Source organism: Ctenopharyngodon idella, chromosome 18, assembly GCF_019924925.1.
Source record: "Ctenopharyngodon idella isolate HZGC_01 chromosome 18, HZGC01, whole genome shotgun sequence".
Lineage (NCBI taxonomy): Eukaryota > Metazoa > Chordata > Actinopteri > Cypriniformes > Xenocyprididae > Ctenopharyngodon > Ctenopharyngodon idella.
In genome coordinates this window covers 5,674,619-5,962,976 of record NC_067237.1, presented here as the reverse complement: position 1 = coordinate 5,962,976, position 288,358 = coordinate 5,674,619, and the positions used below count along the sequence as shown (strand labels likewise).

General features: G+C 38.1%; 1 protein-coding gene across 1 annotated transcript; it reads left to right on the top strand.

Moving 5' to 3' along the window:
- Positions 1-85,154: 85,154 nt before the first annotated feature.
- On the top strand, positions 85,155-204,091 carry nectin1b (nectin cell adhesion molecule 1b). The gene is made up of 6 exons (XM_051870018.1): positions 85,155-85,902; positions 152,928-153,302; positions 156,906-157,205; positions 159,445-159,562; positions 168,687-168,838; positions 199,992-204,091. Exons 1-6 carry the CDS (start codon positions 85,848-85,850, stop codon positions 200,492-200,494), a joined length of 1,503 nt encoding a protein of 500 aa, XP_051725978.1. The 5' UTR covers positions 85,155-85,847; the 3' UTR covers positions 200,495-204,091.
- Positions 204,092-288,358: the final 84,267 nt, after the last annotated feature.

Below are 288,358 nucleotides of genomic sequence, written 5' to 3'. Positions count from 1 at the left end.
TTTTTTTTTTTTTTTGTTAACTGCATCTTTTTGAAATGCAGCTTGTAAAATAAATCACCTCTGGCATTTGGAAAACTACCCCATTGTACTGAGCCTTCCCAACTCCTCCCTGACCTCTCAGTAACACACTGCATGACAGTCAGCTTTAACAAATGGAACCTTAATGTAAAGTGTTACTGAAAACTCCCACTGGAATTCCTTAAGACTTTTTGAAATGTCTTGCATCTCTTTAGGATTTACTGTCTATACCGTACATTATATTATTTTCTAATATTAACAAACTGTCAATTATTTTCATACGGAAGACATTTATATTAATCTAAACTGGAAATAGGTATTTACATGAAATCAAATTCCTCCTCTCTTTTTGTCAGCGCACATAAAAACCACAATTGCCAAAATGCAATTCATCTTGCTCTATTTGTTTACCACTAGCGCATACTGATGACGTTTTATTCTTCTACATGGCTCATCAAAGAGTTTGTTTGCTTGTTACTCAACATTGTTAACCTTCCTTTTGCTGTATTTCAACGGTTAGTTTGAAAATATTCATGCTGCAGCCACCTGAATGTGTGCAATGTGTGGTGCAGAGTGGTGTTTTGTGTAAAGAGAGTGGACAGTTTATTTTACATTATTTATTAACATTGTATGTTTTCTCTGTCTTGTAATTGAACCACTTTGCCGACCAGTCACCTTGTTTCGTGTACAGGATCTGTCATTAGAGCTAGAACCGCCGGCGCTGTTATAAAAATGCAAATGAGTCGCTCCTCTGGAGCAATTCAGCCTATATTCCTGCTGCAGTGCTGATACATGGGCACAGTGTTAGTTATAAGCTTACTGGGGTGATTCTGTTATGGCATATTGTTGTGACATATTGCTTTTCAACTTTCTGCAAAGAATCCATCCTGTTCATTGAGCAATTCTGTCTGATGAGGAGGTTTTGTTTCACAGGATGTGAAATTTAGAAAAGCACTGTGGTTTGATAATACTTCACTATATGTCTCTCATTAGAGGCCATTCAGAAGGACAATGCTGTGTCAAGTTTCTTTTAATCATTTAACAAAAATCAAATTATGTGATTTTATGAACCACTTACTATGCTAACGTATTGAATGGTTGAACTAAATGTCAAGTTTGATAATGTATTAGTAAAACATATAATTACTGAGATGGCTATTGGATGTGATTGCAAGCCATTATTTTCAAATACACACACACTGTAACTGGTGAAATCTGATTTTTCAACTATTCTAGAACAGTCAGTAATTATGTCCCATTTAAGTCAAGTCTGGACAAGAGATAGAAAAAAAAGAGGTATTGTTTAATAAAAACTTTATTATCAAATCATTGTAAAACTTTCTGAAGCATAATTGATCCTGTCAGCGCAGAATGTACAGCAAATGCCATTTGCCATTAAAGATCATTAAAGAATATTGTTTTAGGTTGTGAAACACCATTGAAATCAGCGCTATTGAGTAATACATATAATGAAGACACTACTGAAAAGAACATTTAGTGGTAAATTCATATGCTAATTGTAATATATATAATAAAAAGACTTTATGTAAATTAGTTGAGGTGTAGCTTGGCAGACATGGATCCCGGATGGAAATTCATGAAATAGGAGACAGGTAGACGTTTAAGTGGCTGCTTTTGCTACTGTTGTCCCCAGTCAGCATGGGAGACTTCCAGTGCTGAATTAACAGTCCTGCTGAGATAAAGGTTGTTTTTTTTTCCCCCTGTCAGAGTGAAAGGTTTTTTTAACTGTGCATAGAAGTCAGGAGGTCACGTAACATTTCCTGTCTCTGCAGGCATGGACAATGTGACAAGTTTAAACTGATTCAAACTTTTTGCTTTATGCTTTTTGAAGTAATTTTATTGGCTTGATGAGATTGTCACTTACTATCCCAGTTGGGAGCCCCATTTTCGACTAAACATGACATTCATTCTTTGCCGGCATGCTGCTGATCTCTGAAGTAAGGTGGCCCAGTAGTGCACAACACAACGAAATTAAAAAAGCAAACACAAGTTCACAACACAACTAAATAAAGACACAACACAACGAAATCGAGCCACAACACAACGGAAATGCTCTCGACCACTAGGGGGCTCTCAGAGCTCGGTAAAGTTAGTTTACCTTGGCACTGTTCTATAAAGTCGACAGTCTTACAAAGATATCAACACCATGATTAGTTTTAAGTATGTAACCATTGTATATCGACATGAAATATTAATTCAAAATCAACTACGTGCTCAATAGCTTCATATTTATACATGTGAATGATTCACGAGTTTACACGTACATGAAATCAAAATAAAGTAATTCGTATAGTAATTTATGCGTATTTGGCGTGCTGTCCGGGGGAGGGCTCCGAGCTCGGAATTTGGCCCAAACCCCCAAAAAAGCCAAGTAAGTGCAGGACAGCAATGATTAAAACTAAGTGAAATTAACCCCCCAAAAAAGTGAAGGGCACGAGAAGGTATTTGCAAAAAAATCGAGCCTGACCGTTCGACCGGGAGGGCTCTTGCAGCATCCTTAATGCTCAACGGCATCGGACGGGTAAGCCCCGCCAGCAGTTGAACGGTAAGCTCTTGCTTACGGCGCGAGATTGTACAAGCATGATTCGGGATCGAGTTTAGCCGTTCGACCGGGAGGGCCCTCGCAGCGTCCAGCGGGAGCTTTGGATGAAAATGCTCGCGGCATCAGACGGGTAGGCCCCGCCTGCAGTCGAACGGAGGGCGCCCACTGCATTCGGTTGGGAGAGTTCGACCAGCGCTTCGAAGGGGCTGGGACACGGGAATAGACCCTATGCCGGCCATGAACGGGGAACCCACACTGCAACACGAACGTGAGCGTCCGACGACGTCTGAATCAGGCAGGCTCTCACTGCTATTCGAACGGGAGGGCTCGACCGGCGCTTCGGGAGGGGGACTGAGCCCGGCTCACGAACGGGGAGCCCACACTGCGTGTGAACGGGGGAGCCTGCAATGTTGTAAAATATACATAAACAAAGTCTAAAACGAAATACGATGATTGGTTTTAGCTGGCGTGAATACGGCAAGATAATAGAATTGATTTGAAAAATGCGGGCTGGTGTACTGATGATGGGAATTAACGATTTAATTGGTTGGGGCTTGTTGCGCGTTTCTGATGTGGAAGCGGCTGGATCTGATGTAGGTTTTGAAAGCTTCTGATGACCAACGACCCAGGGTTTGAATTTGTTGTTGTGAAAGACCTTTTTGGGCGGCTGTGGTTGCTGCGCCGATATGGAAAGAATGACCGGACTGGATGAGAACTGCTTTAAGATGCTTTTGGAACCAAAATCTTGTGGCTGGATGATTAGAGTCGTCGGCGAAGAGTGGATCGAATGAGGATTTGATTAAGGAACGTCTGTACTGCAGGTAATTTATGAGAGAATGGTACGGCTGAATGGGAGTTGGCAGATTGAAAATGTAAATGAAGTGACCCTTTTTTGCTTGATCAGTTTTACTTTGTTTAATGAAAAAGATATGGTTTCGTTATCTACAACCTGTAAATCTAAAATTGAAGGGTGGATATTAGTGTCGAAGTTAGACGTGACTGTTAATTCAGAGCAGCGAAGAAAACCGAAGAAGCCAGGATGAACATTGCTTCTAACGTGCGGGCGGTGTTGATGGAATGGTAGCCGAGGCGAAGTGTGGAAATGCATTTGGTGAGTATGTCGATAGTAATATTCTGTCTGGTATCCTGGCGGGTGGGATGGGTTCTTTGAATTCCTTTGATGAGAAGGGAGTTTGAGAGTTATTTATGGCGGAGGCGGGCTTACCGAAAGCTAATTTATGGAAAAACTGAATGCCGCTTAGATAGCCTTTTATGGACCCGGCTTGGAGGCCTTTTACACTGTTAAGGTGAGATATGAATGACGTAATGGATAGAAGAGAAAAATCGGGAAACGGCAGGTTGTGAGAGAGGTGAAAAGTTTTGAAAGATTTCCATGCTGTGTAATACGTTTGGAGGGTTCTAGGTGAAACTTCTTGGAGGATGGTATTAATAGAAGTGTCCAGAAGAGATTTTAACGGGTGATTTATGGAAAGATCATCTGAGAATAATGAGGGATTGGGGTTGGAAGTGGATCCGCTTCTGGCGCCAGCGTCCTGAATTTCTGAAAAGAGAAACGGGAAAGAGAGTCAGCGATTTGATTTTTGGAGCCTGGAATGTGTTTGGCAATTATAATAAACTGATCACAGGCAGAAATCCAGATGAGGCGTCTGATGAATGGCATTAACGCGGGGGAGCGAGAACAGCCTTTGTTAATGCAATGTACAGTGGCTTCGTTGTCGCAATGAACCAGGATGCTTTTAGATGACCACTCTTTCCCCCATAGGGAAGCTGCGACGACGATCGGATGAAGCTCGAAAAGGGCAGAGGAGGCTGAGGACTGAGGTGTGTCTAGAAGCTGGGGGGGCCAGGGAGACGCGAACCAGCGTCCTTGGTAAAATCCCCCAAAACCGATTGAGGGGGCTGCGTCAGTGAACAGGTTAATGTCAAGGGGCAGAGAGATGCAGTTGTCATAGAAAAAAGTTAAGCCATTCCACTGGTTAAGGAAAGTTATCTATAAGCTTAACTCGTTTTTGCACGCGCAGGATAAAAGAATTTGGTCTTCCAGCGCGTGAACTGAAGACGCGAGGGCGAGGAGATGCGCGATGAAGGGGCGACCTTGCGGAATTATGCGCATAGCAAAGTTTAGGTGGCCAAGCAGCGAGAGAAGTTCGCGTTTGGAACAGTTCGTGCAGTCTAGAAGATTGGACGTGACCAAAATGATTCTATCGATTTTTTCCTTAGGCAGTGAAGCCTGGAATTTTACGGAGTCTAAATTGATGCCCAGAAACTGGATGGATGTGGTTGGACCCATTGTTTTCTCCTGAGCTATCGGAATCCCTAGCTCTGCGAAAACATTTTGCACCGTGAGGAGATGCGCTGCAGGGATGGCGTCATGAGGTGAAATGATTAAGAAATCATCGAGCAAATGAAGGAGATAAGGAATTGCATAATTATTGGATAGAATCCAACATATGGCTTCAGATAGGGTGTCGAAAATTTTGGGGCTGCTTTTGCAACCGAAGGTTAAACACACGGCAAAGTAAAATTTATTGCGCCAGCGAACGCCGAATAAATGCCATGAATCCGGGTGAATTGCCATTACTTTGAAAGCTGATGTGATGTCTACTTTTGCCAACCATGCGCCGCGGCCAGCGATTTTAATCATTGTTATTGCTTGTTCGATATCGTGGTAATGAAGAGAAAATTCCTCGAGTGGGATAAGACTATTGATGCTTGGAAACGGGGAGTTGTGAGGCGCTGAGAGATCGATTATCATGCGTTTTTTCCCTGAAAATTTCCTAGTAGCCACACCAATGGGGCTGATACGAAAATGCTCGAACGGGGGCGTTTCGAATGGACCGATCATGAAACCTGATTCGATTTCCTTTTTGATTAGTTCGTCTACTACTTCAGGCTCTGCTAGAGCAGATTGAAGATTATTGCAGATGATATTTTGAGTAGGCTGGCATTCTACCCCAGGTTTAATACCATGTTTGAGACCAGACAACAGATAATTTGTAAAATTAACATCAGGGTGATGAGATAATTCATCAGCTAGGCGAGAAATATTCACAGGAGTCGAAAGATAGTTTTTTGCACTTTTATTTACAGATTTCAGTACTGGACATACAGCGCGGGCGTGGGCGCCGCCACAGTAGTTGCAGATATGAAGATAGCGGCAGCGTTGTCTTGGGCATTTCCCTTCGTTGAAGTTATTACATACTTGCCTGTTTGCTGCTACGTTTGTGACTCTGTTATTGAAAGCGTGATCCTCCCTAGCGGGTCGCGGAACATAACTAGTAGATTTAAACGGGTTCCGTTCCGGGCAGGGTGGAATTGAGGGATTAATTTGAGGGCATGTCGTGGTGGCATGGTTAACGGATCTGCAAATTGCGCATGAGATGTTTCGGCATCCGAGGAAAACTCTGTTATGGAGATCGGTGTCCAACGCTCCCCAGTAAGGACACTGATTCCATTGTGAAACGCGAACAGCACATTTAGCAGAAAAGAGTTTATGGTATGTATAGAAATGGCTACCCCCATAGGACAGCGCGAGCTCCGCTATGATGGAGAGATAATCATTCAGCTCGCGCCGTCTATGGGGAAAAGCAGAGCATATTATTTCGGTATAGCGACTGAAAGCAATACAAAATTCCACCAAAGACAGTATGCGTGAGGAGGTCTGTGTATTGTTTTTTAAAGTTACGGAAATATCGCTGCAGTCCACCTGGCGATTGGACTCCGCTGGAGGAAATAGGGACAATAAAGAGCCCAAATCCACGTCCGCACCTGCAAGGATTTGTGCTCTGATATTGTTCGCCACTGGAGGAGGTTTTGAGGCGACGGCGTTCGGAGGAGCTGGTTGTGGTGTTGCTGAGAAGAGAGAGAAGGGAGATCGAGTATGCAGAGAAGTATTGGGGAGGGGGGCCAGGGCTGCGGCCATTTGCGGAGGCATCCTCACGCAAAAATCGGCTCCCGGGACAGGTGGAGGAGCAAGAAAAGGTGAAGAGGTGGGGACGGGAAGGGGAAGAAATGACGTCAGCGCTTGTGCCGCTAGCGGAGGCATCCTCACGCTAGGGTGAGCGCTTGGCGCTGGAAAATACTGATAGGGAAAAGGGTAAGAGGTAGGAGGAAAAAGATGGGTTTGAGAAGTTGTGTAGCTTGCATTGCAGGTGGTTGAAGTGTGCGGTGCGGTGGTAGGAGGAGCTGCGGGGGAGAGTTAAGCAGGGAGTGTTTGGAACCCGTCCGCGACGGGCTCTGGGGCGCGGCCCAGGCTCGCTGAAGGCCTGCGACGGCGTGACGCAGGGGGAGGACCCGGCACTGCGTGGGAGGGAAGTGGAGAAGCTGCTGGACGCGAGGTCGGGGCCCGGCGGGCCTTGCTCGCTCGACCAGATGAAGTGGAAGCTGTAGGAGAAGGGTGAGTAGATTGCAGAGAGACATACAGATTGTATAGTTCTGCTTTATTTAATCTTCGTGAGAAGTTTACATCTGAATTCATCAGGGCTTGTCTCAACCCTTTAACAGTCCATTTCCCTATGGCAGGGATGTTTGGATGGACCGGCGTGGAGGTAGACGCAGAGGAAGATGGTGGTTGTCTCACCGGCGGGGGCGAGGGGAGTCCTCGGCGTCTTGGCGTGCGTGGAGTAGATCGTGTGAGCCGGCGTCCCCTATTTGAGGACGGGGGCTCCATGATGTTAATGGTTGGAGAAGGATCATTCCTTGGAACGGCGGGTTGAGATGGAGACTCAGTGGTGACGAATGAATCTTCATCCGAAGGGAAGAGCTCTATCTCAGACATGACAGCAAGTGGGCGGGGCCAAATGCTGTGAAACTTGTCGCGGGATAGAGGTGAGAGACAGCTTTATATACCGGTTTCCTCTTGCACTGATTGGTTGATTACCTGAACGTGCGCCTCCCGAATTTTGTTAAATAAAACTTCATTTTGACCCGCTACCACGGCGCATGATGAAGGGAACGTCTGCCAATTCCACCAAGTGGTTAAAACGAATCATTTGTATTCATTACAATTACTTTGTTCAACATTTAAAAACACACGTTCAGATTCCAAAGCTTGTTAGTTCCTGTTGGTAAGACTGACAAGCTTTGGAATCTGAACTGTCTGTTTTTAAATGTTAAAAGTAATTTTAATTAATATAAATTATACGTTTTAACCACTTGGTGGAATTGGCAGACGTTCCCTTCATCATGCGCCGTGGTAGCGGGTCAAAATGAAGTTTTATTTAACAAAATTCGGGAGGCGCACGTTCAGGTAATCAACCAATCAGTGCAAGAGGAAACCGGTATATAAAGCCGTCTCTCAGCGCGTCAAATCATTCACAGGTATAAATATGAAGCTATTGAGCACATAGTTGATTTTGAATTAATATTTCATGTCGCTATACAGTGGTTACATACTGTTGAAACTAATCGTGGTATTGATATCACTGCCGACTCTATAGAATATTGGCAAGGAAAACTAACTTTACAGAGCTCTGAGATCCCCTTAGTGGTCGGGAGCATTTCCGTTGTGTTGTGGCTTTATTTCGTTGTGTTGTGGCTCGATTTCGTTGTGTTGTGGCTTTATTCCGTTTTGTTGTGAACTTATGTTTGCTTTTTTAATTTCGTTGTGTTGTGCACTGCTGAGCCACAGTACTGAAGAGTTGTTGCTAAAGCTGTTATATATCAAATAATCACCATATATGCACAGTGATTACACAATTTATAAAATTACTTGTCTATTAGGCCATTTCCTAAAGACCATAAAGTCAGCTAATTATTTATTTATTTATTTATTTATTTATTTAAAATTATGCACTTAAACTTAAACAAGGTACACTACCACTCAAAGGTTTGATTATATATATAATTCAACAAAGATGCATTAAATTAACCAAAAGTTATGGTAAAGACGTTTACATTGTTAATAATAATAATAATAATAATAATAATAATACAAATAAATAAATGCTACTCTTTTTAACTTTCTATTGATTAAAGAATCCTGAAAAAAAAAAAAAAAAAATCGTGTCCATGGGCATAAAGCAGCTTTTGGTAAACATAATGAACTTCATTTAAATAAATAAATAAATAAATAAATAAATAAAAATTACAGACCCTAAACTTTTGAACAGTATAGTGAATGTTTGATTTTGCTATATCAGACAGCCATAGCTACAGCATCACAATACAATACCTGCACTCATTCTTTGCTGTTCTACTTGTGTCAGTCTTGGTCTTGTAATTTCCTCCCTTTTTGTGTGTTTCCTCTCGTCACATCTTGTCTCATCTTGTCATCTGGTCTAGTCTTGTTTCCTTGCTTCTCCTTATCTTTATTAGTAGATAAGTATTTGTTGCGCCTAAAGCATGATGAAAATGGAATGAATAAAACTACTGTGCAATCTATTTAATTCACAATTCAAATTCTACATTCTTGTGGAAATGCAAAGCATAGTAAGATCAGTAAAAAGTATACTTTTTTTAACCATTGCTGACTTAGACCTAGAAACACATAACTTAAAAGGTTTACATGTTAGATATAAATTATGATATTTTCTATTTGGTGTATCCGTTACTTTGTTGCAGTGATGCATCAGGTCATTTGTAAAGTGACATGGCTGAAATGAAGGTGATTTCTCTTTGGGGCTGCTGACCTGAGGACACATGCATAAGGGAAGGGCTCTGTTTATTTTGCTGTTTTTAGATTTATGAGATGATGAAAATAAGGTCACTTGTGTTCCCCCCAATAAGCATTGTACACAAAGAAACAAATCATAATTTAACCAGGCAGGTTAACACTAAAGGAAATCTATACTCTGTGACTGTATGGATAGCGTGAATTATAGAGAAAAAAACATCTGTTAACCAGCTACTGTATGACACTTCAAACAGCTCAAGAACAATTAGCTCTGTTATGATTTACATGTCAGTGATTTTATCCTCAAGCAAAAGGACGTGAGTAATATAAGCATGGCAAACATAATGATACACAGGTGATAATAATACATAACCAAGGAGACAAACGAGGACATAATGGCTGTGCCCAAAAGCTTAGGCAGCTGACTTGTTGACTCGCTGCCTTATCAGGCAATGACTTTGCAGGCAGTGTTTGCACACAAAAGTACCTTATAATTTTGTCAGATAAATACCTTAACCAAGTTTAGAGTTTTGTTCTGCCCTCATGTTTAAAATTTGATGGTTTAATCAGACTTGTAGGGTTATTAAAAACAAATACTCCCTCCTTACATCACTTTTGACCATATATATACTCTACATAAAAACCTGATTATTACTTCTGCAATGTATAATTGTGTACTTACAGTATTTTAAGCCAAGGCCGTAACCATGTATTAAATATTGGGGGACCAAATTTTTTTATTTATTTATTTATTTATTTTATATTTAAAGGAAGTTCTAGGTCTAATTGTATTTGTGAAGTAATCAACTTAAACTATTTTCAAATAATATTTTATTTTGAAATATGCACACATTCTCTCTTATTCAAATGTCTAATATCTTAAAAATCATCTTAGGTTACGTATGTAACCATGGTTCCCTGAGAACAGGGAATGAGACTCTGCGCTATGGGGAACGCCTCTGTGTGAACCGGTGTCTGAAAACAATATTAACTCATGACAATCCTATTGGCTGGCGACAGCGACGTCATCATAGCGTGACCCGGAAGTATATAAGGAGCGCCTAGAGAACCAGTCAGTATCTTTTCGTCTGAAGGGACTGTTCAGCAGGCAGCCCCGATGCATGGCTAGGAAACGCAGGGAACCATGGTTACATACGTAACCTGAGACGTTCCCTTTTGAAAGGGAACTCAACTCTGCGTTCGAAAACGCTATGGGGAACGATATACCCATGCCGCCATGCTTGAGGGGAGTGCATGACACAAATGGCTAGACAAACGTCAGAACTAGCAGCTTCAACTGAAGTGCCAGAACCACTCCCCCTACGGGTCATACATAGGCTGTCAGTGACAGGATTCCCTATGGCCAACAGCCCAAGCTAAAAGCCTCAAAGAGGCCTTCCGCAGAAGGCCTACCAAGGCCACTCAATGGCTTCTGGAACCAAGCTTCTTTTCAAAGAAAGAGGGTACCTTTAATGGAATGTGGCCAGGGGGCCTGAGGGAACCCTAGCCAGTCACTTGTCAGGGGAACGTACTCAACCTTGATTGCCACCAGGGAGGCCAACCTGGTCTACTTTTACAAAAACCTAGTCTTGGCCAACAACCTGTCTGATCACAGAGTCTCAAATCACATTCTTCAGAGAAGATATCCAGTAAGAGTGACTGCAAAGAGGCAGTAACCAACTCAGACCAGAGCGTAGAGATGGGCATCCCGGAGAGCAGGACCCAGCTTAGCGCTTTTTACCCTAGCAAATGACACTCTGCTCAATCCTAGGATCTACTCAGCGCGTGATTATTTGCACTGAGGAGGCTGTGCACTCTAAAGGAACCCAACAAGGGGAGTACATTTACCAGCCTGGGGGCTGATCCTCAATAGGGAGGCCACAGAGAGGCCTTCAACCACTGACCAGCTTAGGGAGCTAAGTACTATGCAGGACAACCCTCAAACGAGGGGAGTACAGAGCTCAACCTAACAGATAAATCGTACTGTAGGCACAGAATCATGGAGGCCCCAGAAGGGGCCTGCAACATGATGGAAATTCTACATTGTGTAGAAATACCTCACAGCAGCCTTGCGAAAGGCCAACATGTGAAACTGCATGTTCAATCTGCTTAAAGAACATCCAGATGTGGGGGGAAACGCTTAAAGGGCAGCCTGTGAAGGCCACACACCTAGAACAGCTTGCTTGCTGATAAGCAAGATCCCACAAACATGGAACTCGCTCAGAATGAACTGAGTTTAACTAGCAGATAAGACTGTAGAGTGCCCACATATTACAGTTTACCTCAACACATTCCAACAAGCAGTGTACTCAGTAAAAACACTTTTTACTCTTTAAGCAAGAGGAGTACAAACTCACGAAATCATGCTCTAGAGGAGGTCCAAACAGGACCTGTGACTTCAGAATGACACGGGTGTCAGCTAGTGGCAGTATTAGAGTTACTGAGCTCACAAAGTGTAGGGCAGGAACCAGAACTAACATATTAAAGTACAATAACCTTGAACAACAAGGGAGTACTATTAATCCAACCCTGAAAAATACAGGGTGGGTACTTCACATCAGAAATTCTCAGCAAAAACAGATACAATCTGTACTGAACCCTAGGGAACAGGAGCTTTCATAAAAAGCTACAACTATATCACTCAAGCTTGAGCATAGTGCAAGGGGTTCAGGGGAAACACTGAAGTAAAAGTGCCACTAGATAGTTCTGGGGGAGCGGGACCACAGCAACAAAGTTTCTATTCACATAGTGAAAAGGGGCCTACACCGCCTGAGACAACGGAACCAGGGAGACTTAGCTATATTCTGCTACCTTAGCTGCTATCTATTTTGCACCTACACTGAAGGGACAATGGGCCTTGGCCTGACAACTCTGATAAGATGAGGACAGAACTAGGAAAACTACACTCACATAAAAGCTAATCTCAAAACTCTAGCATTTACCAGAAGAGAAAGCTAATTAACCTAAAGGTGGCTAACAATGCGGCTTAGTTACAGCCAACATCTGAATACATATGAACGGTAGCTTAATTATCTGAAGCCAACACATCCAAAAAAAGGGGACAAACAAAGTACTACCCTAATAATATATCGTACCAGCCAACCTAATGGAACTTCAAGGCCCTAGTCCGCATCCTATACAGGAAACTGATTATAAATATAAAGAAACTTACCAAGCCAATTTCAGCAGGTTTAACTGATATGCTTACAAACAGACATTGTGTGTAAGCAACACCCGCCTGACCTGCTGCCGCATATAGAGCGTTGGAGCCTTCCTATATCACGAGATAGTTGCACTCATCTCATCAGTAGGAGCCATCGACGCGTACCCATACTCACTCCATCAACATCAGCGAATTAACCTGCTGATGTTGCTGAATGCAAGCTGAATACAAGTCCTTCCATGCCTTCTCGATCTCAGTATGAAGATCAAGAAGGAATGGAAACCTTATGGTGGCTGGAGAATTATGGCAAAAAAGGAACCGTTTGACGAACCGTCCGCAAGCGGTTTCTTTCTTAACCTGCTCCAATGGCAGCTGCAGTCTGCCAGAGGCGCGTCCATAATCTCACACAGCTGTACATACGCGGGGGCAGGGTGGCTTTGAGGATTCAGGAGGCTCATCATCTTCATCCTCATCAGCCATCTCCTGCTCTCTTGTTTGGCTTAAAACAAGAAGAGCAACTGCTGCTGAATCTAATAATGTCATAGACAACACATCATCATAATCACACAGCTCTCTCCTGTCAGCCGTCGAAGGTCGTGGGGAATTTCACCCCTTCAACTCTTCAACAAGCTCCAGCTGAAAATCCCTTGATCTAGTCTCTACTCTGCCTCAGCAAGAGTAAGACCCGAACCATTAGGTGCAGCTGCCGGTCCTTCTCCTCTCGAGGAAAAGACCAGAAGAGAGTGGAGCATTTTACAAGTAACTGTTGTAAGTTACAAGAACTGCCTGTACATGCTCTTTTGTTCTCATAAAAGACAATGTTTTAAGTTATGTATGTGATCAGATGTCAACACTATGGGACATGGATGCACATACTTCCTAAAACGTTTCAGATATAAATTGTCTTACCTTAATATCAGTTTGATATTGTTTCAAACAAAACAGTCCCTGAAGACGAAAAAGATACTGACTGGTTCTCTAGGTGCTCCTTATATACTTCCGGGTCGCGCTATGATGGCGTCATAGGCTGTCGCCGGCCAATAGGATTGTCATGAGTTGATATTGTTTTCAGACACCGGTTCACGCGGAGGCGTTCCCCATAGCGTTTTCGAACGCAGAGTTGAGTTCCCTTTTGAAAGGGAAGCAAACTCTGTCACATTCAGATATTAATTACAACCTGAATTCCGGAAATGTTGGGACGTTTTTTAAATTTGAATAAAATGAAATCTAAAAGACTTTCAAATCACATGAGCCAATATTTTATTCACAATAGAACATAGATAACATAACAAATGTTTAAACGGAGAAATGTTACAATTTTATCCACTAAATGAGCTCATTCCCGTTTACACCTGGTGTTTTAATCCATCTCTTTTCCACGTTCGAACATTTCTGTCTGGAATTTTTTTTTTTTTTTTTCCTGTGGGTCTACGGGTAGGTAAATGTACGGGCTTTTTCAGATCTTTCGATCTAATGGATGAAATAAGCTCACACAATTTGCATATGAACGTGACTGGAGATGATGGAAAAACATACGGAGAGCAGCAGCTTTAGTTTCTGCTCTGATAGCCGAAAGACCACACCAAACGCTGTGAGTGAGAATGGTCAGGAATGGTGAGAGAACAATGTGCTTGGTAGGTCCTTCATCTTCAAACCAAACTTGGGTCTTCAGCCGACAAAGTTTAAATCCCGTCTGGCTAGCACACTTCCCATAATGTTTATGCAGAGAGTAGGCGGTCTTTTGCGCTGTTCAAACGTATTTGAAAATGCGTTTTCGACTACCTCTGGAAGTTGTCAAAAGTGGACAAGCTCAAAACTTTTTAGACCCCATTTACACCTGTATTTAGTGTCGTCCACTTGTGATCCAATTGACCAAAAACTCATTTTAATACCAGGTGTAAACAGGGCCAAACAGAGTGGTGCAATCTGGGACATGACGAGGGGCCAGGGTACAAACCTTTTGGTAAGAATTTGTTACTTGCTGAGAAATGCGGGTTAATTGAGTTCCGCCTCCACCGCACTGTGACCTACGTAAGAGAATTACCCTTCTAACTGCAGTTATATTGTAAAAATGGAACATATTAATATTTAATAGATAGCCATATGCTTGTTTGAAAATAATACCTGGCACAGCATTCATCATTCCATTAACCACACTTCAGCCTGTAAATCCTGCCCAGCTGGGTTACAAAGCCTTAGCTGCTCTGAAATTACTTTTAAGATATTTGATTTTGTATTTTATGCATTGTTTCCTGTTGGAAATGTTCTTCAAGTGAGTGAGCAAGTGGTGACTGCAATGACATTACAGGCTAAAAGCCCTTTAAAGGTTTGTCACAGGTTACTGAGAAAGAAATCATCAGCGGTTAGTGAGAAGAGTGAGAGAGAGAGAGAGAGAGAGAGAGGGAAAAAAAAAACATCCGGTATTCCAATCCTCACATGTGTTTGACTGAAGATAACTTTATGATGCTGCCGTTGGGGTTTAGAGCCTTTTCTGCGCGTGGGCGTTTGAACGGCAAGATAGCGTTTAAGACGAGTTAGGTGTATATTTGGTATGTGTCCATACGCTAGCATTTTCGTCTAGAAAAATCACTTCAGCACAAAGCAAGAGACAGGTTTGGGTACGAAATGTCAAAAAATGAACCTGATGTTTTCTCCCTTCTACCTTCTCTTTTCTTACTTTCTCTGAGGGAAGGAAAGTAAAATTTCCATTTCCCTCTGTCATTGTTATCAGACGGCATGTCATAGTGTGCCCTCATCCCTCCCTAATCGTAAAGCTTTTGTGACAGGTTTCTGCAAAAGGATTCTTGTTTACTTATTTATTTCATATCACAGAAATGAGACAGTGAGGGATAAACATGCAGTTGTATCCTAATTCACTCTGAATTGGGGTTTTTATCAAGCCAGAGTTGTTTGTGTTTATCTCAGGAGTTTCTGGTGCACAATTTTTCCACCCACCCCTCAGGCTAACCGCTCGTTGTGTGTTTACCTGCAATTTTCAATCAACGTGACAGAACAACAAAACATTCTTTCATTTAATTTCAAATCATTATCTAAAAAAATACCCATAATCAGGTTATATACGCTTGAGGAGAGCTGTGTTAACAGTTAATTCTAGTATTAGAGCATTAATTCTAATATCTGTTTTGGTAAGGGTTTGATAAGGTGTGTATTACTTTAAAACTGAAATAATGCACTTGTGGAAAAGAAAAAGAGGATAATTTGATGTTTTTAATTAGCATACTTGATTTACTTTGCTGACGGCCAACTAACACATTTATACAAATGTGTAAACTATAATAATTTATTCTGGTTGTATTATAAAAACTTGTAAAGTATTCAAATGTACTGTACAGTAAATGTACAAGAATTGTAATCTAAGGTTCTGATTATTTATTGGGGAAACTGGAAAAGTGTAGCGCCAGATCACAGTCTAAACAAAGACTCATACATACAGCTTCTAGTAGTGCGTAGATCCAAAGATAACTCCAAAATAAAAAAAAAAATAAAAAAAAAAACATGAGAGATCCGCACACGAGAATAAAGGCCAAAAAGCTCAAACAAATTTATTTTCCAGAGGCCACAAAAAGTGCAAAGTGCAAAACGTTTTCGGGATCAACCCTTCATCAGTGCCATGATTCCAAGCATACACCTGTGTCCATTTAATAAGCATATTACCGTAATCATTATAGAAAGCTGGACCTCGAATACTAATACCATAAAGGTAAATAAATAAATTCATAATCAATGATATACAACACTTTAAAATTTAAAAAAACATATCATACATAGCATGATTTTCATATTTTCAAAATCAAAGATATCCTATAAGTATACATTGTCATTCTTAGTTCTCACAGAAAATACTAAATTAAATATCATAATTGAAAATTGAAATACATGATCTTGAAACCAATAGCAATAGCTAATTTATTTTTTTGTAAATTTATCTTTTTTTTTCTGTAAATCTACATTTGTTAAATCATTTGCTTCAAGATCATGTCTTAATTATGTATTTCAATTGTCAATCATGTTGATATGTATTTTTCCTATTTGTACATGTGCCGAGCTATTGGTTTCAAGATCATGTATTTCAATTTTCAATTGTGATATTTAATTTAGTATTTTCTGTGAGAACTAAGAATGACAATGTATACTTATAGGATATCTTGGATTTTAAAAATATTAAAATCATGCTATGTATGATATGTTTTTTTAAATTTTAAAATGTTGTATATCATTGATTATGAGTATATTTATTTACCTTTATGGTGTTAGTATTCAGGTCCGGCTTTCTATAATGATTACGGTAATAAGCTTAATAAATGGATACAGGTGTATGCTTGGAATAATGGCACTGATGAAGGGCTGATCCCGAAAACGTTTTGCACTTTGCACTTGCACTTGCACTTTTTGTGGCCTCTGGAAAATAAATTTGTTTGAGCTTTTTGGCCTTTATTATCGTGTATGGATCTCTCATGTTTTCTGATTATTTATTCTAAATTATAAAATTTGAGAACATTACCTTGATTGTAATAAAATCTAATTTACAAAAAATTTAAAAAATTCAAAATCGCCCATAAATAAAGTTGTTCTTTTGTTTTTTTGGCGCACAAAAAGTATTCTCGTCGCTTCATAACATTAAAGTTGAACCACTGTAGTCACATGAACTGTTTTAAATATATCTTTATTACCTTTCTGGGCATTTGAAAGTGTAAATTAACTTGTTTTCAATGGCCTCACTGAGCCATCGGATTTTATCAAAAATATCTTAATTTGTGTTCCGAAGATGAACGAAGATCTTTCGGGTGTGGAATGGCATGAGGGTGAGTAATTAGTGACAAAATTTTCATTTTTGCGTGAACTAACCCTTTAAAGGATTAGTTCACTTTCCAATTAAAATTTCATGATAATTTACTCACCCCCATGTCATCCAAGATATTTATGTATTTCTTTCTTCAGTCGAAAAGAAATGAAGGTTTTTGAGGAAAACATTCCAGGATTTTTCTCCATATAGTGAGCTTCAGTGGTCTCCAAATGGTTGAAGGTAAAAATGGTTTCAGTGCAGCTTCAAAGGGCTTTAAATGATACCAGACAAGGTATAAGGATCTTATCTAGCATAATGATCGGTCATTTTCTAAAAAAAATTTAAATGTATGTGCTTTATATAAACAAATGATCGGCTTCAAGTGGTTCTGCCAAAACTGCACTTCCGTATTCTTCAAAAAGCTTGCGCTGAATGTCCTACACCTTCCCTATTCAACTTACGGAATGAACACGGTGCCAGTTCCGATTTTTCCGTAAGTAGAATAGGGAAGACGTAGGACATACAGCGTAAGCTTTTTGAAGAATACGGAAGTGCAGTTTTGGCGGAACCACTTGAAGGTGAACATTTGTTTATATAAAGTGCATACATTTAATTTTTTTTTAGAAAATGGCCGATCGTTTCTCTAGATAAGACCCTTATTCCTCATCTGGTATCGTTTAAAGCCCTTTGAAGCTAATCCTTTAAAGGGTTAGTTCACCCAAAAATGAAAATTCTGTCATTAATTACTCACCCTCATGTCATTCCACACCCGGAAGATCTTCGTTCATCTTCGAAACACAAATTAAGATATTTTTGATAAAATCCAATGGCTCAGTGAGGCCATTGAAAACAAGTTAATTTACACTTTCAGATGCCCAGAAAGGTAATAAAGATATATTTAAAACAGTTCATGTGACTACAGTGGTTCAACCTTAATGTTATGAAGCGACGAGAATACTTTTTGTGCGCCAAAAAAACAAAAGAACGACTTTATTCATGGGCGATTTTGAATTTTTTCAAATTTCTTATGAATTTTTTGTTTCGAATCAGTGGTTCAGGGCACGTGTCAAACTGCCAAAGTCACGTTAACCTTTGAAATTTCGAAACACTTTGAAATCACGTGACTTTAGTGCTCCGAACCACTGATTTGAAACAAAAGATTCATAAAGCTTTGAAGCTTCATGAAGCAGTGTTTTGAAATCGCCCATCACTAGATATTGTTGAATAAAGTCGTTATTTTGTTTTTTTGGCGCACAAAAAGTATTCTCGTGACTTCATAACATTAAGGTTGAACCACTGTAGTCACATGAACTGATTTAAATATCACTTTAGTAGCTTTCTGGGCATTTGAAAAGTGTAAATTAACTTGCTTTCAATTAATGCAGGCCTCACTGAGCCATCAGATTTGATCAAAAATATATTAATTTGTGTTCTGAAGATGAACGAAGGTCTTACAGGCGTGGAACGACATGAGGGTGAGTAATTAATGACAGAATTTTGTTGACAATGTTTTCTTCAAAAACCTTCATTTCTTTTCGACTGAAGAAAGGACATGGACATCTTAGATGACATGGCGGTGAATAAATTATCAGGAAATTTGAATTTAAAAGTGGACTAATCCTTTAAGGTTAGGTTTAGGGAATAATTTCAGGGTTAGTTATTACTCCGTTATTGTAATTACTGTAATAAGCACATGGGTATGTACTTATTACATACGTATTACATATATTATATGTAAGTACAAGTATGTATATGGGGAACAGGACTGTAAAATTGCTAATGCAATTCATTTACATGTAATAGAACCCCAGTTGTAGCTAAAAACAGCTTCAGTTTTTTGGATTCTGTCAGATTTACTGAAAAGAATGTGTTTGTGTGCCTCTGTAACCTTGCATCAGGTCCAACAGATGTTTTTCCTCCATTTTCACCAGTTTTCTCCATTATTTAATGTTGCTTCATAAAAGTCTACATTGCAAAACCGCATGTTGATGAATAGGTTTATAGTACCAAAACTCTACTCAAATCTGCTATTTGTCACAGGGTGCAGTTTGCATGCTTTAACTTGGTAATGTGGGTACTTGCATTGAGGTTTCTTTTTTCCTGATCCCAAAATTTATGGTGAGGAAGGAATTAAGAAAAAACTGTTAGCTGACATGTACTTGTAGTCAGTAGAATGTCTGTTGGGGGACCGTCAAAATAAAGTGTTATCAGCAGGGGTGGACAGTAACATTTACTTCGTACATTTTTCAAGTATCTGTACTTTGTTTTCTTTACTACATTCCAAAGCATAATATCATACTTTTTAGTCAACTAAATTTTATAAAAACATGTCGTTCCTTGTTATTTTGAAATGTATCCTGACAAATAGGTCATGACTGTCAGTTGCTTGTGAACTAAATCTGATGTAAAAGGGTGAGCAATGTAAGCATGAAATGCTTGAATGTGGACATGACATTACCATCTGAACAGGGTGGGTTTTAAGTAAAAACTAAATATAATGTTAAAATAACAAAAATGTATGCTCATGCATCTCCCCCGCTGCCTTAGCAGATTTAAAATGATGTAAATCTAGCAATAAGTTGCTGCAGTTCACTTAACAGCCACCGGTGTCGCTAATAACAAGGGTTTCTGAATTCTACATATACAGGTGCTGGTCATATAATTAGAATATCATCAAAAAGTTGATTTATTTCACTAATTCCATTCAAGTGTGAAACTTGTATATTATATTCATTCATTACACACAGACTGATATATTTCAAATGTTTATTTCTTTTAATTTTGATGATTATAACTGACAACTAAGGAAAATCCCAAATTCAGTATCTCAGAAAATTTGAATATTGTGAAAAGGTTCAATATTGAAGACACCTGGTGCCACACTCTAATCAGCTAATTAACTCAAAACACCTGCAAAGGCCTTTAAATGGTCTCTCAGCCTAGTTCTGTAGGCTACACAATCATGGGGAAGACTGCTGACTTGACAGTTGTCCAAAAGACGACCATTGACACCTTGCACAAGGAGGGCAAGACACAAAAGGTCATTGCAAAAGAGGCTGGCTGTTCACAGAGCTCTGTGTCCAAGCACATTAATAGAGAGGCGAAGGGAAGGAAAAGATATGGTAAAAAAAAGTGTACAAGCAATAGGGATAACCGCACCCTGGAGAGGATTGTGAAACAAAACCCATTCAAAAATGTGGGGGAGATTCACAAAGAGTAGACTGCAGCTGGAGTCAGTGCTTCAAGAACCACTACGCACAGACGTATGCAAGACATGGGTTTCAGCTGTCACATTCTTTGTGTCAAGCCACTCTTGAACAACAGACAGCGTCAGAAGCATCTCACCTGGGCTAAAGACAAAAAGGACTGGACTGCTGCTGAGTGGTCCAAAGTTATGTTCTCTGATGAAAGTAAATTTTGCATTTCCTTTGGAAATCAGGGTCCCAGAGTCTGGAGGAAGAGAGGAGAGGCACACAATCCATGTTGCTTGAGGTCCAGTGTAAAATTTCCACAGTCAGTGATGGTTTGGGGTGCCATGTCATCTGCTGGTGTTGGTCCACTGTGTTTTCTGAGGTCCAAGGTCAACGCAGCCGTATACCAGGAAGTTTTAGAGCACTTCATGCTTCCTGCTGCTGACCAACTTTATGGAGATGCAGATTTCATTTTCCAACAGGACTTGGCACCTGCACACAGTGCCAAAGCTACCAGTACCTGGTTTAAGGACCATGGTATCCCTGTTCTTAATTGGCCAGCAAACTCGCCTGACCTTAACCCCATAGAAAATCTATGGGGTGTTGTGAAGAGGAAGATGCGATATGCCAGACCCAACAATGCAGAAGAGCTGAAGGCCACTATCAGAGCAACCTGGGCTCTTATAACACCTGAGCAGTGCCACAGACTGATCGACTCCATGCCACGCCGCATTGCTGCAGTAATTCGTGCAAAAGGAGCCCCAACTAAGTATTGAGTGCTGTACATGCTCATACTTTTCATGTTCATACTTTTCAGTTGGCCAAGATTTCTAAAAATCCTTTTTTTGTATTGGTCTTAAGTAATATTCTAATTTTCTGAGATACTGAATTTGGGATTTTCCTTAGTTGTCAGTTATAATCATCAAAATTAAAAGAAATAAACATTTGAAACATATCAGTCTGTGTGTAATGAATTAATATAATATACAAGTTTCACTTTTTGAATGGAATTAGTGAAATAAATCAACTTTTTGATGATATTCTAATTATATGACCAGCACTTGTAGACCCTTTATAAAATTCAACTAATATGTTTCAGAAAAAAAACATTCCATGAATAATGTATATATAACTTGTTTGTGAGTTAATGTTTGATAACATTATTAAAGACAAGATAACTGATCAAACGTGTTATTAACGTTACTGGAAGAACCTTGAGAACATACTGCTTATCAACACTGATCTGAGAAATGTTTGCAAAATGGTACAATACCTAAAGTAAACAAGGCACATTCCACAAAATATGTATTTAAAATGCATTTATTGGATTTTCAGCTACATTTAAACCATAAAACAATGCAAACTCATTTGGGAAACTTCTGTTTTGACCAACAGAAAATCTTAATAACATCATATACATCATATCACATAAGCTTCCTTAGGAGATAGCATTCACAAAATTAACTGAAGACGTTTGAAAGTAGATGTTTGAAACCAACACACATTTGTCTCAAAACTTCATAGTTAGACCCAGTCTTTGAATCATTAAGATTTTTCTCTGCTGCCCTGAGCCTGAAACTTGTCATGTGCCAAGTCACATGAGAACAGCCAACACAGCATTTCCTCCGCAGTCAGAGAAGACGGTTTCCTCGCTCAAGACACAGACATGAAATATAACCGTGTTAGATGTGCAGAGGGACACGGGATCCTGATGCAGCTCTAATGGATTCTGTGCCCCTAGTTGCTCCTGGATTGTTTTATTCCAAGCGTGCAGACAGAAGGCAACAATCTTTAGGTGCACTTGTGATCCATCAGTGAGATGGACTGTGGAAATCTAACAACATAGATGTGGGTGGTATTATCAGCTTGACAAAAGTACTGGGCCAACCATAAATCATCTACTAGAAATCTGCCCTACAGGGAGCCAGAGTTCCATCAAGATGTCACTGCTGTAGGAAATGTCTGCATCCTCAGATCTGCTATTTTCCTCCATTTCTTGTTTTTATTTAACACTTACTCATGCTCTGAAACTTCTGAACAGTTTTCTTTGATTTAAAGTTCCACTTCCCAATAGGGCTGTGAAGAATTCTGAGCCCCCTAGCTAAAAATTGCTTTGGGCCCCATAATTTTTTTTAAAGAGATCATATCATACTGTATTATTACTTATTCTTTTCCACATTACAATGTTAGTAGAGTTTTACAGAAGTTAGTTTTTCCATGAAAATCTTCTACCCTCTCTCTGACTATTAGATTTAGTTAGTTAGTTAGTTAGTTAGTGCTATACCCTTAAGAAATGCTTCTGTTGTTTGTGAAATAGTGCTGATGCTCCAAAAAGTCATACTATTTAGATCAGGCTGAAATGATCAGACATTTTGTGACCGATAAACTGCAGTCACTTATTTCACAATATTGGGATTCTGCAGAGCGGTAGGTGCTACCAAATTTTACTCTTACTGTTAGATCCTCTAGAAATAATAATTTCTCTCTTACTTCCTCCATATTACCTCACCAATACCAAGTTTTACATGTAAATAATGGTAGTCATTTGTTAATGTTTCGATATTATGGGGTCAGGAATTTCTGAAAAAGCTACTTTTGCAGCTTAGTTTCAGATAGTTTCAGTAGGGTTGACTGGGTAACAAGTTTTGTTTGGAATGGTCTGAAAGTTGCACCATGATTTCAAGGTATCAAACTCTTTCATCTCAAAAGATCAATGACAATTCCTCAAGCTATCAGCCCTTTAAGCAAGCTATCTTATATGTTGTCATATGTCTTATCTTTAATTAGTTCCCTTGTTTCTGTTCATCAGTGTTACTACTTTCCTCTGATTATTTAATCTAACTTCTTTTGGCTTAGTTCCCTTAGCACTAAATTAGTTATATTAAGTATAATCCACCTTTCACGCAATTAACCACAGCCTTGCTTCACTCATTCTAATTACTCAAACTATATGAAATTCAAGTAGTCCAAATTATTTATGCATTACACTCTAAAAAACATTGGGCTATTTTAACCCAATTGCTGAGTTGAGACTCTTGGGCCATTTTGGGTTGATAATCGTTCATAATCAGTTACCCAACTGAGCTGATTTAAGAATGTGAAAGAGAAAATGTACATGGTGCAAGTACCAACTATGTCGATACCACTTCGCCTAACCTTTGTGGCTCTCCTGACAGGAATGTGTGGAAAATAGAAGAAAACTAATTGAAGTGAAGAGAAAGAACTTTGAAATGCCTGTAAGCAAGGAATGTGCTCTTATATTTAAACCTGGAGAGTTTTTGTTGGAGTCTTTTCTCACATATCACTTGAGTGGCGACCGATGATGACTTGTGAGCAGGAACTGAAAATTCCTGAATGATGTTTGAGAGAAAGCACTCCACAGTTTATTCAGTGTTTATTACAGGCTTTTAGTATGCATTTCTTGGCGGCATTCAAAGGTGGAGGATTGGCCATTGTGGATCTATTTTCATTGGCAGAAGAAAGAATAAACAAAATAATCGGTCGAATTTGGTCTTAAATGTAAGTTATTCATTCATTAGTGTAACTTATTCACATAAAACATGTACATGTTTTTACTTTTTCCTATATTTTTTGTCCATTTAGGTATTCTTGCTTACAAATTTAAATATAAATTTAATCTTTTTGATTATTATTGCTGCCTGTCTTATTACTGTAGTCATTTAAACCAATGATTAACCTAATGTTTAACCCAACTCAGCTTGGTCAAAACAACCCAGCGCTTGGTTTGTCCTTTTTGACCCAATGCTGGGTTGCCAAATTGACCCAAACTGGGTTGTTTTTAAAACATATTTTTTCAAAGTGTACTATATTTCAAGTCTTCTGAATCCACATGATATATGTGCGTGACCAAAGCTGGTTATTTATAAAAAAAATAAATAAATAAATAAAAAAAAAAAACACATGAGAACTAATGCCAATTTGGCGGCAATGAAACCAAACCAGCATACAAAAAAACAAACAAACAGACAAAAAAAAAAAAAAAAAAAAAACCTTTAGGGCTTTTCACACTTGAAATAGTTAACCCTGGGTCATTCTAAACCCCGGGTAAATGGAACACTGGGTTCCCTTGATTCACATTGCTCATAATTTACTCAGGGTGAAAAATTAATCATGTGTATTCATAAGCTGACATTTCACACTGTTCCTAAGCCCTGGGTTAACGTCCTTATTCGTCCTGATTGGACGAATGCTGCACGCAGTGTGCTTACATAAAGGCTCTAGCATTGCGGATCCTCATATTGCAGAATTTGCCGACTATACTATCAAGTTTTTCCTGTAAGAATGAAACTTTTTTCTTCACTCCAATTGTCAAATTTTTTGTCGCGTTTGACTACTGTTACTGTATACAGCGTGCCATGTTTCCGTGACTGTCCAAAGCACATGAATATGAGGCACACTATTGGTTGACGGTTGCTACGTAGTCGTAATATTCCAACACCGCATCGTTTCACACTGTACAAGTTTGGCAACACAGTGCGGTGCTAATCCTGCTCCAGAGCAGGATTTCATAACCCTGGGTAAAAACCCCGCTTTTAAATTACAAGCATGAAATGTTCCTTTACCCGGGGTTAAAAGCAGTGTTTAGAACGATGATAACCCAAGCTCAGTGTGAAAAGCACTTTTGTGTCTAAAACTACATGTTAAAAGCATAGCCAGAATTTAATTCACAAGAGTGAAGAATAGAATAGTTTTGAAAAAGGCATTCACACCATGTTCATATTACAAACACAAATGACAGAAGATCAGAGGGCTTCTATTCCCCTGGAATATAACCGGGAAAATAAACCCATGGTGAAATGTTTGATCCTGGAGGCTTGCACAGTAGCAGACGTGAAAGACACTGAGAAGCAAAGTAATAGAACGGAACGCTGGGCCCTCGAGCTTGCTGCAGGAAATAGCAGAAGGAGAATTATTCAGCATTATTCAGAATCACCACGCTGCCAGACAAGTGTGACAGATAGAGGTGGAGAAGAAATGAGAGAGAAAAATAACAGCGAAAGAGATCAGAGTCTCACTAATGCTGATTTCATGGGGGTTCATAAAGTATTCGCATCCATAAAAGAGGCTGCAAGAGTTGCGGTTCAAATATTTACGGGGGTAAATGACAGTAAAAGTATTCTACACTCACTAGTTTGCTTTTAAAGGAATAGGTATTGTTCTCACCCAAAACTATTGTATGTCTTTAGAATATTTGAAATACTGTATAATGCATGAGTTATATGAACTACTTTTGCAGTACTTTTATGGTGCATCTGTATTCTTTTTGATACTTGAAAGCTCCATTCCCCATTCATTGCAATTACTTGTAAAAGAATAACCATTAAAACAAGAGTCATATAGGTTTAGAACAAGGGTGAGAAAATGACAGAATTTTCATTAATTTCTGGGTGAATTATTCCATTAATAGACATTCTTCACACTGAGAGAGAGAGAGAGAGAGAGAGAGAGAGAGAGATGAGCTGTTTTGCTGAAATAGAGGAAGTGAGCCAAACTCCTTTCAGGTAAGACCATGTCTGTTCTGCTGGTTGGATATAACTTCACTGCCTAATGCACCATGCTCATTACTTATCTCCCGAAGACAAGTGGAGCTCAATTGTACGATGAAATGATGCATTATGTCCTTCAGAGTTGCAGGTATATGCTTCTGTTCCACTTGCAAGGAGGTTTATCTTTAGTGGGCAGTTGGGCCTCAAATAGACCAAGAAAGGCCTGCAAAACAAACTCATGAAACCTTTTTTCCAAGACATTAAGTTTATCTATTGTGTATTTTATTTATGTATTTCACTTTTTGGCAGGCCTGTAGCAATGTAATGTCAAGGACCAGACACATTGCCTTTTCCTTGCAAAAATTGATGTATTATGCTAATGCACTGTGTGAAGTCATGGGAAAAGTAAAATAATAATTCGGTAACACTTCATTTTAGGGTCTTTTAACTAGTTGCTAATTAGCATGCATATTACTAGAATATTGGCTGTTTATTAGTACTAAGCACATATTAACGCCTTATTCTACATGACCTTATTCTACATTCTTAATCCTATCCAATAACTTGACATCTAACTTACTAACTATTAATAAGTAGTAAATTAGGAGTTTATCGAGGGAAAAGTCGTAGTTAATATTGAATATGTGTTCCCTATACTAAAGTGTTACTAAGTGTTTATCCTAAAAGAGGGCATTAAAGGAATAATTCCAATCCAGGCTCAGTGGAAAAACATACCTGCTGTGACACTTTTGCAAAATTATATATGTTGCTTCTTGCATGTTTGAAATGTTTGAAATTTAAATGTCCGGTGAGTGGCGCTAAAAGGTAAATTTGAAAATAACGTATGCCTAAACCCTGCTCTAAACCTAACTAATAGTGTTAAAAGCAAGCATTTGCTGAAGCAACCATGCCATTTAAGCTTTCTTTGTCTTTGACTCATGTATCATGGGACTCATACCCAAGCGCTCTGCATCACAAGTGCAATGCTGTACCATGAGCTACCGAAAAAGTTATGTCAGTAAAACCAAACATATTAAAATGTGTTAGTTTATATACTGTGCTAAAAGTGTTTCGAGTTGATAACATAGCATTGTGCAAGGAACCGTGCAAAAATAAGCCTTTATTAATTGATAATCTGCCCCTTTAATTTAAGAAATTAAATTTGTTGGTTTTAGTGCCACTAGTGTTCAATTTAACTGGGAACTGCAGTGAATTATACAGTTGTGGTCAGAATTATTGGCACCCTTGGTAAATATGATCAAAGATGACTGTAAAAATAAATCTTTAATTCTTAAAATTAGCAAAAATCTCACCTTTCATTGAAGGAAATGAATTGAAAGTGGGGGAAAAATCACATTATGAAATAAATGTTTTTCGCCAAAACACGTTGGCCACAATTATTGGCACCCTTTTATTCAATACTTTTTGCAACCTCCTTTTGCCAAGATAACAGCTCTGAGTCTTCACCTATAATGCCTGATGAGTTTGGAGAACACCTGACAAGAGATCAGAGACCATTCCTTCATACAGAATCTCTACAGATCCTTCAGATTCCCAGCTCCATGTTGGTGCTTCTTCTCTTCAGTTCACTCCATTCATTTTCTTTATGGTTCAGGTCAGGTAACTGGGATGGCCATGGCAGAAGCTTCATTTTGTGCTCAGTGACACATTTTTGTATTGGTTTTGATGTTTGGATCATTGTCCTGTTTGAAGATCCAACCATGGCCCATTATTCGATTTCTAGCGCAAGCGGTCAGGTTTTGATTTTTTATTTGTTTGCATTTGATAGAATCCATGATACCATGTATCTGAACAAGATGTCCAGGGCCTCCAGCAGAAAAATAGGCCCACAACATGAAAGATCCAGCAGTATATTTAACTGTGGGCATGGGGTACTTTTTATCCATGTGTGCACCAAACCCATCTGGTGGGTTTGCTGCCAAAAAGCTCTTTTTTTAGTTTCATCTGACCATAGAAGCCGGTCCCGTTTGAAGTTCCAGTCTTGTCTGACAACTGAATATGCTGGAGTTTGTTTTTGGATGAGAGCAGAGGATTTCTCTTGAAACCCTCCCGAACAACTTGTGGGGATGCAGGTGCTGTATGATCTTTTTTTTTTTTTTTTTTTTTAGGCTTTCTGAGACTCAAGACTCAACTAATCTCTGCAGTTCTCCAGCTGTGATCCTTGGAGAGTCTTTGGCCACTCAAACTTTCCTCCTCGCTGTGCATCAGGACGATTTAGACACACATCCTCTTCCAGGCAGATTTGCAACATCTTTAGTTGATTGGAACTTCTTAATTATTGCCCTCATAGTGGAAATGGGGATTTTCAAAGCTATTTTCTTACAGCCACTTTCTATTTTGTGGTTTTACTCATTGTGATGAATGATTAAGGGAATTCGGCCTTTGTGTTTCCTCATGTTTATAATCCTGTGGAACAGGAAGTCATGGCTGGACAATTTCATGTTCATGATCACCCTGGTATGCTAAAAAAATGTAAATATGAATGGGAATATACTTCAGAGATATTTTATTCTAAAATTGTAGGGGTGCCAATAATTGTGGCCAACATGTTTTGGAGAAAAACATTTATTTCATTATTTCACTTTCAATTATTTTCCTTCAATGAAAGGTTAGACTTTTGCTAATTTTATGAATTAAAGATCAAAAGGATAAACAATGCAGATTTATTTTTACAGTAATCTTTGATCATATTTAACAAGGGTGCCAATAATTCTGACCACAACTGTATGTGTATGTTTTTGGAGTTTTTCAAAAATCTAGGTAAGAGGTGCATTTTTCCAGTGATCCTATGTTGAAACCTTCACTCAAAGATTAAAATTGCCATAATTTACATTTTATGTCATTACTTACAAACTTGGTTTCCATGTTTTGGGGGACTTTACATAGATATAATGATTTTTATACTGTACAAACTGTATATTCTATCCCCCAACGCTACCACTAAACACAACCCTGACAGAAAACTTCACTTAGTATGATTTATAAGCTGTTTTCCTCATGGCGACCAAAAAATGTCCTCATAAGGTCAGACATTTCTGGTATTCTAATTATTCCCAACTTCTGACCAGTGGTGTATATAAAACTGAGGCTATGTCTGAAATCGCCCCCATATCCTTAAATAGTTCACTATTTGAGGGGACAGCCACTTATAGCGGTATCCGAAACCATCATGGACGTAATTGAGTGCACTTATTCAATCCCATAATGCACTGTAATAATGAGTGTACAACCGATGTACACTCAACGGCTAGATAATACCCATAATGCACAGTGACAGTTGTGCCAAATGAATTCCCGCATCTTGCCAGAAGATGCTGCCCGCATGTGAATTGTCCATCCATCCATTTTCCAAACTGCTGGCCCAATGTGGCTACAGCGTAATATCATTGTGGTATAAATTCCTATTTAATTGAGTATTAAATTGTTTAACTAAGGTTTACACTAGATTCCATGACAGAGTTCAAGATGAATCTTTCCATTACTACTGGAGCTGCCAGTTTGCTAAGTTTCAAATGATTATTAAACAGCATGCACAAAACGGCAGCCCTTCTGGCACACTCGTTTTCATTCACTCCTTCAAGTGAACTAGTGGAGTAATGTAGGGAACAGTGAATGAAGGTATAAGGGGTGAGTGTGTGACATTATCATTTATTTTATTTTATTTGTGCGTGTTGGTGGTGGTGATGAAAATTTGACGTATCACATGGAGTTCTGGAGAGAAAATACAATTTAGGTATCTTGCTATCAATGGTGATACTGTAAATACATTTTATTTACTCTTCAGAATCAATTTGTACTTGCATTTGGTACTTGCTGTGTTATTCTTGGACCCTTGTCACAAATGTGGAAATATCCTACATCCTAACTGAAGCTGAACCTAATGGAGGATGTTGAATCAAAATACATTGATGTCTTACATTACCTGCAACTTCAGTGAATCGCATGGATTTTTGGACAGTGGTAGATTGCCCACCAGCTTCCCAAGAAAGCAGATGAAACATCTTCTTAGTATTCCCGGTCAATGAGGCTTATATCTTCAATGCTTTGTAACAAAGACTAAAAAAGAATCGATATTGTTAGTGACATGAAAGTGATGCATTGTACAGAGCAGCATTTTCTGGTGAACTGCATTTGCTGACTATCTGCACAAATGTGAAGGGAGGCACTTCAAAGCAAGAAAACAGGATGACTTATAGTTCACAATACTGCCACCACACAAATACTAGCAGTTTGAGCTCCTGGCTCTGGCATTCAGTTTCCACTACTCCTCCAAGACATAAATATTTTGCAAATATCTGTACACCACTGCGGTAAACTGAACCTGCGTCATTCTGTCTACCAACAACATGATCTTTTTCAGAGATACAGAGTCTCCATAAGAGACATGAGAAGCATGAGAACATAAGCAATGCATAGGCCCTCCAAAAATAAATCTTGGAATATTTGGAAAATCCAGCCCTTGGTCATTGAATGATTACATTTTATGGGAAACAACAGCGTGTTTTATGGATTTTATAGCAAGAAACATTTATAGATGATAAATTTGATCTGTCTTTGCCAGGTGTAGTAAAAGGTTAATATTAAACTGTGTTTAAAATTTCAGTAATCAGTGTATAATATATGTGCATATAGAACTGAGCTTTAGAAGAGTTGTTTTGATTGTGGTTGGTTTGTAATCAAGCATGCCAGTTTGAATTTTACTTTCATTTGAGTGACACATGTTTTTGCTTCTCTATATTTTATCTTTTGCTTTTGTTTAAATGACCTTGCAGATATTTCAGCCAGGGGCGCAGGAGACATTTTCAAAGTGGGGGGGACCAAATTGTAAGCAAAAGCCCAGATAGTAAGATCAGATTTCCAGATATCGGACCACCACTTCAGGCTTACCATCGGACCACCATCATATATAAAACTTGCCTGATCATTAACCTCCTGAGCACTGGTACCATTTTGGGGATTCCCGCCTGGATTTGGCGTACCCAAATTGAAAAGCTTCCCATACGCACATACAGTGCTCTAAATACAGTGTCATTTTACAGGAAGCCCTTTGAAGTTACATAAAGCACTCCTAAAAGTGATTAAAAAAATATACAGGTGCTGGTCATATAATTAGAATATCATCAAAAAGTTGATTTATTTCACTAATTCCATTCAAAAAGTGAAACTTGTATATTATATTCATTCATTACACACAGACTGATATATTCAGTATCTCAGAAAATTAGAATATTACTTAAGACCAATACAAAGAAAGGATTTTTAGAAATCTTGGCCAACTGAAAAGTATGTGCATGTACAACACTCAATACTTAGTTGGGGCTCCTTTTGCCTGAATTACTGCAGCAATGCGGCGTGGCATGGAGTCGATCAGTCTGTGGCACTGCTTAGGTGTTATAAGAGCCCAGGTTGCTTTGATAGTGGCCTTCAGCTCTTCTGCATTGTTGGGTCTGGCATATCGCATCTTCCTCTTCACAATACCCCATAGATTTTCTATGGGGTTAAGTTCAGGCGAGTTTGCTGGCCACTTAAGAACAGGGATACCATGGTCCTTAAACCAGGTACTGGTAGCTTTGGCACTGTGTGCAGGTGCCAAGTCCTTTTGGAAAATTAAATCTGCATCTCCATAAAGTTGGTCAGCAGCAGGAAGCATGAAGTGCTCTAAAACTGACCTTGGACCTCAGAAAACACAGTGGACCAACACCAGCAGATGACATGGCACCCCAAACCATCACTGACTGTGGAAACTTTACACTGGACCTCAAGCAACGTGGATTGTGTGCCTCTCCTCTCTTCCTCCAGACTCTGGGACCCTGATTTCCAAAGGAAATGCAAAATTTACTTTCATCAGAGAACATAACTTTGGACCACTCAGCAGCAGTCCAGTCCTTTTTGTCTTTAGCCCAGGGAAGACGCTTCTGATGCTGTCTGTTGTTCAAGAGTGGCTTGACACAAGGAATGCGACGGCTGAAACCCATGTCTTGCATACGTCTGTGCGTAGTGGTTCTTGAAGCACTGACTCCAGCTGCAGTCCACTCTTTGTGAATCTCCCCCACATTTTTGAATGGGTTTTGTTTCACAATCCTCTCCAGGGTGCGGTTATCCCTATTGCTTGTACACTTTTTTCTACCACATCTTTTCCTTCCCTTCGCCTCTCTATTAATGTGCTTGGACACAGAGCTCTGTGAACAGCCAGCCTCTTTTGCAATGACCTTTTGTGTCTTGCCCTCCTTGTGCAGGGTGTCAATGGTCGTCTTTTGGACAACTGTCAAGTCAGCAGTCTTCCCCATGATTGTGTAGCCTACAGAACTAGACTGAGAGACCATTTAAAAGCCTTTGCAGGTGTTTTGAGTTAATTAGCTGATTAGAGTATGACACCAGGTGTCTTCAATATTGAACCTTTTCACAATATTCTAATTTTCTGAGATACTGAATTTGGGATTTTCCTTAGTTGTCAGTTATAATCATCAAAATTAAAAGAAATAAACATTTGAAATATATCAGTCTGTGTGTAATGAATGAATATAATATACAAGTTTCACTTTTTGAATGGAATTAGTGAAATAAATCAACTTTTTGATGATATTCTAATTATATGACCAGCACCTGTATATATAGTATATATTGTATATAGTATACCTAAATAAAAAGTCTCCCCATACCATTTACAGTGCTATAAATCCAATATCGCAGTGTTATTTTACAGAAAACCCTTTGAAAATACATAAAACACTGCTGAAAGAAACAAAAAAAGAGGCTTTTTATGATTTTGATCAGTTTTATTCTTTCAGGAGACACAAGACTCTATTACAATCTACAACATCCTCCAGATTTGTATTATTCCTTATATGTGCATCATTTTTTGTCACCTGTGTTGAGCATCACCTCAGCATCACCCGTCTGCCTCCTGGACATGTTATGCCAGCTGTGCCAGCTGCTGCTGCTGCTGCTGCTCACAAATCTTCAACAGAAACTGAAACAAAGAAATCACTGTTTGTACACACAGTTTTTGCACTGTAATAATACCCATTGCACAATATCAAAATGTAGATTTACTGAAATGGCAATTCTATTCAAGTTTGCATACTTGCAGACAGCTGTGCAATGTGCAAGTAGACTTGCCATATCCCAAACCTACAGTTTTGACATTTTTTGGTCAAATAATAGTTTATTACATTGGTTGCTGTTCTTTTACATTTTAAAATAATAATAATTCAATCAAAAATGAGTATAAGCATTGTAAATGCAGCAATACAGTTTATACATGTCAAACGCAGAGTCCTCTCCTCTCGTGCGTCCTCCCCATTGTGTCGCTGGCCGAGGCAATAATCACTTTAGTTTCGCTTTCATAGATCTCTTTTATCGTTGCCATCGATGCTTTTCCGTTGCTAGATGTGATTATCGAAATCAAAACAGTCCATAAACTTTAAATCCTCACGAAAACTCACAAATACTTCAGTCAAGCCAGCTCACGCGTCAACTGGAACTGAATGTAAGAGATCAGCCTGTGTCAAATTTCTCGGTTTCTGAATTGACTGTTGGCTTGATTGACATGTCCCCACGAACGCTAACTTTCGGGCATGATTTATATACCATCGACATGTCCTCAGAAAAACGTTAGCACGCTTTGGTCGATGGTTTGGAGATTTCCTGTTCTGCACATCCGCGACAAAACAGTTGATTATTTACGAACGAAAGCTCACAGAAACGTGAAAATGGTCTCATTTGAAAGAAAATATCCTAAGCTAGTTTGTAGATTTTTTGATACTGTTTTAGTTTGATACTGACTTAAGCAGCCCTTATCAAAAGTGCGGGGGTCAATTTCTGTCTTTTTAAAATTAAGGGGGTCCTGACCCCCCTGTCCCCCGTGCCAACGGTGCGCCTGATTTCAGCAGTACATTGGACTAAAGCACAGCTATGAAAGAAGATTTCTGGTTTTTATACCCAACCAGTACCGGTAACTATACAACAGCAAAGCTCAACTGGTGGGTCATAAAAAAAAAAAAAAAATTAAAAAAAAGAATTAATAAAAAGAAAAGTTTAACTGTTCGTTCTATGAATGCAATAAGCAAAACTGGGTACAATGAGGTGACATTCTCCTCACTCCTCAACCATCAAACATAAAAAGAAAATAATTAAAAGTGTAACCCCCAGTTTCGCAGACAAACAATCTTAATCCTACACTAAAATGTGTGTTTGAGCTATTTTAACTGAAAGTAACTTGCAGTAACATATCTTGAAATATGTCAGTACCATTGTTTTGTCTCAAGATGCACACCAGTAATCAGGATGAACAGAACACAGCTGACTAAAAAGAGCTCTTGCATAAATATTCTTGTGAATATCGTATTAAAATATCAAGTGTTACATTATTTTCCTGATGGATACAAATAAAGCATGAAGGGACATTTACAACTGACAGATAAGGATTATTTGAAGCGCAGCCTTTTTATTTTAAACCGTTTGTTTTAGCCTTTTTTTAGTGGAATTTTCCCAAACCAAAAGTGTCACTCATACTTTAAAACACTCTATGCTTGTTTGGAAAATGGTGATAGGCTTATCAACTTTAAAACAAAGGTAATACTTTCCATCTTTTGTTGGTGTGAAGGACTGTGCATTCATTTAAATACAAAATCTGCACAGACTGCATAAAACTACACAAAGGCAGCATAAGTGTGTTTGCAATTGCAGAAATAATTGGGTTACACTTTATTTCAATAGTCTACTTTAGACATCCTACTAACTATAAGTAACTTTGCAACTACATGTCAACTAACTCTCGTTAGAGTATCAGTAGACTGTTAGGTTACAGTTAAGTTGACATGTATTTGAAAAGTTGCTTATAGTCAGTAGAATGTCTGGGGGACCATCAAAATAAAGTGTTCCCAGCTAGAATTTTTTGATGTTCTGGGAATGTTTTCAGTGGAAAGTTGTATTTTTGTTCCCAGAATGTTCTGCTAAAAGGTAGGATAACATTCTCTAAAGACATTCTAAAAATGTTTAGTGAGAATATTGTTAGAAAATTATCACCAAACATTCTTAAAAAGATTTTAGCGGGAAGCTTCCCATTGGGCACTGAATGTGGACATACTTTGCTCAGACGTCAAATTTTGGTTGAAAGTGAAATCCCAACCTTTGTTGACGTCAAGCTCCAGCATCATTAAACTACGGTGGCTGAGAGAGCTCAACGCGCTGCAACTGAAGAAAACACATGCAAATAGAAAAAACACCAGCAAATAAAGAAAACATCTTCGTCAGTTTGACAACACATGTGCTGCAAAAGTTCAAAAAACATGCAAATACAGAAACGCGCTGCAAAACTTCACAACACATGCAAATACAAAAAAATGCCCTGCAAAAGTTCACAACACAAGCAAATACAGAAACGCGCTGCAAAAGTTCACAACACATGCAGATACAGAAACGCGCTGCAAATATACCAGGCCTGGCAATCTCAAGCCCCCCTCTGCGATGATCTGAATGATGATGATGATGATTAGGCTACTTTTAGAATTAAATTAATATTTTAATTTGCCCCACAATAATTTATAGCTTATAACTTTTGCAGCCCGTTTCTGTATTTGCATGTGTTGTGAACTTTTGCAGCACGTTTTTGTATTTGCATGTGGTGTGAACTTTTGCAGCGCATTTCTGTATTTGCTTGTGTTGTGAACTTTTGCAGCGCATTTCTGTATTTGGTTGTGTTGTGAACTTTTGCAGCACATTTCTGTATTTGCATGTGATGTGAACTTTTGCAACGCGTTTTTGTATTTGCATGTGGTGTGAACTTTTGCAGCGCGCTTCTGTATTTGGTTCTGTTGTGAACTTTTGCAGCGCGTTTCTGTATTTGGTTGTGTTGTGAACTTTTGCTGCGCGTTTCTGTATTTGCATGTATTGTGAACTTTTGCAGCACATTTTTGTATTTGGTTGCGTTGTGAACTTTTGCGCCGCGTTTCTGTTTTTGCATGTGTTGTGAACTTTTGCAGCGCGTTTCTGTATTTGGTTGTGTTGTGAACTTTTGCTGCGCATTTCCGTATTTGGTTGTGTTGTGAACTTTTGCAGCGCGTTTCTGTATTTGCATGTGTTGTGAACTTTTGCAGCGCGTTTTTGTATTTGCTTGTGTTGTGAACTTTTGCAGCGCGTTTATGTATTTTCTTGTGTTGTGAACTTCTGCAGCGCATGCGTTGTCAAACTGATGAAGATGTTTACTTTATTTGCTGGTGTTTTTTCTATTTAACATGTGTTTTCTTCATTTGCAGCGCGTTGAGCTCTCTCGGCCACCGTATTAAACAACTCCAAAAACAGCTTATTATACTTATTATAAACCAGATTGACTTTATTTCATCATACATGTACAAAAGTTCTTATTGAGATTAACAGAGGTTTAGATTTTGATGTTTTATTGAAATAATAGTTTGGTTTGTTTCACCATTATGGTGATCAGTGTTTGCATTAGTTTGGCAGTTTGGCTTTTGACTTTTCAATGTTAGTTTTTCTCTGGCTCTGTAACGGTGTTTGTTATGGCAAGAACAGCTAGAGAACATGTAATCAGATGATGTTGGCTGCTTGTTGATGATAATATTTTTGATTGTAGTAATGTGTTTCTACAGCAGTATTTTAATCAAATTGTAGAATTTTAAAAACACATTGTACACAAATTATTTTGAACTACTGAACCACTGAGACACACACACAGACATCAAATGTCAACAATGGTGACATGCGTCATGCCGTAATGCATTCCGGGAGCCATGGATGAGATTTGTTTCATGCATCCAGAATGCATTGCAGCATGAAGCATGTCACCGTTGTTGAGATTCATACACTGATTCTTGATGTTTGTCTGCGTCTTAATGACAGAGGGTTTTTTTGTTTGTTTTTTAAATCATTGAAATGATCTGATTAAAACACCACTGGATTTCAGTCTGTAGAATCACATAGTTACTATAATAAATCATGTACAATTAATACTTTAGATTACAATGGATGAAATCAGATAATCAGACTGCTACATGATAACAATATCTTTAGTAATATCTTTCAGGCCCTATTTTGTACCTTTTTAATGAAAGAGCATACAATATGAAACAGCTTATGCTCAAACAACAAGAATGCTCTGATACTGCATTTGATTTACACAAAACCAAAGCAGCATTAGACGGGTCACTGACATGTTTTAGTACAACTTTTATGCTGCATTGCGTCTTTACACAGGATTTGGCGGCACTGAGTCTGTTCAGATCTGCTTTAACTCGCCTTTTATTACCTGTTTATCCATCACAGGTGATTGGCTCCAGTGAGTCAGTCGCAGTGTGACAGTGCTGGATGATTCATTGTGAGAGTACGGTTGGTCGGACAGAAGCCAAGCAAGATACAGCCAGCTTCACTGCAGATCCAAGCATCAGAGCTCTGTCCAAACGGAGGAAACATTAGAAGAGCCTCCAGCTATTTATAGAGGGAAACAGAGAAATACAGAGGGTTGTATCACCATTTGCATGCCAATTCTTTCACAACTATAAAAAGCCACTCTTTGTTCTTATTTATGCAGTGTTCATTTACAAACAAATAAAACTTCAACTACAATGCAATTCTTTGAACTGACAGGATGAAATTTTTGACGTGACAAAAAAGAGTTAAAATCTGTGCAGTTGTTTACAGCAAAATAGTGCCTTCAAGGTGGTCTTTTTGACAAAGAACATGAATGTTCAGCATATTTGAGTACACAAGGCTGGATACTGCTGAGTGTTTTTTGAAATAAAACCTTGAATGCTGAGATATTCTGAATATTCTATAAATTTGGTGAAAACTAGCCTTCACTACACAGCTGAAAAAATCAGATAGTATGCACTGAAAGTCCTGTTTAGCCTAATATGATTATATTGTAATAAACTGATTTGGGAAATTGAGATGCAGTTGAGCTGTTGGGGAAATGTGATAAACATTTGAGAAATGTCCTGTTGAGGGGGAATAATAAGATGATTAACAGCATTAATCACAGGATAATCTTTGTTCAATGGTTCCAATTGAGCTGACCTCATAAAAGACGTCCAGGGCTGTGTTTAACTCCACTTTTAGACATATACTTGCAAACTATTCTAAGCGCTTCCCATAGGGGAATCCCCACCGCCATTTTTAAGTGCATTCAACTTCATCAAGTGGGTGACGGAAATTTATTTGGACGGACCCTCAACTCTTTGATTTTGACCAAGGGAGCAAGTCTACTCAATATGTACACTTCAGGCAAATCCATAGACCACAATACAATATGATTGTGATGTCACAGGTAGGTTAGGGTAGGTTTAGGGATATGTAAAGTGGGAGGAGTTGGATCTGGATCCAACCTCGCCCCCTGGATCTTGTGTTCTGCAGTCTAGTTGATGGGCCCATTGACTTCCAAAAAAAATTAAAAAAAAATTCAGCAGAAGAAAGAAATTCTTACAGGTTTGGAACAGCTTGAGGGTGAGTAAATGATGACACAATTTTCATGTTTTGGGTGAACTATTCCTTTAAGCTCCTTACTGTACTTAATGTACTTTAAAAGAATACACTTACGTGACAACTGAATGTAATGCTTTTGGACACTTAATTGCATATAAATTGCAATTAAATGAAAATGTAGTACTTTAGATGTATATTGCATATCTGAACTTAACTTATGTGCATATTTTGAACCACTTAAGTAGGACATCTTAAGTAAGCATCTTTATATATAAATTCACAATTGCAAAGTAATTACTTATTCAAAAGAAGTACCTATGTGATTTCGGACACAGCCATGCAGCACAACAATTATTAATATGAACTGACTCCTTAAGCAACAACTGTTGCGCAACAGTTTAATGAATTATGATAATGAGACGATTTTTTTTTTTTTTTTTTGAGTGTATCCAAAATTACAGTTCAACCACTGTAATCCAATTCCCAAACAAATATCTCTTTTTAACCATTTTCGTGATTCATAAAGACATATGAATGAGTCAGAGCAGTTGCTGGATTAATCAGACTCACTGAACTGCAAGTAATTAATTTCATCATGTCTGACTGAAAATGTTGTTATACTTTAGGCTAGTGAGCTTATCAAAAATTACTGACTGCTGTTCATACCAAAGTGTAGTTACAAAGTGTGAACAGAAAGAGTATAAACTTTTTTTGTAATCAGTGTTATTTAAAGAAAATAATAATAATAATAATAATAATTGAATGAATGAATGACATTTTTAACTTTATACCCATAAAAATATAACCATTAATTTCAATTCAGAAACAAATTTACAAATCAGGACAAATAGTCTCTGAAAAGCCATTAAAATGTGTCTAAAGAATCAATAAGAATTGATCTCATCAGATGGCAACAGAATGCAGCGCATGCCATAAGAAAAGCATTTATTCTTCCTAAATATTTCTAAATTGGGATATTATTCATAATTTTCATATGAATCTAACACAGTAACAACCTCTAAAGCATGCATTTGTAATATGTATTAGTCAGCTTCATGTGGTCAAATGCTATGACTTAAAAATTACATTTTCACTGCACAACTTTTTTTTACATGGACAGCACTACTTCAATTTTTACGTTTCTGCATTACAAGCATGGCATAAAACAGATTAACTTAAAGGAGCTTTATATAATATAATTTTATTTTATTTTATTTTTTGACAAATTATCAAATAGTATTTTGACATTCAGGGTTGTCATTTGGAAAGGAAGCCAGCAAACTCTTTAGAGACAGCAGATTCTACCTGACATAAAAGTTCACATACTGTATGCTGGTTTATGTTTGCAAACAATAAAACAATGCAAATGTATGCATTAGCTGAACCACCTAGTGTAAGGCTTGTCACTTGCCATTGCCATTTGCCTCTTGTCCTTAAACTGGCAACCCGTGTGAGCTTCGAGTCTGGGACAGAGGAGACAATGGAAATATTTTGAATTCTGGACTTCTGTACCCATTTCAACTGCTTGCTGTATTGTTCTTTTAATAAAGGCATTGACAGCTAAACAAAAGTTTAAAGAACCAGCTTGGGAATTATAATGCTTTCCTCTTGCTCTTTTCACCCAGAAGAGCTTTAAATATTCTCTCTGTAGCCCCTGTAATTCAGATCGTATTGATTACTGGACTGTGACCACAGGCCTGCAGACAGCCCTTGATATTTGCAGAATTAGCAGTGGGTCATATGAAGCAATTTTATTCTATAGTGAATCCATAGAGAGTTTGATTCCGGTGAATAATGTTAAAGTTTGGTCAAACATGGGTGGAAAATCAATGCAGAGGTTTTGACTATTTAAAAGTAAAAGCAATTATTTTGTTATGTCTAAGGTGCGCTTTCCTGCCGATTCCAGCTTCAAATCAAAGTGTGATAAGATGTTTGTTCGAGAACAAAAACTCATTCAGGACGTTCCTTTCCGTAAGGCCTGATTTAAGAGAAACTAAATAGAAAAGCAAGCTTTTATTGAAGCTCTTCAAAAGCAAAGATATTTGTTCAGTCAGTCAGTCAGTGTTAAATCTTAATTTAACATCTACCTTCCAAGTGAAAATGTGAAAATATTGTGTCATTCAATATGGGATACGGGAACAGATGTGCTTCTATTCTACTCACATTGTCAGGCTTTACACATATAGACTAATTTGATGAACTGTCACTGTTATCCCATTGTACCAAATTTACCAGCTCCGGCCTTTCATTGCACGCTTACACCAAACAGTAGTAATGATAATGGACAACTTGGACAGAAAGCACTGAAGATCTCAGGCACTCTTCTTTGTGAAGGTCACGATTGTTTCGAAGGGTCATTCCAGACCGGCTTTGTAGTTTGAAAAGACCTCTCAGTTTATATGAATAATAAAAAGATATCTATGGCCCTTCGTACTCTAAGTCGACACCTGTACTGACAACTTGCATCAGGGTTTGGTGCAACTTAAATGATGAGAGACAACATCGAGACAACTTTCATTTCTGAAAACCCTGGAAATGTGAAAAGGGTTCATAGAAATTATATAAATAAATATAACATACTTAACTTAGTAGTACATGTTGTAGATGCTGAAAAATTCTAGAATAAATGAAGTTTAAAGACTAAAAACATAACACTGAAGTAAATTTGATCTTGTTAAGGTTGACAAAACTGCTCTAAGTCTCAAAGAGCAAAATATATTTCACCACAGCTGAATTATGATACCCAGATTTCGACCTGCCCTCAAGTGCTTATTCTAAATTGGTTGGCCTGTGCTGACTCGCAAATATTGGTTGGACCTGTTGCCCTCAGAATGCACTAAACCAGATACTTTGGACACTAACTATTGTTTGGTGTGAATTATTTTCTTTTATTTTCTTTGTTAAGTAAACAACTCAAACACTCAGACATCATCACTTTCAGTCACAACTGAATGGGAATGAACTTGAAATTCCTTGAAATGATCACTGTGAGCTGTGACCAGCATTACACTTGCAGCGTTTAAAGGATTTATGAAGCAGTGGTCCAAAAAGAAGCTCATTACTGATGATAAATTAATAGTAATAGTAACTTTGCCTCCTCATTTCTGAAGCCCACAGCAACTGCATACCGATGGCTGGTCAGACAGGATTTTGTTTTAAATTGCAAAATGGTGCCTGTGTTTATGTTCCTGAAGATTCATGGTGAATACTGATCGAGTGAATGATAAATTCAATACTGAGTGTGACAAATTGTCAAGCACATAGAGAAATATTTAATTTAAGAGATCACCTCTATCTCTTCTCTTTTTCCCGCCAGTATAGTTTATTTATTCTGGACAGATTTCCAACATTACCAATTACCATGGGCAAGGATAGCACGGAGGCCTGGCACCCCCATACTGAGATATGTTACTAAAATTAAAATTCAAGTTTGATGTTTTTCTGTGATCTGCCGGAATGCCTAACTGGCTACATGCAACCATGTGTGAATGTGAATTTCTTGCTCTTGTAATAAAGTGTGGAAGTGGCAATTCTCATGGCAATTCATAACTATTTTCCAGTAAATTCATACAATCTCATTTGTACATTTTCATACGATCTGCTTACGGCCCATTGACGGGTATGTATAGGGGTGGGGTTAGGGGTGAACCTTCATACATACTTTTTTTCCCCCCTAATAATTCTGCATTTTTGTACGATTCACATTGTACAAATGCATCTCGTGATGCACCTCGTAAAATTGTCCTGTTAGATCGGGTTGGGCCAACCCACTGTTTTAGCATCCAGGATTGTTTACGGAAGTATTTTCTCATAAAATTTTCTGACTAGCATATATTTCACCGCAAATTCAACAATTTAAAATACTTTTGGAAATGTTATGCTGAACATTGACTTATGGATTCTACGGAACCTCAGAGTTCATAGGTCTGTCTTGAATGGTTTATACATTACCATTAAAAATCCAGTTCTTTTAGAAGAAAATAAATGAGATTTCCAAAGTTGTCACAGGAGAAGATGTGGATTAGGCTATATGCTGCATATAAAGATTTTTTAACTCTACTGTACACTGTTGCTGCTTAGGCTATGTTTACACTGCTTGCCTTGATGCTCAATTTTGATTTATTGCTCAGATCCATTTTTTTTTTTTTTTTTTTTTTTTGTTGTTTGGCTGTTCACATTTTCTTTTAAATGTGGACAGTATCAGATTCAAGTGTAAAGTGGTTACGGTCCTAAACTGAACTGGCAGCATGCTACCATACAAAAGTAAACACGGAAGTTACTGAAGTCAGCATTTCCATGCTTATTTATAAGGTAATGAGTTGCGAAAGCCAGTGGATTTGTGCGCAGGCGATAAGGAGGATGAGGAGAAAGAGAGCAAAGTTTTTCTTGTACAGTTTTTTCTCAAGTTTTGCTTGTACAGAGCTGTCACCATAATACTTATGAGTATAACAGCACACCGTCCCTCCACTGACTGACTTCGCCGCCTTCTTCCATATTCAAAGAACTACTGGTATGTAAAATATAAATGGAGTGATATCCATCATCGCAGAATTGTGACGAATGCCAATCTAGAGTGACGTAAAAAGTCGCATGAATTTCATTATGAGTGTTCAGACTGAGTTCGCATTGCAAAACATCCAACCTGTATCTGATTTAGGACCACATATGAAAGTGTCCCAAATGTGAATCAAAAAGATCAGATTCCATGTGGTTTGTGCTGTTCACACTGAAAAAAAAAAGAAAAAAAAAAAAAGATCAGAGGGCCACTTTTGCCTGCAGTGTGAACGTATGCTACCTTCACATGCTATTGGAATTTTCTAGATAAAATTTGGATATAAACGGCCTCTCAAGTCATATTTACCAAAGGGAAGCTCGAGGATTATTTTAATACCCGAGCTCCCGAGTTGGGTGGGCCATAAACTTTAAACATGGCAGAGGAGAGAATGATTGCTTCTGTGACTGTTTTTCCACAACAGCTACATCACCTTGCCTTGTCATTAAAGTAGTGCATATTTACATATATGAATAACCATTTGAAGTGTATTGTATATTTTATACATAGTAAAAATAGCTTGTATTTGACTGATATTCCAGAATCCAGATCTAGATAGCATAGTGAATGTTTATATGGTTATTAATGAATGGGAAGTTAATTATCATTTTGGCTTGAATAAGACTTTCAAAAAAAAAAAAAAAAAAAAGGCAATAATAAACCTGGTGTCCTCCATGATTCCTGTTCTTTCTGACAACAAAGCACTTGAATGCAACAAGCTCACAATCACAATTTCAAAAGTGGGAAGTAGGACATTTCTGATAGCACATGAAGGCAGCATTAGTCTAGAGTTTGGTAAAGATTGATATAAACAATATTATTGCTAATTTACCATTAATGTGGGTTAGTTTCTTGCCATGATATTATTATTGCATTTATCACTGTTAGTACCCCTGAAATGAGTTGTGCTTGTCTGTAATGGTACACTTCATTCGTGTGCAGTCAGTTGTTTATTTCTTCTTTTATGTGCTCTGCTGTGCTTTTGTTGTAGCCTACATGATGCATCCTTATTTTGGAGAACCTTGGTGTAGTATATTCGTGAAACCTTAGTTATGATGAAATCTCCAGTAAGAGCTCGTTCCTTCTACTAACCGGCAAGCAAATCCCATTTCCAATCAACTCCAGGTAAATTAAATTGTTATTTTTGTGTTTATGACTGCCATACCCTACTGAGGGTAGGTGACTCACACAAGCATTTAAAATAAAACAGAGCTGTGTAACAAAATAACACATTCTGATTTGATATGAAAATTCTCATTTGATATGAAAATATAATATGCCCAAATGATGGCTAGAAATAAAATAAACTTATCCTGTTTTGTTTGTTTGTTTATAATTATTTAATTTCAGTTAGTTGGCCTTGGCAACATTTAACTTGATGTACTAAAATAACTACAACAAAAACTATAACAAGAATGTATTTAATAACTATTTTAATAATAATAAAAATAATAATAATCATAATAATTCCCATTATAATAATAAAAATGTATCTGTACAAATCATGTGTTTCATAGGTGATATTTCATACTTAGTTTTATACTATGTTAAACAGGCACCTGTGGGAGTTCTTGCAGAGGTTCAGCCTGTTCTGATTGCTGTCAAATGTAATAAATGAATTAATGTTAAAAAATAAGAACATTAAATAAATGAATCGCAAGCATTGACATGTCGATACTATTATAATCATACTATTATAATAATATCATGTTTTCAGAATAAATAATTTAGAACTTTTCCTCAAATCATCCTGTGTATAGTATTTGGCATCCCTGTTTTACATTATTTCCAAAGAGTTTTATACAATACCAATGCAGCACTACTGACTCACACACATTGCATTTACATAGTTCAGAAATAAATAATTAAACCACTTTCTCAGATGATATCTTTAACCTCTGGCCATTAATGAAACCTTATTTTATAAAAGGTTTTAAAAGGCATTTGAGATAAACATTTTGTATGTCAAAACATCAATGGTGTAGCATAAGCTCAAGGCTAAAGGTGTCTGGAGTATTGAGAGCATGTTTATGGAGGGGATACGCAGGCAGAGCTCTTCCAGCGGGAGGTGGTACTCTTAATGAGTGTAGACAGTCTATACAAGGTTATCTCCCTGGAGAGCGAGAGTGTAAAATGGTTTTCTATCCCTGCAGATGAGTCCCTCGGTTTTCTGTTAGCTTCTCAGATGAGAGTGTACGGTGTGTTTGTGGGTTCATATGTCGGAATCGGTGATGCTGTATTGGTTTGGGAGGACCTCATGTTTACGTTTGTGGTTTGTGATGCAATTTAAAGGCAGCTGACTCAAACAGCATGCTGGTTCAGAGAGGTCAAACATCCAGCAAAGAGTACGCAACCACATGTGATGAAACTTGCAAAAGGGTTAGTTCACCCAAAAATGAAAATTCTGTCATCATTTACTCACCTTCATGTCGTTCCAAACCCGCAAGGCTTTTGTTCATCTTCGGAACACAAATTAAGATATTTTTAATGAAATCTGAGAGATTTATGTCCCTTAATTGACAGTCTATGCAACTACCACTTTGACACTTTAAAAATATAATAAAGAGATTGTAAAAATCCATATGAATTGAGTGGTTTAGTCCATATTTTCTGAAGAGACACGATCACTTTATATGATGAATAGATTGAATTTAGGCTTTCATTCACATATACACATTGAACAGTGAGCGAACAGAAGCTCAACAGTACTTGCTTGACACACAAGAATGAACCTCATTGGTTCTTGTGAAGCTCAAACGTGCTGCATAACACACTGGAATGAACCTCATTGGTTCTCGCACTTCATGCTTGAGCTTCCGTTTACTGTGTCTGATGTGTGCGTTGATAAATGTTTATATGTGAATAAAGCCTAAATTCAATCTGTGTATAAAATGATTAATTTAAATAATTACATTTTTGGTGAGTCGCACCACAAAATGTTTTACATGAACCTTGCCCTTGTCATAAGGGTGTCTCTATGTTATTTGCTGTTTTATGTTGTTTGTTTTTAAAAACAACATGAATTGTTAATTCATAAATATCTATATGTTTTTGGTAAGTTGCACCACGTGACCTTTTGCCAACTGAACCTTGTCCTTGTTATGAGGGCATTTTTTTCATGTTTTGGCATGTTGGTTACACTACAGTACGATGATGTTGATTTGGTGGACAAAAGTTTAAAATATGATAAAGAAGTGAAGCAGTACAATATTTTCATATTTTTATTATTTTTGTCTTCATTATGATATCAGGACAACTGTATCAACCTGATATTGTTGTACTTTTTAAATCTTGAGTCTACCCCTTTATGGCTTCTCATTACAATTCAAATCACTGTTTAGTGAGAAACTTTTGTGGTGTAAATCACAAGAAAATCCTTAGAAAGGCAAGAGAAAATTATACAAAGCATTTGATAAGAGACACTCCCTTATCAAATCAAAAATCCATCCATCCCCGCAGCCGAGTTCCTGGTCACATTTGATGAATCATCTAATCCTCTTCAGCGAGCCTGCTTTGGGTGCCGAGCTGGGTGAGATGCTTGAAGATATCTTCCCTTGCCAGCTTGCACATTCATCACTTCGTCCAGCCTTCTCAGCAGCCTGTCGATACGCTGCTCCGTTCCCTCAACGGACTCGTCACCTACAGGCCTGAACCCGGCCACGCAGATTTACAGTGTCTGCGTGCCGCTGCTATCTGCCTATGTTATGATCCGCTCCGCCACGCTCCGGTGGCCACGACACGCTCAGTCTCGCTTGTAATTCTGTCTAAAACAGCACCTGTGAGGTTCTGCGTCTAAAACATTGGTTTTGGCACCGCTGTGAAGGACTGACACACGCAATCTCACACAGACAGAGGGAAGTCCAGACCCGCGTATGAGCTTGATGAGGCAGAACAGGCAGAAAATACATTGTAGATATGGCATAAAATACATTGTGATCTGATAGGACTTTTCCAATTACCTGCCATGGGAAGCAAAGCTTTGATTGAGGACGCTTGCTGGGTTTTCTCATCCCCGACACATCCGGTCCTGATGAAAATCAGGAGATTGCTTTGTTTTATTGATAACTGACCTTATCCCCGCTCTGGACACACAATTTACATTGGTTGAAAGTATGAGAAATGGAAGTCTGTGTAGGATGTGTATTGGCAATGCCATGACAATATTTATTGTTCCAATAAGGGAGGTTACAGAGCTATGTATCTTTGATTAAATCTATATGTCCGGTTTGCACTGCACACAACCTGTCCATCACATCCCTGCTTTAGAAATGCCGTGAAGGATTAGAATTAGTCTATATCCGTGGATCTGGTAGGTCACAACCAAAAAAAAAAATGTGTCAGGAGTATTATATGAAATGCAACTAACTATATAACTGTGCATACAGAACAAACAAATCTTCTAATAAACAGAAAATAATGATCAGCTTTAAAGGGATAGTTCATCCAAAAATTAAAATGATCCCATGATTTACTCACCCTCAAGCCATCCTAGGTGTATATGACTATCTTCTTTCAGACAAACACAATCTGAGATACAGTATATTTAAAAATATCCTGGCTTTTCCAAGCTTTATAATGGTGGGACTTTATAAAGCTTTATAATGGTGAATGGGGAGCGAGATTATGAAGCCCCCAAAAAATGCATCCATCCATCATAAAAAAATAATCCATATGGCTCCAGGGGGTTAATACGTTTCTGAAGCCAAGCAATGGGTTTTTGTATTAAAAAAAAAAAAAAAAAAAAAAAAAAAAAATCCATATTTAAACCTTTATTAACTATAATAACTAGCTTCCGGCAGACAGCCATACGCATCGATTTGCAGCAGAAGAGTAACCCTATGACCCAACGCATGACGCAAAGACGAACACGGAAGTGCAGAGGATAGAGCAAAACAAAACACTGGTCATGAATTAAAAGTCTAAAATAAACATTTTTAAAGAGAAATGTCAGAGGATTCTGATATAAGAGAAGAGTAGCTTGAGTTTGTTGCACAGCACTATTTGTTTAAACCGCGAGAGGCGTCTAAGCTTACGATACTTCTACATCCTACGTCATACATTGCGTCAGGAGTTACTCTTGTGGTTCAAGTCGACTTGCGCAGTATGCGTACGGTCGTCTGCCAGAAGCTAGCTATTTTAGTTTATAAAGTTTTAAATATGGATATTTTTCTCACAAAATCCCATCTCTTTGCTTTAGAAGGCCTTTATTAAACCCCTGGAGTCATATGGATTATTTTTTATGATGGATGAATGCAAAAAGAGCCCTTGGTAGATTGTTGACTAAACAGTAGAATGATTTTGAGTGTTTGACATAAATTTTGGGCCTTTCAGACAAGTATATGGTTTACAGTTTAAGTTATTTAATTAAATGAAACAACCCAGAGGAAAGTTTATTGACCAAACTTATTGCCTGTTAACTTTATCTCATTTTAAGGACTTTAAGGTCTTTAGGAGAAATAAAAGTAGAAATAAAATTTGATTGTTGATATTTAGCAACATTTTATTTAGATCCCAAAAGCACCCCAATTTAGATCCTAAATAAAGAGTAATGATTTGCTTGCATGTGGTAAATGTACCACATCTAATAAATTAAATGAAAAGAATTATCTTTTAAATATCACATTTAAATAAATCTAATTTGAACAATTTAAGTATTTTGTTAGAAAGTATTTGTGTAGCACTACAAAATTATTGTGGAAGAATCTCATGAGAAATGTTTGAGTTTATATTGAGGTTAGTGTCTGGGTAAATCTAAGCACAGGGAAAAAGAGGGAAGTCTCCAATTGCTCTCCATTTAATCTCACTGCTGTCATAAATAAACAACTAAAATAATAAATTGTGCTTTTTCCTGTGGGAGGTAAATTAAAAACAATAACAACACACATTGCTGTCATTAGGCCGCTGATTTTGTTGTCTATTACCTTATAGCTCTCAGTTCCCTAAGTGATAAATGGTCTGGAATGGAATGCATGGACTTGCATAATTTACAACAATTGATTCCTTTTCACAAAATTAAGAATATTTTTTCGAGTTACTGGCTCAGTACATCTTAATTTCAACAAATCAACTGTACGTTACGTAAGGTGATTTGCTTATCACCATTTAATTGGAGTTTTTAAATTAAATTGGCTCTCTTGAGATGCACAGTTAAGACAAACATCTGAGACAAAACTAAAACTTAAACGAAGCATAACTGAGAATTTCATTAGGTCTCCAGAGCTATGATAGAGCAAACCATTTTCCTCTGGGTCTGGATATTTCTGGCACCTTTTTCTACCAGTTTCTGGAAGTCAGTTTCTGGAGCCAGCAAATGCATGTAAAATGCCTGTGGAGTGACTGACAGCCAGTTTCAAATCATCATTCTCACATCAAAAATATCTTCTGCAATGCACAGTAGGGCATTAATGGGTAAATTCTGAGCATAAGCGATTGAACATAAGCCAACACATTATTTTTAAAAGATAAATGTTCCTATTACAGCAATGAAATATTGAGACACTTTCTGAAAACTTAACTTGGACAAAAAGCATTTTAAATGTGATTCTTAACAAGATTGAAGACAGGGAATCTATCTTGTCTCCCTCTGATAAAGAAGTAATTGATGTGTGAGGGATTATGCTGATGCCTGGAAGGGAATTCATTTTGTGATGAATAAGGATTTTGGCTGTTATCATGTCTTTTCCCCTCTAATTTCCCTTGTAACTAAAGCAGAGTGGACGTGTAGTCATTACTCTCTCATTATTAGAAAACTGCAGTGAGCCTTAAAGTATGCTGTAAATCAGGATTTGTAGATCAACTAAATAATGATTTATAAGATTATTGTACTTTAATTGGTTTACTTACTATTCTGAAGTTCTGCTGGCTAAGTTAGGCTAAAAGTGTCCTGAACCTGAAGCTCATTGTTTACCAACCCTATTCCTCGTGGCACACCAGCAGTGCACATTTTGGATGTCTCCCTTATCTGACCCAACTATTTTTGGTCTTAGGCCGTGTCCCAAATCACCCCCTATACTCTTAAATAGGGCTCTATTTGAGGGGGCAGCCATTTGTAGTGGTGTCCAAAAACCATAGTGGACGTTATCAAGTGCACTCATTCAATCCCACAACGCACTGCAATAACGCATGTACAAAAATAGACATATAATCTGCTAAAAGTTAGCTTCCTAGCTGTTTTTTATGACTATAAGATAGGGCTGGGAGGGGGGATTCTCTGATGCATTGTGATTCTCTCTTCAACAATTCTGATTCAATTCTAAAAACCTCAGGATTGATTCTTAGTTTTATTGTCTGTGTATGTGGATGCTAGCAACAGACGTATTCTGCCTGCTGCCAATTACACACACAAACAAAACCATCAAACATGTATAAATTTGATACAGAAAACTTGCTTACTGACAGGCACCTGTTTTCAAATGCTTACGTGCAAAACAACAAAACATCTGATATATTAAACAGATCTGTGCATGTGTGAATGCCGCCTATTAGACCTGCTGCTGTCTATGATGTCATCAGTAATAATAAAACGTCTCAGGTTACAAATTTAATCATTGTTCCCTGAGAAGTGAACGAGACGCTGCGTCAAATGACGAGACTTTGGAGAATGCCTCTGCATGACTGTCGTCTGAAGCACGTGTGCAACTAATCCAATCTTGATTGGCGCTGTGTCACTTCATGTAGTGTGACGGCAAACCATGGAAGGTATAAAGGGAAGCTGGCACAAGGCAACATTAGCTTCTGATAGGCTGAGGCAAGTCGCTTGCAGACATTATAACTCTAGCCGAGGGTGGTATATTATCCCCCAGCCTGTGATAGAAGGTTTCTCCTGACGGGAATCTCCCATGGGGGGCCGTCAAGGAGGGCTATGAGATCCGAGAACCACACTCGGGCCCGGCCAAAACAGGGCTACCAAGAGCAACCTGACCCCTTCCTGGCGCACTCTTTCTAGAACTCCAAGGAGTCAGCAATCAGGAGAAATGCATCATCTCCACTGTCTTGGGATGGAGTCCCAAATTTAAATGCCTGGGAATATAGACTGCCCTGAGGGATAGCAGTCTGCCTTGGGACCACAGGTGGATCTGATGCACCAGTCTGCATAGATGCTGCAATTTCAGATCCCCCTGGTGAATTATGTATGAGACCACCGACATATTGTCTGTTCGAATTAGAACACAATGGCCTCTAAGATCCCGGAGGAAGTACCTCAGAGCTAGAAGTACAGCTAACATCTCTAGTCAATTATGGGCCAAGAGAGATAATACTCCCCAGCCAGTGAGGGACGCATCTGATGTCACTGTTTTTTGATGACAGGATACCCTTAACGCCGGGCCCTGGGACAGGAACCAAGGTTTCTTCCACATGACAAGAGTAAAAAGACATTTGCATGTAATCTTGATCATACAGTACGGGTTACCCCTTGGGGAAAGCTCTTTGGTCCTGAGCCATCACTGCAATGGTCTTATGTACAGCAGGCCAAAAGGTATGATGTTGGACGCAGCTGCCATGAGCCCCAATATTACTCCTAGAAAGGCTGTCCTCTGGACAACCAGAGAAAACACACTCTTCTTGGTGTTTAGTCTCAACCCCAAGCACCTTATGTGGGTGAGAATGGCATCTCAGTGCTGAGCCGCCATCTACTGAGACTGTGCTAGTTATAGCCAGTTGTCTATGTAATTGAGTACATGATACCCTGGAGTCTCAGTGGAGCCAGTGCTGCATCTATGTATTCTGTGAAGGTGTAGGGGATAATGATAGGCCAAATGGAAAAACCCGATACTGGTAAGCTTTGCCCCCAAAAGTGAACCTCAGGAACTTCCTGTGTTGAGGAAGGATGGAAATATGAAAATACGCATCCTTTAGATCAATCGTGAAAACCAATCCTCAGATTTGATTTGACTCACGATTAACAGAATCATCAACATCTTGAACCTGAATATCCTCAGAGAACGGTTCAGTTGTCATAGATCTGTGATAGGACTCAACCCTCCATCCTTGTTGGGATGTATGAAGTACTGGCTATAGAACCCAGAGTCCCTTTCGAGAGAAGGAATACGTTCTATGGCCCCCCTTTGCCAAAAGAGACTGTACTTCTTGTTCCAATACCCAACCCTGTTCGAGGCTCATTATGGTAGACACCACCCCATTGAATCTGGGTGGTCAGGATCCAAACTGGATCCTGTACCCCTTCTCTGTTGTATGCAGGACCCACTGAGACACATTTGGAAGGAGGCTGCAAGGCTTCCTGTAGTATACCTCTTGAGGCTGACCTCGGGTATACTTTGAATACTGTGCTTGATGCCTTAAAGCAGCTGGACTGCAGGGAACAACCAAACTGATTTTTTTTCTACTGGCTTCCTTGGAGGAAACAAACTCTGCAGGGCCGCAACAAACTCAGATAGACACTGAGATATGCATTTGTTGGAAAACGATGTGCCCCGAAGCTCCAAAGGTGGCACGGTTAACAATTAGGTTTCCTGAGGGCTCCAGGGAGGAGTGAATTTTTGCCATTCCCCCTGGGGGGCAGCCCTCAGAAACTTGCACTCGGTGTCAGGACCTCTTTTCTGAAGCCTTCCTTGAGAGAATAACATTCCTCAGATCTGTTTTCTCTTTCAGAGGCTTTGGGCGAGAGTGCTGCTTCGATCTCCAGGCTCTTTGAGGTGGCTCAAGCAGAAAAACTCGAGCCCTCCACTGTCGCTTAGCCTCCTGGAACCTCTCAATGACCAAGCTGACCGAGTCGCCAAAGAGGCTAGAAGGGGATTGTTAGGGGAGAGATATGATGCTAAAGTCTCTTCCACCCTGGGCATCATCCCATAGACATTCTCCTTTAGCCCCAGGAACAATGAATAATTAGAAACCGTAGGGCTGGAAATATGGGATGAGAAAGGCCTTTTCCACAATTCCGATATCTCAGTATGGAGATCGAAAAAAAAAAAAAAGGCAGGCCCGACATGGAGGTTGTGCTCTGGTTTGCAGGAAGCACTCTGCTTCTCGACTGGCCAGTCTACGTTTAACATGTTGACAGTGTGAGTCACAACCTCCAAGAGCTCTTCATATGCAGGGGAAAGAGGTGGCGAGTCCTCAATATCCCCTGCATCGATGCTAAGGATGTCTAATTCCTCAGAACTAGACAGTACCAGCATCAGACTCTCACTCATCTCATCCGGAAGCCACGGAGCGCTAGAGCCAGCAGACTCGGGTAGAGTAAGGGCAGAGACAGTCCCAAACTCCTCTGCTGGACCCAGCTGCGACCCCCTTGATCTGAGACACCATCCCGCCTTAACAGGCTGATCTTTTCTGGATCCAGCTGTGAACCCCTTGATCTGAGACACCATGCCACCTCAGTAGACAAGGGACCCAAACCGCAGGGAGTGCGAGCCGAGGCAGCTGCTCGCAGTGCACGCAGGTAGCTCCCTTGAGAACTCGTGCATGCTCCGCTCCAAAACAGCTCATACGTAACTCATGTGTGTCCCCACCCATGATGTATCTAGGGCAGGAAGGCACACACAGTCTGAACTGTTTCTCACTCACCATATCTTTTTTTTTTTTTTTTTTTTTGGACAGACACAAAATAAATAAGACAGACCATTTCAAGATAGTTCTTGCTGAAGAGCAGAAGCTAATGTTGCCTTGTGCAGGCTTCATTTTATAGCTTCTGTGGTTTGCCGTCATGTCACAAGGTGACGCAGCACCAATCAAGATTGGACTAGTTGCACACGTGCCTTAAACGACAGTCACGCAGATGTGTTCCCCAAAGTGTTTTTCGAAGTGCTCATATTCAATGTTGGTAGACTCATTAGGCCTAACTAATAAGGGGAAAATATGGATCAAGGATCGTTTTAGAAATGGATCGTGATTCTCAGAATTGGAATTGGATCAGATCACGAGGTGCCTAAAGATTCCCACCCCTTATATTAGATGGCCTCAAAGCTAAAAGACATAGACTAAAAATGACAAAGTTCAGATTTTGATTTCATGGCATCTTTAAGATGTTTACCAGATGTTTGTATGCAAATATGGTGCCTACTAGGTAAAGTGTACATGATTATAAACAGCAGCATTATTGGGATTGTTGGCCTTAAAGTGAGTTAGAGTGAAGAGTCTGATGAGATGTTTCGTGAGTCCACTGAGGTGTACCACATTGACACATGACAAATACACTGTATAAGCAGTTTAAAGCAACCAGGCATTTTATCTAAGCATTGCTCATCTGAATAATACATTACCTTGTCTTTAATTCCTTCTCTCTCTAATTAATTCATCATTAAAAATTAAACAACTAAACACTATGCTTTAGAGGTATTTGAGGTACTCTCAACAGAGAACCTGCAAGAGAAAACACAAAACACAAAAATGTGCATATGGCAGTCTCTCGCAGCTGTTGTGAATGTCTCTGGTGCAAAACCTGTTTTACTAAAACATCTGCTAAATTAAACTAGATTTTAGTAATAAGTCTTATTTGATATACTTGCTTGTTTGCCTGCTTGTCATATTGTACCATTCAGAGCACTATACTGTACATTCATTTTGAAGGTATATAAATGCTTTAAATGCAAAATTACCTGACACAGCATTAGAGCCCGTCCACATGGAGACACATTTAGCTGTATTTGTAAAAAAATTGTATCGTATCAGCATTTCGTCCAGACGGATCCAGCGTTTTGGGAGCCCGAAACCGCTATTTTTTGAAACCGGGTCCCAGAGTGGATAAATCTGAAAAAGACACCCTTGCCCTTTCGTGTGTACAGCCAATCCGTACATTTTGTGAAACGATGATGTCATCACCCCACGTTGCGACCCTAGTCAGACACCTCTACGTCATGTAACAGTAGCAACAACAACAATGGCAGACTACATGCTTGTGTTCGTGCTGCAGAAGCTACTTAGCCTATTAGCTTTACTAAAGTAAAGCTTTATTACTAAGCTTTACTAAAGTTTGTATACAGTGTGCAAGGTTTATACACATGATCCAAATCTTCTTCTCCATTTTTAGCGTATCTCTATGGCAGAATTACAGTGCCACATACTGGTCTGGCATGTATACTACATCGTTTTGAGTCGGTTTCAGTGGTTTCGTGTGTACGCAGATATTTCTTGAGATGACGCCGTGTTTATGGAATTTGTTTTTAGAACGAGGGAAAAAAGATTGGATAGGGAAAGCTCTGGCTTTGTGTGGATGTAGCCTTAGTATCAGCTCATGAAGAAATAAAAATACAAACTTGCAGAAGAATCACAGCATAATAATAATAATTATTATTTTTATTATTATTATTATTATAATGCCAAGCTCAGTGAGATGAAGATGACATTGGGCAGTGTGGGAGAAATAGCAAATAGCTTCAGAGGATCAATAAAGTCACTAGGTAGAATTTGATATAAAGTCTATCCAAGTCTGTAATTGCCTAGGAATAGCTTTGGGATGCATCCTAGTTATTTCTGAACCTTAGCCTTAAATACATTTATAAAAGATTAGGCTCCCTTTTACTCTGTCATTGCTAAACATGAAAATGAAAGCGGTCCCCAGTCAATTGGGTATAGGTCAGCAGATCTTCCCCTGGGCCAGCTGGTTCGAAAGAGGAGAGAGGGGAAACAATAATAATAGCATGAATGCTCCTTTGGCTCATCTCTGTGTCAGACATTTTAAGTTATGCCAGAAGGCATGACAAGGGTAGAAAGGGAAAGAAATCTGGAATGAATGTCTGCAAATGATACAAGGCTTTAGGCACAGTGTGATGTGCCCTACGCTTCACACTGCCCAGGGAACTGATACAGGCCAGGGTAATGGAGCTGGCATCTCTAATGCCAGAGGCTATGGACTGATAAGGCCCTGAATCCTGAATCTCCAGGGATTGCATCATTCACATTTAGCATTTCACAGCACTCCCGTTTTATATGCAGATGTACGTAAGGTCAACAAGAACCCATATCATGCCACAGGCCAACCCCCGTGCCTGTGTTATTTCATAGTTTTATCTCTAAGAGTTGTGTCATGGATTACTGCAGGAAGAGACAGATCTGGTTCAAAATGTTCTTAAATTATGCTCCAAGACTGATAAGAAAGAGATGTTCACAGTATATTTGTTAAAGACTTAATTTATTCTAAAGCCCTATTTGGACAATTATTGTTTTATATGGGGACGCATTTACACTACCAAAAAAGTTTGGAATGTTTTAGATTTATTTTTTTTTTTTTTGAAAGAAGTCTCACCAAAGCTGCATTTATTTGAACAAAAATACAGTAAAAAGTAATATTGTGAAATTGTATTACAAAAATGTAAATTTTAAACGTAATTTATTCCTGTGATGGCAAAGCTGAACTTTCAGCATCATTACTCCAGTCTTCATTGTCACATGATCCTTCAGAAATTCTTTTGAAATATGTTGATTTTCTGCTGAAAAAGCATTTCTTAATATTAACAATGTTGAAAACAGTTGTGCTGCTTAATATTTTTGCAGAACCCATGTTACATTACTATTGAAAAGTTTGGGATAAGTATGATTCCAAAATATTTAATACTAAATTAATACTTTAGTGACAGTAAAGACATTTATAATGATTTCTACTTTCTATTCATCAAATAATCCTGGGGGAAAAGTATGATGGTTTCCACAAAAATATTAAGCAGCAAAAACTGTTTTCAACCACCCTTTGCTAAGCCCTACTTTACTGACTAACCCTACCTTAGCAATTGTTGCCATCCACAATTTTCTCAGACGATGGCTCTTTTCTAATGTAAGTCTACGGAAGATCAGTGTATTTGGACAGTTTTCAATGCAATTTTGCAGAAATTATCTATAAATATGGTAAAACATTAGTTCACAGGTTATTATAGTTACCCAATCTGCTACTTTCAGCTACTATTCCTATTCCTTTTGTATCTCTATATTTTTTTTTATAATATAGTCATAATTTAGTTTCACATCACAAATTTCCATTTTCTTTGCAATTTTGCAGCTTAAAGGAATAGTTTGCCCAAAAATGAAAATTTTCTGAATGTTTACTCACCCCAAGGCCATCAAAGATGTATATGAATTCTTTCATTAGCTTTAGAAAAATCAAGGTTTTGGAGGAAAAACATTCCAGGACGTTTCTCTATCTGATGCAAGAGAATTTGAATTAAGACCATTTTTGATGGTCCCCCCACATTTTTCAAAACGAATGTATACAGACAAATGTAAAATGCTTTTTAGGAGCAACTCTCTGTGAAACTTACATAAACGGTTGAAAGGCCTTCCACAATCACAAGTGCAATCTATTTTCATCACAGTCGTCTGTATTGACAGTGTTCATCTGGTGAGTGTTCGGCTATGATTAACTCTTCACCCATGCCAGCAAGCACCTGCCAGTGTTTATTGAGCCCTGCGCTACAAAAATGACAATGTTCTCGCCTGAAATGGCTTTTGAAAGCTTGTTTGATAGAGCCAAGATTTCCATTTTCTTGTTTCTGTCTCACTCTCACTCTCGCTCTTTCTCTTTTGAAGACAAGAGCATCAAAATGTCATCTGTTCTGGCAGCCTGTAAGAAGACTAGCGTGCTGCCCTGACCCTGAGAACAGTGTATATCGGCCCAGTGCCATGCCAGCTCCCCAAGATCAACGGGGGACCAAAGTTAAAACAGGGGTTGAGGATTTTTCCTTTATACCCAATACCCATTGTCAAAGAGGATTTTCTAAAAATATCAGCAAAATCGAACAGATTTCATCCTCCTTTGGAATAAAAAGTGAGTTAACCTTGGTCACAACACAACTTTCTTTTTAGCATGTCCTCTGTGAACAGAGAGAACTACTTAAAACCTTTTCCAGTTATTGTATAGCTGTATTTTCAGGGACTGTTTCAGAATTAATATCTTGCTATTTACTTGCTTTATGTTCCTGACTACCTTGCTAGCTACTGCTGTTACCAGTCATCCAAGTCATCTTCCAGTCATCCTTTGTCTCAGCGTGGTTCTCTTGTGTGTGTGTGTGTGTGTGTGTGTGTGTGTGTGTGTGTGTGTGTGTATTCCAGTGGTTCTGTATAAAATATTTAATGTTTTTTGTTGAATTAATGTATTGTTAATTAATATCTCCATTTTATTTTTAAGTATCATTTGACCTTTTTCAAACTATAGAAACAGACAATAACCACCTACATAAATAAATGAGTCTCAATTACTCTCTTACCTCATTATGGTCATCATACATTATTACATATCCTCAAGTCTTCTGCTTCTTTCTCTCTTTGAAAACAGTTTCGAATCAAAACACCCATTCAGTGTAGGGCATATCTTTCAGTAGGTTCACTTTAGTGTCAGTACATGCAAGTGAATGAAAATGATTTCTTCATGAACACCGATACGTTCAGGACCAAAACGCCATGACTTTGCACCCAAACATCAAGGTTTATGTTAAGACTGGATAACATGGGCTTTACAATCTCCAGATACAGAGAGTGGGATAGTTCAGTTTAATTCATCTTGGGTAAGAGGATAATACATGAACATGCCAGCAGATATCATGGAATTTCCTCATCTGTAAATGTTAAATCAGCAGATCCGTATAGTGCTGAGGAGAGGCAGACCGTAATCAATATCATGCAATGGCTGTCTTATCTGCAAAACCAGATGTCTGTCCTGTTATTTATTTATTTATAGATTTGCTTCCTTCTTGTCACATTAGCGTTCAAATACAGCTGTTGTAGGCCAATAGGAAATATCTTATTGCTTAGTAACTATATAAGGCAGGTTTTAAAGCCAGGGTCGAGAACTGATAACCTCCCGCTGTGTTTAGAAGCCATTGTTCAAAGTTACAGCAAGTGGCATGGGCCACTCAAACACCAGAAAAGATTAAGAAACTTACTTACTCTGCATTGAGGAGGATGGTGATCTACAAAATCAGGGGAATTGTTGACTAGGATTTTCCAACAAGAGTCATAGTTCATCTTCTCATGTAATCTGATGTCTGAATTGCTGTTATCAGTGGAAGCAGATGTTGTTGGGGAAATCTGGGATGCTGAGGTGGACGGAGTGCTTATTAATATGGAGTAAAGCCTAGGACATGTGTGTCATTAGATCCCAGTGACACTGCTGCTCTGAGACAGACCCCTGCTGTAAGATATGTAGAAGAGCTCATTGAAATTCAGACGCTTGCCTCACATACGCATCCAATGATAAATCATTTCACTCTTGAGACGTGGGACAAAATGTCCTACAACTTTACCTGCCATTAGTAAAAATAGCAACATTTCCACTTTGTAATTCATCAGAGATGATCACTAGAATGTTTTCAACACAGATGTACCATTTCAGAGTTTATTTAAAAAATTATCATTCACCACCCCTAAAACCTATGGTCTGGAGGTAATTTTGACAATATATCTTGCAATGTTATATTAAATCTCAAAATCTGCAAGTCCTTCTATTGCAACTTGTAATTGCAATTTTATGTCTCACAGTGAGACTTTTTATCTTGCTGTTGCTACTTTGTTTCTTGAATGGGGCAGAGATGTAAAGTATTTAAGTACATGTAATTTGTTACTGTACTTAAGTATCTTTTTGCCTACTTTGTAGTTGTACTGAGTATCAAAGATATTGGCTACATTGACTACATTTTTGAGCAAGTAAATGTACTTTTTACTCCAATACATTTGTGATGAGTAATGCAATTACACATTAGATTTGCATGGCACCTAACTTATTCTGCAGCAGTTTATTTCTGCTATAAAGAAGCGATCTAAGGCATCTAAGGTCATTGAAGGTATTATATCTTGTGTGTTTTGCCTTTACTCACCCAAACTTGTCATCAAGGCTACTTTACGTGAATGTGAGTGCATTAGCTGGTAATTGTGAATCGCAGATGTTTGGTTTATGAGATGAGGTCATGACTGCAGGCAGTGATGAGGCCAAAACCAGCACATACAGTGCAAGTAGACTTTGACATTTTAATTTTACTTAACATTATTTTATTTATCTGCTATATTGACAAGATCTTTTTGATGGATATTGGTTTATTTATGGCCTTTTTAAGCACTTAACTGAGACTTAGAAGTTTGTAGATGTTTAAGAGGCTGTTTTGTTGACCTTGATTTATTGCAATATTGAAGTGTTCAGTTTTATTTTGATTTTAGAAATGAAATATGATTTCTCATCTTACAAATCAGCTGTTTCTTATTTTCACCGGCATATCTTTCAGGTGTTTTAGCCGACATTCAGCATGAGTAAAATACTAAAGTACTGTTAAAATCAGACTTTTACTCAAGTGGTATTGGAATTGGTGACTTGTAACATTGTCGCTGTAAGGTATCTGTACTTTTACTCAAGTATGGTTTTCAGGTACTCTTTACACCTCTGGAATGAGGACTATGTCTCAGAATGCCATTTTGTATATAACAATGCATAGGTGTAAATTGAAAAAAAAAAAAAAAAATGGTTCATGGGTGAACCTATGGACCTAACTCGTATTTAAACAACTATCGCTTTGTGTTGTTGGCCACGTAAAATGACAGAGAAAAGAAAAAACGGACATAAATTTGGCCTGTATTATTTGTGTCCCCTTCAAAAATTGCTCTTGAGAAATTTTATGTTTATTGTCCGCCCTAACTGTTAGATTAAATTTACGCCCCTGTAACAATGTAACTTTATATCTCACAATACTAACATTATATTATCTAGCATTTGTGATATAATTTTTCGTAATTGTGACTTTATATCTCTCATGCCTTTATATCTCGCATTGTAACTTTGTTTCTTGTAATTGCGGTTATTTCTCGTAATTGTGGCTTTATATTAAACACTGTGACTTTATATCTTTCTATTGTGACTTTGTTTCTCAAATAGGCACTGTTTCTCAGAATGCTACACCTTGTATCTCACAATGCGACTTTATAGCTTGCAATTATAACTTTATATGTTGTATTTGCGACTATATATCTTGCAGTGTGACTTTGTTTCTTGTATTTGCAGTTATTTCTCGCAACTGCGCCTTCGTATCATTCTATGCGAATTTTTAACTTGTAGTTGCTGTGACTTTGTTTCTGGTAATTGCGACTTTATATCTTGCAATTACTTAACTTGCAGTTGCGACTTTATTGCTCTTAAAGGGTTAGTTCACCCAAAAATGAAAATTCTGTCACTAATTACTCACCCTCATGTCGTTCCACACCCGTAAGACCTTCGTTCATCTTCGGAACACAAATTAAGATATTTTTGATAAAATTCGATGACTCAGTGATGCCTCCATTGCTAGCAAGATAATACACTTTCAGATGCCCAGAAAGCTACTAGAGACATATTTAAAACAGTTCATGTGACTATAGTAGTTCAACCTTAATGTTATGAAGCAATGAGAATACTTTTTGGGCACCAAAAAAACAAAATAACAACTTTATTCAACAATATCTAGTGATGGGCGACTTCAAAACACTGCTTTGAAGCTTTACAAATCTTTTGTTTCAAATCAGTGGTTCGGAGCGTGTATCAAACTGACAAAGTCACGTAATTTCAGTAAACAAGGCTTCATTACATCAGATTTCGAAATTTCAATGGTTCACCACTGGGGGGCGTGACTTTGGCAGTTTGATACACGCTCCAAACCACTGATTCGAAACAAATGATTCGTAAAGCTTTGAAGCTTCATGAAGCAGTGTTTTGAAATCACCCATCACTAGATATTGTTGAATAAAGTCTTTTTTTTTTTTTTTTTTTTTTTGGCACAGAAAAGTATTCTCGTCGCTTCATAACATTAAGGTTGAACCACTGCAGTCACATGAACTGTTTTAAATACGTCTTTAGTAGCTTTCTGGGCATCTGAAAGTGTTAATTATCTTGCTGTCAATGTCTTCTCGTAATTGCGAATTAATATCTCACAATTGCAACCTTATAATGAATCTATTTTGTGAAAAAGGTTGAAGACCCGTCTTGTTGTAGACTGTTTTATTTGAAAAGAAAAAGGAAGAGTAAGGCTATCATTTTTTTTTACAACTTTTTTTTGCGCACAAATTTTTCATGCCCGTAAGTATGACTGAATCATGAGAACAAGCTGGCAGAGGGCATGCATCAATATTAATTACGAACCTCAGTCATGATCACTGCAATCACTTCACCGGTAATTCTTCAGCACAGGATATCAGTCACTTACCTAACAAAGGCTCTAAAGATCAATGATGGGTGTCCAGGAGAGAATGGTGACAGTGACGTGACATGCCCACAGTATTCTAACAGATACTCTTTCCCTGCTGGAGGCTCTTGCCTAATAGAGGAACAAAAGCAGAAAGATAAGAGCGCCACATAAATCATGTCGACTCTCTCAAACCACTGCAGTGTCCTCAGGAACAGGGCTGGAACTGAAACAGATTACCACTATCAAAACCTGTGATGAAAACAATTAACACCTCAGGCTTCTGACACACTCAGTTCTGTGATCGAGATGGTGTTGGTGCAGTTAGGTAATGAATTTACTTCATTGCCGTCAAAGCTCTCGATTTCTCACTTAGCTGTTATATAAAGTATTGCCTGCTGGCAATTTCAAACTGTGTCACTAAATAGTTTCTTGATTGGCAAAAAGAATAAGAAACCAATTTGCGGAAGTCAATTATACAATTATTTTGCACCAGTGTCCACTGATTTACAGAAAAAAATATTTCTATTTACAAACGGCTTTGACAGACTACTGGCTTGGAAGCACATCACATTAAATAACCTCACAAATGTAATTAACTTCTGTGCGGCTCAATTTGCCAGTTTGTGAACGGAACGCATGGGACCATCATAGAGCCCAGACTGTCCACTCGGCACGGCTGTTCATAGCTAGGAAGCATATGACACCCTCTTGGTCACTTTCTCTCTCTATTTGCACCAGGTCTGTTGAACTGTCATTGAACTGCAAGTCCATCTATTTGCTCACTGCAGAAGCAATTTTGCACCACACACTTTCATGCCAAGAACACATACTTTGTGACATCTAATATGCTTCTCCTGAGGTTTGAAACAGCAGAGAGACACACTTCAAAGATAACCCTGAATCTCAGCTAGCTGGCTGTAAATAAATGCTGTTTGGATTATTGGTTTCAACTCAGAAGTCAAAACCTGGCTTTAGTTGGAGCTTAGATTTACTGGTATTAAACAATAATTTAAGAAAGGCATCCTATTATATTATATTATATTATATTATATTATATTATATTATATTATATTATATTATATAAAATGGTTAGTTCCTGTCCTTAATTCTGATTGGTCAATAGCTTTATTCACGATAAAACTAAAAGCTATGACCGCTTCACCCAATGGTTCTGTGTATCACTACACAACACCCTTAGCAACCACTCTTAGCACCGTAAACTGTATGCTATCAATTGATATTGTTCATTGTAGCTTACTGTATTATGTAGAAGAGTACTGTGAGGAAAATATTGAGTGAGCGAGTTTATTCCCTGCATTCAGATTTAGCATTTTCCTTCAGGTCAGTCCTATGTTCATAATAAAAAATCTGTTTAAATGTCCGATGTATTATCTTGTCCTTTTAACAGTTAAGGGGTTTTCCAGTGACTGACAGCACTAGTCAAAGCATTTGTCAATTGCATCTTGTTCCGTGTTCACAACAATTCAATCTTTTCAATATAAAAATCTTCGCTACTGACTGACACACTCATAAAGACAGTCTTTGCCGCCATCTAATGGCGTAATAATGTAACTTCTGTTGCTGTTCATGGTCAGGAACTATTTTTTCCGGTGGAAGGAAGGCTTTTAGTAAGAGTTTTTGCTAAGTTTTGACTTATTCACGATACAGCACAGCCTCTCATAGCTTATTGCTTACATATTATATTATATTATATTATATTATATTATATTATATTATATTATTATTTGAAACAGTCATATTTGTTGTAGGTTTGTCTTCCAAATAGTCAATGATTATTCAAGTATCAACACTCAAAAAAATAGCTCTTTGGCTGAACATGATTCAATCTTGGACAGTGGTTCCACATGACCGAAACTATAAAACCAAATAGAATCAACAATGTACAACTACTATAAAATGGGTATGTTTAAGTTCGAAGCGATAGGTACAAAACGATAAAAGGGGAAATTATACATATATCTTTATGACATGAAAGATTCGTAAAAATACTTTATTATTATTAGCGATTATTATTATTATTATTATTATTATTATTATTATTATTATTATTATATTATTATTTATAGTATTTTTACATTTTAGTGCTATAATTATGTCAATATTGTATGTTTCAGAACCTTTCTAAACATACAAAATGTACATTTTGTGTCTTTGAAAGTTTCGTATTAATACCTACGTATTAACAATGAGACCAGGCTGGACTTTATTATTAAAGGGTTAGTTCACCCAAAAATGAAAATTCAGTCATTAATTACTCACTCTCATGTCATTCCACACCGGTAAGACCTTCATTCATCTTCAGAAATTAAATTAATATATATTTGATAAAATCCGATGGCTCCATTGCCACCAAGATTATTTCCTTTTTCAATGCCCAGAAAGCTACTAAAGACATATTTAAAACAGTTCATGTGACTACAGTGGTTCAACCTTACTATTATAAAGTGACGAGAATACTTTTTGTGCACCAAAAAAAACAAAATAACGACTTTATTCAACAATATCTAGTGATGGGTGATTTCAAAACACTGCTTCATGAAGCTTCGAAGCTTTACGAATCATTTGTTTCAAATCAGTGGTTCGGAGCACGTATCAAACTGCCAAATTCATGTGAACTATTGAAATTTCGAAACACGTATTACGTAACGAAGCCTTGTTTACTGAAATCACGTGATTTTGGCGCTTTGAACCACTGATTCGAAACAAAAGATTCATAAAGCTTCGAAGCTTCATGAAGCAGTGTTTTTTAAATCGCCCGTCACTAGATATTGTTGAATAAAGTCGTTATTTTGGTTTTTTGGCACTCAAAAAGTATTCTCGTCACTTTATAATATTAAGGTTGAACCACTGTACTCACTGTACTGTACTCACTGTACTCACATTTTGAAGAACAAACCTACTATTAGGTATGTTTAGCTGTAGAGGGAAAGTGGATAAAATTTTTGTTACATTATGTACATCAATGACATAGCATTATCTCACATAATAATGCTTTGCATCATGTGGTTTGTTCATTGTGAGCAAATGCTCACACGAGTATCTTAGTGACACTTGAGTGTTGTGTAGGGTGTTCCATTTCACAGCAGGACCCTCTATGTTAATTCCTAACATCACAACGTCTGACACATGGTCTGTAATCACAGTGTGAACAAAGTGCCCTGTTGCATAGTTCAACTCTGTGGTGCTCTTTTGGTAATTTTCGGTTTATTTTCCGCCCTTCGCTCTTAGAAAGCTTTTACTTGGAGAGGTCTGTGAAGTTGAAGGACTGATATGGGCTGAAGAGAATGGCCGGGGTACAACGGGGCGTGTGGCGTATCTGTAAATCTTTAATTTGAGGCTGAAGCTTCAAAGGCCTTACTGCGAGGAATGTGAAAAGTGACTAACCGAGTGGCCAGTGACACATACTGTAGCTTGTCCTATCTTCTGTATATTTGAAAAGGAAGGAAAACGGCAGGAGTGATGGTCTGCTGCTAGGTCTGAATGATGCACTCTGAATTTTACAGTCACTTAAAGTGAGAAAGAGAGAATGAGGTGATCTTGAGAGATGTGTTTGGATGTCCACACACTGTATAAGTTGATGTTACTGTAGGACTTTTGGTTGTATGTAGGTTAGTATTGTTGACTTTCATGGCATCCAGTCTCTCCTATAAAGAGCAGCTCTTTATTTTTCCTATATTTGTTGTTCAACGCTACTTATTAGAATGGTTTAATTTACTCAGGGCTTCAAATGAAGAAAAAAAAAACTGAAGAAAAAAAAAGGTGTAGGATTTTTTTTTTTTTTTTTTTTTTTTTACAATTTTCTGTTTCACAAAACAAATTGCTATTAAATTTCACAATTAATTGCAAAGAAACAGCAAGTAGCACATTGACTTAAAAGTGGAAAAAAGTATTTTTGTCTTGTTTTCTAGTACAAATATCTAAACATTCAAAATGACTTTTTTCTGAAAGTCTTTTTTTCTAAAATTAAGTTTAGTTTCACATCAAAATTAAATAAGTTTATGCTTAAAACAAGAAAAAAAAAAAAAAATATATATATATATATATATATATATATATATATATATGTCAATAGGGTAAGAAAAATAAACATATTTTTGAGGAATAACAAGGTTATTTTACTCCATTGGCAGTTTTTTTTTTTTTTTTTTTTTTTCAATCATGAAGTGTCTTAATTTTTTATAATTTTTTTTCATTAAACAAAACTTAATATAATAAGTAATTATGCTTCTCAAGTAAATCTTGATTTAATAATAATTAAATATTTGTACTGGATAACAAGACAAAAATACTAAAGAAGAAAATATTTTTCTTGCAAAACCTAGTATATACACTGTGTGCAGAATTGTTAGGTAAGTTTTTTTCTGATCATAGTTTTTTTCCATGCACATTTTACCAATTCCAAACCACATAAATCTTAATAACTACTATTGATTTTGTATTTAATAATTTATAAGTGATATATAATTGTTCATGAAGGCTGGAAATGAAAAACGCCTTATGTATAAAGTGGTTTTCTTTTACAGGCAAAATGAGTCAAAAAAAGAGACTAAACTCTAAGACTGAAAAGTCTGATTGCCAAATTCTGGAAGATAAATTCTTCAATCTCTCTGTCTATAAAGCCTATATAAAAAACAATCTTCATGTATTTTACAGCACTTCAGCTTGTGATTCTTAAGTGTGGGTAATTTTTTAGGATTCTTTACCTAACCTAAGTCTCTGAGATCCTGATACCTTGCAGTTCTGGACACTCCAGGTAGGTTGCAGTTCTGGAAAATGGTGGCGCTGGAGACTAAAGGGTTCCTGATGGTTTCACACTTAATTCTTCACCTTAATTCTTAATTATTTTGCAGTGAACATGTGTCTTTTCTTCTCCGCCTGTTTTTGTCTGACCCTGCTGACCCAATGAGCGTTTTTCTGTCCATTGGTCATGCCTTAACTTTGTAATTTCTAGTATTGCATTAGTATTGCATCCTTCTCATGTGCATTTAAATCTCTTCTTTTTTTTTTTTTTTTTTTACTCATTTTCCCTCTAAAAGAAAACCTGCGTAATAATTATGCACACCTGAATATAAGGCGTCTTTTATTTACAGCCTTCATGAGCAATTATATATCACTTATAAGTGATTAAATACAAAATTAATAGTAGTGATTAAGATTGATGTGGTTTGGAATTGGTAATATAATAGGTACAGATGAGAATGTCTGGTATAAACAGAGATTTGCTAGGCGGGTGGGAATTTTCATATACAAGAGAAAAAAAAAAAAAAAAAAGGAGGGTGGGTGGGATGTTTCTTATTTTCTCATTTGCTGTTTTCTCTCCACTAATGTTGCTAAAGGAGACCCTATAATGTGAAATCTACAGCAGATACTGTATCACATCTGTACATTTTCATGCTAAAAGCATGAGTTATCCCTGTGAACATCCACATCAACAACTGTGATTAGTGTTAACACAACACGGGTCTCCAGAGACGTTTCAAGCATTAACACACCAGCCTTCCTTAATCTGTATATTACTGAATCCTGTAGTTATCAACACTACTGTGCTTCTTCTGTTAGAGCTCTCCCCTCTGCGTTCGTACTCATCAGATTATCGGTGTATTCATCTTTGATAGTGCTGCTTTAATGGACCAGCAAGGTCAGGAGGAAGTAATAAATTTTTGAGCAATAAATCTAACAACTGTAATGCTGTTTGGGAATAGTATTAACATAAGCTGGGTGGCCTATCAATGAAGACTGGGACAAAATGATATATTTTACCAAAATATGGTTTTATGGGCGATAGTGTCATTTGAAGTCCTCTAGATGCTGAATATGGTGGAGCAGGACAAAATTTTAGTCCAAAAATAATATATAAAATCAACACTTTTCTCTAATAAAACTATCAATGCATTAAGGGATTGCATGGCAATAAATGGATTTACTGATTGTATGGGGCAAAGATTCCAACTGACTCATATTTTCTAATGCACCATAGCTTTCTAACCCAACCAAAACCCTCTAATTGTTAATGCATCATTATGTGCTTACTTTTTTTAACACACATGGAAAGGGATCAGGTTTATCCCAGATGATTCCCTAATGGCTTATCTTTCCATGTCCAGCCATGTTCAGCAATTCACTCCCATATGGATGATTTAAGACTGTCTCTTGAGCAAAGACTGCCAGACTTTTAAAGACACATGTGAAACTCGTTATACCATTCTAATTGGTGTATTTATTGTTATAATAAATGCTTTTTTTTTTTTTTTTTTTTTAATACAATTAATCACAAGATATAGTTGCAATTGTGCAATACAGAAATATACAATGTTGAGGTTCTTTTTTCTTACATTTTCTGTATTGCTCTTTCTATCACCTGTATTCAGATCTGACTTTTTTCTACTGAGCAAAAAAAATGTTTTACCTACTTGATATTTGCTGAACTTCAATGTAGAAATTAATCAAAAAATAAATAAATAATAACAAAAGATCTTTGCCAACTTATTTTTTATTAGATTTTTTTACATGTCCACTACAAAAAGCAACATGAAAATCCTTGTATTTTAACCATCTTTATGAACTAGGGTTTAAAAACAGTATGTAAACTAGCTTTTAGGATTTTGAAAAGCCTATCTCTCCTGATCATTGAATTTTGTGATGTATGAAATCCCATTATATAGTAAAAAATAAATAAATAAATAAATAAATACATACATATATATATATATATATATATATATATATATATATATATAATATGTGTGTGTGTGTGTGTGTGTGTGTGTGTGTGTGTGTGTGTGTGTGTGTGTGTGTATTTTTGAGATAAAGCTTAAAAAAAGTCACATTGTGTGATATAATGTTTCAGGGATGTTATCTGGCATGTCATCCTCTCATTCTCAAGTGCAGCAATCATCCCAATCTCTAAAATAACATAATTGTTATAGATCACACTGCTGATGAATAAATTATGAAATCTAAGTAGTAACAGAACAGAACATGCGAAGAATTTTAACGATGCATTATTTTAAAATAAGGAAATGAAAGTTCAGCCTAAGGGTAAAGTCAGGGCTGGATTTTAAATTGGTCATTCTGGGGTTTGACCATTCTAGCCTAATAAAGATATCTAAGCAATCAGGTTTCATGCAAAACCACTGGCCTTGTACAAGGGCTCTTGGTTCTCAATCAGGCATTCCAGGGTTTTTCTGCATTTTCATTCATATTCATGTGTATAACAGGATCTCACAGTATTTGTAAGCTGCTGAGACAGATTGGGCTTTATAAGAACAAAGCCAAAATTAATTAATTGGAGGCAGTAATTTTGAACTGAACAAAATATAAAACCCAGACCAAACACAAACCATATGCCATGCTTTGTATCCATATCCAGTATTTAAATTTTAAGAGTATACACAGGTAGTTTGGTAGAAGCTTTGAATTGGTCTACTGCCATGCAGAGGGCTGGTCCTATTGTTCATGGTGGGCCTTCAAAGACGTGTGTCCAGGGGCCACGAAGAACCATGATCTCTGGACTAAAGGTTCCAATATGCTCATGGCAAAGTTTGTATTTTTATTTATTTATTTATTTATTTATTTATTTATTTATTTATTTATTTTAACCCATTCTTCGCTTAGGGGTAAAAAGAAGTTAGAAATACCTGAGAAATGGTATACTGTTAGCAAACATCCCGACGCTGCCCACACTGCTGAAAGCGGCAAGATATGTTTAGATAAATATGCAACTTCTGTGTCTTCATGTTTTTACCTGCGTCTGACCTCGACGGACTGAACAGAAGAAATGAACCGGAGAAAATTGCCACGTCAAAGAAGGTGGAGCCTCAGAGCCACATGCAATTGCAGCAGACCAATGGTAGTTCAAAGGTGTTTACCGGCCAGAGTGAACTTTTCCAGAAAAGTTTGCTTTGTCACGCTGTTTTGAACTCCCGAAACAAACTCCAAACAAATTTCATTTAGGCCTGAGTTTGTTCAAAATGACATCGCTCCAGTTTGTTCTTGGATTTTGCTTTGAAGGTTTAGTAAGCGATTTCTGAGAATCACTGTTGAACACTAGGTGCATTTAATTCAGTGTATGAAGGAACTCAGTGTATCATTACTACGGACCTTCATCCACACGCTTCTGCTTCTCGGAGGAGGGAGAGGTAGTATTGAGATGCTCCTTAGAGATGCACAGCCACCAAAAAGGTCAGCTTCCTGCACCCGTCTTTTCCTCATACCTTCCAGCAGTAATATGCTACAAATTCACGCTGTTGCTTGATTAAGAGCAACACTTTACATAAAAACAGCGCACATAAGAAATAATGGAACTCCATGTTGACAGGAATAAAAGGCGGCAAACAGGACATAGGCTAATGTGCGCATGTCACAAAGTCATTGAAAGCGCCAGCACATGTAAACACCATATCCGATTAGATAATGTCTCATGTAAACAGTCCACCGAATATTTCAATCAGAATGACAAAAAAGTATACATGTAAACGTGGCTACTGTTGATATTTGAAATCAACACAAACAAACAGACCTCTCCCTTCATTGCTCCGCCCCCAAACATGCAATGCAAAAGTAAATGTCTCTTTATCATACCAGAAGCGAAGCAAAATAAAGCTTCATGAAAAAATAAAGCGGAGATGACGAACGACCAACATGGAAGAACAAAATATGAACATACAGTACACAAGAGTATATACAAGCAAGAGTTGGTTGTTAGTCACCAGCAGCACACACTCAAAAAAAAAAAAAACAGTGTTACTCACGTATGGAGCAGAAACAATAAAACCTCTGCTTCCATTTTCAGGCCTTCCCTGGAAAGCTTTTCTTATATTAACGTATGTCTTAAAGCTCTTGCCTGATCATAACCTTTCTTTCTCCAGTGATATTCCTCTGACCTTTTCTCTTTTGTAATGTCTCTCAGTCATCTCTTTTTCTATAGTCTTTCTTCAAATCTCCCTCCTGCTCACTCTCTCTCCTCACCCATCATGAGATCACGCCCCCTATTGCTGATTGGCTACAAGTATGTTGTGGTGCTCTGTCTAAACCGATTTCAACAGTGTTTTTCAGAAATCACTTACTGCACCTTTAAGTATATTAGGGCCTTCAGGTGCTCATCTTTAAAGTTCTTCAGTACAAGCAAATGTAACCTTTTCTTATTCAGTCAAAGGCCTGGGGCAATGGGTGCACATTAGCCCAGTCCAATCACTTCTTGCAAACTAAAAATTGGCATTAAGGTCCTGCTGGGGACATGACTCTCCTGACTGGGACTTCAAATTTACATGCATTACTGATTTTAAAAACTTAAGTTGCATTACCTGGGGGCCCTGGTGTTAAGCTCACCCTTTTCTCTCTGGCCCTCATTTTAAGGGCACGGTTTGTAAAGTATGCGCTGCAGGGCCAGGATGCCCTAAGTCAGCATGTGCTACAGGGCTCTAATGCTTTATGCACTAAATGACTGTCATGGTGCTCAGCTTTCTTTGACAGTCTCAGGGTTTTTAGGGTACTGTTAATCCAAAGCTCACACTGGCCCAGTTCATAATAACGAAAAGCAAAGAAATTCTTTATATATCTGTCCACATGACCATTTATAATTTTCCCACATCTGTTGTTATTGTAAAAAAGACCTCCATGTTGAAAGGACCTACATGGACATATTTACTAAAACAATACCGTTATGTTCATTATTTGTGAAATGTCCAAATCTGAAACTAATTTGCTAACAATATCCAGTATCATTTAAATTTGCTGCATATGCAGTAATGTGAATTCTGATCTGATGGTTTGTTTTCATAATCAGCATGGGCCCAGTTGTTCAAAAGTTGTAATCTGATCGGATTTCGGCTATCGGATTGAATAAAATCTTGAAAATGGGCTGCTCAAAAAAAAAAAAAGGATTCTGAAATTGGATAAAAAAAATAAAAAAATAAAAATTAAAAAAAATCAAAAGATTATTCTGATCCAAGCAGAAAGGTGAGTTTCGGGACCAAAATTTAACAAAACTTTAATGAAAATTTAATAAAGCTTGTCAACAAATACAACATTTGTATCATGTAATATACATGTAATATACATGTAATACACACATTACACACAGACACACACACACACAATTTTGATCTTGATTAGATTAGATTTTGTCACCATAAAATAATTCCTCAAACATGTCAATATCAACCAAAAAAAAAAAATATAAATAGTGTGTGTGTGTATATATATATATCTTTTTTTTTTTTTTTTTTTTTTTTTAATGAGCCAACGTGCTACCTGCATGTTTGGCATTCCCATAATAAACTTTGTATTCACTCAAATAAACGGGATTCTTGGGGAACGGAAAACTTTCACGAGAGAATGCGAAAGCATTCAAATATATAATGTTTCTCCCATTCCATTTTTTTTTTTTTTTTTTCCATCACCATGTCCCTTTAGTGCATCCATAGGGATCTGATTGTTTAAAGGAAATTGAAAATGGAAGGAGGTGTTTGTTTGTTTTTGTTGTTTTCTTTCTCTTCAAATAAAACACTTAAAGTGACCCCACACTGACTCTTCTACCTGTTGTTCTTTACATAGCTTGCAGCCTACATTGTACGTAACCCCATTTGGTGCACTGGTAATCCAGATGTGGTAATCTGAAAAACTGTGTATCTGGATGGCGATCCAATCAATTGGAAAAAAAATGACACAAAAGTAAAATGGATTATCTGATACTGGATAGATCATTCTTATCCAGATTATACTTTTTGAACAACTGGGTGCAGTTGAAGTGATAAGGTATAACTAAGTGTGGTCCAGACCAATCTTACAAACAAATGACTTACAGAAGGTATACTTAACTAAGAACATTTTGGGAAACACATATTAACGTTAAGGTACAGCTTAAGGTATTTAAGAACAACGTAGAGTTAAGAAGGTTTCGAGAAATCCAGCCCAGCACCTTTAATGTAAAAATTATTAAATAATAATAATAATAATAATAAAAACTTGGAATAACTAACTGCATAAGTGAGCACCCCCCTGAACTATTACCTAGTTGAAGCACCCTTTGATTGTATTACAGCACTCTGTCTGTAGACATTTTATATCCACTGTAAATGAAACAAACAGACAAATAAATGAATAACTCTGTAGATTTTCATTGTTTTCAGTATATCAAAACAAACTCAGAATTTGACATAAATTATGGTAGTCTGCAGCCATCATCATCACCTCTGCTTTGATAGATAAGATTGCCCTATGACTGGGCTGGTATTTGTATTTCTTAAAGAGGTATTGCTCAATGCCCACTGTACAACCTAAGTGACAGATATAAGCCCAAATCTAACAGGCTGTTTGGGACCCAGTCTCAGCACCACAGCGCCTTCTGGCCTTAGTTGAAAGGATATGCAAATTTTTGCATTTATTTTGAATGTAGTTACTTGTCAAATATTATTATAAATTTAACTGAGCGCTCAAAGTTGCTGTCAGTAGATCTGTATTAGCTGACAAACCAGGGCTGATGTGCTGTCTGTTGTCTCACCTGTAATCACAGGAGATTGTCAAAGCGGTGACCCGACAGTCACATGAGTTTCCCCCCTACAGAGTCCCAACGGTGGGGAGCTGAATGAGCTGCAGCACTGATAAACACTCAATAAAGTGATATCAGGGACGCTGAGGTAAATGCATCCCAGATGGTGGGTGGTTGAGCGGGCAGATGGTGCTGACTTTGCCTTACAGTCATGGCTAAATAGTCAGACCATCTCGAAATATGGTTTCTGTGTACTTGTACACACATTCAAGTTTAATTAATAAGCAGTTGGCATGTTTCCTTAACTGTTGTCTTAATATGGGTATAGCTTCAAAGGGATCTGGTGAGAATTGTACAATGGACAGCATGTGTTACATCTTCAATGTGATGTCTCTGTTCAGAAGCCTGTTTTTCCTTAAAAAAAAAAATTAAAAAAATGAAATAGAAATATAGTAAGCGTAAGAGCCCACTGACATCAAACTAGTTATCGCTGAAGAAAATTACAGTGATCATCAGATGCACAACAACAGAACAAGTCATCTACATGCATGTCTTGCCTGCTCTTTGTTAAAACATAAAATAATGCTGTTCCACAGAGGGAAGGAATCAAAAATTCAGGATTTTGATGGCAACACTTGATGCATAATGTTAGATTTGATTATTCTGACAGTAGAAAAACAAAGAGAATGGTAATTTAAAAAAAAAAAAAAAAAAATGCTGGCTCTAATCATAGAGGACCCACCTAGAGAGGTAAAATCTCGAGACTAACCAACAACATTTTTAGTGAAATATAAAGGTGAAAAGTTAACATCTCTGTCATATTATTACATTTGGTAGGCCTGCTTATCCATTTCATTGCATTAACAATAGGCTTATGGTAAGCTATGAAAATAAGGACAACCATTTATCAAAGACATAAGTGTGTATACAGTAATATTATAATAACATTTCTGTAAGTGAATCATTTGGGGCCAGTTGTTCAAAAAGTTTAATCTGGATCAGAATGATCCGGATTTGGAAATCCCATGTTTGCTATCCAGGATCAGGTAATCCATCTTACTTTTTTGCTGGTTTTTCAAAGCAAAATTGGACACACTTTTTTTACACACTTTTTCAGCTTACCAAAGCTGTATTACTAGTGCTCTACGAAGCCCCTAAAGGAACATGGTGATAGAAAGAATAGGAGATGCAAGAAAAAATAAATAAATAATTAAATGCTCGCAAAGAACTTTTGACTTGTTCATCTCTTATGATTGTACCAATGTAGTTTACAAACAATGATTAAAAAAACAATTTGAATTAAATATATTTTTGTTTGATATTTTCACAGCTGTTTGGGGATTATTCAACATGTTCTCCAACCAATACGCCTATATAGGTTGTTTGTCACTTCCCTGAAATACGACCCATAGGAGCGTTTACTAAAGTTGCGCCCCTATCGACAACAGGACACTTTCATTTTAATTCACGAAATACGACCTATATGAACGTTTGCTAAAGTTGCGCCCCTATCAACAACAGGACACTTTTATTTTAATGCGTTGTTCCCTTTTATCTGTGTCATGTTTCGGGTTTTGCGTAGCTCAATTGGCAGAGCATTGCAATATATAACAATGTGCAATCATGTGATCATGCGATCGTGGGTTCGATCCCAGGGAACGCATGTGCTCATAAAGTGTATATGCACTATAAATCACTGAGGGTAGGTTTAGGGGTGGGGATTCCAGAATCCTTTTTTTCATTTTGAACAACCCATTTTCAAGATTTGATCCAATCCAATAGCCGAAATCTGATCAGATTACTTTTGAACATCTGGCCCTTGTTGATTCTATAGCCACTCTGAGAGGTTTCAGTAAAGGATTCACCTGACTGATTCAAACTGGTAACCTCTGAGATTGTGTCTCTTTTTGAATGAACCATCAAAAGATCCAGCTCATAGGGGTAATTTGTATGTGAATCGGACTTTGAAGCACAGCTTGCACTTTGTAAATCCAAATTGTGCTCACTAAACTTGAACTGAATTTGAGAACTTGTATTTTTCATATTCCATGAAGTCTTCAGTCTTTAAATGTGATCCAATTCTGTTTTCTTGCACACACCCTTTGCAAAGCATAATATACAGTACAGTGGTGAAAGTGTCTTAAAGGGATAATTCACCCAAAAATGAAAATTATGTCATTAATTACTCATGTCGTTCCAAACCTGTAAGACTTCATCTTCGGAACACAAATGAAGATCTTTTTGATGAAATCTGAGAGCTTTCTGTCCCTCCATAGACAGCTACACAACTGACACTTTGACACTTCAAAAAGTTCATAAATATATTGTAAAACTAATCCATATGTATTGAGCAGTTTAGTCCAAATTTTCTGAAGAGACATGATCGCTTTATGTGATGAACAGATTGAATTTAGGCTTTTATTCACATAGAAACATTTATCAACTCACACACGCTTGATTGACGTGTGAGAACCAATGAAGTTCATTGTTGTTACGCAGCACGTTTGAGCTTCCGCAAGAGGTTTGTTCTTACGTGTCAAGCAAGTTTGGTTGAGCTTCTGTTTGAATATGTGAATAAAAGCCTAAATTAAATCTTTTTATCATAGAAAGCGATCAAGTCTCCTCAGAAAATTTGGAATAACCACTCAATTCATATGGATTAGTTTTACGATCTTTTTATGAACTTTCTGAAGCGTCAGTTGCATAGCTGCCAATGGAGGGACAGAAAGCTCTCAGATTTCATCAAAAAGATCTTAATTTGTGTTCCGAAGATGAATGAAAGTCTTTAGGGTTTGGAACGACATGAGGGAGAGTAATTAATGACAGAATTTTCATTTTTGGGTGAACTATCCCTTTCAAACATGCATTTTGTTGATTGAGCACCTTTTCACCTCAAGGTCATTTGTAAAACATGATGAAAGTGGCAGACAAAAAAAAAAAAAAAAAAAATCTGAATCACCTCACGAGAGAGAAAAGAAAAAAGGAGTTAAAAATGAAGCAGCAGGCAAATGGGTGAAAAAAAAAAATCAAATAAAACCAGCTTATTCTGATCTTCTGTAGCTTTCTAATGTAAGAAAAATGAATACATAACCCTCCACATGTACATATCCAAGATACTTATTATTAAAGTATATTTCTTTCCATATTGTAGCAGCTTGGCCTTGCCTGTTTCAGTGAAATAATAATGAATAAGTAAAGACACAGTATTATTCCTGAACACCATCCGTAGCAGAAGATATTATTGACAGTTTGTGCAGCACATTTCAGCACTTGTGAACCCGTTATGATGTGATGCAGATGCAAAGAGTCTGTTTTTGAAGGATAGGCTGTGTTGTTACTCATATGGTCTTAAAAGCCTTAAAGGGACAAAGACAGCCTGTTTAATTCTGTGGGTCAAAAAAAGAGAGAAATGGCCATGTTATACTGATTTTAAAATATTATTTAATAGTACATATAACATTGTTCAATTTCTTTTAATAATAGCTCAGTTTTGTCTAATTTGAAATTTGAGAGATGTAGAAACAAGAATGTAACACAACTACTCAATGACTGGCATGTTTCCTCTGTTTTTACCTCTTATCCTGAGCATCATATTGCATGTATTGAATGTCAATTACAAATTCAGCCGCATGCATTGGGTTTCAATTGCTGACCGAGCCACATATCTACAACACAGTATTGTTGGTCATGATAAACACTTCCTAACTCTGTAGCTGTGTCCCAGAGAAATCAATTTAACAGTGACATCCAAAGTGGAAACACATTCTTTTATTCTCTAACTTCCTGGAAATCGCTCAGATCCTGACACAGTCCAGATACACCATACATCATTCTGCTCTTGGGACACCAAAATGACTCAAAGCACTGCTTGTGAAGTCTGCAACATTATGCTCGCAGTGCTTTTAGGTTGTTTGTTGGATGAAACATTATCACTGCATTCTAAATATAAATGGAACAGTGCATTTTATGCATTTTGATCAATATTCTTCTTCCATGGAATTCATTTGATCTTGCAAAATCAGATTTGTTGTTCATTGCTGAATTCTAGTCTTTGTTTTCAAAATCGCAAATTGCATACTTTGAGTATAGGTACTTCTTTTGAACCTTGACAGTTAGAAAAGTATGTTCTGTATAGTATGGATCTGTGTAGTATGAATGTAATCTGGGCAGACTATATTTGCCATGATGTAAGTAAGCAATAAGGTACTCGAGGCTGTGCTGTATCGTGAATAAGTCACGGCTGAAGGGCGTTGTTAGGCACGACATGCAACCCCTTCAGCCGTGACTTATTCACGATACAGCACTAGCCTCGAGTACCTTATTGCTTTTATAAAACGGTTACCACTCAATACAAATATTAAAGCCAAAAAAAATTATGTATCAATGCAACATTCATGAAGTAAAATCACTAAAAAGCCATCCTTCCGCCGGAAAGAATAGCCCTTGAGCGTGAACAGCAACAGAAGTTACATTATTACGCCATTAGATGGTGGCAAAGACTGTCTTTATGAGTGTGTCAGTCAGTAGCGAAGACTTTTATATTGAAAAGACTGAATTGTTGTTAACATGGAACAAGACGCAACTGACGAATGCTTTGACTAGTGCTGTCAGTCACGGAAAAAAACCCCTTAACTGTTAAAAGGACAAGATATTGCAGCAGACATTTAAACAGATTTTTTTATTATTATTATGAACATAGGACTGACCTGAAGGAAAATGCTAACTATGAATGTAGGTAATAAACTCGCTCAATTGATCTCTTTCTTACAGTACTCTTCTACATAATACAGTAAGCTTCAATGAACAATATCGATTGAGAACAAACAGTTTACGTTGCTAAGAGTGGTTGCTAGGGGTGTTGTGTAGTGATACACAGAACCATTGGGTGAAGCGGTCATAGCTGTGTTTTATTGTGAATAAAACACAGTTATTGACCAATCAGTATCAAGGACAGGAACTGACCGTTTTATAATGGACTATATGCATGAGTATTCTTTAGAACTTCAGCAATAATATAAGCCAGCTGGAAAACTTCACTTGTTGGTGTGTCGAGCATCAATAGTGTAATAAAGTTTAGAATCAGAATATAATCACTTAAATAGTCAGGCCTAGCATTAATTTAGTTATTCAAACATAAGATTACATAAAAATAAATAAATAAATAAAATGTGAGTTTTCACAAGTGTGCCAAAATCATTGAGCTTCCGCTGTACTGACAGCTGTGATTGCAAAGGGAGAGCGCGGTGCTCACTTTCTGTGTAATTCATTCACAAGAAAAGTTATTGTTTTTCATGAGATTTTGTGAGTACTTCAGCTTCACCTTGACAAAATGTATTTTTAAACCTAGTCATAATGTTTATAATGTTTAATATTTATTCAAAAGCAAAAATGAGTGAAAACTATTACAAGAAAAGGCTGATATATGCAGAAATAAATGCTTCTCTGCCGCCATCTGGTTATAGTGGTAATTAATGTCTTTTTTATTTTTAAATAAAAGTGTTTTCTATCAAATGTTGGATTTCCTACATCTTGAAACATTCGGTTTTACAAATGGGGACAATCTCAGAAGGATGAACAAATCATGTTTTGGTCATCACATTAAAAATAACATTTGAAGTGCTCTCCGTTTAGCTTTGTCTTTATTGCAATATATAATACTGGCTTATTGGCAAATTAGGCAAGTGTGATAACTGCATTGAAATATAAATACAGCATTAAAAAGTCAACCATTGATGGTTTTGTGTCGATGTACAGCGAGTACAGAATGACAGCTAACAGTTCACCGAATATGTCCAAGCTGGCTTAACGAAAACCAGGAAGTAACTGTGCATATGGTCAAATGGCATGTGACCTACAGCGTCAGTTGTGTCAATTCATGATAATTCACTAATTCTCTTCCATGGTCTCATGGGATAAAGTGTTTATTGGATGCGCACTACGGAATCTCGACAGAAGTACTAAGTATTCAGACCCGTCGGTCTATGTGGGTTCATTAGATTATGATGAGTGATGGTCAGTGTGATATTTGTCCCCCCCCTCTTCTGCTGTGATTGGACGGCTGAGTAAAAAGTGATAGTGATGAACGCTACATTTTACCCAAGCTGAACATTTAAACTCTCTGCGACAAAAAAAAAACAACAACAACAACAAAAAGAAATAGATGCTCGGTACCTCATCACACTGCTGGCGTTTTTTTAAATATGCGGTGCTCCCACTGAAAACAATTGGAGAAATTAAAAATGTTGGCCTTAGGAAAAAGCGATTTGGTGTATACACAGCCTTATTGCCTACTGTTTTATGAATAATGTGAATTCGGATATTACTTTTTTTGCCTACTATATAGTGTGGAAGTATGCATATTCGTATGCAGCCTTACTCCATAATCATTAAATCAGTCATGAGTTAAGTAATATCCAACAGCTAGCCCTAGTGTTGATTCTCATAAATGAGGTTCATTGGGGTGTAAAGCTTCTGTAATTCTGACACACATTGGTGCACACAATATTGACAAGGTGGTCGTCCAGTAACTATTAAATCATTTAAGAGATTCAAATGTGCATATGATCCCATTCAGCTGCTGAAAATCGTTCAATGCTCAGCTGTGATTGTTGATATTGTTGTGGAACAAACATAATAAATATTGTGTATTTGTGATTGTTCTTGTCTCCCATGGGCGTGATATTTAGAGATGTGTGTACATACTACAACCTCATGCAGCCCCACAATGGATGGCCAAACTGCATATTTGTGTGTGTCTAAACTAGCACATTTGTATTTGTGGCAGAGAAAATGGGAGGAGAAAGGAGTGTCTGTTTATTGTAGAAACAAACAGTAAAGGGTTGAACTCTCAGGCAATGGGTAAACTTTACGAGTCATGTATTTGTTTCATGGGTCATTTGTAAATGTGAGAGAATAGTGCAATGGAAAGAATGGATGGCTCATATTCATTGCAGATGATTTTTTTTTTTTTTTTTTAGTTTTGTCTGTGTCCATTGTCATTTATATAGAGAACAGAGCATGAAGATCAAGCGCTCTAGTTGTTTTGGAGGCTCCGCATGTTCCTCTATGAGTCAAAACACCTCTATGCATCAAACACCAGATCCTACAAACTAAACAGTGTTGTTCCATCAACACTTCAGAATGAATGTTTTGATGAATAAAATCAGTCAGCCCAATTTGTAAATTGTTGAGAGAAACTCCCACCCACAGTGCATGGGAAACTGTATCTTGTGCGTGCATTTAAATTAATCACAGAGTTCAATATTGCCACCATATTTTATGCATGTTTTTTTTTTTTTTTTTTTTTTTTTAAGAATTTGCTTCCATTCATCATATGAAAACTGCATCTGTTACTAGCGCTTTTTCATTTCAAGATTATTGTGACTTGGTGGCAGTAGGGCTGGGTGGTACGATTATATATATATATATATAGTATCTCACAGAAGTGAGTACACCCCTCACATTTTTGTAAATATTTTATTATGTCTTTTCATGTGACAACACTGAAGAAATGACACTTTGCTACAATGTAAAGTAGTGAGTGTACAGCTTGTATAACAGTGCGAATTTGCTGTCCCCTCAAAATAACTCAACACACAGCCATTAATGTCTAAACCGCTGGCCACAAAAGTGAGTACACCCCTAAGTCAAAATGTCCAAATTGGGCCCAAATTGGGCCCAAATTGTCAATATTTTGTGTGGCCACCATTATTTTCCAGCACTGCCTTAACCCTCTCGGGCATGGAGTTCACCAGAGCTTCACAGGTTGCCACTGGAGTCCTCTTCCACTCCTCTATGATGACATTACGGAGCTGGTGGATGTTAGAGACCTTGCGCTCCTCCACCTTCCGTTTGAGGATGCCCCACAGATGCTCAATAGGGTTTAGGTACCCTCAGCTTCTTTAGCAAGGCAGTGGTCATCTTGGGGGTTTGTTTGGGGTTGTTATCATGTTGGAATACTGCACTGCGGCCCAGTCTCTGAAGGAAGGGGATCATGCTCTGCTTCAGTATGTCACAGTACATGTTGGCATTCATGGTTCCCTCAATGAACTGTAGCTCCCCAGTGCCGACAGCACTCATGCAGCCCCAGACCATGACATTCCCACCACCATGCTTGAATGTAGGCAAGACACACTTGTCTTTGTACTCCTCACTTGGCTGTCACCACACACACTTGACACCATCTGAACCAAATAAGTTTATCTTGGTCTCATCAGACCACAGGATATAGTTCCAGTAATCCATGTCCTTAGTCTGCTTGTCTTCAGCAAACTGTTTGTGGGCTTTCTTTGGAAGAGGCTTCCTTCTGGGACAGTCATATGTCTATTTCCCAAACACAACCTCTGGATATGACGCTGAGCACGTGCACTCAACTTCTTTGGTCGACCATGGCGAGGCTTGTTCTGAGTGGAACCTGTCCTGTTAAACCGCTGTATGGTCTTGGTCACCGTGCTGCAGCTCAGTTTCAGGGTCTTGGCAATCCTCTTATAGCCTACGCCATCTTTATGTAGAGCAACAATTCTTTTTTCAGAGAGTTCTTTGCCATGAGGTGCCATGTTGAACTTCCAGTGACCAGTATGAGAGAGTGAGAGCGATAACACCAAATTTAGCACACCTGCTCCCCATTCACACCGGAGACCTTGTAACACTAACAAGTCACATGACACCGGGGAGATGGTAGAATTGTGTCAGCCGGTAGATATTTTCCTACATCATTTATACTGCTGTGGATATATTTGTGCAGCTATCAGTGGGCAAGACTGCTTTAAATTATTTACACATGATAGTGACAAAGAAACAATGAATAATGTGAAAATACAGAGCTGGATGTGCCCCAAACAGGTCAAGATGAAGGAGAACTTATTGAAAAATGTCAGGCACAAGAAAAAAATACATTTTGTTGTTTATAGTGTCACCACTTGCCATATTCATTTATAATTCAATGGATGTGCAGTCACACGTGTATATTGGCTATTTTACAATGGCTTCAAATGTGGAGTGAGTATTCTCTTGGAATTTAGAGTCAGAACTATCTTTATAATTTAGAGTCTATCTTGATCATTTTTGACTAATAAATATATGCATATTACTGGTAATGCATATTTTTGGATGATCCAATAAATTAAGTATTTTACAAATAAAATGCACCTGTGTTTCATTTTCTGTTTTATTTTCTTTTTTTATTTGGAACTTGATGGAGGCAACCAAGATTTTGGTCATTTTGCCAACCCCTATGTGGTTTGGAGAGATTTCAAGGTTGCCATGTCTGCTTTTTATAAGCGACTTTGGGTACAGGCCTGTTTTTTGGATCTTGGCCCCCATAGCACTATAAAATGTAAATCTTTTTGTCAAATTTCCTCACTTGCTGTGCAAACCACATACATAATGTCATTATTAATCTGTGTAGTTTGTTTCTCCTTTTCCTCACATGTTTCTGCCTTGCTCAGCATCTCCCTATTTAAATGCCCCAATTAAGTGTTTTATCAATGCTTATGCTACAATACATCAGATAGATAGATAGATAAATAAATAAATAAATAAATAAAGACTTCAATGAATTTTGAATCTTGGGGGATAGAGAAAGGGCCAGTGAGTGAGTGGGGAATGTTATATTCATGGGTGATACAAACTGTAAAACTAACTAAATAAATAAAAATGTCCAAAAAAATAAATAAAATAAAAATAATAAAAAAAAATCTATTAATGTTGGATTATATATATATATATATATATATATATATATATATATATATATATATATAATTACTGAGACAAAAAAACTACTTTACTTTTTTTTTTTTTTTTTTGGTGAGGCAATGTGCTTGTATTGGTCTTTTTTCAGACAAAGTTGCTTGTATTCTTGTTTCTGATACATTTCAAAGTCATTTACCCTCACGTGAGGTAAATTGATGCAGAGGATCAGATCTGTAAAGACTTCAGTAAAGGTAAACTCCCACACTGCTGTCTAATTTACCATCTGGTTTACCCAGAGGAACTCATGAGCTGGTGACCAGCAGAGGGAAGTGTTCTACTACTTCCACCTCCTCAATCACCTCACATTCTGTCACACTGACTGTCCAACCTGAAGTAAATTTATGAAATGGAAACAGGTACTACTGTTAATAAATGATAAAGTCTGATGAAATATAAATGGAAACATCGAGTAAAGCAAAGCACTGACTGCAAACCTCAGCGTTACGACCGCAAAGTCCATCAAAGTCCCTCAAAGTCTTGAGTTTTACTGTGAGGCTTGTTAATGAAAGCAAATTGCTGGTCGTTGACTCAAAATAGGCATTTGGGGGGTGAAATAAGTTGTTCCCGACAACGTTTTATCTCACAAATGATAATATCATGATGATATCTTCCGGTTTATCGTGTAGAAGATCTCTTTAAGCATATATTTTTGATCGTTTCTGTGAATTTAATCCTCCCCTCAGAGTTAACTTTGCGCAATGGCGACTAAAACAGTGTTGCCAGATCTCACTCGGGAAAACAGGCAACCAGGTCTGACAAAACACAATCATGTTGCTGCTTATTTACATAAATTAGTGCTGTCGCATCACTTCTTGGATCTTTTTCACAGACTGTGATGGCGCATTTCCACAGTTAACATAATATAGCCTATTTGTTTTTTTTTTGTTTTTTTGTTTTTTTTAGGCCTATATATATATATATATGTATAATTATTTTGCTAAATTAGGCTAATATACATTTATAAGACTATATTACATTAGCATTACATTTCAGAAAACTAGTTAGCTTCTGTGTGATTGTTTCTAACTGGGGAGTAGTGGCAAATCTTTCTCTCTGTTCTGACAACCCGATCTCACGGCAATTCGTAGCCTACATATTTTACGAGGTGGCTAATTCGTAAGAATTCATACAACCTCACTCGTATGATTTAATACGTTTTTTGCTAAATCGTATGTATTTTACGAGTTGCCAAATTCGTATGAATTCGTTCGAATGACCTACCCCTAACCCCACCCCTAAACCTACCCATCACTGGGGTTTAGACAAATCGTATGATTTCGTACGAGTGAGGTCGTACAAATTCGTATGAATTAGCCACCTCGTAAAATACGTACAAATTGGTTGTGAGATAGTGTTGGTTCTGACTACCATGATCAAGCTCTAATTATTATTTTTTTTCTCTTTTGAAAACTCATAGAAATGCTATTGATGATTTTATCTATTGCTATTGGATTAAATGGGAATGTAAAAATTATAAGATTACCCAACTATGTTGACTTACGCTTCTGAGAATCTCAGAAATGTGAAAAAGGTACTTAGTCTCTGTCGCTCGTGCCGCTAGAAATCGAATATAAATGATGTCCAGTAGCTTTTTCTCTGCAAGTCACTGTCAGTTTGACGCCCCAAATATGGGACAACAGGGGAAATAATAAAGACGTTATGGTAGAGTGTGACTTAAACAGTAGATGGGTATAATTGACAGCTGCATTAGTACACCAACAAACCACAGAAACTTGACTGTAATATGGAAATAAAACAAAAACTGTAGACCACCATTGCCGTATGCAAGAACAAGCACAAAGTCGCTTATTAATAGTAGACATGGCAACAACGGACTAAATCCTCCTACTCCCGCTTCACTACAGTATAAATCCCGCCCATTTCTGACGTCACCCTGATTCGGATCTCTTCTCGCGCTTGTATCAGCTACATTAGAACAGTTCAGGTTGTGGCAGCAGTGCCTGAAGTGCGCCAAACCACGGAATTGTTGCCATATTCTGGAGAACCAGTCCGTTTTCTCGGGAAAAAATTGTTCGGAACGGATTTGAGGTCCGTTGAAACATCTTCAGCACTCAGCAAAAATAATCTGATAATCCCCAGACTCCCAAACTGAGGGAACAGACCGGGACCGTTGGGACTTATAGGACATATTCTGGTTACTACTGCGCAAAACAAAGTACAGAAGAATCTAATTACACGTACTTGTATTGTGGAGCAAACGGATTGGATGCATTAAACGCCCCGTTATCCAGGGCACTGTTATTAAGCTTGTGTTTTGAGGGGGTTGAGCAGCCGCACTGGATTCAACGCTTGGGATGCGGGATCCCTGAACTTGTCTGCTTCTTATCCGCCTCGTCGAGCGGACTTTTCATCTGCAGAATCAGATAGATTCGATCAGCATCTTACACGGTCTTTGGATGTGATCTAGATTCCTGGCTGTACTAAACTCTTCTGCAGACGTTGCATTGAATGCAGTTTTAATAACAGTTGACTTTCTGTCGTATAGTGAAGGCTGGACAGAAGTGGATTGTGTTGAAGTTGCATGAATCACCGGATCGCTCTTTGCAGATCGCGATATCAGATCGGATATTTGGCGCAAGGCGTGAAGCGCGATGGCGATGTTGGCGACTTTTTGGATAGTCCTGTTGGTCGCGGTAAACGCTCCAGGTAAGTCCACGAGCTTCAATGAAGGATGTCTGTCAATCAAAAAAGCGCTTTTGTCATTTGTCAGACGACCATTCGGCGTCTTTAAAAGACAGAGAAAATCTATGAGGTTCATAACTGTGTAAAGTTAGACTAAACCCTCTGACGATACAGTGTTTTCGTAATTAAGATAAATTGACTAGAACTGATCGCATGAAAACATGAGATACAGGCAGATGGCGATAGTGATGCTGCGCTAGAATATGTGTGCTGCTTGTTAATTGTGAATTATTGGAGAGTTAAGGTAATATAAGGGACCAATAAGATGTTCGTTTTCAAATTAGTTTTAGAAATAAAGGATATTCATGTTTACATATAAAAGTGATCATTTATTTATTAGTCTTTGTTTGACTATCGTTTGACGCCAGATGTCAAATGAGTGGCATGGATGAAGCTAGATCAAGTAACCCATAGCGATGAATCACTCACATTACAATTTAATAATGAATGTGTGTGTGTGTGTGTGTGTGTGTATATATATATATATATATATATATATATATATATATATATATAGCACTTTATACAATTAATACAAGCACCTCTTGGTGTAACGTTGTTTAGACTGTAAAAAGAAACATTTATGCATACTGTTTTATTATTATTTCTTATCAAAACAGTTAATCAATGTTGTTTGAAAATATTATGAATATTTTGGGGAAAAAAACATAATCTCAGGCATCCTTATTTGTCAACATTGATCCATAAAGTACACTGTAAAAAAAAAGCAACAACCTCAAGTGAACTTTTGTCCAACTCAAGTAAAAATTTGAGTAGACATGACAATTTGTGACAAGCTGCAAACAAAGATATTTAAAAAAAATAAATAAATAAATAAAATAAAATATGTTAGCTGCATTGCCTTTTCCCCCATGATTCAACATTCCAGTTATTTTTGTAATGACCAATTAGTTCTGGCAATTAATACGGTTCATAATGTTCTAAGGTGCAACAAATCAGTATGAGTTGGAATTAGTTAACTTTATTTTGGCTGTCGGATTAAAGCAATTGCTTTGTCTGTGAGTGATATATGGGCGTGACCCCTCTGTGAAGATCAGAGAAGCTGCCCTCCCACGTTCATCCTCTATACCTAAACCTTCCTTCCTGTAAAACAAATAGATCACATGGAGTGACATAATAACCTAATTCAAATCCCTTTAAGAGCATCCTGTTCCTTTATCAGAGAGAGTATTCAATTCATGTGCGTCCCCAGAGTCTCTGACAGTACTGCTATTGGCCGAGCATTATGTGTCTTTTAATAAACTGCTCTTGAGAGTATATTTTCCAATCAATACTGCACTGCTGACCTCTAATGTTGTAAACAAACTGTCTGATATATCGGCTGGTCTTAGAGCGCTTTTCCGGCCTGCCCCTAGTGGCTCTGTAGAAGAAACTAAGCCAGTCAAAACAGCTGTTCAGGGTCAGCTGAATGAAAGGCTTATTTGATAACCCTTGCACCCCCTTTCATTGGTTGATTCTTCCCTTTATTATCTCGCTTTTCCACTCTTAAATATTAAAGACATCCCTGCATCGTTGATTAAAACATTCAAAAACAAACATTTCGAGAATACTTTGCTTCTTAATGTACTGCTGCTCTTTGTAGTGATAGAATGCTTCACTAATAGATTTGCAAGGCTCAAAGAATGCCTAGATCTTGCCATAAGGTGTTGATTTTATCGCTAAGCTTCATGTAATATATGGCACCTTGTACAGTTGCAAATATCTTAGCTCGAATAGCTTGAGCATGTTTCCTTTGGCGCGATTCCAGAAACAGAACAGTCTTGTTTGAATCACACGGTGACCAAATGTTTGTGTGTCTGTAAGGCTCCTTCCAGATTCAGTTACTGTAGACTTTTGTCATATGATCTAATAAAACCAAATAACTTGCATGGCAAGATGATGAAGGAACTAGAAGTGAAATTGTTGATGGTGGCACACGATAATAAAAGAGTCAGCATTTTGAGCATTTGTTCCTGTGGGTAAGGGATGACTAAAGAAAGAATTAATTGGCTTGTGTTTCTCACTATTAGCAATGCTGGTAACTTAATGGAGCAAAATATTTAACTTTCTTGACAGTAATGATATGCATAGAACTATTAATTTCTTTGCAGGGTAGGCTATAATTTAAGACTTCAAAGTCATAAGATATAAAAATGGTGGGAGAGGTTATGAAAGCATACAAAAAGTTGCAAAGATCCGTTCAGACAAGATCCTTGAGCAAACAAACCCGAGCATGCTCTGTTGACAAGACACCTTACAAATCTAATGATATACACAACCTGGGCGTAGCGAACACATCCCTCTTTGTTCACCTCTGTTCTGTGTTTACTAGACACTTGCCTGTGCAATTAACAGCTGGAATGGGGGTCTTAGAAGACATCTGGTTATTGTTTCTCTTTCTGAAGCAAAGCAATCACTCAGCATAAATCAACTGTACGTGCACATATGCATGTCAGAGCCGGTAGGGTTGCCCTCCTTCACGTGCAGCTACACGTACAGCTGAATACTTAGCGGTGCTGTGAAGCTGAGTAAAATAATGAAGCGTAATGAATTATATGGATGCGGTTCTGCTTGCTGTGATTTGACGCCCAAGGCTCTCCCGTTGAAAAGCATGGGCAGAAGTGTCGTAATTTATAATGTTATCTGCTCTGAGATTCACACCCCCTTTTTTGCCAAGTTGGAATCTGCCAGGCTAATCTATTAATAGGGCAATTTGCAGCCTGTTGGTTGTAATGCGGCCTGAGGAATCTCTCGGGTGTTCTGATCTATTGATAATGTCTGAAATGGCTCAACGCTAGGCCAGATCAATCAAAGATTGATGCTTTATTAACTCACATGTCTGTATGACTTTCTTTATTTGTGGAACATAACGGTCAATGGTCACCAAAACTGTTTGGATACCAACATTCTTCATAATAGCTTCTTTCATGTTCTGCAGAACACTGAAAAAAAAAAAAAATGCTGCTTTTTCAATTTGCTTAATTAAAATGAGCTAAAGCAACACAATTTCTATACATTTTGTCCTAACTTAATTTGATTGTGTTCAATCTACTTAAATATATGTAAAATTGAAGTTTACTTCTTCCGTTTGTTTTAGGATTACATGAATGGTTTGTGTTGCATTAATTGAAACTGGGCGGGGCTTGCTAGTTCCCAGCATGTTTTGCATATGGCGCAATCAAGAGAGTAAATGTTGAAATTAAGTGTTATTTTATGTATTTTTGAGCAAGATGAGAAAAGAGAGAAACTTGATAGTGTGTAATAGTGTTTAATGTTCAATTATGATGGAATTATTACAACAATTTAAATTACAGTGGGTTACCACTGTGGAAAAGAGTGGAGCTTTTGCTTAGGCTGTGGGCTGATACAGTTAATTACATAACTGCTTTGCTGAATGCCCATTTAACGCTTGGCATTTAAGATGCTAATGTGTGTTATTGCTAGCTAAAATGTGTTAACTAGCTACTACAGTCTTATAATTTTGTTGTGTGACACTAAGATATATTAAATTTAACTGGATGAATGAATATATGAAATTGAATACCTGAATCATGTCAGGGAGTCTACTTAATTGGGTCACTTAAAATGACTTCATTCCATGATGTTGAAGTTACATGAACAAATTATTTGTTTAAAGGGTTGGTTCACCCAAAAATGAAAATAATGTAATTTATTACTGACCCTCATGTCATTCTACAACCCCTAAGTCCTTCGTTCATCTTCAAAAAACACAAATTAAGATATTTTTGATGAAATCCGATGGCTCAGTGAGGCCTGCATTGCCAGCAATGGTACTTCCTCTCTCAAGATCCATAAAGGTACTAAGAACATATTTAAATCAGTTCATGTGGTTCTACCTTAATATTATAAAGCAACGAGAATATTTTTTGTGCGCCAAAAAAACAAAATAGCGACTTTTTAACAATATCTAGTGATAGCTGATTTCAAAACACTGCTTCATGAAGCTTTGGAGGTTTACAAATCGAATCAGGTTCGGAGCGCCAAAGTCACGTGATATGCGATCCGAATCACTGATTCGACACAAAAGATTTGTAACGCTCCAAAGCAGTGTTTTGAAATTGGCCATCACTAGATATTGTTAAAAAGTCATTATTTTGTTTTTTTGGCGCACAAATAATATTCTCGTCACATTATTTTAATTTTTGGGTGAAATATCCCTTTTAGTTCATTATATGTCTGTTTTCCTCCAGGAACACAGAAAATGTCTGCATGCTGTCATAAAGCATGTACAGTGAATTTCAACAACACATGTTGGGCTGTGATACAACATATCTGTTCTGTAATTCTCCTTGTTCATATAAAAACACAACGGATGGATAACTCTTCTTTGTGACTAAAATTCATTCAGCAATGCAAAGGATGAAAGAGAAGAGTAATGGAACGGGCTGTGCTGTTTGATAGTGATTACATGACTTATAGCTCTCCCTATAGAGTAAAACAGATGCTAAATGGATAATTTCTCCTAACCTCCAGTGTTTGGCAAACCATCACTGATTCGTAAATCGTCATTTCCTCCTGTGATACATTTTTAGCAATACTTTTTTCCATTAAATAAATGGAAAACTTTTTAAAGCTTCAGAAATAAGCATTCATCATAGTTTTGCTCGATTTAAGGAGTATTTCATGGAGGAGCTCTAATCTATACCTTAATAATTTGAGCCCACCACAAACATCAATTTTACTAAGAGGGCTGTTTCAAGGTGAACCACCTACGAAAGTGGTTTGTGTGTACGTGTCGGAGTTAATCTGGGATAGAAAATGGCTGAATGCCCAAAATGCTTTTTCACCTGTTTCTAAAGCACTTGCATGTACAATATGAAAGATGCTTTATCAGTGAAATCTGTACATAAAATATGTAAAATATAGATGTCACTGCATTTTTACCCCTGAAATTCTTTTTATGATTGATACAACTACAAATGGCAAGTTTCAAAACATCAGTCAGTTGGAATTCTGAAATGTTGATCAACTGATTCAATCAATTTTCTGGTGTGTATTTTTTTCTTCAAACATAAGATGGATTTGTGATATCAGCCAAAAAGGAAAGTAATTTCTTTCTTTATGTTTCTTTTCTTTGAAATCATGTGTGCTGATGAAATGACAACAAACTGTACACACAACAAACTGTAAATAGAGCGAACAATGAATAGGGTCAATTCTGATTTTTAGGTCGACTTTAATATTTTACTTACCAGAATGTCACAGAATGGAACAAATACCCGGTTGGCCTTGTTACCCGTGAGTCCCCTTTCCGCAGAGCACGACAGCTGATTCTGTGCGTTCTGCTCTTTGATCACAAAGTCTTTCCTGATTTGTGTAGAGATGATCCTGTGGTTCATGTAAAAGATCAGGATTATATTCTTGGCTGGAGGAATCATGTTTGAATTTCGTTTGAAGTGGTTCAATCAAGAGAGAGAAGAAGAACATCTTGTGATATTCCCCCCCTTGCGTGTTTTGATTATCCCATTGACTGTGAAAGCCATATTTGAGTGGCGTTTTTAATTTGTGGGTTTTGCCAATGCTCACTAAATTGCTGCGATGAGCAATATCAGATTGCCCAGGGTCTTTCACGGATGTGTATGAGAAAGATTACAAATGCGCAAAAGAGTTCGGCGGGGGGAAAAATACACGTTGTTTCTGCAAAAGCTCTGCTCCCTTTCACGTCAAATGGCTTACTCTTTTCTTTATGTGCAATGACAGGAATTTGGTCATTCACTTTGAGGTCAAAAGGTGAGCCTATTAATGTCAGCCCTCTTTGAAGGTCTAAGTGATATACAAGCTGTTGTGACCCCCACAATAGATGGTTTAGCTGGCAAACAAGTGTGTGTGTGTGCGTGTGGGTGTAAAACCATCACTTGTTCCACTCCACCCATGAGAAACTGTGATAAAGTCAGACAGATGGTTAACACTCCTCAATTGTATTTCCAAATGTGTTGAAAATCTGTTTTATTCCCAAGTAAAGTGTTCATTACTTTTGCATTAGGTTACTTGCCTTGACATGAGTCCCATACCGATTCAAACCATTTTCAATTCACATCAGAATATATTACATAACTGAAACCGTTTTGGTGAATGGACCTGTTTTTAGCAGTTGCAGTCACGCTTTGATGCCGTTTAACACTTTTAACCGCTTTTCTTTGACAGCGTTTAACAATGCGTTGCATTAAAAAGCCAGTTTCTATTTATTGAATTCATCTATCAGTGCGCCCATTTATTGAACTGGAGTTTAGTCATGCATTTTAAATGAGTTAAGATTGTAGTTTGTGTTGCGTATTTTTATTTATTTATTTTTCAAAGGAGAATTGTGTTATTTCTCCCACTGAACTTGATCTCATATGCTTTATGCAAACTGTTTTTGTATTTCATTTAAAGTGTCCTTGTTCAGTATTAAACATTTTTTCACGATTCTGTACTGAAGTCTAGTTATCAAATGCATCTGTTTGCTCTATTCAAATGCTGTAGACTTGGCAAAGACACTGGCTCTGTTCCAAAACCTTTGTAGGCAACATTTTAAGGTATCATAGGTGAGCTCCCAACATGAAGGCAGTTTCAAAATGTAATTATGTGTTTTTTGTTTTTTTTTAAAGCTAAAAGGCAGCATCACATTTTTTTTTTTTTTTTTTTTTTTTTTTGTGTGTGTGGAGAAGGCAATCCCATAATGTATTTTGACCAGCTCAGTTAAAAAGTCCAACATCCAGCATAAAATTAATTAAATATTGAAACATCTCTTTAGAAATGTTCAGCAGACCATTTTACCCAATATTTGTGTGCAGTTTACTTGTATGATTATTAGGATATCACAATATTAGCAATAGGGATGCAACATTATTTTTCATTGCCAGTTCAATTTTACAAGAAAATTAGACGAGCAAAAAATTAAGCACATTTGTTGTTTATTTGCTCTGTAACAGGTCAAACTGACCTTAATATATATATTATGGAACAGCAGCAATATAATGTTTTCTTGTTTACCGCTGCACACAAACCTGCGCTGCACTTATAAACAGGCATTATACGGAGGTAAGAGGAAAAGAAAGGAAATGATTGCAATGCAGTTTGTGCCAAGTTCGGAATAGAGATTGGCCAAAATAAAATGAAAAATCAGGCTGGTCGACTGGTGCATTTCTAGTTAGCAACAAATTAACGCCAAACTCAATTGTGAATTGAGTCTCATGTGCACTTTGCTACATTTATGACTCACAGAAATGTGTCTATGTAGAACGGTCTTAAATATTCACTTATGAGGTTTAATTTCAGTTAGTAAGCCACCTTAGAAAGGAGCTTTCTATGTAGACAGCAAGGCAGCTCTGGAACCAAGCCACTTTTATTGTTATCTGGGTAAATATAGCTTTTAATTACTGCAGTGTAAAACAAAGTAAGGTGTGGTTTACAGGTAAGAGAGCAGGAAAGGTTATCATGTACCCCTCATCATCAAGCAGAAGTGATCTATGGGGTCTGCCCAGCCATTCTTGAAATTAACAGCGTAGAAAGCTATTAACATGAACCATCCACAGCAGTGCTTAAGATGAAATTGACCGTGCCAAAACAGCAGCAGCATACTCAATCCACTCAATGCACAAATGTCTCACAAAAAACACTTCACTCAAAATACGTCACATTAGTTGGCTGTGCTTTTAGTTCTGCGTTATAGTTACTTTGATGGGTACTTGCCGCCTTTCCGTCATCATAATGAGAATATAGTCGCAAAGGCGAGGTTTTATACTATGGGAGTAGACATGAAAAGTGTTGGTGGTGACACTTTCGGGTTCTTCAGATAAATTGAAAAAGAGCTTTTTTTTTAAAAAATTATGGCTTCATTCAAATTGAGCTGGTAATTATCAAAAAGTGCTGTGTGTGGGGTTGCAACACCCTGTTTCCATAAACTAGATTTCTGTCATTATTGAGGGATCAGAGCCAGGATTTGGCAAAATTATGACTTCGTTCATACACCCTGAAGTTGAAGTTGCAAATGGCTTATTTTATCTTCCGAAGACACGGTTTCAAATTTAAGGCTGAATATCGTTTGCGAAGGACATGAAAATAAAAACACACATTGTTCTTAAAATGCATATTTCCATTTTATTTTAATGTTTAAAGTAACTCAACTTTTTTTAAAGAGTTAGTTCACCCAAAAATGAAAATTACCCCATAATTTACTCACCCACAAGTCATAGGTGTATATGACTTTCTTCTATCAGCCAAACACAATCAGAGTTATATTAAAAATATCCTGACTCGTCCAAGCTTTATAATGGGAGTGATTGGAGGATGAGATTTTGAAGTCCAAAAAAGTGCATCCATGGATCATAAAATGTACTCCACATGGCTCTGGAGGGTAAATAAAGGCCTTCTAAAGTGAATCGATGTGTTTGTGTAAGACAAATATCCTTATTTAAAAGCTTTAAAAAGTAAAATAACAAGCTTCCGGCACGACAGCCATACTCATTCGACTTACATCTAAAAAGCGGTAACTTCCGCGAAGTAGTACACAATGAGGTATGTCCTACGTTATAATGCGTAGTACGTCATGTCACTGTGCACTGTAAACCCTAATGCTCATAATGCTTAAATTTAAGTTTGTCCTACTCAAAACAATTAAGTTAATTTAACTGAACTAATTTGTTAACTGTTATGAGTATTTAGAACTTTCTTTTTCTTTTGAGTTCACAGAACTGATATATTTTAGGTAAGCTGAACTGTTTTATTGTTTTGAGTTGTATGAACTCATTTCTTTTAATTTAGACTAAAGTTTAACTGAAACTGGGCTGGGATTTCTATTTCCCAGCATGCTTTGCTCATGGCACTCGAAAAGGGAGTAAATGCTAAAATTAAGTGTTAGGTAATTTTTTTTTTTTTTTTTTTTGTGCAAAATTAATGGATAAGGGAGATTTAGTAGTGATTAATGTTTTGTTATGCTAATTTAGAAGAGTTTCTGTTAATGTGGGTTTTTAGAGAGTTACCATCATGGTGACAAGTGACAGATGCGGCTTGGTTTGAGAACAGGTAAGTTATATGTTTTAAGTTGCTGTACTCGTTCAGTAAGTGCTATACCATGCTATTGTTAATATGTTAGCAAATTAGCAAGTTGGCATTTTTTTTTATTTTCTTGTTAGGGTTTATAGTGAAGTAAATAACTAATTTGATTTGGAAGACCTCAAAATAAAAAAGTTAATTAACTAAATATTTTATGTTAATTGCTATCAAAGTGTATGAGTTAGCTAACTAAGTACTTCAAGTTAGGAGCAATTATCATGCATGAGTACTACAAACTTAAAACTTGATAGTTCTGCTTACTTAAAATTGGGAACATCATAACTCAAAAAAATTGTAACTGATTAACTCAAATTTTTTAAGTTAGCCCAACTTATTCAGGTTTACAGTGTGTACTATGTTGCGGAAGTTAATGCTTTTTAGATGCAAGTCGAATGCGTATGGCTGACGCACCACAATGTGTATTACTTTATTATAATTTTCATTACCAAGCATTATTCTATGATATAATCCTTAAAACATACCTAAAACTGTTGAGCTACTTATATTGATCACTAAATGCTGCTTGTCTGATGAACCCGGAAGCACAGTTACTTGTTGTGACGTCATTATAATTTATAAGTCCTCACTTCTTTTCTCATTGCTCTTCAATTGTCTTCGCTGTATTGTGCGTTCTGGGGATGAAGGAGGCTGGGACAAGTCTGTGTGGTATATTCACTCATATAGATCGTTGCCTTTCAGGCTGGTTAAAGAGATTTTCTCAACTCCAAATCCCCATCTTAGTTGGATTAAACATTTTTGGGGAATGAACACTTCCAATGATGGATGAGCATCAACCGCAGAAATGCAATTATTCAGAATGTGAATTTGTCTAGCTCTGAAATGTAATCCAAGTAATAACTTGGCACCATGCAAACTTGATTCTGCAAAATTTGAATAATTTTGCTTTCATACACCTTCGATTTTGTTTACCCAGCGGGCTTGTTGCTTATTGGTGCTTACTGTGTGAAAGACTAGCTGTGGACATTCTGATATCAACTATGGGAAGGATTTACTTCAAGTAGTTGCTCTCCTTGTCAGTTTTGTAATATTAATTGTATACAAATGTAATATGTTATTTACTGTTCTTTACTAAGCCAAAAAACACTATTAGCACTGTTTATTAGCTGTTTTCAGTTGTTTACAGTTGGCTTGTTCACAATGAAATTGACCTCAATGGTCTACAGTTTAGTCTTTGTGCTGATTGGCCTTGCATGCGCCTGTAATTGCAAGACAGGGATGGGTTCTTATTTGAAGTGGATCTTTTGAAAACCAAAAGCCAGATGAAGCAGGGTCATAAAAGCGGACGTTGATCAGAAGCAGGTGTTTCCCAAAGGATCATAGAGCTTGTATGGTTGAAAAACCTGCAGAACCCATCAGCCAAACCTCAATAAGTGCTGCTTAACCCCAAGAGGTCACATGTAGGCCAGGAAAAGTCTTTTATTGCATGTCTTTCAGTCTGTTTGTCTGTCCTCCTTGGAGAGAGATAGTCGTAACTGTCTGACAGTGACACATGGCACAGCGTTTGGCAGGGGACGCTCACCGGATGGAGTTCTGCTGTGAAAGTGATTATACAGACATTTGGGTTGGATGGTTAAACATTAGCATGCAGATGAGAGCTCCATCCAATTCCCTTGGAGTATAGCTGGGTTTATTTGGTACCGGGGTGATGCATAGAAAGCCGCCCTGAGCTAAGGAAGAACAGTGAGAGTGACAGCCAAATAATATTACTATGGTGAATTTACCTCATGGACCACTGCTAGCAACCCCTGCAGACTGCTAAAGCAGCTTTTGAGACGCTGGTTGGAACTCCAATGTTGTGCACAGTGGGAATTTTGATGCAAGCGCAATTAATTTTTGTATCTTATTATTATGGGTTTGTCATTTTCAAGAGTTTTTTTTTTTTTTTTAAATCACAAAAACCTGCATCTTATTCCCTAACCAGTCATAATCCAGTTTAACCAAATGCCATATTGTGTTTGTGAAGCGTCATTGTCATTCTTTTCACCACAAAAATCACTTGTAAATGAGGCTCATCGTAGAATGTATATTTTGTGTATTATAAAAACATAATTGCCTAAAACATCATTTCATTGCTATTTGCCATCTGTATGCTGTTTTAAACTGCAAAAGTTTTTGTTTTTCTGTAAAAAAAATGTCTAAGTATCTTTTTAATGATGCATTTACTTGAAGCAACACAGATATTAAGACTTGTTTTCATAGATTGTATCGAACATACAAGAGTATTTGTCATACTGCAGTGGCACATTTGAGCTTGTTTATTCTTAAAAGGAAATGGAAAAAAAAAAAAAGTCAGGCAGTAATACAAAAAACCTTCACATTAAAACGGGTCTTTCGGAGGAACCTTTTCATAGTTCTAGAACTATTGGCGGAAGTACCTGGATTTTGCTGTGTTCGCACCACAGGAACTAGGGACAATTTTAGTTCTAGCAACTCCTTTTGGGGGAACTAAATTAGCTCCTACTTCAGAGTAGGGTCTAACCTAGGAGCTACCAGTGACGTAATTGTATGGTGAACGCACGCAAAACACCCGCCATTTTTAAAAAAGCTGTGTACGCACACAATTTATAGCATATGTATTTACTCCACAAACTAAATCTACGAACATGGAAAACAATGATAAATGGACCTCTCGAGTTAAGGGGAAAATCCATCGCAACTTTTTAGGGGACCAAGCGAAACATGATTATGTATTTCTGCTTTTTATACTTTTTCATATACTGTCTTTCTTTGTATAACAGGTCTATCTAATAGCATATTAGACAGACTGTTAAACAAATCATAAACCAGTGAAGACAGAGAATGTGAGCGCTGTGTGCTCAGGCTCTGGCGTTCTCAGCGCCGTCAAAATAAAAGTCACAACAACAAGTGCAGCTTACGTCACTTCATAGTTCCTACTGGTGGTGCGAATGCAACCAGGAAAATGACCCTAGGAGAACATTAGTTCTCGGGGAACCACCCTGGGGGCTAGTTCCTAGTTCCTTCGCGAAAGCCCCTGAAGATACATTCTGTGAATGTACATATCTAGTCGAAATAAATTATTCATGGTAGCTTCTCAAGTATGTTTATTTAGTAAGTTCTAGGAAGTTTTAACATTTATCCACTATCAAGAGACCCAAATTGAGCGATTCCATACCGTTGCAGTAAAGTACGCCAGATTATAGTAGTCTGCAGCATTCTCCACTCACAACCGGCCTGCAAGATGGGGAATTTCAAGCTGCATGTCTCATGCATTAGTATGGGATTTGCATGTTTTGCATTTGCAAATATACAACAATGACTTTTTGTCTACCCAGAATTCTCCCTGAGAAGTCTCTTGGAGCTACATAAATGGTTTTACTTAAAAAAGCGGTTTCCTTTTTTAATGCAAATTCTTAATTTGTCACATTTGTAGGACTTCCACCACTGTGTTTTTTGGCTGAGTCTGTAGTGCACATTTAGGTGGTGCTGTGCGGCTCTGTCTAGATGCGGCGTAGCCGCTCGATGGTGAATTAAACATGAGTGAGAGCTCCTGATCTAAATAATGGAGTGGATGTGACAGCAGAGTGTTTCTCCACTGCACAGCTGACTGCACAAATAACACTAAAAACAGAGTAAGTGCTAAATTAACACACATGCACGCACACACGCAAGCGCTTCCTCTTTCTCTTTGTTTGAGGAGGGTCTTTAGGTGGGCCTGTGAAGTGTGTTAATGGGAATGGCTTTTTAGCATCAGGTTGACCTGAGAGTGACTCTGCGCTGGGAACTTTTAGCCTCAGCATCCTTATGATGTCTCAGCGCAGAACATATTTGTCTGCGTGCACCTGCGACCATCTCTGTGCGTATGCATGCGGCGCTGGTACACACACTTGTTTTCCAGGTCCCTGATCACACGAACCTCTCCCTCCCATCCGTCCAAATGGAGTTCTTGTTTTATCTGCAAAGCGCAGCTGCAATTTTCTGCTTCAAACCCCTGAAAATCCTGTTCTGTTTCGAGTCGACTAAAGAAAAAGGAAATCAATAAATGGGAGCCGATCTTGCTTGTGCTGTTCTGATTTGGTATTAATCTGATTTAGCGATTCTCATCTCGATTTAGAGATTAAATAGTTAAGCCCACCCATCCTCCCACCCTTGGTTTTCCACTCACTGAACAGATACTTCAGCTGTATTACTGCAGTGTTTTCCCCTCCTCCCTCAGTTGGCTTCTCTTGTTTTCTCTGCTTTTTCTTGCAGAATTTCAGGAATTGGCTCCCATTCAATTTGTGAGTAGGAATTTGAATCGAATTGGCCACAGGATGATGAATTAGAATGACAAGAAAAGGAATTACAATTGTACCAGTCACACAAGAGAGGAATTTCATTAGTCCAGTAACTATTTTAATTAATTTAGATTTTTTTTTTCCTGTTTATTTTTAATGCCTTTTATTCATTACAAATTATACTAGCATAAGAATGTGCCGAATAAAAAAAAAAAAAAAAAAAAAAAATATATATATATATATATATATATATATATATATATAAAATATATATCTTAAACTTTTTGTTTACTTCCAGGTTTTAATCAGATTTTCATTTCAGCATCCTGTTTGCTACCTCAATTCAAATAATTTCAAATTCAGGAATTGAATTTGAATTCTCAATACATTCTCAATTCGGTTGTGAATAGTTCACAGTCCCGGATGTGTCATTCATGGATCAGCTCATTAGGATTCCTCATTTAAATGAAATCCTCTCAGAGGTCAGTGTTAATAATCCCTCCATTTCTCTCTCTCTGTTCTGTCTGTCACTGTCATCTGTCTCTCTACATGAACATCTGAACTTTGCTCAAACTCATGAAATTCCCAAGTTTTGATAGTATGGGGTTCCAGGCTGCCCATGGCTAGTAAATGACTAATCTAGGCTACTGCATCCACTATTTTTAAATTCTGGATAAAGAAATTCCATATTCTCAGAACATTTTCTTTCATGTCTTAAAGTATTTAGTCATGCTTCTAACATGAATACCAAACAATTGGTTACATATTACTGACAATTCCAGTGTTCACTGAAATCGCACCAAATTGTTTACCTTATTTTGTTAAATATACTTTTAGCACAGAGTATGTGGTTTTTATTAATAATAATCTTCTTTATATCCCTTTCGAACAGTATACACTTTCTATGCCAGGTTTCAAAAGGATTAAACAGTAATCCATCACTTATAACATAGTTTATAATGTTTTAGTTTTAATGAAACATGATATTGTAGATTGGCGCTTTAGTTTAAATACTGTAAAAAAAAAAAAAATAATAATAATAATAATAATAATATTAAAAAAAGGCAAATCAAAATACAAGACAAATTAGTATAGAAATGATTTATATAAATATCTAGACATGTATTTGAAATTTCATGAAATATATAAATCATATAATATACTTCAAATATATAAAGTATTTTACAGATTTCTGTATCAGTGCTTTCCTATAATAAATATATTTCTAGTATAGGAGAGCTTTATAGCTGTCAATCAAAAGCCTATATAAGGGTTTATGTTGAGTCTTCCACTTCACAGGCTCCATTTGAGATAAACCAGTGAGGGCTCTGCCGAGAGGCATCCAGCAGGGGTAATAGTGTCACGCTAGAGAAGTGGGGCGGTTAGTCAGAGCACTGATCTGGGATTGAGCGATTGGATAATTCCAGGCCTTCCGTTAAAATCCTGTGTATGCCTCTGAAATAAAATATATCAGATTCTCACACATGTACGCACACACACAGGCCTCTCAGACTGAACAAGTCAATTTACTACAGGCAGCTGGGCTGATGTGCCTCCATTAAAAGAGACATGCACTGGCGATTACTGGCCTGTGTGAAAGTGTCAGTCAGGGGAATAGAGAGAAGGAATTCTGTGAATATGGCTGCAGTTTTCCTGCCTCTTCTGTCTCCAAGGGGACAGCAAATCTACAGATTCTGTATTGGATGGATGTGTGAGTGTGTATGTTTGTGTGGGTGTTATTGGCAAATAGAAGTTTGGGTGAAGAAAAGGCAAGGACTGTGGTTGCTAAGCAGATCTAAAGTTGCATATAAGAGTCGCAATTGCATGTATTGAAACGTGTTTCAAGTTATGAATTCCACGGATAGGTAGACAGACACAACAAGAATAACCATAGACAAAAAGGTGTTTGTTGGATGAAATGTTCTTCTTTCTAGTTATGCTAGGTAGTTGTTTGATATTCCAGGCTGCGTACTTGTTAAGAGTGCAGGCCATGCTTTAAAGCAACACTATAGTTGTAATAGGAAAGGGACGGATAATGGGTCTGTTTCAGAAGACAAATAATAATAAATAAAACACAGGTTTAGTTATTCTGCTCGACAACGCACGTCCGCTCCCACTGCGTCCTGCTAAGACTCTACTCTGACTCAAGCCAGCACCCGGATAGACCTAGCTAAGATCAATACCTTCTCAGCTATCTCCAGCGGCTCTGAAATCCCAAACTAGCTACTGATTGAGATGTAAAATTTGAAGGTGAGAGAATTTTCTTTCCTATATCCGCTATGACCAAAGATCCAGATCCTTGTTTATTGAAAGGCTGTCTTTTTGCATTACTTGCTCGGAGATAGAGTAAACTTTCCATTCATGCTGAAATTGTTCTGATTGGCTGGACAGGTAGAGAGATATAGACAGAGTTGCAGAGTGAAAGATAAACCGAGAGATGGCTTGCTGTTTTGGCATTGATCCTGTGCTGGCCTGGCAGGCTCTGATGCCAGAGTAACTAATGTAGTCTGATATTGATTCACCAGTTTCAGGCATGGCTGCACAGCTCCATGTCACTTCTTTATTTAAAGAGGGAAAAATTCTGCCCAAATGCACCCACACATCCATAACCATCCTAGAACTTTGTGTTTCACGTGTCTGTGGGTAGTGGGTTCACATCACAATTCACCTTATTGTGTAAGTGTGGGGTTTAGTACAGGTGCCATTGTAGCTCAGTAAAATAAATAAATGAATGAATGAATGAATGAATGAATAAAAAAACAAGTGAATTGCCTTGCTTTCTTCTAAGGTAACTTCCCAATGGAAGTGAAAGCTGATACTTGTTTGTAAATCTCTACTTTACTCTTTATATCATACAATTATTGCGCTTTATGCATGGGAGACCAGATTCACTGTTGATTTTGATGTTGCAAAGCTAAAAACTAGTCTAATGAGAATTAAAATAAATTACATACATTATTGGCTAAAATATCCGGTATTTACACTTAACTAGCATTGTCAAAAGTACCAACTTCAATACTAGTTAGTACTGAAATTTTAAAAATGTGACGCTTTGAGCACTGTTGAGCGGATTCGTAAACACCTCTGATTGGCCATTGTGTTCACGCACTCAACATATATGTCTGTGATTGGCTACAATGATCAACGCACGGGAGCATTTGAAAGCACACGGAAGTGTTTGAACTTGAAAGCATTTTAAAAGCGGGAGCGTTTGAAAACAGGCATCTAGCAGTCCGCTGCTGCTTTCAAACGCTCCCGTGTGTATCTGTGTGAGCGCTCGGTGAAGAGCGTCATTGATGTCTATTTACAACATGTTTTTGAAGCGTTGATCATTGTAGCCAATCACAGACATATCTGATGAGCCGAAAACACAATGGCCAATCAGAGGTGTTTACGAAACCATTCAACAGCGCTGAAAGTGTCACATTTTTAAAATTTCAGTACCAACTTGGTCCCAAAGTCAGGTATTTTTGACAACACTACACTGAGCTATCAATACTTTTTAGTATTATGATACATGTTTGGTGCACTATTATGACACCTCAAAATGCTGCCTATGTAGGGAGCTAATTAGATTTTGAAACAGAACTTGCATATGTGAGTTACATATGGAAAGAAAAAAGAAACCGAGATTGGAGAAAGAACAGAGAGAGGGCAAAGCTTGTAGATTTCATCCTTTCTTGTGGTAGAGAAGGGACAGACAGAGGGTGAGAATGAAGAAAGAGAGGTGAGAAAAAAAAAAGTGAAGTGAAGAATATTCTGTTCAGGCATTATGATGGCCACACTCTTGGAATAGACTCAGTCATTTAACCCTGACTTGCCCCAGGCAGTTCTTACTCTTGGCCCAGGGGGGGACTCTTTGTCCCTGAGTGCATTATAAAGCCTGCCGCCTCATCTGTGATTAAATCACCTGAGTGCCACCTGCGACAGGGTGTGGTTCCTTTCTCTCACAATAATAGTGCGTGTCCCTGGTGTCTCAGAGAGCAGTGTGCATTGATATTAAAAGCCCTGAAATCTTATCTTGTGGATCATTTTATTCCAAAGTTAGTGTGTGATGTAGCTAAATTCCCCCAAGTAAAAGTAATGTGCATTCATCCTAATGCTAGAGTCACATTGACTCACATCCATTTAGAAAATTGGTAATCGACATCATGAATGTGTGTGGGATATATGTGCAGTGGTGGCCTATATATGGTAAACAAAAGGTTATATGTAGTAGTCAAGGTTGTTGCCATAGCTGGTAACCCAGAAGGTTGCTGGATCAGTGTCCTCACAAGGAAGACCATGTACCATTACCTTTGTGCCCATGAACAAGGCACTTAACTCTTTTGTGGAGATTGTCCCTGTGACCAGTTCCAGGTGCCGGCGACATTGTGTGAAAGTTGTGAAACACACTCAGACATTGGGTCGACAAAAACTCATGCTTGTATCTACACAGGTGGAGGATTGACTCTCCTTGAGCCAGCAGGTATAGTTCCTTTCCCTGAGGATAAGCCAAAGACACAATACCCTCCCTCCTCCAGAACCCTTTCACCTCATTCTCACAGTGGATCCACCCTCACCCCTCCCTTCGCACCTTCTGAGAGCCACTGTGCCAGGAGAGCTGAATGGGAGGTTAATCCCTGGCTCGTTTCTTGAGGCGTAGTGCGGTTGGTTTAGCTGTGGCATCAGCCAGTATGGAAGCCACAAAAAGCTGTGGAGCCAGTTAACGTGGGGAGCCAAGTCCTTGTTGTGCTTCAGTCAGTGCCAAGAGTTATATCTGACTAGGGAGAAGGAGGGGCATTTACTCATACAAGCTAAATAATCCACCTCCCAACAACATGCACATAGCCAGAGACAATGTAGCACCCTATGATGCCTACTGAAGCATGGCTTCTACTTCTATTCTTCCATCATGCTCTGTGGAGGTTAAGAAGAGTCAGAGGCAAAGTTCCCTTGCCATGAAGAGCGTTGGTGCTGCCACTGTTCACCACTCTCCAAATCCAAACAGTTAATTTGCTCAATCACTGCTGTTGTTTGTCTACCCACACTGAGGAAGGGGCTAATCAAATCTCATGATGAAAATTAAATGAAAAAAGAACTCGATATAGTTCCCTTTACTATTCCTATTACTGCAAGAAGCACAACAAGGTCTTGGATGTGACCCATCCATGCTGGCAAGTTCTGAGGAATACTGTAAAATGGCTTAAAGCTAAACGTTTCCTTTGTTAATTCATGGAAAACGGAATTTGTTGATTTACATGCCTGATCTGTGGGGGATGTACTAGGAGTTCTAGGGGGGGGGGGTGTTATAACTCTTAATGACTCCCCTGTTCAGGGTTGACTGCAGTTCACTCTTAGATCGTCTTCCTGAGCCGAAGCCATGTTCCTGAGCAGCAAGGGACTTCTGGCTAGATGAAGAACTGTTTAAAGAAAAAATATGTTCATTCTTTTTTTTCATTAATCTTTTTCTCTTTCCCTATTTTTTTTCTGTCTTTCCACTTGTTTATCCTCTGGGTGGTATGGACCCCAAAACCCCTTAACGTTCTCTCAACAAACACTTGATCTATGCCACATGTTTAAGCTATATGCAACATATGGATTAATAAAATAATATTGTCATTAAACTGGTGAATTATTGTTATTTAATCTTAGGTTGAGCCTGCATTCATATGTAGATATGTGTAGGTTCTGGTGGAACCAAACTGGTAAACTTGGGACATGGATGCAAGCTGGATATAGGCCCATGGTGTTAAGGGCGAGCTTCTGTCCCCACTGTTTGTGAATTAATGACCACTGGAAAAAGAAAAAGAAAAAAGTGTCAGAATGCTGCTCTAGTGGAAGTAATCAAGTGGAGTTAAGACGTTGGAGGTGGGAAGGAAGTGGAAAGGGTTAAGCCAATTGGCTGGGATTTGGTAGCGTTATTCTCTTGACTGGGGTTTCTGACTTTGGATGTTATCGATAGATCCTCTCTATTTTTGGGGGAATGAGTTCTCAGTGCTTTTCTCCAGTAGAATCCAAGGTTTTTAAGCCCTGTGCAGTGTTTCCACTGTGCCTCTGTGATGTGAGGGGGATGGATAGGGCTTTTGTTTTTGTTAAGGGAAGGGAGAGCTCAGGGAACGAGGGATGCAGTGATGCATGAGTGTATGTGTGCACAGACATACACGTCAGTCTGTTTATGAGTACGTAAGAGTGCATGTGTATGTGTTTATACTGTGAACGTGCAGCAGAGTAGAGTCGGACGCACTCCCCTTGATCCTGACCCACTTTCTCCTCTCTCTCTCTCTCTCTCTCTCTCTCTCTCGCTCTCTTGCTCTCGCTCTCTCGCTCTCTCTCTCTCTCGCTCTCTCTCTCTCTCTCTCTCTACTCTGCACTCTCCCCTCTTTAATTGCTGCTCAGCACACTGAGGCCATCTGTTCAGCCAGGGCCAGTCACCATGGAGATGCTGGGAGGCTTTTCGGATTTGTGACGGTACTGACCAACAGGGAAATAGGGGTCAGGGGTGTGGAGTATGCGGCAGTCATCGGGGCACTAGAACTGTGCCACCACAGTGCCATGCCTGGGATTCCAGCATGGGATTGGCCAACAGACGTACATACCCATCCTCTCCTGCTGTTAGCCGTTAGCACATTAGCATCCGCATAAATAAACACAGTCATGGTCGTTCCAATGTTTAGTAATGTAGGTAAGTTAGTAGCAACACATTTAGTTACTTACTCTCCAAGACTAAATTATTGTAGTGGAAAATCTGTTTTTCAGTGTCTCCTTTTTGCTGGGCTTTCTATGTTGAAAGAAGGAGAAATAACAAGATAAGGTGTGATAAGGCTAAACCTGATTACAATAATAATTAGAGATGTTTAAATAGCAGTTAGCATCATTTCTGTTATCAGATGATGTTAAAACATTCTCTGCATCCCTTAAGATGAAAAACTGATTTAACAAGTCTTGTTAAGAAATTGTAAGAGATGCTATGTCATATTGTTCCACTATTCTACCTATATTTATTGCAGAACTATGCATATTGATCATTCTTGCCCAAGACCTTTGACCACAGGGTTCAGACACCAGCATTTACTTTTCTTAACCACAGTCATTGCAAAATATGTAATTTCTGTATAATGGAAGATGTGAGGCTGACCGACCATACAGAGACATATATTTGTCAGCCTCACCGAGGCAGCTTATACTTTTACCAACCACAGCATGAATAATTCTTCGTTTCATGGACAATTCTTATTGAAAGGTAACTTCTCAACCATATGAGGTGTTTATTAAGGGTCACTGATACCATTTGTTTGTTTGTAGTCTTGTTTGAGGTTTAATGAGATGGCATGATATTGGGGCGTGTGGAGTCCTTATACGAAGAGGCCTTTGAGTTTTTGAGTTGCGTTTTTTCTTTAATTGCCTCTCAATGACACGCATGACTGGAGGAAGGTGTTAAATACAACACTCTCAGTTAATAGTCTCCCGCAGTTTAGTTTTCCCTGCAAGTCAGAGTTACCACACCTGCACAGTGACGTGCCGGAGCAGCAGGAAAGTATTAGCCTCATGCTCCCTGCTGCCGTGAAATATTCAACCGTTCTGAACATTCTCCAGTGACTATCCCGTTGCTTGCTTTTCTCGCTTTCAGCTGCATTTTGATCTATGCCATTTGCAGGCTCAACAATTGTGTGTGCTCGGTTGTGCACATGGCTCGTGTTCATGCGAATCCCCTGCAATTAATGATGGCTGTCTTCCTGGAAGCACGTCTTCCTTGCGGAATCTTGGATGCATGAAATGAAATACTGAGCTTTAGATGATGGATTTGAGTTGCGAATGAATCAGTATGTGTGTGTGTGTGTTCTATTTTTATGGCATTTAGTTACTCCATACCTCCTTTCTTCATGTATTTTGGTATAGCTATGCAATGTAGACAATATATCTCCCTATTGATTGTTCAGTTTGTATGTAGACTTACAACAACTGGCCAAGCTTCCAGAGCATTTTTTTTTTTTTTTTGTGGACAATTCTGCCGTATGTTCACAACTGCTATGTACTATTGGGTTATATAACCTTCCTAATTCTTCCTTCCTACTACCTACAGGGCCTGTCAAAGCCCCCTGTTTTTAACGTCAGTCACCATATATCAGCCAAAGATTGTTTGGCACCATATAACCCTTCGCTCTCGTTGTTCACTAAGAGAGCAGGTATGAACAGAGTCTGTCAGAGGAAACAAGACAGTTTTGTCAGTTTCAGGAAGGTAACAATATTTGATCTAGGTGATGGGGAGCGTCTCTTTTTTTAATGTGAATATTCACAAGGCCTCTGATAATATGCTGTCGCAGAACGGATTTGCCATTTGAGTCACATATTTTGATTGGTTGTAAAGAATACGGCAACATTCTGCTTGTCATGATCGTAAATGATCTTGGCATTATGGGGTAAAAATACATTTTTAACTTGATAGCTTATTATAAGGATATTTCTGAACACAGAATTCTGTAAAAAGTGCAAAAACTGTAGAATTTTCTACTTAGCTGTGCTAGTTTCATTCCTCTGTAACTCAATAAATTAATTTAGAGATTATATATATATATATTTTTAAATATACATTAAATTAAATGAATAATAAGCAGAAATGTGTATCCTGTGTTTATTTTATGTACATTATACCATGTGATTGACTGTATAGTTTTTAATTCAATCCTTTAATTTTCAGAACCAGTTGTGTTCCTAATGTGTTTATTCCACCTGCGTAACACGGAAATCCAGATGTTTTCGCCAAAGGGTAGTGGTGGGGGGTGTGGGCTCTGGTGGGCTGTACGTGCAGGGATCAGGATTAAAGTTCTCTCTCTGGGATTAATCAAGCCAGTGTCTAGACACAGCAGAGAGAGAAGTGCACGTAGCCCTTCCAAGCAGGTGTCACCGCAGTTACCGTGGATCGTAATTAACGCTGTACCTCTCCACCGCTTTAAGCTCGTCCTTTTTGTCTTTGTCACTTAAGGTGTTAGTGAATGAGTGTGCTCATGTTTGTTTGGACTTTTAAAACTCATTGGAATTAAACTTCTTGTTGTACACCGTTTCAGCAGTGTTTCGCTGAGCCGACTATGTGTAATGATTTCAGAGATGAAGCAGAGATTGAGAGAATTGCGACTGCCGGCCCGTTGCCCAGGTCTTGATTGCGTGTTGATTTGGGGCCATGTTGAAACATTGCTGTAATTTATGTGATACTCTGGAGTATTTGCTGACTCTGCGGTTGTGTGATGCTGACTTGATACGTGTGTATATGTGTGTCTGTGTGACTGGATGAGTAAGTAAGTGTGGGTGTAGAAGGGCCGTGATTTGTTTAATATGTTCTCCTTAACCACAAAAATCTCAGAGGAAAAATTTATTGCTCAATGTTTACTTTATCATAGTTAAACATATTTTATGCAGTTCTCAGTTAAGTGTTCATTTAAGTATCAATTTTGTTTCAGAGGTTTCTCCTAAAATTTCTCAGGAACATTATAAATTATATATATAGCATGATAAAGCTAATGTGAATGTCATAGCTCAGATCATTCAGAGGTTTCTTATTCAGAGGATTTAAGATGACAACTGAACTTTATTTTTTAAAGTGAATAAGAACTCAAATATTTCTAATCACATTCTTTTAAGATCAAATGATCTGAGATTTGACATTCACATTAGTTTTATAATGCGCTATATATATATATATATATATATAAGAATGTGATTAGAAATATTTGAGTTCATATTCACTTAAAAAAATAAAGTTCAGTTGTCATCTTAAGTTTTGTAAGTACAATCAACTTGGCTGTCCATTTCATTTCAAGTAATTTCAACTTAAATTAGGCCTATATTAAACTGACTTAAAAAAAAAAGTTTTAGTTTTATCTTGTGTAACTAATAAAAAAGTTGAAAATTGCTTAACTTATTTTGATGAGTTAATGTAATGTAAAAACATATGTTGTCATGATTTATTAATCATACCATTTTTTTTTTTTTTATACAGTGAAATGTTTTCCCATAGGAATGAAAAATCTCAAAAGAAATTTCTTTAATATCTCAATTGTATCTTAAATTGGATAAATGTTTCTCCTCAGCAGAATACTTCACAGATGTTATGTGTCTCCTCTACAATATCAACAATGTCTCAAACTGTTCTCAAATTTGCCAAGCTACCTCACAAGTGTGCAAGATCTCAATATGAACTCTCCAGATTAATTTATTAATTCTGTATTTTTATAGTTATGTATTATTTCATCTGTCTCTATTTTTGCCATGAAAATGCATCCTCTGAGCAGTAAAAAGCTCATTGTTTAATTGTATACAGAGCACAGTTTGAGACATTGTTTAGATCTCTTAAGTGATATTTATGAGAGAGGCACAACTCTTATAAGATCTCATTTGTGATTTCTGGCTCCTTTTTAAACTTACATAACCAAAGTAGCACTTTTTTGTTAAATTGGCTGAGCGGACATGGTCATTTGCCAATGCCGCTTCTCTCAAAATGGCCAAATATTGGCTGAATAATCGTTCTGACTGAAATGATGATCTGTCACTACCATCCATGGTTGTGTCCACTCATACAATTTGGGAAGCCTGTAGATATCCCTCATAAAAAAGCTAGTGTACCTGTCAACTGTGAGATTTTTCAGATTTTGTTATGTATGAGAACTGCCTCTCTCTCTCTTTCTCTGGCCTGTGAGGTCCTATGGGAACAGAATGGAGATGCATTAAGCCACTCACTGTATTTACTTGTGCTGGATTGATGCTGATGGGCGGGGGCAGGCCCAGGGCGGCGGAATGGGAGATTGATCAGCACTGAATGTGTGTCAGGGGAGTCTTGACATCCACAACTGCTTTTCACGCATCCAGGCTGGAAAATCCATCATTCAAGAAGCCCCATGCCAGCCCTGACAGCCCACACTTACCACACAGATTAATCAGATATCAGCGGTGGAGCCAGGATACATGGTCAGCTCTTTATGATAGAGTGTTTTCTTGACAAAAAAAACTGTGTTTGTCAGATTTCTTGATAAATGACAGATCATCACCCGCACTGTGACGTGAACTTGTACGTGTCTTTATAAACTGAGAGCTTGATAAGTACAGGAGAATAACGCAGCATTGTTCGCTGCTGTAAGCATGTACTGTTCTTTGCATATGCAAAGGTGCGAACGAACGGAAGCACTAGAGGTGTTAAAAATCATGAGGAATTGCACAGCTGCAATTACACTACACATCACAGGAGTTTAAACTGTCCCTTGAGGCTTTTATTTCACCTAAATGAAGAGCTTTATTGAGTTTGCTTTCAGTACGTCAATATAATACAACTTTTGACATTCATCTTTGTGAGTGTCTGTTATAACTTCTGTATTCATCAGGATGGCTGCAGACATACTGAAGCATCTCAATTTTGATGTTAGAACCTGATATTAAAAAGCGAATTGAAAAGCAGACAAATGAAAAGTTAGTCTTTCTGTGAACTACTCACTGTGTGACCTTACAGCGGGTGGAATAAAATTGCTTATTATGTATGATAATGCCATGATGTAAAATTTACCACCCACCCCTTTTCTTAGCCGAATTTATCAAGTAATGCTGCCTAAAGAACTGAAAGGAAAGAGAGAGCGAGAAAAGCCACATTGAGTATATTCCAGCTGCACTGTTTATCTTCCATTACAAAGAGGGTTTTGCCATCCTTTTCCAGAGTAGGAGTCGGCTTTTTCCAACAGATAGCAATTCCCTTTCGCAATGAAAAGCCGGCCCAGCTGCGAGGAAAACAGATAAACTGTCATTAAATGCTACTTTATATTTGAATTAAAGGCATTTCGAGCTCTGTTTGGGGTATGATAGTGCCTCAAACACTTTTGTTACCTCTTATTTCCTTTATATGTTTGCAAATTGGAGATAATGACTACAGAAGGGCCTATTCAGATGCCGGATTTGAGAATTGTAACTCTGCATAAACAAGAAAAATCAGGATCAAAGCCATTTTGGTCTAAATCCATAATGCTGCTCTGAAGCTTTAGACATATATCTTCTCATGTACATCTTCTCATTGAGACATAATCTTGGTATTTAAGGTCCTCTTTTGGATTCGCTTTGCCAAAAGTCTGGTCATTTCACTTGTCTGCCGAGATGCTATACTTCCAGTGCTGGCTGCCATCTCTTTACTCATTGCTTTATTTAGTAGACGTATTTATTAGCTGTGTCTGCAATTGCCATTTTGTCTTCCACACCTGACATGAAAAAGCGGATTTACGGTTTATATTTATAGGGAAATGGTGCAGCGAGAGTCCCCTGGCCGTTTATCAGTGCCACGGCAACTTGCAAAGCCTGATTACATGCAACTGACTCAAGGTTCCTGGGAAAGAGGGCCTCTGATTAAACCGTGAGTAGGTGAAAGGTTGCATAGGACACGGGGAAACGCTTCCTCTGAAGGTGAAGTTGAAAGATCGCTCTTGCTGCTCTTTTTTTCACTTGCCAACCGCTTAGTAATGAAATGCAGCGTGATTTCGCAGCTACAAATCTGTGCCGTTTTATACCCTAATCATCGCAGAGGGCATTTTCTATCCCTTCGGACTGAATTCTAACTAGTTCTCATACCCACGCTCCTATATTTCACATGAACGAGCCCTTTGCAATGCCAGCTGATCCGGTTTACCCTGCCTTGGTTTGTTTCTGCTCAGATCTCCAGAGTATGACAGCACGTGATGTATATTTAGCTTCTCGGGCTGCGCCTTGTCCTCGGTGTGTCGGAATACTGAATGGCGTAGAGCAAACTCAGATGGTGCTGTGTGCCCGGCCCCGAAGCGTCGCAGAAGGGATGCGCTGCGTGCTGGAGGGGGTCACGTGTTGACCCCATTGTGCGCACGAGTAAGTGCTCGACAGAAGCACGCTCGCTGCACATCGCCCAACCCCTCGCATCCTCGGATTCAGGCCACTCCCCCCAGCTGCCACGCTCAGACTGAACTCAGCACATACAGCTAATTGATTGATTTGCTTGAATATCCTATACGGAGATGTACCCATCCCTGCTCTGAGCCATGGGGGGAGAGAAGAGGATGGAAAAAATGGAGGGCGAGATTGAGAGCGAGAGACTGCATTAAAAAAGGAAGGGTTTAATATTTTCATCCCTGGGAAGGAACTGTCACAATTCATTACTATACTTCATTGCCCACACCCCCGTGTTTTTTTTTTTTCTTTGCACCAAGCACAGCACTCGGGGTTGCTGTGCTTCAATATGGCAAGAAGCAGCAAGAGAGGACAAGTAGAGCACATGAGCAGTGGTAATGACAAAAGCACATTGCTCCTAAGTCAACAAAAAGTTTAATGGGTTTTGCACCCTACTGCAAGCTGCTGTCCGTGTGTTTGGATAAACCAGTGATGACCCCTTCGTTTGAGTACGATCCCCTACATTTGGTCAAAGGTGGTTCCAGTCATCCTCAGTGTCTTGACCATACGGTGGTTACCTTTTCTCAACTCAACCTCCTCTTCAGTAGGATTTCCAGTTGGTTCACAGCCCCCCTGAGTGTTGCATTAACTGAACCAGCCTTTGTCAGTCGACTTGATCAAGTAAAAGCCAGCCACTGGGCCAAAAGTGTGAGCACATCCCTTCCACTCAAGGGTCCTTTCTTAGCACTGGCAGGTGTGGGGAAGACCACTTGGCAAGTAGGGGGCATTTGACACTTTCTCTCACTTCATTTCTGGAAGTGAACTAAGCAGAGGTGCTTTCAGAACTTGACTTATTTTTGTCAGAATTGTATTTGAATTGTTTTTTGTTCTCCACAACACAGTATGAAAGCATTTTTGTGGTCAAGGTTATTAAATGCGAGCCTGTCACAGATTCTACCTCCTCAATGCTTTTTGAAGTGCTCTCAGAATATATTTTTTATGTGATTCTTCTTCTCCAAATTGAGTTTTCCTTCTGTTTGTGAAGCCGTGAGTCAGTGGGAACGGATTAAAATGATGCAGCATCTCTTGAGATAGTGTTTTCATTTCATCGCTGCTGCTTCCTGCATCAGGGAAAGGAATGGCATATATGTGATAAGATATTACATGATGTATTTTGCCAAGGTCAAAGTTGCACTTGAGATGCAACTTTGCTCAAACCCCACCCGAGAGTTTCTGAGGTCAGAATGACCCCCGAATTGTATAGTAATGCGCAAGTAAATGCATTAAAAACAAATAAATATATCAGTCAGTCTTTTGTGCGCCAATGCAGCGTTTTTTATATATATACATATAAAACGGAACACGTTTCACACTGTGCTGCCATTACGGCAATACCCTGAAAATGATTCTCATCGTACCTCTAATCCGACAGCTCAGCCGTGCGGAGCAGTCATAGTTCATTACTTTTCCATCTATTGCTGTAATCTTCCACCTCATGTGGGTGAACCCTGCTGTCTATAATGCATGTGGAGGGCCATTGCGATGCATGGTAGGGGCCTTTTTGAGAAGGATGTTGTTTTTGAAGACGACAACGATGATGATGATGATGATGATAGTGATGCTGAGCTGCTTCAGGCTCTGTTTCATGCAGAATGGCATGGTGCTATTCGTCTCAGAACCCTTGGGGCTGACATGTCACTCTACTTTGTCCCTCACACGTGCCCCATGGGTGCTAAAGCTCCATGTGAAGTTCCACAAAACAAGATGCAAAGACTCAAAGGGAAATTCACTAAGAACGATATATATATATATATATATATATTTTTTTTTTTTTTTTTGCATGCAGTGTTTCAGCACCAGATACATGAAAAAATTAAGCTACTATTTTCTTACTAACCAAATAGCAAAAAAAAAAAAAGAAACCTTTTGAATTCCAGAGACTTTTTCTTTCTTTCTTGGTGTATATGATGTTCTTCTTTTGGATAAAACGGAGAAATATTAATAAAAATCGTGACGCATCCGAGCTTTGTAATGGCAGTAACCGTTACCAAACGAGTATGAGCTGAAGAAAGTATCTCCATCCACATCCATCCATCATAAACCACCTTCCGTATTCAAGTTACGAAGAAAGTGCAAACTGGCGTTGCGTCAGTTACACTTTTTCCGTAATTTGAATAGGAAAGGCGTAGGACATAGTGTAAGCTGTTTGAAATGCTAGAGTTTTACACTTTGTATAAGTAGAATATGGAAGGCGGTCTGGCGGAAGCTAGATATTTTAATTTATAAATATGGATATTTTTTTTTACACAAACGCATTGCTTTGCTTCAGAAGGCCTTAATACTCCCGTGGCCAAGTGAAATATGTTTATGATGGATGGAGGCACTTTCTTCAGCTCATACTCGTTTGGTAACGCTTACTGCCATCATAAAGCTCGGATGCGTCAGGATATTTATTAATATTTCTCAGATTGTGTTCATCAGAAAGAAGAAAGTCATATACACCTAGGATGGCTTGAGGGTTAGTAAAGCTTGGGGTCATTTTCATTTGAAAGTGAACTAATCCTTTAAATTAGATTGAGATGGAATGTCTGCACTGAAATACTGGTGCAACAATTTAGTGATGTCTCTTTCACCAAGCATGTTTAAGATTAGTAGACAGGAAACACGTGTAAAGAGCTCTACTTAATGTCAGGCCTGATCAGTGTTCATATACTGGTCGCTCGAATGTACACTCACGTAATTTATACATGTCATTACGTGATTTAATTCCCATAATCAAGATTATCTGGTGTATTTGCGTATGACTAATTACATAACTACACTACGTGGCTTACATATGAAGCTGCGATTACACAGAACGCTACGGTTTCTTAATAAGTCTTAAACGTCTGGCAGTACAAGCTACATAGGTCTCAGTGCACTACCCAGAATTCCTTCGCTCTGCAACGTTTTTATTCTGCATGCATGGATGGTACATATATAGAATCCGATCAATCACAGCGTTTTCATTTGTGCGAGCCAACACAGCCTCAAGTGCATGGTGCAATCTATCATATAGGACGTCTTCGTATGGCATCTCGTCCGTGTTTGGGAGCTGCGTGTGCTGTGGCACGTTCAAGAGAGATATTCAGCCCGATAGGGAGCCGCAGATGTTAAGTGAGTGTGACGCAGCAGGGCTGGAAGACTCACAGGGCCTGACAGCGTTCCCAACTACTGAACACAAGCACCCTCCGCTATGGTTAGGGAGAGAGGAAGTGGGGGTGGACATTTTGTTTTAGCACACGCTGACTCATGCCGTTGGACATGACAGTAAGCCAGTGGTTAAGGTTAGAACATGAAAAAGGGAGTAACACAACAAAGGATCTTCTGTTTTATCAAACATTCAGGCAGGCGTTCTAGTTAAAGTTAACACTGCAGTGCTAATGTCGAGATTTTAAATGTTTGCTCTTTAAACGAGCATTGCGTCAGATATCATTCGAAATGGCTAATGTCTCGGAAAGGTCGCATGGTTCATTTGTCTTTCTTTGTTTCTTCTGGCTTCTTTTGGTTTGGTAATATGAAAGTGTGTGCCAAAATGGCTGCTCTGGTGTTTATGTCTTTTTACTAGCTTGGAGAGCTTATATTAGACTTAGATTTGGGAAAACAAGTGCATATTTCTTATTTCGTACTTTCTTTTTGTGCCTCTTTTCCTTATGCCTAGAAAAAAAAAAAAAAAATCATCTTAGACTACATGAAACAATAGGACATATGAGTCTGATTTACTTTGCTCCTTTGGATTTTTGGGCTTTTTTTTTTTTTTTTTTCAGGTTGCAGTTCTCATTTTCCAGAACAAAACAATTTAATGCTCCAATAAAACTGTCTTTTTTAGCTCTGGGACTTGTGGTCTTCCACATGCATGCCTTCAGCTTCACAGGTGCTGCTTACCCAGTTTTATGCTTTTTAATGTCCCTATATGAAATGGCTTGACTAGTTCAGTTTCTTTCCAGCATTCACGTATTTTCCAACTGAAACACGAAGTTGAAGGACATATTGAAGACATCTTAAAAATATGTCTTAAAAAGACAATGGGGTTTTGTTACGCTACAGCTTTAAACATGATTAGCCACTTGCTATTGCTAATCGAAGTCAAGTGGCACATGAACATTCTCATTCTAGAGTGCATTTGATTGGACAAAAAATTGGATGCACCGCTGAGTGTGAACTTTAAAGTGTAAACATTATGTCTGCTAGAGGTTAACTGTATCTATATCAAGAAGTACACTAGCACATAAATCACCTCAATGCTAACAGGCATGAACTACAGGCCAAACAAAACAAGATTCCTTTTTAAGAATGCTAAGTATTAACGCTAATATGTTCTATGTGGTTTATACAGTGAATTTCACTGTATTCAACCTTTTTAAATGTTAGCTCTGTGGGCGAAAATCTGTTGATGTTCATTTCACACTACCTAAATTCTCTTTTGGTCCCTAGCACAGTCAGCCAAACACCAACTGTATATTTAAGCAAGAAAGGAAAGTTTTTGTAATGTGTAAATAAAGTGATAATCACAGTACTTATGTTTTACATTTGAGGAATGTACCGGTACTAGGTTATCATCACAGATTTCTGTTCACAAGCGCTTATTTAGTGGCAAGTGAAATAACATTTGAGTACCTTGTAATCCAACTTGTTACTGAAATGTTATTTTAAACTTTCCTTATAAATTATGTAGATTTAAAACTTTGAATATGTGCTTTTCAAGACCCCTTCAACCCTTTTGTTTTGACTTCTTTGGTGGGGTTCAAGCCTTAATTAGGGGTGTCTATACAATTATGGTGTCTATGTTGACTAGCAAAGAAAAATGCTAGCTATTTAGCTATTCACAGTTTCTTTTTCCAGAACATTCTTGTCAGTCTTTCTAATTTCATCAATTTGTCATCTAAGCGGTCACAACGTGGGAATAGACAGCTTAGTCTCAGTGCTGTGTCAAATGGTCTGTTTATTAATAAGGGTGTATCTTTTATTTTCAAGGTTTCTAAATTTAGCCTTGGAGCAAATGCTAATGTGTTTGGGGAATTAGGGTTTTACAGCTGGGGTTTAAACACCTCTCAGGGGCATTGTCAACTCATTTACATGAGAAAACCTTTTTAACCTTAATTCCACAGCACATGACTCTATTCAGCGTGGAGGCTAATGACTTTTGCTGCTCCCTGCGACCGTTTGGTTTGCGTTAGCATTTTAAAGGAGTGGTGCTGAGTGTTTGAACAAAGACAAGCTAACATACAATGTACAAGCACCATGGGAAAGGAAGGCCGGCGTGGCGCGTGGGTGAGACAGTCACTAGGGAACATGGACTTCTGTGATTCAAGACGCCAAGGACAGCAAATAAAGGAGCATGACTTGATGTCGCTCAGCTCATTTCTTCATTATACACCAGTAAAATAGTTTGAGATCACAAGTAAAGAAAACTCAGGGGCTGCTAGGAAAGGAAGGTGGTGAGAAGTCTTCTTCAAACTTTCTGAATCACTTTCTCATGTTATCTTTATTTCTCAAACTCTCATCTTTGTTATTCATGTGCTTTCATAGATCAAGGTATTTTGCTCTCAGAATGTTGTGTGCACTCAAACAACATGGATAATGATGAAGCCAGACCATTGATACAATTTCCACAGTAAATGAAAGAGCAAACCACTTATATTTCATACAATGCAATGCTCTTTTCATTTTTGTGCAGTAAAGTGCATTAGCTGTTGCAAGTGGATGTATCTTAAGTCCTGTTTACAAACCATATTCCAGAATTCATAAAAGTAGTATGGCAATTCAGCCTATATTTTTCTATCTCAGGTCCTCAACAAGAGAGCCGACTTCAAAGACCCCTCTTTCTGGATCCATAAAGTGAAGTTGACCGCTTGCGTCATGTCTTATCCATGTAGCCTTTTTTTTATGCACTGCACTGTCATAAAAGGCCATCAAGCTTGCAGAGAGGTCAGCGTTTCCTTATGGAGTGGGATTGTTAAGAGGTTCTGGTGCTCAAAGTCTAAGCAGAAACATAGCGCTGAGCTACTACTGCAGAGATGAGATTCCTCCCTGACTGCAGAGAGCACACACACACCAACAGAAGTGTGTGCACAGTTGTCTTATACTTCCTGGCAGTTTTCCATCACCTCAGCACACACTATCTCAGCCCTTCACAGTCAGACTCCCTCTTGAGTTCACCTGGGATGACTGGGACACAGAAACACCTCCCAGTACACACACTGATACATTCTGTCCTGACTTCTGTCTTACTTGCAGCAGCTTGTTGATCGAACACACACTTCTAGTCTGCAGTCTCTTCTGCCCTCCATTCTTTCACCAACCACAAAGTATATTTTTGGACATGTACCATGTTTTTTATCTATCCAAACACTGCATAGTCTTCACTGTTTAAATTAAACATCCTTATTGATTAATCCTTAATAAAGTTAAAGTTATTCAGTCAAGAGCAGTGAGTGATTTTTTTTTTCTTCTTTGCTCTTTGTTTGATTAACATTAAAAACACAGACGCAGGAATATTAGGCTACTGTCACTTTAAGATTGAATGCACGGATAATATACTGATGCTGAACACCTTACACATTTACATTGTCAACTGTTATTGTTCACTAAAGACATAACCGACTGTTTACTAGGATACTTGCTATTTTTTTTTTTTTTTTTGACAATTGTGTGTGAATTTGTCCATTAAATTGCAAGAAGACATGAAAGAGAGCTCAGTTTAGTATTCAAAACGTCGTTCATGTTTATTCACGTTCATACATTGTTAGAATTCATAAAAATTTTACCGGCCAGCTGGCGAGTGACACTTTCATATACTCGCCAACGCCAATTTTTACTCGCATTTGGTGCTTGGCGAGTGTTCATTTTAGGCCATCCATCCATCCATCCATCCATCCATCCATCCATCCATCCATCCACCCAATCATCCATCCATCCATCCATCCATCCATCCATCATAAAAGTAGTTGATTGGAGTCCTATGTAAATACCATCTTATTTGAATATGACAATTATTTAATACCATTGTATATATCATGTACCATGGTATTATTTTGTTGTCTTGTTCTAAAATGTTCCATTGATCTCCAATTTCACTATCTTTATTCTTACACAAAATACTAATACATTAATCACAACCACAAAGAAAGTCATGGATATTACTTAATGAAAAGTTGTGAGAATCCTGAGAAGCAAAGCATAAATGCAAGACAGCGATAGAGAGAGGGAAAATATGGGCAAAGGCAGGAACACGGATAATACCTTTTTAACATCTTCATTTCCTACTCCACATTTCACCTACAGCATGTTAAGTCAGTGGCCGGTTGAGAAGCTCAGTAATGTATGTGCACTTTAATAGGGTGCTAGAGGAAGTGAGCATAGAGGTGGCATTATGGAGGACAGATAGCGGCGGGGAAAGATTTTCTTGCATAAGCGCTTTCCATCTGATCTCATCTATTAGGTCCCTCGCTCTTTCTTTCCTTGAGTTGCCCTGGGATCAGTAAGAACGTTTAAGATTACATGTTTGCTAGCAGAGGCCAACCGAAGAGGTGAAAATAATTGGCTCTGTAGCCTAACCTCCATCTCATCTCATCCTCTTCCCCTCCACCTGCTGCTGGCTGTCCTCTTGTGAATGACAACAAACAAACCCTACGGTCCATCCACCTACCCCATCTTTCCGTCTTTCCTCCATGGTGTCTGATTCCCAGTCGAGAGCTGCATCCAGCCTCCCCCGGGCATGCAATCAGCATTGCTGGATATGCCTGCTGATTGGGTGCAAGGCTTGCTGGGAAATCCAGCCCAGGGCAATTAGTTGAAGAATGGCAGGCTATAATGCCACACGGAAGCCCGGCCCACCAAGGACACTTTGAACCTGGTGTGTGAATAAGGCCAAGCGTAGAGAACAATAACAACAAGCGCAAAGACTTCTGGGGCACAGAGGTCCACGCCGAGAAACAATGCGATCTCAGTGGAGGGAAAAAATATGTGAGAAGGGGGGCAATCACGAGGGGTTGTATAAGCGAGAGAGGGTGATTATGGGAAAATGGGCTGTTTAGAGAAGGATGATAAACATTATGAAGGTGCTACAGATGGTTGCGGGTAGGGGACGGCTCTGTGGGGGGAAACAATAGTGAATGGGCAACACTGTGGTCATTAAACTCTAATTTGGGTTGACGGCGGAGAGATGCTGTTGATGTGTTTTCCCAGAGAGTGGGTTTACAATGCTGATGAGATCCTCATTGGAGCAAACTGAAGGTGTGACCTCACCCCAGCCCCACTTTTTTTCTCATAATTGCGATTTATGAATGTATGGTTTTTTTGACTGTAGAACTGTTCTCTGCCTGTATTACTTTGGGGCTCCAAAGGTTTGCGTTAGTTCATCAGTACTGTTTACCCTCACAGTATTCACAATACCCTCACAATATATATGAAGAGTTTGGTTCCAAAACGCGATAAACGCCATTTTCAAAAAAATTGTGTTTCTGCCAAAATCAGTATTGTATCTGGTCGGTATTGAAAAGTCATTTATTAATTTTGCTCAAAATGAGATATCCGTCGTGTTATTCTGTCATGTTTTCTCCCTTTCTTTTCAAAACACGACAAATAATGTGGCGCCAGATACTCAGTAATGACAAACGGAGACATAATTAATTTATAACATTAACATGACTCCTTGAATTCATTTTGGGAGTGACGACTGAATGTATTTTTAGTCAAATGCCTGAATATAAGATTAGTATTGGCAAAGTTCAGAGGCTGTCATATATGTGAATCAACTTACTTTGTTGTGTATTTTCAACATGAAAAATTACTTTTATATTGATGGATTTATTGCATTTTGGGGAAAAAAATAATCTGTTTTTATAATAAACCTCAAAATCAAAATGTAGATTTGAATTTGTAATGTTTTTATAACCAAAATATGCCATGTGAAAATTTGAAACAGAAAATAGTTGTTTTCATCTTGCCACTTTCTTGGTAAAGAAAACACTTTTTTACTCAAATTATTCAAAATGGAGTTTTGGAACTAAACTCTTCATATTCTTTTATTATGTATTATTACTAACGTATTATTTTTATTTCATATCTCAATAAAAAAGTCTTTCTGTATCAACAAGCAAAATTATCATTTTAACATGCAGTCATTCAGAGTTATTACAACTTTATGAGGTTACAGATAAAGTTTGACGGTGGTTAGACAAATGATAAATCGGTTTGACTGGTAATATTTACTGTTATTCATATTTTATTGGTTATCAGTTTTCTTTTCACACATTCATTTTTAAAGTGAGTGAGGCATAACATTTGTATCTTAAAGGGTTAGTTCACCCAAAAATGAAATTTCTGTCATTAAGTACTCACCCTCTTGTCGTTCCGCACAAATTAAGATATTTTTGATGAAATCCGAGGGTATCTGATCCACACATAAGCAGCAACATCATTGCACCTTTTGACGCCCAGAAAGTTAGTTGAAAACATGGTTAAAATAGTCAATGTGACTACAGTGGTTCAACCTAAAAAAACAAAACAAATGTAATGACTTTATTCAACAATTTGAACCATTGTCATACGTAGTGAACTCAGTGCAGGCTTCCTTGTTTTCGTCTGAACGCCAACTCAGTGTTGGCCAAAGCTGAACACGTGAGCAGCATGACGCATGCATGTGATGCTGACACAGGATCTGGCCAATAATGAGCCGGCATTCGGACGTAAACAAAGAAGCCAGCACTGAGTTTGACAACGGTACAAATTGTTGAAAAAAGTCTTTATTTTTGTTTTGTTTTTGCGCACAAAAAGTATTCTTGTCACTTCAGTCATGTTGACTATTTTAACCATGTTTTTAACGACCTTTCTGGACGTCAAAATGTGCAGTGACATTGCTGCCTATGTGTGGATTAGATACCCTCGGATTTTATCGAAAATATCTTAATTTGTGTTCCGAAGATGAACAAAGGTCTTACGGGTGTAGAACAACATGAGAGTGAGTAATAAATGACATAATTTTCATTTTTGGGTGAACTAACCCTTTAACAGTTAGACCTAGCTCAGAATTTGCATCTGTTCACAATGATCACAATACAACTTTGCATAAATGTAATGAAAACTTAAGCAAAGTTGTTGTATACGCAAAGTAATGAGAGACCAGACAATGAAGTATTATTATGATGGGGAAAATGTTAAAATGGATGATGCTTTGTAAACGTACATTTTGCGGATTCTTATGTAATTCTGCTCCAGCGTTTCATGTGGACTCATCTTTGCTTGATGGAACACAATGACTTTGAACATTCATTTGTCCTCAAAGACACCACACAAAGGGTCTAATACGAACGTTGTTGCAGAGTTTAAGGCATAAAAGAGGCCTCTTTTTAAAATAATGGAGGTTACTGAACTGCAGTGAAATTAACCATGAAGGCTATTGCAACTAATGGTAGAAAAAAAGGATCTTACGCAATTGCTTTTATATAACCCAAGCTTGGCTCGAGATAAAGGGCCATGTTTAAAAAATCACCATCCCACCTTTGCTATTCGGATCCAGCAAATTGTCAAGGGCGGTAATTTTCGAGTGATTTACAGAGTGACTGATAATAAGAAAATGGTTCATTTGCATTTATGTGTGGCCTCACAGTAAAACTGCCTAATTGGGAATGATGGATCCGGGCATGTAGTTCTTAAACTCAGCTTCTGAGGGAGGACAATCAACGATAAGTGTCATCTCTCTGTCTTTTCGCACGCGGGATTACGATGAGCGATTACAGTTAACACAAGAACCCATCAGCACAGCCCATTTTTTCCATATTTAATGTCAATACAACCCCCAATGATTATTTTTAGGAAGGAAAGACTGAATCAAGAGACAAATTATATTAAAGTAGCTACACGATGTCCTGTTTGCTCATGGACATAGTAGTTGTCTGAATATAAACAAAATTCAGGTTCTGTTCTTATCGGAGGAACTTGGAGTGCGTTCAGCCAGCATGTTCTGCAATACCTCCTCAAGTACTGTTTTGAGCGAATGTCATTGGAGAGATTAAATGATCACAACAGGCATTTATTGTGTGATCACTCTGTCTCTCTTTGCTTCATTTGAGAAAAAGACATGTACTGTGACAGGAGGAACAAGTCTGTTCTTGCGGCCCAATTGAAACACCCCTACGGCTACGCTTCCAAAATGAACCAAAAACACCCATATTTCCAGTTGCGCAGCCTAAATCAAGCTATTGTTCACTGACAGTCACGTACTCATCCTGTTCTCTTCAGAGGCTGTGATTCGTGCGTGAGTGTTTGTATTCCGTGGGAATCGTAGAGACCTCGGCACCGTTTCCTGATCAGCGGAGTGCAAACCGGGTTCAGAGATAGAGATGCATTTAACAGAGGCACCCTGCATTTAACTGGCCTGCGGCCAACGGCTACAACACTGCTGTGTGTAGAGGATAATAACAAGCATAGAAAAGAATGGAAATAAAACGAGGGAATAGGAAATACACAATTTTTTCTTGAAGCATTATTTGTAAGCTCACTTCTCATTCAGCAGTCCTAAGCTCACTCTAAATATAAAAAGTACCAGATGAACTATGGAAATGCCAGGTTTTGGACATGATATCACCAAGGTACATGCTCAACAAACATGGTATCACCATGGTACATGTCTGAAAAACATGGTTTTACCATTGTACATGTCCAAAAAAACATGGTATCACCATGGTACATGTCTGAAAAACATGGTTTTACCATTGTGCATGTCCAAAAAACATGAAATCACCATCTCACATGTCTGAAAAAAAACATGGCATCATCATGGTACATGTCCGAAAAACATGGTATTATCATAGTACATGTACAATAAACCATGGCGTTACCTTGTTAGAGCTGATATTACTATGGTACATGTTGTGATACCATGTTTTTTAGCATATACCATGGCTATATATATATATATATATATATAATTTTTTTTTTTTTCCATATATGGTGATAGTGAGAGCAGACAGGAAACTATACATAGAAGTGCCATCTTGCAACATGTTGAAGCATTTGCAGTACCCACCATTGTTCTTTTTTGTTTTTAGTAGTACCTTGAATACCATAATATTGTTTAAAGTACCTTAGTAGTTCATAGTACATGAACATAGTAATCATTCAGTATTGTAGTTAGGGTGGTTAGTATAACCAAAATCTTGTGTAAATTAATACAGTTTTCTACCATCACTACCAAGTAAATACTGTCATTTTGTCCAGTCCTTACCGTATCAAAGTTCCTTTTTTATATCATCTGATACTACACTGTAATAAATTTCCGCACTATATTTGTAAAGATCTCTATCAAACGCACTAAGAACAATTTACTTGCATTCGTCCTCAGTTGTGAATGTCCTTTATGCAATGATTTGTCCCCTTAGGTTCTTGCCCAAAATACACAATATCTTAATATAGAGGACAGCTATCAGCCACGGAGCATGAGTGACACACTTAATGTGAATCAGAGAGGCCTTTTTTTTCTGGCTTTGGTTGCACTGGGTTTGTAACCTTCTCATATTGGCGATGTTGCGGTCTCGCCAATGTGTAGACAATTACAGGGAAGACAACTACAGGACCAACTCTGTGGCAAAACAGCCACTCCCATCTTCCTAAGAGTGGGTGAGTGTGGGAAAAAAGATCTTTCAACACACAACATCCGTTAGGTTGTGTCGTTACACTTGTCTCCTGCTGAGGACGTTAAAGTCGAGGAAGCGGTTTGACTGGTCTTCAGGTGAGATTTTGCTGGCATGGACAAATTTTGCAAGACTGGATTTGTGTCTTGTATATACGTCTGTTCCTTGCAAGAGAAGCACATTTCGAAACTTGTTGACTGTATTGTCATCTCACTCTACGGTTAACCTCACCCCTGAGGGCAGTAGAGTGTGGTTTTCTCTTACACTCGTCCTACGCTTCATCATTTTCCCTCGTTGTTTCCTCATCCTCAGGTCTGAGAGTAGCTGGCAATGCATTCAATTGTATCCCCCACCTGCATGTTTTCTGTCCAGAACTTTCTCTTGCCAAACTCCTACAAAATTTGACAAGGTCCCTGAATCGTACGATTGAAAAAACACACTCATCTTCTCAGTGTAGGCCCATTAATATTACTGCATCCTGTGTCTACAAGTCCTCGGCGAATCGTTACATTTACTTCCAGCAATAGGAAGTGCATTCATTATGAACCAAATGCATTGGGCAGTCAAATCCCCGTTCGATTCAGCTAAGCGCTCCCGTCTATATCCTTGGCTCTTTAGGGACGTCTTAGCAGGTTTTCTCATTGTGTCTGCTGTGCTGTTTTTTTATAATCATGTTGTGATTCTCCAGGCTATTTTCACCTCCTTTTTAACCATCTCTTTTCCCCAGCAAGCTGGCTCGGCTTGGGGTACATCTGGTGCTTGCATCTGGGAGACTGGAACGCAGAGTCTGGATGCAGGTGTCTCTGGTAACGGGGTGCATATATAAGCATGACAGGCTTGGGAAGTATATTTGTTTCCGATATAGATGGACACTCGATACTCTGTAATTACTTCCCTGTCTGGTTTGTTGTTTTACTGCACAACGGACATTAATGGGAATGAAAGAGAAATATCAAGCCATTTCAATGCACAACATGCATTGGGCATTTCTAACTTGTCCATTCCAAGCTTAAAAAGACCATTCCCTGGGGGTTTTGCAGAGGCATGTTGTTGAAGCCCATGGCTCTCCTCTTGAGAAGCTGACCCCTGCTTGTGCAATTGCATTTTGGGTTATATTTCCCTCTGTTGGGAAGCTGGTTGACATTTTTAATTCTTTTTTCCTGTCCCAGCTTGTTTTTTCTATGCCAGGTAGGCCTCCTGAATGCGAAACAGTAGGATTATGGATGCCTGGATTTTTCCCCATGTTCTGGAAAGGGAGGACAGTGGGTTATTGAATTGCAGCAATGAATGAGGCTCCATTTTCAGCCTTTATTTTACGGAAAGCATAAATATTGAACTCAAGTGGAGCCGGTGTGCTGCCATTGTGTGAATGTCTCAAATGAACGGCTAATTTAACTTTAAACGTCAGGGCGGAAGGAGCAATTGCGGAATCAAACCTGTGAACAAACAGTGAAAAAAAAACAAAAAAAAAAACGCATTGGCGCGGTCACGCACCACAGTTCGTAATTAAACTAATTAAATTATTCTAGACAGTGCCCATCATGATCTAAAAATAGAGTTCCTTTCCTTGAGGATATTTTTCTGCTGTTTTGCATCCATAAAGCTCTTCTAAACTGCGCGCTGCTGCTCGGATGAAAATTTGATGCTCTGCACGCTCCAGTCTCTCCCATTACGCCATTTGGCATAACAAGCTCAGCACTTCCTCTTCTCTTTTTGACGGGGTTGTGCAGTTGCTATCTCTCTCTCTTTCGTCGTCTTCCTCAGCTGTCAAGTCAATATTGCGCACGCAAAGGCAGCATGTCATGTGAAACGCGCAGAAGGAATCGTGCACAACACCAGGCATCATGGGGCCTCACACATATAAGTGCACACGTGAGCACAGTGTGCTTATTTTTTCCATGCATGATTGAAATGGGTGAGGATAGCCCAGATCAGGCTTTGTTTTTTCATGGATCAATTTTCAGAGTGCCACATTTGCACAATATGATACTTCAGTCTACCAAACCCCAGTGGACACTGGTGTGCGGTTTAGTTTTTGAAGCCGTTTTGATTTTGCACAGACAAAGTGTCTGTAATAGTGTTATATTACTGCAGCTTATTTATGCAAGTCAGAAATGCAACTGAATGCAAGTGATCTGTTTTTTTTTTTTGTTTTTTTTTCCCCTCTAGTGATTATCCAATGGTATTTGCACACCGTTCAGTTTTTGTGATATGAAAGTGATTTTTTTTCTTTTTTTTTTTCTTTCTAAATTCATGCTTTCCTTTGTTTAAATGTCTACTCTTTACTCTGTGGTCATTTTTCATTCTGTTGTTCTGCTAGAGCTGAGCTATATACCTAAAAAATTTTCTCAGTCAAGTATTTTTAAGTCTCTTGATGATATTTGATATGCAAGTATTTAATGAGATTTTTTAAATCACACAAACTTTTTAGACCAAACAGGCACTATTATCTAATAGATTCAAAATGTTTAATGCAAGAAGTAAAAATCTAGTCAAAAATAATCAAGGACCAATGTTGTTTTTAAAGGGTTAGTTCACCCAAAAATGAAAATTCTGTCATTTATTACTCACCCTCATGTCGTTCCACACCCGTTAGACCTTCATTCATCTTCGGAACACAAATTAAGTTATTTTTGATTAAATCCGATGGCTCAGTGAGACCTCCATTGAGAGCAAAGCCACCAAACCTCTCAAGGTCCATAAAGGTACTAAAAACATATTTAAAACCGTTCATGTGAGTACAGTGGTTCTACCTTAATATAATAAAGTGACAAGAATACTTTTTGTGCGCCAAAATAACAAATTTTCAACAATATCTGCTGATGGCCAGTTTCAAAACACTGCTTCGGAGCTTTAAGAATTGAATCAGTGGTTCGGAGCGCCAAAGTCACGTGATTTTTTTTTTTAGACGTTTGATAGGAGATCCGAATCACTAATTCGAAACAAAAGATTCATAAAGCTCAGAAGCTTCATGAAGCAGTGTTTTGAAATCGGCCATCATGAGATATTGTTTAAAAGTCATTTTTTTATTTTTTTTTTTGGCACACAAAAAGTATTCTCGGTGCTTTATTATATTAAGGTAGAACCACTGTACTCACATGAACTGTTTTAAATATGTTGTTAGTACCTTTATGTATCTTGAGAGGTTCGGTGGCTTTGTTCTCAATAGAGGCCTCACTGAGCCATCGAATTTCATCACAAATATCTTAATTTGTGTTCTGAAGATGAACGAAGGTCTTATGGGTGTAGAACGACATGAGGGTGAGTAATAAATTACATTATTTTCATTTTTTGGGTGAACTAACCCTTTAAGTAAATGAACATATTTAAGAATAATATTGAGTCATTGTCATTTATATGCACCGAATAACAAAACATAGCAACAAACGGCAGTATTTATCTGCGTATTTTGAACCATGTCAGCATATGAAAATTGCCATTCAGGGACATGTATGTTTTTGAGGAACGTATTTTAAAGTAATTTTTAGAAATGTACACTGTGAAATGAATCACTGAAATTAACTTACTAAATACAAAACTATTATTGCTACTGCACTGTAAAAAATTATATTTATGATTTGTTATCACAACTTTTTTCTTTTGTCAGATCAGCTTAGATAATAAATGTGGTTCAGATAACAATATTTTGAGTTTCTCTTGATTAAACTAATCTCCTTCTTTGTTTGAACTCAAATTTTTAATTTCAGTTAACTCAAAATTTTAAGGCAACCAGGTTACTTACTTTAAGTTAAATCAACAGTATTTTTTTACAGAGTGAAGCTTAATTCAGAGGTTTAAATAAAACCTTGTGACTAAAATAAATTCATATATTCTCTGCAGCATGTTGAGTATGCTCCATGTCATTTCCTCTCTTGTTGTGGCCCTCCTTCCAGTCTCTTTCTCCCTCAGTTTCTTTTCTCCTCAACTTGGAAGACTGCAACTTGAAGGTCATCGAGTGAGAGTGTTGTCAGACGGTGAGGGAGTGTAAAAAGCATCCTCACACACAAGCTCTCCGGCCTTATGTTCATATTAATGCAGATGTTCGCTGGCCTTTGGTGAGTCAACTGGCATTAAAACATCTCGGAAAGAGATCAGAAGGCAATGCTCTTTGAACAAAATAGAGCAAAACCGCTCAACCTTGCATTTGTGTCCACTGTTTCATTGAAAGGTCATTCTGATAGCAAAATAACACACAACGTCAATTCTGCAGGTTGTTTTTGTCTCTAAATTATGTATACTCTAAAAATCAAACATGCAATTTTCAAGATGCTTGAAATGCCAGTAAAACGGAGTTGTAATTTCAGACCGTGTGTATTATCAACTGTTAAAGTCAACAATAAAATGATGTTCACAACCCATTTTACTTCCTGATTTTTGTTTTCTGGGGAAAATCAGCAAAACAAAAAATGTAGATTGGGACATGATTTTATTCATTGCATTGTGAAAAATGTTTGTTACCAGAATAGAGCAGAACCCTAATCCGTAAAAAAAGTGTTGGTTTTGATTCCATGTTGACTTGGTGAAGAACAATTTAAAAAGCAAATGGCCATACAGTCTCATGACCTTTTGTCTGGTCCTGCTAGCCTTCTGGTGGTTTAGCTTGTGTATACAAGAGTAACCACATTTTTACATTATTCTCCAGTTATTTCCCAACCATTATGTAGTGGTAAGAAACTATTGCTGAGTCATTGTTCATATTGAACAGAGTGTCTTAAGTAGGTGTTTTTGTCATTTTTCCTTTAGTCTTGACTGATGTAGACCCCAGTGCAGTGGTCACTGTGAACTCCTCTGAGGATTCCCACCGTCTGTTTGGACTTTTTTCTTTTTTTTAACAACTGTGCTGCCGTCTGTTAAAAAAAAAAAAAAAAGAAAGAAAAAAAAAAAAGTACAATGAGTTCATTGATCCACCGTTTTCAGTGGCTATTGAGTGACCCTGTTGAGGAGCAAGACCTTTGTGGGTCTCATTTCCCTCTGTGGCCAAGAAGCAAAGGCTTAGGGATTGTGGGATTGGGTCTTTGAGTCATACGCTGAGAAATGATTGCTCGAACTGCTTCAGTGGAGAATTTCATCAGCACTATTCAACAGATGAGTGTGTCTTGACTCACTCAGCCATTGTGGGTTAAAGCCCTGTCACCGCTACCTCATGAGATTTCACAGTGGCCAGCCTCCCTGCAGTTTAACTGCTGCGCCCACTTCTTGAGAAACGTATACATCATTTGTGAGACAATTAATGAGAAGTATACGATCAGAGCGGCCCGCCAGTTGTGAGCCTTTGGGCGTCATAGAAAATTCATGTTCCTGCTTGTTGTGATGCTTCACTTCACCTTTACTCACACCGGCTTCCTGGCACACCTGCATTGCGTTACGTCTGAATGCTTAACAGGTTCTTTTCAGGTGCATATGCCAAGTGTCATCTATAGACACCTTTGTTGATTAAAGAAACGGCTGCCATATGGTCGGGCTGGGTGACAGGTTTAAGTGTCACCTTTGCCTTGTAGACTTGGCTGGTGTGTGGCACAAACAACCTTGGAGCCCCGGACTTGTCACAGTCCACTGGCCAAGCGGATTGCTGCGAGCCGCACGGTGGGAAGCAGAAGACTCGGACCATTCGAGTCTCATGCTGCAGGGGTGGGACACGCCATTAACAACAGAAAGTGGTGGCAGCGGCACAGTCCAGTGTGGGAGGGTAGAGTCGCTCTGCCCTTCACAGGGCTAATCAACCAAACCCTGTGCTGCCCGAGGACTGCCCACACCACGTTGATAAGGAGGCCTGTTTAAAATACGGTGCAGCGTGGGGCTTTCTGCTTCACTAGACTGCAAGATGAAAAAGCATGAGATGGCCTTGTCATCTGGCATTCTTTTAAGTAGGTCACTATAAGGTTCACTTGATTTCGTCTGAGCGAATCGGGTGCACGGCTTGGAAGCACTCATACATATTCATCAGTGCTGTTTTTGTTGTGTTGCCTGCATATTTAATCTTTAAAGCCATAGTATTACAATAACAACTCAAGTAATTTGTGTGGACGCTTTTGCTAAATATGAAAATTAATCATTTCATTGTTGATATTGAAAGAGTTGCCTGATTTGGGAATGCAACTGGAACTCAATTCACAGCAGCGTAAATAGTTACCTTTGATCATTGTCGGACTAAACGCATGAATTATGTAAACATAAGCAAACAAGTCTTAATTATCATTGTAGACTTGAGTCTGTGCAGTATGCTTACATTTGGAAGATTTCTGGGTAGAATGAGTTGAGTCGCTCAAACTTAGCTCCTAGAGGTCCACAGTCCTGCAGAGTTTAGTTCCATCCCTGCTCCAGCACAACCACCTGTAGTTTTCAAGTAATCCTGAAGGACTTTATTAGCTGGGTCAGGTGTTTAATTATTGTTGAGGCTTCACTCCACAGGACTGTGGCAGTCCAGGAGCTAAGTTTAGCACCCCTGAAGTAGAGAGTGATGCTAGCAGTGACAAGGTCATGGGTTCGATTCCCAGGCAATGCATGAGTTTATAAAATGCATACCTTAAATTCAAGTTGGTTTGGATAAAAAATCTGCCGAATGCAGTGATGGTGATTTTTGCAACAATGGTGTAGACATTATATAAAATAAACACAAGGAGATGAATTCAGTCTCTCACCAGTCAAGTTCGTGTGAACATTTATGCCATATCGCGCTAGAATAAACAGGACTAAACAAAGGTGACGGTTTTGGGAACAGATTGTGCTCTATCACCCGTCTCATGCCCAAGAGTTGAATCCCTTCAAAACTAAAACAAACATTCTTACATTTACACTCCACCAAGTACAAACACATACCTTGCGGCTGTAGATAATATGATGTACAGCAAACCAAATGTCAGATTTGTTGAACATGAACCTTTCTAATGACCGCACTTGAAACGGAGAGATTGTGTGAGGATGGGTTTACCCATGCCTGTTTTTGAAGATTCTTTTGGCTGCAAAACTAGGGTAATTTTTGTCTCCATTAACAGCTGTAGTGGCGCTAGAAGCAGTTCATTACATTCATAAACTTGTTTCCCATGCAAATGCGGTCAGAAGTGGATCCATGGATGTGTTGTCTTAATCTGATATACACAGTGTCATAGCAACATGGTGCTAAAGGAGCCAACTGAACAGCTTTTGCCTGACTTGATTATAATGACAACAGCCGTATCAGAAAAACATGATTTTGTGTGCGCCATTAAAATGAAAAATTATAAAAATGACAAATCTGTCAGTATTTACTCTCTTTCTCATGTCATTCCCAAATTAGCCATACTTCTTCATTGGGACACAAAAAGAGATGTTTTGAAAAGTGTTTGAGCTGCTCTTTTTCATACAGTGAAAGTAGACAGCAATGTTTAATGCAAACACTCCCATAAAATGAATGATGTGTTGTGGTGCAAAATCATTAGAATTCCTAGCTGTGTGGACCAGTACATGTCAAAGAATAAACAAACGCCAAGAAGAACAAGTCTCACCTTCTTGAGAATGACTTCCCACAGAGGTGTCAAATCGGTCAATAAATAAATATTAAAGCAAAACATCATGTAAGGTAAAAGCAAGAAATGCGCCCTGCTGTCTGGTTGCAGACTAGGTCATTACTGTGGATTTACAGACTACATAAATAAATATATGCATAAAATGTTCTTTCTTTCAAATTTTCTACTATATTTTTTTTATAACTAAAGACACAATGGAATCTTGTTTGTTTGTTTGCTTGCTTGTTTTTAGTCCATGTTTGTTACTTTAAGGTCATTTCTATGCTAGTGCACTCAAAAATGTATAAAATAAAATCCTTTTTGTAAGAAAATAAAACATATTTTAATTGGTTAACATTGAATGCTAATGAGAAAATTGTGAATGTCATAATTAATCAATATACTATGTAAATGAAAAAGTTATTGTCCTAGAATTAGACTAGAATTAGTCTTTTGATGTTAAAAAAAAAAAAAAAAAATACATTAAACATGTACTTACTCTTTATTTTTCAATCTTTTTCAAATCTGACATTTAATGTGACCCGCATTTCTGTACACCGTTTTTGCAAATGAACATTGAGTGCCTTTTTATCTTTCAAATGCTTGCTTTCATCATTGTGGGAAACTACAGCAAGGTCAAGCAATCAACGGTTCTCTGTTTTTTTTTTCATGAGTCGTATCAGGCTAGACAGGTTAAGCCACTGCGCTGGATGGGAGAGGATTTCTGAACTTGCAAAACAGGAGATACTCCTGCACCTGGAAGTAAAACGATGTGCGCCAGGCCTGATAGAGTATCCACAAACTGCATATCAGTTCTGAGAATATCTATGAGGTCACACTACACCATTTCCATTGTGCAGAGGAGTATATGTTCAAAGTAAGATGAAGGCACATAATGGCTTTGAAGGAGGAAAATGAGTTTAAAGGCAGGTTCTAGGGAGGTTAAAGTAGTATTCTCTGCTTGGGAGTTTCTTTCTGTAATATATTGCTAAAGCAAGCACCACTATCACTATTGCTCATACATAAGGTTAGGAAATTGAACATATCCCTAACACCAAGTATTGCATGTTTGTGCTGCATGATTGATACCTGAAACGTGTGCCTTGTTGAAGAGATATGCATTATTGCTTTTTGACAAGTGAAAAGGGTGGGAAAAAATCATATTAACTTACAGTCCACAGACCACAATATCATAGAAAGTTGGAGTTCCACCCAGAATACAATTTTGCATGTGCAATAAAACTCACATTTTCTTCAGTAAATGTAAAAGTAGTTACAATATTTATTAATAATTTGAGCTTGCAGTTTTAATCTCCAAATGAAAATTCAACTCTGGACAGAAAAGCAGTGTTAGACCTTATAAAAAAAACTTATGTGCCAAGTAAACTGTAATGCCTGTAACGTTTTGGAAAGAAATCCTGAAAAATCGCTTCTAATGAACAGTAATTCTTTGGCATAAGTATAGAAAGCAGAAAACCGTTATTAAGAAGTTATTTTAAAACTTTCACAGACATAAAAATCCCACCAACACATTTGCAATTGTAAACCCAATGCACTTGGGCTAAAGTGCAGTCATCTAAAATAAATATTGAGGCACCATGGGTTCAGTTAACACTTCTGCAGTGTGTTGGTTATAACATTTGCTGCTGTGGTAATAGTAATCAGACTGTCACCTTGATAGAACTTGTGGCTCATGTACTTATAATGAATTGGTTATCCTCAAGATTTTTTTTTACTTACCCAAAACAGCAGGAAAAGACAAATAAGACAAACTTTTTTTTTCATGGTTTAAATTAAAATGTATACAATTGATAAATTTTGCATTTGCTATTCAATTTTACATTGAATTGAAGGTATACAATCATTTTATACATTCACTGTAAACCCTAATGCTCAAATTGAGGATTGAGTTGGGCAAACTTGAATTAAACAAATGAGTTCAATTAAATTAACTTTTATAAGTATTTAGCACTTTCTTTTTCTTTCAAGTTCACAAAACTGATATATTTTAAGTAAACTGAACTCTTTCATGTTTTGAGTTTTATGAACTTATTTCTTTAATTTACATGAACTTAAGTTTAACTGAAACTTAGCTGGGATTTCTATTTCCAAGAATGCTTTCCCAATGGCACTCGAAAGAGAGAGTAAATGCTAAAATTAGGTGTTTTATAACGTTTTTTTGTGTTAGATTAATGTTAAGTGAGGCAACTGATTGCCTCTTTTTTTTTTTTTTCTTTTTTTTTGCGTAAAACTTATTCGGGTTTTACGGTGTGGGACTCGAACCCATTACCTTGGCATTGTTAGTGCCATGCTCTACTGTTTGAGCTACAAAAAAAATAAATAAATAAATAAAATAAAATATGGCATGTTAAGTTAAGGGCACTTCTGTCACTGCCTGAGATGTCATGTCAGACATCCATCTGCAGTATATGTGTGTGTGCTCAAATGATAGCTACTGATGTCACAGAAATGGCTTTCAGGCAAATTAAGTTTTGCTCAACTACTATGAACAAAAATGTGACAGACAAGCTGTATCTTGTTCAATTCAGGCAGCGTTGTTTGTCTTGAAGGGCTGAGCAACTGCATCTTTCTTCCAAGAGATAGCACAGCCTGAAAAAATATACAGTGCTGCTGTATTCAAACTAGTCACAAACAGTCGTACATCTTAGAATTGACTTAAAAGTGCACTTCAGGACAGCTTCAGGTTTGGCTGACTGCAGAGAAATCTTGTGCCAGGAAGTGGATGTTTTTCAACGATGTCAAATGCTTTCTCAAACTGAGCGTACTCATCCCTCATTTCCATTGTTTTTTTTATAGAAAACCTCTGCAATAGTATTCACTATTTTTTTTTTTTTTTTTTTTTTGACCACACTGAGGTATTTTAAAAGTATTAATTAATTCTAAAACCAAACAAGAGTCACAATCTGAAACGCTCCCTGTCTGGGAATCATTTTCCACTTTCGGTTTTGCTGCCATAGGGTTTTCTGACATGTCAGTGGAAGTATGGGTTTTGAAAAGAGGATGAGGTTTAGAAAAATTGCTTCCAGCACCTTTAAAAAGATGGACTTGTTTGGCATTTAATGACGGTGTTTTGGCCAAGAGAGGTAGGGCAGTCACCCATGAGTGTGTGTGTGCAGTGTTGTGGCAGCAGGGCTGCTTTATTGGAGTCTCTGATCATGCTGTGATGAAGATCACACGTAGCAATGCATTGGGTTGGCGGTGTGTGTATGGCCAGACAGGTGTTCACTCAATAGCTGTCCCACTTCTCTGACCTTAAAGCTTTTAATCAGCTCTGTCTGAGAGCCCGTCAATCCTTTCAAAGCATGACAGTGGTGGAGAGATCGAGGGAGGGGAAAGGAGAGGCTATGCATAGGGTTGGCAGTGTGACAAAATGGTAAATCAGGAGAATGGGTGTCTGTTTCCAAGAATTAACCTTTGTAAAAACTATATATTTCTGGTACAAAACTATAGGTATTCAAAATTGACTAGTTGGTGGGCTCTTTGGACAGCTAACCGACTAATAGGTCTTGTACTGTGAGTAATTATGCTAATTTTGGGTTATGTCCACCAGATGTGTTTCTTAAGGGATCGGTCTTTTTGTCCATACTATGGAAGTCAAATGGGTTGAATATTGTTTTGGAACCAACGTTCTTCAAAACAGGTTTGGAACAGTGTCAGTAAATGATGACAGAATTTTCATTTTAGGGTAAACTATTGATTAAATGTTACCTGGCAACACGCATTTGAAATTTTACTTCACAGCTCAATCAAAAACTGCATAATGTTTAGGGGGAAGAAAAGAAGGGGAAAAAAATGGTGCAAATTTTCCATTTTCTCCCTACTGAATTGCAAATGTGTGTTGATTGCACTGGCAGACACAGGCTGCTGTTGCATTTTCCAGGTGGTTGCCAAGTATTGGCAGTGGTTGAAATGAGTTGCTATTATATGCAAAATTTTTGGTGTTTAAAAAAGAGCTATACAAATTCAATAACTTGCTGCTCCTGTGGAAGCATCTGGGGCATGTGAGTCATTTCCACCGGAATACGGTTTGTTGTACGAGAGGAAATGATGATGAGTTTAATCCTTTGCTGCTAGCAAATTTGTGTTTCTTCCTTAAGCTGCAGATTTGCCAAGACTGTGCCCGATTTTGCGTTCTTTCGAGCGGTGCTCCTTCACTTGTAAGGTTCAGTGAGTGACAGTAATTTCAATCCAAGCTAATTGAGTTGTTGAATCTCCCTTTGAGTCTCTTTTCTTGCTCGCTTCAGGGTCTCTGATCAATAGTAATACACTATTGTGATATGTCAGCTAGACTTATTTATATATTTACCCCATTCTTTCTTTATCAAAAGGTATCAGGCGAAAAGCAGACGCTTTTCACAGGCGATTGTCTCACCTTGTAAGAATGGCTCAGTAGACCTTTAGGGATGTTTGAATTAGTTGTGTGAACTGACACAGCTAGAAGTTTAACCTCAGAACATCTTTCAAACAGCAGGTAATTATAGTGATGGCCATTAATGAAGAGAACCATTAAAAGTGCTGTCAATGCGTTTACATTGAAACTGTCTTGAACTCCACAATTATCCATAGCCTTAGTTAAATCTTTTTACTCATCTTACACCCTTTATCAACAGAGAACTATTTTTTTTTTTTTTTCCACTGACATCCCTGCATCCTAAAGCCGAACTTCAAACAAAGTGTGCTCTCTGATTCATCTTAATGTCGTTCTGCTGTAATCTAGTTGTTTTGTGGAAAAGACAAGAATCTACTCCTCAAAAACCTTTGATTTTCAGACTCACTGCGTAATCCCACAAGTCCATTTCCTTGTTTTCCAGCCGAGACCCTCCTTTGTGAGCCCACCCACCCTGTTGATTTCAGACAACCAAGGCAATTACCTCAGGCCTGAATTCACAGTGAAGGATGAGAAGCTAGCCTTGCTTTTTTTTTTTTTTTTGCTTTCCTCAACCACACTGAATTGTGCTATATGCTAACACACATATGCTAACGTTCTTTAGGCTCCACTGATGAAAAGCCTCCATCTCATGGTCTTCATGTCAATATACACCATTGGACTTCTGAGGTCTTGTGGGGAACACTGTAACTCATTCCACCCCTCGACTTTTTCAGACGTTCTCCCTCTCCTCAACCTGTGGTTTTGTGGTTCTCGTCTTCATCTCGTAGCCAGATACTTTTCATTTAATTGAAAGCCAAAAGTGCCTCAATGTTTAACTCTTCAAATGTGCAATCAGCGCCCCGGTTCCGCACTTCACTTCTGAGAAATCACTTGTTCTGTGCTTTTAAAAATGAAATGTTCTTGTTTTTGCTCAGAGGCTATTAGAATGCTACAATAGCTCTACGCTGTCATTCGCTTGATGACCGCAAATCTATTTGCTGAGTTTTTAAATTAAGAAATATGTCATCCGAATATCACTTTCTACCCATTGCACCGCAGACTGCTGGGTTTTTTGGCGGAAAAGGTTATTGACGGAAGGACATGCATTATGATAGATGATGTGTCATTTGGATTGGGTTTCCTCTGCTCTTTGATGTGCGACCTGGAATAACAACCTCCAGACTCGTTGAGATAATCTGACAGAATTCTGGAAAGTTTCCGTGATTAGAACAAAAGTCACATTGAAGGTTTATAGAACTATTGTAGAGAAAGTGAAAACTGGATCTTGGACCTAGATGTGGTGTGTTTTGGACCCGCTATGCATTGAAATGTGTGTGTGTGTGTGTGTGTGTGTGTGTGTGTGTGTGTGTGCATGTGTGGATATGGGAAAGAACTCTGAATTGTGGTGTGTGGTGAAGAGTTGGAGGAGGGGGACTTGACGTCCCTCTACCCAGCTGGGCAGCACATGCACTGGAGACTAGAGATGTGGTGAGCATTCCATGGGCTGTGTGTGGAGAATGGAACGCTCCCAAAGAGCCATTGGAAAGATCCATTGCGGTCTTGGTCACGGAAATAGTACAGCCCCATACTCTTAGAGTTTTCCTCAGAAACACTGAACGGTTTATACATCACCATCTTTACTTTTCTACCCTTCTTTGCTCTTTTAGTTAAAGTTGCTTTGAGTCATTTTTATGTCGCACTGGCCGACATGGCAGTCGTCTTGGACTTGTACTGACACCTACTGGTGTGGAGGCAGCATCATGTAAAAGCAACACTTTTTGTGAGACATCCGATTCATTAGTTGCTATAGGGAAATAACTAGAAGAATAAGAAAGTGCTGTTAACAGTAAAACTATCTGCGCTACAAACCAGTGTGTTTATAATTATGACAATACATTAAAACGTGTCTGATAATAGGGGTTATTAGATAATTCTTGTAGAAAAAAATAGCTTTTAATAGGGTTTATCAATCATTTAGGGCTAACTTTTTTTTTTTTTAAAAAAAGAGGAAATAATAGCTAAGTTCCCCTTTAAATTTAAGATTTGCATCATGCCAAACATTCATGTAAATTACGAATGCTTGCAAATGTGATAATGATTGCTAACAACTTTGCTAGCGTTAACTACATTGTCTTGACTGAGAAAAAAAAAAAGAAAAAAAAGTGATAAACCCTTATGTCCAAGCGCCCTAAAACCTCATGTAAAATCAAGAATATTGGAAATCCAATATGAAACCATCATGGCTTTGCCATTTCGTCTGTACCTCATAGTTGTAGCTTTGGCTAAAATATTTCTAATATCCTTCCAGTTATAAATCTCTATGATATCATCTAGTGCCAGATAACAGATGATGGCACTGGCCGGTCGCATACTAAATGTATGTGTTAATTGTGAGTGGTCCAGACTCTCTCACTACCCCTCCAGTGGGAGTGTGAATTCCCAACCGGACATGTTAATGGATCAATCTGCTCTGTCAAATGAGGGGGAGAGACCAAAGCTGCCCACCGGCCCAGCTGTAGTGTTTCCACAATACTGGCCTGTTTAAACCCTGATAATCAACCATGCTCTTTTATGTCAGATGGACATTTCATATTTCTTCTACAAATCGTTAAAAATGGATGAATCTCTCAACATGACTTCCCTCTAAGAAATCTTCATAAAACTCTTTCATCAGTGATACACAGGAGGGGGCTTGAGGATTCCAGTCAGCGGCACCTCACATCAAATATTGATTATCTGTTCTCTTTTTGTTTTTATATTTGCCCTCCTATTAGGGGGTTGTGCTACTGTTAGTCACAGGAACCTTGGGAGTTTGGAAAACTAATCACTGGTACAGTCATTAGGTAGCCTTAATGACAAGTGCCCAATGCCAATACCAGTATCTACAGAATATCAATCTATATAAAATATATACATTTAAAGGTAAAATGTGTTTTTTTTTTTTTTTTTTTTTTTTTTTTTTTTTTTGGGCAACATACCCAACCTGGAATCTTGCATCATGCTCGTTCGTTCATGCATAGCATTTAAATTGCTCATCCATGTAATCCGTTTAATCATTATACTTACCTCCAATCCGATTTTCCTTGTGAACACTTTGGATTTGAACTTTTCCAGGCTGAAATTTTGCCCATTGATGATGATGGACAGGGAGAGGATTTGTCATGCATGGCTGTCTTAGCATATTCCCCAGTGCCGCTTTTGGCTGAACTTGAAATACTTTTTCTGCTAGATGTGCTGAGTAGACAATGTAGCCCAAGGTGCACTGGGGCCATCGGCTCAGCAGTGGACACAAAACACACCCAAACCCACACTCAATATAAACATCAGAGACAGACATGAGGTTGCACCAGACATGATTTTATTGAGTCGGTGGGTTTGTGTTGTATTGCATGCTGTTGCGTGACGCTTTATTCTGTCATATGCTTCAGTTAGGGGGTTTAGTCATGTTGAGCGGGTTTGGTGAAATGTTGCAATTATTATTATTTTATACTAGAGTAAATATATTTTAGAGCAATGCTTCTTTGTATTTTAATATTTAATTACCCACCTTGGACACACAGTTCAGTTTTGTTCTTTTATATATTTAGTTCGCCCAAAAATGAAAATAGGCATCATTTACTTATCCTCAGGTCATTCCAAACCCAGTCTTTGGTTAATCTTTGAAACACAAATGAAGATATTTTTAATGAAACCTGTGTGGTTTTCGTCCTCTCACCAACATTTTGAAGATCCAAAAAGGCTATAAAGGCGTTGTTTAATCTTGTTTATTCTTGTAAAGAAATACGATCGCTTTGTATGATGAACAGATTTAATTTAGGCTTTATCTAAACAATGATCGACACACATACATGCAACACATTACATATGGTAAACACAAAGCCCAAACCAGTGAGGTTTGCTCTAGCGTGTGACACAAGCTTCCGTGTTTATATAGCTTGTGTCATATATTCTTTCCCCACCATTGACGGAACGTTCCGTCATTTATGAGACAACCACTGATGGAATTTTCCGGCTTTCCGTGTTTTTAACGTTATATGGTAGGGGGCGCTATTACACATCTTCTGAAAAAGTACTGAATCTCCTGATCAAAACACAGGCAAGTAAGAAGCAGAAACAAACGATAGCATATGTAAGCAGATGCATATGTAAAATAACGTGATCATCAACATTAAACAGCATATAAATCAAAACTGCCTAAAGTTACCGAATTAAATGTCGACCCAGGACGAGCTATAGGACTGTGCAAGCTTTGGGGGTGTTGATGAACTCGATCTACTCCATTTATTCTATTTTTTTGATCATTGTTGTGAATCCAATTCAGGTGTAGACATTGACAAAAATGCGATTTTCTCAGCTTTTTGCTCAAACTTACCAACATTCAAATGTTTGTGTTTCGAAGGTGAACAAAGTTCTAATGGGTTTAGAACGACATGAGAGCGAGTAAATGGTGATAAAATTTTCATTTTAGGTGAACTAACCCTTTAAGGTTGATTATAACGTAATATTTCAATTGATTTTGCTAAATTGTACACAATGCATCTTTCTCTCTATCCTTGAATTCACTTCAATTTGACTCCAACCCCCTTTGGAACCACCCACCAACAGTAACCCCAAGACAATGGCTGTCTCAGGTGTAATCCATTACTTATGGCCCACCAGTAATGGCCATGGCCACATTATTTATTGATTAGTTATTTTTCACATGAAGACATCTAACAGCTGTTATTGATTTTATGCCAGAGGATATCACTGCATTATTGAAAAATTGCCAACTCTGATCATTTAACGCTTGTGGGCGTATTTATCTGGCAATCTGTGCGATAAAATATTAATTATGTTTTGTTCATTATTTCTAAACTACTTCACATTTGCAATGACTCACGGGCTTGTGCGTGCAGTGGTCATGTTGTTTGGTTATGTCGGTTGTAAATCACCCGCTGGGAAACGCCGGTCACTTTAATGTTGATATCCACAGGAGACTGTGGTTCGTTAAAAAGTCTCCATTTGTTAAAGTCATTTTATAGATGTTTATGTTGTTAGAAGGTAGCCTGCTGTCGTCCTTTTATCCACAAACCTATCCTTGCACATACACCAGCACATTAAACATATTCAAACGCACACATGCAGACAGATCCACTGGCAAATACATATACATACTCCAAACACAGCATAAGTAAAGCAAGTCGTCACTCTTTCCCGTGTACCACAGAAAAAGCTTTTTACTGAATGGGGACATCAATAATTTAGCTGAATATCGTTCTGTGTAAAACTCCCTTATGCATTTATGCATGCATTTATGTAATGGTGCCAGCTGAGCCTTTTTTTCCTTATCTTTGTGTCTAGTTTCTGTCTCTCTTTTCCAAATAAGCAGGACAGTTTCTGTGTAGTCATTTTGTTGGCCTTTGTAATCATTAACTACGTACGTTTTTTCAAACCTAACAGCCCCGCGCTTCCTCTGACTCTGACAGGTGGCCTGGTATCTTGTATCAGGATGATGTCATCAGCTGTTAGGGCAAGTACGGACAAATATTGTGTTTGTTCTTTTTTTTTTTTTTCCTCAGCCCAACCGAAACCATGACAGTGTCCTTGTTTATGTTGCAAGAGGGACAGAGAGAACGTTAGTGAGTGCGACCTTGTCTCCAAGTCTTGTATCGGCCTGTTTACACTTTGTAAATACTGTTGACCTCTTTTGAGCCTGTAGCGAGACAAAACAAAATTGTATATGTAGTAATTTAAGTATTTAAGTACTTTATTTAAGTATCTGTTTATCTATTAAGTCTTTTAAAATGTTTATTCCTGTCAAGTCAAGTCAAGTCACCTTTATTTATATAGCGCTTTACAGTGATAACTGGTATATCATTTTGGCTGCACAGCAGCTCTTAAAGAAAATGGTGTCATTATCCATCTTAAGTAAATTCAGTACTGATTCATTCTATTGTAAGTTATTAATTTAGTTAATTTATCTGTATCAGCACTGGAGTAAACAGTGATGTCATCATCTAGCTCTGTTCAGTTCGCATACAAGGGTGTCAATGCAGGCAGATCAAAACACTGTTGAATATCAAATGTCAAGTGTCCCCAACTAAGCAAGCCAAAGGCAACAGCGGCAAGGAACCCAAACTCCAACAGGTGACATCAGGTGGCAAACAGGTGTTAAAATGGAGAAAAAAAAACCTTGGGAGAAACCAGGCTCAGTCGGGGGGCCAGTTCTCCTCTGGCTAACAGCGAACAGTGCTTTAGTATGATTCAGGCAGCTATCATAAGTCTGATGGGATCGCAACAGTCAAAGTATTTATTCCAGTTCCATCCAGTTGAGGATCGTATTCATCACGCCGGTATGGACAGTTTGTTGAGGAACTGTGCCACTCGCTGTCGTGTCGATGAGGCCTTCACAGTGGATGATCTAGTTGACTCAATCTCTGCTGACACTTCAGGGCTGCGTTGTGGTCGTGTCAAGGCGCAGGTCCTTGATCTCACCTGGATACGGCTCGGATCCGGCTGACTACGGTAAACCTCGGGATAAACAGAGAGACTAATATTAGCGTAGATGCCATGCTTCTTCTGATGTAACGAGTACATCTGGTGTTATAGGAAGTGTTCCCGGTTCCGGCTGACCTAATTTATGCAGCCTAACAATCCTTTAACGGATTTGAAAACATAAATTGATAATGTGTTATGTGTATGCCAGGTTAAAGAGATGCTGTGATACAAAGCTTTTCAGTATCATTACTCCAGTCTTCAGTGTCACATGATCCTTCAGAAATCATTCTAATATGATTATTTGGTGCTCAAAAAAAATATGATTTTTATCAATATTGAAAACAATTGTGCTGCTTACTATTGTTGTGGAACCCACCATTAAAAAGTAACCGTAAAGAAATGAGCACCAAATCAGCATATTATAATGATTTCTAAATGATCATGTGACACTGAAGTCTGGAGTAACCTGAAAATTTACATCACATGAATAAATTAGATTTTACAATATATTAAAATAGAACATTTATTACAATTGTAATAACATGTATTATAGTCTATATATTATATTATATATATATAGTCTAATAATCTAATAAAAATGACTGGAAATGTCTTGGAAATTAATTGGTCAAAAAATTAACCATTGTAGCCATAGACATAATCCTAGTATAGAAAGACATTCTTCGGATTTGGTTGGTTTGCATGATGCAACATGCATTTAAAGTTTGTGCTGCATCTATTGACCTTTATAAAGAGTGCAATATGCCTGCAAAATAACAGATTCAAAGCCTGTATGCGTGTGTATTACATCATCTATCCTTGCTGCTCGATTGTGGATATAAAAATGTATTGGAAGAGCTGGCAAGCCGAGCTGTGAAAGATGAATCAGTGTATAAAAAGGAGTGATGGAGAAGAAAGAGAGCAGAACACAGGTATGCTGATACATCCCCTTGACATTTTCACAACGCCTTCAAACCACTCTCAGGGGGGAAGCAGCGTGGGCCTGTACGCTCCTTCCTACATCGCGTTGGACTTGTGCCATGTGGGGTTGGATCCGTAGTCAAATATGGAAGAAAGCAACATATGGTTGTATAATCAGTGCCTTCTTTAGATGAGGGCAATGTCCTTTTAAGCAAGTCATTCGACTTGGCGGCCATCTTGATAATGCCCTCGGCCAGTTATTTTCAAGTTATGCAAGTGCAGCTTCTATCTGCTTGAATGAGGTAAGGCCAAAATCTCAAAAAGCTGTTTGCCAAGCCTACGCTTAACAAAAAAAATCACAAAAAAAAAAAAAAAAAAAACATCTCACCACTAAAATTTGACCAAAATGTTATATTCTTTAGCTCAAGTTAGGCTACAAAACCGGCTAATTTGCGCTGCAAAGGTATTTCGAACTTCCTTTTTCCCCCTGAACGAAGAAAGAAAATGAACTTCGCTGTGAGTATATCAGGGCCTTTAGGGTGTGTTGTGTACACCGCTTGACAAAGAGAATATGCAAAATCACTTCCTGTATAGTTCAATGGTACAGGTAAATACACAGCCTCAGTCAAGCAGATGGTATATGGTCTATCAGGAACAGGGATATTCATGGGAAATGTGTGTAAAGTTTTGTGCGTTAATGGAAAAAGGTGCGAGAGCAGAACACAGGTGAAAGCCGAAATGCTGACCATCTGTTGCAGCAGGTTTTTGCTGAAGGTAAATATTAGCTAAGGTTGACACAGTAGATGAAGCTGGTAAAACAGGAATCAAAAAGCCATGTATATAGAGGCAGCGCTCAACATTTCACCATATCTGCAGAAGCATGCGCACACACTCACAAACAAACACGCTAGAACGAATTGTACATGCACAGCCGGCCGTAGGATTCATTACATTCTCCTCATTGACTTTAGAGTTACTCTTGAACTCCACCATCACAGTCTCTTCTCTGTTTTTAGCTGCTAACTTGATACAGCGTTGTAATGCGCCCACAGCGTGAGCGGGATGTGCTGGCAGGCACCGTATCATCACTCTCTAGCACATAAACATATTAGTCTCCTCACCGAAGCTGAGCTCTTCTTTTTTCCCCACTGAAGGACCTAGATTGCTATTAGATTACCCACACACAATGGGGCGTATTTTGTAGACTCTCTAAACAAGCCTTTCTGCGGTTTTCTTAATGAGATGGGCTGAATGCCATCGTTTTTTTTTTTTTCTCGGAGGCCTGAAGCAGGTCCAGTGTTGTGCCTCGTGCCCAGGGAGAGATGCAGATCCGGTCAGGCTGTCGTCCTGGAGAATGGTAGCTCTGTTTGGAGTGTGCCTCCACACTGATGCTGCATCTTATAGGAGCCATCCTAGTTGCAGTCCTAGTTGCACCCCCACCCTAGCCGCATGGTCCACGTGTTTGATTGAATAAGGCGAATTCTGCGATTCTTTCGTGAGAAGTAGAGCTGCAAACAGCAGTAGTTGCTTTTTTGTTCAATAAAACAGTGGTCCTCAACCTTTTTTGACACGAAGGTCCCCTGTTGTCCAACCTGTTGTCCACACACTACGACATTTTTCGAGCATAGCGTAGCGTTGGGTATCGTTTTAATTTTAGCGATTCCGATTCTGCTTATCGAATCCGGTTGTTATCGATTCTCAGTTCCGATTCCAATATTTTTTTTATGGAGAGAAAAAAAGAGCAAATACTTTAAGAATAATGTTTTTATTTATTCTTGCCACATTTAGTGACAATTTGTCTAATAATGAAATAAATAACATTAAGGAATGATCAGATGTAATTACAAACCAAAACTATTTAGGTATAACAAAAAAATACAACATAAAATATATAACAGGCAGTTGCTATTGGAGACAGTAAAGTAAGAGAGATTAAAATGCAAACTCAGTAATATTGAATACACTAGTACTCAACTAGGTAGTTTTATTTCTCATCTCCATAAATATATTTAGTAGTAAAGCTAATGCAAGGGCTAGAATCAATTAATCCTTTGCTGATACTTCTTCGTCATCATGGATAGCGCAGTTCATGGTTGCATAGCAACGACAGACGCCATGGGAGCGCAAGCGCTTTGGAAAGGAGGAGAAAGTGGCGCGGCCGCGCTTTCCGCGCGTTTTTAGACGCAACATGTGAACGGCCCCTTAAACATGGTGCATTCCTTCACATTAATGCTGTGTTGAAGCAAAAGTCAGTGCCGATTGTAATGAACTGAGTATGTGCATGATGAGATAAGGATCTTGTCGCAGGTCCTAGCAGATAGATACAACTGTAAAATGCTCACTGCCATTCGCCGTGCAAGAATCGATAAGCAGAATCGAAATGCGCGTATCGTATCAAATCCCCGGTTCTTTGAAATTTGGAACCGGTTCTAAAATGGAACCGGTTCTTGATACCCAACCGTACTCGTCAGTCAGGCTCGCATCAGCTGACTCAGGTGATTCGCGTCTACCTATAGGAATATGACACCTATCATAGCATCTAAATATAAGCTCCTTCAGTATTACCAGCAGCTATTGCGTTTCTCAGGAGCTAATTACCGTCCTCCATCCCCAGCTCCTCATCCAGTCAGGATTTGGCCTTCTGATTCCTCTTGAATCAGACTAATTTCTCGAATTATGTTGTACATTAAAATATTGATATCTGGTTATCACTGCTCTCCCTACTCTTATCCATGCTAGGCTGCATGGATGCTCAGGGAGTCCCAGAACAGAACCATACCGCCAATACAAACTCTATGCAATTTTCAATCAGCTTTGACGATAGTGGTCCTGACAGAGCTGGTATTTCTGCTGTAATTGTGATTTTAGCATTTTAATTTAGATTAGAGTTTGGTTATCTTAATATATTAATGTATCAATTTCAATATGTTTAAGTCAGCCTGTGGCCCCTCTGGAAGTTTTTTAAACCCCCTGGAGACCCCAAACCTTTGGCTGAGAACCACTACACTAAAATAAATGTCCAAGATTTATTAGATTTACTGTAAGTTTAATTTAACATGATTAAATGCTATTTGTGGTCATTAAATTATTTATATGTATTACGAAAAGGCTGTTTGACCAACTGCCAGTGAACAATTTGTTACCTGGGTAGGTAAATTTAAAGTTCAGCAAGTTTCTTTTTATTGCTGCCTTTGCTGATATTTACTCATCACTGGCACCTGTAGGTTCAGAGAATATTTCATCTGAGATGTGTGTGTGCCGCCTATGCTGTTTTGTGCTACAGCTAATTCGCAAACAAGACTTTATGGATTTGCTCAGGACATATTAGGCTTTAGTGTGCACTACATATATTTTATGTGTTTCTTTATTCTGGAGGTCCCTGGTCAGTGTTTAGGCTAGCAAAACAAAGTCTGCCTCGGAGTGGACATTCCGGTAGGAAAACTACATCCATCCTTGACTTCCACCTACTTGCACAGAGTCTTGCCAGATTCTATACTTAAAGTGTCAGTGTTGAGGTACTAATCATACATTATGTTGGACTTGTTTAATGCCCTTTTTCTGAGGCACAATGAGTGGATGAAACATACATTGCCACATCGTGATTACCTGAGATTGTTTAACACACCTTGAGCAATGGGAACTTTGAAATGCTTTAGCCTCTTCTGACTTCATATGTCTCAAGGACATTTCAATGCAATTACTCCCCTCCACATTCTGAGTTTTTGCATGTAGTCCAGCTAAGAGACCTGAAAATGGAAGTAGAGTCAATGTTGTCTGAAACACCGCCCTTGGGTGTGTTTGTCAGATCTACTGGATGATACTTTAAGACCTCAGGATTTGCTCTGCGGTGTGTTAATTCACTTTCATCGTTACTCAGTGATCATTTTACCCAACTTTTTTTGTTGTGCTTTCGAGGGCACCATTGTGCCAACTCCAACTTGCTCACAGTCTGTTTGTCCTTGCTTCCGTTTCGTAGCAACTTGACTTCTTTTATTGTTTACAGAAGTGCTTATATTCTCAAGTTTTCTCTCTGATTGCCGTCCATTGTTCAACTCCACTGTGCAGGCTATAATTACTCTCCATCTCCTACTTTCTTTGGAAGACTCCTTCAGCCCTGAGGTGGAGGAAGAGGAGGTGGAAACGGGGTCAGGGGGGCCCAAAGGCTTTCAGTTCCTCAATGTGAGGATTTGAGTTCTAGAGCCATAAAATTACCCCTCTCACAGCTCCCCCAAAAGCGAAGGCTGATCTTTATTTGTGGTGGTCTAAGTGGATGACTCAAAAAAGGGAGTTAGCAGGATATAGTCTCTCTGCTGCTTCTACTATTCCTCTGTAGCAATGTCTCTATGTAGCTAAAATAAACTAGGCCTATAATTCAGACGCTCAGCCCCTAAATCTGCCTCGGATGGTTTTTCTAACCTATGTTGGCAAGCTGTAAATCATATTGGTACTTCACAAGGCATTTCCTCTGTTTCGACCTTGTCACAGTAGCAAATTCAGGTGGAAACAGGGTCAAACCAAGGGGTACAAGGACACAGGTGTTCCCCAAGGTAGTTGTGCAGAGGTTGCCAGCCGTCTTTCTGTCAAACTCGATTAGTCAATCAATCTGTCGTTTCACAGTGCCTGCTGATGGGTCTATAGACTCTGGTCAAAAATATCTCATCTGTACAGGCTTGAGTAAATGAGAAATGAAGGGTTTGGTGTGCATCGGTTAAAAAACTGACACATCACCAGCTGGATCCCCTTCATTATAAGTGGTGTTTGATGATGCTCATACCTAGGGTTAGGGTTTTTTTTATGATTTGGAGAAGGAAATAACCACCTGTAACATTATGGTGATGGCAACTTTTGTATGAGCGTAAATATCGAGTTCAATCCATATGCAGAGGCAGATTGCGGAAAAAAAAAAAAAAAAAAAACTTTCATATTCTTGCTAAACACAAACCTGAAAATCTACCAGTCTAACACTTCATGAGAAAGAGGAAACAACTTCAGCGATAAGAGTTTATTTCTTTCTATTTGAGGTTGGTACTATGCATTCTCTGAAATCTTGAGTATCTTTCTTTGAAGTTTGTGCTGTGGAGACCTTGAACTGTCTTTTTTTTTTTTTTTTTTTTTTCTTCAAATTTTCAACTTGCAAACACACAGACACACACAAAACACATACTTATGTGTACACTGAATGAAAAGTGCACAATTTGCCTGCTTCTCTCTCTCTCTCTCTAAATGTGTGGCTAGTTTCAACCCCGCTGGTCATGAGATCCATTTTAAGTTTTATACTATCAGTGTCTTCTCAAGTTTAACTTTTCCCAGATTGGCTTTCAAAGTCTTGAACTTAGCATTTAAACACTTGCCCATACTTGTTGAACAATCATGACTAATGTTACCCACAGGCCTGTACTCAAACCAGTTTTTCAACTTTTCTTAAAATGGCTTACGAATACACGAATCAGTAGGAAGCTGATCCCTGATCAGTAGTTTACCTTAAACTCTTCAGAATTGCCTGCAATTCTCTCATTTTCAACAGGTATAATTTGAATATTTGCTGTATAAATATTTAGACTCATATGGGCCATTCAATGAAACTGGCTCCTTTTACAGTTTGAAAATGTGTTTTTTAAAATACTCTTTTATATGATTTGAAAAATTATATCAAACAATGTGTTTAAGTAAACAATCTCAATCTAAATTAATACTTTTTAAACACATTTCAATGTAGGAATATTCAGAAAGTTCACAGGGTTGACAATTTTTTTTTAATTTTAATGTGATAATACAAGTGCTCAAGGTCATGAGACAAGAACATTCTTCTCAGAAAGAGAAAGAGAATTTAATACTGATTTTGCTGTTCTCCTGTGAAAAAGAGCTCATTCATAAACAGAGGATCAATGGGCCTCATTCTTGAAACATGAGCAGAACAAATTTCTGTCGTTCATAAAATAATTCAGTAAATTGTCACTTTCATGTAACAATGGGCCTCATTCACAAATAACAAGCAGGGGTTTTTTTTGTGTGTGCGTGTAATTTGTTGAAAAACATTTATATTCAATGTAAAATTTGTGTATTTGTGTCATTTTAATTTTATAGAAGTGCTCAAGGTCATGAGACTACAACATTCTTCTTAGAAAGAGAATTTAATACTGATATTTCTACAGACATGCACTTTTTAATGATCGGTTGTTTACTATACAAACTCAGGGTAACAGGCTTGACATTTTAAGATGAAAAACAACAAAACTAAAGATGAAATACTAAAGGAGGCTCTAAATTGTCCTTGAAAGTTGATGATGTCATTATTATAGCATTTTTTTGTTTTTGTGTGTATATATATATATATATATATACATATATATATATATATATATATATATATATATATACATATTATATATATATATATATATATATATATATATATATATATATATATATATACATATATATACATATATATATTAGGGATACAAATGATACCCATTTGATCAAACGACCTGGATTTTTTTTTCCCCCTGCAGTATTTCCAACTTTTATGAGTGGCGTGATTAAGCACAGTAGTTTAGAGTTACTTCCTCTTTGCTAAGGTCTCTCTGTAGGAGGTAATTACCTCTTTTACCAGTCATAAATAAGAGAGAGGGAGAGAGGAAAGAGGGAGGTGAAGGTAAGTGGTTTAGTATATGTTTGTGCAGGAAGCAAGGCCAACAGGACAGCACAGCACCTGACGGCGAGCAGAAATATATATTCTTTTTTTACGACAGTTTTGTTAAAGACAACAGAAGTCATGGATCCTCCAGAGACACATTTGCCTCAGAGTTATTAACGGGTCAGGAAAGCTTCTGTTATGAATGGCCTCTGTAGAGCTAAACAGGAACTGAATGTGTTCGTGGATGCATGGCCCTTCTGAAGAAGCATAACAGGCTGGAAAAGTTAGAAGAGCCGGTTATCTGGTCAGGTGTTAAGGAAGTGAAGACAAAGAAAATATGAATGAGAAGCAGGGGGTGAGGTAAAGGGGGTAGTTAAACAAAAGTATGAGTAATAGCATGTGCAAGAAAGCGAGACTTAGAGAAAAGGAAGGGCGAGAAGGAGGGGTTTGAGTGTTGACACATCATTCTCAGCTGGAGGGGGTAAAAGAAGGTCACTAGGGAGACAAAAGACCAGGGGCCTGCCAAAACAAGACGTATTTGACCGTGGGGCACACCGTATTTAGGGTTATCTAGAGAGACAAAACCACTATTGTTTTAACTGGGGGCAATGGAGGCATCCTCTACGTGACAGATACCTTCAAACCCCTGAAAGCCATTGTGGGAAAAAATAGAAAACCCATTCGTTTACTACTAATTGCCTGCCTGGTTTATTGTAGCTTAATTCAAGTGCCATCATTGTGGGCACACTCAGACTGGATCCCACATTGTTTCCATTAATAGGTGCTTGAGGCTGTCACCGAGATGTTTACCAATGAGAAATAATTAGGATAGAGTGGTGTGGGAGGGTTGGCAGTCAGGATCAGTGTCGGGGGGGATCTACCGTCATTACACATGCAGGGAAAGTCTACATCCGGAGCTCTTGAAGACCTAATGCTGCCTGTAAACACCGCTGCTATGCTTGTAATTAGTTCTGTTTGTCGACGAAGACTGTGTTTGAAGTACTCTTGTTGAATTGGCATGCCAGCTATTTGGACGCACTCGACTGTAGCGTGAAAGCCAGAGTCGAGTCAATGAGTTGGTGAAACTTAAGCTAGGGTTGTTAGTTTAGTTTACCATCAATTTGTTAGAATTAGCTAATAATGTTTATAGGAAAAAAATGACTCTTTCCCCAGTAAAACCTAAAGGGAACATATCATGACTTTTTCCATCTTTAAGTGCTATAATCGGGTCCCCGGTGTATCTACCAACACAGAAAACGTGAAAAAGGACAACCCCATATCTTTGTATTTGGAAAACCTTTCTCTTCAAGCATGTGAAAAAAGCAAGCCGCTCAGATTTCGCTACCCTAGTGATGTAGGAAGGGGATCTTATTATAATATTACCGCCCCTTAATCTCCACGTTTCCACCCATGGCGCTGCCATTTTGTGTACCAGTTCTATTGCCATTGCAAATGTTTGAGCAAAGCATGCTAACTGTTCTGTCGATGGCTGCACAGATGAACACAGAACACTATTTAGGCCATGTTGGGCTGCTTTAGAGAAGAGGAAGAGTTGTTGTAGTAGAGTGTTGTTGCCATGCCGTCATTTTACGCCGGACTGCTTCACAAATGAGGGTCAATTCAATGCTGGATTTGCACGAAAGATTAACATGACGACACATGCTAGTCGATGAGTTGAATCAGCTCCACAGAATCTACATAAATTTATCCACTAAATCCACTCCGTTCAGAAACGTCCAGATGCATTCTATAAGTTGTAACTTGTTCCTGAGTCTCTCCATCAGTGTCCGACTCCGGTTTGAACAATGTAAGGTTGAACACCGTTACTGACAATCCTCATTTTGGCTGCGTGAGATTCTCCAGCTTTGTTGTTGTTGAGCAACCGAAGCGCGAGCTGTTAAAGCTCCGCCCTCTTTTGGAAAGCGGGCCAGGAGCAGCAGCTCATTTGCATTTACAGGGACACACAAAAACGGCATGTTTTTGCTCACACCCAAATAGGGGCAAATTTGACAAGCTATAATAAATGATTTGTGGGGTATTTTGAGCTGAAACTCCAGAGAACACCAGGACATATTATATATTGTGAAAAGGAGCATAATAGGTCCCTTTTAATAACTTACTTAATCAAAATATTGCCTTTGAACTTAAATTATGCCAGTATAATGCATTAATCAATCATCGTTCTCAGCACTGATTGGTTGACTTGTTTGTAATGTCCCTCTTCCTGTCTTTCTGCAGCAGGGAACGGGCAGTCGGTGCAGACGGACCCCAGCAAGTCTGGATTTGTTGGTGATACAGTCGAGCTGCGATGTCTCTTTATCAACGGGAAGCCACCAGTGAAGATCTCTCAGGTCACCTGGCAAAAGCTGATAAATGGCACCAAACAAAATGTTGCCACCGCCAACCCAGCCTTGGGAGTCTCTGTGCTGCCTCCTTTCAAAGACCGTGTGAGCTTCAAGCACCCTGCTGTGCGCCAGAGGACCCCTTCTTCTCTTGAGGATACCACCATTGTGTTCACCAGCCTGCGGCTGTCTGATGAAGCGGCCTACATCTGCGAGTACACCACCTTCCCTGCAGGCAACAGGGAGAATATGGTCAACCTCACCGTCTTTGGTAAGGTCACCACACTGGCAGTTGAGACCATACATATATAGTGCTGTTCTCCTGTGAAAAGAGCTCATTCACAAACAGAGGATCAATGGGCCTCATTCTTGAAACATGAGCAGAACAAATTTCTGTCATTCATAAAATCATTCTGTAAATTGTCACATTAATGTGACAACGGGCCTCATTCACAAATAGCAAGCAGTTTTGTGTGTGTGTGTAATTTGTTCAAAAACATTTATATTCAGTGCTAAAATTTGTTTAAGAATGTACATACTATTTGAGTTTAAATACAATTTATACACATTGAATGGTACAATTTATTTCAAGAATGATTTACTCAAAAATTTGCAATGAATGCAAAAATTTACACTAGAATGGTTTTACGAATTTACACAGAAAAATCTCATTGAATGTGAATGAAATTTGTTTCTCAGTTTACAACAACGCAGACTAAATTGTGCATAAAAGTTTTTTTTATAAAAGATCCACATTCAAAAGATCCACATAACGCAAGAATGGTTTTACGAATGGTTCCAAACATTCACAAATGTTTCACAGAAGTGCAAATTCACATTAAATGTGACAGTTTACATTATAATTGTTTTGTGAACAATTTATACGAAAATTCAAATTTAATGTGAAATAAATTGTAAATATGTAAGTTGAATTTTAAATTTTTTCATATTGAATGCTACAAGTTGTATAAAATTGGTCGTACATACAATTTACATAGAAATCCACACTGAATTCTGCAGTTTATGTAAGTATTTTTATTTTTGTCACATCAAAAATGAGTTTACAAAAGAATATTACAGACTGCTTAAAAAAATATTCCACTCATGTTTCATGAATGAGATTCATGTAAGAACTTAGAATTCAGTCACTATAAATTAATTCATTTGGACGAATTTCAATAGTTAATCAACTGTAAATAAGCACAAGGTTACTCTACAGCTGAAGAGGAAGGTTTTGCACGGAACAGCGTGTTATCTACACACATATAACGCCATATATGGAAAGGCAAGAAATAGGTGTCATTTTCTTGAATATTCTCAGCACCCTCAGCCTTGACAAGGTGTTGTCATGGTTAGCAGGTAGTAAGGTGTAAATGGATGTTGTTTCAGCAATATTTTATTCATAACCCTGTAAGCCCTTGAGAAAAATCATCTTTGTCCTTGACCGCTCCAGGTCTTGTGCGTAATATGCTTGGTTCCAACCTTCCATACATTTGAAATGTATTGATCGTTGTTTAGTTGACCTGCAGATATAACATATTCATACATGTTTTCATGAATAGCTGCACACACAGGTAAAGATAGGTTATCATTTTTTTTTAAAAGGAATCCAATCCTGTATTGTTTACTTTTTCCTTGAAACTCAAAATCAGATGTTACGCAGAATGTCCAAGCTGCTCTTTGACATACAACAAAAGTGGATGGTGTTTTATACTTTATAGCTCCAATAAGACCAAAAGCACCATAAAAGTAGAATACAACTCCAGATCTTCTGAAGCCATACATCTCCCAAACTGGGGTTTGTGAGTTGATTTTTAAATCATAAAAATGTAAAAACGACGATATTTTTATTTATTTATTTATTTTATTTTATTTTATTTTTTTCATTAACCAACATCAGAGATCCATGAACAGGCAAATTTGTTGTTAAATTATTAAAATCTTAAAAGGTTAGTTCACCCAAAAATGACAATTCTGTCATTAATTACTCACCCTCATGTCGTTCCAAACCCGTAAGACCTTCATTCATCTTCGGAACACAAATTAAGATATTTTTGATGAAATTCGAGAGCTCTCTGACCCCTCCATAGACAGCAATTTAATTACCACTTTCAAGGCCCAGAAAGGTAGTAAAGACATTGTTAAAATAGTCCATGTAACTACAGTGGTTCAGCCTTTATTTTATGAAGCGACTGTTTACGCTGTATCGCTTCCAGGTTCTACGCCAGAACGCCGGCTCAGTGTTGGCCGTCGCTGTACACGTGAGCAGCACAAAGCATTTGCGTAATGCTGATGCACGGGCCGGCCAATAATAAGTTGGCATTTTGACGTAGAACCTGGAAGCGCTGCACTGTGTCTACAACGTAAACAGCGTAGGAGACTGACAGGGAAGAGAAGAAATTGTTGAATAAAGTCGTTATTTTTGTTTTGTTTTTGCAAACAAAAAGTATTTTTGTCGCTTTATAACATTAAGGTTGACACTGCAGTCACGTCAACAATGTTAATGATGTCTTTAGTATCTTTCTGGGCCTTGAAAGTGGTAATTAAATTGCTGTCTATGGAGGGGTCAGAGAGCTCTCAGATTTCATCAAAAATATCTTAATTTGTGTTCTGAAGATGAACGAAGGTCTTACGGGTGTGGAACGACACGGGGGCGAGTAATTTAATTACAGAATTTTCATTTTTGGGTGAACTAACCCTTTAAATTAAAATCTCAGGAAGTACTTCAAGTAAATATTTTAGGTCAGATGGGTTTGGCTGACAAAAAAAACAAAAAACAATATTCATATCGATCCATATGACATATGACTTCAGAGGACTTGCAATAAAGTGCACGACGGGATACTTTTTATGGTGCCTTTTTGAGCTTGGCTGTTTAAATCACGACCAACTTTCATTGTATGAAAAACAGATTCTCTGACATTCTGCCTAACATGAAAAATAATATGTGACTGGTAAAAAATGAGGGTGCATAAATCGTAAAAATGTATTGCTAGGTGAACTTTTCTTTTAATAAATAAATGTCCTAAACAGACATCAATTAAAGCTTTCCTTTCAGTGATTCATCTCTTAGGAAACTGCACAGATTAGAAAAAAAACATGATGTGTGTGTGTGTGTGTGTGTGTGTGTGTGTGTGTGTGTGTGTGTTGGAGTGCAAGAGAAGAGTATCTCGTTAGATAGGTGGGTTATGCTCCCACTGATTGCAGATCTAATTAGAAATGAAGTGTTGATATGTTTTCCATTAAGCCAGCAAAGGGAGCTGCTTGGCTCAAGTACAGGGTGTTTTTTTTTTTTGTTTTTTTTGTTTTTTTTTCACTGGTGTGGCTTGTTAACTCCCAAGCCCATTTTGTATATCACGTTCACATGCGTCCTCTGAGAATGCTGGCATTGCAGTAAGAGCAAGCAACCTGAATGGAGATAACCAGCTTAGTGCTTTCAAAGACGCTCTTCATGTCATATCAACCCTCGCAACAAACCTCAGACCCACTATCAGCACTCTTTGACATGCACTCACATAAACACACATCTTCCCTTTTGATGTGGGCCTCGTTAATTGCTAATTGGCAGCTCATAAAGGATCGAGATTGGATGACTTTGGGCACCGTGAGAAATGAGTGGTTTCTACATCTGTTTGAGTGCTTGACTGATGCTTTTGCTTTGAACATGGGTAGAGGAAAAAGAAATTAGTGAACTGCTTGATTTGTACCGACGGGAAGAAAACGACTTTTCAGAACAGCAAGATTAGAGTTAGAGGAAGTGGATTTTTTCCTCAACTCTCAAGGGCACCTTTGTTGCTCCTCTTCACACTGTATTTTAGTATCTTCCACAGCCTTCCTTTCCCTGTTTTATTTATTGTTTACTTCTTTTATCCAGCACGGCCAGTGACCAAGATGACCTTGACTTCACCCACTATCGTGGCAAGGACTCCGAAACGCAAGATGCCCGTGGCCACCTGCATGTCAGCTAATGGCAAGCCTCCCAGCGTCATCAAATGGGACACCACTCTGAAGGGAGAAGCCACGTTTCAAGAAACACGCAATCCGAATGGCACTGTGACCGTGCGCAGCAACTACCTCGTGTTGCCCAGCCGCGAGACTCACCGACAGAAGCTGACCTGCATCGTCACCTACCGCGCAGAGCGCTTTACCGACAGTGTCATACTCAACGTTCAGTGTAAGAACAATGATTTTCTTCATATCTTTCAAACTCCAGCAGAACAAATTAAATTACACGTCACTGATAGATTTACAGTGATACACACGTACTGTAGGGCTTTTGTTTTTTAAAAAAGGCTCTTATGCTCACCAAGGCTGCATTTATTAAGTGATATTGTGAAATATTATTACATTTTGAAGAACTGTTTTCTATGAAAGCTTGTTTCCGCCACTAAATAAAAAGGTAATTGTGACTTTTTGTCTCACAGTTCTGTCTTTTTTCTCACACTTGCGAGATATATATTCACAATGTGAGAAATAAAGTCAGAATTGCGAGTTATAATGTTAGAATTACGAGTTATAAACTAACAAACGCGCGTTATAAACTCACAATTGTGATATAAATTATATTTATTGTGATAAAAAACATTTTCTCGCAAATCTGATTTCTTTCTCGCAATTGTAAGATATAAACTCACAATTCTGAATTGTGAGAAATAAACTCGCAATAGCGAGTTATAAAGTCCAATTCTAAGGAAAAAAGACTGACTTTTTTGTCAGAATTGTAAGTTTGTTTCACAATTCTGTCGTTATAACTTGCAATTGCGAATTTATATCACAGTTCTGAGAAAAAAAAAGTCAGAATTGTGAGATAAAAAGACACAATTATACTTTATTTTAATATATTTAAATATTAATTTTATTCCTGTCATGGCAAAGCTGAATTTTCAGCAGCATTACTCCAGTCTTCAGTGTCACATGATCCTTCAGTGCTGATTTGGTGCTCAAGAAACATTTCTTATTAATAAATGTTGAAAACAGTTTTTTTGTTGCTTAATATTTTTGTGGATACAGTGATACATGAAAACCATTCAAAAGTTTGGGGTAAAAAAAAAAAGATTATTCTAAACTTTTATTCAGCAAGGGCCGTTAAATTGATTGAAAGTGACAGTAAAGACATGTATAATGTTACAAAAGATTTATATTTAATGAATGCTGGTCTTTTGAACTTTCTACTCATCAAAAAAATCCTGAAGAAAAAGTATCACACATTCCATTAAGCAGCAAAAACTTTTTTCAACACCGATAATAAGGACTTCTAATAACTGAGCACCAAATCAGCATATTAAAATGATTTCTGAAGGATCATGTGACACTGAAAACTGGAGTAATGGCTGCTGAAAATTCATCACAGGAATAAATTACAATATATTAAAATAGAAAACAATTCTTTTAAATTGTAATAATATGTGACAATATTGCTGTTTGTACAATATTCCTTATCGAATAAATGCAGCCTTGGTGAGCATAAGAGACTTATTTAAAAAATATGAAAAAAAAAAAAGTCTTAATAATTGTAAATAATACATCACAAAATGACATAAATGTATGTTATACAATATTTTAATCTAATTAATTAAACCCCACTGGAATGTCAAAGAATGTCTAAAAAAAAATGCATATTAATGTATTTGGGCTTGATAATAAGATGTTAGCGTTTATGCTGCACTGTTACGCAAGTTCTGCGGAGGAGGTTCAGAGCAGGAAGAGATGTGTCACTGGCCTGTCTCAGCCGCTGTTGTTATCAGCTATTGTTTAGGGCAGTTTAGACCAGTATTTCAGCCCCCATAAAGCCCACTGATAGAGGAAATCCACCCATTCTCCCGCACCATGCTATAGAATACATTGTTCTTGTGGCGTGTATCTGTGTGAAAGGCCGTGTTTAGAGTGACGGGAAGTTCACAGAGAATCACTCGTCCTGATTCTTGATTTACTTTGAGTGTTTTGTTAATCAAGTTACCCTTTGGTATAACATTTCCAAATTAAATTTGCTCAGCCTTATACATGCTCATAAAAGCAATTAAGAATAAATCTGAAGAGACATAGAAATTACTGACCGGTACCATCAAGTATTCAGTGCATTTTAATATCGTCATTAATAGAAAAAAATTGTGCTGTAATGAATTGAAATTTGGCATTTAGCTGAGGTTCTTATCCAATTAGGCCAATTTCTGGAATAGTTGCCCTGGAGTAGCTTGCGGCTAAGTGGGTAGCTAAAGGGCACAGCGATGGTTGTAGTCTCAGTAACCCTTCAGTTGTTGGCTCTCCTCCCTATCGCTTAAGAAATAAACTCTTGACCTTTCAGCTATGAGCCCAGAACATTAATCAGTATTATGACAAGCACCCATCGTCAAGTCATGTGACCCAGAACAGCCATCTGAGCCTCTGCCTGAAGATGCTTTTTTGCTTTTATGCAGATGAGCCGGAGGTAAAAATCGAGGGCTTTGACGGCAACTGGTACCTGAATCGTCAAAACGTGCAGCTCACTTGCAACGCAGATGCCAACCCGCCCGTCACCGTCTACCAGTGGAAACTGTGAGTTACTCTCTCCTGACCTACTAATCCACATTACGAACAATCTCTTTGTTGTCTCAGCTTATTAATATAATGGGATGAATGAGTAATGATTATTAAGTGAAAAGCATAGTGAAGGATAAAAAAAGCAATTTCTTATTAAATTTGAAATAGTTCCTGCCTTTTTATTTTTTATATAGTTAATCATTTTCAAATACACATTACAGTCATTTATTTATACTAAGTTTGCACACAACTACTTTCCAGAATTTTACATTGTAGTACACCCAAGTTGAGTTGAAAATGGACAAACCCGCGATTGGGCTGTTTTAACCCAGAGATTGGGTTAAATGTTTGCCCAACGTGCTGGGCAGTTTTATTTAACCCAAATATTGCTTAAAAATTACTATATGGCTGGCTTAAAATGAACCCAAAAGAGGTTGGAAATTAAAACTCATACACATAATTACTAGAGGCAATCGCTGGATTAAAACTTAAACTTAATCCAATTGCTGGGTTAAAACTTAAACTTATTAATAAATGTTCATTTATTAAATATTTTAATAAATGTTTAATAAATGAACAAGCAAGCAATACACTAATTTTTAAACAATAGCTGAGTTAAATAAAATTAACCAGCAGGCTGGGCAAACATTTAACCCCACTGCTGGGTTAAAACAACCCAATTGCTATGTTTGTCCATTTTCAACCCAACTTTTTTTTTTTTTTTTTAACCCAGAATTTTTTAGAGTGTAAAGTGTATATTAAGTTTATTAAATAACACAAATTGATAAAAGTTAAACAAATGAGTCATATTACTTGTAAACAGTAAGAAGAGTTGATGTGTGTTGAACACTTGCCTGATTTTCCTTCACATCTAATCCATCCATTTAAAAACTAAACAACTTTTTAGTTTTTAATATAGAAATGCATAATTTATATTTGTCTACAAAACTAATGTCAAGCATATACTCATAAGCCTTTAGATCAAAAGGTTTTTAAGATCATGAAGATCAGTTTGTCCAAACGTTTGACTGGTTGTGTATATCGGCATCATTAAACTAAATAAATGATGACTGATGTTTGAAGAGCACTCCTCTGAAATATCCAGTTTACTGTAATACTACATGACTGCTTAGATGTGTTATGACTAATAAGATAATAATTTCCTTCCATAAACTACTTCTTCATTCATTGGTGGTTAGCACTCAATCATGATAAGTAAAGCCGTTTACAATGGCTCTATTCAGAATTCACGGAGCCATTGATAACCCTTCAAACAAGATCAAACATGAGAAAATAAGCTATGCTTTGTGTACTTTTCAATGTTTACCTTACCAATATACTGGTTTGAAAAAACAGAGAAAGAGATATACAGCAAGATCGAATCTTGTTTGTCATTGAGTCTTGTGATGGGTGATTGTTGTCGAGTTTCTGGTGCTACGGGTTTGGATGCAAACTATGTTGGTAAAAGATGACATCATTGCTTTGCCTACCAAATGAATATGTTGACTGCACAGTCTCGGGTTTGTTTTGCAAACCTTTCTGTGGACAATGCTGGTGTTTAGGCGAGGTCAAGTTTGCTTATTAATCATTTAAACTTTTATTAATCGTTATACCCCACCCCACACACACACACACACACACTGAAGAACATTATAAGAATTTCACTGAGCTTGACTGAAAATCTGAGACACTCTGTGCGTTCTGTTTAAGCGTTTGGTTGTGGAGAAAGGGTGTGTGGTTGAAGTGAAAATATTCTTTTCGAGGTAAAAATCTGTCCCGCGATGTTGCCATGACGGAGTATGAGGGTGAAATTACAATATAATATGGCACCGCTACATTTACATTATGCCTCCACTGACTTTTTGCGTTTTACAGAAATAAAAAAACAAACATTTAATTCAGTTGGATAACAGTTACTTAAATTCCATCCAGCTCATCCAACACCTGCAGAGTCGTATGTAGTGCAGCAGGAATCAGAGTTCAATGATCACATGACGAAAGTAAGTGACGAGATGACTGACAAGACCATAGCGGAGGATTCGTTGCACAACGCAGCCTAAGTGTCTAATAAATGTCTTTATCTTGTAGAATTCTCGCTCTTCACCACCACTTCCTATAAACAGAGTACGTGCGATCGTGAAAGCGAAAGTAAAACGCGAGCACGCATTCAAACACAATTTCAATACCCTGCGTTTTGAAAGCGGCTCTGCATGCAAATATCTCCCAATATGAAAGCTATCTTAGGCTGGGCTGTGTATTTGTAACCATCTCTTAGCTCTATATCAGTGGTTCCCAAACTTTTCAGAGTGGAGTACCCCCCTGATGCATTTACCATCCTTCTGCGTACCCCCTCTCTTCCGGTTAGACTGCACTTTTTCCAATAAGGGACAATATTTGCCCCCTAAATTGACTTTCCAGTGCATTTTTTATCTTTATAAATACCTTTACAACATTAATAATGTTTTAACTAATAAAAAAAAAAAATGTTCAATAGAGACATATGCAATGATAAAAACGTGAAAAGTGATTATTTTAAATGCTAAAACTGCCAGTAGATGGCGGTAAGTCACTGTCTTAATGCGTGAGTCATCGAGTCATTTGTTCAACGAAGCAAGTGCCTGTATTTATGAACAAAACATTGAATCAATGACTTTCACGAACGATTCGTTCAAAGCTGCAGATTCGTTCACGAATTACCGCTGTGTTGTAGTTCTGCCGTGGCTTTCATTGCACAATAGAGCAAATACTGACAATACTGTGAAGAACATCACTTAATATTACCCTTTTGTTTGTTGAACTGTTGTATAAAATCAATGTCACATTTGCAATCGTGTGGATATTTGGATTTGCATTCTTGCTCGTAAAATATTATGAACATTAAAAACAAGAGCTCACAAAAGGTATGTTTTGTATCAAGAGTTTGAATCTTAAATTGATCTTTATGCACCTTCTGTGCAAGGCTATTTCTTCTTCATGCTAGTAAGTGCCAAATCGACTGTACATTGTCAGTAATGTTGTGCGATTTGCTAAGACAGCAGACTCTGCCCGCAACAAATATGAACCCATATGAACGCTGCTTATGTGGAAATGGACGCTGTCAGATTTGACTGCAAAAGATGTGGTATTTTGATTGGATGTCATGTAGTTACGTCATTGTGCCTGTTAGAAAATACGTGCTTGGTTTTAATGTTATTTTAAGGTGGGGAAGAATTAAATGAACAACAAAATTTGGCATTTTGTTTGCGTACCCCCTCTGTCACCTCACGTACCCCCAGGGGTACGTGTATCCCAGTTTGGGAACCACTGCTCTATATCATGCTTGAAGAAAATTCTGGTCTCTATTTGATGAATTTGATTGTGGTTGCACTTATTGTTTGCACTTAATGAGACTAAGAGAAAACTTTGGCATTCATTTTTATTTATACTGTTTTTATTTCTATGATCGATTTGTGGAAAGGATTTCAGTTAGGAGGTCAAAAGTTGTAGAAGCTCATAAATTATACAGTTCTAAAGAGACTCATGTGAAATCATACAGAAGAGAAGCCAGTCAGTTGATTTTATGGCAAAACCTTAACCTACAGTGCTTAAGTATTGCCTTTTAATGCATATGATAATTCATACTCAGAAAGTAGAACTGAAATGACATTCATTACAAGATGATAAGTTAAAACATTTCAAATGTGCCTGCAGACTATTTTTCTAGTCATGTATTTCATCATAATAATATTATTTTCAATCATAAACGGCTTAAATTAACCCTTATTTTAGACATATATTTAGAATTTTAACAATAATTGTTAGTTATTCATTGAAAAGGCTGTTGGCAGATTGTAGAACTTACACACTTAGGGCAAAGTGGACTCAGCAACCTGATGGCGATTAATTGGCCTGACCTATCAGCCTATCACTAGTTACATCACGTAATTAATATTCATGAGACAAGCTGATAAGGCTTCTAATGTGTTGTTCCAGATTGTTCCTGCGCCCCTGTTTCAGGTCATCTTTGTAAGATGACCCATATAACCTTTTGCTTGAACTCCCTAGTGCAGCATTTTTATTCAGCGCCACGCCATAGCCGTATGCGCCACACTTATATGCCGATTAGCACGGCAAAATGTCCCGTCATTCATCACCCAGCTAATTCCCATGAACGCACGTGTATGTAAATGCATACAATACCGAACACCACCAACAACGTTGGACACAGTGGATGAGCTAGTCGTGTGTTACAGTTAAAAATGGAGAAATTATGCAGCAAAAACTGAGAGATAAATGTGGCAATTTGTTCTGTAATTAGGCAGCGAAAGCTGGGAAAGGAAAACATGTCACCGGACTTCAGCTGTGGTGGATTAATAGCTGGCAGTGCCCAGGGTGCACTGCCTGTGTGGACCGGGTTGGGTTTTAATGAGAGAGGACAAGAGAGAGAGAGGAAAGCGCTGAACATTCTGGGCTATTCAGGGTATCAAAGGACACATATACAGCAGCCAACTCTGTGAAGAGGGACTCACGGATGGCGCTAAGGTCTTCTTGAGGCATTTTTATTAGTAATTGGTATGCTGAAACTGGAAGTATCATGAAAGAGAAGAAAAGGAAGGGATGAAATGAGGAAAAATGGGGAGTGAGAAGGGAAAAGATGAGGTACAAGACAGTGAGATTCGGAAGGAAGTTCAACATTTTTGGGATAACTTGTTAGTGCAAAAGATGTCGCTACGGTGTAGTCTTTTTGTTGGTTGCTATGCCATTGCTAAACTGTTCTGAATGAATTTTTTTGATGTGGTTGTAAGGTGGTTGCTTATTACTGGTCCGAAATAGTGTTATTATGTGTGTGTTTCATTGATGTGAATCAGTATATTGTGAACACAAACATGCATATTAACACTGATGACTCAACTCACTTATAAAAGCAGAATATTTTTATTATTCAAACTGTGGGAGCTGATAGAAAAGCGAGACGATAAACATTGGGAGAAAAAGGTAAGATAGGAAAGAATGGTGTGATTACAGAGCGAGGCGGAGGAGAAGACAGTGATGGGTAGAGACACGGGCGCCGGCGTGACAGATAAGAGGGGACGGCCACAGTAGCAGTGCAGAGCGGACACCAAATGTGTTCTGAAGGGTCCCCTGGGCGCTACACTGGAGGTCATCACCGTGCTGTTGCAGAACATTTCAATCCAGAACAACTATGGAGACACACACACAAGTACTAGTAGTTCAATTACAAATGTGCGGAAGTCTGTTACATTGTATAAATGCTGACTATTTTACGTTATGCATAAATATTACACAAATGCCCTTCTAAAAATGAGCAGAGAAAAACACTGGGAAGAACACCAGGTCTGTGAAGTGTGTAATTTCTGCACCACTAGCTTCACCAAATGGAATTTACAAAGAAAAAAAAAAAAAACTTTTTACAGCTTTTCTAAACACTCCCAATGGTTGATTAAAAATCCACAGACCCGCCCCAAACTCACACTATTGGTTGAGCTTCTGTTGCTATGTCAGGCTGGTTGGATTCTTAAATAAACAGAGCAATGTTTTGAAAGCGCCAGAGTGTTTACGCTTTTCAGTCAACCTTCAAGTAGTTGTCTCTACATACAACATTACTAGAAAGTATTTTAACACAGTGGGGGAAAAATGACACACTTCAGCGTTAAAGTCTGCATTAAATCAGTTGAAACCTATTTACTATTGTTAGCGCACATTACTAGTCTTGTTATGAACGATTAATCCGTGCAAGTTAATTGCAAGTCTTCATAATCTTTAGTCAAATGGATTTATGATTGGATCTATGATTAGACTAAACGTTCTTAACCGTCCAACCATCAGTCTGCTGAAAGCTAGAGATGGTAAAAAGGTACGCTAAAATCAAGCCTCTCCCTCATCTCATTCAATATTCAATATTCAGTAATCAGTTTCATTTGGACATAGGTCACAATACTGAATTATTGTCGCAACTTCCAGTTCACACAGACTTTAAGAAATATAGTCTCACCCTTGAAGGAGTCTGTTCAGTAACCACTTAATGCATTTTTTATAAAAATGGAAAGTGTTTTCTTGGTCTGGCAAGCTCTATTCTGATTGTCTGGCTTTATGCAACTAATACACAACAATTTTAGATAACCTTGCCTTTAAACGGAATGTAAAGAGGAAAAAAAAAAAAAAAAAAAAACCTGTGATTGGGCGCTTTACATTTTAGTCTTTTCCTGTCTAAGTAGGTGTTTTTTGGCTAAAATAAGCAACCATTTGGGCCAGACTTTACACTCAAGAAAATTATACTTTAAACTAACTCAAGTCAATTATGGACAGTGGTTCCACACAACCAACTTAGTTTTTATCTACATTAAAGGTTTATTTTTAGTCTATGCAATATCCTTGTGTTGTGACAACACAACTGACTAAGGAAGAATCTATGTAAAATAGTTGTGTCCAACCAACTCAATTCAATCATGGACAGTGGTTCCACATGATTGAAACAAGTAAAACCCAATAGAATCAACCATGTTAAACAAACTAGAATCAATTGTGTTCATTTAACTTGAATGAATGGTTTTAGTTTTCATATTAATTGAATTATACAAATAATCTTACAATTAATGCTTTATGTTTAGTCTTGTGATTTACATAACTTTTGTGATGTGATGTTTTGTGTTGGCAGTCTAGAAGTGATACTGGTTTCATCCAGGGCAGCATTTCCCAATAGCATCCTAAGCATAAGTAACTTAGGCTTACGACGCTTTTGGGAAATGCAGCCCAGAGCACTACCATAGTGAATACTTTGTTATTAAAGTAATTTGAATTTTTGTTAGCAGGTCCTCAGCCCAAGCACAAGCTCAACACTTCACTACAATGGTAACCCCAAAACTATTAACATAACAGGAACTTTTAAATACCAACATAATAGAAAGAACATTAAACATTAAAAAGTCTCTCCATTTTCTCATCTTGCTAAAAACTGCTTAAAATAACACTTTATTTCAACATTTACTCTCCCAGATCAGCCCCTTTGCAAAGCATGATGGGAAGTGAAAGTCCTGTTTGATTGAGTCCTGGTTGAGTTTACCTGATTGAAACATGTTATTTTAATATGAAAACATCAAGTTAAGTCAAAATAATTGTTTCAAGTCAATTTAACATGAAGCAATTCAATTTGAACCAGAAACGTAGTACAATGGTGTTGAATCAAAATAAGTTGTTTAAATAAAGTGAACAGCATCAAAAAATCATTTTTATGAGTGTATGCCGATACTCAAAGTGTGGCTAAGCATGACTATACAAAATATAACTTACCTATATTTCAAATTTCACATTGAAATATGATGTAAGTACTCACACACAGTCTCTCTCTCACACACTTTCAGTTTCAGACTTGCGTTAATTTTCCCAGCTATCAAAACATGCCCGAGAGATTCTTACCATAAATATATCATAAAGCGAGCAGAACAGTCATAAACACTCAAACTCAGCGTTTATCTACAGACAGCTCATTGTGACAAATTTCCTTATCTATCTCTACTCCCGTCTTCCGTCTGCTGGATCTTATCAGATTGCTTTGCAGCAGTCAGCATTTAGAGTAACACATTATACCTTCTGCATTTTTGGGCTGAAAGCTGTCTCACAGGCCCTGTCCTGAACCAGGTTATGAATATTTTAGCAAGAAAGGAGACAGACGACTTCTGCAAAATCAAGCCAGGAGTTAGGTTTTGCGTAAAATTGACTAAGGATCGAGGCAGTAGTGTGTGTTGTTGAGGTTTATATGTTTTGTAATTGAACTTTTAGTAGTCATTGCGTTTTTTTGCAGCATGCCTGACAACACCACTTAAACATAGTAAAATCACTGTAATTGGCTTATTGCTTTTATAAAACACCGACAGCAGCAATACGATAAAAGACACAAGTTTTATAACTACTTTCATGTTAATACTAATAATCACAGTTAACGATTTTATCCCCCAAGTATACTATATTTATTCTAAATTACTATAAAATTACCGCTGTTTCAGTTCTTTCAGTAAAGAAAGTCTGAATTTCTGTATTGTAATTGATCAGCAAAGATTTAAAGTGTTTTTACTGCCCAGAAAGTCCAACATTAAGTGAACGTAGCAATAGGCTGATTATGTCGAATTAATATAGAATTCAATTCATGTGCTTTGACAGTTGGGTATTTTGAACAACTTCAGACATTGTTCATCCAATCAGGTTGAAAAATATGCATTTCTGCACAATCCTTATGCATGATCTGTTCTGTTCTGACTGAGACTTGACCTAATTTCTACCATGCTTGATGACCTGAATAAATGGTGCATTTCATTGTTTGGATGCTTTATTGTACTAGTGAATTGACTGTTTCGTATCTCTTGCTCTGAGAACACGAACATCAGAAGGTTTCTAGTTGAAAGGTCCTCCTTATAAAGGACACCACCAGTTATCCAGACCCTGACAGACATGGCAGTTTGGGTGTCATTGAGATGGAAGGAAGGAACTTGTTAAGTGGGAACAAGATGATCTGAAGGTGTCTGGTGCCTGGGGAGGCATCGTTATACTGATCTCTGATAAGAAGGAAGGAGAACATCTGCCACTACCACGCCAAAGATTGTGACCTCTTCCTAGCTTTAGAGGAAGAATGGGGCATGTTTAGACCCGCTGGGCAGCTGAACCATGAAGAGTTCAGAATTAGGACACAATCAGGTAGGACACTACAGGTAACGTCTCAGGAAAGCCACATAGTAAGTCAGACTCCACATTTTTCTTGATCGGTTTGTCCTAGTCTCTTGGGATCCAACTTCAGGGGCAGCAGCCCAGAACTGAAAGAGTAGCAGCAAAATAACACATTTTTCCCCCCCCACATATGACATCTCTGCTTTTTGTCTTTGTTTGTTTTCTTCATTTTAAATCACTCCCTCTGTCCTATGGCAACATTCAGGCCTGTAAGGGCCCGTTCAGTCGTTATGTAGTACCACCCTTCACGTCCGCTGGTTTGAGATGTGTAGTTCTTGAAGTATGCCTGGTATGTTTGGTTTGTTATAACATAGCAGATCTGTCCACATAATAACAGCTGATCTACTGATTTCCAAACCTTACCCAACGTGAGTTGTTTTTTTCCATACGGGTGAACTAAAAAAATATCATCTGTTTTTCTCAGGTTGAATGGATCGCTTCCCAACAATATTGAAATCAAGAACAACACCCTGTACTTCAAAGGCCCGGTGACCTACGAGCTTGGAGGAACGTACGTCTGTGACGCCACCAATAGCATCGGCACACGCTCTGGATTGGTAGAGGTCAACGTGACGGGTAAGTTGTGGATGCTTATCCGAGTTTCCGTGTGTGTGTGTATGTGTTGGGGCTGGGAGAGCTTTAACCAGGGCCCAGGCGATTGTAGCTCCGGAAATGTGAGTTTTGTAAGAGTTAAACATTTCATGAAGGCCCTACAGCATGTCAACATGTGCCAATGAAAAGAGAATCCTTTTTTTTACAAAATCATTTTCAATCTCGTTGAACACTCTTTATCAAACACGCAGATACGATGACCACAAAAAGTATTTGAACACTTAAGCCAAGGGTTTTTGAACCTTTACATGCAAAGGACCCCTGATGATCATCTTGAAAGGGACCCCATTCCCTTTATATTCCTAAAATATAAAGTCAGCTATATGTTTTGATGTATAAAGGAGCCTATTCATTATAATGTAAATATATATTTGTATTTTTATGTATAATTTTGTTCTCTATTGTTTAAAACCAACTTTCAAAAGTGATCCTAACAAATTACGTTTTGTGATAGTTTAATATCTAATGCTCAGACATTTGAAGTGTGGCTTTAGTTTCAAAATACTTTTGGTGCTGCGTTCTGCATGTTGAAGCCTGCAAATAAATTTTTTGCACTGTACTGCTCTTGTGGAGGTCGGCCTCCTACCTATTGGTCTATTGGTAAAACCTGACAGGCAAAGAGGAAGGAAATGCTGTCATTTCCTTTTCTTTAATTTCTCACAGTCACATCATACATCAGGCTGCCAGCGCCCACAGTATTCACTCACACATGCAGACAGATGCTGAGATAAAGAATAAAGCGTCCTGTCATTTTCTCCCCAAAATAACATCACAGTTTTGTTGCCTCTTTAGTATTGATCACAGCCACTTTGCAACAAACTCACATTTCTCAAAGCTACTTTCGTCTCCCACATCTTCTCCGTCTTCTCCGCCTTTTCTTGGGTTAAAACAAGAACTACAAATGAAAACAGAGCAAAACTGGAGCCGTTCCTCTGCCTTCACTCTAATTGTCATATCAAACACCTGTAGTTCACTCCGCAGGCTTTGCAATACATTAAGAACAAAAGATGGTAATGAAAGGAGGTGATTCTGCTCTAGATTGCCAAGCAGAACCTCAAAATTGGTCCAATATTTGAAGAGAGCGTAGGCATCCACAGTTTTGTTCTGATAATAGCTCGTACGCCTCTCTTTGCTTCAATGGAGAGCTTCTAACATGCATTGCTTTGCATGCTGGAGTCAACGGTTCAGCTTTTCTCTGCCATTGCATTTGTTTGTGTGCGTGGGTGTGTTTGCGTGTAAACTTTCAGACCTTCCTCGTCCCGCAGCGTCTCAGTTGGCGTTTCTGGCGATGTGTTGGGGATGCGGTGATGTCATCTCATTCCGTGACAGGTTTTGATGATACGCTCCGCAGGCACGGGCAAAGCGTTAATGGAAGTCTGAATGGCTGATATTGAATGAGGAGTGGTGAAGGAAAATATTCCGCAGGCAGGAAATTTCTGCCGCTGATATGTATAGAGCACCTCTGCTTTGGAAGAGATTCTGTTGATCGTTTTTAAAATTGCAATGCAGCAACTGGTGAGAGTTCAGCAGTAGGTCAAGATGTGAGTTGACAGAACTTTAGTACTTTGCAATGGAACATTTTATTGCTCTCTTTTTATAGCTTAGAAGACTTCTTTGAGTTATCTGTTATATTCCACTTAAGTATCAACTTTTTCTGAGATGTTTGTCCAAGAAGGAACACAATTGAGACAATTGTTGACATACATTAACCCTATAAAGCCTACTGTATCATATTTGATACACAACATTCTAAGGCTAATACATGATCAACATGATCAAAACTTTCCTGGAAAACATGTTGTACATGATCTACTACATGCTTTTTGTCATCTAAATGATAATTTACACTTTTTTTAGCAAGCGAAACCTTCCCCCAGCCCCTAAAACTACAGAGATTTGATCATAAAATCATCTTAATAAGACATTATTGGTATATAGAGTGACATATTTGTGATATGTATATGCATTTTATCTAAGTAAGCATCTCATTGATTTACATTACAAGCGTACTTTTTGACCATATAAATATCGGCATATTTTTGCTCAGTTTGGACCTCTGAATAAAACTGATTTTTTTTTTTTTTTCCCCTCAAGTATGAGCTTCATATTCTCTGATATCATACTATATGAGCCATAAAAACCTGATATATCAAATATGATACTCAACAAAAAACACATATGCAAACCTTTTTTAGACTTTGTTACAAGGTTATGAGAATAGAGGTATAAAATCAATGTTGATAGTATATGTAAGATAATTTGGTCTTTGTGTTGGTGATTGAGTTCATATCGACATCTCTGACTTGATTACTTGATGGCTATTTTGTAGCATCGCAAAATCTCAGAATATTTCAAGACATTGCTGTGATCTCTTCTGAAACTGAAAAGACATGAATTTAAGATTACTGGAGTCATTTTCTTAGGAAACAAATATTAGAAGCAGGAAACTTTACTAAAATTCTCCATTTTCTCTTTGTGAAACACCTTTCCTATGGGTTCAGAAAACGTCATTCTCATAAAGTTGCACATCTCCTCTTCTCTCCTTCTCCCTCAGCAAAGGTCACCGGCAGAACATGCACTGAAAGCCTTATTTGTTCTTTCCGACCTCTGTTTGGCAATGCCTGGGGATTGTTTCCGCATTGCATGTGCCCATTTGATGATAGATCCCTCCTCTACGGCAATGTCTATCCTTTGATGGATCATTCCATCCAGAGGTCGTTGAACCTCTGTCTATCTCCCTCTCTGTTTGTAGGAGAGCTCACAGATATTGAGGTGTCAAAATGATACTTATAAAGAGAGATTGTTAGTGTGATATGTTCCATATGTGTGTAATTTTTCATTTTTGCATTTAACTAAGTATGAAGTCGTAGGTTGATTTTTGTGGGGAGTGTGAACACTGTGGTGTTTAACATGTCAACGTCTGGCTCAACCAGTGGCGTGAGTTTGAGGCTATTCGGTTGGCTGGGAAATATCCAGCAGTTTTGCAGTTTTGTCTGGTGCCACCAGTGGTGCAGAAATGACACACTGCAGCTTTAAATATTCTATATACGCTGTGCTTGTCTGCAGTGTTGAATCTTTCAATTCCATCATGCCTTTTTTATGAGTTCATTATAGTTTTATTTGTAGTCACAACTTTCATGGCAGCAGCTGTTCTCCCTTTATGACTCCATATTAATCTCATTCACATTCCTGTGAGTATTTCATTAATAACCATGACTGAGATATTCGGCCTACGCACAATGCATTAAGAACTGTAGTTGCTGTGTGCTTGCAGCAGAATCCTTTGTTTTTAAGGTCAACATGAAATCAGAATGGACCTATTTACTTTCTTAGTGCACATTCCTGGTCTTATTGTGATGATTCATCAATCTAAAAATATTTGTAACCATTTATCTAAATGTAATAGCTTGCTCTGCCTCGGAAACGACTTTACTTTTTGGCTGCTATCTCAGATCTCTCTTACTTTTCAACCTTACAACCATCTGGTTCCATTCTGGTGTGTAAAGGCTACTCTAATCAATGCCCAATGGATAAAATCAAGTCCCGCCCTACTTATTTTTATTGATTAATATCTTGACTCAAAAATGTATCAGGTTACAGAGGTAAAATGGGTTGCAAATGGCTCATGGTAACTTTAAGGCAAGTTTTCATGCAATGGAGATTCTGAATTCTTTCAGAAGATGCATAATAGCGCCCCCTACCATATAACAGTGAAAAAGCAGAAAGCTGGAAAATTTCGTCAATGGCGGGGAAAGAGTAAAATACATTTGTAAGTGTTTATTTTATTGTGTCTATAGATGTTAAATACTTTTAGTATTTGAGGCTGTTTTCAGAAATGTCCACTTCAGTAGCACTTACATACAATAGTCTTTACAATTTTATTCATATCTATATTTTTTGAGCGATTTTTTTTTTTTTTTTTTTTTTTTTTTTTTTTTTTTACACTCTAAAAAAAAACTGTAAAAAAAAATGTACACAGTAAAATACAGTTTTCCATTGAAACAGTAATAAACCGTAAAAACAATGCATTCTGGGTAATATTATTTGTAATTTTCAAGACAGTAACCTACAGGATACTTTCTCAAAAACACAAATATTACCCAGAATGCATTGTTTTTACAGTATAATCTGTATATTACAATGCATTCTGTATATTACAATGCATTCGGGGTAATATTTGTCATTTTTGAGAAAGTAGCCTATAGGCCTCTTTTCTTAAAATGACAAATATTACCCAGAATGCTTTGTTTTATGGTATATTACTGTTTGAATGGAAACAGTATTTTTTTGTGTAAATTTGTTATGCCTGAAATAGTTTTTTTTTTTTTTTTTTTTTTTACGGTTATTTTTTAGAGTGATATCATTTGGCTGATTTTATACAACATTTTATTCCTAAAAACATTTTTTTTTTTTTTTTTCCTCATTTATGGGGTGATAAAAAGAGAGACCCGAAATCCCCTCTTTGATTCTAAAACTTTGATTCTAAAATATCAACAAAATGAAAAGAAAATGTTTGAACTTGTCTTTATCCAGTGTTTAGATTTCTGTTCTGAAAATGTATGCAAATTGCTGCATATTTAATTAGATAATGTCTCATTTGCGTATTTAACCATAGCATTTCAGGAAAAAAAATAAGAAAATAAAAAAGTTTGGAATTCTTATTGTAATCAATCAACTGGGGAAGTATGGTGATATATATTAGTTACTTTTTACCTTATTCACCTGGGGTGCATAATCTAATCACATTCTGTCCAGATTCAATGTAGAACCTTATTGAAGGTCGGTACATTTTCACCGCCGCAGCTCTGCGGTCCCTGTAGTTTTGTACCGCCGCCTGCATGGCCAAAACGAGATGCTAATAAGGCTTTTCCATCTGTCCTTATCATGGCTAGAGGAAAACCTCTCCACGGAAGAGCACATATGGGCTATTACAGCCTCATTCTCATGGCAAGAGTGGAAGTGATACCTCTGGCAAAAGCAGCCCACTCAAACACTGTAAAACCAGTGTTCTGCGCTCATTCAGCTCCACACGCATTGCCCCTGAAAGGGTCCGCGTGAGAACCGAAACCTCCACGTGACCGACTCCCACAGTAATGGCAACTGTGGTGTCTGTGCCAGAGGGACGCAGCTTATGCCGAGCAACACGTCTCTGCCCTGGCTTCTTGTGAACTGCATAAGCGGTTGTCCATTGTTCGCCTGCCTGCACCTGGGAGAGAGGGAGGGTTTTGTGTGCGGAGAACGTGGCAAGGCTGGCACGCCTTTGCAGGAGCTTGCAACAGCTGCGAGACTGTGTGGAAGAGATGATAACATTGTGAAGAAGAAGCTGTGGAGATCTAAAAGAGAGAGAATCTCAACTCTTCAACAGCTGTGCTCTCTTTGTCATTCTTTCTGTCGGTTTCTTTTGCTTGTGACCAACACGTTTTTATTTCTTTCTACCAGTGTTAATCCCGTCAGCAAAATTGCTGTCAAAAATGTTTTGTCTCGTTGTTTCTGATTCTGCAAAAATTAAGATGAGATGAAAGACGCGTCATGATGACAATAAAATGATTGATCAGTAACATAATATACTTTATATACTTTAACTATACTTTAGCTTATATAACATATAACTTATTATATATATATATATATATATATATATATATATATATATACACTTTGCATGCATTTTAAATTTGAATGGTAGTGTATCACAGTTTTCACAAAAATAGCAAAAACTGTTTTCAACATTAATAATGATAAGATTTCTTTCTTGATCACCAAATCAGCATATTAGAATGATTTCTGAAGGATCATGTGACACTGAAGACTGGAGTAATGATGGTAAAATTCAGCTTTGTATCACAGGAATAAATTTCATTTTAAAATATATTAAAATAGAAAACAGTTGTAGTAATTGCAATAATATCTCACAATATAATATGTTATATAAATTATATGTATATAATATAAAATATATATAAAATATTTTTACAGTATTTTTGATCAAATAAATGCAGCCCTGGTGAGCATAAGAGACGTCTTTCAAAAACATTTAAAAATCTGTATTATTCCAAATGTGGTGTATGTTTCAAAACTAGGGTGAATTCATGTTGATTGCACATCGCACCAGTCATATCAATGGCAAAAAGTGTCCCAATCAGCCTGAATTCACACCTATTTGCAAAAAAATCTTAACTTACAGGGAAATTGGTGCAATTTTGAATGGAGAAAGTTGGAGAAGCCACTGTGGCCTCCATTTTTGCACATTAACTTCAACTAAAATGTTTGGTATGATTTGCCATGTCAGTCAGAGTGAAATGAACTAAAATTAATGAATTCGACATGATTTAAGAGAAAATTTAAGATTTTTTTTTTTTGACAAAAGACAAGAACTAAGACTAAAACTGTTAAAATGAAGAGTTATAATACTCCCTTCTCTCTCTCTCTCTCTCTCTCTCTCTCTCTCTCTCTCTCTCTCTCTCTCTCTCTCTCTCTCTCTCTCTCTCTCTCTCTCTCTCTCTCTCTCTCTCTCTCTGTTTTCCTGTGGTTTTCCCCTCCTTCTCTCCCTCTGTCTCTGTGCTGGATTGAATTGGCATCAGCACTGGAAGGCTCAGTTAAAGCGTGTGCTGATGCTTCATAAACTTCAAACGCAATCTCTCTTCTCCCGAACAGCTATGGACAGGCCTTGCTGAGGTCGGGCAGATTTTTTACTCTGCTTCTGACTGGATTATACTTAACATTCAGCAGGGCAGAATGCGAAATGAAGTGTCCTCCAAATAATAAAAAAAACAAGTGACTATGCAGTAGCTGTCTGTCATACTGGTGGAAATTTACCCAAACCCTGTGGCCACTAATGCATTCCATATGACCCGTGCTCTGCATGCATGGAACCACCGCATTCAGTGCCCAGACATGGAGTAATAAACATCTGGCTCCATTGAAATTCACCTCGTCAAACGTGGTTATTCTGCACACAATTTAATGGAAATCTACAAACCGGCGTCGTATACAGGGTACCACGTATACAGTAGATTCCACTAGATATACTGGGTTGAATGTCAAGTACCCTGACCCACCCTATTGCACCTTGATTAAAAATCTGCTTCAGCGGATGTTCCCCTTTTGAAAAGCTCTAAGGAGCCGTAATTTGTCAAGTAGTTTGATCGCTTGTCTCATGCGCTGTAGATTAACAGTAGTGCTTTGACAAAGCTCTTCAGAACTGAATCTTTCATCTTATCTCTCTTGCTAACTATCTCTCCCTCTCTTTCTCTCTGGAGACTTGAAGATAAGAGAAGCGAACGCTTTATAGCTGAAGTTGAATGCATGAGGAGTGTTAAACAATTTTACGCTAGGTTCATTTTCAGGCCACCTAACTGTGCTAGTGGTTTCCATAATGTCATAAGGCTAAAAACAGAAGAAATGGGTCGTTCATTGTTCTTGTATTCTGAAACTGACCAGCAGTGGCCATTCTGCTGATAGTAATAGGCTAATAATAATATTTGAAAGTAAATCACAATGTAAACACATGAGCGTAAGAGCAGAGTCATGCTAGCAAGCTAGCAATACTGCAGTTAGGATAGCTAATATTACACTTTTTACTCTACTGAATGTTTCTCAGTGTAGTTTTGTTGTTGAAAGTAGACACAAACTTCAAAGTATATTGCATTATTGAACATTTCCAGCATTATTGCTTAGGAAAAACAAGATACAGTTCATCGAACACATGTTGACCTTTTGTGAACAAGGTATTAAATAGCCTATACCAGCCAAGTTTAGTGACAAGCAATTTGTCCATCCACACTGAGTATGTGAAACGTGAGACAATCACAGCCAATCAATAAGATATTTTATATTTAATGTACAGTTACAAGGGGAAAGATTGTAGACCAATGAGATTTCACAATAGACTCTAACCACAGAAATAGAATCAAAACATTCTGCAAGTACTATTGCTTTTTTATGTCATGTTTGGTTTGGGTATGGCATTTCAGCAAAATATTAAAACAATTATGAAACACAAAACAAGTAATGAAAGAGCAGTGTAAAATGTAACATTCAAAAATGCCAAACCTGTGTTTTGGCCAGCAGATATTGTAATTAATAAATTATACCAATGACAACTTGCCCCAACTTGTACATAATCAATCAATCAGAAACAATTACGAAACACAAAACAAGTAATGAAACAGCAGATGTGAAAGGTAACATACAAAAATACCAAACCCTTGTTTTGGCAGACAGATATTATAAATGTAATAAATAAATGATACTGGTGACAACTTGCTTTGAACTTTACATGTACAAAAACTTACCCAATTATTTCTACCTTCTATAAATTGTCTAATCTGTGATCTATTTTTGTATATTTCCTTTGACATGCCTGAATTTCCTTCAGGTTTGTCTTTCTAGAGGTCTAGGGTTTTTGAGGAAGCGGTTAGCCTTCGAAAGAGTCCTTCATCAGAGGAACCGTGAGGATCTGTAATTAAAGAAATGAATACAGAAATTTATGTCTTTTCAAACTGCGTGTTCAGTTTTTGTGTGGGAAGTGTTGAAGACCGCTGGTCTCATCTTTATGTGAGCAATGAGTAAGAATGAGTGGTGTAAGATGGTCCCGTAATTATCTCATTATCGCGCCTGAGAAAGAGAAGAGGGCAAGTGTGTGGTTCTTTCCATCTGCTTTCTCTCTTCTCGTTCTGTTTTTCCCTCTCTCTCTTTTGCTGATCTCACCCTTTGAACTACTCAATAAACAGTATTATGACCTTGTCTTTTCGCATATTCACAGCTTTGTCTTTATTTACATGAGTTTAGTTTATAAACAGCATTTGAGTCACAATTCTTCTTGTACTGATCTGGATTATATCTGATGCTGCTGCAGAAGTGGCTGAGCTGTCCTTTGTTTATTTATACATTTATATCAGATGTGATGCCAGCTCTACATGAACCTCTAAGTTATTCGGAGAGTTGCAAAAAGGTCAAAATCCATAATGAGGGCATAGTATGCAGTAATTTTAAAGGAGACCTATTATGCCCGTTTTAGGGAGATATAATATAAGTCTCAGGTGTCTACAGAATATGTCTGTGAAGTTTCAGCTCAAAATACCCCATGGATTTTGTATTATACCATGTTTTAACAGCCTATTTTTGGGTGGGAGAAAAAATGCGCTGATTTGGTATGTGTACCTTTAAATGCAAATGAGCTTGTGCTCCCTGCCCCGAGCTCGCGATTCCAATACACTGAGGCATAAATAATGCAGGAGAAACTCACGCAGCAAATCTAACTCTCAAAATGGATCATTACAAACTGTTCATGATGGAACATATCATATCACGTAGGTATGGCATGTATTTTGTGGATGTTTGCTAACATTCCATTCTGAATGAGTTTGATAGCGTGCTGCACGGCTAATGTGGCTAAAACTACACACTGTTAGAGAGACTCAATAAGAATGAAGATGCGTTTATGAATTATACAGACTGCAAGCATTTTTGGGTTAAAATGAAAATAACGACATGGCTCTGGTCTCCGTGAATACGGTAAGAAACAATGGTAACTTTAGCCACATTTAACAGTACATTAGCAACGTGCTAACAAAACACATTTAGAAAGACAATTTGCAAACATCACAAATGGTTGTAACTGTGCAGGACAGCTGCACTCCAGGACCAGTGTTACTGGTACACCGTTGCTACGAAAACAAAATGGCGGCAATGTAGGTGGAAACATACAGATTAAGGGGGGGAAATATTATAATAAGATTTCCTTCCTACGTCACAAGGGGAGTGAAATCTGTATGGCTTGTTTTTTTCACATGCTTGCAGAGAAAGGCTTACCAAAACAAAGTTACTGGGTTGTCCTTTTTCAAGTTTTCTGGGTTAGTAGATACACTGGGGACCCGATTATAGCACTTAAACATGGAAAAAGTCAGATTTAATGTCCCCTTTAAAATGAAGTTCAAAATAAAAGGGGAAGTGTTATGAAAAAGTAATATACAATGGCAGATATCCATCACAAAAGAAGTTATTTCCATAAAACAATAAAAAAAGTTTTGGACCCCATTGACAGAGTAATACTGAAGGAAAAAAAAAAAAAAAAAACTCTCCTTTTGTGTTCCATAGAAGAAAGAAAGCCATATGTTTAGCAGGGACTATGAAAACCGTTCACCCCATCACCCCTCCGTTTTAATGGTTAAGTTTAAATGTAGTAATTAAAAAATATTTTTGCTATTGAAAAGCAATTGAAATCATAGAACTCATTTAACAACAGTATATTAAAACTTTCTTCAAGTTTAATTTTGAATAGTTGTCATGAAGTCCTGAGTTTTTGAGTTTAGTTTCTTTGTGTATATGATATGCCGATAGTTTTTATCAAATTAAATGGTGAAATGCTGGTGAAGTGACTCTCAGAGCAGCTCTGGAGATGAAGTTCATGTGGAGTGTCCTCTTATATTAAGACAGCAGATCCTGACAACACAACAGTATGTGTACTAGATGGAACTGCACCGTTTTTGTGACATTCCATGTTATACTGTAAAATCCATTTTTATGACTGGATTCTGTGATTCCATCCGCATTTTTTACATTGTGGAAATCATAGGGCCCTAGTTTAGAATGACATGAGGGTGAATAAATTCTAACCATTTTCATTTGGCTACATATCCCTTTAAAATGATTTACTGACACTCTCAGACTAGTCAGTAAGGCCCATGATGCCACCCGTTTGTAGCTGTGCTGCACAACATGGGTTAATATGGCATAGGTGACTTAGCTCCCCTTCGTTTAGAGAGCCAAGACCGCTTAGCTTAACGCCGCTACACGCCGCTGACAACTGTTCACGCTCGCCTGAGCAAGCAATCCCTCACACCACGGTGAGAAAATGAAGTTCAAAATGAGAGGAAGAATCAGAAGGGGAGGGAGGAAAAAAGCAGAGGAAAGGTTGAAAATGCCCACCACAAGGTGAAAATGAGATGAATAAAACATAGCCACATCAATGAAAGTGTAAATAAATAAAGGAATACTTGTTGCGGGAAGTAACGCATGAGTGGACCCGATATTGGGATTTGTTTGAGACGATTGAATAAAATGGAAACGTAAACGAGCCCTTGAGGCATGAGGGTGAATGTACGGATGAAGGGATGGGGGGATGTTTACTGACTTTTATATAAGTGGTTGAGTCAAGCCCTGGCATCTCCCTCCTATTCTTTCACTCCTGTCACACATTCTGTCCTCCCAGTCTTGACAAGGGAGCAAAATGTGAAGAATGAAGAGGAAGAGAGCGGCAGACATTAAAACAGCACAAAAAAAGTGAAACACGACACAAAGAAAAGGCAAGAGATATCTTGGGATATGAATTGATAAGAAGCCATTTGAGGAGCGTTTCATTTGCATGAAAACGTCAGGGCTTTTAATATATTGATAGCCTCCACTCACATCACACAGGCTTCATTTGAAATTCGTTCACGCAAAGGGCATCGTTTCAGAGCAAAGGGCTGATTCGCCATACAAAACTCCAATTATACAAATCCCAGTGAGTGTAGAGCTGGTCACACATATGAGAATTATGATTCCTGCTGTTCGTATTGCCCCTGAGGAGGACGGAGGGAGGAATAGACCAGCGCACACGTCGGCTGTCATTCACTCATCTTAAAGACAGAATGGAGTCACAACTTGATTCTATTTATGTTCTTAAGAAATGCATATTTCTACCTCAGGGTAAAAATAAATAAAATCCAAAAGTGATTATATCTTTATCATAAATTGGAACTTCACATCTCTAAATTGCAACATTATATGTATCAGCAATGCGATTTTCATAATGTTCTCATCATTTCTATTTTATTTCTAACAATAACTTTATTTTGTATAATTAGTCACTATAGATTAGGGTCCAATTCTCACTATTAACTAACTATTAACTATGACTTTTGTCTCAATAAATATTTTATATAATAATTACTGCTTATTAATAGTTAATAAGGTAGTTGTTAAGTTTAGGTATTGGGTAAGAATTGGGTGGATTAAGGGATGTAGAATATGGTAATTCTATGGTAATTCTAATAACCAGAATAACACATTAATATGTGCTTTATAAGTACTAATAAAACCAATAACCTAGTGATATGCATGCTGATAAGCAACTAGTTAATAGTGAAAATTGGACCCTAAACTAAAGTGTTAGCATGTAATTTTAACTCTTATTTCTCATATCTGCAATTATATTTCTCCTAATTGCAATTTTATCTCATAAATGGGAATAGTTCTCATAATTGTGCCTCTATATCTCATAATTTCAACTTTATATCTCACAACTGTTACTTTATATTATACAATTGTGACTCTATAGCTGTTCACAACGAGATAAATAACTATAAAGACAGCTACACTCTAAAAATGCTGGGTTAAAAACAACCCAAGTTGGGTTGAAAATGGAGAAACCCAGCAACTGGGTTGTTTTAACCCAGCGGTTGGGTTTTAATGTTTGCCCAACCTGCTGGGTAGGTTTATTTAACTCAACTATTGTTTAAAAATTAGTGTAGTGCTTGCTTAAAATGAACCCAAAGTATGTTGGAAATGAACATTTATTAATATGTTTAATGAATAAAAATTAAACAATAAACATTTATTAAACTGCTTTTTAATTAGTTCACTTTTGTTTATTATTGTTGCCTCTAGTAATTATGTCTGATTTTTAATTTCCAGCCTATTTTGGGTTTATTTTAAGCCAGTCATATAGTAATTTTTAAACAATAGTTTGGTTAAATAAAACTACCCAGCATGTTGGGCAAACATTTAATCCAACCGTTGGGTTAAAACAACCCAGTCACTGGGTTTGTCCATTTTCAACCCAACTTGGGTTGTTTTTAACCCAACATAGAGTGTATAACTATAGCTATTTTACTGTCCACACCAGCGGATGATATCGTTCTGTTTATTCTAAACACGCTGCAGTTTTGTCATCTGTCACTTTAAATGCTTGAGCTCTTAAAACAGGATGGATTCTGATTGGCTGTCAGTGTTGTCCTTGGTGTGAACCGACCTGTTTCCTAGGAAAAAAAAAACTTACACTACGAAGAATGTAGGTGGGACTTGATTTTATTAGTTGAAATTTGTCTGGACCATAAAAAGTAGGCTGTGAAATCATTGGTTAATATCATATTTTCCCGCCCATGCCCCACCCACTCAGTCTTTAGAACTGTATTTGTTTCCACCTGAAAGGAAAAAAAATAAATAAACAGGTTAAGATACGAAATAAATGTACATTTTCAGATATAACCTTGAATTGTGAGATCTAAATTCAGATATTACTGAGATATTACTGTAAATAATATTAATAAGAAAGTGTTAGTTTGCAACTCATTTTACTTCTGTGATGCATTTAATCATATTTACGAGTGAAATAAGATTTTGAATGAATCAAAATGTTGGGCGGGGAAGAGTGATTTCTGTATGACAGGTTGCTGGAAGAGAGGGGCTAATAATTTTTAAAAAAATTTTTAAAAAAACTTAATTTCAGAGGTGGAGCTATGTAAGTTACTATATTTTGATACATCATATTTGGAAAATCATGCACTGATCAGCTGCTCGCAATATTAAGGGAGCAAATAGGATCAGTTTTCATTTCACATCGACAACCTGAAATTAGCTTCATTCCTTCTCACTTCCACTATGCTCTTGTTCCCTGTCTCATCCCTCTCTTTCATCCTCTCCTTCTTTCTGAGTACCACTCTGATGAGGCATTTTAATGTCTTGCTTGGTGTGATATCCCTCCAGCGATGTGAAATTTGTTTGTCTTGCTTGTCATTGCGGAATCGGTCTCAATCGGACTGATATGACACTGTGAGCTCCCACACGCTGCCTGCTGCATAATTCATCCCTCCGCAGGACGTACATGTGGATTTTGTGTATCATTAAACTCTCACCACAAGGACAACATGGCTGTCAAGGCAATTGAAGAGCAAGCTCAAAGCTGCGTGTCGGGGGGTCTGTGCCGCCCAGCCGTGGGCAAGTGCTGCCGCATCCCACGAGTCTCGGCGGGCGAGCACCTGGGCGAGTCTTGAGTGTGCTGGACTGATAGAGTGTGAAGTCAGGCCTGCTCTGCTCTCTACAGGAAGTGACTTCCACTTTTCAACTCCCACTAAGCTTCTGCCTCATTATCCAAATGAGATATTAGCATGTGCACATCGTCCTCTCCATTTTTTTTTTCGGCCTCTTTCTCCAATGGATGTGTGAGAGAGACTTTTTTTTTAGGAGAGAGAAACAGCTACAGCCAACCCATTTGAAGTTGCTTGATGAGTGCACTTTTCTATTTAGGAAATATGTCTGTGTGAGAAGTCTGTGTGAGATTCTCTCTATCAGTGTCCGACTCCGGTTTGAACAATGATGAACACGGTTACTGACAATCGTCATTTTGGCTGCGTGAGATTGTCCAGCTTTGTTGTTTCTGAGCAACTAAAGCACAAGCTGTTAAAACTCTGCCCTATTTTGGAAAGCAGGCCAGGAGCAGCAGCTCATTTGCATTTAAAGGGACACACAAAAACTGTGTTTTTGACAAGCTATAATAAATGATCTGTGGGGTATTTTGAGCTAAAACTTCAGACGCATTCTGAGGACACCAGAGACTTAAAGCTAATGCACATGGCTAAAAGTACAAAACTTGCAGAAATGACATAGCCTTTTTAACAAGCAGAATTTAGCTAGTGAAGCAGGACGATGTGAGAAGAGACAGAAAGCATTAGGAGAGTAGAAAGGGGAACGGATCATGAAAAAACCTAGAGCTGGGACTCTAGGATATGTTGGAGCTTTGCTCAGAAGACAGCAATCTTCCTAATTAACCTGGTTTACCATAAAGACTGGCTAGTTAATCTGGTTAAGAAAGGAACATCCAAATTATATATTCAACTCAATATATACAGTACATGCAATTACAAAACCGTTAGTTCCTGTCCTTGATTCTGATTGGTCAATAGCTGTGTTGTATTCACGATAAAACACGGCTATGACCGCTTCACCCAACGGTTCTGTGTATCACTACACAACACTATTAGCAACTTAACTGTTTGTTCTCAATTGATATTGTTCATTGAAGCTTACTGTATTATGTAGAAGAGTATTGTGAGAAAGAGATGGAGTGAGCGAGTTTATTACCTTCATTCAGATTTAGCATTTTCCTTCAGGTCAGTCCTATGTTCATAATAAAAAATCTGTTTAAATGTCCGATGTATTATCTTGTCCTTTTAACAGTTAAGGGGTTTTCCCGTGACTGACAGCGCTAGTCAAAGCATTTGTCAGTTGCGTCTTGTTCCGTGTTCACAACAGTTCAGTGTTTTCAATGTAAAAGTCTTCGCTACTGACTGACACACTCATAAAGATAGTCTTTGCCGCCATCTAATGGCGTAATAATATAACTTCTGTTGCCGTTCACGGTCAGGGACTATATTTTCCGGCGAAAGGAAGGATTTTAGTGAAAGTTTACTTCATGAAAGTTGCATTGATACATATTTTTGGCTTTAATATTTGTATTGTGTGGTAACCGTTTTATAAAAGCTATAAGGTACTCGAGGCTAGTGCTGTATCATGAATAAGTCACAGCTCAAGGGGTTGAAGGGGTTGCTAACAACGCCCTTCAGCCGTGACTTATTCACGATACATGCTGTTGGGGATAAACTGTTAGTTATTTTTTTAGTTATTTCCATATCAGGAGCCAAAATCACATACTTCTACTTTCGCCCTGGCAGGATAATACATGAAAATGATGTTAGAAGAATTTAGCTATAATGAAGCTGTTTTTACCCCCTTTCTAAAGTTATATTGTCAGGCATTTTGCCATTATTTTGACAGGACGGTTTGAGGAGAGATGGAAATCATTAGGAGAGGAGAAAGGGGAACGGGATCATGAAAAAACTCAGGGCACCCGAAGCACTGTTGCACAATATGTTGAAGCTTTGCTCACAAGGGTTTTTGACCGCTTCTTCATAATTGACCTGGTTTACCATGAAAACCTGCTAGTTAAGCTAGGTAAAAAGCATCCAGCATTCGTAGCAAAAGCAATGTTTTTCTTTTTCTTTCTTTTTTTCTTTCTTTCTTTCTCAGTAGAGTCTTTTAAATGAATGGCAAAATGTCCTTTTAAAAGCACCCATATTATATGGTCTCAATATATCATATTTTACACATATGAGACCAAAATCTTGCATATACTCCAAAAATGCTATGTACTTTGGGTATGCCTTTTTTAGGCATTTTAGGCATTTTTACAGAGATTCAATGTGGTTAATTCAATGTGTTATTTGCCATTTCTTTGTAATTATTTGTGTCATTTACTGGGAATTACTGAGTAAAAATTGCTTCAAAGTAAATTCTACACATAATTTTATTCACGATTTTCCCCTTTCATTTCAATGCAAGTCCGTTTCCTCCTCCTCTTCCTCCTACCGTGTCTGCTCCATCACAGGCAGATGTGAATGTTCCCGAAGGGAGCAGCACGACTGAAGACATCCACGACGCATATCTGCGATTTATGACGCCCCTGTCCCCTCCTTCCACGGAGGCCATTTTCTGCTCTCTGTGGGAGGAGATTTGCTGTCTGTGATGGAGTATTCACACTGCAGGACACACAGCCAGTGCGGAGTTTTCTCTGGCAGTGATCAGCCTCCTGTGCTCTTCCCCCCGTCGTCTTCCCTTCCCCTCCTCCTGTCATCACGTTGTCTGTTACTGTTGTGAGCATCAGTCCTGGGAGGGTGTGCAAGTGGGTCAGACAGTAACCCAGGGTCAGAGCCTCAGCAGTGAGTCACTCATTAGGCAGAGCGTACCAAAATTATCCAGGAAAAAACAGACCCAAAAACAACACAGAGGAAAGCTAGCATACTGCTTATTGTGCAGTATGTACTCCACACTACTTAATATATATTTTAAAAGGAATGAAAATGAGGTTGTAAGGGATAGAAGTACAGTGTGTTCAGTGGATGTGCTGTTGTTCAAAGTCACCATGAATTTAAAATTTACAATTCTTTTTTTTTTTTTTTTTTTTTGATGAAATGTTGCAGTATTTATTATGCCGACATTAACAACATATCGATTGTTTCAGGAAAATCTTCTTAATTAGTTTGGCATAATCCATTATTGTTATTTCTTAAAAAAACAAAACAAAAAAAAATCTTTAGTGCTTGTTAATATTTGAAAAAAACAAACAAAAAAAAACTTGTGTCCATCAAATTAAAGTCATGTTGTACAACCAACAAATCAAGAAATGTTATCATATTTAAGTAGTTAATATCATATTTAATCATGTCAAGGTCAATAAGTCTCTCAAAATAATAGATAATTTTACCAACATGGCAAGGTCACTCTCTAAAAACTCCAAATAAAACAAAAATGTTTGAATTAATAATTAATTCATTAATTCAAAAACTACTTTTTTTATTTGAAAAACACATTTAAAACATTTTTGAAAATAATGATGATGTATTCAAGGTTTAAGAAAATTATGTTACTACATTTTTCTTGATGTTTGATTTTAGTAGGGCTGCACTCAACTAAAGATTTTTCTAGTGGACTAGTAGTCGTTCAATTTAAGCGATAGTCGACTAATTGCACGTTTATTAATAAACCATATAAATCATAATAAAGAGCCTTTAATGCCTACATAGCCTAATCAGCGTTCAAGCACCACAGCGCACCATCAGAAGTAATGATTATGAATGCGTCGGGGGAAAACAGCAAGGAGCAACTGCTTTAACATTTTAATAATTAATTGATAAACTAGTGTTTTCTGTATTTTCGGCTGCAGTGATGAAGTTGACGATGCTGACTCGTCATCTCCGCAGTAGTGCAGACACCTATATGCATGTTTCATATGGATTACATAACCTGAGAATATTTGTTTTCCATTTGAATTGATTAATTTAAATGTAGACATTTCGCTTTCTATAGATATATTTTTCATGTCTGTGAGGCAGGTTTACATGGAGTTTCGGTTCTTTTTTGGCGCAGAGAGACAGCAGAAAGCGCACCCTGTTTGCTTTCGTTATTTATTTTTTTAATTTATTTACATTATTGTGAGTGCACACAAATAAAAGTAGACTCTTCACAGATTCAAAAGATGTATTACTCTTATCTGTTTGACCAAAAATTGCAGAGTATTTTAAGCGCAAGTGATCGTACCGGCGCCTCCATGTTAGCTGTCATGCAGTTAGCACGCTAATATTCAGCTTTCACACTCCACACAAACACTTGAATACCCCACATTTTAACGTTAAAGTGAGCGGCAATGTCAAGTTGCTATTACTTAAATGTTTCAGATGATAAGCCATATTTGAGGTTGATGAATGATGGGCGAGCGTTTGGATGTCTTACACAATGTACTGTAATTACCACATAGACCAGCTGTTAACTAAGCGAATAATACAATTTTGGTCGACTAAGCTTCTTCTCGTCGACTAACGGTTAGTCGACTATTAGGGGGCAGCCCTAGATTTTAGAATTTGAGGTACACTATAAAAAAAAAAATTAAAAAAAAATGGTGTAGGATTTACATTGAACCACTTTTTACTCAGAAATTGCTAATTTCACAAATAATTACAAAGTAACGGCAAGTAACACGTTGAATTAAACATGACATTTTGAAGTAGAATGACAGAATAGTAAAACACTTCTATAATCTTTGTTCTATTTACAACTTCAATTATTTATTTATTTTATTTTTCATATAGTGGATGTCTGTAGCACAAACTGCTAAACATACTATATGTTCAAGTTTAACATGTATGGTTATTGGGGTTTGTACTAATCTCTAACCCTAAGCATTACCAGTAGTGATACTCGCCTCTCTTCCTCTCCTCTCTACTGACGCCAGCTGCTTCTGACAGCCTGATGAAGGGGGCATGTTTGCATTTGACAAACAGCACAGCTCATCTGCTAAAAATGATTATTAATTCAGTCTTGCTTGGGTCAGGATCTCATGCGAATCAGCTTAGAAACGTCAAGCCGCGCCTTTATCTTGTTCTGCAAGAGCCACGCATGTGCAGTTATGATGCTCAGTCATTCCGATTATCTATCAGGAAGAGAAATTGTTTGATACGACGATGCCACAACTAAATGAGATTAGACCAGCGCTTGGTTAAGATGTCTAAAAGTCCAACCCGCTCTTTGGAGAAAATATCTCATGAGCTGCGGATGCCAGCACGGGTTCAGGTTAGAGCATAAAATGTGTCATCATCTCTCGATGTCAACAGTTTTCCGTCATGTTATCACTCTCAGCGCAGGCTTACGTTCAAAGGTTGAAATTTTTAGAACTGACAGTTAAAGGGATAGTGCACCCAAAACATGAAAAATCTGTCATTATTCACTCACCCTCATGTCATTACAAACCAGAATGACTCGGTGCTGTTATAGTTAACTAAAACTAAACCACCAACAATTAATAAATAATAGTAATAATGATAATAATAATAATAATAATAATAATAATAAATTAAAATAATTAACAATTAAAATTGTTTCTAAAATAAAATAAAATAAAACAAAATAAATAAATAATAAAATAAAATAAAATAAAATAAAATAAATGAAAAAATTAAACATTTTATTTCAGGTAGTTTCCAAGCCAACATTTCTCATTTTCATTTAGTTTTGATGTACTCAGATAAAACTAAAACTAAAATAAAAATGTATGAAAACTTTAAAGATACATTTAAAAAAAAAAAAAAAAAAATGTACAGAACAAAATTACTAAAACTTTAACAAATTAAAAAATTAAATTAAAACTAAAAGTATAAAAATTCAAACTAATTCATAATATTATTAAAAACTATAATAGTATTTTAGTGACACTAATATAACACTGGTATGAGTTTCTTTATGAAAAATTTCTCATTTGGAGTTCCACATAACAAAATAAAAGCAAAGATTATTTACTCATTGAGGGTGAGTAAATAATGACAGAATTCAAATTTGTGAGTCAACTATCCTTTTAAAAACGCAATAATAAACTTGTACAGTAAGTGTTTAATTGTCAGTGCGTCTTTACAAACTGAAGGACAAGTCGAAATTATTTTCTATGGTAATTGGCAACATACCGCAAACATTGTCAATCAAGCTTAACTTAGAACCCTGAATATTAGGCCATATTTGGCTAAAGCGCAAAGCCTTGTAAGGAAGAAAGGAAAGGAATGATAGCTAGTAAGAGGATGGAGGAAAAGTGAGAGAGAAGGAGCCTTTTGTGTGGTTTTCTGTAGAGAAAGTTTGCTTGTTGAGTTTAGCTCGCTGATGAGGATTTATCCTTTGTGGCAGCATTACATTTCCATGACTTCACAACCGTGGGCAAATCCAGTCAGGAGAGTAACAAGCAATTTCTCTCTCTCTCTCTCTCACCGTCTCTCACTACTGAGTAAACACATCCTCCTCCATTACCGGCCCTCCCTAACTCTCTTTTTATGTCACTCTCTTTTTCCTATTCTCCCTCTTTTCTTTTTTTTTTTGGCTCATTCACTATATTCTGCTCACATCTCTCGCTGCTCGATTTCCCTATCTTTATATTGGCTTTCATCTAGTCTTTCTGCCTCTGTTGGACAGTTTTCTGTATCAGAGCATGATGGTGATAGAGGTTAGGAATGTGAATGGCCTCCTGCACTGTGATGCTGCTTGTATAGACATGCTCATACACATCAAACGGCAGCAAACCCTTAAACAAGAATCACCTGGTAACAGGCTAGGTTTATTTATTTATTTAAAAATCTTTATTCATTCAAGTTATTTCAATCTTTTAACAGTCCTACACTCTTAAAAATATGATGGGTTAAAAACAACCCAAGTTGGGTTGAAAATGGACAAACCCAGCAATTGGGTTGTTTTAACCCAGCGGTTGGGTTAAATGTTTGCCCAACCTGCTGGGTAGTTTTATTTATCTCAACTATTTTTAAAAAATTGCTGTATTGTATGCTTAAAATGAACTCAAAGTATGTTGGAACATTTTATCAATATGTTTAATAAATGGACATTTATTAATAAGTTTAATGAATAATAATTAAACAATAAACATTTATTAAATTGCTTATTATTAAATGCTCACCTTCTGATTATTATTGTTGCCTCTAGTAATTATGAGTCTGATTTTTAATTTTCAACCTATTTTGGGTTCGTTTTAAGCCAGCCTTATAGTCATTTTTAAACAATATTTGTGTTAAATAAAACTGGCCAAGCACGTTGGGCAAACATTTAAGCCAACCGGCTGGGTTGAAACAACCCAATTGCTGGGTTTTTCCATTTTCAAACAACTTGGGTTGTTTATAACACAGCATTTTTAGTGTAATATTCCATAAATAAAATTCCATACTTGAGCTCTGACTAAACACAGAGGTAAGAGACTGTGATAGTCACATCTTTTTTACATTAGTTTCAGCAACAGCACAATTTCTTTTGGGGGGAAAATAAATAAATAAATAATAAATAAATAAAAAATCTTGAAACCATTATTTCCATTGCATGAGCCAAAATCACATAATTCAATTTTCTCTCAGGCAGCATAATGCATTGGAATGGTGTTAGGACTCGGGACAGTCAGCAATGGTCTACTGAGGATACCCAAATTATGACAGTTCAGAGAATGTTTCGGTTATGACTAGTAATAACTAGATTTTCAGTGGTTTTTAAGGTGTTCTGATTGTTGTATAGCTGCTATTGTGTTCTTGATGGTTGATAATTAATAATAATGTTATAATCACACTTAAATTATGGTTGAAAGCATAATAACTGGCAGTGTGAGTGATAAAATATGCCCTAGTTAGTAAACAGTAACAGTATTTCATACTCCTGAACTCCCCCGAAGTCTTTCTCTCACAAACATATTACAACATAAACACCCGCACATTCGCACAATGCTGTTTTCTTCACACACATCTTCGACACTATCTGGTGAGAGCTAAATTCAGAAGTGTCGTCAATCTCACGTGAGACGAGCAGAGCAGCTCATCAGCTCATTTAGATTTATGACAGTGATGGCAGCCGCCTGATCCCTGACTGACTTTTATTTTATATTTATTTATTTATTTATTTATTTTTTATTCTGTGTATTTATAGACGGTGTTCTGTGAATACATGTTCATTATAAAGTAGCTGTCAAATGTCTGTTCAAGTCTCTTTATTAGCGTGCAAGCTTAGTGTTTATTTATTTACTTTCATTTACATGTTACTGTACCTCCATGGTTCTCAGAGAACATATGTTAGATATGTTAGAACATATGTCATGTTTCTTCGCTAGTAATTGTCAGAACAGATTACACACATTGAAAGACATGCTGGTATGGAAGAAAATGAATGTAAATAAATGTAAACGCTAGCTAGAGATGAATAAAAAATGTTGTCACAGCATTTTAAAGCCGGTTAATGATTAGCCAAATGGAAAGACTGTGATGCTGCATGTCACGCGTTATAAATTCAGATGCTTTGATTGAATTATAGTGTTTCATGGTTCTTCGACCAGTTAATCTCACCAGGGTTCTGGTTGTCCATCGCAACTCAAGGTTACGACAATATCTGCATATTCCCAGAGGCTTTTTAATAGGCGGTTTCTTTTGTCAGCTTTAATGGTATCAGGGCAGTTGGAGACACACTGCGAGTGAGGTTTTATCTATCTTCTGGCAGGTGTAGCCTTTGGCGACGTGGCATTGAAGTCTGAGATCCCCCACCGCCCTTCATGCAACCACGTTACATGTCTGTCACTTCGCTCCGCTTCCCTGCCATCCGATGAAGAAAAGCAGCCAGAGACTGCTGAATTATTGGTGTTGTGGTAATATGATTACTCCAGCGTGATTAACAACAGGCCCACACACAATGTATGTGGATTTTTCTCTAAAGATGCAGTTCCTGAGGTAATGAACGGCACCTAAGTAGCATAACAGTTTTTGTTTTTTAGCTCAGGGCTTGGTAGCTCCCTAGCTAATAAAAATATGTTCAAAGAATGTTTTGCTTACATTCCCATTAAGTTGTGAAAATTCACTTCTAAATGTTCTCTGAACATTTCAGGGCCCTATTTTAACGATCTAAGCGCATTTTCTAAAGCGCATGGTGCAAGTGCACTCAGGGCGTGTCCGAATCCACTTTTGCTAGCTTAATGAGGGGAAAAATGGTCAGTTGCCCCAGCGCATGTTCTAAAAAGGTTGTCCCTATTCTGTTAATGAGTCATGGGTGTGTTTTGGGCATAATGTGCAATAAACCAATCGGAGTCTCATATCCCATTCACTTTAAAAACAAGTTGCGCTCGCGCTATGGTGGATTCGCTATTTACATGGCGGAATTTGCGAGCAGTAAAACTGAACACTTCTCTAGCGAGGAAATGAATCTGCTTATGCGTGAGGTTAAAGCGCGCGAGCAGGCCATCTACGGGGATTCCACCAAAGCATTTTTATCTTTATGCACACAATAATAATCTTTTACATTGTAATCCTTTTATTTTTAATATTTGGCATGTTTGTGTGCTGCTGTGTGTCCCTGCGTGTGTAATAAGCAGAGTATACGCGTGTTGCGCACCCGCCTATGGGCACATATTACTAACGCGCCTTATTAAATAACAAAAAAAATATTGCGCCAATGACTTTAGACCAGGTTTCAGTTGATCAATGAATGTTGGTCTATTTCAGTTGCCTCAAAATAGCAACGCGCCAACAATGCGCCTGGACACACCTCGTTTTCAGACCAGCACGCCAATGTGCGCAAATGCATTTGCTATTTAAACAATGTGGCACAGGACATGAAAATGATAACTGCGTTGGGCTGAAACTAGCAAAAAACACTTGCATCGCACCTAGTGCCGCATTGCACCGGGTGTATGATAGGGCCCATAATGTTTAAAAACATATTTTCATGGTTATACGAACGTTAAGGAAACATTCCATTTTATCAATTTTTGTAAACATTGTGAGAACATTTCTTTTGAGTGTTATCTGAACATTACGAGCCAAGTAGTAACATTTAAAAACATTAGATGAAGATCCAACTAAAATGTTTAAGAATAAATGCTCCAAGAACGATATATAAATAGCGTTTTTTATGCTAACATTTTGAGAACGTTATTAAAGAACATTTTATTAATGTTACTGTAATAACGTTTGTTCATAAGGTGCGTTCATACCATGTCGTAATTACCATAATTCTGACATTGCGAATTGTAAAAGGCATTCACATCCTCGTAGAACTCATAATTACAACTTTCTGAGAGCTTCGACTTGTACCATGTGATACTGTACCACCTGACCGCTGCAGATTCATAGTGGCGTTGATAATGAACATCACGTGCTGTCATCTTGTAATTACGGTAATTATGACATGGCGTGAGCGCAGCAATAACTTTGAGAGAAACTTGCCAGTATGTTAGCTAAAGTTCTGAGAATGTTCTCTATGCTAACTCTATCAACAGAGCTAGCATTGAGCTACCATAGTTCAGCTGAAAAAAAAGAATTTTTGAAGGATGTGTTTTTGATAGTGTGAGAGGAAGATATGAACGGATATTGAGAATCAGAGCCGTGAAGTGCAGTGTAGGATCATCTTTTCTTTCCTTGCCTCAGTACTTTGTCTATAAAGCAAATACTGCCATTGATTAGCTTTGCAAATTAAGGCTTCAAGGACTTCGTCTATCTTCTCCATACTTTTGATTATCTGAGAGCTCTTGTGTGCCTGATGGAGTCATTTTAAAGATCTTTAAATTAAAGGATCTATAGGGTAGAAAGGAGCTAATAGCAGACTTCAAAGGAAGCTTAATATTATTTGATGTTCGTTTGTTCTCATTTTCATTTAATTTTACCTAATGTACTAAAATAACTAAGACTGAAATAAAAAATGTATAAAAACTATACAGACATATAATAAACTAATAAAAAATAAAACTGTGTATACCATTAGTTTTCAAAAGATTTTGCATGATGAGGCTTATGTTTTCAAAAAAAAAAAAAAAAAAAAAAAACTTGGGTGGCAAATGTTTATAGGCTTCATAAGGGGCCTCCGGTTTGAAATAATCTGCTGTAATTTTTTATGGTGGTCATTTTGCAGTTTTAATGCTTCTGTCTGGTTAGGACTAGTTATGGTGTGTCATAAATATAGTAGCAGTATAAACACACGCCTTCAGCAGGAAAAGAAAGACGGGCACAAAACGAGTTTACCAATTAGAGTGATGGAGCGAGAGCTGAGGAGATACTGGCAGAAAGGTGCACTGAAGGAAAGAGGAACGAATTAGAGAAAGAAGACTGGTCCTTTCAACTTTTCCAGTCCTGTGGATTTCTCTCTCTCTGTATAATGAAGCCCCCAGTTCATCTAATCCCATTAAAGGCCAGATTAATACTTGAGAGCTGATAGCTGAGAGAGTGGTCGCACCACCGGCGGCCAAACCACAGTGTGGACACTGACTAAACCTAGAACAGAAAGAGCAGAGTAAGGAGAAATAGAGACAGGGAGAGAGGTAGAGTATACATAAATGGGTTCCTGTGTTTGAATGGCTTTAGCCGTGGAGTGTCACAGTAATTAGACTTCAGAGAAAGACGTCACACGTCAAATTGTTCCCTTGACCCCCCCCCACAATATGAGAAACAGCAGCCTGTTAGTGTTAGCATTTGTCATTAACATTAATGAGAGGTGTTTGAGAAATTAAAATAATAGTTTAATAGAGTTAAAGCAGGAAATGGAATAATTTGTAAGCCCATTATATTGTTAGCCCCTATTTAACCAGGAAAGAAACCTTGAGATTAGAAATGTGGAGTGTCCTAGCCAAGATAGGCAGCTAATTAAGCCACACAAAAGTTAAAAAATAAAATACAACAATAAATATGTGAAGACCATGCTGAAACAACAGTTTTAACCAGACTATGGTGATTAACTGGTCTCCCAGCCTGGATAAACTGGTCTGTTTTCTGGTTTTAGAGGGGTTTTGGGGCACCTGCCGCCAGCTGCCGGCATGGCTAGGAGGCTACGAGACTAGTTAAACAACTTAAACATTATTGGTCAGGATGGGTAATCAGCAAAACCAGATTACACCAGATTTCTCCTTATTTTCTGTCCTAATAGCGAATTACAAACATATCAAAATCATTGTTTGGCCAGAAACATATTGCAGCGGTAACAATCCTCCACACTCTAGGGGGCGACATAGTTAGCTTAAAATAGAAAAAAAAAAGACTGCCTTTAAACTAATATGTTGTTAGCAGCTTGCTATAAACATGTCAGCAGTTTACTGACTTAATTTCACTAACTTGCTTACGAGGGTTATCTTCAAACTGTTGCTGTCATGAAAGTAGTTCACTTGAAAAAGAACACTGACCAAAGAAGCAGAAAATTTCTGCTAAAACTCACAACTCTGAACGTACGAGCATTGTGTTATTGAATTGCACATATTTCAAAATGCAACAACGCATGAAATTGAGCTTGTGTAGCTAGAAAAGTTTCCGTTTGTGCACTTTGTGTATCTTCTGAAAGTATGCTATGCCTTTTTCTCTTCCCTATTAGCATTTAACTTTATATTCTTAGATTAAAGAACGAGATGGATTGAACCCCTAGAGGTTTTTGCTTTTTATGACCGTAATCCTTCACAAGATGTCTGAGCGTGTCAATGAGAAATATCTGACCATCCCCGCGTGTGTGGTGGGTACCAGACGGTGCTCTGCCAGGTCTAGAACGGAAGCTCATTAAGGAGCTGGAATATGTCAAATGCAGCTCACCCTGACCGCCTTATTACTGCCTATATTCAATAAGTCACTGTCGCATAAGGCAGTCAGAAACCTTCACAATGCAGCCGCTGACCTTTTTAACCGGCGTATTCTATTAGCGCATGTAAATGGCATAGGCTTCAAGATGAAAATATGACGTGGAGTGTCTTGCATCTACTGTTTCGTTCTTGTAAGAAGTTGTATTTTACTGCTAATGACGCACAACTGTTGTGTGAACACAACCTGTGAAGGACACATTTGCAAGTTGTTTGGTGAAGCTGATACAAGACGTTGTTGGATGTCTTAGGCCCGGTTTCACAGACAGGGCTTAGATTAAGCCAGGATTAGGCTTTAGATCAATTAGGGCATTTAAGTAGCTTTTATAAACGTGCCTTAGGAAAAAAAAAAAAAAAAAAAAAAAAAAAAACATTACTGGTGTGCATCTTGAGACAAAACAATGGCACTGACATGTTTTAAACAGCTAAACAGCTCAAACATGACTAAACTAAAACATTTTAGTCTGGGACTAGGCCTAATTCTTTTAGGCCTAAGACTTTTAGGCCTAAGTCTGTGAAACCGGGGGTTAGTTTCTTACATTGTTGTGTTACATTGAGCCAATCAAACATTCTGATTTGAAGTGGGATTTTGGATGTGACGCAAATAAAAATGAAAAGACCAACAAAATGAATGATTGTTTCATTAAGCTTAACATAGAAGATAGCTTGTTGTCGCATTGCAGCTAGATTTAACTGGATTTTTGAATCCTTCAGTTACAGTATCTCACAGAAGTCAGTACACCCCACACATTTTTGTAAATATTTTATTATATCTTTTCATGTGACAACACTGAAGAAATGACACTTTGCTACAATGTAAAGTAGTTAGTGTACAGTTTGTATAACAGTGTAAATTTGCTGTCCCCTCAAAATAACTCAACACACAGCCATTAATGTCTAAACCGCTGGCCACAAAAGTGAGTACACCCCTAAGTGAAAATGTCCAAATTGGGCCCAATTAGCCATTTTCTCTCCCCAGTGTCATGTGACTCGTTAGTGTTACAAGGTCTCAGGTGTGAATGGGGAGCAGGTGTGTTAAATTTGGTGTTATTGCACTCACTCTCTCATACTGGTCACTGGAAGTTCAACATGGCACCTCATGGCAAAGAACTCTCTGGGGATCTGAAAAAAAGAATTGTTGCTATACATAAAGATGGCATAGGCTATAAGAAGATTGCCAAGACCCTGAAACTGAGCTGCAGCACGGTGGCCAAGACCATACAGTGGTTTAACAGGACAGGTTCCACTCAGAACAGGCCTCGCCATGGTCGACCAAAGAAGTTGAGTGCACATGCTCAGCGTCATATCCAGAGGTTGTATGAGTGCTGTCAGCATTGCTGCAGAGGTTGAAGGGGTGGGGGGTCAGCCAGTCAGTGCGCCGCACACTGCATCAAATTGGTCTGCATGGCTGTCATCCCAGAAGGAAGCCTCTTCTAAAGATGATGCACAAGAAAGCCCGCAAACAGTTTGCTGAAGACAAGCAGACTAAGGGACCATGTCGTGTGGTCTGATGAGACCAAGATAAACTTATTTGGTTCAGATGGTGTCAAACGTGTGTGGCGGTAACCAGGTGAGGAGTACAAAGACAAGTGTGTCTTGCCTACAGTCAAGCATGGTGGTGGGAGTGTCATGGTCTGGGGCTGCATGAGTGCTGCTGGCACTGGGGAGCTACAGTTCATTGAGGGAACCATGAATGCCAACAGAGCATGATCCCCTCCCTTCGGAGACTGGGCTGCAGGGCAGTATTCCAATATTATAATGACCCCAAACACACCTCCAAGACGACCACTGCCTTGCTAAGGAAGCGGAGGGTAAAGGTGATGGACTGGCCAAGCATGTCTCTAGACCTAAACCCTATTGAGCATCTGTGTGGCATCCTCAAACGGAAGGTGGAGGAGCGCAAGGTCTCTAACATCCACCAGCTCCGTGATGTCGTCATAGAGGAGTGGAAGAGGACTCCAGTGGCAACCTGTGAAGCTCTGGTGAACTCCATGCCCAAGAGGGTTAAGGCAGTGCTGGAAAATAATGTTGGCCACACAAAATATTGACACTTTGGGCCCAATTTGGACATTCTCACTTAGGGGTGTACTCACTTTTGTGGCCAGCGGTTTAGACATTAATGGCTGTGTGTTGAGTTATTTTGAGGGGACAGCAAATTCACACTGTTATATAAGCTGTACACTCACTACTTTACATTGTAGCAGAGTGTCATTTCTTCAGTGTTTTCACATGATATAATAAAATATTTACAAAAATGTGAGGGGTGTACTCACTTCTGTGAGATACTGTATTTTATGTTATATTTGAGTGTTGGGAGATTTTTGCGCTGACCTGTTGTAACACTTGGAGTGGTTTGGTTATGTTTACAAGGAGTGCCGCACAAAGAAAAGTCTTCAGAAACCGCATGTAAGCGTATAAGCTGTTAATCCAGCAATTGTGAATGATCCGATGCTGAAAAAGTTGCGCGTCTCGGTTTTGTGTATGTGTGTGAGCGTGTTTGAATTTCTTCTCCAACTCTAATTGCTGTTTGCAAATCGCAGTGCTTTGGGTACTTTTAAGAAATGGCTTACTGACTTTTTGCATGGGCTTATTACATGCTGTGTCACTTGCTTTCTGTTGGATGCATGTCTTTTATGTGCTTTGAAAACAAAACCACAACCAGTATGTCAGCTGTAACCATGTACAGTAGCCTTGCTGGGGATTCATGTTCCAGCATGACTATAAAAACCACATCACTGGTTAGAAGGATGCTATGAACTTTTGAAAACAGTAGTGCTTGGTTTGCCTTTCACCTGCAGCATTAGGGCTCTTCATTTAAATCATTGAGTAAAAAAGAAATACATATATTTCATGAATGAGAATAAAAAAGTATGCTATGAAATTTATTGAATGTAAGCCAACAAGGTCAAGAGCTTCAAATGCAAGCAACCTGTGCTCATAATGTTGAATCATAATTTTTGAGGTAAATCAGATTTGTGGACCTGTCTAGTCTATCGTTATGAGTGTATCGCTGCTGATTGTTACTTTAAACGCAAGTTTTACTTCCAGACAGATTAAAGTGCTACAGTGAATAACCTAAATGATCAAGGGCACCTACGCACTAGAGTTTTCGCTATCATATAATGATTCAAATCCATCGATTTCAATAGAGATTGTGTGTCACAAGGACATAAAGAAAAAAACAAAAAAACAAGAGTTTGCAAGAGTAAAGCAACCTAAAGTTAAAGAAAATTTTAACATTTACTGCAACATCAATGGGATTTGAGTGGCGGGTCCACAAACCACCTATTAATATTCAACCCATTCTCACTCCCAAGGCATCAAATAATGGTCAAGTGCCTTTTGTGTCATTATTAAGAGGCTAAGGGCCAGATTTACTAACAGCTTGCGCCAACGTAAACCCTCTTTTAGCATTAAAAAAATCTCCTGTTAGGATTTTCTAAGGTGATTTACTAAGGTTTGCACTTGTCAATTTACTGGTGTTTGCACCATTATTTACCACCCAAAAAAAGCATGTCTTAAACCAGACACTAACTGGTAGATTGCGTTAGTCATTATGGAAATGATCCGGCTGCGTCTGTGTTCTTTAATGTGTGCATCGTCGGTAGATCGCGCAGAGCTTTTCACTCCCATCGGCGCTTTTTTGGAATTGCGCTCTCACGCTAATTTGCCCTGTTTAGTAAATCTGGCCCAAAAGGTAACCCAAGTCGTCGCTATATTGACAAACTTGGAACTCCATTGTTCCACACAGACATGAAGGGCACGGGAAATTATCGTCATCTGACGCATAAGGCAAGCAAATGAAAGCAATAGATTTCCTAGTTTGTCGATATAGTGATCTCTATAGGTACCTTTAGAGTCTTAATATTGATGCGCAAGGCATTGACCATGCTTCAGTTTTTGACACCTTGGGAGATAGAATGGGTTGTAAACTATATAAATGTAGTCAATCCAATTGAGACGTACCCTCCACAGATCAAATTCTGTCCTTATCCTACTTTTGTATGTGAAACCAATATCATGTGGTGCAACCAATAAACAAAAACATATGCCAATGGGAAACATTACGCCCCTGCTCTAGTGTATAGGAGCTCTAAGATTCAAGACTTTTGTTCATTATTGTTTCATTCAAAATGGTTTGGGTGTTTATTCTTGTGTTCTTTCTATAAAACGCATGCTTTGACTGAACTTTCAGCTCTTGCTTTTCTATGTGAAGCCGTCCTAATGGGTTGGATTTGTAGGGTGGGTTGGTGGTTATGGGGCGGGGGCTCCTTCCTGTCTCCCCTTTTGTTTCTCCTCCCCTATATTCCTTTCCTCATCAAAAATGAGCACCTGCACAAATGCACCTCCTTCCCACCAGAGCACTGACACACTCTCCCCTTCCATCTGTGTTTTCCTACCCAGAATTCCCTAACTTCCCACCTGATGGCCGTGAGATCCCACCGGAGCCGCATAGTTCCGGCGCTGCCATTGGCGGCGCGGTTGGCGGGGTGGTACTGCTGGTGGCCGCCATTGGGCTGCTCGTCTTCTTCCTGCGACGTCGCCAGCGCACCTTTAAAGGTGACTACAGCACCAAAAAACATGTGTTCGGGAATGGATACAGCAAGGCCGGTGGCGTGCCTGCCCATCCTCCGATGCCCAAGAACCTGCAGTACCCCGACGACTCGGACGATGAAAAGAAGCCGGCTCAAATTAGCGGGCCCGGCGGTTTCGAGGGCGGCGATCGAGATTTCGACGGCAACTCTGAGGATTTGAAGAGACCCTATTTCACCGTAGATGAAGGCGAAAGTCGTGATTACGACGAACGGACTCTCGCCTTCCAGTACGACCCCGAGCCCGAGATCGCCGACGACATGGTCTCCCAAACCGACGGCTCTGTTATTTCAAAGAAAGAGTGGTACGTGTAGAGTGGCATGCAACGACACGGAAAAAAGATCAACGACCTTTTGCCCTCTCCTGCATCCGACCACACCCACCCACCTCCATCACTAGAACCCTCCCTCCATGTGTTTATCCTTATCTGCACATCCCACCCCTGACCCAGTAACCTCCGCCCCCATCAGAGTCCATCGAAAACAGCTGTAGAAAAATAGCTTGCAGCATCAACACGTCAACATCATTGCACATCCTCATGCTTTTAGATGAACCTGCTGCAACAGCAAGAAGTTTTCCCACTGACTGATGCCAATCAACATCCAGTAAGGCTGGACAGGCAGGTCGCTTGAAAATATTACAGTGTATTATCCTTTTTGTCTCATTTTGTTGTTATTATAAATGTATTAAATGTATAAAAAGAGACTGTAACTGTTTTGGAAAGGGGTATATTGCTGATCATGTTGTGAAAGTCTTACACTGGATGTACGATTATTTTTTTATTGTTTGTCTTTTTTTAATCTCATTAGCATACTACCATTGCTTTTACATTAATAGTTTTGCTCATTTTTATATAGTCTTGCTTTTTATATGGAGTGTTGGTTACCAGAAAATGTGGAACTAAATAGTCATGTAGTCATGTGTCATTATGAGGTCAAAGGTCACATTAACACTATTGTGTTTATTGGAAACATAATTCTGCAGTTCTTGGCACAAACGCTGCTTCCAACATCCTAAAGGACCCTAAATGTAGGTTCAGAACTAACGAACAGGGTCCGAAAATGTGGCATAGCCTGAAAGCGTACAATTCAATGGGGGAGAAAAAAAAGCATGTGGGTTCTGACTGCTCTCCAAAAACAGTATTTATTTTAAGACCCGGCTATGCTGAGAGCTGAGGAACACATCTGCAGCGTTAGTCATATGCACACTGCAGTCAAGCATGCCGAACGGGGCCTAGACAGATATACTACACCCACCCACCCGCCCCTCAATCTCCATGCCAGTCTTAGTCAGTCTCCATCCATAGATCCACCTCGGATGTGCCATCACATGTAGTGTTTTCATTGCGATGCTTTCCAAAATCCATTTCCTCTGAAACTCTTAAGACGCAAAAGGATAATCCTGTAAAATGTGGTGTTGTTATAAAGACAGGGTGTTTGTTATTTAGAGTTGGTGATGTGGAGTGGTCAAAATGTTTTAAGATCTTGTAAATATGAACAGGTTCAACGCTAATGTTTAGTTCCACATGGGATTGTCAACCACCATTTAGAGCCTTTTGATGGAAGAAGTTTTTCCAAGAGCAGGTAGCGGGAAAGGCATGGGTCATGGGAATGAAATTGCGGAAAAGTCTCAAGCCAAAGTGAAATCAGAGGTAAACATGGCAGCAACTGGGCATCACAGACAGCTTGTTATGTACCGCTGGATCTTTGAAACCACAGGATCTGCTGCGAAGCCAGGAATCCTTTCCAAATCTTTCCTGATCCTCTATAAGGAGCAGATCTGTTGGCTACAAATTAGTATGTATTTAAATAAATAAAATGGCTGTTCATAAAGATACTGACACCTGTTTGGCTGCAAAATGTACTAAGCATTCAGGCCTTTTTAATGCATGTGTGTCTTTTTTAATCACTCTTTGTTTGGTTCAACTCTCACTTTTTGCATCAGGGTTTGGTGTTTGTGAAAGGGTGGGCAGTTTTCCACTAAAGGATTTTATTTCCAGAGACAAATAACCTCCCTAACTGCATCCATATCACCCTACAGAAAAAATGCATTAGTGGAATTTAACATGGCTTGTCCATTAAATATTTAATTCTCTTGCCAGCCTTAAACGGGACACTGTACAAGACGAGAGATTAGAATGCTGAACCTCTGTAATCACATAGACAATCCAGGAGGACCTATAAATGGAGGACACTCCAGATGAACGCCACTTACTAAAGAATTCTTGCCCATGAGCAGGTCCACACAGAATCTGAAGGCTTTTTTCTGCATTAAAGCTAGGAGTACCACACTCTTTTTGGTGGATGAAGCCATTGTCAAAAGAATCGACACAATAAACAAACTAGAACTTGCAGCCGCAGATTCCTTGTGGTCCAACCCATGAGGGTAATATACAAACATCTAAGCTACATATGAATAAAAACTTTAATGGTAACCCATGCACATCTTGATTTGACCTAAAACAGACCACATGATGATTAACTGTACATTTGTTGCTTAGCAAACCTTGTATTTTAGCTTAGTAAGGTCAATGTGCAGCGTTATACAAATTGCAGTGCCTATGATGTGTGAGATGTAAGGTTTTATGGTTTTTTTTTAGATCTGAATCCTGTACATATTGTTTTCTTTTATTCTTTTTTAGAGTTATTGTGTCTTGTCTGCCCTCACTGTACATTTTTACGACATTGACATGATAAACATATGAATCTACAGAAGTTGGCCAGCGCGGTGGAAAGCGCATCGCCTGGACTTCGAGTATTATAGAAGCTGTATTTTTACCAGATTTTTTAAACCCTCATAAATAGAAATATTATCTCTCTGCTTCATATGACATGACAAAAATACAAAAAGCAGCACATCGCTGGTCTGTCAGCACTTTGTTAACCAGCTCACAACTGGAAACCTGCTGCTTAATCAAGGCCATCATTGAAAAGACTGGCATCACTTCAGCTAAAGCACAAGTTTTTGTTCCAGAAATTTATTTAGTACATAATTTTATATGTAGTTATTTTCATATCGCTTTCATTTCTCTCTCATTCTTTCATTGACAATGTGCCCCTAGGGTTTTGTCAGTTTAAGGGTTCTTTTTTTTATTATTATTTTCTCAAGCTAAGCACAAGTTATCCATTCACCAAATAGCTATTGTGGCTTTAAATGTCAAATAACAGATTTCAATTGACTACAATTAATATTCATGACCCGTATCAGCTGCGTTTTTTGGTTTATTGTCTTTTTTTTTTTTTTTCTTGGAGGATCAGTTGATGTTGAGGCTTCTAGCAATGTTAAATAGCATGGGCATACTTAGATTTTTGTTTTGTTTTCTTTTTGTTTTATATATTGTTCTATAGACAAAATATTTCTTTTTATTCCTTCTTTTATATGTTCCTCATTTTCTTTAGATATAAAGATTTTAGATTTTTCATTCCAGAGTCTTATGTCTTTCTAACTGCCCACTTCAAAGCCTGACATTCCACTGTAAATAATGTACCTTGGAAACTATAGCTGGGTTTACTGTATGTAGGGGGAACAGAAGTGGTGGAGTTTCAAGTCTGGACGTTGACTGCAAACTGAACTAGAAAACAAATTAGACCGCTCAGACGGCTGGAGATGTATAGCTTATTGCCATAAATCTACTTTGACATTGACTTAGGTAGATAGGTTTTGATATGTTAATGGTTTCTGTATAGAGATGTGGGGATGATGCATTACAATGACTTTGTACATAACTTCAACAAAACAAACAAACAAAAAAACAAAAACATAAAGAAAGATCTTGTCTTCATGCAGCCGTGTGAATGTATGTCTGCTGAGGTCGGTAATGATATGAAAAAATATATATATTGTTCACATGTGTTGACCCAGTGAAGTAAACTGTATTTGCTTTAAAACATTAAATGATTTCAATGTTCAAAGATCCTTTTATTTGTTATCTTCTCTTTACACTTCACAATTATGCAACAGTGTTTTAGTGTCATGTTATATATAGATAGTCATAATATTTAATCTAGTATAATAATTTTTAATTAATTTGAATTAATATTTAATTAATTTTAATTGTCATATTTAACCATTTTACAACAAAGGCCTATATTTAGAGCATACTCAAAATATTATTTTATAATTTTATTCTCTAAATCTTCAAAAAAAAAATTTTTTTTTTTCAATGTTATTTTAAGTTTGTTATTGTTATTTGAACGTTTTTCTTCATGTGTTGTCTTCTTACAATAATGCAATAATGGCCACGTTCACACTGTACGTTTTGGGGATTGACAACCGCATTTACTTACAGATGTGAGTCTCGAAATGTCCCGTTCACACAGCAACTTACAGTAGCGTCTGGAACACTGTCTGTATGAACGTGCAACGAGAGTCAATCCGGTATTCTCTTAATAAGTACCCATAACGACAGTGACCAACGTAATATTAAAGATGGCGACGTTCATAAAACTGAAAAGTCTCATCACTTTTGACATGACAAGAGACCAATTGAACCGCGAGTGTATCCATTCAAACTTCATTAACCAACAGCAGCATGTAAACATGCCATACCCGGAGTCTTTAACCGTTGCACTCGCATGTTGCGTCCTTTGCGACGTCTCGCGCATGACACGGTATTTGAATTTGGAAAAGCAACACAAAACTGACGGGGGCCGCTCCGGTGGAAAACAGTGATTGGATCTAACACCTTAAGATGACGCACAGCTCATATCTCTATCGCTGTAAGTTACCGAAAGCGAAACCACACACAAAACACAGGCTCTCTCGCACTGTATGACGTGACAGACAACTAGTTGTCCAGTACGGTTCCGTTCACATAGCGCGAAAATTCAGAGAATGCGGTTGTGAGTCCTGAAAATTTATGGGTGTGAGTTCGGTTATAAAATGTGGTTGTCACACCCATAAATAACTGTACTGTGTGTGAATGTAATGTTAAGGACTCAAATACAGGACTGACTACCACATTCTGCTGCTGTGTGAACGTGGCCAGTGACTATTATTAATTGTTTTGATTTAATTATTTTGATTTATATAGCCTATATATATATATATATATATATATATATATATATATATATATATATATATAAACATTTTTTGAAAATTAACGGGGGCAAAAATGCCACCAAAATTAATAAAAATGCTTCCAAAAACCAAGATATGGTGGGAAAAAAAGTCTCCATATAAGTTCTTGTTTTTAATATTTAAAAGCAATATCATACTAGCAAAAGTGCTGTTTTCCCGAATATCAGCGTGTTTGCAAATGTGATATTGATTTTATACAACAATTCAATAAACAATGTTTATAGGCTATTTGGTGACTTACATTTTAGACACAATATTGTCAGTATTGTCTGTTTTTCCTCTATTTTGCCAACAAAAATAGTTCCAAACAGTAGAGCCATTGCACATCTCTGAGCAACACAGTTTCAGTTTGGTTACTGAATGTATCCACATTTTTGAACAAATCATTCTAATGAATGACTCGACGACTCACTCACTTATGCTTTGTCCCTGAATAAATCAGTCATTTTGTGCTCAGACTGTTTGTTTGAAATGGACCTCCAAATTCCGCCCCTGTACAGTATAAACAATAAATAAATACAACAACAACAGGGATTATGGATCAAGGTTAGTTTAGTTTGCTTCATTACAAAGTGGCATGTGAAAAGTAACAAACTATCTACCAAAACTGCAAAAATAATAACTGTACAATATACTTGTGATAATGTACTCATACAGAATAGTATTGATTATATTAAAGCAATAAGCCACGAGAGGCTGTGTGTTAGAGTGACCACATGTAAGTGATCAAAAACAATTTGATTAAAGGTACACTATGTAACTTTTTCTTGTTCGAAAGTAACAAAATTTAAATAATGAATCAATCCGTCATCAATCCTTCTTCCAAAATGTGTTTTTGTCTTACCTTGATTTACTATGGTGAGCCTATTATAAGTATTTATATTTTCGACCTAGCAGAATGGTTTTTGTGGAAAATTGTGTACATATGTCACTCGCACATACGTGTATCCGTAAATATAGAAAAGTTGCTCTGGCTACTGGGAAAGCAGCATAGGTTGACTTGAAGCAGCTAAATCTCCAACCTCCGGGGAATCACCTGTTTAAAAAAAGAAATTCTGAACAGAGAAAAAAAGATAGCGTAAGATAGCAAGATGGCGAAAACTGATGGATTTAAAATGTTGCAAAAGTGATGTGGAGATGCCGTTTTTATTACTCAAAAGGTAAGGTATTTTTTTGAACACATAAATTGCCATGTGTAGCTCTCTAACTGAGTTAATTGTAAAGCAATATTTATTGTGAAGGGTTATTTCAATATGGTTGTTGTAGCGCTGTGCTGGAATTTATTTTCAAGTAAGTTCCGTGTCTATTAATGGGTATAGCTACAGTAACGTCTTCAGATAGTCAGCTTGATATCCTTTCTGTGATTCCATCTAAACTGGTTATATCTTTTAAGCCTAGTAGTGATTTTTTTTTTTTTTTATGAGCAGTAGGATAACTATGTTCATCCACACAGTCATGCAGAGCCAAAGCACAACCAAAACAATGTTCTTCTGCAAAATGCATGCAGTTTTGTTTTTTAACCGCTAGAGGGCCAAAAGTTATATAGTGTACCTTTAAAAATACACGTATTTTCAATAAACAGTAACATTTATTATTAATAAATTAGAATAAACAATTCGTTTTTTTTTTTTTTTTATTGCAATTAAGATTGTGATTAAAAGTCCCTGCTGAAATGATTCTGTTATTTCTTGAGAACTGTCTCCATCATTTTCTTCCATTATTAAATTAGAGTGACGCTACCGGATGTGTATTGAATTTGGTCACCTGCAGCAATCCAGAAATGTCAGTTCTGAACAGTTGTTCATACCAAGAATGGTTTTTGTTTTAGATTTTGTCAATATATTGATATTATATGTTCTATTGCCCATACAAATATCTAATGTATGAATATCGATAAATCTGCATAAAATTATTCTCACATTATCTTTCATAAATGGCTTGTTACTCTTGCATTTGACACGGCTTTTAAGAGCTTTTGTCTGTAAAATTTATGATATAAATATAAAAATTGTCTGTATGAAATAGAAATGCAACTATAAGCTCCAAAACCCAATAGCGGTAACAGCTGGATGTGGCCTCCCTACCACGCAAAACGATCTATTCTATTGAGCAATTCAAATTATTATTATTATTATTTTTATTTATTTTTTTTTTCACTTAGAAATCACAGGTAAAAAAAATGTATATAGCACTATATTTTTTTCTTTATTCACTGTGAATAAGTGATACAACGTGCATGGTCTATTTTCACAGCGAGGGCAATTACTTTTCCATCATCCAGTGCTTTTAAATTCAGCCCTTGATCAGTTAAACCACCCCTGAAAGAGCATTCGCAGATGGGAACGAGAGAGTGCAGACTTGCTTGCCAGGGTTCCTGGAGAGCAGCTGTCCCTGTCCGTCTCCTCAAAGCTCTCTTTGTAGCCCCACGGGCCTTTGAAAGCATATTCACTCGTGATAAGCCTAAATGATACGGAATCAGCCTCATTCCCTCCAGAGCGAACGTCCATGCTGTCACTCAGCAGTGCAGGGAAAGAGAATTTGGCTACATGAAGACTCTCCCATGAACGGCACAGCCAGGGTCATAGTAAGATTGTGAATTTGATATGAGTCTTTGGAACAGTTCACACAAAAAACATGTACTCACCCTCATGACGTTTTGTAGATTTTCGTGAGGAACAAACCAAAATTTAAGTTGCTATTCACTGCACATCATAGTCAGCATATGGATATTAAATATAAAATGATAATAATAATTATAATAATAATGTTTATATTAATGATAGGTCAAATTAGACAGCTTTTGAATTTATGATTGTGCAAATGGCATGCAAGTGTTATAATTTCAGTTTAACCGGGTTCACGATATGTACACAGTGAACACATCCTGTACTCTTTGCTCTCTACTGTTTGTTTAGCTGACAGTTTTTGATAAGACCACAATTAACTGTAACGTTTTCAGGAGCATACTGTACATATGTATTAATGATAAACGAGTATATCAGAGCAAACAATGAAGTTATATGTTTATACGTTATAATTTAGCCAATATAATGATACAATTATTTATTTATTCTGAGTCACATGATTTCAATACCACTTTGGTTTTCCATGATATTTTTAAAGGTTTGTTTTTTTTTGTTGTTGTTTTTTTTTTTGAATGTATGGACTTTCATCCTCACCTGAGGGTCTTCTTGACTGAAATGCCTGTCAAGACAAAATGTTCAAACAAATGATCAGACAAATGATCAAATAAAATGATCAGATATGTTATTGTAAGACAAAATTATCAAACAAAAAGATCATACAAAGTTATTGTAAAAAAAATATATATATATAAAAAAAAGAATGATCAAATAAAATGACTAGACAAAGTTATTGTAAGAAAAAATAAGATGAAAACAAATTTGGGGAACTTTGGGGAACGCCTTCAGCGTGACTGCACCTGAAGCATGCGTGAAACTAGTCCAATCCTGATTGGTGCTGCGTTATGATGTAACCAGTGACATGGCATGTGATGGCGTCCATGCAGGCACACAATAGTGTCAGCTTCTGTGTCTTATTTGGTGTTTGTGCATCCTTAGACAGGAGTTATTATCTCAGTGACACAAATTCATAAAAAACAGAAAAAGGAGAAGTAGGACAGTAGCTGTCCTCCTTGATTCCCCACTCTCGCCTTCTGGGCGACTCCGTAAACTCGGTCGTCGAGAGGTTCCAGGAGGCGAAGAAGCAGTCAGCCACATTTAAAAATTATCTGCCTCACCCCTCGGGCTCCCAGGGGGCTGCTGCCAGGGAGCAACCCCAGCCGTCATCGAGCTCCTCCTACCGACAACAACAGAAAGAGTGTTGCTAAGTGAGCCTCACTTCAAAGATCACAGGGCTCCAAGCAGTGCTCTCACCCAAAGTCTTCAGCACAGAAAACGGATCTGAGGACTGTTCTTCTTGAAAAGTAGGCTTTGAGCAAGAGGCCCTGATGCCAGCTTCAGGCCCTGGGGGGAAGCAATCGAGATTCGCTCCTCCGCGGAGCCCTCAGGAAATCGATGTTTATATCCCACCATCCAGTATGTTTGGGACACATTGGTTTCCAACAAATGCAGGCTGCAGTGTCCACACGAAAAATTTGTGGCCATGCGGATAACTTCAGTTATCCTCTGCCAGTCCTCCACTTTAGGGTTCCAAATTCAACACAAACAAAGCACCCAAGGTTGGCCTTGAGGGTTAGGGTTAGTTTTCCCTAGAATTTTTAAATTTATTTATTTATTTATTTATTTATTTTATTTTTTTGAGGAATGGAAGGGATTCCCAAATGTGTCTCAGTGAGTCCTGCGCACTATAGAGAAAGGTTACAGACTACAGTTCGGGTCTTGCCGCCTGAAATTCAAAGGGGTGATCTGGACTTCCTTGGACCCAGAGCAGGATTGAATGTTGGAACAGGAAGTTCACTCCATCTTGGTGAAGGAGACCATAGAGCGCATTCCTCCTCCCAAGCGGGAGTCCAGGTTCTACAGCCAGTACTTCATTGTTACGAAGAAGGATGGGGGGTTGCATCCCATTATAGATCTGCAACATCTGAACCGTTCTTTGAGGAGATTCAGGTTCAAGATATTGACTTTTCCTATTATTGTGAGTCAGGTCAGGTCCGAGGACTTTTTTTTTTTTTTTTCACGATAGATCTAAAGGACACATACTTCCACATTTCCATCCATCCTTCACACAGGAAGTTCGCTTTTGGGGGCGAAGCGTTCCAATATTCTTCCGTTTGGCCTAGCTCTCTCCCCTCGCACATTTACCAAATTAATGGATGCAGCTCTGGCTCTGCTGAGATTTCAGGGCATCTGTGTGTTGAATTATATCGACAACTGGCTCATACTAGCCCAGTCTGACAAGATGGCAGTTCAGCATCGAGATGTCGTCCTTCGCCATATAAAACGCCTGGGGCTGAGACTCAACACAAAAAATTTTGACACCCTCGCAGAGAACCAAGGGGTTTTCCCTGAGGGGAAATCCATTCCGTACAATCAGGGTTACGCGCAGATGCCTTTGTTCCCTGGTGATATGGAAGAAGACTTGGTTTCTGTCCCAAGGCCCAGTGCTGGGAGCACCGTGTCGCCGGGAAATCGTCTCGACAGACGCATCCCTCACAGGGTCATAGATGGTCGCTTCCCAAGGGGTCTATGGGGATACCATCATCTTTCTTGGCACATAAATTGCCTGGAGATGTTGGCTGTGTTAAGGGTTCTGAGAAGTTTCCTCCCAGACCTCAGGGGCCACCACGTTTTAGTTTGATCAGACAACATGTTGGTGGTCTCCTATAAATCATCAGGGGGGTCTGAGGTCACGCACTATTTGCAGACTGGTGCACCATATTCTCCTGTGGTCCCAGGGGACACGTTTGTGTCTAAGAGCAATGTGTGTCCCTGGGGACCAGAATTTGGGAGAATTTGGGAGGCCTGGGGAATGGAGACTCCACCCCGAGTTAGTGGAGTCGATATGGGAGAGGTTTGGCCCAGCGGAAGTTGATCTACTCATATCTCAAGAGACAACTTACTGTTCGCTGTGGTTCTCTCTCACTTCTCCGGCCCTGCTGAGGCTGGATGCCAAATACGCATTTACCCCAATTGCTCTTCTCCCGTGAGTTCTACAGAGGATCCGTTGGTAGCCAATTCTGGCTGGCCCGAGTGTGGTTCTCAGATATCATATCACTGCTGGCAGGCCCTCCATGGGAGATTCCCCCTCAGGAGAGACCTACCGAGGGACACAATATATCACCCTCAACCAGAGCTGTGGAAACTGTGGGTCTGGCCCCTGAGGGGGGCCAGTACCTAGAGGCTGATCTCTCAGCTAGAGAGGTCGAGACTATACTTAACTCTAGAGCTCCATCCACGAGGAAACTGTATGGCCTAAAGTGGAATGTTTTCACCTCTTGGTGTAGAAATCATGGGTTGGACCCAGTTAACTGCCCAGTGGCTTCACTGCTTGAGTTCCTCCAAGATTGCTTCTCTGCTGGTCCTACCCCATCCACACTTAAGGTGTACGTCGCATCAATTGCAGTTTTCCAATTATTAGTATGCTTTGGGTTGCCCAGGAAAGGATCCCCAGCCTCCAAGCAGACAATCAGCAACTGGATTGTTGAGGCAATTTCTTTGGCCTACCAGGTGAGTGGTATGCCTTCACCTTTGGCCGTAAGGGCTCATTCTACTAGAAGCATGGCATCTTCTAAAACCCTGCTTTCAGGGGTCTCCCTCCAGGACATATGTGATGCAGCGGGCTGGGCCACTCCGCATACGTTAATGAGATTTTATAGTCTGCACCTTCATTCTACACCAGGCACACAGGTGCTCTCGTCCTAAGCTGTGCCTGGACAGTTTCACACTTGGACAGGCATTACTTGGCATGGCGCCAAGTAATATTGTGTGCCAGCGTCCCTTTGTAGCTTCTGTGTATGCCGTCACATGCCACGTCACTGGTTACGTCATGATGCAACACCAATCAGGATTGAACTAGTTTCACACGTGCCTCAGACGCATTCACACCGAAGGCATTCCTCAGAGTGTCATTACGATGCAGTGTCTCGTTCCCTTCCCAGGGAACAAGGGTTACAGTCATAACCCAAGACATTATTTTATGATAAGACCACAATTAACAGTGTATCCTTTTCAGGAGCATACTGTATATATGTATTAATGATAAACAAATATACCAGAGTAAACAATGAAGTTATAAGTTTATAAGTTATAATTTAGTCAATAGAATTATTAATTGCAGCGCCTCTACAGTATGTTTTAAGGAATGTGATTGGCTACAGATGTCACACTTTCATGTGCGTGCGCTCCATTAACTCAGGATCAAAGCCTGGATTTACAGAGAAAGTTGATGATCAGCTTCATGCCAAAATGATGGTAAAAGAGTTGCATATAAAATGAAAACAAAATCAGCAAAATCAAAAACAGCTCATTTAAATTTTTTGCTGTTATGAGGTTGACACATCACTGAACATTTGATGAAAAAGTAAAGGGACGTGAAAACAAGAGTACCCTATTATGGAAGGTGCCAAATATCACACAGTTTTGTCAGTGTAATTTATAATCATTGTGTGAAACTATCATTGGTTCTAGAGAGGCACTTCTTGACTTAAGACAAGACGAGTCTCATTAATCTGGCTTCTGCTTAGAGGTTTGCACTTACAGACTTTTTTTTTCTCTTCTTTTTATGGCAGAAAAACCACGATGTGTTTCATTGCAGAATGTCAAGTGACATTATGAGGCAGTAAATCTGGTCATTCTCTGATATCCCTCTGCATTATTTGCTTCTTCCTATGAAGCGAGGGGATTGACAGCTTCCCATGTACACATGCTGTCAGACACTCTAACTCACATAAAATATACAGACAGACTTTTACATTATACATGCAGCTAAAGAGAACCGTATTTGATCCACAGTCTACTCAGATTCTCAGCCTACATGGATTATGCAAAAATATTAATTCCCTGTATACAGTGTTTCATGTTGAGACAAATTGAAATATTTCCATATTGTACCAGAGAGGAAAAATTATGTTATGAAACATATGCTTATTATCCAGGCACGTAGTTTCACATATTTAAAAAAACCACAATGCCTTTGCTGAGGGAACACCCTTAAAATGACTAAGATCACAGTGGTGTAAAAACTCTGTCTGCATTTAATTTGTTTCACTGGAAATTTCTTAATCAGTGTGTCGTTTATTTCTAAACTTTATTTTAAAACAGTTAAATGATCCCAGGTTAAATGATCCCAGGAAAACTGCATAAGATGTCAAGAAATAAAATTGGTCATTCCAATTACTTTAATACTAATATTATATATATATATATATATATATATATATTTTTTTTTTTTTTTTTTTTTTTTTTTTTTTTACTGTAACATTTCATTTTCATTTAAATCAGCATAAATTAAAGGCATTCACTCACTTTTAACTTTTCTTATAATTTTTTTTTATTTTTTTTTTTTATCATTTTTGCATTACGATAATGAGAATTGGGTATTGGGTATATAAAAATAACAGTCATTTCGGTGAATAGTGTATGTTTTTTGCTGCAGTACTGGTTCTCCAACCCTAAGAGAAAAAAGTAGTCCTTTGTCTTCATACAATTTAATGTAAAAAAAAATAAATAAATAAATAATGGTTTGTGAGCACTGGTGTCTGTGTGGTTTATAAACTTTTTTTAATGTAGTTTGAACAAATACTGTAATAAAAATGTTTTATTATTCACTCAGATTCTAATATATCTATGAAGATAAAATGCTTTTATCTTTTATGAACTGATAAAGGGAATAGAGCTGAAAGCATGAAAGCTAGCCAGTGTGCAAAAATAAAACAAGAACAACAAGCGCTCTTTGCAAAAACATCAGAACAGTCATTCTTCATGTTTTAGTAATTTTTTGTATTCCCCAAAGAGATTTCCTATGAAATGAAATCAGAAAAGCATATTTTCAGACATATCAGTATAGCATATGCTGTACTTCTTTGTTTTATATAATATTTACAGTGTAGAACTTGGAGGAAAAATACTCCAAGTATACTCCAAATATTCTGTTAAGTCAAATACTCATTTCAAGAGCTTAATTATGGTGACTGTAACAAAAAAAATATACTGTGCCATGATTTTATAAAATCATTAATTTTCATATATGATATTTAAAGTCTTTGCTTTGTTAGAATATGTATTCAGATCCTAAGTACTTAAATGGTTAGGCAACATGCTTGCACATGCATCTCATCATGAATCCAAGAAACATATAATTTGTTTATCTAATCAGCAGGCCATATCATGTTTCACATCAGTTCTTTTCATTTGAAAAGCTTTGGTCTGGCGTGATAAATACACACAGGCATTAGCTTGCCTACACAAGAGCTTACACGTCAGCTTTCTCCTGTAGAGTCAGGAACATATTTTATTAATAGTGCCTGCTATAGTGAACAGCACTATTACTATATGCTTAGAGTAATAGCATTTAAACAAACCCCTAACATCACAACTTAACTACAATCATGCATATATTGAATTGTGTGCTGATTTTCTAGAGCAGGGCTGTCAAACTAATTGTAGGTTGAGGGCTGGATGGGAAAAAAATGTAACCATGTAACCTTAGTGAGCTGACAGTTACATTAATATTAACCATACAAACTACACATTAATTTGCAAGAAAAAAACACATTGATCTTTGAAAACTGCATTTGTTTTTACTGCAAAAGACTTTATTCGATTTTTAAAATAATGTTTTATTTAACATTTTTTATTATTGATTTTTTTTTTTTTTTATGGCCAATTCCCATTTTTTTGGAGCAAATTTGATACCGGTTGCCAATTGTTATTTCATTTATTTTATTTTTTTGTTCATTTGTTCTATAACAGGCAAAACTGGCCTTAAACAAAAAATATGCGTAGCCATTTGGTATACAGGCACCACTGCATTTTGAGCATGAGCAGTTGTTTTTGATTTAAATTAGATTGTATAACTTTTTATTTTACAGAAAAAAAAAAAACAAAAAAAACAAAAAAAAACAACATGGTCTAACTTTATAGTTTTGTGAAATTATGCTACATAAGACACCTGCACAAAACAAAAATAGCAGACAGACTAAATGAAAATGCAAATGCACTCTCTGTCAGTAGGTGGCGCTTGTGGAACAGCAGCGATATAGCATTTCCTTGGTTACCGCTGTACACAAAGCAGCACAGCGCTTATAAAATAGGCTACTTATAAGGAGATCGAAACTTTTCTGAAGACAGTTCCCTTTTAAGTTACATTCATATAAAACCCAATTCAATATTCATATTTTTCTTCCTATATTTTACAAACAGTGAGCTTGGCCTGGTACAGTGTTTGCTCTGCTGGCGCGTCCGTATTTAGCATGTGGCTGTGTTAACGTTCTGTTTACAGACTTCGTAATATTTCCACACAAACGACAGTTTGGGAAATGATTGCAAAGCAGTTTGTTTGCAAGTCCAGAATAGATATTGGCCAAAATAAAACTAATAACCGTTCGGATTTATGGCCGGTGGACCATGCATAACTGTTTTTTAATTATTGTTCAAATCATCCCCTGGGCCGGATTGGACACCTTTGTGGGCCGTATTTGGCCCGCGGGCCTTGTGTTTGACACCTGTGTTCTAGAGGATTCAAATGCGAAGAAATGCCCTGGTAACCATGCACAAAACCCTAGCAACCACATAGCAATGCTCTGGCAACCACCTGCAACACCCTATAGCAATCGCATATAAATGCCCTGCAACCACCCATACCACCATAGCAACTGCATAGCAATGCTCTAAAAACGACCCCCAACACCATAACAACCACATATAAATACCCTTTATTATTTACCAGCAAAACCCTAGCAACCACATCGTAATGCCCTGGCAACCAGCTATTACAGCCTATAGCAACTGCATAGCAACATTCTGACAACCACTGGCTACACCCTCACAGCCACATTCCAATACCATGGCAACTGACCAAAATGTCCTAACAGCTGTATAGCAATACCCTGGCAACCACCCATTACACCCTAACACTCACATATAAATGCTATGGCAACAACCCACTACACCCTAGCAATCACATAGCTAAAATCTAGAAATTACATTGCAATACCCTGACAACCACCTACAACACCCTAGCAACCACATAGCAACGTCCTGGCAACCACCCACTACTCTCTAGCAATCGTATAGCATCATGCTGAAAACTACATTGCAACACCCTGGCAACCAATCACAACACCATAACAACCACATCATCACCCTGGCAACGACCAGCAACACCATATCAGCCACATAAAAATACCCTTTCATTCACCTGCAAACCTCTAGCAACTGCGTCACATTGACCCAGCAACCACCCGCTACATCTTATAGCAACCATATAGCAACCACCCAAAATCCCCTAACAACTGTATAGCAATACCCTGGCAAACACTCACTACACCCGAGCAATCGCAAACCCTAGAAACTACATTTTAAAATCCTGATAACCACCTACAACACCCTAGCAGCCACATAGCAACGTCCTGGCAACCACCCACTACTCCCTAGCAATCACAAAGCATTGTGCTGAAAACTACATAGCACTGTCCTGGCAACCACCTACAACACCCTAGAAATCACATGCTGTAGAAGCGTCCTGGTTACCACCAGCTACACCCTAGCAACCACATACCAATGCCCTGTAAACCACCTGCTACACCCTAACACTCACATATAAATGCCCAGGCAACCACCCACAACACCATAGCAACCACATATAAATACCCTTTCATTCACCTGCAAAACTGCAGTAACTGCATCATAATGACCCGGCAACCACCCACTACATCTTATAGCAACCGCATAACAACATCCTGGCAACCACCCAAAATTCCCTAACAACTGTATAGCAATACCTTGGCAACCACCCACTACACCCTAGCAATTTCAAACCCTAGAAACTAGATTGCAATGCCTTGACAGCCACCTACATCTCCCTAGCAACGACATAGCAACATCCTAGCACCAACTCAATACTCCCTTTCAATCACATAGCATCGTGCTTGAAACTACATCGCAATTTCCTGGCAACCCGCCACAACACCCTAGCAACTGCATATCAACACCGTGCCAACCACCCGCAACAACCTAGCAACTACATAGCACTGCCCTGGCAACCACCCACAACACCCTAACACTGCATATAAATGCCCTAGCAACCATCTACAACACCCTAGCAATCACATACTCTAGAAACATCCTGGCTACCACCACCTACACCCTAGCAACCACAATTAAATACCCTTTCACCCGCAAAACTGCAGTAACTGCATCACAGTGACCCGGCAACCACCCATTACATCTTATAGCAACCACATAACAACATCCTGTCAACCACCCAAAATGCCCTAGCAACTGTATAGCAATACCCTGGCAACCACCTACAACACCCTAGCAGCCACATAGCATTGTCCTGGCAACCACCCACCACTGCCTAGCATTCGCAGAGCATTGTGCTGAAAACTACATTGCAATGCCCTGGCAACCATCCACAACACCATAATATCCACATATATATGCCCTAGCGACCATCTACAACACCCTAGCAATCACATTCGGTGTGGCAACCACCAGCTAAACCCTAGCAACCGCATAAAAATGCCCTGGCATCACCAGGCAGTTTTGCACAAGCAAATGTATTAAAATCTATTTAATATGTGCTTTGTTGTGAGAAGCGATATGCTCTCAAATTGAACTATTTAATCTCTTTGGAAGCTTACATAGAAGCTTATCAATTTTGTATAAATGTATATTTGAAAGGGTTTAATTGAGTATGCATTTGCCTTGTGCACCATCATTATTGTTATCATCGGAGCACCATCTCTTAGTTGTGTGTTTATTTGCATCTCACTTACAGCTCTGTAAATGAGCTGCTGAGCAAACAAATAGATCAAGTCTCGAGGATTAATTGGTTGGCATCTTTGAAATGAAAGTGAGCCACCATGCCCGTCCAATCAGTGCTTCAGTAGCATCACATTAAGAGCTGGACATTACTGTTCTATTAAAGACTGTCAGCCAAGAAAGAACTCAAAACCTCTGTCTGTGGAATCGCTGACACCTCTGTTCTGCTAAAAAAGTTCTGGGTAGGCTGGGGATTCGAACGAGAAGTCTCTAAAGTGTGTTGGTTTTGGGAGATTTAAGTAAGTGTGTATGCGAGAGAGAGAGAGAAAAAGAAAGCATTTCTGGTTCTTTACATGTCAATATGACTTTGTGTTAGACTCTTGAGACTGTAGTGTTTGTTTTTTCTCACTTTGTCTTTTACTTAGCAAGCAGAAACAAAACTGTACAATATAACTAACATAAAAGAAGTTTCCCTTCAACAAAACATTTTGAGTATTTATGTCAAAAGCCGCTGCCTGTCAGTATATGCTGTACAGTATGATTTATAGTACCACACCTTAAATACACACACAAGATACACAAACTGTTGCCGGGTTACTTGCAGGTTTCAATCTTTTCTGCACTATTAAAGTCACCAAATAGAAAGATTGCATTAAAAAAAGGATTATTTCAAACAAGATTCAAACACACCGTTGTTTTTCTTGTGGATATAGACAAACTCAGACTGAAGTCAACATGGTTTCTGCTCATTTCTTTGTTGTTGTCCATAAAACCGAAAGCTGCCCAACACACTCTTATGGCAATTTGAACTGTTTTACATTTTGGCGAATTGGTGGCTAATTCAAATGAATTTGTACAATCACAGGGTCTGTTTAGTTTTCAACTAAAACGGAAAACTTTTAAGGCGTGTTGGCCATTCATTTACTCAACAACTGTGTTTTGGGGCCCTTAAAACGCTAACTTTTGAAAACGGGTTCCAGAGTGCAAGTTTTTGAAAACGGTACAGTTATGGTCAGTGTGTAAACTACAAAAACGTGAATTTGTGAATACAGTGATGTCATGCGCATGCATATTATGTGTTCAGTCTATAAGGCGCGTTGTGTTACTTTACCAAGTGACATCGCCGACTACTGGCTTGCCATGAATAATATAGCATTTTTAATCGTTTACGCAGATATGTGTGCATTTTGACAATATTGCCATCTGTACGCAAAAAAAGGAGGAATCTTTCCATTTTTAGTACATCATCACTTGTGTAAACTTACCCTCATTTGTGTGTTTTCCGACAAACGCACATCTGCTTACGCCGAGCTCGGGTTGAAGCTGACACTATTTAAATGAGATACAAGGCATCTAGTGTGGATAAACTATACATGTACCTGCTTAAATATGATAGTAAGAATATAAATTAACAAAATATATCCCTATCTGTTATTATTGTTTAAAACTGAGCTTTACAGGACATGCTTTAAAAAGTTGCATGCCTCCTTTTTGCACCCCTGAAGATCAGTGCTGCAAGTAATGTGAGTTTCGTAATCAGACAATCAGTTGAAGTTTTTTCATCTGTATCCCATTCTTCTACAATCCAGAATGGCCGCACAGCTGAAAGGTTTGTTTGAGCTGCGCCCTCTACTGTACAGGTGCAAATTTGCATTTCCTTCAGCCTGAGGGTTATTCATTTCTCTTTTGGTTTGAAAGGGGTTTTTGTTGTGGTTGTTGTTACAAAAAAAAAAAAAAAAGGCAAACAAGCCCAGCCCAGGTGAGAAAACATAGCTCAAAGGCAGCTTAACGCATTACTTTCTATAAAAAGTAACTAACGCAGTTAGTTAGTTTTTTAGGGAGTAACATAATATTGTAACACATTACTTTTAAACATTCCCCCAACACTCCTCTTACTTTTCTAAAAGATCAATCTTTTATGACTGGCCATATCTAGGCACCAAAGCAGGCGGAAAAGATACTGATCTTGTGGGTATATAGATATCGAGTTGGAATGGGCATATCATAACATTTGGGAGACAGTCGTACATGTTATCTCTCTTGTTTGCTTTCATTATTTTCACAGTTTACTATGTACACTTCCTGTTTCTTACTATCTAGCAACCTCGTAAATTGCCCTTCCATGATGCTGCATGTATCAGCAAGACATTTCAGGTGAATTTCAAAACAGCACAAGACTTGTGTTAAAGCAGGAACTAATGTGCATAAAACAATGCTAAATATTCAATTATTTTGACTGGAAACATAAACACTGTTTCTAAGTTTCAAGCTTTTATGCAAAAATTAAGAAAAATGAGTTCATTTAGCTTATTCTTAGAAAACCATATGGATTTGCTAAAACATTAAATGCATAGCCTCTTCAAACAGTGTTTTGATAGTCTTTGACAATCTGCGCAATAAAATATATGCCTGCTTCAAGCTTTTTTGTTTCTCGTATTTCAAACATTATTTGCTTATTAACTTTTATGTGTAACCTTTTTGAGCAATTAAATGCTTAGAAGCAGCTCTGAGGGATACAAATAGATAACATAAAGCACTTTTCCTAAAAAGTTAACAGTTTATGAGTCTCTTAGGTTTGTTTATACACACCATACATTAAAACATTTATGTTTTGGTGGTCTGGTCTGCTGATCTGGTCATGCATGCTTCCGAATCTCAGAGTACCCTTAGAAAAATACATTTCTCTGCTAAATGTTTAAAAAGTGCACGCATTCAACTTTACCCGCATTTCACCTTGAAACTATGGGAAGAGAGATTTTGTTCTCACAGCTGAGCTCCAGATGTCTTTTTGTTGTATTTTTGGACTATGTTTGTATGTTCATGTGCCATGCAACGTTACTGTGTTAATTTATAATGTAGTGAATTGCAATATGTTCACAAATGGAGGTAACTGTAGGTTACTAGATCCTTCTGTCCTGCTACGGCTCTTTTATCAGTTACTGTATTACCTTTCCAGGACTGGCAAAAGGAAGGAAGGAAGGTATGTCATAGGATTTTAGACATTGCCTGGAGATGTATATTGTCCAGAAAATTATTCTGGAACACAGTTTGTGATGAGTCAGATGGCAGAAACTAGCTCTGTAATGTTGCGACATGGTCAAAAAAAAAAAAAAAAAGAAAGAAAAAATCTTGTTCCCTGTCATCATTTTTCTTGTGTATTGCATGATGCAAACCTGTGAAAACGGTGACTCTATTTGCCTCAAAACACTTCTTTGTTCACAACCTGTTGTTTTTTGTACCAATATATGTTTACCTGTGCTCCTGGCCTGCCTGACATCAGTCAGATATTGGTAGGCATGTGGTGCATGTACGGAGTGATTTTACTGCTGACAGAGCCTAACCTCTCCTCTTCACCTGCAGAGTCAACAAGCCCACGATACTGATTAAGTTACCAGCATGGATTTGCCAAGCTGCCCTTCTGTGCTGATTCCTGCAAAATGCAAACAAACTTCAGCCCTGACAGACTCTGGTCCCTTTGTTCCCAGAGAGCTCAGGGACTCTCAGTACATACTGCATTATTAACTGTGGTCGAACTGCAAAATATTAACAATGTTTATCATAGAACTCGTATACACAGAATGCAGTCTAATTAAATGTATTGTCAGTGGAAATACTTTCGCCTGTCTCTGTTTAATGCGCAGAGGCAACTGCAAGTCAGCCATAGTTTGACTTTGTGAAGTGGAAACACTGTGGCTCACTGTGGTGCATTCTAAGCATTGTTCTCTGTGTTAGAGCATCCTGACGTTGTTAATTTGGGGCAGAGATAGTCCAGAGCTACTTTGTCTGACCAATGGGAGACCCATTTGGTGCTGCTAGCAACCTCAATCAATCAATCATTTAAAATGATTTAAAAAATGATAACAAACTTTAATAATAATAATAACAATAACAATGGCTAATGCATTTTTTTTTTTAAATGTGTAAATTCTCCCAGCCCTATATATGAATATTCAACCATCAGACAGTATGTATCTCAATCAAAACTACGTGTTTAAAATGAAAATCATCAATAATATCGATAATAAACTTTTGAGTTTTTTTGTGTGTGTGTATATATATATATATATATATATATATATATATATATAAATATATATATATATATATATATAAATTGTAAATTAATTGGATTACATTTTAAAAGATTGACATAATCATTACTTTTTTTTTATTCATTTTATTAGACACTATTTTTGATGACACATTTGTATTAAATCATAAAACTGAAAAATAAAATTGAAAACAGAATTTTGGGAAGAAAAAAAAAAATTTCTTTAGAAAAAAAAAATCTGGTTCCCTTTCAGTCGGTCACGTTCGACGTACGTCAGTAGTGACCGACGAATTGGGATATCGCTAGAGAGCCCTATCAGCTTCGAGTGAACTACAACAGGCCAATGAAGTTGGCGTGCGATATTTGCATAATGTGCACCGCCCCCGCCAGGTGGTATAAATAGGGGAGCAGATGCAATCGCACTCTGTCTTTCGCTTCGGAGCCAACCTGTGTGTTCCTGCTGTTAGTCTGAGAGTGACTTCGCAAGCCTTTGAAGAGCTTTTGTTCTACAGTGCTGGCTTTATGGCACCTTACAGCGAGGCCGCGAGCTTTCCCAGAGTGAGCTTCTCGAGCTGTTATACAGCTCTCAACTGTTGTTTTCACAGCATTATTTGCCCCGTTGGTTTGCGATTTGGGCCGGTTCCTCTGTGTGTGTGACTCAGGGAGTGAAAAGTGTACCTGCAGTCACATCGCGGCTGTTCCCTGTGTGCTTCGGCACAAAGAACAAGAGCTTCTAAAAGAGCTTCACAGACAGACACTGCGTCTTTTTCAAGACGTCATTCTGTCTGTGCGTTTCTGGAGGCGGTCGTTTCCTATCCTCACTGACGGCCACAATCTCTTTCTCTCATGTCTGCTTAGCGTGCTGAGACTGTGTTTGTGGGTGGTTCATATTCTCTTGTAAAAAAAGAGAGCATGCCCACGTCGGCGCGTTGTTCGTCTTGCCTTTCTCGTAAGGGCTTGAGCGCTCAGCGCTCCGTGTGCCGTCGAGCTGCCGGCTGACAGCGCGCGTTGCCATGGCAACCCAGCGCGTTGTTCGGCGCTCTAGATGCGTGGTCGAGACTCGAGTGCCTCAAACGAGGTGGAGTCCCCTCACCTATTCCCCGATCTAGTTTCTCTTTCTGAATCAGAAAAGTACTACTTTTGGTGAATAAGCCAGGGTGACCAGAGGATCACAGTGGGGCATTACCTGCCGAGCCAATCTCCGTGGGCCCCCCACTCCTCTAGCGCATCGCAAACATGCTGTGACTGTGTTCGTGGGTGGTTTATGTTTGGTAAAAACATGGCCACGTCGGCGCTCAGCGCCGTGTGTCGTTCAGTTAGACGACCACGTTCACTCTCTCACATGGCTGGTAGCTTCTGGGTGGATTGCTGGTCCTTCTCATGGGGGACCTAGCATCTTAGTCAGGGCTCCAGCAGAGGATCAGATGTCGACTGCTACATTGGAGAGAGGGTTGTTGGGCTCTGGACATGAAGATGAGGCTGAGCGTCCCACGGTTGTGATGTGCTCATGCTGAATCAGATTCAGAGTTAACGGCCATGCTTTCCCGGGCCCCTGGGGGCGTGGTGTGACGCGTACTCGCCTTGCCCCGCCCCCTGTCTTAGCCCGGACGTGCATGGAAAAACTTGGCAGTTTGGAAGCCTTTTTTGGTGCCAAATATGGAACACCAAAAGGGTCATATCTGCATTAAAAGTTTTTTCTCTCTCACTACCCTCTGTGGTGGGGTGGCAGTGCTACGGGCACACCACCTCTGCCCTGCATGGGTCTTGGCCCCCGGCAAGTCTGTGGAAGGCCAAAGCACTCATTGCATATGGGTAGTTCTGAGTCGGGGTTGAGCTACGCATGATGCAAGTCATAGCGCAGGCCCCTGGCCAGACAATGTCTACCATGGTGGTCCGGAAACACCCCTGGCTAGCCTTGCAGAGGTGTGTCATCGTCTAAGTACGCTTTCTCGATGCTCTCATCTCACAAGCTGGCCTAAAATCCAGCCCGCTCAGCCCGCAGCCAAGCCACTTGGCTAGCGAGAAGCGGTCCTGGAGAAACTGGTGACCTGGAGCTGAGGTAAACAGTTCTTCGGGAGACGATGCCCGCATCGCTCCCTCCCCGGAGGAGGGCCGGGTGGAGAATTTTGGTTTGTTCCACCGCTGGCTCTCCGGAGACCAGCGGTGCCCACGGAGTAGAACTGTTTTCTGACCCTCCAGGTCCCAAGAGGGCGCGGCTGGCAGTGCGCGAGGCCCCACCTCGCCACTCTCAGCCCCCTCTCACTTCGCCAGCAGGTCCCAGTATGTTGGTCGAGGCCGCCTCCCATGTGCCGTCTCCCATTCACACTGCCACCTTGCAGAGTCTGACCACACTACGGGCCGCTATGCCGTCCGAGTCGGGTCCAGCACTCTACCTTGCTGCCCCACGCCCGGTACGTCTGTGGTCCATTTGGTCCCGCTGGTTCGGTGTCTGGAAGCCTGGCTAGCGCTTTCCAGCCCGTCCCGCTGGCTCATTTGTACCATCAGACTCGGCTATGCGATTCAGTTCGCCCGGCGTCCCCCGGTGTTCAGGGGTGTCCATTACACTCGTGTGTCCCTGGACAATGCACCTGTTCTCTGGGCGGAGATTGCTGTCCTCCTGGCGAAGGATGCAGTCGAGCCGGTCCCTCCAGCCGATTTGAAGTCAGGGTTCTCCAGCCCCTACTTCATTGTACCCAAGAAGGGCGGTGGGCTACGGCCAATCCTGGATCTGCGTGTCCTGAATCGGTCCCTTCTCAGGCTGCCGTTCAAGATGCTTACGCAGAAGTGCATTTTCAAATGCATCCGTCCCCAGGATTGGTTTGCAGCGATCGACCTGAAGGACGCGTACTTTCATGTCTCGATTCTGCCTCGTCACAGACTCCTCCTACGGTTTGCGTTCGAGGGTCGGGCATATCAGTACAAAGTCCTACCCTTCGGGCTGGCCCTGTCGCCCCGCGTCTTTACGAAGGTTGCGGAGGCGGCCATTGTTCCGCTCAAGGAACAGGGCGTTCGCATCTCAACTACCTCGACTACTGGCTCATCCTGGCCAGCTCGCGGGAGCAGTTGTGCGAACACAGGGACATGGTGTTAGCTCACCTCAGTCGGTTGGGTCTTCGGGTCAACTGGGACAAGAGCAAACTCTCCCCCGGGCAGAGGATCTCTTATCTCAGTAGGGAACTGGATTCGGTCGCCTGGACCGCGCGCCTCTCTGAGGAGCGCGTCCAGTCAGTGTTGACCTGCCTGAGTACGCTCAAGCGCAGGACGGCGGCCCCACTGAAACTCTTTCAGAGGCTCCTGGGGCATATGGCATCCGCAGCCGCAGTCATGCCGCTCGGATTGCTTCATATGAGGCCGCTTCAACACTGGCTCCGCGGCCGGGTCCCGAGATGGGCGTGGCAGCGCGGTACGTTCCGTGTCCCAGTGACACCGAACTGCCGTCGCACCCTCACCAAGTGGTCAGACTCTTCGTTCCTGCAGGCTGGAGTTCCCCTCGAACAAGTGTCCAGGCATGCTGTGGTCCACACAGATGCCTCTGCCACGGTGTGGGGGGCCACGTACAACGGGCATGCAGCATCGGGTCTGTGGACGGGGCCCCAACTGCATTGGCATATCAATTGCCTCGAGTTGCTAGCAGTACGTCTTGCACTGGGCCGCTTCCAGGAGCTGTTGACAGACAAGCACGTACTGGTCCGCTCGGACAGCACTGCGGCCGTTGCGTACATCAACCATCAGGGTGGTCTACGCTCCCGCCGTATGTCGCAACTCGCCCGCCATCTCTTGCTATGGAGTCAGAAGCATCTGAGGTCGCTTCGTGCCATTCACGCCCCAGGCGTGCTCAACCGTGCAGCCGACGAGCTCTCACGGCAGCCTCCGCTTCCGGGCGAATGGCGACTCCATCCCCAGGTGGTCCAGCTGATCTGGCAGCGCTTTGGCGAGGCACAGATAGATCTGTTCGCCTCCCGGAGACTGCCCACTGCCAGTTCTATTCCCTGACCGGCGGCACGCTCGGCATGGATGCCCTGGCAATCAGCTGGCCCCGGGGCCTACGCAAATATGCGTTTCCCCCAGTGAGCCTTCTCGCACAGCTCCTGTGCAAAGTCAGGGAGGACGAGGAGCAGGTCTTGTTAGTGGCTCCATACTGGCCCACTCGGACGTGGTTCTCGGACCTCACGCTCCTCGCGACAGCACCTCCCTGGCCCATTCCTCTGAGGAAGGACCTCCTGACTCAGAGACGGGGCACCCTCTGGCGGAGGTTCTGAGTGATCTTCCGCAAGCGGTCGCAGACACCATCACTTCCGCTAGAGCTCCTTCTACGAGGAACCTCTATGCGCTGAAGTGGAACCTATTCATCGAATGGTGTTCCCCTCAACCAGAGCGAGAGGACCCCCGATCATGTTCGGTCAGAACCGTGCTTTCCTTTCTGCAAGAGGGCCTGGAGCGAAGGCTGTCTCCCTCCACCCTCAAGGTGTATGTTGCCGCTGTCGCCGCACATCACTATGCAGTTGATGGTAAATAGCTAGGGAAGCACGATCTGATCGTCAGGTTCTTGAGGGGGGCGAGGAGACTAATCCTCCCCGGCCCCCCTCTGTACCCTCTTGGGATCTGACCCTGGTTCTTACATCTCTCCGGGGTCGTCCCATCGAGCCTTTGCAATCAGTCGAGTTAAAAGTACTGTCCCTAAAGACCATCCTCCTGGTTGCATTGGCCTCGCTCAAGAGGGTAGGGGACCTGCACGCATTTTCGGTTGACGAATCGTGCCTGGAATTCTGGCCCCGTGACTCTCACGTTATCCTGAGACCCCGGCCTGGATATGTGCCCAAGGTTCCTACCACTCCCTTTCGAGATCAGGTAGTGAACCTGCAAGCGCTGCCTTCGGAGGAGGCAGACCCAGCCCTAGCTTTGCTCTGTCCCGTCCGCGCTCTGCGCCTGTACGTGGACAGAACGCGAAGCTTTAGGACCTCAGATCAGCTCTTTGTCTGTTACGGAGGCCAGCAGAAGGGAAAGGCTGTCTCCAAGCAGAGGATGGCCCACTGGATAGTGGACGCCATCGCCCTGGCGTATGAGTCCCAGGGCGTGCCTTGCCCGCTCAGGTTGAGAGCCCACTACACCAGAGGAGTGGCCTCTTCCTGGGCGCTGGCGCACGGCGCCTCGCTGACAGATATCTGTAGAGCTGCGGGCTGGGCGACACCTAACACGTTTGCTAGATTCTATAGCCTTCGTGTAGAACCGGTATCTTCCCGTGTACTCGCTTCCACCAGCCGGTAGACGCGAAGAGCCCGTTCTAGTGTCGGCTTGCAATGCCACTCCCGCCCCCTGGGCCAGATACGTGCATCCTTTTTACTCCAGTCGAGTTCCCCGCTTGGCGAACCCTGTCGAGTTCCTCCGCCTCCCCCTTCGGCTCGGACATTGCGGAGTGTCTGATGCCAGGCCAAACCTCCGTCACCGACGTTGACATTTGGCTGGGTTCCACATGTCGTGACCCCTCCACGTGAGCGGCCCCATGTGTGTATTTGTCCACGGTCAACTCCCTACGGCGAGCCCGTGTCTTTCCCTAGCAGAGCCAGCTCTGCTGTCACCTGTCAGATGAGTCTCCCCCCTACCCAGGTGGAGCCATCCCAGGGACTCCATATGCGTACTGCCCACGGCCAGTCCATATGTGTACTCTCCACGTAAATTCCTCCCCTACAAGTGGGTAGTGGTCTCCGCAGCGTCCCCTACGGGTTCGCTTCCCCAGTGTAGTCTAGTTTACTTAGTGGGTATATCGGAACAGCAGTAGACTCTCTCGGCGTAAGCTCGCCCCCTTCCCCGTCCCACTGGTGCGCCGGGTGGCTAGAGCTTGCGCTGGGCACTGGAAGGGGTTCATACTGTGGCGCTTTATTTGGGATCCCAATTCGTCGGTCACTACTGACGTACGTCGAACGTGACCGACTGAAAGGGAACGTCTCGGTTACGTATGTAACCCTCGTTCCCTGAAGGAGGGAACGGAGACGTACGTCCCGTCGCCACAGTTGCTGTACCCTCGCTGTAGTGCAGACTAGGTTGTCTCCTCAGCGAAAAACAGAGTGCGATTGCATCTGCTCCCCTATTTATACCACCTGGCGGGGGCGGTGCGCATTATGCAAATATCGCACGCCAACTTCATTGGCCTGTTGTAGTTCACTCGAAGCTGATAGGGCTCTCTAGCGATATCCCAATTCGTCGGTCACTACTGACGTACGTCTCCGTTCCCTCCTTCAGGGAACGAGGGTTACATATGTAACCGAGACGTTTTATAATAAAATGTTATTTAACCTCAATGCTGTTTGACAGCTAGTGGTTGAAATGGGTACTACAGTCCAAATTCGATCTCCTCCTCAGACTTAACGCTCATGCGGGTTGCCAGATTGAGAACATTCAACAGGAACGAGCGCAATGGACAATGGAAAGCGACGAGCCTTACACTTTAAGTTGATGAGTTGATTTATCTGCGTTTTAATATGCCTCTGGACATAGAGCTTTTTAGATGGATGCTGAGGCATTGAAGGTCGGGTAGAATCTGCGAACTCTCATGTAGATTGTTTGCTGGCTTCCGTGACTACAATACGCTGTGTTTTCCAACAAATGGCAACCCGGGGGGGCGAAATACTATTGGGTAAATTGGAAGTGGGCGGGATCACAAAGACCAAAACAAAAACAGACATTCTAACACAGAACACACATTTCAAAGTAGAATAACTGGCTGTAGCATTGTTTTTCGGGAAAAAAAAAAAGTGAACTTAGCATGTTTCCTAAATCTCTGCATAATATAGATTTTTTTGTGCTTTAGTACAGTCAAAAAAAAAATTACATACAGCACTTTTAAATGAATACAGTTGTATGTATGTTATGTATGGTGATCTCACTTGACAATGGGATATGCAGACGTGTTCAATACTTTAGACATATATTAAAATATCTTATGGAGCTACATTCACGTTCCAGTTTAACAGATTTTCTTCTGGAACACTTATGTGTCGAGTCAGAGAATATGTTTCCTCTGTGTGGATTACGATTGTATTAAGTTGACATGGTCTGATCAGAATCCCTCCAGGATTGTAATTTTCCAGGCTACGCTGCACAAATAAAAGCAGTCAGGGAAGGAATCTCTAAATGGAGTCCCTCGGCTAGGGAGGGCGCAGAGAATAACAAAACAGATAGCGGCTTTTTGGCTTAGACCTTGATAAACCTAAAAATACCTTAAACAGGAGAACATTTGTTTCTGGTAATTTATGAGGATTTTGACCTGTTGTGGCTCTTAACTGTGACAACAAAGGGAAGAGGATATATTTGTTTTTAGCTGCTTTAAAGGCTAAGCCAAGCTAGCTAAAAGCCACTTATTGACATGCATGTCTGAGGACAATAGTTAGTGTCCATCAGTGAATAGAGATCCGGTCTCCAGACTGTGTTGTTCGGATCTGTAAGTGACACAAGACAAATGCCGCTCTTGTTAAAGGAATGTTGAGCCCGGCTTTTAACTTAAAGGTGAGTTAAACAATAGAAGCAAGGGGTCAAAGGTTGCTGTGGATCTTGTTACGTCTTTTGTTGTCTTTATTTCTGTTTTGACTGGCTATGATTATCTCTTTATCCTTCCACCCGTTCATTTCATGTGCCTGTTTTATGTTTCTTTAATTACTGTTGTAGGAAATACCTATAATGTCTGTCAGACTTTGGAAGTTGGAGGTGATGAAAAGCTATCTGAATGTATTTTTCCTTGCTGCAGAAAGATTTTTGGCTTCATGTGCACTGTTTTTTATTACGATAAACACAAGCTGTAGGAGGCGATGGTAGAGCGGGGCACGCTGCCAGAGGACAGGCTTGTGCGTTAACATGCCATATTAAACACAGAAAACAGACTCTAGACCTCCTCGTTCCCTTCTAACAAAGCTCTGCATGTCCTAACACACCTTTGCACTAAGATCAAGGGCTAATACTGTGCATACGTGCTAGCAGGCTTATGGCTGGATTTGTATTTATACTAATTGTTTTCCACTGAGAGTGACCATTACTACTCCCACGCTGCCACACTTTTGACCTCTGGCATGAAGTCTTGTCCACATTGCAGTCACTTAAACAAGACTGACTGACATGTCAAGTGACCAACCATAGTTTAGGGACTGGTTTATCTAAAATAGTTAATATATAGTTTCTAGTTACATATACAGTGCTTCTTGAAAGTTTGTGAACCACTTGCAGAATATGTGAAAATGTGAATAATTTTAACAAAATAAGAGGGATCATACAATATGCATGTTATTTTTTATTTAGTACTGTCCTGAGTAAGATATTTTACATAAAAAATGTTTACATATAGTCCAAAAGACAAAAAAATAGCTGAATTTATAAAAACGACCCACTCAAAAGTTTGTGAACCCTTGATTCTTAATACTGTGTGTGGTTACCTGGATGATCTACGACTGTTTTTTTGTTTTTGTTTTTTTTTTTTTTTTTGATGGTTGTTCATGAGTCCCTTGTTTGTCCTGAGCAGTTAAACTGCCCAATATTCTTCAGAAAAATCCTCCAGGTCCCAAAAATTCTTCAGATTTCCAGCATCTTTTGCATATTTGAACCTTTTCCAGCAGTGACTGTATGATTTTGAGATCCATCTTTTTACACTGAGGAAAACTGAGGGACTCAAACACAACTATTAAAAAAGGTTCAGACGATCACTGATGCTCCAGAAGGAAACACAATTTTTTTTTTTTTTTTTTCATTCAGTACTGCCCTTCGGATGCAACAGAATACACTTAAATGTTTTCCCGAAGACAAATTAAGTACAATATTCCTTGATCTTCAAATTCAAAAGGTTTTCACCCCCAGCTCTTAATGCATCGTGTTTCCTTCTGGAGCATCAGTGAATGTTTAAACCTTTTTTAATAGTTGTGTTTGAGTCCCTCAGTTGTCCTCAGTGTGAAAAGATGGATCTCAAAATCCTACAGTCACTGCTGGAAATGGTTCAAATATGCAAAAGATGCTGGAAAACTAAAGAATTTTTGGGACCTGGAGGATTTTTTTTTTTTTTGAAGAATATTGGGCAGTTTAACTGCTCAGGACAAACAAACGACTCATGAACAGCCATCACAAAACATAAAAACAGTTGTAGATCATCCAGGTAACCACTATTAAGAATAAAGGGTTCATAAACTTTTGAATGGGGTCATATTTATAAATTCAGCTATTTTTTTTTTTTTTTTTTTTTTTTTGTCTTGTGGACTTTATGGAAACATTGTTTATGTAAAATATCTTACTCAGGACAGTGCTAAATAAAAAAAAATAAAAAAATGACATGCATTTTATATGATCCCTCTTATTTTGTTAAAATTATTCAAATTTTCACAGATTCTGCAAGGGGTTCACAAACTTTCAAGCAGCACTGTATATTTTTAATATAAATAGTAAATGCCATAACATGTCAAAATTATGTCATGTTTCTATCTGATACCATAGCTGCACCAGAGTATCATTTCGAAAGGGTAGCAACATTGTAACCCATGGTTGGTTGCTTGGTTGCTTGGTTGCTTGGTTGCTTGCTTGCTTGGTTGGTTGCTCAGTTGGTTAGTTGCTTGGTTGGTTGGTTGGTTGCTTGGTTGGTTGATTGGTTAGTTGGTAACACGTTATTTCGATAGTCCACTTCTAAAGATTCTACTAACTATAAGTAACTTTGCAACTACATGTCAACTACCAGTCATTAGAATATTAGTAGACTGCTTAATATCTAATAACACTTTATTACACCAATAGACATTATACTGACTATAAGTAACTTTGCAACTATGACAACTTATTCTACTATGCTTAACCCTAACCCTTAACCAGTCTACTAATACTCTAAGAGTTAGCTGACATGTAGTTTCAAAGTTACTTAAATGTAAAAAAGTGGACTATCGAAATGAAGTGTAACCAAACTGACCAGCAATTTCTGAATGAAAATTGTTTCAAAGTAAATCCTACATCAATCCTTTTTCTTCTTCTTCTTCTTCGTCTTCTTCTTCGTCTTCTTCTTCTTTTTCTTCGTCTTCTTCTTTTTCTTCGTCTTCTTCTTCTTCTTCTTCGTCTTCTTCTTCTTCTTCTTCGTCTTCTTCTTCTTCTTCGTCTTCTTCTTCTTCTTCTTCTTCGTCTTCTTCTTCGTCTTCTTCGTCTTCTTCTTCGTCTTCTTCGTCTTCTTCTTCTTCTTCTTCTTCTTCTTCTTCTTCATGTCTGAAGGCAAATATCATCAATAATGTCCAGTTTTGAAGCTCGGTCACTGAACTGGACAATTAACTTATTCCTCACAGAACTATTAACTATCTTCAGATGAGCTATATGAAGATCATGCAAATGCCATGGAAAAAAAATACTGTTATCAGGTCTTTTGATGATGTGCTCTTTCAAAGCACTGAATCCAATCAAAACCACAGAACTTTTAAAGAAAGATTTCAGGTAGAACTGTTCATGGACGTCGAACAATCTTTGATCCAATTGTGCTGATTTGCACCATTAGCCTGTAATATATTATCTGAGGTATATGGTGGCTCTTGTCTGTCTGAAAGGAAGATAAATCAGCCTCTCTTTTCCTCCTGCTCTCCATTTTGACAACTGACAAAACTCATCTCCTACGGGGGAATTGAAATAGAGGGTCCTGTTCTGTTCTGGCAGTTCTTTCAGGAGTCCCATCAATCAGACCCACTATTGTGCTAGACAAAGAGACCTTTTCTGTATTGAATTCAACGGAGGCTCCTTAAAATTGATAAAATACAGATACTGAACCTTTGATATACAGCGAGGTCAATGTAATCTCTGTACTATGATGGAAAGCAAGGGGGAGTCTGTGTGAAGTAGAACGGAAGATCAAACCAATGGCTTTCTTAACATATGTTGATGTGAATGATAGTAAACATAATGCCCATTATGTATTTCATTTTGTGTGTGTAGTAATGAACCTCTGGTGGATATAGTTTATGTTTCACAATCAGAATTAGCCTTAAGCAATGCTTTAGGAAACAATATTCAAGAAACATCACTTTCAGGCCACAGTGTGCCAAGATTTCAAGATTACAAGCACCCAGACATCTGTAATCATATTATATCGCAATACAAAAGATATTCTCTCCACTGTGGTTGATTACATCAACTTAAAATCTACGTTCTTAATTTGCAGTAGTTACAGAGCCAATGAAAATACTGGCAAGATACACCTAGAGCAATGATACATTTTATCATGGCTCATATCAACCTCAGAAAATCAGCCTATTAAACAGGCAATTTCTTATCACAGTCTTCTAGCGTAATCAAAGAATGATGCTTTAGGGGAGATTTTGATATACCTGATATAAGTCACCAAATACCCCAGTGATTTGCGCTCAGAGTATTGTCCCGTTCGCAGAGTATTGCCCCGCTGGAGGTCACCAAATGGTTCTATTGTTGGTCACAGTGGGCATTCCTATACTGCTGCATGCCCTAATGTTATTGCTGGGCTGCACAACTGGCCATAACTTTTAAAAATGATCACAAATGGCATGTATTGCTGGTTAAATGTCATACTTTTTTCGATGAATCAGTTTTATTGCTACTAAAAATTAACTGTCTGGAAGGGAAAGTATATTACTTATATGGTTGTCAATGCATATAATGAATCAAACTCTCTCAGCATGCATACGAATGAATGTTGTACTCGGTATGTGCAAGCTTTTGTTGTGATAGCATTTTAGCACTTTAGCACTTCCGGTTCCATTGTCCTAAAGTCCATGGTAAACACAAGCTCATGATATTCTCACATTTTATTCTGCGACATTAAATTCATCAGTAATACTATCTAGTGTCTATTTACACTAAGTGCAAATAGCGTCCCTTGTTGGCTATTTACACTAGCTCCGCCCACCAATGTCTGGTTGGACCACTCAAGTTTTAAAAATGACGCCTGAAATTCAACGTCTTCAGTGGTGCAGCAGTAGCGAGTAATGCTAGCAGACCTGGCTTTTAACGCGATCGGCACGGGATCAAATGCACCTTTTGCCGAGCTCGCATTTATTTTCACTAAAAATGAAAGTAATGTTCTAAAAGTGGAAACAAACTGCGAACGAGTGCTTAATAATATTAAAAATGTTTATTGGGTAGGGTTAGGGGAGGGTGTAAGGAGGGTTTTTATTCTCCCAATAAGGCAGCATCCATTTAATAATTTTAATAAATATAATCATTTACACTCTATGATATGATTGCATCCTGTTAATGTACAAAAATACTGAGGTGCAAATAGTATCTGCCAATATATAGCATCTAATTACTATTTACTCTTATTGCAAAGAAAGAACGGATACTTTTACATGGTGTAAATAGAATCTATCGCTATTTTCACCTTGTGTAAATAGCGTATCGCTAAGAAAATGCTGCTATTGTCACTTAGTGTAAAATAGCATCTAATTGCTTTTTACACTTAGTGTAAATAGCATCTATCAAATAGCCGCTGCCAAATTATTAATACCCATTTAATAGGTTTTAACATGGATACCGTTCTGTGTGACAATTATGGCTTTGTGTCTGTTCCTCTGTGGAACACAAAATAAGAAATATCTTCATGTTCCACAGAAGAAAGAGGGTTGGATTGACATGAGAATGAGAAATTTTCATATTTGTGTGAACTATCCTTTTCAATTCTTCTCATTGCTGATTTGCATAATATAATTTAATCTTTCCCAACTTTGTTGCATCTCTGGACATGCCCACATCGCATTGCCAAAGGTTGCTGATGCTCATTGCTAACTCTTATTTAAAATGAATGACTTGGTCACTTTGTTGCAACAAATCATTGTATATGTGTGAAGACTTAGAGTAAGTGCACATAAAGTGGGCTGCTTTTAATTAAGTTACTTTCCCCCGCAATCTTTATCACTGCCTTTTCTCATTCCCAGCACTTAAACATATAAAGCTAAAGAAACTGCTTCCAATTATGGCTGGCTGATAAGTCTACCAGTAGATTTATTTCATTATTTTAGGAGAGAACAAAACCGGCACTGCAATATGACAATATGACTGCTGTATGTTGGCTTTTGCTAACACACTTGGTGACGTGCCACCAGCCACAGAGCAGGAGAAAACAGATAGAGGCACTTGGCTTGGAGCCACCATTGATCGATGAGAAGCCTGGAGATTTGGGAACACATGACAGCTTTCGCACCCTGTTTGGTGGAGCTTGAAAAGAAATCAGAGGAGAGTCATTTTGTAGGTCTTAATTTGCTGGCAGTGTCAGATGCTGACTGAGGGGCTACTTTCCATTTGATGGACGTTAAACAACGTTATGGATTGCTTACGATTCCATGGACTCACTTACACTTAAACATCCCAAAAAGGCAAAGAATATAGGAGAGTCTAATTACTTTTTGTGCTGAAAATGAGAAAAACAATAAGACTTTATCAGCATGGGCTGTAATAGCAAGTGATCCATGCAGAGATGGGTGTTTGTTTTTGCAGGTAGCAAGTGTGCAGTTTGATTAATTGTATTTAGAATGAGGCTTGTATGATTAAAATGTGCTTGGGGACCGAGGGCATAATATTTTGTTTTCATCCCAGAACAGTGACTCTAAGCGCTCAGCTGGTTGTCATTAGCTGCAGAGATCTGATGTGGTTTCAGCAGTAAGGAGATGCCGCCATGGACTCCTAATATTGTTTGTTGTAGCCACATCTGTTCATGGAAGTGCTCGGACCCCTATCTGTGCATTTTGGAGCTCACAGCAGCACATTTGCAAGGTACTCCTAAAAGGAACAACAGCTGCACAATGCTTGAGGTTTCAAACCCAGTACCATCTGGTCTTGTTTTTAAGATATGCATCACACCAGTCAAACTTCTCAGTTTCCCTGCACTTTTTTAGGAAGTATGAAATACATGTCATTGCGTCTCCCACGTCTATTGTTTGGACAAACATGTAGCCCCGCCCCAAACTCACGCCATTGGGCACTACGGAGCCCAGCATTTACACTCTTTAATAAGTCAACATACAAATGGGTCAAGCCCTATACTTCGTTTTTTACGCGTATGCTAGCGTGCATGCACAGTCGAACACACAGCCTTGCAAAGTATACTTGACTTGACTTGTGCGCGTACACAGGCGTTTGACGCATGCACAGTTTTGAGCAAACTGTAAATATATTTTTATTCTTTTATGCTAGAGATGTACAAATGAGTTTACTTTCTAACCTCTTCACACAATCTCTTATCTATAGGTCTCCATTGCCGCTGTAGCTTGCATGCGTTCCGAACTGTTCTGTTTATGCAGGTTTTCTTCGACTACCTTGTGAATCAATGCCCCCAGGGCATGGTTGCCACCTTGTGGATAAACTTATTACTGCAAAAAAAATTAAATGCGCATATGTGACAGTACTGTACAGTATGCGCATACTCTTCTGATGACGAAATGTACACTGACCCTCGCATACCTGTAAAAAGTGAAGTATACTTTGGTCTTTACTCATAGTTGTCTCTGCACATTCAGCTGGGTAAATGACGTGAAGCTTTTTTTTTTTTCTTAATCTTTTAATTTATTCAAAAATACATCAAAAATGCAATTTATACATAAAGTGACTTGAATACACCTCTTTAATGAGCTTGTTTTTTTTTTATTTATGTATTAAAATTAATTTTGATATTTTTAGGCCTCATTAAAAGAATGAAATAATAATTGTTTTATTATTATTTCTTAGAAAAATATGTGATTCATGTTAAAAACTAGTGCTAGTTTAGTACAATTGAGATAATAATATAGTTTTTAATAATAGTTTAAATAAGTTTTTATTTTCCATTTTCATTTTATGCTTTGTTAAAGGTGCAATATGTAAGAATTTTGCAGTAAAATATCCAAAAACCACTAGGCCAGTGTTATATATTTTGTTCATTGAGTACTTACAATATCCCAAATGTTTGCAACTATTTGTAAATCGTGAGAAAATTGCAATTTTAACCAAGGCTCCAGGACGTGTGAGGAGTCGCCTGTCAATTGCGTCATACCCGCTTTACCCTCGGTTTCCAGTCTTATTTTGTAGAAACCATGGAAACACCAAAGACGCTTTAATATATACGCTTTAATAGGGAAGGGAACAACTGTTTCGATATATTTATAGACAGAAAACTAATTATTGTTATATTGCTTAACACGTTTAAAGTTAGTCTTATTGTTTAAATCTAATTTTCTTGATTATTTGCGAGTACCATGCTTTACCATGCCTCAGAGAAAAACACTATTTTGTGAAGTAGCTAACATAGCATAATCAGATGCAGCTTTATTTTTAGCAACAGTAATACAGAAACTCCATCATATAATACGTTTTAAAATTAATTGCATTTATCAAAACAAGCCATCCAGCATTTAATATGATATTCTAAAATCGATTTAGCTTACTGCAGTGTGCAACAAGTGTATCACAGCAGCCACTGAGCGAACGCACAGAGTAACGTTATAACATCATTTTCAACACTCTCAAATGTGTCTAATATGATAAACAGAGTTGCGTTACCTCATACACTTGACCGGAAAAGCGGAAGCAGCGCCGGCGACTGCGGTATAATAAAAGTTCCGCTGCTCGCAGCGTGTGTTGCGCAATCGCACCAGCAGCCTCGTTCAGCTCCCACAACACACGGTCCTGCTCTGCTTCATACTACAATAACGTTAATAATCGCATCCATGAACATGATTTCTTCCCGAGTCCTATCCGAGTTCTCTTCCACTGGCCGTTGAGGTGAAGACCACATGTCCCAAGATTCCGCGCTCAAACTTTGCATCATTAAGCTACGCCTTTGTTTTGAATAGGCCTCTAGCGACCTCTAGCAGACAGAAAATATTACATATTGTACCTTTAAAGTTTTAGTAATTTTATTTTGTGTTATTGTCTCTTTTTTGTATGTTTAAAATGAGATTTTTTTTTTCCTTTGGCAACTAGCTGAAATAAATTTTACATAAAGTTATTTCATGTTTATTTTATTTCAAGTAACTTTTTTTTTTTTTTTTCGTTTTAGTTAAACATAATAACCCTACCGCAAAGTCATGTATCCCAACAAACCTGCAGAAAAACACAAAACAACTGGAAATGATATCATAGTGGTGCATGAAATGTCATGTGGTATGATTCCTAATTAAAAAAAAAAAAAAAAAGTATTTGAAAAAAAAATGTTTGAAACATTGTTAAAAAAAATAGTAAAGATGTATATGGTCGTGTGTACTCAAGGGTTTAAGAAAATATGACAACTTTTTACTTGATTGTTACATCACATGACCACAGCAGTGGTTTAAAAAAAAAAAAAAATGAAAATGGTATAAAAAACACAAAATCATATGAAATCTACATAAATACAAAGGATACATTTCTAAGAACTTGGCATGTTTTTTTAAACTAGATTGTTTTCTTTATCGTGAACACTCAAATACGTCATCAACTAGACTGACAGAAACATTACCATTCACTTTATATTGAATCTTTTTCAACTTACTTGCAGCACCCCGATACATAATAATTGGGGTGGTAATGGTTGATAATGTTTACTCTTAACAGTTGCCGGAAGGAGAGCGCTTTCATCAAGCCTTATTAGGATCTGTGTCTCCATTTTTATAGTTCTGTAATTACGCACTACATCATCAAAGCCTCAGCGCAGAGACAAGACAACCGGGTTCCATCTCATTATTGGCAGGCAAGGTGTCTCTCAATCCTCACTTGGTACTTTAAGCACCTTCTTTACAACACACTCTAGATTCCAACCCTTTAAAATTCTACCCAAGTACTACCTCGAAGGCAGAACATTCTAGCTCACCTTGCGGTTTCAGTCAGAACAAGCTGCCCATTGCCTTATTATGGGAGCAGGCTTTCTTGTTCTAGCTAGCGACATTTTAGTGTAATGGAGGGTTTCAGGCAGGCGGCGGACATGGAGCCTACTGGGTGTCTGCTTTTATCAACTCCATCTGTCTATTACAGCTTTGTCAGCACCACAGGGCCAGAGTCAGGGATGACATTTCAGCTAGCGCAGTGGCTATAAAAACACAAAAACGTTGAGATCTTAGCCAAACATGAGTAATGTGTTTATTCATTCATAGCCATGCCTCATTTAAGAGGAATTCTAGTAGCAAACGCATACATCTACTTACACATGATAAAGACTATGAGGTTTAGGAAAGTTAAATCCACATACCCCCAAATGGAAATGAGGAATTACACTTCGGCGGCAGGTAACTAGCTCAGTGTAGAATATGCATTCATCACTCAGGGCTGTAAACAACCCTCTGAGCAGTGCTTGTGACCTTTAAAACAATGTACCTCATTTCACATTCAACATCTGCCACAATCTACAGCACGTCAAACATCAAGAGCCCCGTCGACAACAGAAGACGGTCTATAAGCCTGAGAGTGACATGACATGTGCTTTTTTTTTCTCCATTAAGATCAAAAGCTTGAGTGTCTACTGTCATGTCAAGTGTGTTGTTTCTGTTTATTTCTTGATGTTGGTGATTGTGTGGGGGAATTTTGAGAGTGAAATATAAATATATATGCAGCGTGTGCCAGCGTGTGCCTGAAATATAAAGGCACACGCTGCAGACAGCAAATTTAAAGAAATCAGTCCAATGCACAAATTGTTTTATTGTTTTTTGAAGCTGATGTGACAAGATAAACAAATGTATTCTAGAACTTCACACATGGTAGACAAAAGGTTAGCGTTGGGTTACACTGTCCAAAAAAAAAAATAAAAATAAAAATAAAATTCTGGGGCAGTAACCTTAAAGGAACAATTTTTTATCTTATCTACCCAAAAAATAGTACATGTACCTTACAGTAATATAAACTCTTATGGTGCTACAGGGCTTCAGGATTAATGAAGTGGTGCTCTTTTTGTGCCTGGATCTTTACATTTATAAAACAAAATACATTAAAGGGTTAGTTCACCCAAAAATGAAAATAATGTAATTTATTACTCACCCTCATGCCGTTCCACACCCGTAAGACCTTCGTTAATCTTCGGAACACAAATTAAGATATTTTTGTTGAAATCCGATGGCTCAGTGAGGCCTCCATAGCCAGCAATGACATTTCCTCTCTCGAGATCCATTAATGTACTAAAAACATATTTAAATCAGTTCATGTGAGTACAGTGGTTCAATATTAATATTATAAAGCGACAAGTATATTTTTGGTGCGCCAAAAAAAACCAAATAACTACTTACATAGTGATGGCCGATTTCAAAACACTGCTTCATGAAGCTTCGGAGCATTATGAATCAGCGTGTCGAATCATGATTCGGATCACATGTCAAACCGCCAAACTGCTGAAATCACAGGACTTTGGCGCTCCGAACTGCTGATTCGACACGCTGATTCATAATGGGTGAACTAACCCTTTAAAATGCAATTCATACAATTGGACTAAGCTGGTTAGCTTCTTTGGATAGCAACAAACCAGCTACCCAACTGGGTATGGCATGGTGTGGCGGCTGCCATATTATTTTCTTTTAAAGAATTCTCTGTTTAAGGACTACAACAAACGGCTGGTAGGGACTACAACAAGCTTCTTCCCAGGTTAGTGACATCACTAACCCTAAAATTTACATAAACCCTGCCCCCAAGAACACGTAACAAAGGAGTGGGGCCATGTTATTGCAATATGGTACATAACACAAAGGCAATATCATGTCATAAAAGCAAGATGACAACATGACAAGTTATAACTGTAATTAAACTAAACTATATCTGTTCTGTATTCAAGCAGCATATATTCTCCGTAGGCATCTTACAACAGTTCCCACGCGAGGGATTTATAGATTACCATGACAGAATATGCTAATCAATGTCTTTAAGATAGTTAACTCCACATCAGCTACATAAATTCATCAACTAACTATTCAGAAACGTCCTGTTGCATTCTACATGTTGTCACTTCTTCTTGAGTCTCTCCATCACTGTCCGACTCCGGTTTGAACATAAAAGGCTGAACAGTTTCTGACATTTTCAGTGAGTCTGAGGTAATTGGTGCTGCTAACATGAGCTCTTGAAACTCCGCCCACTTCTTAGGAGCAGCAGCTCATTTGCATTTAAAGGGACACACACAAAAATGGAGCGTTTTTGCTCACCCTCAAAAAAGGACAAATTTAACATGCTATAAAAAATTATCTGTGGGATATTTTGAGTTAAAACTTCACAAACACACTCTGAGGACATCAGAGACTTATTTTACATCTTGTAAAACTGCCATTATATGACCCCTTTAATAAAAGAGAAAACCAAGTACATTAAATATTCAGATATTCATGTCACGTAAGTTTAATGGCGCTGCAAATGTGTCTATTTACAATGTGCTTTTGCAGCATTGAGTATTGTAGCCAATTACATCCATTTCTGTTGAAAATAATGACCAATCAGATGTGTTTAATTTACCAGTAGTAAGAATCCACTCAGTTTTTCTCAAAATGCTGTATCAGTTTATGTTTAGCGCAAGTTTACTAGGTTTTATACGCTCACAAATTCTCACATTATAACAAACAAAGTGAAGACATGATTTAAAGCTGCAGTCTGTAAGTTTTACCTCTTTGTCGCCATCTCTGTTTGAAACCTGCAATTGCAGTTGTTTGTGGAATTATCATCTTTATGTGGGTTGTGCCTCAGCACGACTCCTCAGCATGGATGAATCTAATGTTTGCTGTCAGTCACTGCACCGGTGTGGATAATGTACTTCGGAATCACAGATTGTAGTCTTGAAGTATAACCAAAGTAATGGCTAATGAGCCCAAAAGTCTGCCGCCATCTACTGGTTATAGTGGTAATTTCATGTCTTTTTTAAAATTTAAAGTAAGTGTTTGTTTTTCAACCATCTTAACAGTGGTCTATAATTATAATTTTCTGTCTCATGATCAAAACTATAGGCCTAACTATGTGATTCATCTTTGGACACACCACACACATACACACACACACACACACACACTTGTTGTCACGCCGAGGAAGATTTGTTGACGTCATCGGAGTTTGCCATACATTGGCTTTTGGTGAATTGACGCCACTGCAGCTACCATTTAGTCATACCAGTTTAAGGTGGAAATGGAAACAGAATAGCTCACTGAGCAGCTAATGACCTGCTCTGACCAGCTAATAAACAGCTTGGACCAACTTTAAACATGCCAAAGCATAGCTACCAGCTTAAGATGGATGGATCCAGCAGGGTTATTAGTTGCACAAGCCTCATTTGGATAATTGATTTGCCAGATTATATTAATTTACCCTCCCAGAACACATCCTGTACCATTACCCCCAACGCACTTCACCTCAGGTCACATCCCCAGCTGATGTGAACGTGACATCCAAAATGGCCGCCATTCAAATCTGGCTGCAACCCAAATCTGCAGTGGTGACAAAGTAAATATCTTGTAGCTGCCAAGCAAGCATCACGCTGGTTACATGGTTAGACTTTCAAATCTAAAGAGATGCCAACCCCCACCTCTCATTCTCTATTTCAGTCTCTTGTTCTTCTCTAGCCTGGGTTTTTTCTCTCCCCTCTCACAATTGGTTAAGAGCCCTGCAGGCTGGCAAAGTGATCAAGATTAAATGTGAGACACAAGCCGCCCTGCCAAAGAAAAGAGTTGAGGGAGGAGGGACTGGGGAAGGGGATAGTTGGGGTTAGAGAGACTTGAGTTTGGAATTTCTTTGCTGTTTGTCACACATGCCGAGAAAACTGAAAACAGATGGGGATGAGGAAAGCAAGAGCGAAAGAGGGAGCAAAAAGAAAACAAATGCTGCCAAGTTTAGAGGTTCTCTTCGAACAGGCCTGACATACAGGCACATCAGGCAGAACAAGATCTTGAAATAATACGGTGATAATACGGTGGTCATTGTATTCCTTCATATTTTTCTAAAAAGGTTTAAGAATCCTTCTTTTGTGTTTTATAACCAAGGCTAACTTCTCAATTCTTCCGGAGTGCGGCTCTCAAGAGATTTGTCCCTAGAAAATCCAATAGTGGTCCTTGGCTTTTGGTTTAAGTTGCGGAGGGTTTGATAAAACTTCTCCAGCCGTGAATGTTTCTCATTTTAAGATGTTTTGGTTCATCTGTCCTCTCCGTGGAAAACATACCAAAAGCCTGTAGATATGCAGAAGAGTGCTCTTTACCCCTTCTGAGGGAAAAGGAAAATAAAGTACTCTTTTGCAATAATGCTGACCTAGATGTAAACTAAATGATTCATATCAACAAATACATCATGTGGGTTTCATTTCATATTTTTTTTCTTGTGTTTTAATATGAAAGGTATAACTTTATTTCTTCTGTGAAACGTAAAAAGAGAAAATTTCATCATAGGGTCATTGGGAAAATGTGCCTTTGCTTACATTTTGCAAAATTACAAAAACAAACCTTTACATACAATTCATTACCATTTCCAGATGAAATGACCACTAGAGGCAGTAAAACGCCAACAACGTTTATTTCCACACATTATGATTACAGGGCCAGATTATTGATTAATGATGATTAATTTTCGCACTGTTCCTTGCACAATACTATAACCTCAAAATACTTTTACCATAGTGCATGATTGTAAACTAATACATTTTGACGTTTACATCACATAACCAGCTCCATATGTATGCTGGTATGTTATTTTAAAATTTGATTCAAATGTGAAGGAGCATTAACCTTTTAGCATTAGTCACTGTACATTTCATTTCCGAACTGCTACGATACATACAACAACCAAAGTAATAAAATGTTGCCACATTTATGTTCATCTGTTTCACATAAAATTGAACATGGTTTTAATCCCACTTACTGGACTTTTCACTTTGAAATGTGCAAAAAGCAATGCAATATCGCTTTGTAGAAATGCCGCTATAGGCATGTTTTTCCAAGGACTATTGTTTGGAAATTTCAAGACTTGTGTTGCAAGAAGCAGCATAATATAATTTAGCAGAAATATGCCTGCATAAGATGCTATTTTCCATACAACCAAAGAACATCTGTGAAAAGAACCATAAAAGGTATGTGATTTCTGCTCGAATTATATTTTCCATTAAAAAAAATGCCTATTAAAGTTGTGTCATCACTATGCATCAACTCTGTTAGGAGATATATATATATATATATATAAAATCCTGAATAAATCGGGCAATGTCAGCGGCATCATTAACTCCGAGGAACCCTTTTCTATTTCCTGCTCATTGTGGATCTCACAGTATGACACATAGTCCTGGAAGGTTATATATTTAACAAAACAAACAATGTTGAAGTCTCTGCAGTCATAGCTTTAACATGTCAACTCTGTCTTCTTAGTATGATAATTTCTGTCAGTAGTTGTGGGATAAATCTTGGCATTTTTGTTGTTTATTAAAGCAGCTACAAGTGAGGGGGAAAACTATTCTACTGTACAACACGTTTAAGTTGGAAAAATATTCAGTTTTGCCAACTCTGTCAGACGTCAACTCTCAGTTTTTTTTTTTTTTTTTTTTACTGACAGAGTTGACTTGTAGGCTGATGGAAGTGGAAGTGCTTACAAAAACTCTTTATAGTGATACAATATATTTTTCCATATGTGGAATTAATGTTGTTTCATGATTTTATGTACATGTATATTTGATGTAATGACCTTCTTCATAGAGAGCAAAAGTCTGAAGACAGGCTGCAGATCCTTTAGATTCACATTGAGAACTTTTCTTTTTTGCTGCTACAGGGCAGCACATAATAATGCTTTTACACTGAACATACAGTTGAGCTTCAAAGTTTACATACCCTTGCAGAATCTGCAAAAATGTTAAATGTTTTAACAAAATAAGAAGGATTATAAAAATTGCATGTTATTGCATGTTAGTACTGTCCTGAATACAATATTTTACATAAAATATGTTTACATCTGTCCACAAGACAAAAAAATAGCTTTTTAATATTTAATATTTTTAATTTATAAAAATGACCCAGTTCAAAAGTTTACATACCCTTGATTCTTAATACTGTGTGTGGTTACCTAAGTGATCCACGACTGTTTGTTTGTGATGGTTGTTCATGAGTCTCTTGTTTGTCCTGAGCAGTTAAACTAAGCTATGTTCTTCAGAAAAATCCTTCAGCTCTTGCAGATTCTTTGATTTTCCAGCATGTTTTGCATATTTGAACCCTTTCCAGCAGTGACTGTGTGATTTTTAGGTCCATCTTTTCATATCCAATCTTCACAACTGAGGGACTCAAACACAACTAATAAAAAAGGTTCAAACATTCACAGATGCTCCAGAAGGAAACACGATGCATTAAAGCTGGGAATGTAAACTTTTTGAATTGGATGAACAGGATAAATAGTACCTTTTTTTGTCTTCTGGGAAACATGTAAGCATCTTCTGTAGCTTCTGAAGGGCAGCACTAAATGAAAAAATATGATCTTTAAACAAAATAAGAAAAACGTACACATCATCTTCTTATTCAAAAGGTAAAAAAAATTAAGTGGTTCATTAGCTGAGGCCTTTACAAATATATCCATTTTTAATAATGCAATATTAAAATAATAATAATAATAATAATAATAAACTAACATCTAAAACCTGTTTTGTCCCTTATCTCAAGAATCAATGAACTATTTTTAAACAGCTTTACCTGTCTCCTATTGGTTGGCAAAACATGTAGCCCCACACGTTGCTAAACCAGGACCAAAGTGTTAGTGTTTGGCTGATTAGCTTCAACCAACACACTATGCGCTTATACTTATGCACTATGTACTCAACCATATAGTATATAAACTTTATGAGGTTATTTTGTTATTCAACATCAGAGTCTGATAGCCACCCACCCTCCTTTTCGTAATTAAAACTGTTGAGTGCACGAAGTGTCCAACATTCCACACTTTGATTTTTCCGGTTAATTAAGTGCATCATCCGGGTATTTAAAGCACTTTTTCCTTTTTGGAAATTTCAGTGTAAACACACTACTCACACTATTTATACTACAAAACAGCATAGAATAGAGCATAAGTACGCAAATTGGTACGCAGCTAATATTTGGTTAGCAGGGCTTCATTAGCCTGTAGTGACAGATGTTCCTTCTCCACTGATGGCCTTTTAGAATTTTTGGAATATCGTTACACTGTTTTCTGAGGTTTGTCAGTTTGGACAAGTTAATGACTAGCTTAGACCAGCTGGAAACTAGCTACCATGTTTCAAAACACAGCTGCTAACGTAAGCTAGATTTTCCTTGCAGGAAACACTAATGAAAACCTGTTAGGTAGCATCAAAGTCTTAGTCATCAAAAACAATATAAACAGTGTAAGATAACTGTGTGTGTTCAAAATTGGCAGCCATTTTGCTGCAATAATGTGTGATTAGCATTTTAAATGCCGCTGTGTGCTTGTGTTTAGGGCTTGTGACTAAATCTGTGTGTGCGCAGAGTGTGATGTGAGCTTTGATCTTCATCACACTTCTGGTGAATCTTTGCAACTTTGTAGAAAAGCTGCCACCATCGCGCAATTGGTAGGGCTGGTGGCAGGGGCCATCTCTGAAGAGCCCGATTCATTTGAGAAATAAATGAGTTCTGTGAGTAATTTGGGAGATAACCTCAGCAGTGGCCAAGAGTAAAGGAAGATAAGAAGCAGCCTCAAAATGAAGACAAGAAACGAGACAATTTTTCACCTTGCCTCCTCTGAATTCAACTTCTCCCAGTTCACATGTAACTTTAATTAAAACACGCACATACACACACACACACCTACACACTAGATTATCCAGCAGTAGCAATCAGTTAGAGTGCAAAAAGCAGTCTGTCAGGAATAAACTTCACACACCCTCAATTTAACAACACATCACATTGTTTGAAGGATTAATTGTTATTTTTTGCTGCATTGCATGCTGACAGAATTCAATGTCTTGCTGACTGCTAGGGGCTCTTGATATTTGAGAGCCTCAACAGTTTGAACGCAAAACAAAAGCTGGTTACTTCAGGAAGTAATATAAAAAAAAAAGTAGAGCTACTTGAAAAAAAATATCAAACAACTTCATCTTTTGTATTTTTTGAAGAAAAAGCTCTGCTGTCAAAAAACATCTTAAAGGGGTAGTTCACCAAAAAACGGAATTTCTGTCATTAACTACTCACCCTCATGTCATTATTGGCCAGCTTCAGCGTTAGCATCACACCCATGTGTGGGCGGGTTGGGTCAATACTGCCAATACTGAGCCAGCGTTCGGACGTAGAACTTGGAAGTGCTGGACATAACCAGTGTATGAGAATGACAGGGAGAGATGAATTTGTTGAATAAAGTCGTTATTTTTGTTTTTGCACACAAAATGTATTCTCTTCATAACATTAAGGTTGAACCACTGTATTCACCTTGACTATTTTAACAATGTCTTTACTACTTTTCTGGTCCTTGAATGATGGTAATTACGTTACTTTCTATTGGGATAAAAAAAAAAAAAAAAACCTCTTGGATTTCATCAAAAATAACTTAATTTGTGTTCTGAAGTTGAACGAAGGTTTTACAGGTGTGGAACGACATGAGGGTGAGTAATTAATGACAGAATTTTCATTTTTGGGTGAACTAACCCTTTAAACCAGCCTAATCTGATCTCCTAAGATGGTGTATAGTTGTTTTAGCTGGGCAGCCATTTGGTCTACCAACCCAATAGCAATAAAAATGGCAGCTTTTTTTATTTCTAATATTTGCAGATTTATACCTCTCAATTGTGAACATATAGTATATATTGCAATGTGACTTGATATCTCGCAATTACACCCTTGTTTCTTGCAACTGCGACTTTATATCTCACAATGTGACTTGATATGTTTCACATAATTGCAAATTCAATTGTGACTTTATATCTCGCACCGTGACTGTATCTCATGATATTGTGGCGAAGTTTTATTAATTCGTTCACTCATTTTAGTTAAATTGTAGCCACAAATTAAGAATTCATTCCCAGAACTTAATTTGTTCCCTCGTTTTAGTAAATTGTGTCCATGATTTACTAAGTCATTCATTATTTTTTAGTTAATTGGTAGCCACGAATTAAGAATTCTTTCCCATAACTTATTGTTCCTCATTTTAGTAAATTGTGGCCATGTTGAACAAGTTTGTTCCCTCGTTTTGATTTAACTAAACAAGGGAAGAAATTATTACAATGTGGCCACGATTTAGTAAAACAATGGAACAGATTATTATATCATGCACACAATTTACCTAAAAAAGGCAACAAATTAGTAAAACATGCTGCCGTATTAGTAAGTCATGGGAACAAATTGTTAATTCGTGGCCACAATATACCGCCCCCCCATCCCCTGTATGTCATACTTCCATACTCATCAGAAAAATAAAAGTACACCTTTTCTCACCAACCTGCTTGATTTAAGGAATCATTCAAATCTATTGCACAAAAAAAAAAATATATATATACATTAAAGTTTGATACTCGGGGTTAGGGCTTGTTCAAATCACTTACACCGACTATATGAGAAATAGTAATAGTAAAGCTCACCTCACTTGTTCCTTTATTAGAATCCTTCCAGATGAATCACATGTCTGCGAATTCAAGTGTCGGAAAATGAAACTTTGAATCATTGCTGATGTCATGACATTTTACTTTGACTATTATACCTGGACCAATTTACTTTAATATGAAAATCAGAGCACACTGAGAAATTAAATATTAAAAGCGAAATATATGATGATCAGTTCTCAAAGGTTGGATGCACAGAGAGTTTCCATGGTCACATTAAGCATTTACAGACATAGGGAGAATGTGAGGTGCACAGAGTGGTATTTTGTTTGGACGTCCTTGCCATATCTCTGAAGACAAGGCTAAACCGCACTATTGGATTCCAGTGTGGCACTTTCATCCAGGAATGAGGATACACTGTTCTCCTTCACCTAAGTGTGTGTGGATGTGTATTTATGTTTGAGTGATTGTATACTCCCCTGTGTCATTTTTTTGCATGTGTGTGTATTAGTTTGTTTCAGTACATCTGTCTAGTTCCTGTAGGGAAGCTGGATTTGTTTGCACAGTGCAGATTCCATGCTGACATATCAGGATGTGAATTCACTCGACTTCATTCAACTCAAGAAGCTTTCACGGAAACCTATACATTTTGCTCTGAGTCTAAAATGAATCTGATCAAAACATAATGTAAATATTATCCGGCTATCACTATAAAAGGTACTGAGAAAGTATATTATTCTTCCATGGTGGTCTCTTTATTGAGGAAAAAAGAAAAATAGCATATGTTACATTTTCAGTTTTCCCTACATGACTTCTTTGCCCGATAAAAATGATTATGTTTTCTAAAAAAACATCCTTACTTCCAGGACGAAAGCCAGTAATTTGCCCGTGTTCAATCTCTCGGTTTATTTATCTAAGGTGTGTGTGTTCATGTTTGTCTGCATTGGGTTCTCAAACCCATAAGCCAGGTCACAGCACTTTGTGTTTAAAGAATGATTGCAGGCCTGGCATTCTGTAAGATTTGTCATAGCTTCCCCCGCAGACTTAAATGAACGCCTGGAAAGGGTGTTTTTCTCATGTGTTTTAGCCATTTATACATGAAGTAGCTCTTATTGTTAATGTTGGGTCCAGCTCTGGAATTATTGGTCTATTTTAAACCGTAATTAATGGGATTTCCATATTTCTGCACCATAATAAAACCTTAAGCACTGATGAAAAATGTCTGTATATCCCAGGCACCTCAGTTTTCACACGAGAACATTTGACTGGCGTATGCGTTTATGTAAGGGTCATTCATTCAGACTGACCTCTCTGCGGGCATTTCAATCTTCATTAAGATGACTCTTGGCTGTGAGAGTTTTCAGATGCTACGGTGAAACAAAAGCAAGAATTTCAAGAAATTCATGATTTTACTTTGAAATCAATAATAATGTGGAACATCTTGTAAATAGCTGATTTTCATTCAAAGTTACAATACATATAATTATTTAATATTATATAATATTATGCAAATGCAAATTGTAAAAAAAAAAAAAAAAAAAATACAAGTAACAAATATTTTATTTATGCTGCAGTGCATGCTGGGAACTTAAAGGATTAGTTCACTTCAGAATTAAAATTTCTTGAAAATGTACTCACCCCCATGTCACTCAAGATGTTGATGTCTCTCTTTCTTCAGTCGAAAAGAATCTAAGGTTTTTGAGGAAAACATTCCAGGATTTTTCTCCATATAGTGGACTTCAACAGGGTTGAAGGTCCAAATTGCAGTTTCAATGGTGCTTCAAAGCGCTCTACACAATCCCAGCTGAGGAATAAGGGTCTTATCTAGCAAAACGATCGGCCATTTTCTAAAAAAAATAAAAAAATGTATATACTTTTTAACCATGAATCCTCGTCTTGCACTGCTCTGCAATCCGCCACGCATTACGTAATCATGTTGGAAAGGTCACACGTGACGTAGACGAAAGTACCGACCCAGTGTCTATAAAGCGAAAGTGCAAAGACTAAGCCAAACGCCTTTTACAAAAAAAAGGTAAATCAACTGTGTCGGACGATTTTGAAGTTGGAGGAGAAAATGAGATGGATTTTTTTCACTTCCGCCTACGTCACATGTGACCTTTACAATGTGATTATGTAATGCGTGGTGCATCGCAGAGTTAGTGCAAGATGAGCATTTGTGGTTATTTTATTTTATTTTTTTTAGAAAATGACCTATCGTTTCCCTAGGTAAGACCATTATTCCTCGTCTGGGATCTTGTAGAGCCCTTTGAAGCTGCACTGAAACTGCAATTTGGACCTTCAACAAGGTGTACCCCACTGAAGTCCACTATATGAAGAAAAATCCTGGAGTGTTTTCCTCAAAAACCTTAATTTCTTTTTGACAGAAGAAGGAAAGACATAAACACCTTGGATGACATGGGGGTAAGTAAAATATCAGGAAATTTTAATTATGAAATGAACTAATCGCATCAGAACTGTGGATACTGTTAAAAAATAAATGTGCATCTAAAAAATAAATAAGAGCTTACTGTTATACAGATGATTACTGTGATTCTACAGCAAAATGCTGTTAAAGCAGTCATTTCCAGGTTCACTGTGATGTCATAGGACACCGTTGTCAATTACTGTAATTGAAATACTTTGTAGAAGTGCTACAGTTAAAATTACTGTGGAAAGTAAAGCAAATGGTACCCTGAATTAAACTGTACGTGCATTTTGTGTGTGTGTTGTAACTGAGCAACCTCCATGGCAAGATTTTTGACATTTTCATGTATGCCTTAGCAGTGTGTGTACAGGGAATGGACGATCTGTGGTCTACGCACTGGGTGAGATGGTATGCGTGTAGAATTGCGATTGTCATCATTATTAAAGAGACAGATCTAAGCTTAGACTCCCTCTCAGCCTGACAGCAGATTCCCCTCCTCATTGTTTGAGGATGACCTTCTTCACCTCCCCATCTTTAAAGTCAGTGCACCGACAGCAAGCTGTGAAGTGAAATTAGGACGTGCATTAAATAGCCTCGTTTCACCTGCCCAAAAAGCATCAGAAGAGAAGAGAACTCCCAACAGGAGACATCATAAACGAAGGGTGTAGGTAGACATCCAGCAGTGAAATACGCTTTGTATTTGACTTTGCTAACTAATTTATCTTGGTATAAGTTGGTACTTCCGAGTGGATCATCATCTGTCCTGGTGGGAAATTTGTGGCCCTCTGCTATGAAGTATCTGATTGTTCTCAAATCACCTGGTCAATTTATCAAGGATGTGGTGGACTTGATAGTCTATTACCCTGACTATCACATGTAATCGCTTAAGGCTGATTTTTTCGCCCTGGATGGTTAGATTACCTGTCTTTGTGTGTGCTGGTCTACTTCCTGTATTGTATTTACTCCCTGGGCACTGGGATTGTATGATCTTATGGTACTACTACCATGTTCCCTGCTGAAATTTGCACTGCCATTTTGTGTTTTACCTTAAAATGAGAGTTCAGCCTTACGTGGAAATGTTGTCATCATTTACTCACCCTCTTTGTATTCATGTTGGTTTCATATGGTTTTTGTACCATTTTCAACAAATATGTATATATAAATGAAAAAATGCCATGTAGCAACCTCAATGCACTTTTACCATAGTGCATGATATGCAAACCAACACATTTTGCATTTGGTTAATTATATATCGTGTTTGAAAATAACTCATACCCTAAACCTAATAGTGTTAACAAAAACAATCGCATTTGCTGAAGCAACCATGCCATTTTAGTTTACTTCTTTAAACTGTTTTATCATGTTTCATGGGACTCGTACCTGAGCTCTTTGCAGCGCAAGTGCAATGCTGTATCAGGTGAGCTGCCATGCAAGTTTACATCAGAAAAGCCATATATAAGATGCAAATGTCAAAATGTATTGGTTTGCAAATCATGCACTATGGTAAAAGTCCTTAGAGGTTGCTACATGGCATTTTTCATTATATATACAGTACATGTTTGTTGAAAACCATATGAAACCAATATGAATAAACTCGCAATTGCGTTATAAATTCAGAATCGTGAGTTTATATCTCCCAATTCAGACTTTATATCACGCAATTCTGCCTTTATAACTCAATTGCGAGTTTATATCACTCAATTCTGAGAAAAAAAATCAGAATTGCGAGATGTAAACTTGCAATTGTGAGAAAAAAGTCAGAATTATGAGATAAAAAGTCACAATTACTTTTTCAATTTTTTTATTTAGTGGCGAAAACAAGCTTCCATAAGAAGTAACACAATATCATTTTGCAGAAATGTCACCACGGGCGCGTTTTGTGTTGCATATTTTCCGTACACCTTAAATACATGTGAATGCACACATAATGAACTTATGCAAAATTATTTATTTATTTATTCAGAAATTTAAAATGTGTTCACATACATAAAATGTATGAATATGTGTTCACATATGTGACCCTGGACCACAAAACTAGTCATAAGGGTCTTTTTTTTTTTTTTTTTTTTTTTTTTTAATTGAGATTTAGAAATCACCTGAAATAAGCTTTTCATTGTATGGTTTGTTAGGATAGGGCAATATTTGGCTGAGATACAACTATTTGAAAGTCTGGAATCTGAGGGTGTAAAAAAAAAAAAAAGAATCAAAATATTGAGAAAATCACCTTTAAAGTTGTCCAAATGAAGTCCAAAGCAATGCATATTACTTACAAAAATAAATTTTTGATATATTTACGGTAGGAAATTTACAAAATATCTTCATGGAACATGATCTTTACTTAATATCCTAACGATTTTTGGCATAAAACAAAAATCGATCATTTTGACCCATGCAATGTGTTGTTGGCTATTGCTACAAATATACCCGTGCGACTTATGATTGGTTTTGTGGTCCAGGGTCACATATTGGGATGTAAAGACCTTATGTAGCCCCACCCCTTTTCAGTGCTGCACTTGTGTTCTGTCTTCCACGGCTTGAAGGTAAGATCTTATGGATTTATGAATGAACTGCTCGTTTTAAAATCTTCCCGGTCTACTGACATTTGTTATTACATCGGCTTCAAACATTATAATGCTCATTATAACTTACATTAACTCTACAATAAGCAAATCCACTTCACCAGCTAATTTCTCTTTGACAGCGGTGCCATAGAAATATACAGAGCTACCACAAAAATAGAAGTTTAAACATACAATTCTAAAGATGGCTGCACACTTGTATCTCATATAAGGTCTATAAATTAACTTTTAAAATGAAAATTTTGTTTTTATTAATACATCATGACAAAAAATAGCATCATGTCATTTAGTCAAATTTACGACAAGTGATGTCAATGACATCGAACACTTTTGGTTCCCAAGTGGTTGATTTCCAGTGAAAATTATTCATAATGGGTCTAGAACAACACAAAGATCAATAAATGATGAACAAACTTTCATTTTGGGGTGAACTATTCCTTTTATGGACAGACGTGGATGACATGCATATTATAACATTGCTGTTGCCCATTAGTGGTGTTACAGCTGTTGTGAGCATTTGCTTAACTTTGTTGGCCATGTGTTCTCTGGTGCACAATTGCTCTTTTGTCTTTTGTGCTCTCTGGGACTCCACACCAACTTTGGCTCATAATGTTATTTTTTCTTCTTGCCACAGAGCCAAACCATTTCTCACATTCTCTCTCCTGCCTTGGCTTTAAGATCCATTCTTCTTTATTTTTCAACAGTCTCCCTGCACTCGCTCAGGTTGAAATCTTTGGCTGTGGACAGAGCCAGGGCTCTAGGGGAAATGCATTCTAGATTGGAGAGCACGCTCCAGTGTTTCCTTAACAATAACAGAAGGTGTGGATCAAGCGTAGTGTTCTTAGGCCGGGGGGAAGGGGCGCTGAGAGAAAGAGAGAACCAGGGTGTGCTAGTGTTTCACACCATCAATGAGACGTCTAAGAGTGTGTTATCTGTCTCACTTGTGTTTTTGGAGGGGATGAAAGACCCCACATTCTTACTATGAATAGAATTCATGGCAGGCTTTCTCTGAGGTTTGTCTGCTATGAACCCTGTGAACAAATTGCTTCATAAACCTCAGTCTGCACTTCCCTTACGATTAAGGACATCTATATCACTTTCAGACACATGGGCAAGTCATGTGCCTCAAAGTTTGGCATAGCTGTGAAAAAATTGCACTCAATCTCTTTAATGCTTTAAGAAAATACTGGGGGGAAACGTGGAAAATACAGATCACATCATTCTATTTCCATCATGAATTATATGAGAGAATGCAAACTGAAAAATTTATTCAACATTGCAAAGTGTTTGCACTTGAGTACCTGCTTAAAGGAACACTCCACTTTTTTTGAAAATAGGCTGATTTTCCAACTCCCCTAGAGTTAAACAGTTGAGTTTTACTGTTTTCGAATCCATTCAGCCGATCTCCGGGTCTGGCAGTACCACTTTTAGAATAGCTTAGCATAGTTCATTGAATCTGATTAGACCGTTAGCATGAAAGTGCTCAAAAATGACCAAAGAGTTTCGATATTTTTCCTATTTTCCTTAAAACTTGACTCTTCTGTAGTTACATCGTGTACTAAGACCGACGGAAAATGATAATCTGCGATTTTCCTTGATTATTATGCCGGAATGAGAGTATAGTTCCTAGCCATATCGGCCTAGAAAATCGCAGCTTATCATTTTCCGTCGGTCTTAGTACACGATGTAACTACAGAAGAGTCAAGTTTTAAATAGGAAAAATATCGAAACTCTTTGGTTATTTCATGAGCGAGATGATAACGGTCTAATCAGATTCAATGAACTATGCTAAGCTATGCTAAAAGTGTTACCGCCAGACCCGGAGATCGGCTGAATGGATTCGAAAACGGTAAAACTCAACTGTTTAACTCTAGGGGAGTTGGAAAATCAGCCTATTTTCAAAAAAAGTGGAGTGTTCCTTTAACCTGTGTGAGTTCGCTATATATTTCCACATATGCTGAAAAGCCCTTCTTGTGTTGACATGTTTATGTATGTTTTCATCTTTAAGACATCTGTTGGATCTGCACATGCTGCTTTTATTGACTGTAAGCTATCTTTGATAGTAAAAGCATTTCTGATTTTGCTGATTTTTTTAAGCTACTGCTTACTGCACTTTTTAAAAAGTAGACTACTATGGCTGTACCATGGTACAGTACTGGTATCACATTGTAAAATTGTGGTACTTTAATATATACAATTGCTGCTTGAAAATCCTGCCAAAACCAGCTTAAGTTAGTAGCTGTGTTTTGGAACATGCTAACTGGTCATTAACATTGACTGGAAGACCATGCTTGGACTATCTACCATGTTCCAAAAACCAGCTTTACCATTAAAAAGGATATTTTACCCCAAAATTATCATTCTTTCATCAGTTGCTCAACCAATATTGTTCTAAAACCCCCAAAATAAAGAACTTTATTTCTGCTGTGGAAACATATTTAGATTTTTGTATTAAAAGTGGATAAAAGTGGACTTTGACTGTGAAATTCTGATATCAAAAATGGCCTCTGTTCCCAACACTAAAGCTATCATATGTCCTCAGAAATCTTAAAATGTATTTATATGGACCACTTTATGTTGCTTTTGTGCCATTTTGACTTGCTGATAGCTGGTTTATTGATGGTCTACCAGTTCATAGAACCTCTTAACCAACTAGAAACCGGCTACCATATTTTTGTTGGATTTTCCACAGAGAATGTACTTAATGATTGCTACTGTATATTCCTCACCAAGACATGTTCCTGGATAAACATATTTTGTTGATCCTGGAACAACATTCATATCCAAAAATGTAGTCCTAACCATATCCCTACCCCTAAACCTAGCCCTACCCATAAGTTATAACTAAAATCAGAGGGAAATGATAGGTGAATAACACTGATGTAGAAGCAACTAACCCTGGTTTTAAGCATAAACTTGACATCAGCTGTAAACCTTTCCCTCAAACATGGTTGATTGGAATGTTGGTCAAAGATGTTGATCTAGGAACATGTTCCACTTGGTGAAATCATGTTCACTTCCCAGGGTCACCTCCCAACCAAAGCTCGTTGGAAAAAGTTTTGCAATGTCAAGTGAGTGGCACTAAAAGTGTGTTCAGTTTTATTCGAAACAAATGAACGTGAATCTGGCAACGTTTTATTACAAAGGTTGTTGTAAGTATCACAGCAGTTTGGAAATAAAATGTCCGGTGAGTGGCACTAAAAGGTTAATGCTCTATTGTGTTGGCCTAACACCTACACTAAACCCTACACTAAATCTAACTGATAGTATTAACAAAAGCAAACATGACATAAAAACACATTTGCTGAAGCAACCATGCCATGTTAGATTGATTATACAAGTCTTTGAGCTCTTTTATCATGACTCTTGTTTCACAGAGCTCCACTTCACAGTGCAATGAATGCTGTACCAGATGAGCTACCAAGCAAGTTTAATACACTAGAAAAGCCATAGATATGGCTGGTATTAGTGTGTGGGTTTGCAAATCGCATAGTAACAATAACATGGTATTGTGCAATTTTTGCAAAAATTTAGGTAGATGCATGTTTTTCCAATGAGCCTATGTCACATTCCAATACCATGGTATTAATCAGGAACTCTGATGTACTTCAAAGGTTAACATGGTAATACTATTTAATACTTTTTTTGTGCTTCGCAAGTATGTGCTGTATGTGAAATCTGTTGAATAGTGGAAAGGACCAAATTAAGACATTCCAGCTACAGGAAAGGATTTGTAGAAATTTAGAGGGCAAACATGAGTGAAATATCATTTACAAAGTCAGCTGTCTCTATGTAAGCTCATAATATATAATATAATGAGCACTGATTATCTGAGCTTTCAGTAGGAGTGCCAGTACTCTGGGCACTGTGCAGAGAGCCAGCATGCCTCACATAGCATATAGAGAAATTGAAAACCCTCACACCGCATATATACACGGCACCTGGGTCTTTGTACAGCAAGCTGTTAACTGGAGTCACAAATTAAAGTGTTGACCTCTTGATGCTAACTGTGGAGACACTCGGCTTGCATGAAGAAGTAATTTCTCTAACAAAAAAGGAGATATACCTTTGGTTTCCCGGTTTTGAGCTGATATTATAGATGCCCTGAAATAAACATTTGGCCCAGCACGGTGAGGGAAACGGCATTGCATGAAGGTAATACTAAAGCAAACTGTACTGAATGAATTGAATTTTCCTCAATCGTATAAAAGCTAACAGCTGACCTTGGACCAGGAAAACATTAAGGAGACATATCAAAGCCTTTCAAGAACAGGAAATGGGCCTCACCTTGGAACACCTTTGAACATCACATGATGGTGTAATTTCCCCATGGTTTTGTGAATGGTGTTACTATGACAACACATTATAATGATTTTACTTTTGCAGAACATAAATGCAACATATTCTGTCTGTAACAATTCAATGGAGTCCTTTTAGTCATACGTAGGAAGCTTGTGTTCACTGCATTTCATTGGCTGAATTCATTTATGGTTGTAGTACTTGCTGCCAATGTGCAAAGCTACACCCTCACCATATGTGTGCAGGTCATTCATATTGAGTTAATTTTGGACTGGAATAAACAAGACAGATTTGACAGCAAAATATGGAGCTAGATGCAGTCCAGTATTGGAGAGTAAATAACTGCTTTTATTTATTTACTTACTTACATTAAACAGTGTTACTTTTAAGTTTTAAGTAAGTTTTTCCAATGGGTAGCGTTGTAGTGTAACACACAACAACACTGTTTTAATGTTACTTTATTTATACCTGAGCTTTATTGCAGAGTAAATTGAGGGAATAATCAAAAATACAAATCTGATTCATTCTTGTGGGTTAAGCGGTCATCTCTCTCATACGTAGCATTGGAGAGTCTGAATCATTCTAGTGAATCAGTTTGTCCCAGTCATGGCCCTGTCCCAAATGGCACACTTCATGTGTACTTCCGGTCTTGTGGATTTACAGTGGACAAATGGGACACCTTACGTTCTTGTGAACTTCACGATCGTGTGCATCGTAATTACATATGAAGTGTCATTCAGTTTAGGTTGAGCTTGACTAATGTTCGCTGATCAATGTTTACATGTAAGTAAAAGCCTAAATTAAATATGCTCATCATAAAAAGTGATTGAGTCTCTTCAGAAAATTTGGACTAAACCGCTCGATTAATATGGATTAGTTTTATCTCTTTATGAACTTTTTGAAGCGTCAAAGTGGTCGTTGCAAAGGCAGTCAAAGGACGGACAGACATCTCTCAGAATTCATCAAAAACGAAAATGAACGAAAGTCTTACAGTTTTAGAACGGCATGAGGGTGAGTAATTAATGACAGAATTTTCATTTTGGGATGAACTAACTCTTTAATATAATGCATTAATGGTGGGGAAATATTAGTGACTCTTTCTGCAGGTTTACATTGTTACGCCAGTAGGTGGCAACACGTGACTGTCTTTATGAGTGAGTCATTTGAATCCTTCTTTCATCAAAAGCGCTCATTCATTCATTGGCTTTTAGACATACACTCACAAACTTTCCTAAGCACTTCCCCTTGAGGGAATCCCCGCCGCCATTTTGAAGTGCGTTCAACTTCGTCAAGTGGATGAGGGAAGTTTATTTGGATGGACCCCCTCAATTTTGACCCTGGGAGCGAGTCTACTTATACGTACACTTCAGGCGGATCCATAGACCACAATGCAACACAATTGTGATGTCACAACAGCAACTGGCATTACTCACTCTTAATTTACCCAGAAGTGATCAAGGGCTTAGGGCAGGGGTGTCCAATCGTGCTCCTGGAGGGAGCTCCAACCCCAGTTAAACACAAATGAACCAGCTTACTAGACATACTAGAAACTTCTAGGCAGGTGTGTTGAGGCAAGTTGGAGCTAAACTCTGACCCTCTAGGACACAGTTTGCACACCCCTTGCATAGGGTGTTCCATTTAAACACATTGCAATAGTTCTGCCAGTAGTGTGCACTCATGAAAATGTAAGCAATGATGTACATCCGAGTGAACAAGATGGACGGAGGGGCATTAAGAGTGGACTTAAACAAAGCCCAGAAAGTTATGAATGAGCAATTGAATCATTAATTCAACTGATTTGTTCAAAAACACTGAATCATTCAGGAGCTAAACGCCACTACTTCGGTATTATTCTGAAATGTTTTAGTTGAAGAAGCAAAAACAAGCAAAGCAACTGGCAATATTGTCTAAAATATAAGTTACACAATGCTAACTTACTTTTTATTGTACTGATGTAGGCTATATAAGCAATATCACAGAGTCGTTGTTAGTTTTCACATGACGTGAGCAATGGCAGATTTTGAATCTTTGGTGTAAGAAAGTAGTTCAACACAAACTAGAATCTTTAAGAGAATCATTGGACATCCTGTATTTTGAGCAACAACAACAAAAATGTCCCATATTAAAGCAGTGAAACAATGAATGGTGGTTTAATAATAAAATATAAGTAAAATATTGCTTTAATACACCTTGTATGGGTGATGAAGAGTAGCACGTCTGTAGATATTTTATTAACTCCTGACAGTATTTCTGTGCCCCATCAACCCAAAGCTCAAATTTTAATCTTAAAGCAGTGCTTTCAATTTATTCCAGCTGAATATATGACAGTTCCTTATGTTCTCCCGTGGTTTAATTAGAGCAAAATGTATGTGTGATTTCAGCTGTCACAGGAGAGACATCTAACCAGCCATCACCAGCCTGACAGAGTGATAATTCAGATGTGCAGACAAATACAGGGTTTGCTTATATCCTCATGACCAGACACGAAGGTCTTCATGCACATAGCTGGATGCACACTGCATATGATTTTTGCCACAGTTTTGACTGTTTAGTGTGACATTCTCATCGCCAGCCAATTAATCACCCATACAGTGAATCTTGCCATGTTTTGATAGTTTCAGAAATTTTCTTTTCCAGTCAAAACATTATCACAAGAGCTTCCTCGATTTTTATAATACAACTTGAATTTCTTGTTTTTGCAGATGTCAAAAAATGTAATCAACAGTCAATAGTCTTGGGTCTTACTCAAGATCTCACTGTGCCCTTTAAAGGGATAGTTCACCCAAAAATGAAAATTCTGTCATCATTTCATCATTCTGTCAGTCAAAAATATCTTAATTAAGAGTTTCGAGTACATGAACGATCAAGCAAAGTTGTGTGTACAAGTGGGAAACTCAGCATTTTAGATGATACACGAGTTGCGACGTTGAAAGGGGTAATATAGACAACATCATAAATCATTTATTTGGGTTTATTGTTATACAATATAATTCTTTTGTTCTGTTTAGACTTCTTCCACACTCTTAGAAGAAAAGTTCTATAGAGCCTTCAAGGGTTCTGACAAGCGATTCATATATAGAACCTTTATAAGATCATTTTATGGATTTTTGGATTTGTTTTAATTCATTTTTAATTAAAATAACATGTTAAACATGCAATCATTTAGGACATTTCTTCTTATATAGAAACTTTTTGGCATAAAGTGTTCTTTAAAATTGAGTCAAGAACCCTAGGGTTTTATATAGAACTCCATTGAATCTTGAACTCCATTGTTATGTTTCCAACTTGAATGCGACACATGTTGTAATAACGGATGCCTGACTTGTAGGTGTGAGTTTCCCAGTGCACTTGAAGGCATCAATTGTAAAGGACTAAAAAATCCAGTTCAACCATTCTTGGTATTCCTCTCCTGGACATCATGCTAAGGCTTGAATGCAACACTCATCTTGAGCTAGTTAGTTGCACCCAGCCTGCTGGAAAGCCTTGGGTTGCCCAGTTTGTGGTATTTTAATGATCTATTATACTTGAGGGATGATTACCTGTAGACAGAGATCTCCTGCTGGACCTTACTGGACTGACAGGAAACAATGGACATAATGGTCTATTTTTGATTGTGTGCCCGCATTATAGTAGTCATGCAGCTGTTATTTATTTACCTATTTATCCATCTCTGTTTTCTGGGAAGGAATGGGTTGTTTATTAGCATTTGAGCTTAAAGTACGGATTTAATTACAAAAGCATTACTCATTGTGAACAGAAAGCCCAGAAGCACTGTCGGAAAAACGCTGCGATAGTGCGTCTTTGTACGGTGTGTGACTGGAACAAAACGATTGAATGCCTTTATATTAAAAAACTTGTAAAAGAAAGATTTCCGACATTATTAGAAGCCCCACCGTCTCGTAACAAGGTATAGCAGCTGGGTGGTTCTTTTATTGCGATTTATTTGTTTATGGGCCGCAAAGAGGCTGAATGGCCTCAGGTGCTTCTCCCCTTGTACCAGAGGATTCAGAAGCCAATAATGTGGCTGGTTTTGTCTTAATAAACACATACCAGGTGTTAGCAATTTGTCCTTAATGAAGTGTTGCCCTCTGCAGAGTAGTGAAGAACAACTATCAAAAACAATCAGAGTCGCTCTCCCAAGAGGCCGTGCGTGGGGCTGAGACCGAAAGGGCAGGATGGATGACACGGGCAGGACGAGGCAGCCTGTCTTACTGCATGGAGTGCTAGTGGGAAAACGGCAGTGGAAAACAGGATGACATCAAGATCTTGTGGTTCTAAAGGAGACAGGCTTGAAAACGTGTAACTTTAATGAGAGTGTGGATTTAGCATGGGGTGGGCGGGAGCGGGGTGAACGAGAAGGGAAGGATCTGCAGATGCATTAAGTGGCGCTCGGAGTTGGCAGCAAATAACACAGATTTATGAACTTCATTAAACCACATTTCTGTTTCTTTATTGGGGCCTGTGGTATTTGGCCCACATGGAAAAAAAACAAGGGAAAATAAAAAGGAGCAATGCTACTCTGCATAAATTGCTTGCAGATCTTCTTCGTACCCATACAATCCCTCACCCATGTTTTTTTCTCTCTTGAGACGGTTCTGTTTTTGATGGAGTTCTCAGTGTCTTGGCACCAGGAGTGTGAGGTTGTAATAACATACCCATCACTGTAGTCTTTGGAAGGAACAGGTGGCTATCATTGGCAGACGTATTCTCTTTTCATTGCCATGATGGCATGACTAAGTTACTAAACTTGAAGTCCGTTCGCTTGAAAGGTGCCCAGGAGCTCTGGCGTGAGGTATGGAGAAGCCATTGGTTTCGTGTCTTGTGGTAAGCATTGGAGACGAACACCAGGTTTATTCTTTGGAAAACATTTAGGGCCAGCTTGAGCAATTTCCATCAGAGATGTTTATGGCACAGTATTAAAAGCTCAGAAAAAGCTGTTTTGTACCACATTAATGCAGATGGAAGTGTGTGTCTTTACACATTTTCGGATACACCCTGCTATTATAGATGGTGCATCAATGGAAGAAAGCCTTTTTGTTTCAAAAACTGTGAGGATGGATATAGAGTATACACTGGTCAAAAGTTGTTTCTTGAACAGCAAATCAGCATATTAGAATGATTTATGAAAGATCATGTGACACTGAAGACTGGAGTAATGATGCTGAAAGCACATGACATTTTACAGTCATTGAAAATGTTAAAAGTTAAAAACCCCTACCCCTAAAGTGATGCTTGCCTTAAGCACTAAATATGCCAGTACATAGTGTAACTAATAATCTAAATTGAATAAATATAGCATTATGAACAATGTTTCAATGAAGTATTTCAATGAACATTTGGATTTCTGTACATGGACACAAATGAGAACATGTGAGGAAAATAAGATTCAGTAGCTGAACGAACCTGTTTCCATTTAAGTCTACTAGCATGCCAGTCATGGTGACAGACTGTTAGTCATTTGGAAGAGGTCTGGTCCAGGTGGGCCAAGCTGATTTCAGGGCCTCTCATTTTAATGCGCGACTCGTACTAGAATGTGTGACTAACATGTTACAGTGGAGTCTTGCCACTTTGAACCTTTAAAAAATGTTAGCACAAGGGTAAAAGGCCAGGGTGGAAAATACCCAGCTGTACAGAGCTTGTCACATAGCAATTTTAATGCCTTTCCCCTCACATTTTCACACAAAGGTACATGCTCTGAATGAGATGTACTGACAAAGAAGTGTGTCTGATAATTCAAGGTGTTTGAATGCATGTAGCACCTATTAACATGATCTGACGCAGAGTCTTGGGAAGAACAATAGCATTCCAAAGCCATGGCTGCATCCATGTCTACTATATAGTAGACAATAAAACAGTATATGAAATGAGTAGCATGTATGAATTAGTATTCATAAAGCAGCAGGAAAAAAGAACCCGGATCACTTACTATTTCTGGTGTGATTTCAAACTGTCTATGAGGCCACAGGAGAGGATTTGTGAATGGCAGTGAATTGACACAACTGATGCTGTTAGGTCACATGACAATGACAACATGACGAATATAGCACCAGATTACCAGAGGTGTAAAGAGTACCTGAAAACCATACTCAAGTAAAAGCAGAAATACCTTACAGTGAAAACGGCTCCATTACAAGTTACAAGTCACCAATTCCACTACCAGATGAGTAAAAGTCATAGGATATCTGATTTTAACAGTACTTAGCATTTTACTCATACTGAATGTAGGCTCAGAGATGCACTAGTCCTCAACAACTAAGAGACATGCCAGTGAAAAAATAAGAAACATTTGATTTGTGAGGAGAGCAATAACATGTTTATTTTCTAACATTGAAATAAAACAGAACACCTCAATACTGCAATAAATCAAAGTTGGCAAAGCCTCTTAAACGTCTGCAAACACTCAAGTATCAGTTAAGCTTAACGCTCAAAAAGGGCATAAGTGAACCAATATCCTTCAAAAAGTAAACCAGTATCCTTCAATATAATGGATAAAATAATGTAAAATGAAATAGTCAAACTTGCACTGGACCTGCTGGTTTTGGCCTCATCGCTATTGAAAATGCCTCACATTAGCGTAAAATAGCCTTGTTTGGGTGAGTAAGGGCAAAACGCACAAGATATAGTACCTTCAATACTAGGGCTGGGTATTGACACAATTTTCACGATTCGATTCAATTTCTATTCACATGCTTGCGATTCGATTTGATTCGATTATTTTGGATGTAGTATATCAGTTACAGTACATGGCAAATTTTCTAGAGGAAAAAACTAATGCTGTAAACTACACATGGGAGTCAGTTGGTACTACTTTACTATAATATTGAAGGTTAAAATTAACTTATTTATATACAAACACTTAAATTACACTCAATTATGTTTTATTTATAATAAATAAAGTTTAGAATTACATAATCATATTTCTACTCAAATTGTTTTTTTTTTATATAAACATTTAAATCATGACTGTCATAACTAATTTATTCAAACATGCATTAAATATTGAAGAACAATGAATATATAACGGTGCATAGTTATATTTATCAGAATGCTGCTTTCTAGAGTTCACTTTTCTAGCTGACTAATGAGTTTATGGTCACTGAATATGTTTTTCTGAAGTAAATGTGATGTTACATGACATTATTTATAAGCTGTTTTATTGACGTCTTTCCGAGGTTGAAACACTCATTGAGCTATTACACGAGACATGATACGGATTTTGGTAAGTTGTACTGTATATTTTAACATACCTTCAGATGTTTATTCATGTTTATTCTGCGCTTCAACTGGATTTAAAGCGGAGAGGATGTTCACATGCGCGCCGTGCTGTCGCTTCTCTTTAACTGAGGCGCTAAAGCGATCTGTCACGTCACATTAACCAGCGCCAAAACGGTACATATTTTTTGAATCTCATAAAATGGACGTCATTTGAAATCTGAGACTTCATATCAAAAGTAACAAAGCACAAAGATTATTGCGATTTATTGGATGGGAGGCGCGCTACAAGTTCTGTTCATTCATCAACTGAAAACAGACTAGACTAATCGATTCTTGGGATTTAAGAATCGATATCGGTTCGTAAAAATGAGAATCGATTAAAATCGAGAAATCGATATTGTTTACCCAGCCCTATTCAATACCCTGTAGATGGTGATAGCACTTCTTTTGCAGCAAAAATTAACTGCTGCAGAATAAGTTAGGTGCCATGCAAAATGAAATGAGTAATTGCATAGACTACACAATATTTTGGTCGGTTACGATAGTCACTGTGTCAGATTATGCGATTTTGACTCCTAAAATCTTGTTGTGTCCTGGACAAGAAACATGTCAGACTAAATGTTGCAACCCAACCATTCATCGCTTGCCGTCATGGTCTGTCATTCATTACGTTATGTTCGAAAGCTGTCTACAGAAGAGCTTCTGTTCTCCTATTGGTCAGTGTCACAGATATGATGGAACTCATCGTGGAGGACCAAAAAAACAATAAACATGCAAGTCTTTCTATCGTGACATTGTGAAGCGTCGCAAACACGGCATCGGTTGTCGTTCACTATGACACACTACACGAGATGAAGCGATTGATTCTTGCGTCCCGACGCCCATTGTCATTTTCGATTCCCCACAACACGTAAAACAGATCGTGGCAAAATTGGGCTAAAATCGTGTAGTCTACTCATCACAAATATATTGAAGTAAAGCAACCCTATGCTGTCAATATGTCAGTAGTGTATGTTTTTTTGTGTCTATAAAAATGTAATAAATGTACAAATACCATAGTTTTAATATAGTGTTTACGTGTATTTACGTAAAATACAATAGATTTTACTAATACTCACAAAGATGCCTTAGACGGCAACTGCCTCTGTAGGCTAGTATGGCAGCTTACTAGGATTTGAAAAAGGGGTAATGTGTTATTCATTAGGGATCCAATGGAAAAAGTGGTTGCCTGTGATTATCTCGTTATGCTTGTAATCACAGAGATATTACTAAACAGGAAATACTGTTTATGTCAAAACCGTATGATATCATCAATAATCAATCACAACTTGAAGTGGTCACAAACAGGAACACATTGCTAACCAGTGGCGAATTCCTTGCAGTGAAGTGGGATTGAGAATGACGGCAGAATTAATAATGCAGAAAGTTCAAATGATAAACAAATGCAAATCTGCATTGCCCAGCCTTTGCCACCCTGGGAGAACTGTGACCGGCGCTGGGGCCTGTATCACACTGAAGGGGAAAGAGCCTGCTGTGACCATCATACATTAATATAACAGCGTTTCTCCCTTGATCCAACTACGCCGAAATCTGATTCTTCTCAGCATGATGTAAGACACAGAGCACAAGTTCACATCTGCAGAGTGAGAAACTGATATGTCATTTGGTGTCTAGAAGCTGGATCGCACATTGCTGTCTGGAACACAGTGTGCTGTACATGAAAGTGCCATTAGAAGAATGTTCATCTTTTTATAAACTATTTGTATTCATATTTTCATGGTTCATAGTTAGCTCATGTCTGGTAGTTTAGTCACATGACATGGACTAGAATATAACCATGTAATAATTCAACCATGAAAACTATATGATGTACTATATACCAATGAATGTTAACTTACAAAGGACCTTACATGACAAAACGTTAAGGAGCTGAGGCCAGGGAGCAGCTCAGAGGGGCTACATTAGCGGGTTTGACAGGTGATGGAGGTGTCTGCCACCCAGGAGGAGGCTGCATCACTAATCATCAAGGTCGTATCCAGGAGGGGCTGAGACATCACTCTGCTGACAGGGATGCCACAGGTCTATATGTGGGTGGACTCTCAGTTCTCATTGAAAATCAATGACAATGTTTCACTTTCTGAGACAGGACAGAAGTGGCATTTCTTTTCTTTTTTTCCCTCTTAAATACAAAGATTTATAAGAAAACAAATATTGGTTACTTAAGTTCTTAAATGTGTTTCTAATATGTTCCGTTATTTTTTTTAACCTTTTGGTAGCGTAAACTTGGCTTGAAGGCACAGACTAGGGATATTGCAGCCTGGTCTCGTAGGTACGTAGGTATTAATACGTAACTTTCAAAGACACAAAACGTACATTTTTTGTACATTTAGAAAGGTGCTAAAACGTACAATATTGACGTAATTATGGCACTAAAACGTAAAAATACTTACGTTTTTACAGCGAAAAAAAACGTAAAATATTTACGAATCTTTCATGTCATAAAGATGTATGTATAATTTCCATTTTATCGTTTTGTAGATAAATGTAAGATCCCTAAACCCCATCCCGAACCTAAACCTACCCATTTTATACAGAATGTTAAAAGAATAAAACATAAAGAACAGAAATGTGTAGGTAAATGGACAATTTTAGTAAAAATATAACATTAAAATGATATTTTGAGCCACTAATCCTACACCTACCCCTAAAACTACCTACTGTTATAAATAAAAGAATAACAGACAAACAAGCGTAATCACAATAATTTATTTTTTGCGAAAATGTCAAAAGTGGTACCAAAAGTACTTCAAATGATGATGAGTTCCAGTCACAGTCCTCTCTGGCGGTAATAGTTTTTTATGGGGTACAGAGCAGAATTTAATTTACTAATCCATGAAAATATGATAAATCCGGCTTCTCTCCGTGAAGGCGCGCACTCATTTCAAATGTCAATCCACTGAAACACTGCATGTCGCAATCTGTGACGAAGCAGGTGAGAACCAATGAGCGTTCGATATCAGTGCCGTAAACCATGTCGTAACGCTTCTCGAGGGTGGCGCTACTGTCAAATTTGTATCATAACGAGCGCGAGCTTTGACTGTGATGGTCGCTGTTGCTGAGAATGAAGATGAAGATCGATGGATAAAGGGCTGAATTTGGATCTGTTCCTTACAAACATATGGATTCTAAAGATTTGGAGTACCGCGAACAAATAAAATGGATGTGATTTGTGAATTTATGTTGTGCTTTGGTGTCTCTTATGGTTGTATTGTCAGTCGCTGCATAGGAGAAAACGCCATCTGTGTCTCACAGCAAACAAACTAAATATTACAAAATGGTTAAACAATTACAGAAATTTTATTCATAAGGTTTCAAATTGTAGTCTTGTTTAACATTATGTAATCCTCCGAAACGAGCAGCACAAGTCACGAACAGAAATGTTATTTCATATTAAGTAGATGAGTACCTTAAACTGCTTTCAATAAATTCGACTAAAAACATCGTTAAATCATTAAAGCCACGATTTTAATATTAATACATGGGAATTCATATACATTCACACTTTACGTTACATGATTTACGTTTTTTTTTTTTTTTTTGCTGTTAATATGTAAGTATTTTTACGTTTTAGTGCTATAAATACGTCAATGTTGTACGTTTTTGTGTGTATGAAAACGTAAGTAAATGTACGTGTGGTAGAATCACAATTTACGTAAAAATACACACGTTTTCTCATGAGATCACGTTGGATATTGTTAAAGCCTAGACTAGGGCAATGCGGAAAACAGATGAAATCTCGAAATTTACTGTACAACACAGAATTTGGCAACATTTGGATGAGTAATCCGAAAGAAGGGCTGTACACTTAATCAAATTGCCATTATGGTCTAGTGTCTGTGAGAATTAACCTGCAAAAAGACTGCAGTTTCACTGAGAGAGAATGAGCGGCACAGTTTGGTTTACTACTCTTTAGGGCTGGGACAATACATCAATTCTCGATACAAAGAATCTGGAGTGATTCTGAAATTTTCCATTGTATTGCGATCCTCTCTCGAATCAATTCTGAGCTTAGTTTTTAACAGCAGATGGCACTACGTGCTTTAAAGTGATGATACACGGGGCAACTTTTACGAGCAATGTTGCTGGGCAATTTTGCCAAGCGATGTTGTTGTGGGCACTTTCCCATTGAGAATGGGGACAAATATCTTTCTGGATATCTAGATAGAAATTGGTTGCACATTCTCAATGGGAAAGTGCCAAAGCAACATCTTTCTGCCCGGCAACATTGCTCAAAAAGTTGCCCCGTGTATCATCACCTTTAGAAACAACCGTACTCTGTTTGCTTCCAGTTCCTTAAACCTAAACACACACCACTTAAACCTAAAATAATCATTCATAAAGTTTGAAAAGGTTGAAGCGAATTACAAGGGTGTTTGCAGTGGGCTGTGTTTACATTAATCTCGCGTCATAAAAGCATTCTGATCCAAGGTGCAAGTATATTTTTACCACTTACTTGACTCGAGTGCTCTCCAGCAGGCTTCTTCATGAGCATTTGAGTGTGCGGTTAAAAACTAGACTAGATCGCCATCTGCTGTTAAAACTAAGCTCAGAATCGATTTAAGAGAGAAAATATCAGGACTGATCCAGATTCATTGTATCGAGAATCGATGTATTGTCCCAGCCCTACTACTCATACTCATGAATGCATGACTCTTGTGGTGTTTTCAGCATCTGCCATCTCACTATATGAGGACATCTTCACCTCCAGAGCTGCTCTGAGAGTCACTTAACCAGAATTTCACCTTTTCATTACCATAAGATGGACAGAGAAACTCAAAGGTCTTCACTACAACCAAACACCAAAATAAAAGTTTGATAAAAGAAAAATAAATAAATAAAACTTGAAGAAATAATGACAGAAATGTATTACTATGGTAGAATGTACTACTCAAAATAATAATAACAAAAATAATAACAGTTTATAAAACATTATTTTTAAGAAATATCAAACCATTTTTCATCCATGTTTTAATTTAAACAGTAATCCTCTATTGTGCAGCACTTTGTTTGCCAAAAATGAAGGAATTGTTCAACTTTCATTTTAAATTTTAAAAGATTAATCAAATTGTTAGTTTCATGTATTAATTTTACTACCAGTGTTTTGATAATAAATTTGTATTTCATCATAAAACACAGAATACATAAAAATTAAAACAGACAACACGAAAATAGCAATAAGTTTAATTAATTTCACTAAGTGTAAATAGTAGCGCTATTTATATTTAGTGCAAATAGTGCCAGATACCATTTGTACCTCAGTGTATTGTAATATATTATAAAACAGTATAATAATATATTCAGTGTATATGATTATATTTGTTAAAATCATAAGCCTAAATAGATGCTGCCTCGTTTGGACATTACTTGTCCCTGTACCTAAAGCCCTCCCCTACACCTACCCCTAACCCTACCCCTTAAAACACTTTAATCCCACTAATACCCTTTATATCCACTTTTTTTGAAGATTTTCTTTTTTTTTATTTTTTTTTTTTATTTATAATAAATGCTTCTCTGAGCTGAAATGTGAGAATGAGTTCGGAAAAAGGCGGATTCGAACATAGGTCAGTCGTGTCAAAAGCTAAAGCCAATCACCTTACTCTCCATGCCACTGCTGCAGTAACCAGCAGGATTCCTTGTATAATTTTGTCTGACTCAATCAGACAGTGGTGGGTGGAGTTAGTTTAAATAGCCTCTGCCAACAAAGAGGACTATTTGGTGGGCTGTAAACAGACACTCCAAAAAAGGAAACACTTCTCAAAGGGTATGTTTTTGTTAAAATTTTAATAAATTAAATTGTTAAAATGTTTTAAATTCAATTGATTAGGCATCCTTTTTGATTATTAACATTTAATTAAACCATCAAACAGAATCCAGAATTATTAAAACAGAAAACACAGAATAAAAGGAATTTGGAAAAAAAAAATACAACGGACTTTATAGAGCCCTACTATACACAATAGAACATTTATTCACATTAACCCATAAAACTTTTATTGAACTTTAAGAACGTGGAAGAATTGTGAAGTGTGTTCCAGAAGTGCAATAAAAGTTCATCAGATCCTCTCTTGTGGTAACTCAGTTGTGATCCCTCCAAATGGACTTTCTATTGTTGTCTCATGGCCACAAATGTCAAAACAAATAGAATTTTCAATTAGTTTGCTCACCGAGCGCCCTTAACTGAGCAATCATAGCAGAAAAGCTGTCAAATACTGCCCCTGTGATTCTTCTTTTATGATCGACAAACAGGCTGTCATGCTTTGGAGTGGGGTGGGAGACCGTTGCACTGGCTTGCCAGCCCGGCCGCCTGTTGAAGGTTTATAGTGCATTACAAACCTATTGATCACAGCTCTGGGCAGGCCTGCTGCTCTTACAGCAGAAAAAGAGCCTGTTGTCTGTAATGCAGTTGCACTGATAGGCCATTATTTAACTCCAACATAATTCAATGGCCTTTACCGCATGCTATCACAACAACTAAAGAATAATATTGAGTCCCTGGGGTCTGGCCTTAAAGGATTGGCTTGCAAAGTGATTGCGGTGTCATTTCTGCTGCTGTGAACTTTATGTATCTCTCTAGGTGGCTGACACTAAGAATTCAGGTTATGTGCTGATTAGAAAAGTTAAGTCTGATGTGCCATTCCAGAGGAAAGTTTTATTGCTCAGAGACTTCATAGCTGAGAAGACTTGGAGTTTATTTAAGCATCAATGCTGTTTCTCCTTAGAAGTTATAATTGTAGACAATTTAAATGATTGCTGACATGGAGTTTCAGTTCATATATAAAACTCAAGGTCTTCAGTCTTTTGTTTTAAGACTTTGGTATCTTTCCATTAATAAAGTCTCAGCAAAAGCCTCAATTTGCTCACAATATGCATCAGTGCTGTCTTGGAGAAGATTGGAGATATTAAATTTGTGATTTTTCCTTCCTGGATCAATTACATAAGAGAGTGTCCACTATATATATAAAAAAATATAAATTTTTTTTTTTTTTTTTTACAAACATCAATAAATAATTCAGAAATTTTATTACATATTTAGAGAGAAACATGCTTTGTTGCACATGATAATCATCATACGCATCATAGAAGAGGTATGGAGAATTTCATTTTTAATGTATTTTTGAATAAAGTAGGAGAAAATGAGCATCATCATTGACCCTCTTATGGGATGTCCCACCTTATTTGAGTTAGAACATCCCATAAGAAAGAAAAATCATCTCTTTAATATCTCACATCTTTAAACCGGAAGCGCAGGTGTTCCATAATCCTGTTCCTCAGGCATTAATCAAGAAAAATCATACCTTAAAGTTTAATATAAAAAGTTGAGTCTAAAAGATGTTTCAATATGTCCTGCGTTCTCTCTCCCAGCAATGCATTCCCAAGTTTAATTGAATCTTCCAGAATGCATGGCTTTGCTACTCCAACACCATCCTGCAGGGACTAATTGAATTTCCTTCTGTGTGCTTAGCTATACATTTTGAGAACCCGATCGATTTCTCCATCCCTCATAGGTCTTGAACAAGGTGATTAATAAGAATTCCCTTAACAAAGCCTTGCTCCATCTCTCGCCATGATGACATCCATTTCAACCTTTTCAGGACCATGGCTGTACAACTCTTTATGCAACTAGACTTTGATTTTCTCTCTCTCTCTCTCTCTCTCTCTCTCTCTCTCTCTCTCTCTCTCTCTCTCTCTCTCTCTCCTTAAGTGAAAAGTTTATTTTGTGAAGGGAGGAAAAGTTTGCAAGTACTGTTTAAATGCAAATAGTAATTTTCTTAGTGACTAACAATATTGAGTGCAATTTACTCTTAAAACAAGTATAAGTCTAAATACCTTATAAAATAAAATTTTTATTTATATCTAATAATAATAATTATTATTATTATTATTAATTTATATCTAATAATAATAATAATAATTATTATTATTATTAATAATTATAATTATTCATTTATTTATTTATCTTTTGCACTGTTCATTGCTGCACTCATAATATCAAAACCGGAAGACTAATCCGCCCCTGGATCCCTTAAGATTTTCCTTTGGGGTTTTATAATAGTTTTTTTTTTTTTTTTCAATTTATGAGTAAAATAAGGTCTGTGTTATACATAAGTTGACGATACTTGGAAGTGTTTATTTAAAAAAAAAAAAAAAACATATGTTTTTAATAAATAACTTGATAAGAATGTTTAGGCTATGAGTGTGTGCAGTATATGTTGTAGAACAAAACGTCCAAGTATTGTCAACTTGCCATAGATCTTATTTTACTAATAAAATTGAAATTTAATACCAATAGGAAATATAAAAACCAATAGGAAAATCTCTCGGGGACCAGTGGTGAATTAGTCTTCTGGATTTTGACATCATCTCTGCACCACTCTATTTTAGCAGAGAAAGACAGAAATTCACAGTCTCCACAGTGTATCTGGTTCAATAACAGGAAAATTGTCCTCATTGTGCGTTTGTGTTACGTAACACAAAATTGTGTCTGGCTGTTGCATTAAGGCAATTGAAAGCAGGCCCAAAGGGCAACTACAGTTTTGGGAATAAAACTCATAGCAGGAAAGCCCTTTCTGCTTATCTCTTTCCTTACTGAATCTTTTATGCCCCTTTTCTCAGTGTTACCTTAAAATGATCTGCAGCTTGGGTAAATCAAGTGGCAATTTGAATAGAAGAAACAAAAATGCAAAACTCAAGTAATTTATTAAATAGCCAGTGAACAAAAAATATTTGATTTTTTTTTTCCCCCTCAGAAACTTCAGTAACAGTGTTGAACGGTTGAGCTCATCAAAAACAACATATATTTTAAATGTATTTCCCCATCATGCTGTTGAAAGGGTCCAAGTTTTAATGATAAATAATTGCATCCAATCGCAACCAATCAGAATCAAGCATACAGCATATACACATTCACAATTTTGACAGTGTTTTATGGTTTTAATTGTTGGATACAGTTGAGAATGTCAAGACCTCTGAAGTAGGACACACTAAAATCAACATTTTAAGGAGGGTAAAGACGTTTGATATGTTTAAACTCTCTATTTTTCCTGCTCTGTTAATATTATGTAATGTAATAGCTGTAAAAAATGATATCATTAATAAGTCATGACATTTTATTCCATTACTTCAACTCATTAAAATAATTTAACCAATTTCAACTTATTATTATTATTTTTTTAAGTTATACAAGATCCAATTAGGCACAATTTGAGTTGAAATGACTTACAGCCAACTTGATTGAACTTAGGTTTTTTAAGTTGAAATTTCTGCCTCCAATGTTGTTAAAAATATCTTAAGGACACCTAAGTGGGCCATATTTGCAGAATGTGGCAAGTATATTTTCCTTCATTTGGAGGTTTTTCAGACAACATGACTTTCAAGTAGGCAGCAGGAAGCACGGCCTCTGAGGTCAGTACGGGCCCCAAAAGCAGTCCTCCCAAAGTGACATGTAATTGCTTACACTGTCCACGCTGAGTGTCAAGCACAAAGTGTGCACCGGTGTGGGGCGATTTACGGGTTTGGTGGCTTGCGCTGCCATTGTTTGGTGTTATGTGAAGTGGTGCTCTGAATGTCCATCATTGTGTTCTAGAGAGAGTCAGCCAAGCGATCAGAGGCTGTCGGGGAAAAAAACACCCCTGGGACAGAAGCCTCGTCCTGTCGAGAGAGACAGTCATGGTCAGATAATAATGAAGACATCATGGGGGCTATAGATAGGAGTCTTACTAAGTAGAGTCTTGAAAGTGTTTAGAGATTCTCGCAGCACTAGGGGAGCAGCCATTGATTCTGCCCCAGGTTTGCCTTATTGAGGATGGCAGACTCTGTTTGAGGACAGAATCCTAATGTTGCTCTGCCATTCAATTCGAGATCTCTGGAAGTGAGTCTGAGCCATTGTGCCTTGATGTTTGATGGAGTACTCAGCAGTTAAAGATTCATAAGAATACATTATTCTGTTTTCTGCCTGTCTTTCTAGTACTACTGAATCAGCCAGTATGCATACACTTTTTTGGCAAGTGTGAAACTTTATAAATCTGTGTTCATAATCTTGGATCAGCCAGTGATTGAGGATTAGAGTTTAATGAAAAAAATACTGATTCATCCAAGGACAGATCCACCCTTTCTTAGCAAGAATGATAGTCATATAATTAGATCACATAATATCTATATTTCATATCACACATTTTGGACATGCCAATTACTTGTTGAAAGGGAATAAAAACTTTTTTTCTAGACACGTAATATGAAATCCAAATGTCTTTCTTGGCTTGAACCCCAGGGTTAGACTTGCAAAGAGAAATTCACTTAACTGCAGTCTTACATTTAAAACCAATATAGTTAGAACTCCTATATGAAATGCGCATTATAAATGAGATCTCTTTAATATCTCAATTGTTTCTTCTAGATAGCAATGCGATTAAATAGAAAATAATAATAAAAAAAAAAAAAAAAAAAAACAGTAATCCCAAATGTTTCTCCTCTAGAGTTTTAGAAGAGATCTCAATAATGCTTCAAACTGTGCTCAGATTTGCCCAGACACCAAATGCTACAATCAAAAGTCAGAGATCTCAATAAAAACTCCAGTTTTTCTCATCAAATTCTTCCTGTGATAACCATTTCAATTTTAAAACTCTATACCAGGGGTTCTCAACTCTGGCCCTCAAGGTCCACTTTCCTGCAGAGTTTTGCTCCAATCCTAATCAAGCACACTTGAACAAGCTAATCAAAGTCTTTAGGCTTTTTAGAAAGGTACAGGCAGACAAGTTTGATCAAGGTTGGAGCTAAACTCTGCAGGAAACTGAACATTGAGTGCTAGAATTGAGAACCCCTGCTTTAAACTCTCTTTCTTTATGTGTCAGGGTTCTGTTCAGTTTGATTGTGTTTTATGGGCCATTTACACGACACCGTTTTCAACTAAAAACAGAAAACTTTTTATGAATTTACATGACAATGGTTCTTTGGAGGCCTCAAATTTATGAAATCGTGTTTCAAAGTGCAAGTTTTTGAAAATGTTACCGTTTTCGTCTCCATGTACACTACAAAAACACGAATTTGTGAAAACTGTGGAATCATGCGCATGCTTACGTGTTCAGTCTATAGGTACGTAATGTTTCTTTACAAGGTGACATCGCCAACTACTGGCCTGGCATGCATAACACAGAGTTTTTAGTCGTTTTTGCGGATCCTTGTGAACGGGGATCGTTTTGACGCGAAAAGTACAGTTGTTCATCGTTGTTGTGTAAACATAGTTTGGATTTCCCTGTTCCTGTTTGCCTGTGTTCTAGTTTCTTGTTAGTTTCCATAATTACTCATCTATTGTCATAGTTTCTAATTAGTTACTCACCTGTTCCTAGTTCCTTTGATTAGTCTTTCTGTGTATTTAAGCCCTTAGTTCCATTTGTTCAGTGCTCGGTCTCGTTTATGTTCATTTGGTTGTGCTATTCTGGTTTCCTGAGCTCCTTCATCATTGTGCACTTTACTACAGCCACTAAAATGTTAAAGTATGTTAAAACATCTCTCATTTGCATCTGTTTATTTCTCTTAATGAAATTGAGAAACAGAGACAAATATGATATTTCAGTGAAAAATACCTGAAACCTCCATGAAGTCATTTGAACAATGAAAGATCAACCACTAAGCAATAAAATTTTCCTAGCTGTAAAGGCACTTGTATGTAAATCAATCAAACAAGCAAATCGATCAAACTCAACACTCAGTATATGACAGCACAATCTCCCAGAAAGCCATGGAAGCACAAAAATTCTTGCAAAACAAGCCAGAATGCCATTAAACAGCAAGAATTAAAACGTATTTATGACACGAGCGATATAAATATATCACCCCAGCCACAAAGAGCTTTTCTTTCGCTTATTGTGTTCAGTTAAATTACATTTCTTGGCCTGGTTCCTGTCTACAATAATTCTGTCAACTGCTGTATTCAGTGATTAAATCTAAGTGTTGCACGTCTGAACATAATTTGGATCGGTAGTCTAGTCTATGTCGATGAATTATGACATGTGACTGACTGTAACACATATGGTGCCACCGTGAACACTCTCACCCCCTGCTGGAAATCAGTTTCTCTGCACCACTTTTGTGAGATACCTTTGACAGTAGAATCGGTTGCCATGTTGACATTTGCTGCCAACATTGACTGTTTTTGACACAAACTAGAGGCCAATCATAAAGTCAGCAACAGCTGCCGCAGTCTTCATAACATATTTGCCCCAATATTCTGCCAAAAAAACCCAGTGGCTTAACACCCACGAACAGCTGCTCAGTTGGGTTACATGAGAGAATGTGCCTTTGCTGGAATGCATTATGTCTGATTGTTTTTGCTGGCATTTTTTGTATAAATATTAACATCTAAAATTACAGTTCTCTCAAGGGGAGCACCTAAGTTCATGCACTTTTACTGAGTCCACATGCTAAAAATAAAAATTCATAAACAAAATGATTCTTTTAGCAGATCTTATACAATATTTATGTGGTTGGTCGACTGCATTCTTATAACAACCTTAGTTACTTAGGAAGAAGTTAATGGTCCAATCTAGCAAGAAGCTAATATTATTAGCCTGTGGAGATCACTGCACGGCAGTATAGCTTTTGAGTTTTATCCACTGAATACAAAGGGAACTGCTGCTTTCAGCCCTGATGCAAGGATTACAGAAGAAACCTTTTTAGCTTCACACCTCAACAGCATCGACTGAAATTCACACATATATTTGTTCTCAGTCTCTAAGGTTGTGAGAATGTAGCCCCTCGCAACCTTTGAGACAGTGATGTTTTAAAGCTTTATTCACCTTTCCTTGTAATGCACACGTAAAACTGACAATGACTGAAAAGGGAGTTTCTTTATGTTGTGTTCTGTTGCTGCCTTCTTCACTTTGTTTGGATAACCGGTTGAATAGTTCACCTAAAAATGAAAAAGTTGTCATCATTTACTCACCCTCATGTCGTTCCCTGACTTTATTAAGGATGCACTGATCGTGTTTCCCCCATGATGCATTTTAAATTTCCAATTCAATTCTTGAATTTGACCAATTTGACCAGTTCTTTAATTTGAATTGAGGTAGCAAATAGGAACTAGAATTGAATTTTGCATTGAATTTAAGCAGGAATTAAAATTCAAAGAAATTCATATAACTCCAAAAGGTTTGAAAAGATTGTCAAGTCACTATAAACTCGAATGTTGGCTTGACAGGCATATTTGAAAGGATAATAATAATAATAATAATAATAATAATAAAATGTCCTGATGTTTAAAGGTTTTAAAGACTGTGCAGATGGGTTTATGGACCAACATGGAACAAACACTTGATTTCCCAGAGTGTCATTACATGCAGAATTTATTTTAATTGCAATTCCACTTATTCAGCTTTAACTTCCTGTGGGCAAAAGTGGCATGAATTTTTAATTTGCACAAATCGTAGTCATAAGGGTTTAAGATGACATAAAGGTGAAAAAAATTATGACAGAATTTTCACTTTTGGTTAATCTATTCCTGTAACTTTATTAGCATGTGTGTTTTATATGAATGCTTTGGATTTTTTTTTTTTTTTTTTTCTTTCATAAAGTTGGCATAAAATGAAAATTAAAAAAATTCCAAATAGATACATTTGGTAAATGAATGAAAATTCATTTCAACCAAAAGCAAATTCAATTTTCCAAGATAAGCCTATAGATCTTATTGTGAACAATTCACCCATGCATATGTTTCATTTTTAACTCTTTTTGACATTGTAATTTTTAATCAAAATATTATAACTGAATCTTCTCAACAGCATTCACGTCTCAAACTGCATAAAATCAAGTCCTTGCCCATTTTTTTTATTTTTCAATTACATTCAGATGAAAGTGAGTGTTTGAATTATAAAGTCAGAATTGTGAGATATAAACTTGCAATACTGAGAAAAAAAGTCAATCTTTTTTTTTTTTTTTTTTTTTTTTTTTTCTCAGAACTGGACTTTATAACCCGCAATTGCAAGTTTACATCTCGCAAATGTGAGAGAAAAAAAGTCAGAATTGTGAGATGTAAACTCGCAATTGTGAGGAAAAAAAGTCAGAATTTTGAGAAAAAACGTTGCAATTATCTTTTAAATTGTTTTATTCTGTGGCACATTACTGCATACATATATTGCTGTGCTTCTAACATTGCTGTCGTCTTCTTTAAGCTCTGACCTCAAGCATCATGCCTCTTATAACATTGACTTACATTGACTGGAATGTTGCTTTCACTGGGAAATCTGTTGTCAATTTTAGGCCTAATTGTAGAGTAAATTATGTATTTGAGTAAAAGAAGTAAACAATTATATAAAGGAGAATTCTCGATCCCACACTGCGTTTTCTTCACGCTGATTTACTATGCAGGAATGAAAACACAGCGATGTTTTCATTATCTGTGGTCAGCTGGTGCTGTGTCAGCCTGGAACCTTTTATATTTGTCATTCCGATTGTTTATTTCTGATGGGATGAATCAGGCACTAATTGAGACGATTCACAATTCTCTTTCTTTCTGTTCTCCTGCAGAAAAGCCGATGGCACAAGGGCCTCCTGGTGGTATATTTGGAATCCTGGGAGTGGTGGTGGTTGGCGGTCTGATTGTAGGAGTGGTGGCCACAATATGTATGGTGTACAGGAGAGGACAGAAGCCCCGTACAGAAACAGACAACGATCTGTAAGTACTTCACTCACAAGTGACATTGATTGTGGGCACTTTTTGCAATGGCCAATTTTGTCCCCATCACTTTATGAAATAGCTTGCAGTGCTGCAGGAATGTACAGTAACACAGGGGAAGCATTGAGCAGAAGTTTCATTTCATTTGTGTGATTTCAGTGAAATCACAAATTAAAATGCAAACAAATCTGTTCCTGCAAATCTACATCTGACATACAGCTACAATACTGGTTTAATAATAATAATAATAATAATAATAATAAATGTATATTAGCATTTGTAGTTTAAATCTCAGTTTTTTTTTTTTCAAAATGTTGAAATCACACACACACACACTGATTATATATATATATATATATATATACACACATACATATATACAACAGGCTCGATCTGTGGATCCATACATCACATTTATTATTTAACAAAACAGCAAAAATGCGTTTTAAATTATTTGTGGATAACCATAATTAACTTGTATTAATGCAGACGGCTTTTGAGGGTTGGAGAAAGAGAAGGTGGAAACAGTAATGCTGAGCCTGTCATTGTCACTAAGAAGATTTACACTCCAGAAATGCCAGCGACCCAGCTGGACAGAACATTTAAGACTTCAGCGTCTGTCTCTGAAAGAATTACTCTGCATAGAACAACCTTTAATACTTTGGGGTCATCACACTTAAAATATCCAAGAAAGAAGCATTTATGAATGCATCTCTCATTTTTCTGTTAGTGGATGCACTTGATTGCTTAAGAGCATGTTACCTATTTGTTAAAGAGGCTTCCTGATTGCTATGAGGACCTGATTTGTCCATTTCTTGGTTTGAGAGACAGGTGTTTCAATCAGGGCTGATTGCAGGAGGCACATCAGATTAGCACCAGAGCCTGTCAAATCCCAAAGCTTGCCAGATAAACAGAACACTTGACAGTCAGCGATTTTAAGCACACTCTTCACAAAACTCAAGGCTACATGGGAACTTGCAAAGATAGAAAACTTTGGTCCTGATAATCTACAGTGATTACCAGTATCTATGGTTGAGAAGGTTATTGTTATAAGTTACGGTTCAGGGCTGTGTTTCCCAAAAGCATTATAAGAAACAACTGTACAAATCATCTTAGAATTACAGGCTGTTTCCCAAAAGCATCGTAAAAAAAAAAAAAAAAAAAAAAAAAACGTAGCTGTACAAGTGCTCTGGAATAATCGTAGAGTGCTAAGGAGACAGAAATGTATAGGACAGCTGCAAAATTACATCTAATATGCGTGTATATTAAATATATATATATATATATATATGTGTGTGTGTGTGTGTGTGTGTGTGTGTGTGTGTGTGTGTGTTGGGGGGTGGAGGTCTTCTGCAGAATGTGGTATGAATCATATCTAGATGCATTTAGCAAGTTTTAACATTTTTATGCAATTTCCAAGTCAGTTTATCTTAGACATCAAAGTAAAACAAAATTACTGATCAGGACAATGTTTTTTTTTTTTTTTTTTTTTCCAGTTCTTGCAGGTCAACGATCTTATCAGTAGATGTATCAATCTATTTATATGCAGATTAGCAATATCTCACATTCTTACAGTATGTAAGATATCAAATGATATTATTAAAGCAGTTCTGACAGCAGATGGTGAATCAATCAGCAATATGTGCATCATATAACATAGACTTCTGACCTGATGTGGTCCAGGGTAACTCAGTCCTGACAATATTTCCCACTCTAATTTGTTAGGCCGAGACTCATGAAACATATTGCACAGGACTTGCAACCCATTCCAGCTAAGTATTCCCTCTGAGACTCTTTGTAAAATGCTCAATGAGCAGACCAAAATCCAATTTGGCCACTGCCCTCATAAAAATATAAACGATGGGAGATGAATGTGTAGACATATGGCTTTCTTCTCTGCCATACAGAGACATAGACTCACACCCTGACTGCTTCCCGAGCGGCTCCCATTAGTAATTTCTTTAGTCATGCTTCAGTACAAAAACATTGAATTGTACGTACTGATATCACTTTCAACCCATGCTGAGTCACTTGGATCAGTTAAAAGCACCATATTACAGTTTATTCCCATTTAACTTGTGATTTGTGAAGTTAGTGGTAATCTGTCCTTCTGAGAGGATAATTAATCCCTCGCAGGAGTGTTGGCTTCTGTCCTTCATGGGAATATCGCCCTGGCAAACCAGTGTAAGGGTGCATGAAATCTGGCACAGGATCCACCTGAGTTCTTAATTACCTCAGTGATGAAATTATGATGCTCATTTGAGAGACCCTCTCAAAATCCATGCCATTTCATTTTGTGAATTATTTTGGTTTGGAAGCAGAATTAGGCATCATTTGCTCCAAAGAGCGCTGATCTGTTCAACTGCGTGAAGCATCCTAACCATCCAGTTATTCAAGGACTCTTGGCTCTAATAACATGCACTGAATGTCTAGACTTTTTTCATTTTTTTTTTTTTTAAATACCGAAATAATGCAATTCATACATACAGTGACTTAAATATACCTCTTCTATGATGAACTTTTTTTTTTTTTTTTTTTTTTTTTTTTTTTACATTCATTCAAAAATGTATTTTGATATTTTTGGGGGGCATAAAGTAAAAAGAATATGAGTGATTCAACTGAAAAAAAGTCTCATTAAAAAAAAAAAATGTTCTCTAGAAAAGAAAAATGTATTACAAATAAATTTTGGTATAGTCATATATTATTATTTCTTTTAAAAACTATATTTTAACAAACCTGCTTCACTTATTAATATTAGATTATTTATTTATTTTATTTTTTATTTATTTATTTATTTATTTTTTAGCCAAATCAGTCATCAGTCAACCAACAATGAAAAATCATACAATAAAAAAGCAAAGCAAAAGTCTCATTAAAATAATTAAACTAAAAAAAAAATTAAAAAAAATGGCATAATCCTTTATTAGTATTATTATTATTATTATTATTATTTAAATTATATTTTAGCAAACCTTATTCACTGCTTATTAAATGGGTCATATGATGATGCATATGATTTTAAAAGTTCTTTTTGTATGCTGGGTGTAATAGAATAGGTTAACATGTTTTAAAGCTTTTTCACATTTTTCACAAACTGTACATTATTGCAGTACCTCTATTTCCAGTCTGTCTGAAGCGCTCTGATTTCTACATGGCCCCTCCTTCTGAAAAGCCCAGAGTGCTCTGATTGGCCAGCTGACCCTGAAATGTAACACCCTTTACCATAATCGCGAGCCTCAAGCTTCTAAGACTTCTAAGGCCCTGTCCCAAATGGCACCCTAAACACTCGCAGTCTTTGTACGAGTCCGCACTTTCATGATGTAACACCGCATTGACTTTCAAGAAGTCTGCTGAAAAAAGTGTGCACCGCACAAAGGAGGGCAAAGGGGTATGAACCGCAAACGGGGCACTCACGAGCACCCTTCTGAAACCTAAAATGACAAATGGGACACCCTACGGTCTCATGGACTTAACAGACATTAAATGCGCTGTACAAAAGCTAACTGCTCAGGAATAAATGAATCTTAACTACTGATTCCTCAGTTCATCCATTTTTGCAAGGCCAAACAAAAGGATTTTGTTTTTGCATTAAAATACACTGTCTCAACGAAATGGTGCCAACACTACAATTCACTGAAGCCTCATCTTTTTTCTTTGCATATGCCTTTACATGACAGTGTATGCTAACATTGTTATGTAGACGTTTAAGGAAATAATATCTGGTTTTCGATCTGTGTTTTAGGCAGGTTTGGATCAGTGTTCTCTGTTAGATAGAATAAATCCCTTTGTGGGAGACTCTGACCTTTGTAACTTTGCATGCACATACAGATTCATTACACACTAAAGGCAAAGAGAAACAATACAAATCATATGACACATTTGACATTTGATTCCCGATTTGCTTCAAACTTAATCAGAATACTGTCAAGACATGGCGAATGTAGACCTGTGAAAAGATTCTTGATATCTTAAACTCTGTTTCCATGGTAATGCATCAAATTTTAATATTCATTTTGGATGCATTTGAGACTCTTAGCATGCTTCAAATTGCATACAACGCGACACACACAAGTCAGAGATGCCAGCTAGTAGACATGGGCAAAACCCTAGAACTGGACGGGGAGGAGGGCCTCTATAGCGCCACCTTTTTGCCACCTAAACCCGTTACATATATTGTTCTCATTAAGCCGGACAGCTTTCTAATTTACAGTCTATATATATATATATTAGTGGTGTGCGTTGGTGTTTTAAAATGAGGAGGCAACGTTCTCATTTATGTCCCTGTTACACAATTTTAAGTTAACATTACATAAAAAGAGAGACCAAATACAATTTTATTTTGTATTTTTACACTATGTAATGTTCTATTTATTAAAACCAAGTATAAATTTCATCAAGTTAGTGTTCTTACGCATTTTTACATTTACTCCAAAATAATAGGCTAACTAAAGGCAGTAATAATTTAAACAATATATTACTTATAAACTAATATTCAGCTTTTCTTTTTAATAGTCAATTTATTTTCAGCAGTCATCAAGCTTGTACACACTGGTCACTCACTCACAGACACAAAGATGTACGTTTACATGTTTCCAATCATGACCGATTAAATCCAATCATAGCGCGATGGAGACATTGCCTCCTCTCACGTGACTTCCCCCCATTCATTCTCAATTACCCCCCACTAAACCCAACGCACGCTTAGGGGACTCTGCTTTGTTTCTATGAGCTGAAGGGAGGCAGAGAGACGCGGACTCCCGCTGTAACTTCACCTGCGGGTGTCGCTGTTTGACAGTGTTTTTTTTTTTAGAAAAACGAGTGACTTTTACACTTTTTAAATTTCAAATTTTGTAACATTTGCGTTGTTTTATTTTTGTAATATCGATTATTTTCTCATCCAGTTTTTTTAAGGAGGCACTGCCTCCCTTGCCTCCTCGGAGGAAACGCCCCTGATATATATATATATATATATATATTCCCTTGAAAGATATATTTAAAAACTTCTGAAAATAGTTCATTTGTTTTAAAAGATTTTTTTTTTCTTTTCTTTCTCATAGACAATCTTGTTTCGTCAGTCATTTGCTCCTGTATAACAGCACATGTATTGTAGATCTCTTAGCTGTTTGTTTGCTTTCTTGTGCTGTCCCTCTGTGATTTACTCAGGATGCGTTATTTTCCCTTCCTAAATGTAATTTATTTTGTTTGCCGTGACTGTCATTATTTATGAAGGAAAAAAATAAGGGGGTTTTCAAATCATCATAATTTAACTTAGTGCTTTTGTTTTCCCACAAGAATCCTGAATTTACCACCCAGCAGTAAATGGAGCACTTGTGTTTGTCGGTAAATGTAAATCACCCCGTGCAGCTGCAATAAGTGTCAAAACGAAGCACTCTGCTGTAGCTCTAACACGCAGCCAGACACACCTTTTATCTGTGTCAAGAGTCAATACGCTTCAGCCGTCCCTGTGAAACGGCACCTAAGATGGAGTAGTCTGCTGAAGACCTGGCATCTGCCCACGTTATCTCTCGCAATCAATCCACAGGCCTAAAGAGACAAATAAAGCACACTGATTTTGTCTCAGAGGAATGAATTAGGAACAAATGAGGCTCTCCTCTCTCTTTCTCTCTTTCTCTCTTTCTCTCTCTGCCTGCATCGCTGTCTTTCTCTGCTGCTTTGCTTTAGTAACCACTTTCTCTCTCTCTCTCTCTGGATCCTAGCATCGCAGTGGCTGATAGCTGTGTGACAAAGCCTGAGGCCCCTGGGACTGAGGCCCCAGAGAAGCCTGAATCCCCCACCAGGAAAGTAAAGACCACGGCCTCCTAGTCAACCCCCCTTCTGAATTTCCCCTCATAGAGTCTCTGTGTGGCATGATGGCCTCCAGTTTTGCCTGTTGAGCTCTGTGTGAGCAGCATTTGAGCATGATTAGGAAATATCGTGATGAATAACACAAAAGAGCAGTGGGGGAGAGTGAGGAGTGTGGTATAACTTGGGGTAAGTCATAAGATCATTAGATGAACCAATTAGAAATGAGATGCTGCCGTGAAATCACTACTATACATGAGCATCGCCATACTTGAGTGACAATAGAAATCGACAAAAGACTCTTCGTACAAACCCAAGGATTTAGAGGCCAAAAAAAAAAAAACGAGTACAGTTTTTGGATGTGTGCAAGCTACAAAGTTAAGCTTTTTGAAATGTGCACTTTCATCATGCACTCTTTTGATGAAAAGTTATTTGTGTAACAATCATTCCTCATGAGGTTTCTCATCTAGTTTCTCTTTTAAAACTAAAACTACTTCATACTGACCCACACTGAAAACTCTGCTCAATATGCTAAAACATGTCTCCCTGCCACCGTTGGTCTCTTTTCTCTCCTTGTGCTGCCTCGCAAGCATGTTTTTGTCTGCATGTCCAGAATATGTGTCCCTGGTGAACAGTAGTCCTTATCTGCATGTTGCTGGTGTTTCTGTGCTTGTCTATGTTTGTATTTCTATTAGGAACGCTTTTGACTACTGGAAAATGAAACTTGCTCAAACGATGTTTCAAAACATTGATTGCAAGTACAGTAGATTTTGGTGTTTTGGTGTGATGGTAATGATATGTAATGCCTGGTAATAACATTTCTCACTTTTTTTGCAAAGTAGATGACTTTGCTAAGACAACAGGATAATTATCCATCAATCAACCATTCATTTATTAGAATAAAAAGAAAACGATTGTTTCTAGATTAAAATTCTAATTAAAAATCTTACAAAAAGTTACATTTTTGATCTTCAAACTGTTACTTAGTTGTTAGTAGTAGAAACCCCCATATTAATTAAAACAAAATTTATTTTTGGGATAAAGAAAGAAAAAAAAAAGTACATGCATATACCAAATAGAGAAAAAAATAGAATAGAAAATATAACTTTAAAAATGTGTTACTTTCATTTAAATGAGTAAAAATAGTTAAAATCAGGAAAATTCTACTTTACTCATGGCTTAAGATATGAGTGCAAGTAGTGCAAAGCCATTTTAACTATTGTTACCAATTCAAATAACGTAATAGGTTTTAAAAAGTTATATATAAAAAAAAAAAAAAAGAAAAGAAAAAAAAAAGAATAATAATTCCTGGCAAATTAACATTTAAACACTCAAAATAAAAAGTAATTAAAGTAACACACACACACAAAGTAAAACTATTATCATATACTTTCAAATGAAAACTTTTTTTTTTTTAACTGTGTCATTCAGTGTGATATCTATGATTAAAGTTTAATGGAGTGGTCTTGAATCAAGGTGAAGTACAAATCAAAGCTTTTCAAAGTCACGACAAAGAGTCTGGCACATCTATAAGAGTATGTGATCTCAGTGCCTGTTGACAGCTTTAAAATGATATGTGTAAGAAATAGTCAATTCCCATAATTCTCAGTCCTCACGGAGGCCTAAATGGCACAACGGTTGGTTGCTGATCATGAAGAACGCTGCTGGCAGTTCAAAGAGTCAATCTCTAAGATTCAATTCTCGATGGATGGGCAGTCTGTGAAAACAGATAAAGGCACAATGCAATAAGGCATAATTTCTATCCCTAGGGATGAGTTTGTGATAATAATTCATTTTATGTTGACACAGAGGTATATAATCGATGCAGTCTATTTCCTTGATTCTAAATGTGTTCCTGTGTACGATAATAATGTGGCATTATTTGATTTTTGAGAGCTGTGTGGTCCATAAGTGGACTGGTATTGACTTCTGACAACCAGAGCTGAAGTGATATAAAAGGCTCTGCTGCAATAATTTAACTTCCGTGCACTAGCAGAAAGCATGTTACAGTGTCAGAGCTATGACAAGGTTGATTATAAGCCCAAAACAACAATATGGATTGGGTTCCCATGAAGAGATTTGAAATTTGCTGCATCTCAGATAGATAGATAGATAGAATCATTGATTCATTGATTGATTCTTTGATTGATTCTTTGATAGTATCAGAAGACAAAGACAGACAAAAATAGATAGATACATAGATAGATAGATACATAGATAGATAGATAGTATCAGAAGACAGACAGACAGATAGACAGATAGATAGATAGATAGATAGATAGATAGATAGATAGATAGATAGATAGATAGATAGATAGATAGATAGATAGATAGATAGATAGAATCATTGATTGATTATTTGATTGATTCATTGATTGATTCTTTGATTCTTTGACTAATAGTATCAGAAGACAGACAGACAAAGATAGATAGATAGATACTATCAGAGGACGGATGGGGTCTTGTCATTTCCTCACTCTTTTAACAGTAATTCTGAATCACAGCGGATCTTATCTGAGACAAAGAGCAGCACATCATTGGCTGCTTCATATCTGATTGTGTTTCCCCTGTTGCACAATTAGAAGTGTCATTAGCATTTAAATTACCAAATAAGATTGTGATCAACAGAGATCAATGGAGGTGCCAGAGACTGGCCTCACTTCACAACCTGCCCATGGAGATTTTTGGACCTGAAGTCATAAAGAAGCACAACATAAACTTGGCTTTAGCAACAGGCTGAGTTGCAGCTCAGCCTGAAGAAAAAAAGGCAAACAAACGAACAAAAAAAGACATCATATTTAAACCTTCTCTTCTTCTCTACGGATTTAGACGGCATCTCTCGACTGATAGCCACACTTCCTTTGTCAAAGGATCCCAGAAAGTAATTTTCCTTATTTTTCTCTGTCTCTCCTCCCTTTTTCTAACCCTTTCTCATAGATTACTCTTTTCAGAGCAGGGATTAGCTATGTTTTTCTCTCTATCCCTGTCAAATCTCCCCTCTTAAGCTGCCCTGAGCCTTTCGTGGCCAGCAGAGCAAGGAGAAGGGCAGGTCGTGAAGGTGGCCAGACCTGCACTCCTATGTTTCCTGCCAACAATCATCGTTCATGCTGTTTCAAGTATTTGGATTCACCAGTCAACCTGTAGGGCCATTCATGTCAGAATACTTTAAATCCTACCTAATGGTAG

Excerpts from the sequence above, each read along its gene's own strand:
- nectin1b (XM_051870018.1), top strand. The coding sequence starts at position 85,848 with ATGGCGATGTTGGCGACTTTTTGGATAGTCCTGTTGGTCGCGGTAAAC. Across the intron at positions 159,563-168,686 it reads ACCGTCTACCAGTGGAAACT|GTTGAATGGATCGCTTCCCA; the intron begins GTGAGTTACTCT and ends TGTTTTTCTCAG. Across the intron at positions 168,839-199,991 it reads GGTAGAGGTCAACGTGACGG|AATTCCCTAACTTCCCACCT; the intron begins GTAAGTTGTGGA and ends TTTCCTACCCAG.